This window comes from Hemiscyllium ocellatum, chromosome 8, assembly GCF_020745735.1.
Source record: "Hemiscyllium ocellatum isolate sHemOce1 chromosome 8, sHemOce1.pat.X.cur, whole genome shotgun sequence".
NCBI classification, from domain to species: domain Eukaryota; kingdom Metazoa; phylum Chordata; class Chondrichthyes; order Orectolobiformes; family Hemiscylliidae; genus Hemiscyllium; species Hemiscyllium ocellatum.
This window is the reverse complement of record NC_083408.1, coordinates 68,176,980-68,414,445: the sequence shown is the minus strand read 5'-3', so window position 1 is coordinate 68,414,445 and position 237,466 is coordinate 68,176,980. Positions and strand designations below refer to the sequence as shown.

Here is a 237,466-nt window from a genome sequence, read left to right as displayed (position 1 = left end):
CTTGCTATCACGTGAATTAGTATCTGCACAAGATTTGGCAATTCAAGCTGTTACATGAAAGACAGTCAAGATTTGCCTTAAACAAAAAAGGGAAAATACGCGGTGCATTTGTTTCTATGTTCTTCTCTGTATTTCCTGACTTACGCAAATCAACTCTAATCTTTTGCCCCAAGGTTTTATTGTTTTCTCATCTTCATTATGGGAAGCATACCGCTACCCTTCTAAGAACTCTTTGGATGAATTCACAGGAGAGAGCACATGTCTTTCCACTCTGGGCTATTTGAGGCATATAAATAAATCATAAGCTCCACTTAAACCTTCTAATTCTGTCCACAGGTGACAGCAAGTATATTAAGTTGATGACAAAGTGGCACTTTGGGTCTTACTGAAAAAGAGGAGAAAGTGAGGACTGCAGATGCTGGAGATCAGAGCTGAAGAAGGGCTTATGCCCGAAACATCGATTCTCCTGCTCCTTTGATGCTGCCTGACCTGCTGCACTTTTCCAGCAACACATTTTTAAGCTCTTACTGAAAAGACACCTTTTGTCATAGCCTTTCACCTTGCACTCAGAATATTTCATAAGAAATGTTAAAACACAAGTAATGTGCCACCTACAAGCCTGACAGTACTCTCCTCTCAAACAGCCTATATATTCTCCTTTTCATCTTTTTTTTCTAACTTGAATGTGGTACTAAGGTTCATTATAAATCTGACTAATGGTGAAAATGTATATTTCCACTCTACCATTGTCTTAATTGAGTATCTGTTCCCCATAAATTTGAATGAGATGATCAATTCAAATTCATGAAATTTGCTAAAGTTATGAAATTAGGGCAGTGGAATTGAAGGAATCAGAACACATTCTGTCCAACTTTTTCTGTAGCTTGAGAGGGTAGGACAGTGATTGACAAACATTATGAGACTAATGTAAAATGCTGAATAAGAGGTCCAAGCACAATAGAGTGGCAAACAATGATTACGATATAAGGCTTGAAAAAGCTAGGAGAAATTTATAGATAGTACTAAAACAAACTGAGTAAATAATGATGATCAAAGAAAGTTGAAAGGCAATATTGATGAGAGGATCTGTAAGACATGACAAATGGAATTTAATGTCAGCAAATGAGGTGGCACCCTTGGTTAGATAAAAGTAACCATTCCAATTTGAACAGCAAAAAGATTGGATGATGTACAAGATTGGAGAATATTTGATTCATTATAAAAGCAGCACTTCACGTGGATAATTTCAACATGAAGGAAAAGTTAATGAATTTGGGGGTTTTAGAGTAAGATGTAAATGTAAAAATTAAAATGGTAAGTCGAGATAAGACTTACACAGCTTCAGTCATGTATACAATTCAGAAATTCATACTCCAGGAAGGGTGTGGAAAATGCCACCCAGAATGAGGAAATTAAAAAAGCTCTAGAAAAATCTGAAAACCTGGACTCCTGTTCATTATAACAGAGTGAGGTGATTTGATAGTGGTGTCTAAAATCATGAGTGGACAATGCAGACTGTTGCCAGTGGTTGAGAGATTTAAAGTAATTGTCTATGAAATGTATTAGGGATCAGAGGGATTAGAGTTAGGTGATTAATAGGTGTGTGAATGGACTGTGGGGGCTCTTAGTGCAATGGTAGTGTCATGAACCCAGGCCTTCTGACCCAGAGATAAAGTCCAACCATAACATCTGAAAGGTTGAATAAAAAGTGTCTATGTGTGATTCAGGCAGTCACAGGACTATGACAACTGTTGAATATACAAATGATCGCAAATTGGTCAAAGCATTTCTAGGTTAATTTCTAAGCAAAGTCAATATAAAACAAACAGTATAATAGGCAAGTTAAAGGAAAGCTTATTCAATCAGTAGTCAGACCACATCCTTGAGCACTATATCCTCTTCTGGCTGCAGAGGCATGAAAGAGACACAAGACCCACAGTTACCAATGCATGGAATTATCCTCTAGATCAAACATTAGAGACAAAAACATTAAGAACACATTAATTCCCCTAACTTTTGAGTCAATCTGTATTTATAAAATATGGTGGCCAGATTGACATCCTTTTTCCTTTTGCTTCATCCTAGCAGTTCTCAACTCTGAAGCATACAATAATATTGAAAAGATTTAACTTCTTCTGTTGAACCTAATTTGTCAATGGAATGAAGTCAGAATTCTACACAAACTCTGTATAAATAACTGTCATGTGGAGAAGAACTATGCAGTTTTCTTCAGACACCACTAAATTCTACCACCATGACATTTACTTCAAGTCTTCAGAAGCACTGCTTGATGCTACTTAGAAAAGTAAATTTTAAAAATATGTGCAACAAGGAGACTACATATTGGTGCAAAGGATGAAATGTTTCAGTGAAAATTCAGTACTATTTCCTCATTCAGTGATATTTCCTCATTCAACTGGCTGGTACACAGAGGAAAAAGTACTTTTTTTGTTTTTTAGTTAAAAACTAAAATGTGTAAATTTGTATAAATATTCTGAGTAGACCTCTGCTAGATTCCATTAAATAACAACCTATTGGTTACAAGACATCTAAATCTATGAAACTATCATGTATCTTTTTGAGAATTCTAAGACACTCAAATATTAAACACTAAGAACGGTGACTTTGTTACAGTATATTGACATAACCCAACATACATTATCCTTTACTATTAACAGGTTCATATTTTTGTAAGTCTGAATCCTACATCTAGACATTTAACAAATACAAGTAATAACAATTAAAACATATATTGAACATCTAAAAGCAGAGTTTCAATCAGTGTTCAGTTCTTAATAAGAGTTAGAAACTCCTCACGGGTCTTCGGGTCTTCCCGGAAAACACCTAACATGGTGCTGGTTACAGTTTTACTGTTCATCTTTTGCACTCCCCTCATCACCATACACATGTGCCTACAAAGAGAGAGATTATTTAAACAGGTTAGTTTGATATTCTCAGTCACGATCCTTCAGATTTGGCAGAATGGCTTAGCTGTTTTAGTAAGCAACTTCATTTTACACTAAACTTTCAGTTTATATTGGACTCTAACGTTTGACCAAGTAATGTTTTCCAGAACCAAGCCAGTGTTTAGCCAACTTCTAGATCTCCACCCCAATACAGAACATTTATCAAACCTTCCACAACCATTCCACTCAAAAACAGGTCATGCCATCATTATTCACCTCTCTATTCTATATTCCTATTACTTTCCTTGCTATCCTTTCTTCCAAGCCACATCCACCTCAGATGCTCTTTCCCATTTTTAATTGTTATCAATGCTCCCTAACTCTCTTCATGAGCAACTTCTCTATCATTTTTCCCTACCCCTCTCTTTTCTTTCCCTGACTTCTGCCATCCATCTCTCTCATCCCTGCTCATGGTACAATACAATTATCCCAATGCTTCTACACTTTATTATTACATTTGATCTTATTGGGTACATTCAATGCACGGGACATTATAAAGATAAATCCCACCAGACAGCTATGGAACCTTTAAATTCAGGAGAAAGAGAGAACTGCAGATGCTGGAGATTAGAGTCAAAAAGTGAGATGCTGGAAAAGCACAGCCGGTCAGGAAGCATCCGAGGAGCAGGAGAGTTGACATTTTGAGCATAAAGTGTTCATCAGAATCATTAGGATTCCTGATGAAGAGCTTATGCTTGAATCGTCAACCCTCCTACTCCTCGGATGCTGCCTGACCGGCTGTGCTTTTCCAGCATCTCACTTTTTGACCATTAAATTCAGTTGATTAAAAAAAACCATCTGGAATACAACACTGGTATTGATGATAGTGAAAGTGCTGTAAAAGTCCACCTAGTTCACTAATATTCTTTTCTTAGGAAAGGAAATTAGGTAGATTTTATATGTCTCCAGGTGTTTAACTGACCTCCAAAATGCCACAGCTATCCAATAGTCAAAGTATCAGCTAAGGAATCCTGACCTGGCCAAAAAAGAACACATTTTTGGGATCATCTCTGACCAGAAGCTTACACTAGACCAGACAAATCATATTTTGACTGAAAAAGCAGAGCAGAGTCTAAATACTCTGACAAATGACTAATGTTCTGGCATCAAAAAGTTTCTCTCCTTGTGTGTAGGCACAGAATAGATGCAAACTTGTCAGCGATAAGAAATGGTATTTGTGATTGGTTGCTTTCCACACTGGAGGACAGAATATAGTGGGGTTTCACAGGGGTTAGTGTCAGAGTTCCTGCTTTTATTTTATATTACCTTTCCTTGTTCTTCCGACCAAAATAAATCACTTCACAATTCTCAGTATTAAATTGATTTACCACAAGTCCACCCATCCATTATCCGGTCTATGTTTCTTGTTTTGATAAACATCCTGTCCCTTAATTCACAATACTTCCAATTTTTTTTTATGTCTGCAAATTTTGAAGTTGTGCCCTGCACACTGAAATCAAGAAAAAGAATTGTAGATGGTTCCAGCCATCATACTTTAGGAATATTGTGAACATCCTAAAGAAAGTGCAGAAATGCAAGGGAGTGGTCCAGGTTGAGGAACTTCTAGTCTGGAGAAATGGAATTCTTCCTCTTGGATTAGGGAAAGCTCAGAGGAGTATTGATAGACAGGAGGTTGAGGGGTGACCTTCTAAAAGTTTATAATATCGTGAAAAATTAGATGAATGACAAGGATCTTTTCCCTAGAATAGGGGAAGTTCAAAACTTGGTGCATATTTTTAAGGCTAGAGGGACAAGTTTTAAAACACAAGGGGCAATTTTTTTTTTACACAGTATTCATATATGGAATTAACTGCCAGAAAAAGTGGTCAATGCAGAAACAGTTACAACATTTAAAAGACATTTGGATAAGTAATATGGATCAGAAAGGTTTGGAGGGATATGGGCCAAAAACAGGCAAGTGGGACTAGTTTAGTTTGGGAACATGGTCAACATGAGTGAGTTTGACCAAAGGGACTGTTTCTGTGCTGTATGACTCAATGACTCTGCATTCAAAGTTGGCAATTTGGACAGAAGAATTAAGAAGCTCACAACAATGATTTAAGGTCACTAACATAAGAAGCAACTGCAGTACGAAGAAAGACACTTCTCTGCCATCAGTAGTCAGTATTTGGAATGTGTGGTGGAAAGAGATTCAGTTGAGGCTTTCAAAAGGACTGAGTAATTACCTTAAAGAGTAAAAAACAATTGCAGGGAAATGGAACTAATTGGATTGTTCTCGCAGAAAGCTGGCACAAACATGGGCCAAATGAACTCCTTGTGAGTTAAAATCCCATTAAATAGTTACATCTGCAAGGTTTAAGTCAATGTGTGATGGAATAACTCTTCACTGATCTAGATGGGTGAAGCCTCAACACAGATTTTAGCACCATCCAGGTAGGGCGGCACGGTGGCACAGTGGTTAGCACTGCTGCCTCACAGCGCCTGAGATCCGGGTTCAGTTCCCGACTCAGGCGACTGACTGTGTGAAGTTTGCATGTTCTCCCCCGTGTCTGCATGGGTTTCCTCCGGGTGCTCCGGTTTCCTCCCACAGTCCAAAGATGTGCGGGTCAGGTGAATTGGCCATGCTAAATTGCCCGTAGTGTTAGGTAAGGGGTATATGTAGGGGTATGGGTGGGTTGCGCTTCGGCGGGTCGGTGTGGACTTGTTGGGCCGAAGGGCCTGTTTCCACACTGTAAGTAATCTAATCTAAAAAAAAGCAGCATGTTAGATAGGTATCCAAGACTTATTATCAAGACTTACTACTCACTGCAGTCTAAAGCTATTATAAAACTCAGCAGAGCGATTTGCAAATTTCGCCATACTGCTCTATCACGAGAGAAAACGAGAGCAGCAATGTTGTGGGAACACATTTAAGGCCAACTCTGCTCCAGGACACACTGTTCCTTCTCTGCTGTTTGGTAGAGAATTATAGAATATATCTATTGTCTAATTGTTATACCAGAGATCTTTCATGGGTTAAATGCTTTTAAAAAGCAAAAACATATGGACCTAAAACAAGACCAGTGGACACCTTCAGACAGACAAATTTCGAGAGTGGAATAAACAAAGCCACCTTTGCTGAAATTATTACTTTTCATCTAAAAACATCAAAACCAAGCAACTGGATTAGCATCAACAAACTCAGAGCCCTGGTTTCATACATACTTGTATGACTTCATATATTGGGAAATTAAAGTCTTGCTGCCAGTTATTCAGCTTGGACAGACAACAGAGCTAGACTCTGGAATAACTTTCACCTACGTTTCAACAGCTACTTTTGACCAGTAGCACAAACAAAAGAACTTGGATTTGTAACTGCAACACTTGGAAGTCACACTCTCCCTACTTCGTTTCATCTCAGAAAGCAGGTCCCAATGATAAAGCAACCATTCACTATGGACAAGAAATCTACCACAGATTCTGCTACTGCTACACAAATGAGTCAACAATTAACCAAATCTGGCCTCAGGTTTAAAATCTTAAAGACCCTAAGGGTTTCCTTGGGGTGGGGAAATCCAGAACTAGAGAGTATAGGTTTAGGGTGAGAGAGGAAGATATAAAAGAGGCCTAAGGGGCAACGTTTTCAAGCCGAGGGTGGTATGTATATGGAGAGAGCTGCCAGAGGAAGTGGTGGAAACTAGTCCAATTGCAACATTTAAAAAGGTATCTGGATGGGTATAAGAATAGAAAGGGTTTGGAGGGATATGGGCCAGGTGCTGGCATTTGGAACTAGATTGGGTTGGGATATCTGATCGGCAGGGACCAGTTGGACCGAAGGGTCTGTTTCTGTGCTATACATCTTTATGACATTATGACTTCGCAACTGCATAAAGTTAAAAATCACACCACCAAGTTATAATCCAACAGATTTATTTGGAAGCACTAGCTTTCGAAGTGCTGCTTCTTCATCAGGTGGAAGCTAGTGCTTCCAAATAAATCTGTTGGACTATAACCTGGTGTTATGCAATTTTTAACTTTGTACACCCCAGTCCAACACCGGCATCGCCAAATCACAACCGCATAAAGTTATTTCTCCTTTTCTACACCAACCACTAATCCGTTTGAACCTTTAACCTTTTTGTGAGTATATTTGATGTCATCTTTTTACTACTTTTTTTCTTCAGATTAATAGGTAATAAAATTTATTTTACTTTCACTCAAGAAAACCTTGGTTTCTGCACCTTCACTTTCTAGTTAGCTGTGTTGAATTGAATTGTGATGATTGTTATTTGTTGTGACTGAGCAAGACGGGATTAAAGAGCTGATTTCATCTCCTTGTCTGGTCGTAATAATACTCACATGGTGGGGCTGATTTCAGAATAATCTTGGCATTCACTCATACCTTTGCTACTTCTAAACTGAATAATTAATATGTACTCCTGACTGGTCTCCCACTATCTACATCCTAAACTCTGCTGCTTGTGATTAACTTGCAATAAGTTCCATTTTCCTAGATCACTGACCTACATTAGCTTCCAGAAGAGCAATGTCTATAAAAATTCTCACTGATTTTCAAATCCTCTACAACCTTGCTCCTTTCCTTTCTTTGTTATCTCCTTTAGACCACACACTCGTATATTTATGCTCCTCTACACTAGCCTCGTGTCCAACCACCAATTTTAATTGCTCCACTATTGGTTGCTGAGGCTTCAATTGTCAAGCCACAAATTCTAGAATAACCTATCATTACCTGTCTGCCTCACTTCTTAAAGGCTTTCCTTAAAACATACCTCTTTGGTCAAGCTTGTTGGTAACTGAATAGCTCCATAATTGACTTCATGTCATACATTGCTTTGTAATGCTCTTGTTATTACATTAAAAAAAATCTATATACATTTATTTAGTTATTCCAAAAACTACTTCCAACTCCACAGCCTTTGCTACATTGACAAACCAACAAAAGGAAATTAGCAGATTTGCATTTGTTGGAAGATATAAATTACATATACTGCTCTTCAGCAATTAGAATACTCTGTCAATTTAAACTTCATTAAAGCTGTTAAAATTACACAAAACTAAAAATAACAAAAAATGCTTTGCTTTTTTAAACTTAATTCTGCTTTCAACACTCACGTGGCTTCAATCACCACTCCCACACCTGCAGGCTGTAAGGCTTCTGTGATCGCTTTCGCAATTTGTTTGGTGAGACGCTCTTGTACTGTTGACAGGCAAAATAATATACTTGTATGAAATGAGCACCGGATTAACTACTGAGTGAAGATGGGATATTACAACAATTTAATTATGCATTTTCATTATGTTCTGAATAAAAATTCCTAATTTGTATTGGCCCACATTATTCAAAATAAATGTTTACAAATCCATGACATATGTATCACAATACACAAGTATATTACATCATCATTTATTCTTGGAAATTACAATAAGGACAAAAGCTTATCAATTAAATAGTTTTTCATAATTATCTATGCATTTTTTTAAAAATTGCTGATATAAATCCAAGGAAAATCTGTTTAACCAGGTTATATAATGACAATTTTTAAAAATATTAATAGAACCACCAGGTAATAGTTGTTCCATAAGGCTTATTTATATATCATATTATTAAAGGATACAGTCTAAAATTTTTTTAAATCATAGATGCATAAGTATATCTTGAACTTTTAAACAGAGAACATTTTGCTGAGGAAAATACATTAATTACAACAACATTTGTGGCACCTGCAAGGAGCAGAGAACACAACTAGGGTCATACATTCTGTAGAACTTTAACAGCATGGTCATATAGTCCAGTTTGAGTAGGATAAGAATATACTATTTTTGAACAGAGTTTTGCTTTTACCTACCCAAAGAGCACCTGCCCATTGTTACCCCTCTCTTTCTTTGAAATTCCTCTCAGCAAAACATTTCAGCTGAAATCCCACCAACAGTCATCTTTACTCATGAAGTAGATTTTTTGGCAACTACCCAATTATCTGAAACACTACAAATTCAGCCAACAACTGTTCCAGGAAGACAATCCAGTATCACCTCAGCAGGAAAGAACATCATTGTCTATCTATTAACAGCTGTCAGATGGTCTCTTTATGCATGCCTGGCTGAGCTCCAAAGATAATTCACTTAGTTCAGCAAGTAAAGCATAAACAGTGAGTTTTGAGAAGACTTGTAGCGCAGGTTGAGGTTCTGAGTGTAGGTTTGCTCACTGAGTTGAAAGGTTCAGATATTCCACCATCATCATCATCATCATCATCATCATCATACAAGGCAACATCTTCAGTGAGCCTCTGAATGAAGCACTGATGGTGTAGCCTGCTTTCTATTTATATGTTTGGGTTTCCTTGGGTCAGTGATGTCATTTCCTGTGGTGACATAATTTCTTATGGTGATGCCATTTCCTATTCTTTTTCTCAGAGGGTGGTAAATGGGATCCAAGACAATGTGTTTGTTGATAGAGTTTCGGTTGAAATACCTTGCATGAACTATAACAAAACTACATTGGACAAACAGGCAGAAAACTAGGCACCAGGATGCATGAACATCAACTAGTCGCAAAAAGACATGACCCACTCTCACTCGTATCCCAACATACAGATGAGGAAGGACACCACATCGACTGAGGCAACACATCCATCCTAGGACAAACCAAACAGAGACACAAACACAAGAATTCCTAGAAGCCTGGTATTCCAACTGAAACTCTATCAACAAACACATTGACTTGGATCCCATTTACCACCCCCTGAGAAAAAGAACTAGAAATGACATCACCATAGGAATTGATGTCACCACAGGAAATGGCATCACCAGCTCAAGGAAACCCAAACATATAAATAAAAAGTGGGCCACACCACCAGTGTTTCATTTGTGGGCTCACTGAAGACGTTACCTAGTATTGTGATGAAATGTCCAAAAATGAACCTTCCAGCTCAGTGAGCAAACCTACATCCAAAGCATAAACAGTTTGAAGTGGAGTAGAAATTGATGTTGACTTTTATATTACCATGTAACAACCTGGTCTTTCTTTGAAACTTTTTCCACATTTGTATGTTTATTTACATAAGATTGAGAGATCTGCTATGGATAACAGCTTTTTGAAATTGAAAAAGTAAGAGGGAAATATATTTTTGATGGAAATATTGAATGATTGTTTTTCTTTTACCTGGCAACAGCCAAGATTACTCAAATAGAAATGTACAGGAATCCCAAATTGGGATGCATCTGCCATTCTTAAATACATCATGAATCAGCAAAAATCCTGGCACTGGACCCTGTCTTTCTTATTTCAGTCTTTATCTGTATTTGTTACATTTGTTCTATTTTGCTTGGTTAGGCTTTATTTTGAAATGTCTCTTCTGTGAATGTTTTCCACACACACTGTCTTGAGGATTTTTCTGCATCTTTGACTTTTGGGTGCAATGTGCAGAATTAAAATGGCATTTATGCAAAGCTGAAATATGGCCCCTCAGAAAAGCCTATATTTCTACAAATACATTAGCCTGATTTTGTTTACCAAATTGTTTAAAAATTCTTGCCATTTGAGTGGAGAGTACAGCTTTGGTCTCTTTTGATCCTATGTCATTAATCCAAAAGACCATAATAATAATCATACATCAGAATAAAATGATTATAATTATTCCATTTTTAATAGATTGTTTATTTGTGATTTATATTTAAACAGTGGTTCCACTAATTTGGATAATTATCACAGTTATCATATACTTGGTATTAGAAAAAAAGGTCACACTTTTTAAAATGGGGCTGGAATGATTTAAAAATGAAAATAAATACTAAATAACATTTTTAAATGGAATACTTGCCTTGGAGTCTCCTACTGTAAATTTCAACAATTCTGAAAAAGAAAATCAGACACTATTTTAATATTAAGTCTGACATTCCAGTGAGTAAATTAGGGAACCACATATGTCTTTAACATACATGCTAAAGTAATAATGCAGCAAACTAACTGGCATTGTATATTGAAACATATGTTATTCATTTAAAAATTAATAGATTACCGTTTCCACTTATCAAAGTCATCAGAGTTTTTGAGAGTGAGGTATAACATTGTTTTAGCTTTTCATGTAAAAATATGTTTGATTAGTTGGAGCTACTACTGTACTTGTTACACTTGCATGAGCTACAGTAGAAATATTTCAATGTGTTGTGACAAATAAAACTTCTCTTATACCCAAACTATTCCCAAATGTTTCAAAGATTTATTTGAATATGGTTGTGTTTTAAAGTTCAGATTATTTGCTTTAACATTATTCATTTGAAATAAACTGAAGCATATGAGTTAACAATCTATATAAAAAGACTGAATTAAGGATATTTTGAAATGTGAAAACATGCTTCAGTACTTGAATGGCTAAAAATTATAGACAGATAGGTATTGAACATTTTTTTGTTTATAAAAAGAACTATACTATATTATTCTATTCTATAATATTTTCTACAGATAATGGAAGCATAAGAAAAATGTTTGTCACAGAGAAGCTTTGTAAAGTAAAAGAAGTTGAAGGGTTTCCATTCTCTGATTTGGTTGGTCAGGTGAATTTTCATTTCGAGCTCACTGAAGAGCATGTGCCCCTACCCTGAAGGTCATATAAAATGTCAGTGCTTCATGGGTAATCGATATCAAGATAATAAGGAATAAAAGTTCCTTTTTTTAATGAAACAAGTTGTACTTTTAAAAAAAAATAATCTTCCTGCAGTCATATCGCCCTTCACTGTTGTATTTTCAATGTAAATGACTATCTTTTGAATATACATTGATCGTAATGTTTCAGTCTTATAAGCAAATAAATTGAAGAATTACATGCTTCTTAAAAAGAAATGCAAAAATAGTGATCTGAAAAAACTAACTTGACATCCTGGATTTAAAATAATTAACAGTTAAGTAATTGTTTTGTAACAAATGGAATCAATACTTTTTTTTTCAAGTGTATGAAAACCAGCATTTTTACTTTAAGTAGGGACATGTTTGATAGTTAGAGCTACTGTACTTTCTGTCACATTTATCAGATGTAATCATATTTGAATAATCAGCTTATGCTTACTTGGGTCACTCAAGTTATGTTTAGTATCGACTGTAAAGTGTAAACACATCATAGTGTCACTGAGACGTACAGCAAGGAAATAGACCCTTCAGTCCAACTTGACCATGCCAATCGGTTATCCTAAATAAATCTAGTCCCCTTTCCCAGTATTTGTCCCATATCCCTCTAAGTCCTTCCTATAAATATCCCATCCAGATGCCTTTTAAATGTTGTAATTGTACCAGCCTTCTCCACTGCCTCCAGCAGCTTGTTCCATACACCCATCACCCTCTGCATGAAAATGTTGTCCCATAGGACCTTTTTTAAATGTAACATGTATAAGCTTTCTGTAAGTACAACTGAGGAGAGGTTCAACCTATGGAATATTTCAATTTTAAAGCTGTCTGCAAAGCAATACCTCTTATTTTCCCTGATTAGTAGTAGCATAGCATACTTTAACATGAGGAGTTGTACTTAAATAGGCCATATATTTTGAAAGATATATAAATCTGAAAGGTTACAAAAATACCTATGTGAATCAGGCTAAACGTTAATAATAGGTATTTAAATGTAAACTCTTTGGTCATTTTGTTCAATAGCCAGGAAATGAATTGTAAATGTTGTGTTATTACTGGCTTGGCAGGTTTAATCAAAATAGAATCTCACATTTATTATAAAATGTCACAAGTTTGATCAATATATACAGTTTTAATGTACTTCAATACTAACAAGGTTAAATTAAGAATCCAGCAATATGTGACTGCGTTACTAATTGATTTGTGATTACAGAAAGAAAGCAGAACAGTTTGGTTGATATTTCTATTTCTCTCCTAGAATGGTGAATATAGCAGACAAGATTCTGACTATCCAGAAATAAACTATTCAGAATAATACTGCACTAAGATAGATAAAGAAAAAAGCAATACAAATCCAAATGCAGCTTGAAGCTAAGAAGGTATCTGTTTAGTCCTAAAATGTTTTTAACTTTGAGACTCATCAGTAATACATTCTTTAATTAATCTGTATAAATTAATAACTTTTTAACACACATTATCCTCCACTTTCTTCAATAAAATTTAAATATTACAATTTAAGAATGAATGTACAAGGAAAAACAAAACAATGTCATTGATTTGGAGTAATTAAGCCCTATTTGACTCTCAGCCATTGTCAATCAGTCCTTACCTGGCTAGCTTGCTGAGACCAAGGAGTCGTTTTTCAGGTAGATAACCTATATGCACCTACAGGATGGAAAGAAAACATTGACTACACCTGACCACACACAGAAGGGACCAAGAAAATTCTCAGCCAGGTCAAAATTGAAGTATCTGTAGACAAGAGAGATGCTGACATTTTGTGATGGGTCCCGAACCAGTATGAGGCCAAATGTGTGCAATGGAATGACCATTCAATCATGAGCAGCCCTTTGGAATAAATAGCAAGCTGTGAGTAATATGCCTTTAGAGAAAACAGCTCATTCAAATTCAAGCCAAATGAACTAAACTATACAGTACTGATTTTCTAAAGCTAGCAGCAGCCAGTGCTGTATATCTCAAGTCTTTGGCAAAACATTAGTTATAAAAAATTCCAGCAATAAAATTATTTTACTTATCTAGGCCAATGACACCCATAGTCATATGGGTACATTTTGAGCACAGAAATGTCATAATATTCAATATTTAAAATTAAAATAATAACATTTCCTTTCATTAAAGAAGATACACATGCACTAAATTGCAGCAGCTTTAGCATTAGTTTTGTCTTTTGTCTAACCAAAGACTCAGGGTATTGCCACAGATAACAACAGTAAGAGAAATGCAGCCTTTGTTTCATTGGGTGCCATTTCCAATCTAGTCTGGAATAGTGAGCACTCAACCAAAAGTACAGCATCTATCACTCCTATTTGTTGTATCTGTCTCTGTCACAGGCACTTGAGCCTAGTTACCTGGCTAACTTGCTCACTCCTATAACTTTTCTGTTTGGTAAATAACCAATTGAAACCTGAAAAAAAGGAGACAGTTTGAAATTCACTAAATAATTCTCAATTGCACAACTTTATTTATAATTATTAATATATAAATAGCACTCCAGTAACTTTAGTGACCCCAAGTCAGGATGTACAGAGGCAAAATACTAAAGCATGAGGAATAACAGTAATTAATGATAACTGGAGCAAGAAGCTCCAAGAACAATGTAATGAAATACACTGCTGCAGTGACTTTCTACCCATGAATGGACTATTTCCCATTTAACAAATGTAAAATAAAACTGGTCTATAAACTGAAAAACCTTTTGCCAAGCAAGAAGAACAGAACTGTAAGAACAATACAATTTTAAAACATACTTTGACCAGGAAATGAAGAGAATGTGTTTCTACTTGCTATAAAACATAGACTAGGATAAATGGAAAAATATGATTGTTATTGAATGGTTTCTTCAGGCATTCTAGCCTATAACAATAATAATTTTAAAAATGTCCTTCCAGACCCTAGTGAGTTAAATATAACTATGTAATTTGTTTTTGCAGTTTACTGCTGTCATTGTCAGGTTGGACAAAGTTCTGCCTATTACGTTCTAGTTTAATTTGGTGACATCTGCCCTAGAACATTTGCTGTATTCCTCAAAGTGCATTGAAATAAATGTCAAGATAAAGAAGGGTAAATTATCCATTTTGTTTTGAAAATTAATATTTGCATTCCTTACCAAAAAGTTACAAGTCAGGTTTTGGAACTGTGATTCACATCATAATGTATTCCATACGACTATGCAGACAATATTATAATAGATGTAATAGCGTAACATGAGCTAGATTTGAGTTTGTTTACCTTTCCAATAAATGGAACTAAGTGGTGTTCACACATTGAAAACATGTCAATGTCCTTCACTATCACCATCTCATCGTGGTCTTCATCAAATATGGCATCATTTAAAATATCTGGAATTCAAAAGACAGGTCACGTATTAAAAAGCAAGTGACACATTAAATTAATTACACTTCTTGTTGTTAAACACCCAGTGCAGGATTGGGGAGTGATGGGGTATAGGTTGCTTAGTAAGATGAAAAATAGATGGAATTAGCCATATGGCTTCTTGAGTCTGCACTACCATTCAATAAGATTATGACTAATCTGATTTTGGTCAGATCTTTACCTCCCTGTGTGCTTCCCATAATCCCTGATTGCTCAATTGTTCAGAATCTCTTTCATCTTTGAATGTATTCAACTACCGTTGTCCAGGGTAAAGAAACTAGGTGTGTAACTACCCTTGAGAAAAAAAATCCTCTTCATTGCTGTTTTAAATAGAAACTTCCAATTCTGAAACTATGCCCCGAAGTCTGGATTTCCCCACAAACTTCCTCTGTATCTACTGTTAAACCCCACAGAACCTCCTATGTTTTAATAAAACCATCTATAATTCTTATGAATTTGCATAAGAATATGATCAATCTTTTCTCATGTGATAACTTCATCATAAGAAGCAACCTAGCAAACCTTTCTGAACTGTCTGCCATGTAACTCCTGAAATAAGGAGAACAAAACTGCACTCTTTGTGTCTGCGTGGGTTTCCTCCAGGTGCTCCAGTTTCCTCTGGCAATCTAAAGATGTGCAGGTTAGGTGAATTGGCTATGCTAAATTGCGCATAATGTTCAGGGATGTATAGGTTCGGTGCATTAGTCAGGGGTCAATGTAAGGTAAGGGAATGGGTCTGCATGGGTCATTCTTCAAAGGGTTGGTGTGGACTTGTTGGGCCGAAGGGCCTGTTTCCACACTGTAGGGATTCTATGAATCTATGTACACTGTATCCCAGGTTTGGTTTTACCAATGCCTCAGAGTTGCAGCAAGCGTTCCCTGCTGTTGTATTTTATCTCACTTACAATGCAAGCTGATGTTCAATGACCTTCTGAATTAACTTGCTTAAAAATTTAATTCAGGAAATATGGGCTATAGTCAGCATTTGCTGTCCATTCCTGATTGCCCTCAAGAAGGTGGTGCTGAACTGACTTCTTTAACCACTTTATGTAGATAGACCCACAATGCTGCTAAGGAGAGAGTTCCAGGATTTTGACCCAGTGCCACTGAAGGGACAGTGATATATTTCCAAGTCAGGATGGTGAGTGACTTGTTGGGGGGTAGAAACTTTACTGGTGGGGGTGTTCCTGTGTATTTGCTATCCTTGTTCTTCTAGATAGTAGTTGGCATGGGTTTGGAACATACTATCCAAGGAGACTTGGTGAATTCCTGCAGTACATCTTGTGGAATAGCAGCAGTGTCTATACGTGAGCATCAGATGGTAGAGGAATTAGATGTGTATGTGGTGTCAATCAGTCGGGCTGCTTTGTTATGGATTGTGTCAAGCTTCTTGGATGTTGTCTGGATGAGTACAGCTCCAACAAGTGTGGAGTATTACATCACACTCCTGAGATATGCCATTTAAATAGTGGACAGGCTTTAACAAGTCAGGAGGGGAGTCAGTCACCTCAAAATTCCTCGCCTCTGACTTGCTGTTGGTTCGACAGTGTTCATGTAGTTGGCCAAATTCAGTTTTTGCTTTATGGTAACCCCACAGGATTTTGATACTGTCAAATTCAACAATGGTAATGCAATTGATTATCAAAAGGTGATGGTTAGATTCCTGCTTGCTGGAGATAGTCATTGCTGAGCAGTTATGTGGCAAAATGCTCCTTGTCCGTTGTCAGCCCAAACTTGAATATTAAACCTAGTCATTCTGCATTTTGTCTCGGAATGCTTCAAGATCTGTAACTGCATGCTTAATTTTTATGTTTCATGTGCAGACCTCTCTGTGCCAGAATATTCTGTAGTCACACTCCATTCAAATAAAATTCTGCTTTTCTATTCATCCGGATTTCAATGCAAGGGGCCTAACAGGGAAAACAGGGAAGGGCATGGTTCGGAACATGGGACTGGGATACCATAGCAATTACGGAAACATGGCTCAGGGATGGGCAGGACTAGCAGCTTAATGTTCCACGATACAAATGCTACAGGAAGGATAGAAAGGGAGGCAAGAGAAGAGGGAGAGTGGCATTTTTGATAAGGGATGACATTACAGCTGTGCTGAGGGAGGATATTCCTGGAAATACATCCAGGGAAGTTATTTGGGTGGAACTGAGAAATAAGAAAAGGATGATCACCTTATTGGGATTGTATCATAACATAGACCCCCCCCCCCAATAGTCAGAGGGAAATTGAGAAACTATCTGTAAGAATAATACGGTAGTTATGGTCGGGGATTTTTACTTTCCAAACATTGACTGGGACTGCAATAGTATTAAAGGTTTAGATGGAGAGGAATTTAAGTGTGTACAAGACAATTTTCTGATTCAGTATGTGGATGTACCTACCAGAGAAGGTGCAAAACTTGACCTACTCTTGGGAAATAAGGCAGGGCAGGTGACTGAGATGTCAGTGAGGGAGCACTTTGAGGCCAACATCCATAATTCTATTCGTTTTAAAATAGTGATGGAAAAGAATAGACCAGATCTAAAAGTTGAAGTTCTAAATTGGAGAAAGGCCACATTGACGGTATTAGGCAAGAACTTTTGAAGCTGATTGGAGGCAGATGTTCGCAGGTAAAGGGACGGCTAGAAAATGGGAAGCTTTCAGAAATGAGATAACAAGAATCCAGAGAAAGTATATTCCTGTCAGGGTGAAAGGAAAGGCTGGTAGGTATGGGGAATGCTGGATGACTAAAGAAATTGAAGGTTTGGTTAAGAAAAAGAAGGAAGCATATGTCAGGTATAGACAGGATAGATTGAGTGAATCCTTAGAAGAGTATAAAGAAAGTAGGAATATACTTAAGAGGGAAATCAGGAGGGCAAAATGGGGACATGAGATAGCTTTTGCAAATAGAATTAAGGAGAATCCAAAGGGTTTTTACAAATATATTAAGGACAAAAGGGTAACTAGGGAGAGAATAGGGCCCTTCAAAGATCAGCAAGGCGGCCTTTGTGTGGAGTCACAGAAAATGGAGGAGATACTAAATGATGCAAAATATTCAGTATTTACTGTGGAAAAGGATATGGAAGATATAGACTGTAGGGAAATAGATGGTGACATCTTGCAAAATGTCCAGATTAGAGGAGGAAGTGCTGGATGTCTTGAAATGGTTAAAGGTGGATAAATCCCCAGGGCCTGATCAGGTGTACCAGAGAACTCTGTGGGAAGCTAGAGAAGTGATTGCTGGGCCTCTTGCTGAGATATTTGTATCATCGATAGTCACAGGTGAGGTGCTATCATTCTGGAGGTTAGCAAACATGGTGCCACTGTTTAAGGGCGGTAAAGACAAGCCAGGGAACTATAGACCAGTGAGCCTGATCTTAGTGGTGAGCAAGATTTTGGAGGGAATCCTGAGGGACAGGATGTACATGTATTTGGAAAGGCAAGGATTGATTTGGGATAGTCAACATGGCTTTGTGCGTGAGAAATCATGTCTCACAAACTTGACTGAGTTTTTTGAAAGAAGTAGCAAAGAAGATTGAGGGCAGAGCATTAGATGTGATCTATATGGACTTCAGTAAGGCATTCGACAAGTTTCCCCATGAGAGACTGGTTAGCAAGGTTAAGTCTCGAGGAATACAGGGAGAACTAGCCATTTGGATGCAGAACTGGCTCAAAGGTAGAAGACAGAGGGTGGTGGAGGGTTGTTTTTCAGACTGGAGGCCTGTGACCAGTGGAGTGCCACAAGAATTGGTGCTGGGCCCTCTACTTTTTGTCATTTACATAAAAGATTTGGATGCGAGCATACGAGGTACAGTTAGTAAGTTTGCAGATGACACCAAAATTGGAGGTGTAGTGGACAGCGAAGAGGGTTACCGCAGATTACAACAGGATCTGGAACAGATGGGCCAATGGGCTGAGAAGTGGCAGATGGAGTTTAATTCAGATAAATGTGAGGTGCTGAATTTTGGGAAAGCAAATCTTAGCAGGAGTTATACAATTAATGGTAAGGTCCTAGGGAGTGTTGCTGAACAAAGATGTTGGAGTACAGGTTCATGGCTCTTTGAAAGTGGAGTCACAGGTAGATAGGATAGTGAAGAAGGCATTTGGTATGCTTTCCTTTATTGGTCAGAGTATTGAGTACAGGAGTTGGGAGGTCATGTTGCGGCTCTACAGGACATTGGTTAGGCCACTGTTGGAATATTGCATGCAATTCTGGTCTCCTTCCTATCGGAAAGATGTTGTGAAACTTGAAAGGGTTCAGAAAAGATTTAAGGATGTTGCCAAGGTTGGAGGATCTGAGCTACACGGAGAGGCTTAACAGGCTGGGGCTGTTTTCCCTGGAGCGTCAGAGGCTGAGGGGTGACCTTATAGAGGTTTACAAAATTGAGGGGCATGGATAGGATAAATAGACAAAGCATTTTCCCTGGGGTTGTAGAGTCCAGAACTAGAGGGTATAGGTTTAGGGTGAGAGGGGAAAGATATAAAAGAGACCTAAGGGGCAACTTTTTCACGCAGAGCATGGTACATGTATGGAATGAGCTACCAGAGGATGTGGTGGAGGCATTTGGATGGGTATATGAATAGGAAGGGTTTGGAGGGATATGAGCCAGGTGCTGGTAGGTGGGACTAGATTGGGTTGGGATATCTGGTCAGCATGGACGGGTTGGACTGAAGGGTCTGTTTCCGTGCTATACATTTCTATGACTCTGATTTCATGACCAATGGAGAACCTAGAGTTTTCACACTTTATACTCCACTTAGGATTTTTTTGCCCATTTACTTTATCAACTTCTCTTTGCAGACTTTATGTATTCTCTCAGAACTTGCTTTCCCAAAGAAATGTTGTCTTGCCAGCAATTTTGATAGCAGTACAATTTGTTTATCCCAGTAACTAATATACATTGTAAATAATTGAAGCACTGACCTTTGGCCAGTTACAGTTATTACTGCTGGTTACAATTTGCCAAATTAAAAATGATCTTTTTGTTCAGATTAATTTTCTCTTTGTTAGTAAATTCTCCATCAATGCTATTATCTCCAACATCCCATTATCATACCTATTATATGGCAACTTATTCAAAGACTATGGAAATCCAAATACTGATTCCTCTTTGACCATCTTGATTTTCACATCTTCAAAGAACTTTGGAACACCTGAATAATTTGTCAAACATAATACCTCTTGTTTGAATGTTCTGCCATCACAGCTCGATAATGAATTGTAACTTTCTTCTATTGGCCTAACATTTGTTAACTGACCCAGAGCTTCATGGTTTATCTTATTTTTCTGGACTAGGAAGTGCCTTGGAACTTTTATTTAACGTGACAAGAACTAGACAGATGTTTAATAATGTGAAGTTTGAACATACCTAAAAACTATACAAATTTGAGTAAAGTAGTAAAATGTCAGTGTGTACAATGAATCTATGTTCAAATACTGATGACAAAGAATGGTCAGCACTGGTTGAAGCATCAGATTTGAGGCCATTTTTAAAACCGTAAAATTCAAACATTTAAGTGGGTGGTGTACATTACATATTTTACCAGCTTCTTCTTCATGTCTGGTTGGCACAATAAAATGGTCAATATTTTTCACTCACGTTCAACATTTCTGATTGAAAAGAAACTAGGAGAATAAAACTATCGCTTTTTTGATGTTCCCATTACAGGCAATATTTGTCAGCCCTTGCTTCTGCTTCCAAATGAAGCTTGAATCTAGTTTCAGTTCTGTTCTGTGGTCTTTCTCCCACAATGAAGGTTAATAAGTTGACAATTTCTCAACTACTATTTTGAAACTGGCTTAAATAAATACAGGAATTGCTGGAAACGTTCAAGTCTGCTAGTTTGGTGGAGAGAAAATCAATCAGTTAACGTTTTGGGTCATATGACCCTTCCTCAGAACCATTTCTATTCCTAAATTACAGATCTGCTGTTCTTTCAGTTTTAATTTGGTCTAAATAAAGTCCGTTAGACCTGAGATGTTTGGACATACAAAACTGTGAATATTTCAAAATCATCTCGAATGTGGTATTGAAAATTGATTGAATGATCCAATACAGTGTTTTATGTTCTTTTGGGACGTTGAATAGATATTGAATATTGGCCTCACCAAAAAGTCAGTCAGTTGATTGATAGAGATCTGAAGTTTCTGCTGATAAGCATGGTCTGTTCCTACAGTGGAACATGTTATTACTTCTTTGAAATGAAGTCTACTTTTTGCCATTTTATGTAAAGTACTCCTTTGTTGCTAATAGAAAGAGCCGAGTATTAATACATGGCTTGACGTCATTGCAAATGAAAATTGGCCCATTACAGAAAATGAATTTCCTCTTTAAATGTATATCCTTCTGAATGACTAAGAATCAGGGTGTGTATTTTCTTATTCTGGCACCAAAGACAGTTTTATGAATAAACCTATTCATTGTTGGATGCTAGTGACACAGCAATTATTACACCAAAAATTTCACGACTTTAGCTTCTGTACAATAATTGGTTGGCATTTACTTCAAACAGAAACAAAATAAATGATTCTGGCCCCAAGTAGCTTTAAGGCTTCAATGCAGTAGCAGTTCCACTCTTCAATTGTTCACCTTGTAGATCAAAAGTTGAAATAGATTCTAAACAATTTGGGTCCAAAAGGTCATTCAGCCCATCAATTCTGCCCCACCATTCAATGTGATCTTACTGACCTGAACTCCATCCTCCTGCTTATATCCATAACCCTGGATTCCCTCAATGACTAGAAATCGGTCTATCTTAGCCTTGAATACATTTAATAATGTAGCCATGACAGCCTTTTATGGTAAAGAATTACACAGATCAGACCATAAGACATAGGAGTGGAAGTAAGGCCATTCGGCCCATTGAGTCCATTCCACCATTCAATCATGGGTGATGGGCATTTCAACTCCACTTACCTGCATTCTCCCCGTAGCCCTTAATTCCTTGTGACATCAAGAATAATTCAATCTTTGCCATGAAGACATTTAGCGTCCCAGTCTCCACTGCACTCTGCGGCAATGAATTCCACAGGCCCACCACTCTCTGGCTGAAGAAATGTCTCCGCATTTCTGTTCTGAATTGACCCCCTCTAATTCTAAGGCTGTGTCCACGGGTCCTAGTCTCCTCGCCTAACGGAAACAATTTCCTAGCGTCCACCCTTTCCAAGCCATGTGTTATCTTGTAAGTTTCTATTAGATCTCCCCTTAGTCTGCTAAACTCTAATGAATATAATCCCAGGATCCTCAGCAGTTCTTCGTATGTTAGACCTACCATTCCAGGGATCATCCGTGTGAATCTCCGCTGGACCCGCTCCAGTGCCAGTATGTCCTTCCTGAGGTGTGGGGACCAAAACTGGACACAGTACTCCAAATGGGGCCTAACCAGAGCTTTATAAAGTCTCAGTAGCACAACGGTGCTTTTATATTCCAACCCTCTTGAGATAAATGACAACATTGCATTCACTTTCTTAATCACAGACTCAATCTACATGTTTACCTTCAGAGAATCCTCGACTAGCACTCCCAGATCCCTTTGTACTTTGGCTTTATGAATTTTCTCACCATTTAGAAAGTAGTCCATGCTTGTATTCTTTTTTCCAAAGTGCAAGACCTCGCATTTGCTCACGTTGAATTCCATCAGCCATTTCCTGGACCGCTCTCCCAAACTGTCTAGATCCCTCTGCAGCCTCCCTACTTCCTCAGTACTACCTGCCTGTCCACCTAACTTTGTATCATCGGCAAACTTCGCTAGAATGCCCCCAGTCCCTTCATCCAGATCATTAATATATAACGTGAACAGCTGCGGCCCTAACACTGAACCCTGCGGGACACCGCTTGTCACCGGCTGCCATTCCGAAAAAGAACCTTTCATCCCAACTCTCTGCCTTCTGTCAGACAGCCAATCCTCAATCCATGCCAGTAGCTCACCTCGAACACCATGGGCCCTCACCTTGCTCAGCAGCCTCCCGTGTGGCAACCTTATCAAAAGCCTTTTGGAAGTCTAGATAGACCACATCCTTTGGGTTTCCCTAGTCTAACCTACTTGTCACCTCTTCAAAGAATTCCAACAGGTTTGTTAGGCACAACATCCCATTACTAATCCGACTCTGCTCTTCCAAGAATTTAGAAACCTCATCCTTAATGATGGATTCTAGAATTTTACCAACAACAGAGGTTAGGCTAATTGGCCTGTAATTTTCCATTTTTTGTCTTGATCCTTTCTTGAACAAGGGGGTTACAACAGCGATCTTCCATCATCCAGGACTTCCCTGACTCCAGTGACTCTTGAAAGATCTCAACCAACGCTTCCGCTATTTCCTCAGCCACCTCCCTCAGAACTCTAGGATGTATCCCATCGGGGCCAGGAGATTTATCAATTTCAAAACCTTTTAGATTTTCTAGCACTTTCTCTTTTGTAATGGCAACCATACTCAACTCAGCCCCCGACTCCCTTTAATTGTCGGGATATTACTCATGTCTTCCACTGTGAAGACTGACGCAAAGTACTAGTTAAGTTCTCCTGCTATTTCCTTATCTCCCATCACTAGGCTTCCTGCATCAGTTTGAAGTGGCCCAATGTCTACTTTTGCCTGTCGTTTGTTTCTTATGTATTGAAAGAAACTTTTACTATCATTTCTAATATTACTGGCTAGCCTACCTTCATATTTGATCCTCTCCTTCCTTATTTCTCTCTTTGTTATCCTCTGTTTGTTTTTGTAGCCTTCCCAATCTTCTGATTTCTCACTGCTCTTGGCCACTTTATAGGATCTCTCTTTTTCTTTAATACATTTCCTGACTTTCTTTGTCAGCCATGGCTGTCTAATCCCTCCCCGGATAATCTTTCTTTTCTTGGGAATGAACCTCTGTCCAGTGTCCTCAATTATACCCACAAACTCCTGCCATTTTTGCTCTACTGTCTTCCCCGCTAGGCTCTGCTTCCAGTCTATTTTCATCAGTTCCTCTCTGATGGCCTCATAATTACCTTTATTTAACTGTAACACCATTACATCAAACTGCAGACTGAACTCTACCATATTATGATCGCTGCTTCCTAAGTGTTCCCTTACTTTAAGATTTTTTATAAAGTCTGGTTCATTACAAAGCACTAGGTCCAGAATAGCCTGCTTCATGTGGGCTTCATGACAAGCTGTTCCAAAAAGCCATCCTGTAAGCATTCCATGAATTCCCTTTCTTTGGATCCACTGGCAACATTATTTACCCAGTCCACCTGCATATTGAAGTCTCCCATGATCACCGTGAGCTTGCCTCACTATCCTCAGGAGAAAAGAAAACATCATCTGCTTTAAATTGGAGACCTCTTAAGTGGAGAATATACCCTCTGGTCCGAGACTCTCCAACAAGTGAAAACAACCTCTCTACACATCTTCTGTGAAGTACCTAAAAATTTTATATATTTCAGTAAGGTCTTCTCTCATTCTTCTAAATTCCAAAGAGTGTAAGCCCAACTTTCTTAACCTTTCCTTATAAGAAAGTCTCTGCTTGTAGAAGGTGCTTGTGCATCCAAACCTGGAATATCTAATGGGCCAAGGAATGGCAGATGGATTTTAATTTGGATAAATGTGAGATGTTGCATTTCAGTAAGACAAACTTGGGGCAGGACTTGCAGTTAATGGTAGGGCCCTGGGAGGATTGTCGAACAAAGATATCGGGGGGTGCAGGTACACAGTTCTTTGAAAGTGGTGTCACAGGTACACAGGGTGGCAAAGAAGTCTTTCATCAGTCAGAGCACTGAGTACTGGAGCTGGGACATCATGTTACAGCTGTACAAAACGTTAGTAAGGCCACATTTGGATCACTGCGTACACTTCTGGTTGCCCTGCTATAGGAAGGATGTCATTGAACTGGAAAGGGTGAAAAATAATTTATAAAATGTTACTGAAACTGGAAGGTTTGAGTTATAAGGAGAGGCTGGATAGCTTGGAACTTTTTTTCCCCTTGGAATGTAGGAGGCTGAGGTTATAAAGGTTTGTAAAATCATGACGGGCAAATTAAGCTGAGTAGCCAAGGTCTTTTCCCCAAGGTAAGGGAGTCCAAAACTAGAGAGTACAAATTTAAGGTGAGAGGGGAAAGATTTAAAAGAGGTAACTTTTTTATATACAGGGCAGTGCATAAATGGAATGGCAAAGGGGAGTACAATTGCAACCTTTAAAAGGCATTTGGACAGGTACATGGATAGGAAAGGTTTAGAGGGATATGGGCCAAATGCTGGCTAACTAGTTCAACTTAGAAAACCTGGTTGGCATGGACAAGTTATCTAAAAGATCCATTTCCATGCTGCATGACTCTATCCTGGCACTGAGGGTGGTTCAAAAGAGCTTCATTAGACTCATTCCTGAGATGAAAGTGTTGACTAATCAACAACACTAAATAGGTTGTTGTTAGAGTTTAGAAGAATGAAAGGTGATCTAATTGAAACATAAAAGATTGAGGGGGCTTGACAGGTTGGATGAGGAGTTGAAACATGAGGCGCTGGAAAAGCAGGTTGGATGAGGAGATGCTTCCACTCATGGGGAATCTTGAACAAAGGGATTTAGTTACAAAGGAAGGCGACAACTGAGATGTAAAGGAATTTCTTCTCCCATAGGGTAGCAATTGTCTAGAATTCTCAACATCAAAGAGATGTGGAAGCTAGGGCAGTGATAATATTCAGAGGAGGTAAAATTGTGAAATAATGACAGAAAATGCTAGAGAACGTCAACAGATCTGGCAGCATCTATGGAGAGGGAAACAGAGTTCACGTTTCAAGTGCGGTATGACTCTTCATAACATCCATAGAATTTTGAAATATCAGGAATTGACAGTAATGCGGAGCTGACATCACAGGGGAGTTGAGGTGTGGGACAAATCAGCCACGATCGCGTAGAATGGACTTGAGGAGCTGATCGGCCTACTCCTGTGTTTTTAAATTTATTTGACATTCCTGTATTACACTAAAAGAGAGCTTTAGCAAAGCTTCCTGTTCCCCTAAGTATTTTGAGAAAGACCAAAATCCTGAACAAGAGCTGGATCTTTCTCCTTTAAGTCGGTTTGAACTAAATGAACACATTTTGTAATATTCAATTATCAGATCTGCCAATTATCAATATTTTGGATTATTCATGTTTAATACATTTGAATGCCTTTTCACCAAAATAATATTGCAATTATTATTCTTCCCTTCCATTTTTGCAACAACGAATACACCATTTGTTGCTCAAGCTATCAAAGCGAGTAGGATGTTAATTTCCTGTCTGTAATCCATGATCTATGGCTGTAATCATTAGAATTCAAGGTGCACATCTCTTTGTTGTTAACTTCAAACAAAACGCCTACACTGGATTTGCTGGCTATGTAGGTTGCATTTGAAAAAAGAGTGCACACACGTAGCTGTAAGCGCAATGTTTTAAAATATTGCTTACTATTGCTTCAGTGCTTACTGAAGAGTGTATCAGAAATATTCACATGTTCTGACTTCCACTTACTTCAAATTTAATTGTAAACCTGTGTGGTAATTTTCAAAATGTATTCTTCTGTGAGACCTGGATGTTGCTAGCTAAATCATCATTTGTTGATGTAGTGGTGAGCCCCTTCTTAACTATCTACAGTCTATGTAGTGTAGGTACACCAGTGTTATTAGGAAGGGAATTCCAGGATTTTAAACCAGTGACAATGAAGAACAGCAATACATTTCCAAGTCACCATGGTATTGTTGAAGGGGAAATTGCAGGTGGTGAATTTCCCATGCGAAAGCTGCCTTTGCTTTCCTTTAGACAGTAGGGATTGTGAGTTTTGTAGAGACTCTTGAGGATGACTTGAAAAGTTGCTGCAGTGAATCTCGAAAAAGTTATACATTGCAGCCACTAACTGTATGGTGTGTGACAATGTCCCCTCTAGGCTGCAAGGCTGCACAGCTGCTAGGAAGCTCAATACACATTGGTCAATGTGTTGATATGTAGTTTCCAATTCCAGAACCTATTGCCGTGCATGAAACCTGGAGGCCTATGAAAAGTTACACAGAACATTGATGGAGGATGTGAATGTTTAAGGTGGAGTAGGGAGGGAAAGAACATGGGGAGCATTCAACACAGCAATGCATAACGAAAGAGGATAAGGCTCAGGGTCTCCACCTTTACATGGCAATTGGCTGAATTGAAAATAAAAATCAAATGTGACATGATAGGAAAACCTCAGGTTCATTGGTTATTGAGAAAGCATCGTCATGGAGGGTCAATAAATAACTGAAGATTGGGGAAAACGTATATCCTAAAAATAAACAACTAGTTAACATTAAGCTAGAAATACATGCTAAACAAGATTAACTTTGATTCACATAAGACTGGGTAAACCTGATCAACATTAATACTGAGGAGGATGAAGTCCTGAAGTGTGTGGAATATGGGTTTCTTATTTCTTTTTCACATCCACGTCTAATAACCTGATCTGAAAACTCTAGTCACAATTTCATTGCTAGGACAAATTCCACTAAAGCAGCTGAGTGTGAGGCAAACCATAACATTTTAAAATTAAACAATGCACAACATTTTTTTTTCAAAAAGCCAGTTTTTCCTAATTGCCTCATGTTGACAGATACTTCAAATTCTAGCAACAGATCTTTGCCAAAAACAAACTGTACACCAATTTCTTCTTGCAATATGTCTATAAGATTTTTAAATACAATAGCAAAAGCAACCTGACAAAACATTATTCTCCCTCCCACGCCACTTCAGTGGCACAAATAAGTATAAAGTATGTTTGATTCTTTGTAAACCTAATTGTGTAACTGAAAAATTAGGTTTGCTGAAAATGGACAGCTTTTCATTTTGTACTCATCAGGATAATTCAGAATAAATACCATGGTAAAAGGAAAATAAAATGTTATGCTGAATGAGAAGAGATTACTGATTATTAATTAGTCTTCTTTCAGCAATACTCAAGTACTGCACAACCAAATAACTAACAGGAATATACTTCTTGCAATACTTTGAATTAATGGTTAGATGACCAAACAGATTATTCACATTTTTACTTTCATTAGAGGGTATAAACTACAGATTCATTTTTGCATCCTTCTTGCAGCTAATAACAAAAAGACTCATTTGTCGCTATAGAATATCAGCTTTGGTAATAGCCAGTAACATAATTTCAAAGCTATTAGGAAATTTATAATGTGACAATTTCTGCAACATATCCTTTTCATGAACAGAATTTCATTCAGCAATAGATATGAAACAGCAAACATAGTGACATCACATCTTTCAAGAAATTGAGATTACATTTGACTTTACGGTCTGTTTTCAGGAACTGCATCACAAAAGACAATATGTTGATATGGCAACTGTCTGGTTTGCTGCAAACATCTCAGTGTACACCCAGGTGATAGAAAAACCTAATATAACAAAGCAATAAGAGTAGCTTATCAACAGTATTGTGAAATGAGGGAAAACTACATGAAAGATATTAAACAAAACACGTCATTGAGTACAACTTGGTGATAAAACAGTACACATTTTCTTGTACTCCAAAAAAAGTATTACTCTAAAACACATAATCTTCTACATTAAAATCTCTCCAGTTGCAAGATTTTCAATATTTCTTAAGATGTACTGTGCCCCCCTCAATCAGAAAGCAATTCATGGTAAAATGGAAGAAAACAAATCTGCTGAGGTTCAGTGGATAAACACCAGTTGCAAACACAAAAAGGATTGCAAGCAGGTGCTGAGTTATATTTTGAGAGAGGTCAGTGAGTGATTGCTAATTAATTTTCACTTGGAAATGTGAGCAAAGGTCAGCCAATATTTGTAAAACTGCCACAGGATGAAAAGCAGAGGTTGTGGATCATGCAAGGGGGATATATTCTTATATGCAAATAAATCAGAGCATTTGTAGTTATGAAAAGCATAACATAATCAATTAACTTAATATAATCATTGTATAATGTAAATAGTGTGCAGTGCAGGAAAATTGAGAATACAGGAAGTCCACTTCTGCAGAGAATGGGTTTGTGTTGAGTGGAAATGCCAAAGTGAGAAACAGACATATGAACAAAAAAAAACTGCACATAAAAGTGCATTGGAGACTGTTCGGAGAATGTTTACCAGATTGATTCCTGGAATAAATGGCTTGTCTTACAAGGAAAGGTTGGACAAGCTGAGCTTGTTTCCACTGCAGTTTAGAAGTCTGAGAGGTGACTTGATTGAAGTGTTTCAGATCCTAGATAGCGATGACAAGGTAGATTTTGAAATGATGTTTTGTTGATCAGGACAAAAGTAGGGGGCACTGCAATAAAACCAGGGGTTGCCCTTTTAGAGCTGAGCTGAGGAGAAATGTATACTCAGATGGTTGTTTAATTTGAAACGCTCTGCCTCAGAGGATGGTGGAGACAGGGTCATTGCATACTTTTAAAGCAGAGGTCAACAGATTCTTGTTAGGCAAAGGAATCGAAGGCTATTGGGAATAGATGAGAAGGTGGAATTTGAAATACAAACATATTAGCTGTGATCTTCTTGAATAGTGGAGCATGCTGAAAAGGCCGAATGATCCAATCTTATTCCGTATGGTCATACAGGAAAAAGACACTGAGAATCAGAAAGTGGATGAGGAAGCTTATTTAAGCGCATGGCAAAGACAGAACAAGAAATATCACGCTTTTTTTTTAAAAAATGAGAAGGTGAATGTGTGAAAAGAAGATAACAGAAAACAGGAGAGCAAAGGAGCAAGAGATAGTGCGTGCACAGATAGTATTCGTGTTTCCACTCACTCCCATAGGAACAGGAGAAAGCTACTGGGCTTCCAATCTTTTTTTAACTCCCATCTAGCTCCCTTAATTTCATAACTTTTTAAAAAACACTTTGTCAAACAATATCTATGAAATAACTTTGATGACTAGTTTCAACAGCTTTTTGGGAAAAAAATTTGAATTCCACAAAGGCTTGAGTGAAGTAGAGTCCTCTGTTATAACTTGGATGACTTAGCTTGAATCTAAAGGTCATACTTGTACAACCGTGTTCTGGACTCGAAGAGAACAAATAGTTTCTCTCTTTCTAGCGTTTCAACTCGTTGAATTATTTTTGTTTTTAAAATCGGCTTTTAGTTCTTTAGCACAGACCATGGGGAATACCACTGGTCGCATTTTGATAATTTGATTTTGAGGCATATTCCCTTGCTAATTCCCTATCCTTGTCACGAATTGTTCCTAATTACATGTCATGTTAGCTAACAGTCTCCTTTGTAGAATCTCATCAAATCCCTTCTGGAAGTTTACATAGCCAGTGTTCAAACAATCTTTTATCTAACACATTAGATACCTCAATTTAAAAACATCAATTAGATTTATTAAACATGGCTTGCCCTTTACAAATTCATGCTGGTGCTCTTCAGTTTATATTTCTCTGTGAGACATAAAAGCCAAAATGATACCAATGTGCATGGAGAGTAATGTTCAAAAGGATTAATATACATAGAACATAGAAAAGTACAGCACAGAACAGGGCCTTCGGCCCATGATGTTGTGCCGAGGATTATTCCTAATCTAAAATAAAGTTACCTAACCTATGCTCCTCTCAATTCACTGCTGTCGACGTGCATATCCAGCAGTCACTTAAATTCCCTAATGACTCTGCTTCCACCACCATCACTGGCAATGCATTCACAACACTCTGCGTAAAGAACCTACCTCTGACATCTCCTCTATACCTTCCTCCTAATATCTTAAAACTATGACCCCTCGTCCCAGTCAATCCTGCTCTGGGGAAAAGTCTCTGGCTACTGACTCTCTCCATGCCTCTCATTACCTTGTATACCTCGATCAGGTCACCTCTTTTCCTCCTTCTCTCCAGAGAGAAAGGTCCAAACTTAGTCAACCTCTCTTAGTAAGACAAGCCCTCCAGTCCAGGCAGCATCCTGGTAAGCCTTCTTTGCAACTTATCCAAAGCCTCTATCTTTCCTATAATAAGGCGACCAGAACTGGACACAATATTCCAAGTATGGTCTCACCAGGGATTGTACAGCTGCAGCAAAACCTTACGGTTCTTAAGCTCGATCCCAATGTTAATGAAAGCCAAAACACCATATGCTTTCTTAACATCCCTATGCACTTGTGTGGCAACTTGAGGGATCTATGCACTTGAACACCAAGATCCCTCTGTTCCTTCACACTGCCAAGAATCTTGTCTTTAATCCTATATTCAGCATTCAAGTTCGACCTTCCAAAATGCATCACTTTGCATTTATCCAGGTTGAACTCCATCTGCCATTTCTCAGCCCAGGTCTGCATCCTGTCTACTGCACTGCAGTCTGCAATACTATCAACGGCATCTCCAACCTTTGTGTCATTTGCAAATTTACTAACCCACCCCTTAACCTCCTCATCCAAGTCATTTATAAAAACTGCAAAAAGCAGAGGCAAAGGAACAGAGCCCTGTGGGACACCACTCACACTGACCTCCAGGCAGAATATTTTTCATCTACAACCACTCTCTGCCTTCTGCCAGCCAACCAATTCTGAATCTAGATAGCCAAATATCCCTACATTCCATACCTCCTGACTTTATGAATGAGCCTACCATGGGGAACCTTATCAAATGCCTTGCTGAAGTCCATATATACCACATTCACTCTTCGACCTTCGTCAATCTGTCTCGTCACCTCCTCAAAGAACTCAACAGGGTTTGTGAGGCATGACTTGCCCCTCACAAAGCCATGCTGACTGCCTTTAATAACATTATGCTTTTCCAAACAGTCATAAATCTTATCCCCCAGAATTCTTTCCAAAACCTTGCTGATCACAGAGTTAAGACTGACTGTTCTGTAATTGCCAGGGATTTCCCTATTTCCCTTCTTGAAAAGAGGAACAACATTTGCCTCCCTCCAATCCTCCGGTATGATTCCTGTGGAGAGTGACGCGGCAAAGATCTTTGCCGGTGGCTTAGCAACCTCCTTTCTCACTTCCCAGAGCAACCTAGGATAAATCTGGTCTGGCCCTGGGGACTTATCAATCTTTGTTTGCCAAAATTTCCAACACATAACTTCATCAATCTTGATCTGATCAAGCCTGTTTCCCAGCTCCTCAAAGTTCTCATTCACAACAAAGTCCCTTTCCTTACTGAAAACCAAAACAAAACAAAAAATTCATTTAGGGCTTCCCCATCTGCTCAGACTCCACGCACAAGTTCGCTACGCTATCCCTGACTGGCCCTATCTTCTCCTGATCATTCTCTTATTCCTCATGTATGAGTAAAATGCCTTTGGGTGCTCCTTAATCCTTCCTGCAAGCCTTATTCATGCCCCCTCCTGGCTCTCTTTAGTCCATTTCTGAGCTCCTTTCTAGCAAGCCTGTAATCCTCTAAAGCTGTGCTAGACCCTTGCTTCCTCCACCTTTATGTAATCTGCCTTCTTCCTTTTGAAGAGAAGCTCCTCTGTTCTTGTTATCCAAGGCTCCTTAATCTTACCCCTTCTTGCCTGTCTCAGAGGAACAAATTTGTCCATTACTTACAACAACTGCTCCTTAAACTGTCTCCACATGTCTGTGCCCTTTTCTATGGAATAATTGCTCTCAATCTGTACTTCCCGACTCCTGTCTGATAGCATCATAATTTCCTTCTCCCCAATTAAATATCTTCCCTTGGTAACTGCTCCTTTCCCTCTCCAAGGCTATGGTAAATGTGAGGCAGTTGCGGTCACTATCACCAAAGTGTTCTCCTATGGCGAGATCTGACACCTGTCCTGGCTTATTGCCGAGCACCAAATCGAAAATGGCCTCTCCCGTCATCGCCTGTCTACATACTGAATAAGGAAACTCTCCTGAACACCCCTGACAAAAATGGCTCCATCCAAACCATCTGCACTAAGGAGGTTCTAGTCAACATTGGGAAAGTTGAAGTGACCCATAACAACCCTGCTACATCTGCATTTTTCCAAAATTTGCCGGCCTAGGAGTTCTTCAATCTCCCTACTGCTATTAGGGAGTGTGTAGAAAACCCCCAAGGAGGTGGTTGCTCCCTTGCTGTTCCTAACTTCCACCCATACTGACTCAATAGACAAACCTTCCTCAACAACTTTCGTTTCTGTAGCTGTGGTGCACTCTCTGATTAGCAATGCTACACACCCTCGTCTTTTTTTCCACCCCCCACATTTAAACCCTGGAACATCTAGCAACCATTCGTGACCCTGTGAAACCTACGTCACTGTTATGGCCACAACATCATAGTCCCAAGTACTGATCCATGCTCTAAGTTCATCACTCTTATTTTTGACACTCCTTGAGTCAAAGCAGACACACTTTAACTGATCCCTTGCTTGATACATGTATGATATGTGCCAAGAAGAACTTTACAACGGAATCAAGTGAAAAGCTCTAAAAATTTCATATCAATCATTGGATATAATCTCAGCACTAATAATTTGACTAAATAACCCAGAAGTTTTAAACATTTATTTACTATTATTCATTTTCATTAGTAAATATACCTTTACAAGTTGATTGGATCATCACCAGTATTATGTTCAGACTCTGGAATTTTGTTTTGATCCCTAAAAACGTAGGAATGACTTTTCACAAGAGGTAAAAGGAAAAATTACATTTTTTAGGCCAAACATCATGAAGTTGACTTTTACACTAGATATACTTTTCCACAGTAGCTTCTATAGATCAAAGTGTACAAGATGATGTCCAAAAAAAAATCTGCCTTAGCTTTAAAAGTGCTTACTGAAGTAGCATCAACTACTTCACTGGATAGGGAATTCCATAAATTCACAACCTCTGGGTAAATAAGTTCCTTCTCAATTTAGTCCTAAATCTGCTCCCTCTAATCTTGAGGCCATGCCCTCTTGTTCTATCTTATCTATTCCCTTCCTAACTTTATATATTTCTATAAGATTTCCGCCCTCCCACTCCCACCCCCCCCCATTCTTCTGCATTCCAACAAATCTCCTCATATGCCGACACCCTCAACTCCAGAATCAACCTAGTGAACCTTCTCTGCACCCCCTCCAGTGTCAGTACATCCTTTGTCAAGTAAGGAAACCAGATTTAGTTTATTGTGTGAATGAAACTATGTGCCCATAAGAATATGAAAATGATGACCCAGATGGTGGGTCTTACTCCTCTGATCCTAAACTGTTCCGTCTACAATTCTATATGTTGTCATGGAGAATAGTACTTCAGACACTTCTCAGCATTAACCTTTGACCCTTACACAACATGTGCCTCCCACGGTTTCTCTAACCTCCACCCCCAACTATTTCTACACTTATGTACATAATTTCTCTGACTAGTTCACAATTTCTTATGCCTCCATTGGTCCATTGTAATATCTGAAGCATCTTTAACCTCATGAATAGGTTGGCTGTCCTTTACAAACAGGCTGTATTTTTTTCACCATCCTCAAAGTCTGAAATTTCTTTTCTCAAATGTGTCCAGAATCCATGGACATTGGTTGAACCGTAAGTAATTAAAAAGGCAAATAGAATTTTAGCCTTTTATTATTACAGAGTTAGAGTTAGAAAATAGCGAAGTCTTCTTAAGTCATGTACCTGGAATAGTGTGTACAATTTTGGACCCCATCTTTAAACAAAAGGATGTAAACAAAAAACCTTTTTATAAATAAAACAAAGTTTTCCCTTGCTCACTAGAATTTTTAAACTTTACTCGAGAGCCTCCAGTGTCTGTCCACTCTCCGGCTGAACACTGACCTGGGGACACTACAAAATATCAGCACCCGATAAAATCTATAACTGCTTCGGTGCAACTTGTGCTTCAACTCTATGGAGTTCCAAATTTATTTTATTCTGTACTGCATCTCTTACCAGTCTGAAATGCTTTTTAGAATTGATTGTAGTTCCTGCCTCATTGAATCTTGCCATTAACCTCTCTCCGGTAGAGTTTGCAAATGTTCAGCAGCAGCCCAGAGGTCTATGGGTGAGTTAGGGTTCAATATAATGCCAATGAGTTTGAATAGGTTTCCAAATCCAACATTTCCTGGGTACTCATTAAGGTTAAGTGAGCCAGAATTCTGGGAACTCCCAAAGTTTAAAAGGAGATTTTTGGAGCCTTTTGGAGACGCAGGGGAATAGTCCATCAGTTTTCAAAATCCAGGGCAATTGTCTCGGTCAGCTGAGTCAGAAAATCCACAGCGATCAACATGCAACCCCTGTCTACCTGGCAGAAACAACCATCCGGCTTCCAGAATTTGAGTCAACATTTCCAGTAAGTGAACATAATGCTTCCCCTTTCTGCTCTTTCGAATTCAAGTTATTTTGAAATCTCGTACAATTAGTCACTCATAGATGGAGATGAAGTTACAGAAGTAAATTCAAGAGCACATGTAGTTTGAGCTTGAACACAATTATATAACAGAACTATTGTATAAGCAGTGTCAATGGACACATACCTTTAACTGAATAGCAAGGTATTAAGTAACTGCATTTGTTTTAAAATCATAAATACAATTGCATGTTTCGCAAGCAAACTAAGAGCTGCAGGAGATACCAGATGGAAAATATATTGCAAGCTTGCATTATATTCTTATGGTAGAAGATATTAGCAAGTACATATGTTGCATTTAAATTTATTTATGATATTTAAGTCACTATAATGAGCACCTTGGCTCAAGTAGATGATTCCCCACCCCCCCCCAGGAAATGAAATGAAATAGATTTTAAGCTAAAAATTTGGGTTGGGGGGGGTTTACACGTTGAAATGTTAAAAACGACCCCTGTTAGAAAACCAACACAATCCCTTTCATTTACACATCTCAACAATGTTCTTTTAAAGACCTGTGGGAATACCAGATCTGTAAATTCTCAAATCCGGAGTGTCAGAGGCCTGGGAACAGCAGGTACTGAAGACTCACATGCAAGGAAGCCTTTGAAATACTGAATCAGGACAGTTGCCTTCTTGTCCACATCAAAGCTTTGATTGTTGGCCGGTTCCGTTAATGCTGTTTCAGCACTTTGGAGGGATTGTCAACATTTGGAGGTGATTTCTGCTACCTCACAAAGCTCACCTTTTTCCAGGTTAAAAAGGTCATTACTGACAATCTGCAGTCTACTAAAACAAGAATTCTTAGCCAAGTGGACATGCACCGCCAATAATCGAGGTCTCCATAAACTCTGAATTTCTTTTGTCTTCAAATCCTTCTAGGAACCTGCTGACCTCTTCAGGATTTCATATCAAGATGACAGGATTCCAACTTCTCTCCAGATGAAGGCACAAAATGAGAAGGATATCACTCTTTACTGACTACTTAGTCACAGATCCTAGAGGTCAGGGTGCACATGAGTGACCAAGGTACTCATACTCAAAAAGTGAGGTGCTGGAAAAGCACAGCAGGACAGGAGGCATCCAAGGAGCAGGAGAGTTGACATTTTGGGAATAAGCCCTTCATCAGAAAAGCGGTAGGGAGAGGGGGGCAAGGGGCCTGAGATAAATGAGAGGGGGGGGGGGGAAAGGTAGTTTGGAAAGCGATAGGTAGATGAAGATTGGGGGGGGAATGATGGTGATAGATCAGAGCAGAGGGTAGAGTGGATAGATGGGAAGGAAGATGGACAAGTAGGACTGTTCAAGAAGGTGGTACCAAGTTGGAGGATGGGATAAGGTGGGAGGGGGGGAAATGAGGAAACTGGTGAAATTGACATGGATGTCATGTGGTTGATGGGCCCCAATGCGAAGATGAGGCATTCATCTTCCAGGTGTCGGGCGGCTTGGATTTGGTGGTGAGGGGGCCCAGGACTTGCATGCCCCTGGCAGAGTGGGAAGGGGGTGGAGTTTAAAGTGGTTGGCCATAAAGCGGTGGGGTTGTTAGGTGCGTATGTCCCGGAAATATTCTCTGAACTGTTCAACAAGGTGACATCCTCCCCAATGTAGATGAGACCAAATTGAGAGCAATGGACACAGTAGATAGATTGTTTGGACGTGCAGGAAAGTCTCTGTTGCATGTAGAAGGATCCTTTGGGGTCTTGGATGGAGGTGAGGGGGGAGAAAAGTTTTACACCTCTTGCCGTGGCAGGGAAGGTACTCACAGATAATCCATGAATATTTATTGATTGAAAATGATCCAGAATGCTTTCATGCATACCTGTGCAAAATATTCTGAAAGCTGCCATGATGTCTTCACAATGCATTATTCACATTCCCCTCCAATTTTTACTCTTCAAACCTCCATAAGATGGCTTCTTGGAGATACATCCTTTGTGCATAGCCTGTACGTGAGAACTCTTCTCAAAATTTGTTTACAGATTATGGCCCATCTCAAATTGCCCTCAAGAAAGTGGTGATCAGCTGTCTGCTTTGAACTACTGTACTGCTATTCTTGTGGGAGTATTCATACCCACAGTGCTCTTTGAAAGGAACTTCTGTGTTTTGACCCAGTAACAGTGGCTGAACAACAATATAGTCCCAAGTCAGGCTGGTTAATGGCTTGGAAGGGAATTTGCAGGTAGTGGTGTTTCCATGTATCTGCTGTCCTTTTCCTTATCGAAGTCCGAGGTTGCTGCCGAATGAGTCTTGGTGAGTTGCTGAATTGCATGTTATGATGGTACGCGTTGTTACCACTGGGCATCAGTGATGGAGGAATTGGATATTATTACTTTTAGGAATAAGAGAGCAGAATTTTCTTAAAGGTGCGTAAGTTGTACAACATTAAAGTCAGAGGCTCTGTTGCATTCATACAACATGGAGTCAGCATCCAAGTACAGCAAGAATTAAAAACCAACGCATCGTTTGCTTTTTATTGTTTGTAGGACAAGTATGTCACATTGCTGCGATTGTAGAGGACTTTGGTAAAACCATACCTGAAACAGTGTGCAAATTTGATCTGAATATTTAAACAAGATTGTATGAATGGAGGCAGTACAGGGATGTCCCACTTGATTGATTCCTGGGGTAAAAGAATTGTGCTATGGTGGAGGGCCAAGTAAATAGAATGTGTATACTTTAGAATTTAGAATAAAATGTGGGCTCGATGAAACATATAAGAATCGGAGGGGACCTGACAGGTCAGACATAGGCTATTTGTTGCTAGTTGGGGGATCTAGAAGATGGGATCAAAGTCTCAGGATAAGGCACTGATCACTTAGCAATGAGGCAAGAAGAAATCCTTTCACTCAGTTAGAAGTCTTTGGAATTCTCTACTCTAGAGATTTGTGGATACTCCCTCGATGATTTTAAGGCCGAGTTTTGATCTCAATAAAAGGAGAGATGGAAAGTGGACAGCCCACTGACCAAAATCTAGACATAATGGCACTTCTACTCAAAGCTGCTACCTGTAATCTAAATTGCCTGCCTGATATCTCCATACGCCACACAAACCATCACACCACACTTGCAATACTGAAACAGATCCAAATAGGACAAAACTTTGGCCGAGAAACCACAAGGATATGGAAACTACCTTGGTTAGTCTTTTAACGAAGTGGCTCAAGAATGTTGTATTTCACCCATGAGGGATGTTCTATCTCAGAACAAAAATATAAGCCCAAATTACTACTTGACACATCACATACACTTTTGACAAAAGTAAACAAGGCCTGCATACTTAATAGTGCATCCAAAGATCAGAAGTACACAGTTAACTATTATTATAATAGTTAACGATACATATATAATAACCAGCTCTGGATAAAACAGGACATTCAAGTTTAACTTTAGTTATTAAAAAGCCAAGGGACGAAGGTTTCTAAAAATAGATCATCATCTGTTTAATTCCTGAAATCCACTTTACTCTACCTTTCCACTCAGCTATCCTGCAGTTATAATTATAGTTCCTCTGGAACATAAGAGTCATGGAGATGAACAGCATGGAAACAGACCCTTTGGTCCATGCTGACCAGATATCCCAACCCAATCTAGTCCCATTTGCCAGCACCCGGCCCATATCCCTTCAAACCCTTCCTATTCATATACCCATCCAAATGCCTCTTAAATATTGCAATTTTACCAGCCTCCACCACTTCCCCTGACAGCTCATTCCATACCTGTACCACCCTCTGTGCCCCTTAGGTCTCTTTTATATCTTTCCCCTCTCACCCTAAACCTAAGCTGTCTAGTTCTGGACTCCCCAACCCCAGGGAAAAGACTTTGTCTATTTACCCAATCTATGTCCCGCATAATTTTGTAAACCTCTATAAGGTCACCCCTCGGCCTCCAACGCTCCAGGGAAAATAGCCCCAGCCTATTCAGCCTCTCCCTGAAGCTCAAATCCTCCAACTCTGGCAACATCCTTGTAAATCTTTTCTGAACCCTTTCATGTTTCTCAACATCTTTCTGACAGGAAGGAGACCAGAATTGCACGCAATATTCCAAAGGTGGCCTAACCAATGTCCTGTACAGCTGCAACATGACCTCCCAACTTCTGTACTCAATACTCTGACCAATAAAGGAAAGCATACCAAACTCCTTCTTCACTATCCTATCTACCTGCGACTCCACTTTCAAGGAGCTATGAACTTGCACTCCAAGGTCTCCCTAGGACCTTACCATTAAATGTATAAGTCCTGCTAAGATTTGCTTTCTCAAAATGCAGCACCTCGCATTTATTGGAATTAAACTCCATTTGCCACTTCTCAGCCCATTGGCCCATCTGGTCAAGATCCTGAGGTAACTCTCTTCACTGTCCACTACACCTCTAACTCTGGTGTCATCTGCAAACTTACTAACTGTACCTCTTATGCTCGCATCCAAATCATTTATGTAAATGACAAAAAGTAGAGGACCCAGCACTGATCCTTGTGGCACTCCACTGGTCACAGGCCTCCAGTCTGAAAAACAAGCTCCACTACCACCCTCTGTCTTCTACCTTTGAGCCAGTTCTATATCCAAATGGCTAGTTCTCCCTGCATTCTGTGAGATCTAACCTTGCTAACCAGTCTCTGAGGGAACCATGTCGAACGCCTTTCTGAAATCCATTTACATCAAATCTACAGCTCTGCCCTCATCAATCCTTTGTTACTTCCTCAAAAAACTCAATCAAGTTTGTGAGACATGATTTCCCATGCACAAAACCACGTTGACTATGCCCTTTTTGCCCTCCTGATTTCCCTCTTAAGTATACTCCTATTTCCTTTATACTCTAAGGATTTACTCGATCTATCCTGTCTATACCTGACATATGCTTCCTTCTTTTTTTTAAACCAAATCCTTAATTTCATTAGTCATCCAGCATTCCCTATACCTACCAGCCTTCCCTTTCACCCTGACAGGAATATAATTTCTCTGGATTCTCGTTATCTTATTTCTGAAGGCTTCTCATTTTCCAGCCGTCCCTTTGCCTGCAAACATCTGCCCCCAATCAACTTTCAAATGTTCTTGCCTAATACCGTCAAAATTTGCCGAACTCCAATTTAGAACTTCAACTTTTAGATCTGGTCTATCCTTTTCCATCACTATTTTAAAACTAATAGAGTTATGGTTGCCGGCCCCAAAGTGCTCCCCCACTGACACCTCAATCACTTGCCCTGCCTTATTTCCCAAGAGTAGGTCAAGTTTTGCACCTTCTCTAGTAGGTATATCCACATACTGAATCAGAAAATTGTCTTGTACGGACTTAACAAATTCCTCTCCATCTAAACACTTAACACTATGGCAGTCCCAGTCGATGTTTGGAAAGTTACAATCCCCTACCATAACTACCCTATTCTTACAGATAGCTGAGATCTCCTTACAAGTATGTTTCTCAATATCCCTCTGACTATGGGGGGGGGGGGTCTATAATACAATCACAATAAGGTGATCATCCCTTTCTTATTTCTCAGTTCCACCCTAATAACTTCCTTGGATGTATTTCTGGGAATATCCTCCCTCAGTACAGCTGTAATGCTAACCCTTACCAAAAATACCCCTCTCCCTCCTCTCTTGCCTCCCTTTCTATCCTTCTTGTATCATTTGTATCCAGGATACGTCAGTTAAAGACTGCAATTTGTGCACTCATCAGTCTGAGAGGGCACTTTGTGCAACATCAGTCCAGGAGTGCACTTTCTGCAACATCAGTCCGAAAGGGCACTTTGTGCAACATCAGTCCACGAGTGAACATTGCTGCTAATCCTGTCCATCCCTGAGCCACGTTTCTGTAATTGCTATGATATCCCAGTCCCATGTTCCTAACCCTGCCCCGAGTTCATCTGCCTTCCCTGTTAGGCCTCTTGCATTGAAATAAATGCAAGGTTAAAACAATGACTGCAGATGCTGGAAACCAGATTCTGGATCAGTGGTGCTGCAAGAGCACAACAGTTCAGGCAGCATCCAAGGTGCAGCGAAATCAGTTTAATTTATTAGTCCTACCTTGTCCCTGCCTGCCCTGACTTTGACTCGCTTCTGTTCTCAACTGTACCAGTCTCAGATTGATCTCTTGCCTCACTATCTCCCTGGGTCCTCCCCCCACTTTATTAGTTTAAATCCTCCCGAACAGCTCTAGCAAATTTCCCTGCCAGTATATTAGTCCCTTCCAATTTAGGTGCAATCCGTCCTGGTACAGGTCACTTCTACCCCAAAAGAGATTCCAATGATCCAAAAATGTGAATCCTTCTCCCATACACCAGCTCCTAAGCCATGCATTTCTGCTCTATCCTCCTATTCCTACCCTCACTAGCTTGTAGCACCAGGAGTAATCCAGATATCACTACTCTCCAGGACCTCCTTTTTACATTTCTGCCTAACTCTCTGAAACCTCCCTTCAGAATCTCAACCTTTTCCCTTCCTATGTCGCTGGTTCCAATGTGGACAATGACCTCTTGCTGGCCCCTCTCCCCTGTGAGAACATTCTGCACCCTCTCTGAGGCATCCTTGATCCTGGTACCAGGGAAGCAACACACCATTCTGCTTTATCACTGCTAGCCACAGAAACGTCTGTCTGTACCTTGGACTAGAGAATCCCCTAACACAATTGATCTCTTGGAACCCGACATACCCCTCATTGCATTAGAGCCAGTCTCAATACCAGAAACTTGGCTGTTTGTGCTTCGTGCCGCTGAGAATCCATCACCCCCTACATTTTCCAAAACAGCATATAGTGCAAGTAAGAAATCAATGAGATATTGAAGATACAGGTGCAGTTAATGTATTCCAACAAAAAGGTTAGTTTTGATGAGTCATGCTAGGCACAAAAGCATAAACGCATTGGGCAAATGTGAAATTCAAAATTTGCTTGCAATTTGAATCACTATGGATGCAAAAGCATGGAAATCAAGCTCTCTTACATGGGGACATGGCATGTATGACCACCTGAATGATAATCTGTATTTTACATAATTGATTGAAATAGGAAAGATTGTATTTTATTTCAAAACAGCAACTTCAAACTCTTAAATATCAAAAAGATCAGGTTGTCTTAGAACTGTGTCTGGTTATTTCTCTACAGAAGTGTAACACTGTTCAAGAATTGCTGAAGAATTACTGGAAATGGCCTCATTTTCCATAAAGCTTCATTGATTTCCACTTTCAGTACAAAGGTCTTTGCAGATTTGCTTTCACGTTGTCACTTTGATTCAGCAGACGGTGAGGGGACTACAAGCTGAAACAAACCTGAATAGCGGACAGGGTTACTACTGCGTATGCTTAATGCCATTGACTAAATTCAAAAGGTTTGACAACAATAGGTGTCCTATTAGGGACACTCAATTACTGGCATTATTTCAAAGAATGGGCTTTTAAAAGTCATGCATCAAACTGATGGCCCCTTAGTTTAGTGGATTCTGAATATCAGGGGCACACGCATTGAACTGTAGAATACGAACGCACTGGCACTTCAGGTAAGCTTTAGGGAGGCAGGAACACATCCCTCTTTGCCCCCCATCCTCTCTCCCCACAGATCAAACGTTGAACATGGCTACACTGATAACATTCTGGGTCTTTAATGTTTTAGTTAATGTTTCCTTACCCTCTTGGCTGAAATCGATGGTGCAAGTAGGGGAACGGGGAATTAACAAATCTGTTTTAACCTGATTGTAGAGAGAGAGAGATTTCACTGGGGCGCCGCCGATCAACCTTCTAGTGAGAAATAACCCACAGCTGTAGAGAAACCAAAATAAATTGGGATTTCCTATTTCCCACAAATTAAGAATGTATCTATCAACAGCAGAGATATCAATTCCAAACCATCCCAAAACGAAAAGGTTTTTATTTCCCCAACAAAAATCAAACATTGTTATTAAGACAGCCACCGGGAAACTCCCGAAACATTTGAAGTTGTCACTCACGGAGCGGAAGAGGAAGAAAAAAAAATAAAAGTTTTAAGAAGGTGGATGGAGAGGAGCCCCCGTCTTCCATGTCACCTGGGTTTACCTGATATCTTTTCCTGGTAACCTTTGGTAAAGAACTGCATGGCAGTGGCGGCTCTCCACGGCGTTTTGAGGAGACCCTGTCGCTCTGGGTCCTCGCCAAGTCCCTTCAGGATCGAGGAATAGGCGGCTTCCAGACTCGGCAGGTTCAGCTGGTTGTCCTCGATGCTGCGGGTCCGCTCCTCCTGCCACTGAGCCGCCGCTCCTCGCTGCCACTCCGAGTGCCCATTCACCCAGGCGCCGGTAACAGCCCCACTAGGCATGGGCATCTTGACCGAAGTGGTACCGCCACTCAGCCCCTCGGCCTTGCCCCCTTTAACTAAGGGTTTTCCGTAATCCATTGGGTAGGGAGCAGCAGCAGCAGACGGGCAGGCGAAGAGACAAAGTAGTATGTGTGTGTGTGTGTGTGAACAGGTGTCTGGTCATTCAAACACAAACCAGTTTCCGGCTCCTTTCCATACAGGGAGAGCTGGACTGGCACCCAATCATTGGCTGTAGGGAAATCCACGCAGAGGTGCGTCATTCACATTCATTGAGAATTATCTGGGATCAGCTTCAAGTGTCCAGATCAGAACAGACAACCCAGTCTCAGTGACAGTGACAGAAACACTCTCAGTGACAGACAGACAGAACCTGGGAACAGTCAGCCCAGCCCCATCCATGTTACGTACGACTAGCTGCTAGTGTGTCATCAAACTATTAGCTAACTTCGGAATTTTCGCTCTCCATTTCACAATTAAAGTTGTTCCCAGAACTTGGTACGTTGGTAAAAACCGAAAGAACGGAAATGAGAAACACAGTAGGCAGGCCTGGCAGCATCTGTGGGGCGAAATTAGTTAACGTTTCTGGTCTCAGCGTTCTGAATTTTATGTTGATATCGGATTTCTTTCGTCTATTTTACAAACAGATGCTCTGTCCTGTGACAACTTACTTTACTAAGCACCTTTAAATGCTTGAAGTATCCTCAAAACACTTCAGAGGGAACTTTATCAAACCACACTAGCAGCTATTTGGTTAAATAACCAAACATTTGCTGAGGAAGTTGCTGGGCTAATGGTCATATCATAGGACTAATGACTCAAGGCAAAATGGCTCAGGACATGGGTTCACACCCCATCAGGGCAGAGGTGAAAGTTAAATTCACTTTTTAAAAATATTGCCTTAAAAGGCAATTATGTAAGCACTGTTGTTTAATCAGCCGACATTTCCGCCACCTCCAAAAAGACCACACCACCAGGGATATATTTCCCTCCCCACCCTTCCGCAAAGACTGTTCCCTCCGTGACTACCTGGTCAGGTCCACGCCTCCTCCTATAACCCACCCTCCCATCCTGGCACTTTCCCTTGCCACCGCAGGAACTGTAAAACCTGCGCCCTCACCTCTATCCAAGGCTCTAAAGGAGCCTTCCACATCCATCAAAGTTTTACCTGCACATCCACTAATATCATTTATTGTATCCCTTGCTCCCGATGCGGTCTCCTCTACCTTGGGGAGACTGGGCACCTCCTAGCAGAGCGCTTTAGGGAACATCTCCAAGACACCCGCACCAATCAACCACATCGCCCCGTGGCCCAACATTTCAACTCCCCCTCCGAGGACATGGAGGTCCTGGGCCTCCTTCACCGCCATTCCCTCACCACCAGATGCCTGGAGGAAGAACGCCTCATCTTCCGCCTCGGAACATTTCAACCCCAGGGCATCAATGTGAACTTCAACAGCTTCCTTATTTCCCCTTCCCCCACTTCACCCTAGTTTCAAACTTCCAGCTCAGCACTGTCCCCATGACTTGTCCAGAATTGTCCAACCTGCCTATCTCCTTTTGCACCTATCCACTCCACCCTCTCCTCCCTGACCTATCACCTTCATCTCCTCCCCCATTCACCCATTGTACTATGCTACTCTCTCCCCACCCCACCCTCCCCTAGCTTATCTCTGCACGCTTCAGGCTCACTGCCTTTATTCCTGATGAAGGGCTTTTGCCCAAAACGTCGATTTCGCTGCTCGTTGGATGCTGCCTGATCTGCTGTGCTCTTCCAGCACCATTAATCCAGAATCTGGTTTCCAGCATCTGTAGTCATTGTTTTTACCTCGCTGATTTTAACCCTACTGCGAATCCTCTTGCAAGGATGCCTGCCTTGAAGAAGTTTTCCTCCTCTCTCTACAAGAATCTCGGAGTCCCTCTCCCACTGCAACTCCCAGGTCATTTCCTCTGCCCTGAAACTCTTCAACCATGTCGTTTAATGTAAATACCTGTCTGTTTCACTTTTCTGCAGCAGAAAGTTTGCTAGATCGACAGCAGTGGTTGATTCTTACATTTTTAAAAAAGGCAAAAGTTACATTTGTATAAAAGTGGCCTTAGCAGAATGTTAACTGATCTCTAAAAGGAAACCCATAACAGAATCATTGCAGACAGAATCAAAACACTAATCTTTTCTGTTACAATCGCTGCAGCATTTAAAAATGGAATGATTCCAGTCACTAAAATAACAAAGATGACCAAATGATCTGTAAAAAAAAAAGAAATATTTAAGAAAGCTTGACCTACTTTTTACATTTGAAAATTTCAGTGCTCCATAACATATGCATTGGCCAATAATAAAACTGTATGGTTTTATTATCATCTTTCTGTTCAGGAGTTTCAGTGAAGTATTATCACGGGACATAGAGAAAGTCTAGGGCCTTGGGTTCAAATTCTGCCACTGCCGTTGGTGGAATTTGAATTCAATAAAAAAATCTGGAACTAACAATCTAATAATGGCTATTAAAACGTGGGCGGCGCGGTAGCACAGCAGTTAGCACTGCTGCCTCACAGCGCCCAAGACCCGGGTTCAATTCCTGACTCAGGCGACTGACTGTGTGGAGTTTGCACGTTCTCCCCATGTCTGCGTGAGCACCCTCCGGGTGCTCTGGTTTCCTCCCACAGTCCAAAGATGTGCAGGCCAGGTGAATTGGCCATGCTAAATTGCCCGTAGTGTTGGGTATGGGCGGGTTGTGCTTCGGCGGGTCGGTGTGGACTTGTTGGGCTGAAGGGCCTGTTTCTACACTGTAAGTAATCTAAAAAAAAGCAGCATGTTAGATAGGTATTAACATCTTATTTTTGATGTTTAAGATAGGAGGAATATTAAATAGAATCGTCAAATGGTTGCAGCACAGGAGGCGGCCACTCAGCCAGTCATGTCCATATCAGTCTCTGCAAGACTAACTTATCATCAGTTATATTTTATTTAGATCATTATTTAATTATCTTTGAATATCTTACTTGATTTTGCCTTCATCACCCTCTGAGGTAGTATATACCAGATACTAACTGCTCACTTCATATAAAAGCTTTTGGCATTGATTTTTTTTTGCCAATAACCCTAAATCGATGTCTTCTGATTTTTAATCCCTTCTGCCAGAGAGAGTAGTTTCTCCCTATTCACTTTGTCCAGAGTCCTTTTGGTTTTGAAAATCACAATCCAATCTCCTTTCAACCCTCTCTTGAAGGAGAACAGACCCAACTCTTTCAAGCAATGCACTTGACTGAAATTCCTCATCCCAAGAAGCATTTTTGTTAATCTGGAACCTGCAACTCCCTAACAGCATTGGGTGTGCCAAGTCTCCATGCTGTGTCACAGTTCAAGATGACAGCATCCTGTGGCGGCATGGTGGCTCAGTGGTTAGCATGCTGCCTAAACGCCAAGGATCCAGGTTCAATTCTAACCTCAGGTGACTGTCTATCTGTGTACAGTTTGCACATTCTCCCTGTGCCTGTGTGGGTTTTCTCTGGGTGCTCCGGTTTCCCACACTCCAAAGGTGTGCGAGTAAAGATGTAGATTAGGTGGATTGGCTATGCTGAAATTGTCCATGTTCAGGGATGTATAGGCTAGGAGGATTAGCCAGGGTAGATGTGGGGTTATGGGGTTTTGGGTCTGGGTGGGATATTCTTTGGAGGACTCAGTGGGCCAAACGGCCTCCTTTCACATTGGAGAGGTTCTGTGATTCAATGACATTGATTCTTGAGCAGCTAAGGATAGACAATAATTGCTGACCTAGCCAGTAATGCACATATTTTGTGAATAAATTAAACAAAGCACTTCATGAAATATCAAAAGGGAAAATATGGCAATTCTTCACATGCATATCATGCATATTAATGAGTACAAAGTTATCCTTCAGACGTTCAAAACCTTAAAATAAAATAATGTTTACTTTAGTTGTGTATTTGGGTGGGGAGAGTGACACCTGATGTTCAAATGACAATTCAGGGTTTATACATTTATTCTAGATATTGGATCTTCCACCCAGTTAGAAAAAATGGATAATGATGATGATGACGATGACGACAATGCCCGAACTACTGTTGCACAAACTGCACCAACAGTTGTAGGATACTCTGGACAAGTGCCAACACCACAACAAAAACCTTTTCAACCTTGTTCCACTCCCTGTTACCTCCAGCATAGGTTTATGGTAAGCTCAAGTACCCTTGCTTTTAATTTTTTTCATATTCTGCCTTAAAGGTGAAATACACAGATAAGTCATCACATTATCTTAGAAATTATTACACTTTATAGATTTTACAAGAAAATATTGCACACTTATCTCAAATATTATGCTGAAGTACTTTGAAATTTGATTTATGACAGCAGCTGCTTTATGAATATTTCAGAAACAGCAATAAAACGAAGGAGCAGTTCATTTTGGTGAACTGGTGGGCGGCACGGTGGCACAGTGGTTAGCACTGCTGCCTCACAGCGCCTGAGACCCAGGTTCATTTCCCGACTCAGGCGACTGACTGTGTGGAGTTTACACATTCTCCCAGTGTCTGCGTGGGTTTCCTCCGGGTGCTCCGGTTTCCTCCCACAGTCCAAAGATGTGCGGGTCAGGTGCATTGGCCATGCTAAATTGCCCGTAGTGTTAGGTAGGGGTATGGGTGGGTTGCGCTTCGGCGGGTCGGTGTGAACTTGTTGGGCCGAAGGGCCTGTTTCCACACTGTAAGTCTAATCTAATCTAATCTAATCTAATCTAAAACCATTTTCAATTGTCAGGAAAAACCCATCTGGTTCACTAATGTCATTTAGGGAAGGAAACTGCTATCCTTACCTGACCTGGTAAGACCCACCACAATGTGATTGACTCTAATCAACCCTCAGGACAATTAGGGTTGGGCAATGAATGAATAAAAATAAATTCAGTTGTAATTTTCTGACTTCTTTTCTGACTGGCGAACATAACATGTAAACAAAAGGAATTGTCATGTAACATTATTTACTGTAATAGTTTCCTACATTCAAGGAAGAAATGATTACCTAATTTCCTAATCTAAGTTCAGAAGACGATATATGAAGTGAATACATCCTGTGTAATAGGAGTTACCATTGCAAGACATTTCCTGTACTTTTCAGTTTGGTACCTAACACATGTTAAGCCTTTTTAAAAAGTCTTGATAAAATTTGTACACATTTCTTCCACTGAAAATACTTGGCTCTTACTGGCCTTCACGTTAACTGCAATTTGATTAAAGCACAAATTGGATTTTACAAATCTCAATCCAACTACAATGAATTACTAATTAGCAATTCAGTTGCAACTGCTATGCTATTTCATCTTCTGTGAAGAAACACTGGACTCTGATTGGCACAGCCCTACACGCAACATATTAGAGATGGGAATCCTGATATTACCACTTCACAAAACACCAACATCAATAGCAGATAAAAACACTACAGATGGCAGTTGCTACTACTTTTTTCTCAATTTTGGCACAACCGCATATACACAAAATGGTGCATGAACTGCATTTTTATTAAAATAGCTGGATCAGTCCCCTTTTTAGTTTTTAATGTTACAATTTAAAACTATCAGTAGCAAAGTTTTAATCTGAAACACAACAAAGGTTCATTTATTATGCAACCATTGCTGAAAGCTATTAAGTTTTTAAAAAGTGTGATCTACAATACAATAAAGGTTAAAAGTAGTTATGGGTAAAAGATATGTATAAAGATGAAAATCTGTCAGTCAGTCAGTCTGTTCCCCATTGAAAGCCGTTACTTGATTTAAGATCCTCTTTCCAAGGTGAAGGAGTTGGACAGCCTAACTTCAATTCAGCAGCTATAATAGTTTCTTCTGGTTGGAGATTTCTCCTATAAGAGGACTGAGCAGATCTGGTTCTGGGCAGTTCTGAAAAGTTCTTTATCATGCTTTTGCAGCACTGTAGCATGTTGTCTTCAGTAGCTTGGTTCAGTCTAGCTGCCTTTTAACATGCTTTTTTCTCCAACTCCCCGTCAAGAACCCCCACCCCTCTCTCCATGAAGGAATGTTTCAGAAACCTGCTTGGAGATCTGCTAAATATGGCATCTCACAACCAGTCTTATACAGATCAAAAACTTTGATACAGCTGCTATGTTAACTTCAACAAATCATTTTTTCCACAAAGGAAGGTCAATAATGTTGGAATTCTTCATGGTGTCCTTCCAGTTTCATGCTTTTCTCAGAAGCTTTGAATTCCCACATCTTTAGTAGAAGCCATTATGTTGTCTAAGTATCAATCAAGTATTAATTAAGTGTGTATCGATGTGGTTGATCTAAGTTAACACATCAGTCCGTTTGCCTACATTGAATCAACAAGGAATGGGATGACCTTCAAGAGCCACTTTACAGGTTTCTGTGTCCATTTTTACAGATTTTTAAAAAACAACATAGATAATAAGTCACTTGTGACAAATCATATAATTTAAGTAACTCATTTTGAGGGATCCAAGATTTTAAATCCAGAGTATTTAATTAGTTGGTGTAAAAATATAGATTTCCCTCTTTGCAGTTTTATGTTTCTATCTTAACTATTTACCATGTCACTTATCTCAGTGTCATCACCAGATTTGAGTCTGTGAACTGATACTGCATCATCTAAGTCATTCACGAATATAGTAATTAGTTCAATCCAGTAGTTTATACTTTACCCATCAGTCTCTTAAGTGAGATAATCAAATAGACATGGAAATCCATATTTATAAGATCTATAGATGCTCATTGCTCAATACCTCAGTCAGCTCTTCAAAAACTTTAATCAGGTTCTTTTTACCATGACCGTTTCGATCTAAATCTACTTCATCAATTGAAAGCCATAGCTATAGTACACATGCTAAGGAATTTGTTACATTTACTCACTAGTATCCCCCCATGGCTTATGTAGCTGTACAAGAAAAAAAAGTATAAAGCAAAATAATGAGAAAATATGGCTGTATTGTTTATTCGTGCAAGTCAGCATTCTCATTGCTTCCAGATGGTTCAATAATATAAAGGAGGATAGTAAAAGTTTTTTTAGGTATGTGAAAGGCAAAAAAAATGGTTAAGACTAAAATTGGGCCCTTGAAGACAGAAACAGGGGAATAAAGAAATGGCAGAAGAATTGAATTGGTACTTCAGATCTGTGTTCACTGGGGAAGACACAAGTAATCTCCCTGAGGTAACAATGGCTGAAGGACCTGAACTGAAGGGGATTTATATTTGCCAGGAATTGGTGTTCAGAGACTGTTAGGTCTGAAGGTTGATAAGTCCCGGGGCCTGATGGTCTACATCCCAGGGTACTGAAGGAGGTGGCTCGAGAAATCGTGGATGTGTTGGTGATTATTTTCGATAGATTCGGGATCAGTTCCTGCGGATTGGAGGGTGGCTAATGTTGTACCACTTTTTAAGAAAGATGGGAGAGAGAAAGCAGGAAATTATAGACCAGTTAGTTTGACCTCAGTGATGGGAAAGATGCTGGAGTCTATTATAAAGGATGAAATTACAACACATCTGGATATTAGTAACAGGATAGGTCAGAGTCGGCATGGATTTATGAAGAGGAAATCATGCTTGACTAATCTTCTGGAGTTTTTTGAGGATGTAACTCTGAAGATGGACGAGGGAGATCCAGTAGATGTAGTGTACCTGGACATTCAGAAAGCTTTTGATAAAGTTCCACATAGGAGGTTAGTGAGCAAACTTAGGGCGCATGGTATTGGGGGCAAAGTACTAACTTGGATTGAAAGTTGGTTGGCTGATAGGAAACAGAGTCCGTGATAAACGGCTCCATTTCGGAATGGCAGGCAGTGACCAGTGGGGTACCGCAGGGATCTGTACTGGGACCGCAGCTTTTTACAATATATATTAATGATATAGAAGATGGTATTAGTAATAACATTAGCAAATTTGCTGATGACACGAAGCTGGGTGGCAGGGTGAAATGTGATGATATTAGGAGATTACAGGGTGACCTGGACAAGTTAGGTGAGTGGGCAAATGCATGGCAGATGCAGTTTAATGTGGATAAATGTATGGTTATCCACTTTGGTGGCAAGAACAGGAAGGCAGATTACTACCTAAATGGAATCAATTTAGGTAAAGGGACAGTACAGAGAGATCTGGGTGTTCTTGTACACCAGTCAATGAAGGTAATCATGCAGGTAGAGCAGGGAGTGAAGGCGGCTAATAGCATGCTGGCCTTCATAACAAGAGGGATTGAGTATAGAAGCAAAGAGGTTCTTCTGCAGCTGTACAGGGCAGTACCTGGAGTACTGTGTGCAGTTCTGGTCTCCAAATTTGAGGAAAGACATTCTGGCTATTGAGGGAGTGCAGCGTAGGTTCACGAGGTCAATTCCTGAAATGGCGGGACTACCTTACACTGAAAGGCTGGAGCGACTGGACTTGTATACCCTTGAGTTTAGAAGACTGAGAGGGAATCTGATTGAGACATATTATTATTAAAGGATTGGAGGCAGGAATCATATTTCCGCTGATGGATGAGTGCCAAACCAGAGGACACAGCTTAAAAATACATGGTAGACCATTTATGACAGAGTTGAGGAGAAACCTCTTCACCCAGAGAGTGGTGGCTGTGTGGAATGCTTGGCCCCAGAGGGCAGTGGAGGCCCAGTCTCTGGATTCATTTAAGAAAGAGTTGGATAGAGCTCTCAAGGATTATGAGATAAGGCAGGAACAGGATACTGATTAAGGATGATCAGCCATGATCATATTGAATGGTGGTGCAGACTCGATGGGCAGAATGGCCTACTCCTGCACCTATTGTCTAATAACAAATCACACTGAATCTTGGAGAAATGTAAACATAATTTGTCATTATTTACAGGATATGCCACATTGAGCCAATGATGTCACAATGATGAAAACCGTATGTTTTTCACCATTGAACAAGACGATAAGCACAGTCTTCATATTTTCAAACTAATGCCATTATGGAGATGTCACATGAAAACAAGCAAGAAAAAGTGACATGTATATATCCAGAACATGAGATGAGTAGATCAGTTCCCACTAACATCTAACTTTGGCCCTCCAGGTGTTCCAAAAATCTGATGAGGTTATTACAGACAACAGTTTCGATTTTCCATCCAACTTTCCCAATTCTCATAAAGCAATAGATAACACAAATTAAAGCTGGATGAATACACAAAAGATATTACCTTCTCCCAAGTATTCACAATAAAAAACCATAAGCAAAGGACTTCTCCAAGTAGTTAATCAAATTGAAGTATATTGAAACACAGGGAATGGAAGTTCAATTGAAGTTGGTAGTTCCAGCAAGAGTCCTAACCAACTTAACATAAACATGTCCAGCTAAGACAGACCAACCAATAGGTGTGAACAGTAAAAATAACTGCATAAGTGAGAAGTAATTATCTTATTGTACATTGCTGCGGCCAGACCATATATCATGCTCATTTCTCCTCATTGAGGGGGTGAACTACTACTTCATCTACAGTACAGCCACAAAATCAGCCAAATGCCTCAAAATGCAAAATTTTCCTGTCCATAGAAAGGAGGGCACATTTAATTTGGCCAAATATAGCTCTATGAGCTGCTTAACCACAAGCAAAGCAATAACGGGTACGATCAGACGTAATACCAAGTGGCACTTACTAATTAACCTGGCCTCTGATACAGTTTAGATTTTGCAAGGACCACTCTGTTCCACACCTCATGCAGTCTTAGTTCCAACATAAAAGAGCTGATTTCCAGTGGAGAGGTGAGATGGAGTAACCTTGACATCAAGCCGCCATTTGTTAGAGTGTGACATCAAGGAGCCCTAGTAATATTTAAGTCAATGGCTTATCAGAGGCAGGACGCTCCATTGGTTGGAGTTATACCTAGCATAAAGGAAGATGACTCTGGTTACTGGAGAACAATCATGAAGCCTAACTACAGGGATTCCTCTGGGTCAAACACCTTACCTGTTTTAGTAGTGGCCTTCCCTTCATTGTATGAAACCCCAGGTGGAGATGTTCACTGATGATTGCGCATTGTTCAGTTTCATTTCTCAGATAATGAAGCAGTTTATGCTCACATGTAACAAGACCTGAACATGATATATGGTCTGGCCACAGCAATGTACAATAAGATAATTACTTCTCACTTATGCAGTTATTTTTACTGTTCACACCTATTGGTTGGTCTGTCTTAGCTGGACATCTGTGGGCTACTAAATGGCAAGTAGCATTCATGCCAAGCAAGCTGATGCACCTCCATTTTGGGTTCAATGACATTATTACTGGTAAATCCCCCACTATCTGCATTCTGGGTCAGTCATATAAATACAATAGCTAGGAAAGCAAGCCAGAACCTTGGGATTATGACTCACTTTCTGCATCATAAATCTTGTCCACCACAAACAAGGCACAAATCAGGATATAATGGAATAGTTTCCACTTAATTGTATGAAGTGTGGCTCCAATAACACTCAAGTAGCTCAGTCATCCAATACAATACAGCCTGCTTGACTGGCATCATATCCACCATCTTAAACATTCAATCCTTTCACCTCATGCAGGTTCAGTGTACATCAGTTACAACTAGACAGACAGGAGCAATTCACCAAGGCTTCTTCACTAGCATCTTTCAAACGTGTGACCTCTGAAATCCAAAGTCAAATGCAAAGCCATGAATTTAAGTTTTGTTTTGAAAGGTAAAAATGTTAGACAGAAATAAGTGCACAGGAACTTTCAAAGAACATTTATAAATCTCAACTGTTATAATTGTTATTTTGTAGTGCCAGAAATTTGTTTGCATTCAGTTTTGCCAAGTGAAGATTGGTGTGTTAAAGCTTCCCATATAAATATACATTATGTTCAGTTTTATCCAAAAATGTTGCATAACAAAGCACTCACTTAATACCTTACTGTCACTGCCAAAGACAAAGCTCAGAACTCTATGTTTTCATCTTTTATATGCATATTGGGTTCCAACTATTCTAACTTTAGGGGAGGCAATGACCTAGTGGTATTATCAGAAGACTATTAATCCAGAAACTCAGCGAATATTCTGAGGACCTACATTCAAATCCTTGCCACGGCAGATGGTGGTATTTGAAGTCATTACAAAAGAAATTGCAATTAAGAATCTATTGATAACCATGACGCCACTGGCGGTACAGTGGCTCAGTGGTTAGCACTGCTGCCTCACAGCACAAGCAACTGGGTTCGATTCCAGCCTCGGGCGACTGACTGTGCGGAGTTTGCACATTCTCCGTGTCTGCGTGGGTTTCCTCCAGGTACTCCGGTTTCCTCCCACAGTGCAAAAGATGTGCAGGTGAATTGGCCATGCTAAATTGCCCATAGTAATAGGTGCGTTAGTCAGGGGGAAATAAAGGGAAATGAGTCTGGGTGGGTTACTCTTCGGAGGGCTAGTGTGGACTTGCTGGGCTTAAGGGCTTGATTCGACACTGTAAGGACTCTATGAAAGCTCAATGAAAAATGCCACTGTCAATTGTTGGCAAAATCCATCTGGCTCACTAATTCCCTTCTGGGCAGGAAATCTGCCACCCTCAACTGGTCTGCATGTGACTCCAGACCCTTAGATTGCATTTTCAACTATCCTCTGAAGTGAACTGAGCCACTCAGTTAGTGCAGCTTGGGACAGGCAATAAATGCTGGCCAACCAGCAATACCCATGTCTCACGAGTGAATAGAAAAACTCAAGCATTAAGGGATCTGTCTGCATACAGCTTTATTGTTTCATTATATGATGAAACTTGATTATTTAAAGATAACCTATTCTACCACAGTTATCATTTAATGTTAATTATTTTGTTACATATAGGATTATCTATATTTTTTTAGGAAATTAAGGTATCAATTTATAAATCCAGAGAAAACCATAAGTCAAGACGAAATGATGGAGAACCAAAATAATGATTCAGGTCCAAACTGAACCTTTGCCATCTTTCTATTTTTCAGTCTGATACGTTTTCATTTTAACACACTGTACTATTCTTCAAACCTTATAAGAAATCAATGAGAAATACAAATACTGTACCAAAAGAGATCCAGTTTAATTCCTATAAAAACACACATTTAAAATTCATACTTAAAAAAAGAAAACTTTTGCTAAACGAAAGCTAGTATCTTGCCATAAGTATACATTATCATATAATTATAAAACACTGAAATCTGTGAAGATTTCGACCTACCTTTCTTTGCAAGTGGATGAATAACTGGAAATAACTAAACTAATTAATTGCAATGCCAAGGGCAACAGGTTTTTCAAAATTATATTCCACTGAATTCATAATTTATCTGTACATTCCCATTAAAGTCTCCAGAGTTCACCTTATTACAATTCACTACTGTTAAACTTCTCAGGTTATGATTTACAACAAAAATGTTGTCTTGGTGCACATTAATTTGATTTATCGATATTGCCATTCTATCCACGACCTGCACTTCCACTCTCCACTATACACCATTGCAGTAAAATACTACAGATAACACAACCAGCTACTCGGCCTTGGCCAATCATACCTAAAAGCGAGACTTGTAATTTAAAGAAAACGTTTTTGTTCTACTCAAGATCATTTTTGGCTGAACTAGAAAAATCACTGTACAGGATGAACACAATGGACGAATTGCGTCCTTAATGTTAACTATAAAAAAATATACAGTCTTGTTTTGTCTAAACTATATAACTATTGACAAATCAATAAATGTGGTAGAAATATTAAAATGTTCAAACTGTGGTCAAGTAATATGCAGAAATGCTACTCCTTTTTGAAGGCAAAGGCAGCCAATCTTGAATTAGTGGATACATGCTGTTGTTTCTGTTTTTTTGCCAAGCTTCCAGGTTCTTCAGAGTTTTCATCTTTGCTTTCCAGGTTATCTTCATGAAGCTCTTCCACACGCTTGCGTTTTTGAGCATCCTCTGCATCAGGCATATTGTCAATGCTTCCGCTTCTTTTAGCTTTCTCCGTCCAGGCCTGGAAATAACATCACCAGAAGAATAATTTAAATCTGCACTGCTAGGTGGCCAAGCAATTTGGTCATCATTCAACACTATACTGAAGCCAATCAAAAAAGCTTCCACTCTACTTAAAAGGGCCATATGCAATTTAACTTCATGCACGAGGGTTATAAACTATGCAGCCATTCCTGGTTACACTAGAAAGAGTGAAAGGCCACACTGAAAGGCATTAAAATATATCTAATTAGTGGCTTAGCACTCAAAGTCCTCAGACATTCTTCCCTCCTACATGTTGGACCAGGCAGCTGGAAAGATTAGGGATAAACATGACCAAAAAAATTATGTCGGAGGAGACAGACGTAGCCTGTCACATAAGCTGGAGGCCTAGGTTGGAGTAAATATGATGTAGGTAAAAATTTAAACTAATTGTGAGGAATGGATTGGGATGGAGTGAGGGGCATCCAAAAAGTTTTTTTAAAAAAAGAGGAAAGCCAATAGGATTTATTACGGATATTTTTATGTTTTAGATAAGAATTCTGTCATCAAATTCATGTACTGTTAGAAAACAAATTCCGCTAAATGTCATAATATCGCAGCTATTGCAGAGACCACAACTAGAGTAATACTAGGAGCAAAATATCCCAGTCAATAAAAAAAATCAGCATCGAGAGGATATGGGGAAGACATACACTAACTATAGAAGCAAGGGATCTTAGTGAAAGTATTATACGTAGGGTAAAAGAATAGCGAAGGATACATGGCTTTAATAGGAATTATTTACACACCTCATGATAGTAATGATGTGGTGGTGGGGTGAAGGAATTATCACTAAGACAAGCAGGCAGAACAAGTGAACAAATAGAGTATTGAATTTTGGTTTGTGACTTGTCCATCTGTCATTCCAAACCAAGCCTTTAAATTAAAAACCTCGAGGAGAAATCAATTAATCCCAATAAACTTCAGTGGAACCGTTACAGAGTAAAACTACAGGCAAAAAGAGGAAGCAACTGACTAAGTATGGACTTAGGGAGTTCTGGTAACACTGACATAAATGGGAATTGGGGGCAAACTTCCACCAGCATAAAAAGGACAAACTACAAAGGCTGTGATTTTTAGAGAGCAATATTTCGACCTCAGGACATGCTTACAGGAATTTCTTAGTTAAAAATCACACCACACTAGGTTATAGTCCAACAGGTTTATTTGAAAGCACTGGCTTTTGGAGTGCTGCTCCTTCATCAGGTGATTGTTGAGAATAAGATCGTAAGACAGAATTTATAGCAAAGGTTTAGTGTGATGTAACTGAAATTATATATTGAAAAAGACTTTAATTGTTTCTTTCATATGTAAATTGCAAACCTTTTTTAAAAATTTACATTCTCAAGTGCATTTTAACAATAGGTGCCATGTCAGCCCAGATAAGGTATTGAAGATGTGAGGTGCCCTGTGTGAGACTGTCTATGCCACAATGGTCAGACTGAGTTTAAGCTAAAGAACGGATTTACAGAATCTTACATAGATTCATGCAGTTTTTGAGCAAAGTTAATTCTGCAAATACAAATTCACCCCACAAACTTATGTGTGTGTGTGGTGGTGATGGTGGTGGTGGGGGAGAACACCACAGAACAAACAACAGACAGGAATGTTCCCTTCCAGTCAGAGGACACTTCAGCGGTCCGGCTCATTCAACCTCAGACCTTTGGGTGACCATCCTCTAAGGTGGATTTCGGGACAGGCAACAACGAGAAGTGGCCGAGCAGAGGCTGATAACTAAGTTCAGTACCCATGGGGATGGCCTCAACAGGGACCTTGGGTACGTGTCACACTACAGGTGACCCCCATTGGACCACACACACACAGACCCCCTCTCATACACTCCCACACACACCCTGTCACAGACTTAAACCCCTTTACACTCACACACACACATACCCTCTCACAGACACTCAAACCACCCCCTCCCCACCCCCAACAATAACTTTTGCTATAAATTCTGTGTTCGTACAATCTTATTCTCCACAATCACCTGATGAAGGAGCAGCACTCCAAAAGCTCGTACTTCCAAATAAACCTGTTGGACTATAACCTGGTGTTGTGTGATTTTTAACTTTGTACACTCAAGTCCAACACCAGCGCCTCCAAATTAGGTATTTCTTAGGATAGTGTCCTAGGCTCAAACATCATCTGTTTTATCAATGATCTTCCTTTGTCCTTAAGGTCACAAATGGTGACACTCGCTGATGACTACAGCAACTCCAGTATCGAAGCAGTCTTTATCCACACCCAGCAAAACCGGGACAATATTTAGATTAGATTAGAATCCCTACAGAGTGGAAACAGGCCCAACAAGTCCACACCGATCCTGCGAAGAACAACCCACCCTCCTCTGACTAATGCACCTAATACAATGGCTTACAAGTGTCAAGTAAAATTCATGCCACAAAATGCCAGACCACAGCCATCAAGAGAGAAGAGACAAGGAAGAACCACTTATTGACATTCAATGGCAATTCAACATTGAATTCCTGAATGAAAGTTAACTGGATGAGCCAGGCAAATAAAGTGACTGTTAGAGCCATTTGGAAACTGGGAATTCTGTGATAAGTGACTCACTTCATCTCTTTCCAAAGACAATCCACCACCTACAAAGCACAAGTGAAGAGTGTGATGGAATACTTTCCACTTGCCTGCAACTCCGAAACACTCAAGAGGCTTAAAACCATCCAGGACACAGCAGCCTATTTGATCAACACCTCACCTATCACCTTCAACATTCATTCCATACCACTGGCACACAGTGATGCAGACACTTGCTAAAGCTCCTTTAACAGTACCTTCAAAAAACACAACCTTTATCACCCAGAAGAACAAGGGTTTCAGATGCCACCTGCAACTGTGGGAACAGATTCAAAATCAGCCATAGCTCATGAGGAGCTGTACGCATCTCTGCTCACTGCAATGCTGCAGATAAATATTTGTTTTAACATTAGTTTAACAAATGGAGAAAATAACAATTTTTTTTCTCCATATGACATGAACATTGCCAGCAAGCCCAGCATTTATTTCCATCTCAAATGAGTTAAGAATCAACCATTTTGCTGTGGGTCTGCAGTCACATGTAGGCCAGACCAGATCAGGATGGCAGATTTCCATCCCTAGAAGACATTAATGAACCAGATGGATTTTTCCAAAAGTCGACAATGGGTTCATGGTCATCATTAGACTCTTACTTCCAGATTTTATGGAGTTCAAATTACAGTATCTGCCTTGGCACTATTTGAAACTGGGGCCCTAGAACATTACCTGGGTCTCTGGATTAACACTTTAGCGATAATACCACGAGGCCATTGCCCCCTCCCTTCGACATTTAAGTCAAGATACTTTTTATTGAATTCAAATTCCACCATGTGCCATCCAGGATTTGAACCTGCATCCCCAGACCTTCGCTGAGGTTCTGGATTAATAATTGCACGATAATATCACCCGTTGATGCCCGTTGCTAAATGCTCTTGGAAAGGTTTCACTTCTTGAACCACAGCAATCCCTGAGTTGCAAGTACATCCACAACACTATTCGGGAGGGAGTCCCAGGTTTTTGACTTGGCAACATTGAAGCAAAATTTAAAATTTCCTTATCTATGGTTCTATCCCAAGACGTGATGGAACAAGTATGTCTCTGTCAGACTTGTCCAAAGATTCTGCATAGTTAAAGAGAAAATTTTAAAGGGGTGCCCTTGCAGCTACAGTGTAAAACTTACATTCTATATTTTCCTTTACACTTTTCCTTCATGTAAATGTTTTGAGTCATATTCAGTTCTTCTTTGGCAGAAAAAAAATCACTAGGTCTAATTGCAGAATTTCTGCAAATGTTGAATGACCTAGGTTTGGTCACTAATTTATTTTTTTTTCTTTTTCAGATAGCTGATTCCCAAAAACTAAAAACAGCTGCACTGAAAATGTCATTACTCCATTATCAGAAGCAAATAAAAATCAAATATGAAACATCCAGTTGGGTGGTCCCCCTCGACCTCTGACTCAGCTTCAATTGGAATTCCTCATCCACTACTTTAAGACTTCACCTCAGATTAATTTCAAATTCAAAGCACAAACACTGCAGTGAAATTTCATATTTTACTCTCCAATGTTGTCCTCCAATTAAGTAAACCTAAACAGATGTGTTTCTGCACCTGTCAATCCTGCTTAAATAACAGGTCACAAAGAAACAAAATCAATACTACTAAATTTACATAGATATGATTCCTCAGCAACAGCCACTTCAAATCTATTCAGTTGTACTTTGTTTTGTAGTCTATGAGCAGTACAATCAAAATCAAGTAGCGCTGGTGCTGACACTGTTTCCAATTCGATTTCTGCTAGACTTCCCAGTATTGATGAAAATAAATCTCGGCAGTGCACGTACCTTAAAACACCTATATAGATTTGTTTTTTTTAATCAATTTAACATTATTGAAACCTGTAGGTTTTTAAAATTAGATATTCGTGATAAATGTGGGATTGTTGTTATGCACCAGTTTTACTACATGAATCTGTTCAGATTCAAATATCTATTCAATATATTAAACAAATACTTGTAGAATAGGTGCATTCTCTTACATTATACTCAACCAATGCAAAGGAACTGAATGGAAAACTATATAACTACAACAGTAGGATGTGTCCAAGGTATGACTACAAATATTTTACCAAGCATCTACTTTCATTTGAAAGCAAATGAAATAGGTTGACTGGTTAATAATTATTATTTGAAGAAATCAAATGTTTGCAAATTAAGCAATTATTAAAATCAGACAGAAATTTTCAAAAAACAAAAACTAACATATTAAAAAGGCTAAAAACTATTCCAGGCCTGAATTTTCATACCTTCCTCTCCTCAGTTGACAGAACACGGAATCTGTTCATGCCTTCCTTAATTATTTCTTCTTCTGATAAACCTGGACTTTCAGCAACAATATCCTCTCGACTTTCTTCCAACCAGAGTTGGAAACCTGTCTTCTTAGGCCTTTTTACAAAGAAAAAACATTATTATTGTATTTGAACAGCTATTGTTTACTAATCACATTAAATTGTTAGAAATTCTAATACAATACTGATTTTGGAGATAATAGGTTAAGCTTCAAAGTAGAATCTGTATGGTGACTAACTGGAAACACATTGAATCTTGTAATCACTATTTTCCAACAAACAAGTCAGTAAATAACACTTTCTTGAAAGAAACTCTGTGATGGTTTCTGACACAAATTGCTAGATTTCCAGTAGCATTAAAGATTATCTAAAGTGCACATCCATTGTGTATAATTTTAAAAGCACTCACTTCTTGTTTTCTGTGTTGTTGTTGTCAGGGATGATTGATTGTATAGAAGGAGCCTCAATTGCTTTTTCTTCCACAGTTTTACTGCTGAATTTAGAAATGGCGGGCTGGAACAGTGTAGCTTGGGTCTTGTAAAGAAAATAGGTAAAATAAGACGCCAAACTAAAGATTAACAGCCTGAATATTGTAACAGAAATTGTGGTCTTTTTGTCAGGCAGTTCATCAGTTTTGGAGTGACTGCAGAAGAGCGTAGGACTGGCTCAATCCTTACACAAATTAATTATAGAAATCATGAACTCTAATGTAATTATCACCACATGGGAGTTTTAAAAGGTCAAGTTTTTTTTTTATTTCTACATCTTATCTTGCAATGTAAGTGTTGCAAAACACCCGAATCTATTTTTAAAAAGAACTAGCTTTGTGAATAAATGCTTACAAAAAAATGTTCAATGTTTAAAAAATGGTTAGGTAATATATCTGAAGTTAAATGAAAAAAATAGCACACAGGACTTTTTTTTTCCTTTAATCTCTCTTGATATTGATATACAAATTTTAAATATTCTCCCATCAACTTTATTTGAGTATTTGTTCCACAAGCTTTTACAAATGTCTGATATCAAAAAGGTATTTTCACATTTGAGCAGAGGCAGCAAGTTAAAGGCTGCATACGCAGTTAGATCCTGATGCAATGTCTACATGTAATTTTCTAAAGAGATGCTGAAGATTGTTGGGGTTTTACAGGATGTGATAACTCCCAACAGAACTACAGAGAACAGCAGTAGGAACATGTCAACGATCACTTGGGCAGTGAACAACCAATACATCACAAAACAGAGGATAAATCAGGATTTTTTTTGGCCTGCACAGCTCAATTCCATACTAGGTTTTACACCCAACTGGTGCAACAATCATGCACTTAAAAAAAAAACAACGTAGTTCCTGATTCTAATAAAGCAAATTCTGAAAATGCTTTTACCTGTTTGGCTTTTGGTTTTGAGACCAGAGGTTTCAGAAGCAGTGATTTCTCATTACTTGCAGATTGGCTGTTGGTACTTGAAGCTTTCTTATTAATTTTCGCCATGCTATCTAGAATATTGGTGTTACGCGCATGATTTCCAACCAATGCAGGGGATATTCCACCAGATGTTACCTGAAAAGGAGAAAACATTTTGGCTGAGTAAATAAAATGCTATATTAACATTTACAAAAGTAAAGGCTCAGGGATGTCGGAAATTTGAAATGAAAACAGAAAATCCTGGAATCCTCAGGTTTGGTAGCTTCTGTGGAGAGAGAAACAGGGTTAGGTTTTGAGGTCTATGTCTTTTCACAAAAACAGAGGAAAGGTGAGGACAGAAATGTCAATTCTGTTCTTCTTTCCACAGAAGCAACCAAACCTGCTGATTTTATTACTGTTAGACAGAATAAAACAAAGCATAGTGGAACTTACACATAAAGTGGTAAGACAACACGTGAACAGAGCTCGGAATGAGTTTCTTGTGCAACATTTTGTTAATCAGGCAATCCAGAGTAAAAATAATTAATTCATGGAGAGCTAGCTTCAATGGGGTAAGAACAGAAACAAAAATTGTAGGTGAACAATGGCTACATTCAGAGGAAGACATGGTTTGGGTGCATACAAAAGTACACACCCTCAAAATGGAAAGGCAGGATAAACAGGTCTAGAGCTTCCTGGATAAAAAAAAAGAGATACAAATAAAGGTAAGTGTACTTTTGACAATTCTTGGGGAGAGAATATAACTAAGAACCAAGAGGTTCCAGAGGAGAGTTGAAAAAGCATATTTGAAAAGTAAAATGGCATTATGAGAAAAGACAGGCATCCAATACAAAAGGGAGCCACAAAGAGTTCTCTATGAACATTAAAGGCAAACGGCATGGCTTAAGAGTTAAATGAATAATTTGGATCCATCTGCCAAGTGAACAGATGCTGCCTCTTGGTGACAAGAGAAAGTCACTAGAAGGGCTCAAAATTAACCAGAAGGAAGTATTGCAATGTGCAATAAAGGAAGTTTAATAAATGATCGGAGTAAAAAAAACCCACTTAGTTAACAGTGATTATAATATGGTAGAATTTAACTTTCAGTTTGAGTGTGAGAAAATTGGGCGTGAATAAAAGATGGTTGAGAAACAATAGCAGTTCGTGGTTCACAGCAAAGATCTATCCCAGTGAAGAACAAGGACTGTAGAAAGGAGATAAATCGATCACAGTTAATCAGTAAGTTAAGGAGGTTATCAAATTGAAAGGAAAAAAACATAATGGGACAAAGATTAGTGGTAAAACAAAGTTTGCAAAAGTTTTAATATCCAATAAAAGATTACAAAAGATGATGGAGAAAATAAACTATATCAGCGACCTTGCAGGTAACATACAAATGGACAAGAGCTTCCTTAGGTATATATAAAAAGCAAAAAAAAAGTGGTTACAGTGAACATAAACCCCTTATTGAATGCAGCTAGGGAAATAATGGACAGCCAGGAAATAGTGGAATAAAGGTTTTGCATCTTCATAGTAAAGGACACAAATAGAAATCCAAAAGTACTAAATAATCAAGTGCTAAAGCAGCCAGGTAATAAATGTCATAACAAACCACTAGAGAAGAAACAGTAGGAAAACTAATGGGCTAAATGCCAACAAGTTCCCTAAACCCAAAGGGTTGCAACCTAGGGTTTTAAAAAGAAGCAGCTCAGAGATAATGGATGCACAGAATCCCTAGATTCTGGGAAATCACCAGCGAAGTGGAAAATGGCATTGGACATCCTTCAAGAGGGAAGGAGCCAAAACAGGTAACTATAGGTCTGTTGACATCTGTTGTTGGGAAAGCAAAACAATTTATTATAAAGAATACAAAGTAAAGCATGCAGTAGTAGCTAATCAAGCAGAGTTTACATAGCTTCATGAAGGCAAAATCAAGTGTGTCAAATGTATTAACAAGGTGAATAGATAAAGTGGAACCAGTAGATTTATCGTATTTGGGGATTTCCAAAAGATATCTGATAAGGGACTGTACATAAGGCTACTTAATAAGACAAGCTGTCAGTGTTTGGAGTAGTATAAGCACTGATAGACAATTGGCTACCTAATAGGAGTGACAGATTTGGGATTGGAGGGCATTTTCAGGTTGGCAACCTAAAACTATTGGAGTACCATAGGTTACTTACAATGCTACAATTATTTACAATGTATTTTATCGACTTGGACAAGAGAAGCAGAAGTTTACAGATGTCAAGAATAGGTGGCTGCAGAGGAAGGTCATTAAGTATTGTCATGGCTGAGATAGAAAGCTAATTAGCAAGAGATCAAGGGTTATGGAGGTAAAGCAGGAATGTGAATTTGAGGTTTATCAGTTCAGCCATGTCTCTCAGTGAATGGCTTCCTTCTGCTTCAATGTCATATGGTTGGATAGTCTATGGGTGATAAGGCAGCGAGACCAGATGAGAAGCAAATAAGGAAGTGAAATGGTCATAATCTTTCAGTCTTCCCTTGGCTCGGAGTGTACAAGAGGTTTGGAAAATTTAAGACATTTTGCCCTTGTTTAAAGTAGAATAAGTTCAGCAATTACAGACTAATCAAAGTAAATTCACTGTTATGGAAGCTTCTACAATTATTCGGGATTGATTTAGTAGCCTCATGGAAAAAGCTGATTTCTATTGTGAAAATCAGTGGGAATTTCTAAAAGAAAAGTCATATTTAGCTAACTTGGATTTTTAAAAAACAAATTAACAGAAAGCTGTTAATGTTCAGTGAGCTAATGTTGTTGATATGGTGTATGTGGATTTATTAAAAAATTATAGATTTATGAGAGAAGTTTAGTTCATGGGACAAAAGGGAAATAAGCAATGTGGATACGAACTTAGCTGAGCAATAGGGAACAGAGGGTAATGGACACTTTTTTTTGGCTGATGTAAGGTTTGTTTTGGAGATCCCAACTGGTCAGCACTGGGGCTTTGCTTTTCTTGATACATAGTAATCTAATGAGCCACAAGGTCAAAGCATATGGATAATTTGAAACACAGTAAACTATGTGTTGCTGGAAAAGCGCAGCATCAAAGGAGCAGGAGAATCGACATTTCGGGCATAAGCTCTTCTTCAGACTTATGAGAGACATTTCGGTATATAGATGCATAGATCATTATGAGGGGCATGGACAGGATGGACATTTTCCTCTTGATGGATGGATCAAAGACCAAGGGCATAGATTCAAGGTAAGAGACAGGACGTTTAAAGGGATGAGAAGAATTTTTTCTCCCCACTTGTAGGCAGTGACTTTCAGATTCTTGCCACCCTCTAAGGATGGTAGAAGCAGAAACCCTCATAATATTTAAGAAGTACCTAAATGTATATTTGCAATGCCAATGTACACAGTTTATGGGCCAAGTGCTGGAAAACGGAATTAGAATAGTTAGGTGATTGTTTTTGGCTGGCACAGATTTGATGGGCCAAAGGGCTTTAACTGACCTGCAGACCTCTATAACCCTGTCACTGAAGGTGGCAGGACAATTGGAGAGAACAGTCAATAAAGCATATAGTACCCTGGGATATATTAACATAGGCATGAAGTATAAGGAGCAAAACGTTCATGCTGAATTATAAAAGACACTTGTTAAACCTCAGTTGGAGTAGTGTGCCACACGGGATTATGAACCCATTGGAATGTCAAGAGTGATTTTACAAGAATGGTTCCAGGGATGAAAAATTCCATTTAGGAAGATAAATCAGACAGCTTAGAATTATTTATTTTGGAGAGAGGGTTGAAGAGAAGTGCTGAGAGGTCACGTGGGGGTAAACACAGAGAAACTGCTCCCACTAATAAAAGGATCAAGAACAGAGAGGATATAGATTGAGAGATTTGCAAATGAGATGGTTCAGATCTGCCTAGATGTCAATGGGGGTGGGGAGGAGAAGATCTGATAGGCTGTTGGTGCGTGTTCAAACTTCTGTATTTTCTGCCTGATGGAAGAGGTAGAGGGTATTACCAGGGTGGGAAAAGACTTTGATGATGTTGGTTGCATTTCTGTGGCAACAACAATGTAAATGGATTCCAGAAGTGGGAGGTGGGCCTCTGTGCTGGCTCCCAGCCATGGGTGCGCAAGCAGGTATCCCACTTGGAATATAACTCCAGGAGTATAAACCAAGACCATACAGTGAGGACAAGTTGTTGGAGAAAGGAAAAGTAAAGGGAAGGGAAGAGTTCTCAGCAGAAGGCTGTTCACAGAAAAATTATTCTACTAAATTTCCAATGAGAAACAAAGTATGAAATATTTGGGCTTCGGTAATGAACTGTTGAGGACCTAAGATGAATATCACTGCAGCTTGTTATTTCTCTTCTCCCTTTCTGTTAGAGAGAAGCTTCCTTTAAAAACAAAAAGAGCCTTTTTGCTTTATTTTCGAGAAGGTCAAATTGAGTTGTGTGACCAAAGCCGTACATTAAATCAAATTACTTTGTGGATATCAAATTGTTTTCTTCTAAAACCAATGCGTAAATAATTAATAGTTCAGTTCACAGGACAGATAAAACTTCATAATCACAAAAAAAGTTTTAAGTACTGTATGATCATTTCTTACCTTAAATGGATTGGCACGTGCAAGCATACTGTTTGTAAGAGTTACTATTGACAAGAAAGTTATAAAATCAGAATCTGTATCATAAATCCAATACTAGTTTTCAATTTCACTAATACTGTTCCATTCTAAAATTTATATCAATGATTTTATGATACAATCATTTTGGCAGTGACACATTTAAAAGGAAGCAATCCTGAATTAAGCATCTACTTTCAGTTTGTGATTAACATAATTTTCACAATTAGACAACCAGCCAGCTGATTCAATGCAAATGCCTATGATATAATATGCATAGTTGTGCAAACGTGTTAAAATGCCAATATGTTGGCTTTTAAATGAAGACTAAAGTCAGTATATTATTTTATCACCTTTAAATAGACAACAAAGTAACATGCATAATTAATATACACTAATGGCAAACTATTCTCAGTACCTGATTTTGGAATTATTCGTTCCACAGGACCAAGATTTTTACTAAATGGATTTAACCCTGCAGGACAGAAGAACAGTTTTCAATAAGTAATCAACACAACAAAGTGGTTTTCTGCATATGTTTGCTTCAAACACCAGCACAAAAACAAACATAAAAAGTTACTTTTGGAAAATGTAAGAAATTACACATCAGTATTTACTTGTACAAATATTTTCTTCTATTTACTTACTTCAAAGTTCTGAATACGGATATAAAATGGATCAGGATTTGCTAAGCAGGAAGACAGAAAGAGTGTCGGAGTTTTTTTGAAGAAGTAACAAAGAGGATTGATGAGGGCAGAGCGGTAGATGTGATCTATATGAACTTCAGTAAGGGGTTTGACAAGGCTCCCCCTGGGAGACTGGTTAGCAAGGTTAGAGATCACAGAATACAGGGAGAAGTAGCCATTTGGATACAGAATTGGCTCAAAAGGTAGAAGATAGAGGGTGGTGGAGGGGTGTTTTTCAGACTGGAGGCCTGTGACCAGTGGAGTGCCACAAGGATCGGTGCTGGGCCCTCTACTTTTTGTCATTTACATAAATGATTTGGATGTGAGCATAAGAGGTACAGTTAGTAAGTTTGCAGATGACACCAAAATTGGAGGTGTAGTGGACAGTGAAGAGGGTTACCTCCGATTACAACAGGATCTTGACCAGATGGGCCAAACGGCCAAAAAGTGGCAGATGGAGTTAAATTCAGATAATTGCGAAATGCTGCATTTTCGGAAAGCAAATCTCAGTAGGACTTATACACTTACCATTAAGTAAGGTCCTAGGGAGTGTTGCTGAACAAAAAGTGCAGGTTCATAGCTCCTTGAAAGTGGAGTCGCAAGTAGATAGGATCGTGAAGGCGGCATTTGGTATGCTTTCTTTTATTGGTCAGAGTATTGAGTACAGGAGTTGGAAGGTCTTGTTGTGGCTGGACAGGACATTGATTAGGCCCACTGTTGGAATATTGCATACAATTCTGGTCTCCTTCCTATAGGAAAGGTGTTATGAAACTTGAAAGGGTTCAGAAAAGATTTAGAAGGATATTGCCAGAGTTGGAGGATTTGAGTTACAAGGAGAGGCTGAACAGGCTGGGGCTATTTTCCCTGGAGGGTCAGAGGTTGAGGGGTGACCTTATAGAGGTTTACAAAATCATGAGGGGCATGGATAGGGTAAATGGACAAACTCTTTTCCCTGGGGTCAGGGAGTCCAGAACTAGAGGACATAAAAGTTTAGGGCGAGAGGGGAAAGATATAAAACAGACCTAAGGGGCGACGTTTTCACACAGAGTGTGGTACGTGTATGGAATGAACTACCAGAGGAAGTGGTGGAGGCTGGTACAATTGCAACATTTAAAAGGCATTTGGATGGGTATATGAATAGGAAGGGTTTGGAGGGATATGGGCCAGGTGCTGGCAGGTGAGACTAGGTTGGGTTGGGGATATCTGGTCGGCATAGACGGGTTGGACCAAAGGGTCTGTTTCCGTGCTGTACATCTCTATGACTCTATGAAGACATGCAGCCACAGGAACTGAAGCACAATTTTTGTTTTGTTCAAGTCTTGTTCAAATAATTTCATATCAGAGCAATGAAAAAAAATCTGGTCTCATAATTAGTTTGGACTTCTAAATATGCTAAACATGTAAAAAGTCATCGAAAATAAATTTAGAAAGTGGAATATCTAGCCAAACTTACTTCTCTTTGCAAGAACTGTTTCCTCAGGATCCAATTCATTGTTACCATCTCCTTCTGCATTATTCTGAACATCTTCCTCACTTCCTTCTTCCTTTTCAATGGAGTTTTGAGCTGGAGGTTGCACATGTGAACTCCATTTGGTCACTGTGCTTCGATAGCTGCTTGAGAAAGACAGTTTCAATAACCAGCAAAATTTAGACCACTAATATTTACATCTTGAAATAATTAAACAAGCCTACTTTTGTGCACAAAGTTTTAGTGCAAATGCAAAAAAATGTGGCAGTTGGATTCTGAAGTTACTTGCAACTTCTTCATTTGGTTGCAATTAGTTGAAAGCAACATGAAATTGTTAAATGCTCATTAAACTCATTTGATCAACTGTGTAATTTATTGGATTTAAGATCAAATAAAAAGTGTAAGAAGTCCAAATTCTAAAGTGCCATTTTATTCCTAGAGGTTTTCCCACTCAAATTCAGTTCATGTTTCAGAGGAGGATATTGAATCCAGTGTCATGGACACTGAAGTGATTTTCAAAATAAACCACAGAATCCCGAGATTTCAATCTCTCCACAAAAGTGTTCAACACAAAGTATCTGACCAATAAAATTAAAAATTTCAGAAAGGAAAGGATAAAATGTAGTCCTTTTTTCAACTGTTGCACATTTGTAGGAATAAGTGATGAAACAACAAAATAGCATTGAGACATGCTTATGAACACCAAAATCAATTATAACAGAACTACTGAGAAATATGAAACTTAAACAGGCATGAACACCTGATCACAAATTTTGGTGAGATGTTTCAAAGTGCAAAATGCTGATTAAATGGTATGGGGAAGCTGAAATACCTTCAAGGTATTCACATGAAGTAAAATCACAACTACGAATCTTCTGGTTCGAAATATATCAGATTGAACCACAGTACAACCTGAAGCATACCACAAGCAATCCCCTGTTTTGTGTCATGCATGCAGTTTTGTTTTCATATCATGCAAACAAGTTACATGGTCTTGAGAAAAACATGATCTCAGTGGATAGAATTATTTGAATTCTGGAAATATATTTTCAAATAGCTCATGATTAAATGGAAATATAGGTAATAATGAGTTAATAGGTATAATCCACAAAGTACCAAAGGCATCTATCCCCACTAGTTTTAGACAACAGATATATAATTTGATGGGCACCCCTCTACATCAAGTGCAGAGTAAGAAGACAGGCCTCCACGAATTACCACTGCAAGTGGGAGTGACAGTCAACTGAGTCAAACTGCAATAACAAATTAACAAAAAAGCAATACCTCGCCTTTGGATCAGCTTGAAAGTCATCTTCATCTTGTACTGTCAATAATGCTGTAGCTTTCTCCTGTGCCAAGTTGCTAAGGCGCTGGGCAAGAGTTAGATGTTTTGAACGTGAAGCATACTTGATAGCCAAATTTAAGACGTTCTGAGTCATAAATTCAGTGAGTTCTTCACAACGGAATTCACGTTCGGCCTTGCACGACAGCTAAATGACAAACAGAATGTTAGCTTTCTTTCCAATTGAGCTTCAACGAAAATGTGATGATAATGCTCATTTAATAAGTCTTGTTATAAAAATTAATTCAAAAATATTTTTTAAAGTTTAACAATGCACACTATAATAATGTAAATAAATGCAAGGACTTTCTAGACAAAACAATAAGCTATATACATTGGCAATCTGAGCTAAAGAAATTCTCATGAATATTCAACAGTTCCAGCAAACATTTTGGACTTTTTTAGCTAATGAACTTGTGACAAAACATTCTGAGCACGTTTCTAACAATCATTATTTTTATTTCAGCACGCTCTGGAAAAACTGGCTTCCACACACAATCATATGTCACTTCTAGCAAACGTAGGTGAATTATGAATATGACTAATAACCTTCGTTCAGTTGTAAGTGTAGCTAATAGTGCCCTCAAGATTGTCCAGCAAGTACTTCCTAATCTTGGCTTCACAAGCATGGGCTAGCTGAACACAGCTCTGCTGACTACAAACAACTTAAGGAACCTGGTGCTCTGCCTAGCACATTTTGTGTATGAATTTCAGTGTTGGTGCAATGCCAGTTACACAAGTCATATATCTCAATGACTGGATGATCAAATCAAACATCATGAAATTTAAGACCTGATGATGCACTACATATGTATTGTAGTAAACAGGAGCATGTAATGATAATCACAGATTGTCCCCAGTGCATTATGCAACAGTAAATGAATGGCTTTAATTCTCCAGAAAGCTGTTCCATTTACCACCTGCATATGTAATGGAAGTTTCCGTTTCGAGAAGACTAAATATTAAAGGTAAAAATATTAAGAAGAACCAAAGCATTGCTTTAATATTAAGAGTGTCAATGTATATTCTGCAGTTGTCAGATAAACACAAATTTTGATTTAACTAGCTAAATCAGCAGCTCAAATGTTGCATTGTTTAAAGAAAAGCAATAGGATGTTCAAATGATATACAGCCTACCCAGTTGAGTATGCTGGCAGCATGTTAGCAACACCAGTGTACATTTGAAATGTAATTGCACTCACAACCCCTTACTTTGTCTCTCTCTTCAAAGACAGGAAGGAGAGGATGTGTATGTTTGCAGAAACAGCTGCTCAAGATTATATAGAATTTACTCACAGCAAACAGCTTCATTAGTAATTCCTGCTGTTCCTTTAGTGCCTGGTGTTTTGCAGTTTCATCAAATTCATAACCATTTTCTGCCAGATAGTCAAAGTGATTATGAAATAGCACTGATCGCCAGTACTGTTCCTGGAAAGATAGGAAAGAATTTAAATGACCCATGTTATACTACTAACAAATTGCAACACAGACTTTCTATAAACAACAAATATTTTGGATCAAGTCATTTATATCAATGCATTGAAATAAGCAACTGGTTTATATATAATGAAAGCTAGCCAGACCATTTATTCGTGAAATTGATTATTGCTTAGAGAGGCAAGTCTTAAATTATGTGCCTCCATTTTCTAACAATTACATTATGTGCTAAAAGTTATACTGCAGCACCTTCTTGCAGCTTTTCAAGTTTACAGACAACAATGTAAACAGAAAGTGGTAGTATTTGATCTTGGATAACAAAGTAACAGTATTTTTTTGTTTTTCAGTGTTTTGAACTGAAATGAGGAAAGGACTTTTGAAAGTAAAAATTATGAATGGGAATGCTGTACCTTTTAAAAGCAGCTATCAGCGCTCAGGAAAGTGGTCTTTAAACTGCTTTTTGGTTAAGCAGTGGAGGGAGGTTAGATCTGGATGGGCTGGAACCAGAGGTTGTGTACAAAGTGAGATTCAACAGGCAACAAGTAGCTGATTGGTCTGTGGAGTAGTAACTAAATCATTAATGCCAACAACTACAAGATTGGCCCTGGGTAGCTGAGGAGTTTGTGGGGATAAACAAAAACGGCCAGAAGCCTTTAAACATGTGGAAAGGGAGATGGCATCTCTCCCTCTCCAGTGAAAAAACAATCTAATGTCTGAAGAAAGCCAATTTATTTTCCCCTCACCAGTTGCTATATCTGTGGTTTTTAACCTGTAATTAATTAAGAGACTTTACAATTGTAAATCAAATCACTCAGAGCCTCCTATTTTGCACACTTTCATATTTTAAACTTCTGTGACAACTCTTGGAATAGCGGGGATTGATGTCCAGTGTGCCATCCCAGTGAGGCAGGATAACAACTCCACTTTATTGTGGCCTTTGAGAAATGCTGTGGCAATAATGTTCACCTCACATCACTTGAGTGGCAAACTAGTAGAGCTTGTTGCCCACCAGTAGCAGAATCCACCTGATTTTAATTTACAGCAAGTTCTTTATTCATCACTTTTACCTATATGACATTGATGTAAATTAGCACTATCCACTCCCCCTCCCAAAGAATATCATAAAATCATATTGGAAGTCAATTATAACTATATTTTTTTAAAAGATATTTTTATTAGAAATTTAATATTTTGACAGATTTACAAAAATAAACAGAACTTTCAAGCACAAACATTAATATAAAAATAGATCTTAAATATATAATCATCAAAATTCAAAGGAATGATACTAAAGAAGAAAGAAAAACAATGAAACTCAGTTAACTACTAATCTAATCCACAATTATCCAGAGTGTATAGTTGAGTCACTTACATCCTTCAAACAAGAGAAAATGTTCTCTAATACACTCATAACAGTATAATAAAAAGGAAACTATTTCCAAACAATAAGAACAAAAAAAAACATGTTTGAATGGAGATCCTCCCCCTTGTTCTCAGGGGGCCTTACTTCCTTTCTAAAGGTCCACCATATCCTCTCCCAAACAGTGTCCCACCCTTGACCTGGGCGCTCCTTAATAGGAGCGATATATAATACCGAGCTAGAGTTAACAGTGAGCGCCCCACCCCCACCCCTCCCCACCCATACCTGAGTATATCTGATAGCATCAATGCCACGTACAAACACACATAACTATAAAATTACAACTCCAACAAATTACAGTTAAGTATAATAACATAAAATAGCAAGGGAAGACAACCCTGCTCCCAGAAGCAAAAGTAAAGTAGAGTAAAGTATCCACTTCTCCCCACGGAGTGTGGAAGAGGCAAGCCAACATAAATTGTCTCTTACAATTTATTTAAACGAGTCTAAAAGTTCCTTAGCCTCTTCTGGTGATCTAAAATTATACTCGGATCCTTCGTGGTTAAAGCATAACGTCGCTGGGTAGCGTAAGGTGTATTGAATATTTAAGTTCCTTAGACATTTCTTCACCTCATCAAACGCCTTCCTCCTTCGTGCCAAAGCCGGGGAGAAGTCCTGAAATAACATAATCTTGGATCCTTCATGGATCATGGCTTTAGGATCCTTTCCAAGATTTCTGGAGGCATCCAGGAGTATCTGCCTCTCCCTATAACTCTGCAGCCGGAACAGGACCGGGCGTGGGCGCTGGTTTGGGCCAGATCCGCGTACTGCGACCCGGTAGGCCCACTCCACCCTTACCCGATCAGTTTCAGCCCCCAGGTTTAAAAGCTGGGGCAGCCATCGCTCCAGAAATACTGCTAACTGTCCCTTCTCTTCTTGTTCAGGGAGGCCCAGAAGACGGATATTCTTTCTCCGATTTCTATTATCCAGGTCATCCATGTAGATTTCAAAGGCCCGGACTCTCTGCTCCAGAGCTCGCACCTGTTCTGCAGCTGTTTGTGCTGCAGCCTCGGAGGTCGTGGCCTTTAGCTCCGCCCCCTCCACTCGGCCCTGCAGTTCCTCAATAGCCTGGCTGTGCTTTTGTAACTTTTCTTCGAATGAGTTCCATCTCTGTCTGGATTCTGCGATGAAATTGACGAGTGTCGTTTCCAGCCTGGCAATCATCTCTTCAAGGCCTGTTTTTACATCAGCTGCAGCCGGAGGAGGAGAGGAGGGTGGGGGAGGGGTCTTTGTTTTCTGAGAGCTGCGGGATCCCTTTGGTTTACTCATTATCCACTTAATATTAAACTGCTTAAATATAATAGTAAGCAGCTAATTAAGGTTAGAAAGTTTTTTTGGGTGGTTTGGTAAGTGTGGTGGGGGTGAGTAACTCACTTTACCCAGGTTTTGGGAAGAGCACTGTAAACTCAGACTTGCTGAGTCGCCGCCATCTTGGATCTCCCATAACTATATTTTAAACATTACACAGTGTTCAGAATTCTCTAATACTCAATGTAGATGTTTTTAAAAATAAAATCTACACAGGCAATTTCATAAAACAAATAGGGAACGTCTACCAACACCCAGCCGTACAAAATGTGAATGCACTGTACACCTTCCAGTGCACATTCTGTCTATTTGCTTACATTATTGAGCTTATTTAGGCACTTCTTTTTTTAAAAAAAAGAGACAGGGTGTTTCACAAAGTGTGCATGTGTATAACTTTCAACATGCATGATGTAAACTTTCGATGGTGACAGGTCTTCCTGACATCCAACAGCAATGAAAACTGTTGGTTAATAAATGAATTGGTAATTTTGAAATATTACATCCATAGTTTTGCAATTCTGAGCACACCAGTTTAGAAAAGACTCCACCATCTACTAAAAGCTTAAAAATATATACTCATAAACGGTCAGATGCAGATATCCACTCCAATTTTCTTTGAGTTGCTTTTCAAAATTAATTCAGTAAATGTACTTCAGATTCTTCCTAAACTGGTAAATTTGTATCAATTCAATAAAGCAGTCATGCACAAATTTGCATCAGAATCAATATGACAAATTCTCTTTAACATAGCTCCTTTAACATGGCATAAAAGCAAATAGTAATTCATCTTTAAATTTTATCCATTTTGAAATCAAGAAATAAGGAGGTGTAATATTTTAAATTTTGCAACAAGTTAAAATTTGTTAAAAATTAAAGAAAAAGCAATGTTTGGGAATTACTTCAGGGCACTGCATCAATGCAAAAGAACATACCACCTATCACATACCTCCATTTGTCCTTTTTCTGAACTAGTTTGACAATAAGGGAGTTTCAATGGTAGAATTGTTACAGTGGGACGTGGAAGTGTTGGTGGAAATCTAGAGCCTTTACATGGGATACATCTGTCAACAATAAAATTACATTTTAGTTCTCAGGAGTAAGACATTTTAAATCACATCAGTCAATCTTGCCTAAATAGCTTTCCAATAAGCAGAACAAGGTTTCTTTTAACTGCATGGTCCAAAATAATAAAAACATTGCCATGGAGAAATACATGAGGTCAACTAGTTCTCCATAAATACAATAGGGCATCATTTCAGTGTTATGGAAACAGAGTGATGCATTACAGCAACTGAGTCATTTGAGAGCTTTCATATGAATGATACAAAGGCTTAACATATTTTAAAAATTGTAAATTTTTTTGAACAGTGAAGCTATTTCATAACGGATTCTTAACTTACTGAAAAATTGTAAAATTGGAGGGCAACTGAATTGCAATTTCAGACTTTTTAAAATTCCTTCAGGTCAGTCTATCAGTTGAATTTATTTCCTTGAAATTAATTCAGATTGGAGCAATATTGAGCCTGGGACCACAAAATGACTAAAATATGACAAAAGTATTCACTTTCAGATAATCATAAGAATGGCAGTACATGTAATGAAATAGTCTGACTGATTATTAATGGTTCCATTTCACACGCAATGTTAGGGTAACAGAAAGTGTATTGTACAGATGGTGCTTCTCTTTGCAAAGCTTTTAGAGCATTTTCCATTTTTCAGAAATGAGCAACTTTGACAGAGCTGAAATCAGAGTAAGTTACGAAATATGGAGTTTCTGAATCATGAAAGGAAATTAATTTATTGCTTTTAAAAAAGTAGTGTATATGCTCCACTAGTGGAAAAGCTGCATAGTTATTTCCTGCAGGGTCAAACTACATTGCAAAATGTGCTGCATTGTCTGTGTGAAGATACAACTTATGCATTATTCACAATAAGCAAAATTATTTAACTGCAACTTAAACACATTTGGACACTAAATGTGTAAGTATCCCAGTTTTACCACTGTACCAAAAGGTTTTTCTGCTTTGCACCAATGATAATTTTGTAATATTAATACACCCAAACAGAAAAACTGTTCAAAGGTCAGGAAAGAATTATAAATTCATTTTCCTTAGCCGTCTGAAATTACATCAGCAGTAGCTGCTTTTAGTTTAAAAAGAATTGAGCAATCTCTAAAGTTTACTATGTAAAGCACTGCAGAGCACAATTAAGGAGTTTGAGCTTTACCATAGTTCAAAACCGCTACTATCTGAGGTTTCTCTCCAAGGGCACTTTTCAATTTTAATAGAACAATCATGGACACTATGTATCTGATAATCTGCATCCTTTCCTTACCTGAGCTGCTGAGGGTTTTCATGGATACCAACAACCCAGTAATAGTCAGATTTGCCTTTGCAATGATCCCGGGTGTTCAAAATAGGAATCCAGGTGCTCCCTAAAGATCTGTTTAGCATTTGTATGATCCCTTCTGAATCTGCAAATACTGGGGTACCTACCAAAAAAAAGTATTGAATAATAGACAATTGTTATGCATATCTAGTGAAAGTTGCGTTGTTCTGGGATTGTTAGTGGATTACAAACAACTTATAAATTCTACTTCAAAAAGACGAACTATAATACAAAGACAATCAAGTTGGAACTTCAAATCAGATGTATGATTGAGATTCTTAAAGTTGAAATGTAGCAGTTCTGCCACAACATTTTACATCTTAAATGAAAAGATATGATACCTACTGCTGTAAAACAAAGATCTCATACAGTAATGGAATGCAGGGAGGCAGCCTTTATTCAATGTTAAGAAAACACAAGTTAAAAGCATATAGCCATATGTTTAAGAACTACTAAGAGAAACTTTTAAAACAAAAATGAAATTTGGAGCAAAAATGCCATTTATGCACCACAGGTGGATACATTTCCAAGGAAGGCTTGGATTTCATTAATAATTCTTCAATAATTTTAATGAAGAATTCAAAAAATTCAGTCTTTCTTTTCCCTTTCAGTGCTCATTACGCCGTTGCAATATTTCAGTATTTCCTCAGTTTTTTCCTAATCTATAATATTTATCAACTCATTTTGAACGTATCTCAGCACATTTAACATATATGCACCATTTCCAGGTGAGGAGTTCTCCTTTTATTTAATTGGTAGTACAGAACTGGAATAATGTTGAGAAAAGACATTGCACTCATCAGGTCAGAAGAAAGAACTATACTTTCTCTTCTTCATGGCCTGCACACTATATCCTGAAGTATTTGAAATATTAAGAGTAGATATTAAAATCACCTTCAGCAGAGAAACCCTGCCACATCAGATAAGACTTCCTGGTAAGAGGAAGGGACGTTCCTTGCAGAATCTGCCGTTTCCTTCTTCCTAATTCCATTATTTGCACCCCCAAGCACTGATCTCCATCAAAACCAGTACCTGAAGAGAGAAAGATCACAAATTTTTAAAAATTAACATTTTCTTCAATAAATTTTACCTTCAGAAAAGGGTTATTTCAAAGAAATTTGCCATCTAGCTAAGTGGGTGAAACTACTTCATTGGTTATAAAATGCTTTGAGACTTCAGGTAGTTATGGAAAGTACTATATAAAATCAAAATTAAAAATCACACAAATCACCTGGTTGCCTGAAAGCTAATGCTTCCAATTAAACCTGTTGGACTATAACCTGCTGTCGTGAGATTTTTTTTAAACTTTGTACACACCAGTCCAACACCGACATCTCCATGTCATATAAAATCAGTCTTTCTTTAAAACAATGCCACTGAAACAATGATTGACTAAAATTCAAGGGATTCCTAAATCCACAAGGTGACTGTGTATATTTACACATGGAAATAAAATTACTGTCTGTTCTGACACCCTCCTCCACTGTCAACAGTCAAATCCCAACAGCACCTTGCCATGCAATCACAGAAGATACAACATTTAGCAGTTACCTCGTCTGTATCTCAAGCCCCAGACACCTTCCAGATGAAGCAGTAATTTACCTGCATTTCATTCAATCTATTGTATTGGCTACTCACAACACGGTTTCCTTTTTAATGGGGAGACAAAATGCAGAGTGGGTAATTGCTTTGCTGAATACCTCCACTCTATCTGGAAAAATGACATGAGCTTCTAACTGCCTGCCACCTCAACACACCGCTGCTGTTCCCTTGCTAACATTTCTGCAGTGCTCCAGCAAAGTTCAACGCAAGCTGGAGGAACAAAACCTCAGAGTCATAGAATCATAGAGATGTACAGCATGGAAACAGACCCTTCGGTTCAACCCATCCATGCCGACCAGATATCCCAACCCAATCTAATCCCACCTGCTAGCACCCGGCCCATATCCCTCCAAACCCTACCTATTCATATACCCATCCAAAAGCCTCTTAAATGTTGCAATTGTACCAGCCTCCACCACTTCCTCTGGCAGCTCATTCCATACACGTACCACCCTCTGTGCCCCTAAGGTCTCTTTTTAAATCTTTCCCCTCTCACCTAAACCTATGCCCTCTAGTTCTGGACTCCCAGACCCCAGGAAAAGACTTTGTCTATTTATCCTATCCATGCCCCTCAATTTTATAAACCTCTATAAGGTCACCCCTCACCCTCCAATGCTCCAGGGAAAACAGCGCCAGCCTGTTCAGCCTCTCCCTGTAGCTCAGATCCTCCAACCCTGGCGACATCCTTGGAAATCTTTTCTGAACCCTTTCAAGTTTCACAACATCTTTCCGATAGGAAGGAGACCAGAATTGCATGCAATATTCCAACACTGGTCTAACCAAGTCCTGTACAGCTGCAACATGACCTCCCAACTTCTGTACTCAATACTCTGACCAATAAAGGAAAGCATACCAAACGCCTTCTTCACTGTCCTATCTACCTGCGGCTCCACTTTCAAGGAGCTATGAATCTACACTCCAAGGTCTCTTTGTTCAACAACACTCCCTAGGACCTTAGCAGGAGTTATACACTTAATGGTAAGATTTGCTTTCCCAAAATGCAGTACCTCGCATTTACCTTTCACTTAGGTACCTTACAGCCCTAAAGTCTCAACTGAGATTCTAACATACCCACAACTATTTCAGTGGGAACACCTTCACCCATGTTTGTTCCTCACCACCACACTCCCAAAGGCCTGTTCTGTATGGGTTGCTCCCAGCATAGCCTTTCCCATTTTCAACGATTTACAGTTCTCATTCAGCACAAACCTCTTCCCCAGCTTACTATCTGCAATATTTTTGCCTGCTTCCCTTTTTTCTCTCTACTGATGGGCACCATCTTCAACTATCCATGTCACTCCTCTCTCCACCTACAACCAGCCTCATTAACATAAATATCACCCTTTCCCAGTTATTTTCAGTTCTGACAAAACATCATTGCACTCAAAACATTAACTCTCTTTTTCTCTACTGATGCTGCCACACATGCTGAATGTATCCTGCAGTTCGTTTTTTGTTACAGGTCTATAACATCTGCAATTCTTTGTCTAATGTCACAGTTGATTCTTGCCAACACAATTTACATTATTCAGTTAGCACCTCTTATGTCGAAAAATGTTGCAAAATGCTTCCAAGATTTATAAGCACAAAATGGATGGCAAGTCAAAGAACAACTTTTAGAAGGGGTGAGCTAAAGCTCAAAAGGAGGAGAACTGAAAATTTAGAGAAAATTAGGAAGGGGATTTTGTCTGAGTTCTTAATACACAAGAAACTGATAGCAGAGAATATGGTAATGAGTAACTTTGTAAAACATGAGTTTACGGAAAGAAGAAAGGAAGAAGCCATGTTGGGATTAAAGTGTGGCAAAAGTGAGGACTGCAGATGCTGGAAATCAGAGCCAAGATTAGAGTGGTGCTGGAAAAGCACCAGTCAACATCCGAGGAGCATGAAAATCGACATTTTGGGCAAAAGCACTTCATCAGGATACAAATTTTAAATCTGACCCAGAAAGAAAAAAAACAGTAAAATTGCAAAAGAGATATCCTGGTCTGGCTTGTCAAAATGGAGGACCAGCATAAGCAGGATGGTCATTTCCAAGTTTTACTATTTGTTTTCTCTGGGGAGGCACTGGAAGGCCAGGAGCCAATGGAAGTGAGAATGTGCAGGCTGAAAGACCAGTGAGACGAAGGATGGCATACAAACTGTTCTAAAAAGGATGAAAGAACTTACGCCAGATAGAAACATATTGGATTAACCAAATCTGGAGATGACAGGTCATGGATTAAAGTTTGAAGAATAATGGACGGATAGAGGAAAAGAGAGAAAGAATTCAACGTCATTCTGGATATGGTGGACTGCACATTGTCAATCACCTGGGTTTTTTTGACTTGGAAAAGACTTACAAAAGAAATAAATTTGGGGAAAAAATGCATTGTTTGCTCCCAAATAATCCTCCAAACAAAAGGGTTTAGAGGGATATGGGCCAAGTGCTAGCAAATGGGACTAGATTAGGTTAGAATATCTCATCAGCATGGACGAGTTGGACCGTAGGGTCTGTTTCCATGCACTACATCTTTATGACTTTAATGAATGAGCCAGAGGTCAAAGAAGAACAATATCAAGACTGCAGATCTGTAAATTGCAATGTTACTGATGTAGAACCCTTTAGTTATTAACAACTACTTGCTCTATACTACATCTCAAACAGCAATTGGCAATGAGTATCATGATCTAGTAATGATTTAAAGGCATTTTAGAGGCATAAATTAAAATTTGTTTTGAAACCAATTTTATGGACTGAAAGAAAATGATCCAACTGAGAATGAGAACTCGGCCAAATTAAATACAGACGATAGGAAAGCAGGGAGGAGTAGGGAAGAATAGAATTATATTTAAAAACTTTTAACGATTCCATCAAGCCAGAACAAAGAAATTAACTCTGGTTCAAAGATTTCAGGAGGATATGCAGGAGTAGCACTAGATGTATCTAAAATAAGATATCAGCGTGAAGTTACAACACAGGACAGTTTACATGTCAAACATAGCATGCATTATTAGAGTTAAGCGATTCCACAAACAACAAATCAGATCTAAGTGTTGTAGCCCTGCCATGTCAAGCGGTAGTGGACAATTAAGCAACTGACAGAAGGAGACAACTCCATAAATATTCCATCCTCAACAGATGAGAGGGGCCAGTATGTCAGTGCAAAAGGCAAAACTGAAACATTTGCATCCATCTTCTTCCAGGAGTGCTGAGTGAATGATTCATCATGGACTACACCGGAGGTCCTCAGTATCACAGATGACAAGGGAAATGGGAGACTGATGTCAGCCAATGGCCTTTTTTCATCTCTAACTATCTTTTAATTCACACTTGCAATTTTAAGGAGAAGAACCTGTTGCGTTCTGATTTTTGGTGGGAATTCAAAGAATGCAGTCAAACAAAATTAAAAGGATACCTTGTCTGAAAATAAATTGTTTTTCTAGGATGTAGCAAGCAAGATAAAGTAGTAAGTAATCGAGTTTTGAGAAGATGAGGAAGGACACCACTTCAACTGGGACAACACATGTTCAACAGCCTTGACTTTCAAGTAGTGGGGGGCAGAATACATGTCAATGTTTTACTACTTAGGTGAACAAAACGAGAGATTGAAGGAACAAGTCACTTCTAGAATGCAAACTTGAAATGGTTGAACCAGACGGCCTGTGTCCGTTTTTTAAACTTGTATGCATTTTATAGAGTGATTCACTATAATGCCCTAAAATGGCATCACACTAACGGCCACCAGTTTGGACAGCATGAGAATCTATATCAAAGTTTGTTATAGCATAGCACAAACTAGTAATCTTATTTACAGATGACTGGTGTAGAAAATTAAAGTATATATGATCTAAGGCATGCTGTTGCTTGACTTTTCATTTCACTAAAGAATATGGACTTAGGACTGCTTGCTTCAATGCAATTGGTCAGAACAATAAACTCAATATAAAGCACAAAGTACAATGGTTCAGAAAGAACTTTTAAAATGTACCTCGATGATAAGAAATCAATAGCTGCTCCCCATGACCTGACATAGCGACCACAGGCCCCATAAGACTGAAGAGCTCCTTTTGCACCCCACCAATGCTGAAGATGCGAACAATTTGAGCATTTGTCGAAACAGCAGCCCAGCCTTGACCTAAACAAATGGCTTCAATGTTTTCATTGTTTGGCATATCCACCAACCATTCTTTGTTTGCATCCCTGGAGTTGAAGTGAATACACTGGAGTGTGCTGATGGACAGATGGAAAAGCATAGTGTCTTAATATGCATAATAATTTCCTTTCCCAAGAGCACTTTAATATCTTCTCATGCAGGGATTTAAAGATAACATACAGATTTACCTTCAATAAGCTGAACGGATTGGAACAGATAAAAATCGTTTAGCTTTCCCCAAGAGTTCAGCAGGTTAAGATAGTGAATTGCTGAATCATGCATGTTAAGAACACGTCAGTTCGATCCCTGGTCTCTGCAGAGTTTACCGAACTGTCAGTGTGGCAGCAATAACATGTCAGCTTTGCTTAGACTTTAATCCTTGGTTAACCATTTGATTTTAAAAGCCACTATAATTTTAAAAATATATCATTTAGGTGGACAGTGAAGAGACCTTTCATTGTCAGAGGTGATATAAAATGATTTGCTGTATCAAAAGAAATGAACCAGAGGACTTATCCTCGTCCGCTGACTAATATTGGTTTCTCAATCAACACCATTAAAACTGATTATCTGATCAATCATTCATTTGGTGAATATATATGGCATCCTGCTATGTTCAGATTGGCTGCCATGTTTAGCTCTTAAAAAATATGCAGAGGAAATGGCACAATATATCTGTAAATTTCCACATGACAGTAAGTCTAATCCCTTTTCTCCAGCCAGAGGATTAAGTATGCAAAGTTTCAGCTCCTAATCACCATTCGACAAGTCCTGCCGCAAATGAACATCAGTGGACATTGCGTCAAGACCACATCAAGCTCTACTGTGATACCTGTTACAGTTTAAAAGCCTGCTTACACTCCCTATCATTCCCGATCAAGGTTCCCTTATAGCCACCATGGCAAGATACATTCGGATTGGTATAAATCGAGTCATTTCCATCAACATCTATCCTTCCTCAATCTGCTCCACTTTCCTAAACACATTATTCAATATGAATTCAGACCCAGTTGGAAATTTCATGGGGTGGTGGTATTTCCCATTCAGCAAATAAAAAAAGCACAATATTCAATAAATAAAAGCAAATTACTGCGGATGCTGGAATCTGAAGCCAAGGGAAAATGCTAGAAAATCTCAGCAGGTCTGGCAGCATCTGCAAAGAGAGAAAAGAGCTGACGTTTCGAGTCTAACTGACCCTTTGTCAAAGTTAATTGGTTTCAGATTCCAGCATCCACAGTAATTTGCTTTTATCTAGTGTTTAACCCACTGCCACCTCTCTTCCAGGAATGCCTACCCTGAAGAAGTACTGTTCTTCTCTCCTACAGGATTTTCATTTGTCTCTCTCCCCCTGTCCACCTTCACTGTTTTCCTTTTCTCTGTCAGTGTTAGACAAGCACAATATTCACCTCAGTTAACAGAAGATGCTTAGGTATCATCAGTTCAAACACATCAGCCAGGATCCAGTATTAGCTAAGAGCCAAGGCCTCAACACTACTTTATTCCCAAAGTCTATTGTAAGCGCAAACGTAATTCTGTCCTTCAAGTCGTGCAAATGAGACATAAAAATTGAAACATTATGACTCTGAATTATCTCATACAGAGGTGACTGAAATGCTGTGTATTTCCAATATTTTCTTATTTTTATTCCAAATAAGGGTGCAAAGGCCAGTGAATGGGACTGGTTGAATTGCTCTTGCAAAGAGCTGATACAGACTAGAAGGGCTGAGTGGGTTTCATTAGAACTATTTTGCAATTCTAACTTCCTCCATGTCCAAAACCAGCATTCTCATATCTCCATTGCTCCAAATCTAGGCTCCTATGCTTCCCACTTCTGCCTCCATTTTTGGGTGGCTGTGCTTTGAGACTAATAGACTCCAAATCTCTGGATTCCTTTAAGACCCTCTTTAAAAGCCATTTCTCCAGCTATCATTTTGGTAATGGCACCCAATGTACACTTTCATTCAATGCCATTTTTCTTATGAATCTGTTAAGCATCTTAGGGCACTACACAAGCCAAATCCGAAACAAGTCACAGAGTCATAGAGATGTAGAGCACGGAAACGGACCTTGTGGTCTGACTCAACCATGCCAACCTGATATCCCAAATTAATCTAGTCCCATTTGCCAGCATTTGACCCATATCCCTCTAAATCCTTCCTGCTCATATACCCATCTAGATGCCTTTTACATGTTGTAATTGGACCAGCCTCTACCACTTTCAAGTGTTATTGGCACACTTTTGCACACCTTATGATCCTGCTCCCGTATTCGACTATTTTGAGAATCAAACCACAATGCCACAAAGGCCATTACCAGATTTAGCATCCTGTCAAAGCCACTACCATTACAAATAAAAGGGGATGTGCCCACCAATTAAAAGGAGTTCATGTGGGCCACAATCAGTCCGCAGACTGCATTTTGGAAAATGTCAATAAAATTATGGGGCTTTGTTTTGGTTAACATAGAAGGCAAATACTGACTGTAAATATTTAACACACTCAGTGGTACAGCACAAACCAAACTTCAAGTATTGTTTTTAAAATCCCATACTTTTACCTTGGCACTTCATCAGTTTTTACACACGCTAGTAGCACTGCTTCATGTGATAAATCAGCCATGGTGTGATTCAGAACATTACTCAAGTGCATTGCATGATGTACTGAAGTATCGTGGAATTCTACATCTATAGCATTATCTTGCTCATCACTGTAACAGCGAATAATACCAATGGAATTCCACACCTAAAAAATAAAACAGATACAATTGTTTATTAAGAAGGGACACTGTGGCCGAGAATTAACAAGAACAATGCAGTTGTTGTGGGTATATTCACCAAACTGAGAAGTTGGTTTGGAGACATTCCTCCTGCTCCTTTGATGTTGCCTGACCTGCTGCGCTTTTCCAGCAACACATTTTTCAGCCCTATCTGGGTGACATCCTCAGTGCTGTGGGGCCTCCTGTGAAGCACTGCTGTATTGTGTCAGTTGGAATTCATTTGGTTTCAATCCCGCTGCTTCCAGTTGTTCATTGTAGTGGTTAGTATATTGGGTCTAGGTCAAAATGTGTTTATTGATGGAGTCCGTGGATGAATGCCATGCTTCTAAAAGTTCTATGGCTGTCCTGTGGTTGGCTTGGCCTAGTATTGTTGTGTCAACTACTACCACCCTGTGTCAGGTACAGACCACCTATCAACAACCCACATGCCAGAGCTGAGGATATCACCTAGAAAGGGGATGAAACATCTGCAAAATAACTTCCCAACTCGCCAAACGTACCCACAGAAACTGCAACCAGCACCCAAGTTACAAAACCTTTACACAAACATTTAACAATAACAATTCCCAAAAATCAGCAGCTACATGTAAAAACATTTAACCTTTATTCAGAGAAAACTATGGGCTATGTGGGGTTAAGACAACTGCAAAATTATCTCTTAACTGTTTTAGAATTTTGAAGCTGGATTGCAACAAATGGGACTGCACCTCTCAAATCTCTACGGCTACATTATTAAGCATGGTCTACCTCAGACAACTGACTTTGATCCCATTGAAAGGGATCATACTCTAAAACATGATATCTGACTAATTTATATTTCCCAACATTTGCATTAGAACTGTTGTCTAGTAATGATTAGGGGATTTTAAAAATTATGTTATCTTTATTTTGTTTATTTTTTAAAAAGCTGTGGACTGAAATATATGGAGATGGATAAATCTCCTGGTCCTGACCAGATATATCCAAGAACCATGAAAGAGGCTAGAGAAGAAACTGTGGGGGCCCTGGCTGATATTTTTGCATCATTGTTAGCCATGGCTGAGGTCCTGGAAGACTGCAGGGTAGCAAATGTCATGCCCTTATTCAAGAAGGGCTTCAAAGAAAAACATGGGAACTACAGACCAGTAAGCCTAACATCTATTGTAGATAAGTTACTGGAAAAAATTCTGAGCGATAAGATATATATGCATTTGGAAGACAGGGTTTGATTAGGAGTAATCCGCATTGGCTTTCTGCATGGAAGAACATGCCTCACAAGTTTGTTCGAGTTCTTTGATAAATGACCAGGAAGGTTGATGAGGACAGGGTGATAGATGTATGGATTTCAATAAGGCCCTTGATAAGGTTCCACATGGGAGGTTGCTCTGAAAGGTTAGATCGTATGGAATCCAGAGAGAGCTGGCAAATTGGATACACAATTGGCTTGATGGTAGGAAGCAGAGGGTAATAGTGGAAGGATGCTTGTCGGACTGGTGGTGACTAGTGGTGTACCTCAGAGGTTGGTGCTGAGTCTTTTGCTGTTTGTTATCTACATCCATGGATGAGAATGTACAAGGCATTGTATATTAGTAAGTTTGCCGATGACACTAAAATAGGCGGTATTGTGACAGTGGGGAAGGTTATCAGAAATTGCAGCAGCACTTTTATCAGATGGGGAAAGTGGGCCAAGAAATGGCAAATGGAGTTTAATATAGATTAGTGTGGGACGGTGGATTTTGGAAAGTCACATCAAATAGGAGTTTCTTGGCAAATGGCAGGGCCTTAAGGAATATAGCAGAATAGATGGACCTTGGAGTTCAGGTGCTCTTGGAGTATTGTGTTCAGATTTGGTCACCCTGTTATAGGAAGGATATTATTAAACTGGAAAGAGTGCAGAGGAAATTTACAAGGATGTTGCCAAGGCTCAATGGTCTGAGTTATAGGAAGTGGTTGGACAAGCTAGAACGTTTTTCTTTAGAGCATAGGAGACTGAAAGGGATTTTGTAGAAACGTACAAGATCATGAGAGGCATGGATAAAACTATGCACTCAATCTTTTTCACAGGGTTGGGGAATTGAGGACTACAGGGCATCAGTTTAAGGTGAGAAGGGAAAGTATAAAAGGGAATCTGAGGGGCAATCTTTTTTTGACACAGAGGGTGGTACGCATACAGAATGAGCAGCTAACAGAAATGGTTGAGGTGGGTACATTAAACAACATTTAAAAGGCATTTGGATAAATGCATGGATAGGAAATGTTTACAAGGTTATGGTCCAAGTGGAGGGAAATAGGGTTAGTGTGGATGTACATTTTGTTTAGCCTGTCTCTTATGCTGTAGGTGTCTTTGATCAAGAAATGAGAAAGAACTGTTAAAACCAGTGTTAGTAAAGGATGGCTGTATGGTTTGTATGGCCAACATCAATGGCCAGTATTATGATGTTCAACTGGTTGTACAAGTATTAACTGAAGTGGCTACAGATGAAATTGGGGGGTGGAGGAGGAGAAGAGTGGGTGGTGGTAGGTGGTAGTACTCTGTGTATATCCGGTTGGAATAAATAGTAATTCTACTCAAGTACAGAATCTGGGCTGGGCTTTCTATCAACCTGGGACTTAAAAGTCAGGTAGATTGGGGAAACTTTACATATTTTTCAAGATCTTTAACTTTCATGATGACTTCAGGAACAAGGCTTGATTTCAAACGCACTCAGTGAGTCATGACAATAAGTCACTTTAAAAGATATAACTGGTGTTAACAGCAGTCCAAGAAGAGCAAGAAGTTCTCCTAGTTTCCTAATCAAATACATTCCTTCAACCAACACCACCACAAACAAATGAATTGCTCCTTCATTTTATTGCTGTTTCTGAAATATTCATAAAGCAGCTGCTGTCATAAATCAAATTTCAAAGTACTTCAGCATAATATTTGAGATAAGTGTGCAATATTTTCTTGTGAAATCTATAAAGTGTAATAATTTCTAAGATAATGTGATGACTTATCTGTGTATTTCACCTTTAAGGCAGAATATGAAAAAAATTAAAAGCAAGGGTACTTGAGCTTACCATAAACCTATGCTGGAGGTAACAGGGAGTGGAACAAGGTTGAAAAGGTTTTTGTTGTGGTGTTGGCACTGGTCCAGAGTATCCTACAACTGTTGGTGCAGTTTGTGCAACAGTAGTTCGAGCATTGTCGTCATCGTCATCATCATCATTATCCATTTTTTCTAACTGGGTGGAAGATCCAATATCTAGAATAAATGTATAAACCCTGAATTGTCATTTGAACATCAGGTGTCACTCTCCCCACCCAAATACACAACTAAAGTAAACATTATTTTATTTTAAGGTTTTGAACGTCTGAAGGATAACTTTGTACTCATTAATATGCATGATATGCATGTGAAGAATTGCCATATTTTCCCTTTTGATATTTCATGAAGTGCTTTGTTTAATTTATTCACAAAATATGTGCATTACTGGCTAGGTCAGCAATTATTGTCTATCCTTAGCTGCTCAAGAATCAGTGTCATTGAATCACAGAACCTCTCCAATGTGAAAGGAGGCCGTTTGGCCCACTGAGTCCTCCAAAGAATATCCCACCCAGACCCAAAACCCCATAACCCCACATCTACCCTGGCTAATCCTCCTAGCCTATACATCCCTGAACATGGACAATTTCAGCATAGCCAATCCACCTAATCTACATCTTTACTCGCACACCTTTGGAGTGTGGGAAACCGGAGCACCCAGAGAAAACCCACACAGGCACAGGGAGAATGTGCAAACTGTACACAGATAGACAGTCACCTGAGGTTAGAATTGAACCTGGATCCTTGGAGTTTAGGCAGCATGCTAACCACTGAGCCACCATGCCGCCACAGGATGCTGTCATCTTGAACTGTGACACAGCATGGAGACTTGGCACACCCAATGCTGTTAGGGAGTTGCAGGTTCCAGATTAACAAAAATGCTTCTTGGGATGAGGAATTTCAGTCAAGTGCATTGCTTGAAAGAGTTGGGTCTGTTCTCCTTCAAGAGAGGGTTGAAAGGAGATTGGATTGTGATTTTCAAAACCACAAGGACTCTGGACAAAGTGAATAGGGAGAAACTACTCTCTCTGGCAGAAGGGATTAAAAATCAGAAGACATTGATTTAGGGTTATTGGCAAAAAAAAAATCAATGCCAAAAGCTTTTATATGAAGTGGGCAGTTAGTATCTGGTATATACTACCTCAGAGGGTGATGAAGGCAAAATCAAGTAAGATATTCAAAGATAATTAAATAATGATCTAAATAAAATATAACTGATGATAAGTTAGTCTTGCAGAGACTGATATGGACATGACTGGCTGAATGGCCTCCTTCTGTGCTGCAACCATTTGACGATTCTATTTAATATTCCTCCTATCTTAAACATCAAAAATAAGATTTGAAATGACAATGGATATGTGCACATAAAAGTGTATTAGGTATACTTATGGTGCTGACAATTGCTGCGGAGTCTAAGAAGAATATAATCGATTCTGTCCTAAGAATGGTCTAGCTAGCTGAATAGCTTTTATTTCATTAAAAGGAATTGTTGTTGGAAGGTAATATCAGAGATTTCTAAAATAAAATTTACCAACATTTCTTCAAACAGAATAAATTACATATCACAACTTCCTTACTTTCACACAAGTTAAATAATCTCAAATGACAAAATAATGAAAATATATATAAACAAAAATAGCTAACAAATATAAATTCAAATACAATAATAGTATTTACATTTTCAAAGATACTAAATTATTCCTTATTCCTTACCGTTTGAGTTATCATCTTCAATAGCTCGATTATGTCGAGAACGGTTGACAATCGCCACAACATTATCATCATCACCATCATCATCATCATCATCATCCACTAATGGCTGCCTCATAGGTGATGGGGGTGATAGATTCATGCCTTTTGTTAACAAGTCATTGTCCTCTTCATCAAACAAATCATCAAATGTGGCAGCATTTGAATGAGATGCCTGTTCCTAAATAAAAACATTTTAAAAATATGCAGTAACCATGTCCAACAGAACTAATTTTGAGGTATCTACAACTTTATAATTTGTATAATTTCTCTATGGTGAATAGAATTAATACACTTCAGTACTGTAAACTGCGGAACAGATACACCTGTGACGGGGATTTAATGCACTCATGTGAGCACGTGTACGTACACACACAGTTAATAAAATTGTTTTAATACAAAACTACCAGTTCAAATAAAGTAAGACCTTATAATTATATTGCCAGTGATTACTTTGCTTTAGCATATTGCACACTCTACCAGAAATGAAAAGAGACAACAATGAAATTACAAAAACGTCCTTGTGCTTGTAATTCTATAGACAAAGTGTTTACCTTGCTACCAGCACTTGCCAAAACTCCTTCATGAAGACCCAGATTTCCTTCAGCATCTGTATATGCTATACTATCTTTTGAAGGATGCCATGCCAATGCACAGATGCGATAAGACTTCTCATGCTGAAATCTCAAAAACACAACATAGTATTACTCATATCATACATTTATCAACCATTTATTAGATTATACTATAGATAAACCACCACTGAAATGGCAAGTAATCAACAGAAAATTGAGGGCTTAAAACTCTCATCTTAGACTTCTTTGACATAACACTCTCGCAAAACAACTGGTCCATAGGTTGGACTAAGAGCTAGTTCTGGATATCCAAAGTATGAATTCAAGTTCTTATTATTCAATCTCAACGCTTTAAAGACATTTATCTTCCAGGTTTTAGCTACTACTAATTAAGTTCAGTCAGCAAGTTCAAGACAGCAAACAGCCAATTGTATTTTTATTGCATGACCAAGCTACAGAATGGTGCAAATATGCACTGGGACTAGTCAACTGCTGATTCCTCCTGCATTTTTGAAAAAGCCCTGTAGAAAGTCATAGGCATACAGCCACACCTTTTGTCACTGTGCCTTATAACAATTTAACTGCGAAGAAACTACGCAAGTGCCTTTGCACCAATTATTTTTAAGGTGCCTTAGAAACATCACTTTTTGTCATTAGCCTATTAAGAAAATCATATAGGTGTTATTCTTGAGACCTGGATAGTACTTAAAAATAGTCCAGGAAATTCATGTCAGAATTATACCAGAAATTATTTTAACATTTATAAAATGTCACCTCTATTTTGAGAGCAAAGTATAATAAAATTATTTCCAAAAGTTGAAAGCAATTCAGCAATTGTTCATAAACTTACATTCCATCCATTTAAAAATGAAGATAAAGCTAACTTCAACGAAAAGTGCAAACAAAATAAGCATTTTAAATTCATAATCATTTTTTAGTTTAGGTATTGGACAAAATTATCTTAAAATATTTAAATTTCCAATATTTTGACTTCTCATTACTGAATAATAGAACTTCATGAAGGAAAATAAACATTTTGACACTAACTTATCCTGTAAATAATTTAGTGTGAATTCCATCACAATATCCTCAAACAATAATGGCGTTTCACAAATTAACAAGATAATTTTTATACCTTTCAATGCATTTTCTGGTCTGTACGTTCCAAACCACCACTGATCCATCAATGCTCCCAGCAGCCACATAACCACCACAAGGAGACCATGATACAACATTTAATGGCTGAGGAAAAAGAATGCGAAAATAATCCTCAAATTTAGCATTTGTAAAAAAATACTTGAATCTTGCCTTTAATTATCACCTGTCTGTCTTTGAAAATAAACATAACTTCTAAAAACGGTTGGCAAAAATTACAGGGAAAATACACAAGGTTTCTTATCTATTTTGGCAAAATAATTTTTAATATTTCTATGATCTTCTAAACATTAGCTCTAATCCACAGGTCTAGTTGTTTAGAAAGCTATTTGCAATGATTGCTGCTTCATGAAATGTTACTTGAATATAAAAATGTTATTTTTATATTAAATTTCAGTAAAGTTACTCTCAATTGGAAAACTTACCATCATAATACTTTCATCTGAAAGATTGTCAGTATTTTCCCAGGTATCCCTTTCAAAGAGCTTCACAACCTTTTCTACCGGAACTGCCAGAAGCTATATGCACATACCAAAACAAAAAGACAGAATCAAATTGAAAACATTCAAATTACACATGTATTCAGTCAATTGTTCAAATTTAATTTCCAAACATTTCTTCTCATTTTTTGGTATACATGTTGCATACTTTCTTGGTTAGTAATGCAGAAACAAATTACAATACTAGAAACTCTGATCAAAGCGGAGACAAAAATACACAACTAAAGTTACATTATCAACAGCATAAAATGTACCCAAAAGATCCTATTCCACTTACTGAACCAAACAAATTTAAGATCAGGTTCGTACAAGGGCAGTCTGGAGTCCACAATGAAGTAGAATACAGACGGAACTGGCCTATAGCTCATCAATACATGGCACTGGTAGCCTCTCCGTTACATGTCCATATAGCATCACCCTTTTCTTACGGTATTTGCTCTCTCAAGAATTGCAACCCACAAGACACTTCCATCAGTTCAGAGACCACTAAAACACCCGAGATGGCTGCTTGCTAATGAGAAACGAAACACTGCAAACTTGTTCAGTTGAGCTATCAGACCCCAGAGTCTCCCATTGAGGAATTACTCAGTACTATCATCCATCATGAGGCGTGAATAGCTTGGAGGTGATGTAACTCCACTAGGCTAGGCACCACAATCCCACCTCACCCAAATACAGGACAACCGTACTGCAGCTAATCCAGTAAGGCTAGGAATACTTTAGCAAATAATTCACTTCCTGACCACCCTCCCAAAGCTTATCCACCATATTCAAGGTACAAGTTAAGAGTGTAATGGAAAACTCTCCAATCATCTGAATGTGCAGTTCCTACAACACTCAGGAAGTTCGAACACAAACTAAGCAGCTGTCTTCTTTATTGACACCTGATCTATAAGCAGAAATCAGTAATACCCTCCATAGTGGTGAACCATTATTGAATATACACACAATGCAAGCTGCACTACAGAAACTTACCAAGGTTTCTTCAATAGCACTTTCCAAATCCATGACCTCCACTGTCTAGGAGGAGAAGTGAGGCAGGTACACGAGAACATCACCTGCAAGACCTCCATCTTGACTTAGAATCATATCAATCTCCATCATCACCGGGGTAAAATCTTGCAACTACCTAAGACCATAAGACATAGGAGTGAAGTAAGGCCATTTGGCCCATCGAGTCCACTCCGCCATTCAATCATGGCTGATGGGCATTTCAACTCCACTTACCAGCGTTCTCCCCGTAGCCCTTAATTCCTCGAGACAACAAGAATCTATCAATCTCGGCCTTGAAGACATTTAGCGTCCCGGCCTCCACTGCACTCCGTGGCAATGAATTCCACAGGCCCATCACCCTCTGGCTGAAGAAATGTCTCCGCATTTCTGTTCTGAATTGACCCCCTCTAATTCTAAGGCTATGTCCACGGGTCCTAGTCTCCTCACCTAACGGAAACAATTTCCTAGCGTACACCTTTTCCAAGCCATGTATTATCTTGTACGTCTCTATTAAGTCTCCCCTCAATCTTCTAAACTCCAACGAATACAATCCCAGTATCCTCAGCCGCTCCTCATATGTTAGACCTGCCATTCTAGGGATCATCTGCGTGAATCTCCACTTGACACGTTCCAGTGCCAGTATGTCCTTCCTGAGGTGTGGGGACCAAAACTGGACACAGTACTCCAAATGGGGCCTAACCAGAGCTTTATAGAATCTCAGTAGCACATCTCTGCTTTTATATTCCAACCCTCTTGAGATAAGAGACAACATTGCATTCGCTTTCTTAATCACAGACTCAACCTGCATGTTTACCTTTAGAGAATCCTCGACTAGCACTCCCAGATCCCTTTGTGCTTTGGCTTTACTAATTTTCTCACCATTTAGAAAGCAGTCTATGCTTTTATTCTTTTTTCCAAAGTGCAAGACCTCGCACTTGCTCACGTTAAATTCCATCAGCCATTTCCTGGACCACTCTCTCAACCTGTCTAGATCCTTCTATAGCCTCCCCACTTCCTCAGTACTACCTGCCTGTCCACCTAACTTCGTATCATCGGCAAACTTCGCTAGAATGCCCCCAGTCCCCTCATCCAAATCATTAATATATAATGCGAATAGCTGTGGCCCTAACACCGAACCCTGCGGGACACCGCTTGTCACCGGCTGCCATTCTGAAAAAGAACCTTTTATTCCAACTCTCTGTCTTCTGTTAGACAGCCAATCCTCAATCCATCCCAGCAGCTCACCTCGAACACCATGGGCCCTCACCTTGCTCAGCAGCCTCCCGTGTAGCACCTTATCAAAGGCCTTTTGAAAGTCTAGATAGACCACATCCACTGGGTTTCCCTGGTCTAATTTACTTGTTACCTCTTCAAAAAATTCCAACAGGTTTGTCAGGCATGACCTCCCCTTACTAAATCCATGTTGATTTGTTCTAATCAGACTCTGCTCTTCTAAGAATTTAGAAACCTCATCCTTAATGATGGATTCTAGAATTTTACCAACAACCGAGGTTAAACTGATTGGCCTATAATTTTCCATCTTTTGTCTTGATCCTTTCTTGAACAAGGGGGTTACAACAGCCATCTTTCAATCATCCGGGACCTTTCCTGACTCCAGTAACTCTTGAAAGATCTCAACCAATGCCTCTGCTATTTCCTCAGCCACCTCTCTCAGAACTCTAGGGTGTATCCCATCGGGGCCAGGAGATTTATCAATTTTAAGACTTTTTAACTTTTCTAGCACTCTCTCTTTCGTGATGGCAACCATACTCAACTCAGCCCCGTGACTCCCTTTAATTTTTGGCATATTACTCATGTCTTCCTCTGTAAAAACTGACGCAAAGTACTTGTTAAGTTCTCCTGCTATTTCCTTATCTCCCATCACTAGGCTTCCTGCATCAGTTTGAAGTGGCCCAATGTCTACCTATCTAAATAGCACTGCAAGAGTACCTATGGAATTGAGATTATTTTCCAATACATAGTTATAGCAGGTTAATTGTGGTTAACGAGAGTTCTGGTAACATAAGCATGAGGCATTTTGTCTGTGATTGCTTATTATCCAAGATAACTTCTCAAAGATGAGATTAAACCAAATGGCCCACACTAACAAATTTAGTGGTGCAGTAAACTCCCATTTTGTAATAACCTTTGAAGTGAAAGTTTTTAGTAATCAGGCAAAGTTTTGTGTTTAAAATTGGCTTCATTTTATAACTACATTACTTTGGAATGGCATTGTGTAATTAATTATATACAAAAATTTCTTAAGACAATCAAGGCTGTAAAATTTCAGTGACAAGGTTTGATTCTTGGTAAATGACAATCTAAACAACCAAAGGTTTTCCAAAATTTCCTTTTCGTAACTTGTTCTAGGCAGCAGCAGCTATTACATAAATAAATGGTTATTTTAACTATAAGATATTGATGGTTTTAGAATTCACCAGAATATTTGGGTTGATATTTATGACTAGAATATGACACTACATACCTCTAAGCACACAAAGTACTTGGATAGTATTTCCTTACTTGGCTTACTAAGTTTATGACTTCCTACTAACAGGAAAAACTTGGAAGGAAAGGGTGTACCCTGTGATTGATAATTTTGTGAACCAGTCGGGAGACAGTCATATTATTAATATTAGTTTCTTAACTGTGATAGAAATTATCAGGAATTAAGCACACACTACCTCACCAATCCAAGACTGATTATGTGCTGTCCATGCATCAGCAAACCAGAGTTCAGGATACCATTATTTGCCAAAATGAACACTCCAAACTTAAAACAGTGACATGTGTATATTTGAGCTCTCAGCAGCAGACACCAACAGCACCACCAGAACAGCACAAGTAGCAAGATCCATTACAAGTAAGCCAATGTATCGTTATCACCTTTGTGGTTACACAGGTGCAAACTAGATCCCACTGAATAGAAGCTTTACCAGACATTTCAAGCTATTTGATGGATAATTATCAACAGCATGTCCAATAATCTAAATAAAACAACTTCATTGTTATAAATATCCAATTGTATTGAAACGTACTCAGCATGCCTCCAATTATTATTACATCCAGGCTCTTGATTAAAAGACTAAGATAGAGAAACATCATTCAGGATGGTGATTCACCTACAGAATGCTAATTTAAGTCTTTGTACATTTCCTTGACAAACCAAGTTGATGTTTCTCAGAACATACCTCTAAGACTATTACTGTTCTTACTCTTTTGCCCAGAACAGATGGCCAATGCACCAAAGGTCTACTTTCTAGTATTTAGAATAAACACTTCATTGCACTTTACTTGAATTCAAGGGAATCTTTTAAAAAAACTATTCCTAGCTCTAGATGTCATACATCTCTTACCAGGTGACACACTGCAATTGCAGTCTGAATGGTTGACTGCATACACAACCAAGAATCATAGGCATTTATTAATCATGAAGAAAAGGACAATACTTCATTTACGTAAAATAAACTCCTTTAATTAATTATATATTTTCCATCAGTAAACCAGACTGCATGCAGACAATTTTAATAATATTACATCTGACATTTTTTATATCAGATATTTGACCTCATCTGTTTAACATAGGATGTAATCCTAGTACTACCTATCTCTACACCCTTCAGGCACTCTGCCTGTATTCCTGATGAAGGGCCTTTGCCCAAAACGTCAATTTTCCTGCTCCTTGGATGCTGTCTGAACTGCTGTGCTTTTCCAGCACCACTCTAATCCAGAAGTATGATTATATCCCTAATCAAGACAATATTTTCTTAATCTTCGTTGTTAAAAAAAAAAAATTTATGGTGTCTCTTAAGATAAGATATTTTTGTATGGTGCTAATTTTGTGTTTACCTTTCCAATCTTTGGTTGCCACTCAAGTCTACAGATTGATGTAGCACGGTTCACCTCATTGAATTTAGTTAATAGTGGCCAACTTGCTACACGTGTCTACAAAATAAAAAATAAAACTATTATTGCATGTATTAAATGTATTTTACTTCAAAACAGATTTTATAGGATTCGATAAAAGAAAATAAATTATAATGAATGTGACAAGAATGCAGACTTGAACTCCATAGTGCAATTAAAATTTGTACACATACCACCTTTCAGTACAACTTTATCCGAAACTAGCACTGATGTACATTAACTACATGACCTCAATCGTAAAGCTTGTCCAACTTACTTGATCAGCAATTTTCCAGACGCAAACTGCTCCATCGCAACTAGAGGAAGCCTGTAAACACAACATGACTGTTACTTGCTTAATAATTTAAGTACGAACCATGAAAATGTTTTGCATATATTTAAATATTATAGTCATTTATAATATCAAGAGTTCAGTTTCGAGTTTTTAATAGGAAATGTCAGCAATGCAGCGAGACAAAAAGAAGAAATTATAGGCTAGTTAGCCTAACATTTGTTGATGGGAAAACATTGGAATCCATTATTAAGGAATCAGTAGCAGGGCATTTACACAAATCACAAGCTATCAAGCAAAGACCACATGGTTTAATAAGTGGGAAATAGTATTTGAAAAAACTAAATTTCTGTGAGGATGAAAGAACAAAGGCATCTTTCTATCTTGTATGATGATGGTTTATGCCTCTGTGGTCAACCGTATTAAGCATTGCAGAGTGTGGCTCAGGAGCTCCGGTCTAATTTGGCAGTCCTGCCATATTTGCTGCAGAGGAGGACAATGAGCTGAAATGGTGCACGTTGAACTGGTCTCTTATTTTCTCTGGGCCAACTTCTTGACGAGCTGACCTTTTCCTTTCTGCTAGCTCTTCAATGCCCTTCCAGTCAGCTTCCAGAGTTCAGTAACTGTGTCCAGTTTCAAAGACCACTATTTTCCTATCTCGTTTGCAAGTGTCCTTGTAGCAGGGAGTTGGGCACCCAGGAGGTGAGGATATAGCAGACATTTCACTGAAGAGAAGGTCTTTGGGCACATGGTGCTCATCCACCCAATGAATGAGGCCAAGCCAGCGCTGACATTATTGCTTTAAGCAATAATTGTATGTTGATGGAATTAATATGCACCAGAGCTGCTATGCTTGTCCTCCAAGTTCACTACCACCTAACCGCTCTTGTAATCTATGACCCTATTAATAAAGCCAAGGATACTGTACGCTCTCTCAATGGTGTCTTCTTACCTTCACTGATCTGTGCATATATACTCTCTGCTCCTGCACTTCAGTTAGAATTACATTCTCTATTTTATATTGTCATTCAATGTTTTTCTCACTAAAATGCATCACCTCACTTCTCTGCATTGAACTCAATAAGCCACCTATGTGCTAACCTCACCAACTTGTCAATGGTAGCAATAACTAACAAGGTGCCATAGAAAGCAGTTTTGGGGACACTACTATCCACAACTTATACTAGTGACATTGATGAAAGGAAGAGAGAGTGTACTGTAACCAGATTTGCTGCTAACACAAACTTAGAACATAAAATATGTGGAGCAGAAGTAAGTCACTTGACCCCTTAAAGCCTGCTTCCCCCATTCAATAAGATAATGGCTGAACCACTTATGGCCCAACTCCTCTTTCATGTCCATCCCCTAAACCCTGTGCCTCCCTAGTTAATCAAAAATCTACCTACCTCTCATGTTGAAATGACCCAATTCCTAATGCTCTCTGAAAAAAAGACTTCCACAATTCATGATCCACTGAGAGAAATCAAATCCTGATCTGCCTTAAATAGGAAAATCATCCTTTGAAATTGTGTACCCAAGTTCTACTTTCCCCACAAGGAGATACATGCTTTCAGGAGAAACGCTGTGTGAAGTCCCTTTATATGTTCCAATAAGATTCCTTCTTCTAAACTTTAATTGACACATGCCCAACCTGTTATCATAAGATAAAACCTCAGGCTTAATCTCAGCAATCACCAAACTAATTCCCTAACCATGCTAATATGCTACCCCTTCGAGTGTGGGATCTTATTTTGCACGATCTCTGACATGGCACTTGTTAAATGCCTTCTCGAAACTCAGATGCGCCACATTCACAAGTTCTCCTTTATCCACATTGCTTGTTACTTATTCAAATAGGCAGGGATAAGCTCCTTTCACTAGGTATGAAAGCAAGTTAGAAAGAGGGCACAAAGAGTGCACCAAAGGATATAGATATGTTAGATTTGGTAATATGGAAAAATTCAAGATTCTTCAGTTTGGTGGTAAGAATAGAAAAACAGAATATTATCTAAATGAAGAGACATCATAGGATATGGTGATACAATACCCTTATGCTTGAGTCACAAGACAGCAGTGTGCAGGGACAGAGGGTAATCAGGAAGGTAAATGGAATGTTGGTCATTATTGCACATGGGTTGTAAAACCAAGAAAGGAAGTCTTTCTACAACTATCAGCAGTGTTGGGCAAAGTTACTGTGAAGATTTTGGTAATTTTACACATTGCCTTTATTTACAAAGAAATATATTTGAATTGGAAGTGTTTTGAAACAAAAGGCTGATTCCTGGGATAAATGATGGCCTTTTGAGAAAAGTTTGAGGAGATTGGGCCAACACTTGGAGTTCATAAGAGTAAGAGATCATCTTATTGAAACATACAGAAATCTAAGGAACTTGATAGGTTAGATGCTGGGAGGATATTTCCTCCTCATGGACAGGAATCTGGAGTAGTTTCACAGGGCACAGTTTCAGAAGAGGTGAGAATAAATTTATTTTCACACAAGGGTCCTTAATCTTTTGAATTCCATATCCCACAGACCAGAAGAGGCTGAGTCATTGAATGCAGTCAAGGTTGCATTAGACAGATTTTTGATATAATTAGGTCAAGGTATTTTTTGGAAGTGGGGCAGGAGTGTGACTTTGAGGCCAAGATTAGCCCTAGCCAAGATTTTATTCAATGGTGATGCTTATTTGAAAGTCCATATGGCCTATTCATGCTTCGATTTCTTAGGATTTTAATATGAACCCAGAACTGTAAATATATTTTAGCACTCATTAGTCTTAGTTTAAAATCACTTTATAGCCTATTACTGGCAGATCTTGAATGGATTAAGGTGCACTAATATTTTATTACCAAAAATAAATCCTTTGGATCAAAGGCAACACTGAGGATAGGACCTTCATGACCTCGAATAGTCTTCTGCTGACTGTTGTCCTTGGTCTCAATGATCTTCACCATAAAGTCACTGCAAGGGACAGTCATGCAATTACCTACTTTGTACATAACCAGAGGCAATATTCAGATTCCCACATTAAGAAAATGTTAGTCCTCTTCATTATCAGAAAATAAAACACATATGTTATAACTTAAATATATTGCATTCAAAATCAAAAATGCCCTTGATGTTTCATCTGCATCCTTTTACCTTTCCCTTTCCAAAAGCTGATGCTTAAAATTGTTAATGGTTACCTAAAATCTACTATATGGTGATCATTTGCAATAGTGTAGCATTCTCCAAACTTGCATTACCTGGAACCAGCAGCAACACTGGTTGCAGAAGTATTGAAGACGATGTGGTTCACTTCAGCAGTGAAGCGAGTTAAAATACCATCTGGTAAACCCTCAGGGAAGGAGTGAACTTGAACAATGTTGTTAGAAACAGTTGTAACAAGCATTCCATTCTGAAGGCAGAAGCAAAAATATTTTTCAATTATTAATCTCCTTAAATCATAAATGATGACATACTCTTGAACTGCTTCATGCATTTCTAGAGAGAAAATTATTTTTATAAAATATTGCAAGATATTATTCATTCTTAACTTGCAGCTGAAATGCTAAATTCAACATTTGAATAATGCAGTCATGATAAACCTGAAATTGAAAATTTCTTTCCTAAGTCTATTAGTTTTGTAAAAGCTGATGATATTTTGTTTTAGATTTTTACTGTTGTTATTTATTGTATTAGTTATACTCCATTGATACAATCATTAGGCACCACAACACCATAGGAGCAAATGGCTTCCAGTTTTTTCTCCCCCCAATTGAAGTACAAATCAAACTAATACTTGGATTAAAGAGCCCTCCATTAAATTGTACCAGATGCATAACTGTAAGATTACAAAATAAATGTCAAATCAATAAAATACAACTATGACAAACATTCAATCGACATGCACTGTTTTCATGACAGATTTTGCCTAACCATTTGAATTTTAAATCTTCAACTTCTGCCATCCTGTGAATATTTCTGCAATGCTTGCAAGGATTCAAGAATTATTCAGTTCTGAGTAGTACTGGTCATTTTCATTCCTCCACTTTCAAAAGCTTGACAGGGTCATTAACAACAGTCTCCTGATTGCTAATATTTTGTAGTTAACTTCAGGTCTTAGCTGTATTCACAGAACTTTTAAAAAATTAATAATGCTGAAAAGTTGTCACTGCCAAAAGTAACTGGCTACCTATTATATTCATTATAAATTGTTATGCTTGATCAAGTCAACTTGGGACATAAACAGTTTATAATTTTGGGGAATTATTTTTAAAAAGAATCCTTAAAAGGTAAAGCAAACACCTACCCGGAGAGCCAGTGAATAAATTTTTTCACCCACATTGATTGATTTGGGATCGTCATCATCCAAACTTTCCCATATCCTAATGTCTCCATCACTGCCACCAGTTACCATGAATCTGAAAGTTCAGAAAGATTAACAAAATGAGAGATCCTGAAGTCTTTGTAAAGACTAATCAGTCCTGATAATGGATGTACTCTTGCCTTTCAGCTTCGTGAGCTTCAGGCTTGTACTGAAGCAAAACAGGATGCCATTTCAGTAATGAAGGAATGTCCAATATGAGATGAAACTCAAAACAAAGATTCTTGGGTGGATGCAAGAGATTCCATAGCACTGCTGAAAAAGCATCAGCAGAACTCTCCCAGTTTTCATATAAATATTTATCATCACTAACAAGACGTACTGACGGGCAATTTATCCCATTCCTTTTTTGCAGGCAGATTTGTGCGGTCAATCCAAGGAGTAGGTCTACACCAAATTCATTTAATTATGATTTGGAGGTGCAGATGTTAGACTGGGATGTACAAAATTAAAAATCACAACACCAGCTTTTAGTCCAAAAGGTTTATGTAGAAGCAGTAGCTTCGGAATGTTGCTCTTTCATCAGGTGGTTGTGGAGTATAAGATTGTAGGACACAATTTATAGCAAAAACCTGACATGGTCATGAACAACAGTCTCCTGATATTAATATTTTGTAGTTAAAATCAGATCTTAGCTGTATTTACAGGACTTAAAAATTTACTAATGCTATTAATTCTGTGTCCTACGATATTATACTCCATAACCACCTAATGCAGGAGCAGCGCTCCAAAAGCTAGTGCTTCCAAATAAACCTGTTGGACTATAACCTGGTATTGTGTGATTTTTAACATTTAATTATGGGCATTTTGTACAATTGCAAAAGGGGAAGCATGGACCAAATTAGCCAAATAACCCAAAAGAATCATCAATGAGATTTCACTTCTTGTAACTTTTACTTTAACACAAGTTAGAATCAATATAAATATGAACTAACAAGTGATGTATTAAAATTAAAAAGTAAATGTCAATTTTAATAGTCTGTAAAACAAAGATTTTTTTTTAAAAAAACTACAAGCACCTACATAACTGCCAGCAGACATTTGCTGCAGATTGAAAGGGAAAAGAGACAGTCCAGGCAAGGGACTGAAAGGAAAAATAGATAGTGAAGTAAATTAAAACCAAAAACTGTGGATGCTGGAAATCTGACAAACAGAAATTGGAGAAACTCAGCGGGTCTGGCAGCATCCGTAGACAGACAGCAGAGTCAATGCTTTAGGTCCAGTAACCTTTCATCAGAACCCTGTGTTTGATGATATGGTTGAATAATCATGTATAATAGTTAAATATGGTTGGATAGTATTGTAACGTGTACTAACATGGAATGTGAACTGTGCAAAATTAAATGGGTAGAGATAGGAGTGAGTAAAGTGCAACATTTTGATTGGAAATTATTTGAAGAAAAAGTCAATTAGAAGCTGTTTATCTATAAAACTGGAATAAAACCCTTGTTTTGGTGTACACTGAAAGTTTTGGGGATTCAACAGTCCAAAAATCCTATTACAATGGCTTATCATAATGTTTTAGAGTATTGGGAATTCAACAGTTAAAAACTCCCTATTATAGTGACTTACTATAATGGTTGACTGTGAAACAGTCCTTTGGCAGGCTGAGACTGGAAATCACTGCAGGTGTCTGGCTATCTCAGAATTATAGGAATTGTCTGGAGCCATTCACATGTTTTGCTCCCAGCCCTTGGGCAAAACTAATTGTTTCCTTGGATAAGACTGCCTGTCCTGATTATAGGCCTTATTATCCTGCACCTCCGTCCTCAAACCCCACCCCTCCAACCGTAACGAGGACAGAACCCCCCTGGTGCTCACCTTCCACCCTACCAACCTTTGCGTAAACCGCATCATTCGCAAACGAACCCCACCACCAGGGATATATTTCCCTCCCCACCCCTTTCTGCAAAGACCGTTCCCTCTGTGACCACCTGGTCAGGTCCATACTCCCCAACAACCCACCCTCCCCTCCTGGCACCTTCCTCTGCCACCGCTGGAATTGCAAAACCTGCACCCACACCTCCCCCCTCAGCTCCATCCAATGCCCCAAAAGGAGCCTTCCACATTCAAAGTTTCACCTGCACATCCACCAATGTAACCATTGTATTGATGCTGTTGTATTGATATTGTAACCGTTGCTCTTGATGCTGTTTCCATTACACTGGGGAGACTGGATGCCTTCTCGCAGAGCGCTTTAGGGAACATCTGGGACACCTGCACCGATCAACCCCACCACCACATGGCCGAACAGTTCAACACCCCCTCCCACTCTGCCGAGGACATGCAGGTCCTGGGCCTCCTCCATTGCCACTTCCTCACCACCCAACGCCTGAAGGAAAAACGCCTCATCTTCCGCCTCGGAACACTTCAACCCCAGTACATCAATGTAGACTTCACCAGTTTCCTCATTTCCCCTCCCATCACCTTACCCCAGTTCCAACCTTCTAGCTCATCACCATCCTCATGATGTCATATCTGCCAATCTTCTTTCCTACCTATCCGCTCGATCTTCCTATCACCTTCATCCCCACCCCCACCCACCTATTGTACTCTTTGCTACTTTCTCCCCAGCCCCACCCCCCTCCTACTTATCTCTCCACATCGGAGGCTCCCTGCCTTCATTCCTGAAGGGTTTTTGCCCGAAACATCAGTTTTCCTGCTCCTCGGATGATGCCTGACTTGCTGTGCTTTTCCAGCACTACTCTAATCTAGACCTTGTTGACTGCTTTATTTTCTATCAACATACTTCCTTACCTATTAACAAGAGTATGTGAATACCAACAATGACAACAATTCAGGATCCTATTAGCTACTTCCTTACCTATTAACACAAGATTATGTGAATAATATAGTAACAGGCTCATGTGAACAATTCAGTATTTGTAACAGGAAGATAGCAATCCCTAGTCATTGTAACTTTGAGAAATTCCTATTTTAATAATGTAATAGCAATTAACCATGTGATGTTAAGAAATTTGTACCAGTCACACCTGAATGATATATAAAGTGCACTGCTTGCATGTAATGTTCAGAGATTAATCAAGGGGTGCCATCACAAGGCTATGAGATTCCTTTGGTGTCACCAAGAATCGCTTGTCAGCTATCCAGAAAAAAAGGTTCATTTCTCTTTAAACTGAATTTTGTGTCGTCTGGAATTAAGAGTCCACAATACAAATTTGATTTGTACATCATTTTCTTAATGCATAACTCTTCCATTCGTGCATGAATAAACATTTAAAAGAAAAATATGCGAGTTTCATCTAGTAAACGGTAGAACTCACCCATTCAAGAAATATTTGGGTGGCCTAATATAAAGTTAAATCACAAAATTATCATGCAGTTATAGTAAGCATCTAGAAAGGCAAATGATTTGGAGAGACTTAAAACAGTGTTCACTGGGAATGGTCTTCTATAGTTGGCTTTTACTTCAGGACAGGAGAAGCAGCTAACTGGTGAGCATTGCTATGATTTTCCACCACTTACAGAATGGCAGGTCAACTCAACCAAGTGGAGTGTTCATTCTGCAATATGTTTGAAGTCATGGACACATCACTTGTACCAGACAAGGATAAATGCAGACCGGACACAGGTTATAAACTCTGGGCTCAAGTCATTGTTGTGCTCCTGCAATAGGAGTCTATGTGGATAGCGTGTTTAGAGAAGTGATTATATTGCAGTTTAAAGTGCACAGGCAACAAGGGAATGGGTGACTACCAAGCAGTCTAGCAGGACCAAACCGTGCAGCAGTTTCCAGTCTATTGAGTATTTCATATTCAATGCTGGTGCAACTGATGATTCATCAGGAAAGTACAGCCAGAGACAAGTTAGTGGCATCACAGGTATAAGGAGCCCCTACTGCATTTATACAGAGTTCTGGTAAGACCATGTGTGGAGTTGTGTGTACAGTTTTATTCCCTCACCTTAATGAAAGATTTACTTGCCTTTCAGAGATTGCAACAAAAATTCATTAGACTGATTCCTGCGATAAAAGCACTGATCCTGAGATTTCCTCAAAGTCTATCCATCATGTACAATGCACAAGTCAAGAGTATAATGGAATACTCCTCACTTGCCTGGATGGGTGCTGCTCCAAGAACTTTCAAGAAGCTTGACACCATCCAGGACAAAGCAACCTACTTGATTGGCGTTACATCCATTCCCTCTACCATCCATATTCAGAAGCAGCAGCATGTACTGTCTACAAGAGGCACTGCAGAAATTCACCAAAGATCTTTAGACAAACCCACAACTAATTCCATCTAGAAGGACAAAGACAGTAGATGTATGGGAACACCATCACCTTCAGGTTCTCCTCTAAGCCACTCACCATCCTGACTTGGAAATGTATCACCATGCCACCACTGTCAATGTGACAAACTCCTAAAGTTGCCTCTCTAATGGCATTGTGGGTCAACTACTGCAGGGTCAAGAAGGCATGTTACCACCACCTTCTCAAAAGCAAATGATGGCCAGCCAGCCAACCACGCTCAAATCCTATAAATGAATGAAAAAAGCAAGCAGTCCTTGGAGAGATTAGCCAGGTCGGAACAATATTCTCTTGAGTTTACAAGAATAGTAGGTGTTCTCTCGACAACATATAAAATGTTTATTTGGGCTTGATAGACTATTTCCTCAGGTGAAGACAGTCAAAATACAGATCATAATTTCAGGATAAATGTCACCCTTTAGCGATGAGATGAAATTTCATCGTTCAAAAGTTTGTGAACCTTTGGAATTCTCTACCTCAGAGATCTAGGCTTTTAATCATTGAATGCCTGCTTAGAGGTCTACAGAAAAAGGATTCTTTGGCCTATTGAGATTGTTTTTGACTGGCACAAAGCTGAAAAATGTGTTGCTGGAAAAGCACAGCAGGTCAGGCGGCATTCAAGAAGCAGGAGAATCGACATTTCAGGCATACGCCCTTCTTCAGCCCTGAAGAAGGGCTTATGCCCGAAACGTTGTTTCTCCTGCTCCTTGGATGCTGTCAGACCTGCTGTGCTTTACCAGCAACACACTTTTCAGCTCTGATCTCCAGCATCTGCAGTCCTCACTTTCTCCCAGTCAAAACAACCACCCTAATGATTCTAATCCTATTTTCCAGCACTTGGCCCATAGCTTTATGTACCTTGGCAGAGAGTCACGTTATAGATTAATAGAATTAGCAAGTTTTGAGAAGATTTGTTGCTCAGGTTGAGGTTCTGGATACAGATTTGCTCGCTGAGCTGGCAGGTTCATTTTCAGACGTTTCATCACCATACGAGTTAACATCTTCAGTGAGCCTCTGGACAAAGCTTCGACCTGAGGCTCACTGAAGATGTTACCTAGTATGATGATGAAAATGTCTGAAAATGAACCTTCCAGATCAGCAAGCAAACCTACATCCATTGAGAGAGTTTTGGGCACTAATGAAATAAGGAATATGGGAATTAGGTGAGAAAGCGTAATTGATGGAGAAGGTTTTCCAGAATATTAATGAATTATGCAGTGGATCCAAGGAGCTTATGTTTTATTTTCATTTGAGATACTTGGGAGAAGTTAAAAAAATGAAGAATTTCCAAGTGACACTTAACCTCTAAAGTTGAGAAAAGGCCTCAAGTAACAATGATCTGCTGAGCCAATGGGCTGAGAAGTGGCAGATGGAGTTTAATTAGATAAATGTGAGGTGCTCCATTTTGGGGAAGCAAATCTTAGCAGGACTTATCTACTTAGTGATAAAGATCCTAAGGAGCGTTTCTGAACAAAGAGACCTTGGAGTGCAGGTTCATAGTTCCTTGAAAGTGGAGTCGCAGGTAGATAGGGTAGTGAAAAAGGCATTTGATATGTTTTCCCTTATAGGTCAGAGTATTGAGTACAGGAATTGGGAAGTCATATTGCGGCTGTACAGGACAATGGTTAGGCCACTGTTGGAATATGGTGTGCAATTCCAGTCTCCTTCCTATCTTGAAAAAGTTCAGAAGAGATTTACAAAGATGTTACCAGGGTTGGAGGATTTGAGCTATAGGGAAAGGTTGAACAGGTTGCATCGGAGGCTGAGAGGTGACCTTATAGAGGTTTATAAAATCATGAGGGGTGTTTCCTGGAGTGGGGAAGTCCAGAACCAGAGGGCATAGGTTTAGGGTGAGAGTGGAAAGATACAAAAGAGACCTAAGGGGCAACTTTTTCACACAGAGCATGTATGGAATGAGCTGCCGGAGGAAGTGGTGGAGGCTGGTAGAATTGCAACATTTAAAAGGCATCTGGATGGGTATATGTATATGAAGAGTTTGGAGGGATATGGGCCAGGTGCTGGCAAGTGGGACTAGATTGGGTTGGGTTATCTGATTTGGCATGGACAAGTAGGACCGAAGGGTCTGTTTCCGTGTTGTACATCTCTATGAATCTATGCTCGTCCCTGAGTCATAACTGACATAAAAGGTTCATAAAATATCAGTGCGTGGCTACTTAAAATGGAACAAGATGTTGAGTTCAACCAGGTCAGGCTACAAGTTAACTTACCTTCCACTCTCATCAAAACAAACACCCGTATATCCATCTGGGTGAGCATACCGCATTGGTTTTCTCTCAGCTGGCATCTTGGGTTGATGTGTCCTAATCAAAAAGAAAATAATATTCCAAAAAAGTAAAATTTCAGACAGGTTCATAAGTATTGCCACCTTCCATACTAGCACTATTGATATGTTTTTTTTTCCCCGATTGTGGATTACCTCTCAGTGTGATTGACAGAGCACTTGAAAATACCCACCCTATTTCTTCTAACCTTGCACCCTTCCCTCTCAAAATGATCAGGCACCTCTGGCCCTCACCTTTCAACCCACCAGTTTCCAAATTCAACAGATCCTCCACTTCATTTCTGCCACCAATCACATCTTCCCTTTCCTTTCAGCATTGCAAAGAGACTATTCCCTCAAAGATAGCTTGGTCCATTCTTTAATCACAGAGAACACCTCTCTGTTATGAAAGTGCAGGGAACACAATACCCTGGCTGCTGTGGACCTCCAACCAAATGCCATCAGTGAGACCCCTCGAAATCATGTAGAGTTTTCTTTTAAATAATGGGCATGACCTAAGCACCCAAGTGTCTGGCCTGAGTCCTTTTCTAAAAAGCTGACAGGAATGTAGATGCATTTTACTTCAAAATCCTGTATTTTGTACAGCTTTCCCACTTCTGTTCTCTCAACTTCCACCCATCACATGCATTTCCAACCTCCCAACTCTCTCATATCTCCCAATGCACATCAGATATTTCCATCCTCACCCATAAACCTACCCTCCCAAAAGACATAGGTATCATCTTCTTCAGAGACCTGTTCTTCTCATCCCCAATTTCTCCCCCCCCCACCAACCCCGCACCCATTATCACATAGGTCTGGAATCTCAACAACTTTCAACGAACTAAATGGGCTCATGAGAAACGATTTAGGAAGGACCGACTTATTACACTATATTCACTGCTCAGAATCCAGTCTCGAGTGGGAAAATAATACTCTGACTGGGTGAACACTTTGTGGGACACTTCTGTTAGGTTAGCAAGTGTGACCACAGTATCTGCTTGCTTATCATTTTAATTCTCTACTGCATTCTGGTTTCTATGTCCTCAGTCTCTTATACGGTTGTAATAAGGTTGAGTATAAGCTTGAAGAATAACACCTCAGTTTCAGTTAAACATTTTGCAATCACCTGGATTCAACATGGAATTAAATCATTTTAGATCATTACTTCTGCAACTTTTTTTTGGACTTCATTTTCTGGTGATAATTCTGCTTTTTTTCATCTACATCTCCTCCTGCCTATCTAGGGTTTCTTGACCTACTGCATTGTCATTTCCTTTTGCCTCCTTTTTGTCATTTAATCCCTCCTGCTTTCAGCCAACAGATCTTTCCTTTTGTTCTCCCTGCTCAATTGTTTGATGTACCTACTTCAGTGGACTAGATACTTTGGTTACAATACTAAAGCATGTGTAATGCACTGGGATACTGGCAATTAAGTCCCACTGCTCCACAAATCACACAACTAGCATAAATGTTTTCATGCGATCACAAAAGCCAAATAGCTTATTTTTTGTACTGCTATCCAGAGAGAGATTTTCCCAGTATTCTTGAATAAATAAGGACAAATCAATTTATTAAAACATAAAACTCAAAAAGTGTGGCAAAACCGGTTAATATTTAAGCCATAATCTGGAATTAGAACTAATATCTCCTTTTCATCCCAAAGTAGACACACTCAACAACAAAAAAAAACAGGCTCTGCAGAGGTGTTTTTCAAATGGGCAAATGGTCTGAAAAGAGAGACAGAAGTTGATGAATTTTCACAATCCACAATGCTTCTTGATGATGAAAGGAAATTGCTGATCGTCAAAAATTGCTGGAAGATCTTGCAAATGAGACTCAATTTTGAATGGAAATAAATCTGGATCCAAGTATTCAGATAGTAGTCACAGTTCAGCTTTACAAGGTTTACAAGATAATCAGAATACTGAGGCATGGAAACTTAATCAGGTTCCCAAGAAATTGAACTAAGAGATGGGCAGCCTTACTGCTTTCCCAGAGGTCTGTTCCTTCCTTTCAAATTCATGAAACAAAAAAAAAATACTGTTTATCATAGGGGCCCCTAGTCCCTTCCAAAGCCAGGTTTTCTAGCCATTTGAGGGCAATAACACCCATCTTGTATCTCCCCACGAACTGTTTGGTCATTTTCCCAAAATCATTTTACTTTCTACAATCAGATAGATCACAGCCCACATTAACCTGTTTACCTAATTTCCAAAACAATATACTTTGATTCTTTTCAAACCATTGTTGAAAAACGTGTTTCGTTCTGAAGGTGCCCAAACAGTTCAATATTTTCCAGTTCTCCACAGTCCATATAGACATATATCCCCAAAGTATTCAGATGACCAAAAGAAATCTCTCCCACCTGGTCCCATTTTCTAAATTCTCTCAAGCACCGATTTCGTGGGGACAGCAAAGAAAATACTTCAAGGTCACTCTGCAGGCTGGGTTGAAGTGCAGCAGCTTTTATATTAAAAGATTGGAAGGAGCTGCAAGATGAATTGAATTGAATTGAATTGATTGTCACATGTACCGAGGCACAGTGAAAAGCTCTGTCTTGCGAGCAATTCGGGCAGATCATAGAGTTAAGTAGCATTGATAAGTAAATAGGTAAACAGCAGCAAAAACAAAAACTTAGGTACAGGTGAATGTTAAGAGTTTGAGAGTCCATTCAGTATTCTGACAACAGTAGGGTAGAAACTGTAACAAAACTGGCTGTTGCATGCGTTCAGGCTTCTGTACCTTCTCCCCAATGGTAAAGGTTGTAGAAAAACATTGCCACAGTGGAGTGGATCTTTGAGAATGATGACAGCCTTTCCTTGACAGCAGGCCTGGTAGATGGATTCGAGATGGGAGGTTGGCCTTTGTGATTGTCCGGGCCGAGTATACCACTTTCTGTAACCGTCTCAGATCTTGAATGGTACAGTTGCCACACCAGGTAGTGACACATCCAGACAGAATGCTCTCGATGGTGCACTGATAAAAGTTGGCAAGGGGATTCACTGTCATGCCAAATTTCCTCAGCTGCCTGAGGAATAGGAGACATTGTTGGGCCTTTGTAACCAGTGCATCCGCGTGAAGAGTCCAAGAAAGCTTGTTGTGGAGGTCCACTCACAAGGGCTCAACACTCTCCACTCATTCCACTGCTACAATGTTAATGTGTGGGGAGAGCATGAGTAACATCCCGCCAAAAGTCAGTAATGAGTTCCTGGGTTTTTTTTCGGCATTGAGAACTACATTGTTCTCAGTGTACCGTTTTTCCAGATTTCCACCTCCCATCTGTAGTCTGTTTCATTGCCATCCGAGATTCAACCGGCTATGGTGGTGTCATCAGCAAACTTGCACGATAGCATTTGTCTGTTATCTGGCGACGCAGTCATGGGTATACAGTGAGTACAGTAGGGGGCTGAGTACACACCCCTGGGGGGCTCCAGTGTCTCCAATCTTCACTGATTGCGACCTGTGGGTCTGGAAACTGAGGATTCAGTTGCAGAGAGTGGGGCTTAGTCCAAGATCACTAAGTTTAGTAATCAGTCTCAAGGGGATAATAGTGTTGAAGGCCGAATTGTTCAAAATAGGGATAACTTGTCCATCTAGTTTTAAGACAGTTGCCATGGTGCGACACAGTGGTGGCAGACAAAGAAAAGCTCATCCTGCCTTCTGGATCCCATTACTTTGTGGAATATTTTGCTCCACGTGTCCCAGGATCTTCAAGTCAAGAATTGGCTCACTAAGCCAAAACAGAAGCTTGGGACCCTCAGTCTTGTTCATCCTTAAATTGAGGGGTGACAATATTTCTAACCACTGACCCCACCCCAAATAAAAGGCTTGAAATGTTAAGCCTGTTTCCCTCCACAAATGCTGACTTATCTGCTCAGTTTATACTATCGCTCTATCGTCAGAGGCGTCCAGGACCTTTGGTCCAACTTGTCCACAGTGAACAGATAACCTAAAACAACCTAGTCCCATTTGCCAGCATTTAGCCTATATCCTATTCAAATAGCAATCCAAATGCCTTTTAAATTCTAACAGCTGTCCCCACTTCCTCTGGGAGTTCATTGCTTACATGCACCACCCTCTATGTGAAGAAGTTACCTCTTAGGTCCCTTTTAAATCATTCCCCTCTCACCTTAAAACAATGCACTCTAGTCTCGGGCTCCCCCACCCTGGAAAAGAAAGACCTTGACTATTCATCCTATCCATGCCTCTCATGATTTCATTAATCTCTATAAGGTCACCCCTCAGCTTCAGATGCTCCAGGGAAAACAGGTCCAGCCTATACAGCCTCTCCCTATAGCTACCCTCCAACCCTGACAACATCCCTATAAATCATTTCAGAACCCTTTCAAGTTTCACAACATCCTTCCTATGGCAGAGAGAGACCAGAATTGAACACTATTCCAAAAATGGCCTAATCAATGGCTGTACTGCTACAAAATGACTTCCTAATTCTTAAACTCAATGCATTAACCTATAAATGAATGGGTACCAAACGCCTTCTTCACTGCCATGTCTACCTCTGACTCCACTTTCAAGGACCTTCAAAAATCTAGTCTCCAAAGTCACTATATTCAACAACACTCCCCAAGATCTTACCATTAAGTCTATAAGTCCTGCCTTGATTTGCCTTTCCAAAATGCAGCATGTCACATTTATCTAAACTCCATCTGCCACTCCTTGGCCCATCAGATCAAGGCTCTATTGTATTTTGAGGTAACCTTCTTCGTTGTCCACTACACCAATAATTTTGGTGTTCTCTGCAAACTTACTAACCATGCCTATGTTCACATCCAAATCATTCAGATAAATGACAAAAACACAGTGGATCCAGCACTAATCTTTGTGGCACACTGCTGGTCACTGGCTTCTAGTCCAAAAAGCAATCTTCCACCACCATCCTCTGTCTCCTACCTTTGAGCCAGTTCTGTATCCAAATTGCTAGTTCTCGTGATCTGACCTTGCTAACCAGTTTACCATGCAGAACCTTGTCGAACATCTTAACTCCATATAGACAATATCCAATGCTCTGCCCTCAATCTTCTATGTCACTTCTTCAAATAACTCAATTAAGTTAGTGAAACACTATTTCCCATGCACAAAGCCACGTGAACTATCCTAATCAGTCCTTGCCTTTCCAATACACACATCCTATCCAACAACTTGCCCACCTTGGATGACAGGCTCACAGGTCTATAGTACCCTGGTTTTTCCGTAACACCTTTCTTAAAGGTAAGCACCATGTTCACCAACCTCCAGTCTTTTGGCACTTCACCCATGGTTATTGATGATACAAATATCTCAGCAAGGGGCGCAGCAATCACTTCCCTAGCTTCCCACAAACTTCTAGCATCACCTGATCAGGTCCCAGGGATTTATCTACTTTTCTGCATTGTCCCTCATGCAACTGTATGATCACTTCAATGACAGAAGCTAAGCATTTAGCACTAGCACTTCCAGGACAAAAGGTCATGGGTACAAGCCTCACTTCAGAGACTTGGGCAAATATTCAATGCTGACAGTCCAGTGCCACACTGGTGAGTTTCATTCTCAGAGGCATATCACTCTGATGAGATTTTAAAGTAAAGTCTGCCTAGAAACAATTTTATCACAGGACTAAGCAAATTTCCACTGATGTCTTGGCACTTCTCTCTCAAACAGCAGCACTAAAATAGATCTTGATTATGATCACATCAATTTTGAGCTACACATCCTCCATGACACAATGGTGACTATATTCCAAATAATATGTGAATCAACTGGTTGTGAAGTGCCTGAAGTCATGAATGACAGTACATAAAAACAAATTCAGTTCATTATCCCACAACAGCTCTACCCTTGAACTATAGTCCCACTTCCAGCCTTCATGTCTCATATCTACAATCAAATCTCTGGCAAATTTAATCCAATCCTTTCAAACAGGTTTCTATGCTCCCATGGGCCTTAACCAAAGTCATAAGTGACATTATCTACAAATAAGGTTCTTCTCTTTTCAGTTTTAACTGTCACCTTTAATACAGTTGACTATTTCATAATTCCTTAATATTCTTATTGTCCTAGTAGCACCTGGTCTCTGAATATCTCAAATTTAAAATTTCATCTCTATATTTAAATAACATTTTGGCCTCATGTTTCCCTATTTTTCAACACCATATTGCACCAGTCTTGTATCTTTGGCTTCTTGATGAGCACCACCCCTTATGGACGTGCCAAACTCCCCAAGCCACTTGAGAAAGAAAAGGTATTGTTCTGTCTTCTTGACCATTGCATCTACGTTGGAAGTCAAGTACAGGTTGCCGGTTATCACCACTCCTAGAAACCTCATGTTCTTCATTCTCTCAACCTCTGCTCTGTTGATGTAGAAGGGGGCTTGTACTTCTCCTCTCTTTCTGAAGTCAATGATCAATTCTTTAGTTTTGTCAACATTGAGATAGGTGTTGTTCTCACTGCACCACATCACCAAGCCCTCTTTCCTTTCTGTATTCTGACTCGTATCCATCCTACCACAGTGATGTCTCAGCAAACTTGTAATGGCATTCGTTCAGAATTTGGCAACATAGTCTTGGGTGTACAGTGAATACAGTAGCAGGCTGAGGGCTCCAGTGTTGAGTGTTATCATGGAGTAGCTGCAGTTGGATCTATCTTCACTGGTTGTAGTCTGTGGGTCAGAAGGCTGAGGATCCAGTTGCAGAGGGCAGAGCCAAGATCAAAATCTCAGAATTGAGATCAATCTAGAGGGCATCATGGTGTTGAAGGTGGAGCTGTAATCGATGAGCAGGAGTCTGATGTAGCTGTCCTTGTTGAATCTGTCTCCAGAACTTAAAAGTACCAAAGCTGCTTACGTTTTGAGAGACCAATTTGCACCTTATAATTTGTTAGAGACATTTGGTCAGAGGCTAGAAACCAGATAATGTTTCATAGTTTATATCAAAAAGTTTAAAATATTTCTGATTAGTATGATAGATTGTGGATAGGTATTTGCAAAAGTTTTTGCTCAGTGAAATGGTAGACAGTAATTTCCACATTTCTCTTTAATACAGGCTAGATAATTCCCAGTTTTCTGACAGAATTACCCTACATTCTACAACAGATTACTGTTTAAATATGCTCCAAAGGAATGGTTAAGTTTGCTTGAGCCTGACTTCATTAGCAAAGTAAAAGAAAAGACAGACAAGATGAAAATGATTCAAGATAAATGAAGTGTAATATTTATTTCAAAGTAAAAAACCACACAACACCAGGTTACTGTTCAGATTCATTTGGAAGCGCGAGCTTTCGGAATGCTGCTACTTCATCAGGTGGTTGTAGAGTATAAGATATACTCCACAAACACCTGAAGGAGCAACGCTCCGAAAACTAGCACTTCCAAATAAATCTGTTCAACTACAACCTGGTGTTGTGTGATTTTTAACTTTGTAAACTCCAGTCCAACACCAGCATCGCCAAATCAATACTTATTTTAGTCCTGGTCAGAAGGTCATGATGAAAAATTACCTAAGTGACAAAAGGTCTGTAACTGAAGATGTTGTAAAGAGATTAAGTGCATTCACGCGTCTAATGAAGTTTGGTAAAATACTCCATCAGTGTCATGTGGATTATTTGCTTGAAACAGGAAACATTACATGGAACAATATGAAAGTGACCCCACACTTCAAGTTGCCTGCTACTTCAACATATTACCATGTTCCCACATCAATATTTCTGTTGCAGACACACTGCAGTGTTCCAGTTACCATCACGGCAAGATCAAAGCATCTCATTTCCCACTTGCAAACCCTGCAACCTCTGGGGCTCAACAGAGAGCTCAATAACTTTAGAGTCAGATACTGTCTTCCCATGTTTTTGACCCACCCTCACACCCTGGTCCTATCATGATAAGGGTTGCTTTCAGCACAAACAATCTATTCTCATCTACTCAGATTAGATTAGATTCCCTACAGTGTGGAAACAGGCCCTTCGGCCCAGCAAGTCCACACCGACCCTCCAAAGAGTAATCCACCCAGACCCATTCCCCTGCCTAATGTGCCTAACACTATGGGCAACTTAGCATGGCCAATTCACCTGACCTATACATCTTTGGACCAAGGGAGGAAACCAGAGGACCCGGAGGAAACCCACCAGATGGGGAGAATGTGCAAACGCCACACAACCAAACAATAACCAGAGGTTGGAATCAAACCCTGGTTCCTGGTGCTGTGAGGCAGCAGTGCTAACCACTGAGCCATTGCGCTGCCTTAGTCTTATTATTATACTCCATGGGTATTTTCAGAACATCCTACCCATTCTCAGCTCTCATTACCACTTATTTGGCTTCTCTTCTGTCCTGCCCTATCAATAATCCCTTTATCTATCTAGCCCTTTCATCTCTCTCTGGGATCCATCACCAGCTATCTGCTCTCCTCTTCCCCACCCTCCTCCACTCTGATAGTCAACATAAATACATTTCCACCTGCTACCAATTCTGACAAAAAGTAACTGGACTTGAAACATTAATTCTCTTTTGTCCCCACAGATGCTGCTAGACCTGCTGTGTTTTGCTAGCAATGATCTATTTTTGTATGGAGAAAAAACTCACACCTTTTCTTTTATTCATGAGATGGTGGTGTCGCTAGCAATGTCAGCATTTATTGCCCATTCCTAATAGTCCAAAAGGCATTTACGATTAAACCACACTGCTGTGGCTCTGGAATCACTTGTAGGCCATATCAGGTAAATTCAGATTTGACAAAGTCTGGGACGGTGAGAAAACAAAGTCAGGCTAATGCAACTGGAATTAGAAGCCCATATAGAAAAGAGACAGAAGATTAATTGAAAAATAGATTAATCGAAAGGGTTTTTTGTTAAAATTCTACCTTTTACTTAAACACTGCTAGTGTTAATAAATTATTTTTAAAATAATATTTGTAGACTTTTATCAAACTATGTGGCACATTCACAGGTTAAGAAAAAAACAAATATCAACCAAACCTGTTAATTTTATTGTTTGTGCTGGCTTATCCATATTGCATTCTAGCAAGTTAAAAGGATGTAACCCTCACGAACAGGTTCGCTTTCAATTATTGCTCCAGTTGCTTGTTAGGCTAAGAGCCAATCACATTCCTATGGGTCTAGAGTAGTGAGTGGACCAGTCTGGAATAATGATGGCAGATTTTCTGAAGGTCACTCATGAACCTGAAAAGTTTTTACAGAGGGTGATGGAGGGTTGCTTTTCAGACTGGAGGCATGTGACCAGTGGTGTGCCACAAAGATTGGTGCTGGATCCACTGCTTTTTGTCATTTATTTGAACGATTTGGATGTGAACATGAGAAGTATAATTAGCAAGTCTGCAGATGACACCAAACTTGGAGGTGTAGAGGACAGCAAAGAAGGTTACCTCAAAGTACAATGGGATCTTGATCAGATGGGCTAATGGACTGAGTAGTGGCAGACAGAGTTTAATTTAGATAAATGCGAGGTGTTGCATTTTGGAAAAGCAAATCAAAGCAGTAGTTATACATTTAATAGTAAGGTCCTGGGGAGTGTTGCTGAACAAAGAGACCTTGGAATGTAGGTTCACAGTTCCTTGAAAGCAGAGTTGCAGTGAAGAAGGTGTTTGGTATGTTTTCCTTTATTGGTCAGAGTATTGAGCATAGGAGTTGGGAGGTCATGTGACTGTACAGGACATTGGTTAGATCATATTTGGAATATTGTATGCAATTCTTGTCTCCTTCCTGTCAGAAGAATATTGGAAATTTTGAAAGGGTTCAGCAAAGATTTTCAAGGATGTTGCTAAGGTTGGAGGATTTGAGCTATAGGGAGAGGCTGGCATTGTTTTCTCTGGAGCGGGATCAGGGCAAGGGGTTGACCTTAGAGGAGGTTTTTAAGATTATAAGGGGCACGGATAAGATAAATAGACAAGGTCTTTTTCCTGGGGTGGAGGAGTCCAGAATGAGAGGGCAAAGATATGCAAGGGACCTAAGGGGCGACCTTCTCACACAGAGGGTGGTGCATGCATGGAATGAGCTGCCAGAGGTAGTGGTGGAGACTGGTACGATTACAGCACTTAAAATGCATCTGGATGGGTATACAAATAGGAAGGGTTTAGAGGGATATGGGCCAAGTGCAGGCAAATGGGACTAGATTAGGTTAGCAAATCGGATTGGCATGGAAGAGTTGGACCGAAGGGTCGGTTTCTGTGCTATACATCTATGACTCTAATCAACGATATTTGTCAGTCACATTTATATTCCTGATTTATTAAACTGATTTAAACTGGACCAGTGGAGGGATTTGAATTCAGATCTGGCAGCATCTGTGAAGAGCAATCAAAGTTAATGTTTCGGGTCCTCAGAAGCCAGATCTGCTGAGTTTCTCCAGCAATTTCTGTTTTTGTTCCCATAGTTTTAGTTCTGCTTCTGTATTGAGTCAAATGAAAGATTTTTTTTTACATTTTAATGGGAGTTGTTTAAGTGGGCGATCATGAGGACTCCAGGTGCTGGAGAAGTCAGAGTTCATCAAATGCTTTTTTCCGGAACCACACAATAGGTCAGGCAGCAACTGAGGAGCAAGGTAGTGGACGTTTCGGCCTTGATCATCCTTTTTCAGTCCTGATGAAGGATTATTGTGATTTTTTTTCCTGCGCTACACTTTATCGACTCTAAGTGAGCGTGATATATGGTATACTACAAAATCTTAGCATTGTTATATTTCCTACTCTGTTGGAGCGATGTAAGTATAAAGTTAGTTCGAAAAGATTGCCTCAATTGAGCAAGTGGTAGCCTTTGTGCAATGCACAACTGTAAACCCTCGTCAACCAAAGTGCAAACTGCATCGTGGCTGCCGCTGTCACCAAATAGTGGACTGTTCACGAAACCCGAATCACCAATGCGATGAACAGTTGGAGATAGAGAGTGAATTGCAGACTCACGGTGGGGATTTGGTGATGACCGTCTATCCTCTCGCGCTCTCTCTTGACTGTTCTCCAACCGCCGGCGAACTCCGCGGCTCAGCAACAACTTCACTTTTCCCGCCAACCTCCTCCTCCTCCTACACGTCACACACAATGCCGGATGTGAAAGGAAAAGGGAATGATGAAAAACATAAAGGAGGCAGTTTGTTAAGTTCGCGTTTCGTTTATTATCACTCTTGACAAAGCCAAACGTTGCAAAAGTGTTTTCCTTTTTCACGAACATTTATCCTTGATAGGGTCACGGCTCTCGTCCTGACGCAATGTCCGGGTCAGGAGATCACGTGGGGGATCCGCCGATGTCACTGAAGGGGTGTGGTCACCGCGAGAGGTCCGTTTGCCGCGAGGGTCCCTTACCGCCGGCTCGTGCAGACCTGTCAGAGGTAACTGTCTAGAGACACATAACTGTCAGTTTGTCAGCACACTGTGGGCTGACACGCACATCTCTACCCGCTCCGCAACCCCACCCCAGCCCAGCCTGACCGTGCCTTCCCCCAAAACCCAACCTAGCATCAATCACTCCCCTCCCAAACCCAACCCGGCCTCACCTAACATACTCATCCTTGACTCAGCACCATGTTACTACAATTGTATGAATACTGAGTGGAATCCTCGCGTTCTCTTTACCATTTCACAAGTGTAAGTTATCTGAATAAAATGTTGTTCTAACTCATGAAGAGTAATACACTTTTTTTCATGGGTCTACGTCTCTTGGTGTTGAGTTACATCTGTAAAGAAAATATAATGGAACTGGTGCTCTCTAAAAAGTCATTAATATAAGTGGATGCTGCCCATTTTTACTTAATCAGTTATAGAGTAATAGAGCAGGGAAACAGACCCATTGGTCCAGCCAATCCATGCTGACAATTATTCCAAACTAAACTAACCCCACCTGCCTGAGCTTGGCCCATATCCCTCCAAACATTTCTTATTCATGTACTTATCCAAATGTCTTTTAAACATTGTAACTGTACTCACATCCACCATTTCCTCTGGAAGTTCATTTCACACACAAACCACTCTGTATGAAAAAGTTGTCCTTCGTCTTTTTTAAAACTTTCTCCTCTCACCTTAAAATTTAGGTCCAGTCCCGAAATCCTCCATCCTAAGGAAAACACACCTGCCATTCTCTTATCTGTACCCCCCACAGTTTTATAAGTCTCTATAAACTCAAACCTTCCATTCCTGGCAATATTCTGTACTTCCCTAGCAGTGTAAGTACAACTTGTCGAATGCCCAGTTGCCAGACTTCACCACCTCTGTGAGATTACTGGTGTAACTTCATCTACGTTACATTTCAGGAAACTAGGATTAAGTACTGTGTAAAATGCATGAGGCCTTTGTCTGTATCCAACATAAATTCACCTGTCTATCTTAGCCATCCAATAGAAAGGTCAACAGTTCATCTGTTTCAACATTCAGATATCTATGGAATTGCTGAGAAATGTTTGGCTTTATTATTGTTTCTGACTAATCTAGCATGGTAGACTTTTTATCAAATTGAAATCCAATCCAAAGTCTGTTCAATCTATTGCCAGTTTTGAAGCATTTAACTTGCATGGTGCTTTTTTTTTCTCTTAGTTTCTGGCATGTGTAAATTTGAGTATTATTTAGCTTGTCATCGAGGTGTACAGCCCCTTTGGAAACAGACCCTTCAGTCCAACTCGTCCATGCCGACCAGATATCCTAAATTAATCTAGTCCCATTTCTCAGCATTTGGCCCATATCCCTCTAAACCCTTCCTATTCCTCTCCCCAGTCAGATGCCTTTAAAGTTGTAATTCTACCAACTTCCACCACTTTGTCTGGCAGCTCATTTCATACATGCACCACCGTCTGCATGAAAAAGTTGCCCATTAGGTCCCTTTTAAATTTTTTCTATCTCACCCTACAATTATACCCTCCAGTTCTGGACTCCCCCACCCCAGGGAAAAGACCTTGTCTTTTTGCCCTATCCATGCCCCTCATGATTTTATAAACCTCTATAAGGTCACCTCTTAGCCTCTGATGTTTCAGAGAAGGCAGCCCCAGCCTCTCCGTGTAGCTCAAACCCTCCAAACCTGGCAACATCCTTGTAAACCTTTGCTGAACCTTTTCAAGTTTCACAACATGGATAGGAGCCTGAGGATTTTTCTGATCATATACCAAAACAGTCATAAATGGTATATTTGCGTTACATTTACAGTTAACACTGAATGCTGAATATATTATTTTGGGTTTACAGGAATCATTGCAGTATTCTTTATTTTAATAACCAAATTAGTTTCTAAAGTCAAAGACATGTTTTGTGTATGCTTTATTTTATAAAATGATATCTTACGATGTTAAACAGTCAACTGGTCAGACATGATAAACAGTTTTTCATGTCTGGCATGTTTGTACCTGTACCTATAGCATAAGGTGTATGGGAATAGTGCAAAGATCTCAACCTGCTGGTAAGCCTGGTCAAAGCAGTGGGAATGCTATACCTTCTATTTAAAATGTATATATTTTTTAAATTGGTATCCCATTTGTTTAATGTTTTTACAAAATCTATTGCAAAGATAACCACTAAAAATAATTATTTCCATAGCAGTTTTATAAAATCAGTAATCAACTTGTTGCAGCTATTGTGTATTATGGAGCATAAGTACTTTGTGAAGATTTACATAATCAGACGATCGGGAACAGAACATTTAGGCTCCTAGACATGTTCCACCATTCAGTAATCATGGCTGATCTGTAATCTTACTTTATCTATCAGCTTTTACCCATAACCATTGATACCTTTGATTAACAGGGATCTAGCAATCTCAGTTGTAAATTTAATACTTGATCTGCAGTCAGTTACCATTTGTGGATACGAGTTCCAAATTTCTATCATGAAGAAGTGATACTTCATTTAGTTCCCAATCTTTTGACTCTATTATTCAGTGCTATACTCCTTAACTAACTGTTTGTTTGTTTCTATCTACCCTTTCTGTTTTCTTCAATATCTTCAAAACTTTGATCAATTCACCTCTTAATCTTGTAACTTCTCATAATTTATCCCAAAATGAGTTGACTTGCATGTGACACAGCTAAGTTTATGAGTAGAAATATTCATGAAATACATTTGGTACTTCACCTGGATTAAGCTTTAGAAGTGGGATATCAACCAGGTGGTGATGTCACAAATGACTGGCCAGTTTAAATTTTAAGGATTGCTGGTTCAGGTCTTGAATACATAAAAGTTGTGAATCTTTAAGGTCGCTGTTGAGGTGCTTTTATTTCTAAATGCTATGAATTACAGTGTAAAGTTTTCATCTTCAAGTGGATGATAATGTGACAGAAAACTTTGTGTTATGTTACAGAATCCATCTGATTTTTGTTCTGGTATTCACCAATTCTATGATCTACCTGCTTTATCTTGAAAATTTTTGATCTTCCTGTTATTAATAGCGACACTGGTTATCGAGTGCATTACCTCAACGGAGCATCTTCGACAAAAGCACAGCTAGAATCATTCGAGTAAAACGTTGAGAGCGTGAATATCATTCAAGCTGTGATATTTTTGTTTCTGCTATCTATTTATTGTAGTTTATTTGAATAATATTTGTTAAAACACTTTATTATCAATTTATTATTTAGTGCCAGCTTGTTTCACTGGTAGCACTATTGCCTTTTAGTCAAAGATCATGGGTTCAAGCCCCACAACAGAAGCTTGAGTACAGAATCTAGTCTGATGCTTCTCTTATTATAGAGGGAGGGATAACTATTTTGTCTTTCAGATGAGTCATGAGTCCTTTCTGGCAGATGCAAAAGATCGGTAGTAGCATTAGCTTAGATTGTACATTGTGCAGTTGCAAATTGTTTTTATGTCGCACCTTATGTAGCATCAGACAAAGATTGATGCCAAAGATTGACTAAAATTGTTTTGAGGAGTGTCTTTGAGGTGGAGCAGTTCAGTGAGAAATACTCAGATTAAACCTTGTACAGTTGAAGGTGTAGCAGCTAAGAATTGGGCATTGGCAGAGAGAGATGCACTAAATAGCAGAATTGAAGGAAGACCAAGTTTTCAGTGTGTTCTGGGGCTTGTATTTCTAGAGGTAGGAGGACTGTGTTTGTAGAGGGAAAGTTAAATCAAGTTGACCTGAGAACCATTCATATTTCCATGTTCTTACTAAAGAGTGAAGTTCTCATTGTTTTTATTTTTGCAGATGTTTTCAATTGAAGAAGCACAGTGGAATTGTGTATGCAGCTGCCGGATGAAATAACTCCAGTGTAAACCAGAGAAATTGTTAAGTTATTCAAAGAACTACATAGATCCTGAATTAACTGATTTACATGTCAATTTTCAACTGTTTCATTGTTATTTAAAAACATGTCACAACAAAAAGGTGTGGCATCTCAAAATGTGGATGTAAAACCTAAGGTCAACCAAGTGAAAAATGTTGATCATAGGGATGGTTATACATGGAGTGGGAAGAAGCGTTCACGATCTTCCAAAATGGAGATTACTTTGAATGGACAGTTGGGGGCTGTTGCTGGGATATCATCAACTGCTTCAAGAAGGGAGAGAAAATTGACCTCTCTTGGACAGGTGTCAGATCTTGAAGATTCATGTTCACGCAAGCTGTCTACTCGATCGCTGAAGCAAAAGATTCAGGATGCAGTAGCTCATTGTTTTCCTCTTAAAGTCCATAACCATAAAAACTCTGCTTTAGATTCAAAAAGTAAAATTCACATTAGTGATCTGCTGGTTGATAATTGTCCATTTCCTAATGGTTCTGACCTGGCTCAAAAATGGCATTTGATTGATTGGCACACAATTCCATTGACTCAAAGCTGTGGAATCTGGGAAGGCTCTGAGGTGGGATTTGACGAACATGAGTTAGAAGAAGGATCCAGAATGAGCATTGAACTAGAGGCAGAACCTCTAGATGCACAAATTCTCTCATTTGAAGTGATTTCTCAGATAAATACTTTGCATAAACAGAACTTTGAAGTGGAGCAAGGAGCAAATGATTTAGCATGTGATAATAACACAACATTTTGTTTGAATGATTCAGACTCTGAAGAGGAGCTGATGGCTGTTTTCACAGATTCTGAAAATCAGAATAATTTCAAACTGAATTTTGAGAATAATTGTAGTTGGCTAGCACCCTTTTACAAATATCATACCGAATTTGGTTATATCTACCGATTAGTTCCAGATCTGTTTTGGATCATTAATAATCCATGTTACTGGGGTGTAATGGATAGGTATGGAGCTGAGGCTCTATTAGAAGGCAAACCAGAAGGTACATATTTGCTCAGAGACTCTGCTCAGGAGGATTATCTCTTCTCTGTCAGTTTTAGACGTTACAGTCGCTCTCTCCATGCTAGAATTGAACAATGGAATCATAACTTCAGCTTTGATGCCCACGATCCCTGTGTTTTTCATGCACCAAGTGTAACTGGCCTTCTGGAACATTATCGGGACCCAAATTCTTGTATGTTTTTTGAACCATTGTTGTCACTTCCATTGAACAGGACTTTTCCATTTTCACTTCAACGCCTTTGCAGAGCTGTAATTTGCAGCTCTACAACCTATGAAGGAATTGATGCTCTTCCTGTGCCACCACCTTTGAAAGCTTACTTGAAGGAATACCATTACAAACAAAAAATAAGAGTGCTGAAGATTAGCACACAACAATGGTGTAATGGACTGAAAGACAATCAGTAAGTTTAAGAGCTGCAAGGAAAGTTTAAGACCACCAGGAACATTTCAATATCATAGAGCAGGTTGAGTATTTGTCTTAAAAAGACATTTTCTCTCTCAATGTTTTGTAATGCTATAGTTTTTTGTTTGAAGTCTGCTAACTTTCAAACATTATCATCGACTTTATTCGGGTATTCCGGATTAATTTTCTTCCTTATATTCTTCAGTGTAATCAAACCAATACACATTTTCCAATGGGATAAATCATTTGCGCATCTTATCTGTAGGTTGTGACACTTATTTGCCTACAAAGCACTCTTACATTGTGTTGAGATGGATTTTAAAGACTGAGTTCAGTTCTGAAGCCAAGATCTTCAATGTAAAACATACCAGTCTTGAAAATTTTTCACACGTATATTGCAATTTTATTTGCACTTTTTGTACACTTTTAGAGATGTTTGTTAACCCAAAATTTTCTAAGTTATAAGAAGCTTTAAGTGTGTAACATTGATTGCTGCAATGTAAGTTTCAAAATTAATTTTACGAGTAAAACCTCAAACAGATATTTTGCACTTTGGCGTTTGCTTTACATAATGTTACAAATAAAAAGTGTACTATTAAAGTCCCTAATATTGCTAACAATTCAAATATCTATTATGTACTGAAATGTAAATAGATTTTGCATGGCTGAACTGTATTACACTTTTTTAACAAAGCAGGAAATCTTATAAACAGACCACAGCTCAGTGAGCATCTGTAGAAAGAATAATCAAGTTGACTTTGGGTACAGACACAGTTGTGGAGTGGATCATATCACACTTCTATTGAAATCCATTTTCATAGTTTTGTTCATTTACATATTCTTTTATGCTGCTGTGCACTTGTTGCATGATGAGGAGGTGCCAGTGTTGGACTGTGCATGGGCAAAGTTAAAAATCACCTGGTGTGTGTACTTGTACATAGTGCCACCTACCTTTTGTGTTGTCAGGAAATTGATTACAGAATGTAACTTTGTCCCATCATTAATTAACATGGTAAGCAGTTCATAATTACCACAAAAAGAGTCACATAGGTGAAGCTTTTGTTCAGATGTAGATTCCCAAATTTTATGCCATCTGTTTAAAAATTGTTTTCATGATTAAGTTGATGATAGCTGGTTATGTTATTTTACATGGCATGTTTGTACATTACAAGATCTTCCATGCATAAATGAATCAAAAACAGAATGACATCTCCACAATCATTTATAGAGTCATGGAAATGTGCAGCACGGAAACAGATCCTTCGGTCCATGCTGACCAGATATCCCAACCCATCTAGTCCCACCTGCCAGCACCCGGCCCATATCCCTCCAACCCTTCCTGTTCATATACCCAGCCAGATGCCTTTTAAATGTTGCAATTGTACTAGCCTCCATCACTTCCTCTGGCAGCTCATTCCATACACACACCACCCTCTGCGTGAAAACGTTGCCCCTTAGGCATTCTTCTTCCAGCCGTCAGATGGTTAGGAAGTGGCGATGGAGGAGGCCTAGGCCTAGAACCTGCATGTCCTCGGTGAAGTGGGAGGGAAAGTTTAAGTGTTTGGCCACGGGGCGGTGGGGTTGATTGGTGTGGGTATCCTGGAGATGTTCTCTAACGCGGTCTGCAAGTAGATGTCCTCTCTCCCCAATGTTGAGGAGACCCCATTGGGTACAACGTATACAGTAAATGACATGTGGAAGTGCAGGTGAGGCTTTGATCAATGTGGAAGGCTCCTTTGGGGCCTTGGATAGAGGTTAGGAGAGAGGTGTGGGCGCAGGTTTTGCAATTCCTGCGGTGGCAGGGGAAGGTATTGGAGGGTGGGTTGGTGTGGGGGGGGGGTGAGGACTTGACAAGGGAGTCGTGGAGGGAATGGTCTTTATATAAAGAAGATAGGGCTGTGGAGAGAAATATATATTTAGTGGGTAGTCCATTTGTAGGTGATGGAAATGGCAGAGGATGATGCAATGTGTGTGGAGGTTGGTGGAGTGGAAGGCGAGGACTGGGTGGTTCTGTCCTTGTTGCGGTTGGCGGGGTGAGGTTCGAGGGCGGAAGTGCAGGAAGTGAATGAGATGCATTGGAGGGTAAATTGTGGTCTTTAAAGAAGGAGGCCATCTGGTGTGTTTTGTGGTGGAACTGGTCCTCCTAGGAGTAGATGCAGTAGAGGCAGAGGAATTGGGAATAAGGGATAACATTTTTACAGGAGGCAGGGTGGGAGGAGGTATACTCCAGATAACTTTGGGAGTTGCTGGGCTTGTAGAAGATGTCAGTGTTGAGTCAGTCCTCGTTGATGGATGTGGAGAGGTCCAGGAAGAGGAGGGAGGTGTCTGAAATGGTCCAGGTGAATTTATGGTTGAGATGGAATGTGTTGGTGAGGTTGATGTGGAAGGTCCTTGTGGGAGCATGAGGTGGCGCCAATGCAGTCATCAATGTAGCTGCTACTCTCATCTGGAGAAAGTGGGATGTTTCAAAGGAGAACTTATTGAGAGTGAGGACCAGTTCAGCCAATCAAATGAAAGTGTCAGTGGAAGCATACTGTGATGTCCAAGAAATTGAGTCTATTATTATTCTCTTCCTCTTTGGTGAAATTTATACCAGTAAGGATGTTGTTTATGTGTTTGTGAATTTCTAATTTGTTGCATTTCGTGATGACAAAGGTGCCATCCACATAGTGGACCCAAAGCTTGGGCTGGATCATGGGAAGAGCTGTTCGTTCTAACCTCTGTATAACTGCTTCTGCTAAAAGTCCTAATATTTGGTGATCTCATAGGTGTCCTGTTGATTTGTTTGTAAATCTAGTCAATGAAGGTGAAATAGGTTGTGAGGCATAAGTCTACTAGTTTGAGGATGCTGTTCTTGCTGATGGAGTTAGTGATGTCAGGTTTTTGTGTCCTCAGTTCGTCTAGCAGAGAGCCCAGTGTTTCTTTGGCTAGGGTGATATCTATTGATGTGAATAGGGCCACACGTCGAAGGAAACCATGACCTCATCATCCTCTACCTAGGTGCCTTTGATGTTAAGGAATTCTTGGGTTGAGTGGATGGAGCGTGTTGTGTCTTCTACTTGGTGTTTCAGTGTGTATTACAGTTCCTTTGCTAGGCTGTATGTTCATGTGCCGGGAAGGGAGGCTATGGGTCTGAGAGGGCTGCCTCTTATTTATGTACCTTTGGTAATCCGTAGAGACAGGGAGTGTTGGATCTTCAGGGGTTCTGTAATGCGGTTTTCTAGGTGTGGAGTAGAGTCCATCATCCCGGTAGGTGCCAGTATTGGCTGTAGTATGTTTGCTTTTTCAATGCATTGTGTAAACAACATCCTTCCTGGTATAAATTTCACCAAATGGGAAGAGAGTAATAATAGGCTCCCCTTCCCTGGACATCACAGTAGAATGAAAAACCAATGGAGAGCTGCAGACCAGCGTCTATAGGAAAGCCACACACACATGGACCAGATACTCAACTGCAGGAGCAATCATTCCAACACCCACAAATGGAGCTGAATCAGGACATTAGTTAAATGAGCCACAATGCATTCTCTCGGAACTATGAGATGCCAAAGAAAAACACCTATATAACATTCAGGAACAACAGTACCTGATAAGCACAGTCTGCCGATTCCTGCATTACAGCCACCCAACCATACATCAAAGACATCTCCAAGACTACTATTACCTCTTGGCATCATGGTAGCCCACAAACTTAGCACCACAATGAAACAACTCCTAATAAATTTAAAGGACTGCATGCCAACAACCAGAAGAACAAATGTCACAAACAAAACAACCTGTAATGACTGCAACAAACAGTATGTTGTACAAACGGGCAGGAAGCGAGCCACCTGGATACATGAGCACCAACTAGCCACCAAAAGGCATGACCAACTATCACTGTTATCCATACATAGACGAAGAGGGACACCAGTTTGACTGGGACATTATATCCATCCTGGTACAAGCTAAACAAAGACACACAGGAATTCCTAAAGGCATGGCATTCAAATCGGAACTCCACTAGCAAACAAATAGATTTGGACCCCATTTGGGAGAAAGTGAGGACTGCAGACCCCATTTACCAGCCTCTCAGAAACAGAACCAGAAGTAACATCACTTACCACAACAAACCAGGACAGATAAATAGAAAGCGGGACAGAACACCAAAGCTTTACTGGAGGTTCACTGATGGTGTTACCCAGCATGGTGACGAAACATCTGAGAACAAATCCACCAGCTCAGCAAGTAAACACAACCTGATCTACAACCTGAGCTACAAATCTTCTTCAAAGTCTCAATGTAACTTCTCACAAGCCACATTGTGAGCATGACTGCTAGTACTCAGAGTGAGATTGTTGGGATTGGTTAGTAGACGGTGTCCAGTCATAGAATTACATGCAGTATTGAGCATTATTTTGCATTTGTAGCATGAGCTGATTGAAAGAATGCTGCCAAGATCTTTACCTGTTTGAACAGCTACCGCGATGTAGTGTGTGATAATATCTACCAGACATTGGACTGTACAATCTACATATTTAGGATCACACTGACACTGAAGTTGAATATTGCATTAGGCAGAATGTCTTTCTGGCTTGATGACAGCATCTTATCAATTTTACTGCTATAAAACAGGAGCTTGAAACAATGAACTTCACCTGTTGCTTAAATTTTGAACCACATTACCCTTCTAGCATTATCCGAGATGATTACGGTTCACATTTCGCTCACTTCACAAATTTGACACTTCCCTCACTTTCTTAAAATAAAGTACAACACTCGTGATAAAGAAAAGAGCATCTGTGCTGAATGTTGGCTGTCAAATATTGCAACTTAAGTAAATTAGAGCATATCAACAACACTTCTTTACTATAGTTCCTTGAATGCAAGCATATATTATCTAATGAGGATTTATATCCTCGGGCTTACCATTGACCAGAAACTTAACTCAACTTGCCATATTAATACAGTGGTCACAAGAATAGGTCAGAGGCTCAGAATACTGTAGCAAATATCTCATCCCCTGACAATCCCAAAACCCATCCAACATTTACCACACACAAGTCAGGAGAGTGATGGAATACTTTCCCCACTTGCCTAGATGAGTACAGTTCCAACAACACTTGAAGTTTTGACACCATTCCAGGTCAAAGTAGCCTACTTGATTCGCACCATATCCATAAGCATCCACTCCCTCCAATATTCAGCAGCAGCTATGTATCGGGCAGCACACTGGTTTAGTGGTTAGCATTGTTGCCTCACAGCGCTAGGAACCCGGATTCGATACCAGCCTCTGGCAACTGTCTCTGTGTAGTTTGCAAATTCTCCTGTGTCTGTGTGGGTTTCCTCCAGGTACTCTGGTTTCCTCCCACAATCCAAAGAGATGTAGCTTAGGTGAATTGGCCATGCTAAATTGCCCATAGTGTTCCAGGATGTGTAGGTTAGGCGCATGAGTCAGGGGTAAATGTAGAGTAATAGGGTAGGGGAATGGGTCTGCTGGGATTCTCTTCAGATGGTCGGTGTGGACTTGTTGGGCCTAATAGCCTGTTTCCACACTGTAAGGATTCTATGATTCTATAGGAATTTTATGACAATCTATAAAATTCAGTTCAGAAATTTGCCAATGATCCTTAAATATCCCTTCCAAACATAAGAAAGAGAAAGGCAGCTGCTATGTGAGAACACTACCACTTGCAAGTTCCACTCCAAGACATTCACCATTCTGGCTTGGAAATGAATCACCACTCCTTTGCTATTTACTGAGTCAAAATCGTGGAATTCCTCACTCATGGAATTTTGGGTCAATGTACAGCACATGGACTGCAACAGTTCAAAAAGATAGCTGATCACCAAAGGCAACTAGAAACAGGCAATACTACTAGCCCAGCAGCGAAGCACATATCCCATGAGTAAAAAGAAATGAAATGTGAAATATGATTCACATAATTAAATGAACTTTGTTAGCAGAATTAATTTATTCCAAACCACAATCTACACCCCTCTAGAGACTTCAGAAAGTTCTCTTGGGCTTGCTTGATCACTAAGGTTGGAAAGGATGCTTGAACTGAATTGCAGTTTCCTTTTTACCTGGCTTAGAAAATGGACAGAAGTTATGAGATAGTGGTTAGAAAATGAAATGAGCCTAAAGTCAGAGGCATGGGTACTTTCTGCCATGATGACAAGACAAATCTCAATGTCATCAATGTTTACAATAAATAATGCCTTTTCCAAAATGTCAAAGACTAACCCCAAAACTGAGATTGCTGGATGTTTGATAAACCTTTTCAGATTGCGATGTTGCTGCCATCACAGGACAACTCAACATTCTGAAATAAAGGATCTTCAGGCAGGGCACAGAAGAGTGTAAATGTGGAGTTAATGTGGAATTATTAATTGAGGAGTCAGTTACTGTAGTAAGGAAGGATGATACCTTGGAAGAGTCAACAAATAAGGCTTTGTGGGTAGAGCTTAGGAATAAAAAGGGGCAGTCATACTGAAAGGATTGTATTATAGACCCCCAAATAGTAGGCAGGCAATATAAGAGCCAATATGTAGACAATTATAACTGAGTGATGTAAAACTGTAAAATAATAATAGATAATTAAATTAGGGGATTTTTAACTTCCCAACATTAATTAGGATAATTAGAGTGTAAAGGTTTAGAGGTGGCAGATTTCTTGAAACATATTTTTATATCAATATATTGAGGATCCAATAAGGGGCAATGCTGAACCAATTCTGTGGAATGAAGCCAGACAAGTGGTCAAGGTGGCAGTGGTGGAGCATTTTAAAGATAGTGAGTACAACACAGTACAATTTGTTTTGGATAAGAAAAATATGGCCTGCAAAGAAGTGCTTTGGATGCAGGAAGGCAAATTTTATTGAAATAAAGCAGAGGCTGGCCAAAGTAGACTGGAAGCAGCTACTTGGAGGTAAATCCAAGTCAGAACAGTAGGAGGCATTCAAAAGGAGTTGAGGAACTTACAAGCCTAACAGATTCCTTTAAGGTGAAATATCGGGGCGACAAGCCCAGAGGACTGTTGATGTTTTGGAACATTTGAATTGGATAAAAAGAAAAAGAGAGGTCTATCACAGAGGGAGTACAGGTACAGATAGATTAAATCAACAGAGACCATGGTGGAGTACAGAATGTGCAGAAGGGAACTTAAAAAAGCAATTAGCAGAGCAAAGATGGGATATGAGAAAACGCTGCCAGACAGATTATGGAGAATCCCAAATATTCTACAAGTATATCAAGGGGAAGAGAATAGCCAGTGAAAGAGTAGGGCTCATTAGGCATCAAGAGGGAAATCTGTGCATGGAACCGGAGGACATCGGTAAGTTTAAAAAAGGGTTTCACTTCTGTCTGAAGAGAAGGAGGATGAAGGCACAGAATTCAGGAAGGTGAGCTGAAGGGTTTTGACCAGTTTGACGTAAGGAGTGTGGAGGTTTTGGTGGGCTTAAAAATTGGTAAATCTTCAGATCTGTATGAGTTGCATCCCAGGCTGTTGTGGGAGACAAGGGAGGAAATTACAGGTGCCATGACCCAAACTTTTCATTCCTGTCTGGCCACAGTGGAGGTGACAGAGGACAGCTAATGTGGTTCCATTTTTCAAGAAAGATGATTGAGATAAACTGGGAAATTCAGAACATTGTGGTAAGGAAACTACTGGAGAAAAGTTTGAAGGAGAAAATATACCTCCATTTAGAGAGGCAAGGTTTGATCAGGGCTAGTCAGCATAGTTTTGTCAGTGGGAGATTATGCCTAAGGAATCTGGATGAACATTTCAAGGAGGTGACCAAAAGTATAGGCAAAGGTCAGTTTATATGGATTTCAGCAATGCCTTTGTTGTACCACATGGGAAACTGATAAAAAAGATAAAAGGATAACTCAGGAAATTGGATCCAAAAATGCTTAGTGACATGAGACAGAGCGTGGTGGTAGAAGGCTATGTGACTGGAGATCGGTGTTCACGGATCAGTGCTGGGTTCCTTATGTTGGGTGGGAAGGGAGATGGCACTAAGATTGGTGTGGTGATTAACAGTGAAGAAGGTCTTAAGAAGACCTTTTGAGGAAGTAACAAGACAAGGGAGTACTCAATGATTGGTAGGACACTAGGAAGCTTGGAGGGTCTTGTCCACAAATCCCTTAAATGGGGCAGTTTAATACGGTAGTGAAGAAGGCAAATAGGGCAGTAACCTTTATCAGTTTAGGCATAGATTATAAGAGCAGGGAGTTTCACTGGAGCTATAAAGAACTAGTTAGATCACAGCTGGAGTACTGTGTACAATTCTGGTTACCATACTGCATGAAAGATGTGATTGAACTGAAGGGGGTGCAGTGGAGATTCACCAGAATGTTGCTTGGAATGGAGCAGTTTAGCTATGAAAAGAGTCTGGAAAAGCTTAGGTTCTTTTCTTTGGAGCATGAAAGGTTGAGGGGACACCTGACTGAAGTGTATAAGATTATGAAGGGCACAGAAAAGGTGGATAGAAAGCAGCTATGGAAGGGTCAATAAGTCGGGGGCATACTTCTAAGAGAAAAGGCAGGAGGTTTAGTGGGGAGTTAAGGAAAAATCGTTTCACCCAAAAGTTGGTGGGTGTCTGGATGGGTAGTAGAGGCAGGTCACCCTGACGTTTTGCAAAGGATTTGGATGAGCACTTAAAGTGTCACAACATTCAAGGCTTTGGGCCAAATTCTGGAAAGTGGGACTAGTGTAGATGTAGGGGCAATGCTGAACCAATTCTGTGGAACGAAGCCAGACAAGTGGTCAAGGTGGCAGTGGTGGAGCACTGGTGTCACAACATTCAAGGCTTTGGGCCAAATGCTGGAAAATGGGACTAGTGTAGATTTAGCATAGGTTTGGTGGTACAGACTCAATGGCTGAAGGGCCTCTTCTGTACTCGATGATTCTATAATTCTTCAGATATTCAAGTAATTTGTGCCTCCATGCAGCAAGATCGGAGCAACATTCAAATGTGGGTGGCATGTTCCAATATTTATGACACACATATGTTAGGCATTGACTATCTCCATCAGAGAATTTAACCATCTGACCATGAATTTCAATGCTGCTACCAAAGCTAAATTCTCCACCATCAATAACCTGGAGATTACAATTGACCAGAAATTGACCAACCAAACAAATACTGTGGCTACAAGAGGAGGTCAAAGGCTAGGAATTCTGTGATACTTAACCCATCCTCTGATTCACCACTTCCTGTCTACAGCACAAGTTAGAAGTGTGATATAGTACTCTACACTTGCCTGGATGAGTTCCAAACATCAAACAAAAGCTCAACATTATTGAGGTCAAAACAACACACTTGATTCTCATTCAAATAATCATTTTCAGTATTCATTGCCATGTGAAAGAATCACTGCAGTAACACACCAAGGCTGCTTAGCCAACATTTTTTAAACTCACAACTTCTATCACCTAGAAGGACGAGGGCAACTAGAACAGCACCACCTGCAAATACTGCCAAAGTCACACACCATCCATCCTAGCTTGAAAATTTTTTACATTCCTTCATTGTCACTGAGTCAAAACCATGCAACGTGCAACCTAACAGCACTGGGCATATACCCATGCACTTGGGCTGCAACTGTTCAATGTTAATAATATGCTAAAGTGAAATCTGCTTGCTTTGCTGTGGTCAGAGAGAACATGATCTCTCCTTCCTTGGAATACTCTCTTAAACAATGGTGGACAGTGAACTGAATGCTGATACAGACGTCACCAGTTCCAGTCTGGAAAGATTCTGATATTAAGAAATTCACGGTCACAACCACACCCACAGGCAGTGGCAGCACCTCCTGCTTGAGGCTGCTGCTCTAGATACAAGAATTAGAACCAAAGAGTCAAAGCGTTTTACAGCATGGAACATGGCCCGTCAGCAATTGTGTCTGTGTCAGTCAACAGGACCTTATCTAAACTCACCCATTTTCCAGCACTTGTCCCATAGTCTTGTATGCTTTGACACTTCCAGTTATAATCTAAATAGTTCTTTACATTGTGATGATTCTCACCTCTACCACCTTTTCAGGCAGAGAGTTCCAGATACCCCAAGAAAACTTCTTTAAATCTCCTCTAAGCCTCCTATCATTTACCTTAAATCTGTACCCCTTGCTAATGAGTCTCTTACACAATTGCTGTTCCTCACTTTCTCCATCTTTGTGCAGTTGGGCTCTGGTTGCACCCTCCAAGGGAAACCATCACTTTCACTGTTTTCCAACACAAACATTGTTAGAGTGAGGTGCACTCTGAGGCTTTCCTGCAAACTGCCTGCCTCTCATCTTCTAACTGGTGGTCAGCCATTCCTCCTGAGTGCACTTCCTTAAACTGTGGAGTGACCACGTCTAAAAACATCTGAATCTACATAGCTCTCAGCCTGTGCGACCAGGTCTCCAGCTGATGCTTAAGATAAAAAGTCCAGCACTCAAGCTGGTCAAACCTGTGGCACTTCCTGAAGATGTATTCATCCACAGAATCAAATACTAAACACATACTTCAACACATAAGACCGAACTTCCATGTCATACCTGAACATAAATTAATCTTAACCAAAATTTAAACCAAGTAGAAAAATATTTAAGTTTGTTGTACTATTAACTCTAAACTGTAGATAAATAAAAAGTAGAAAGTCATTGCCCTTATTGACATATCATCTCTCTCTCTCATATGCCTATAAACTTTTTCTTTTTCTGTCCTAGTTTAGAAGTTGACATTTTCCCAAATTACTGGGTTTGAAGCACGGTCACTCACAGCAGTGGCTCAACAACCAATCAACTCGTTTCTCTCCAGTCTTATCAGTTTCACATTTTCTCTAAACTCAGCCAGTACATGCTTCTCAAAAAGTAACTTTGGGTAAAATGCTAAGTAATAAGCAAATAATCCTAAATTTTACACAAGGTTCTACAGCAGAGTCCTTCCTTACTGCCTTACTGCAGTAAGGAAAGACTCTGCTGCAGAACCTTGTGTAAAATTTAGGATTATTTGCCTATTATTTATCATTTTACCCAAAGTTACTTTAAAGGATTCTCAAATCACCCAGTCCTCTCAGTGATGCTGATAATCTATCGGGGAGTCCTTAGTTTACCACCTCCTCTCTATGCTGCTGACTACTTTTCAGAGGGTCCATTCCTTATCCATTCCTTTCAGTGATGTTGCTTGCCTTAGGGTCCTTGTCTCATCTACTCCTCTTGATGACACTGGTTGCTTGCTACTGGGTCTTTACCTTGTCCACTTATCTCATGATAAGTTTTGTAATTAACTCCTGATGATACTCTGATGTGGGTTGTGAGTAGCTTTTCCTTTATTTGCAATCTCTGCTCCATCCCTTTGTTATCTTGCAGAGCAAGAGGGCTCAGCAACTAACAACTAGCGTGATTGTAAACAAGTGAACTGCACAGAAACTTTGTGATCAGAACTGAGGCCTTCTCCATATGGTGCTCAAACCTCTATCAACTTGGCCAACTTTGAGTAGCTCTACAAGCATTTACACAACCTCCAACAGAGGCAATAGAAATTATCAAAAAGTAACCTCAGGGTATTTGATGATTCCTTTAAGAGTGCTTACAGGTCTTCATGTTTCTGAATCTATATGTACACTTGTGCACAATTGGCCAGCGAGGCAAAGGTAAAAATGACACCACTGATGTCAAATCAGCATTACATGCTGAATCATGATTTCTGTAACCAACATATCTCCAGTACATGTTTCTCATGCTGGCTAATGCCCCCAAAGTTTTGATGTGTGTTCCATTTCCTAGAGGAAATTACACTGATAACCAAAATGCTTTCATGGATGTAAGTAAACTCACTTTGCATGTCACTGCTTCTGTTCTGTACCCTGACTCACTATGTTCATGCAGTCTCAGAAAGAGATTCTAAGCTTCTCTACAATAGATCCATTTGAATAACAACTCACACTCTGTTATGCAAAAGAAACTGCAGGAAAAATATTGTTTTTTTTTCAAGATTTCTCCTTTTTATTATCTTAGCAATAACATTTTGTGCGACATTATGAAATATCAAAAGTCAATCCCACACATTGTGCAGCTAAATCTCAAAAACTTTCATGCCATATGTCACTGTAAGGTTCAGTTTTTGAACAAATAGCTAATTTATAGACAGCAAACAAAATCTGACATATTATTAAAAACATCAAATCAAGGCATAGTATGAAGTGGATTTTCAAAATATAGCGGACTCGATTCTGGCATTTTTTTGCGATAATACTTTCTGGAGACAAGAAGCAAGATAAACATTTCCAGGATCTTTATATGGTGGTCTATTTCTGTAAAATAAATGAGTTTTTTTTTCAGTGTAAATGTAACTTAGAGAATTTAATGAAGATCAAGAAAAGTTAGCACGATATTTCATTTCTGAATTAACTGCTGATAAGATAAAAATTAATAGCATGACAGGAACAAAGAAATGAGAGTAAAACATATAAGCACGAAGTTAAAAGGTAAATCAACATGGGATAGTACATTACTGGAAAGAGAAAGATGTTATATTTAGCTCTTTGTTACAAATGTGGTTTGGCGCTGTTTCCTTATGAACATTCAAAAGGCAGCCTTGTTTCAAGAGACCAGTCAAGAACTAGATCCAAATATTGAAAAGAAAATTGCCTTTGCTTTCTTCAGATATCAATCTTCTTTATATTCTTATCAAATCAGAAGTTTTCAGCACCTCCAACTGCATATGTAATTACTTACTGCCATTCATTTTCTTTCTGGATATAATCTTGCCAAATTTAATTTAGTAACCATAAAGCCAGGATACTTCATAGGCAGAGGTTTTGAGTGGCATTTTGAGGAAGAAATATTGCTCCAGAAGGAGAGAACAAGGAAGGAGACATATTGATGTTTTATTGTGTGGGTTGCTAATTGCTTTATCAGGAAAACTCTTTAATAAATATCATGAACCCCTCTGTAATATTTGTAATATCATTACAATTCCTATTGGGATATAATTCTTTATTGATATCTGTCATTGTAATGATACTGGACAATCTCCATAGTATTGAATCTGGAGAGCTAAAGATTCAGTGTAGTATTTTCGTAAAACAGGACAGAGAGAAGGGTATAGCTATATCCAGGTAAGGAAAGAAGGGAAAGTAAGATGAAAGTTTAGCTTTCCAGGAACAGAAACCTAAAGCTATAGTATCTTGGATTTATATAGCTTCTGGCCTATAAAAGTGACTGTCCCTGAAAATGGTGATGCAGTGGTCATATTGTATTAGCCACAGGAAATGTAAAATAATCCTGAGACTATCATGCAGCTAGCACAAAATGCTTATTTGCTACACATCCATTTGGACCAGGCTGCTAAGCAGACAGCAATGACTTCATTTAAAGGCAATCACACCTCTTAAAGAGAGGGTGCAAGTGGCAAAACAGCATTGAAGCAGCCCAATATGGATGGAGGACCTGAAGAAAGTACCACCCCTCAATTAGAGGATAATTGACGACTTGTAACAAGTACTGTATTGACCAGCCTGCAACAAGCCAGTGAGATAGAACCATTGGGACATATCAGCATTGACAGTTACAGGCTGTGTTTCCCATGCCCTGGGAAAGTGTGAGGTTTTACACTTTGGTGGGAACAATAGAGACATAAACTAATTTCTATATGGCAAAAGGTTTCTGAAATCTGAAGCAAATTAGGAATTAAGAGTCCTAGTTCCTAGTTCAGGATTCTCTTCAGGTTAACATGCAAGTTCAGTTGGCAATTTGGAAGGCAAATGCAATGTTAGCGTTAATTTCAAGAGTGCTAGAATACAAAAGCAGAGATGTACTGCTGAGACTGTATAAGGCTCAGGTCAGACCACATTTGAAATTTTCTGAGCAGTTTTGGGCCCCATATCTAAGGAAAGAAGTGCTGGTGTTGGAGGGGGTCCAGAGGAGGTTTACAAGAATGGCCCCAGGGAAGCAGGGCTTGTCATATGAGGAGCAATTGAGGACTCAGTCTGTACTCACTGGAGTTTTGAAGGATGAGGAGAGATCTCATTGAAACTTAAAGAATACTGAGAGACTTGGATAGAGTGGATGTGGAGAAGATGTTTCCATTAGTAGAAGAGATTAAAACCTAAGGGCACAGTCTTGGAGTGAATGGATGAAACTTTCGATGGGAGATGAGGAGAAATTATTTCAGACAAAGGGTAGTTAATCTGTGGAACTTGTTGCTTCAGAGGACTGTGGAGGTCAAGTCATTGAATGCGCTTAAGACAGAGATGGATAGGTTTTTGATTAGTAAAGAGATCAAGGGTTATGGGGAGAACACAGGAGAATGGGGTTGAGAAACATATCAACCACGATCAAATGATGGAGCAGACTCAATGGGCTGAATGGTCTATTTCTGTTCCTATAGCTTATGGTCTTACGGTTTTGACTGCAGGATCTGACAAAGCTCAAATAGTACCTCCCCTTGCAGCACAGTGGCCTCATCCATATCTACCATCACAATTTATTCATTCAAATGCACTCCATCTAAATTCTTTGCATGGCTGTGCATGTACAATAACTTAAAAAAGGCCAAATGTGCTCACCCTCTGTGGGAACCTCTATGTAGAGGTGCAACCATGTAATTTAGGGGAAACATTGCCTGCCACATTCACTTCTTACCCAATTTGGTTCAGATGGTCCAAATTCAGATGAAATTAAATATCTGCTCTAGATATTAATCTGGGGGGGGACAATTTTGAAGAAGAGAAAGATATAAAAACATTGTAGAAACAGACAGCAGCAGTAAGACTTAACTAAAGATCTGAACCTAGTTATGTCTTTGAATATTATAATCCTAAAGTGTGAAAACAGTAAACAAACAAAAGTCCTGATTTAAAAGAAATTCAAGGGAATTAACCATATTCAAAACTATAGCAATACTACAAATCTTTATTCCATGCCATACTAAAATCTGTCAGTTTAATTTTTTTTAAGTTGATTCATGAGTGTAGGCATCACTGGGTAAGCCAACACATACCATCCATCTCCTCGAGACCACTATTTATTATCAAATGCAAGTTAATAAAAGCTTTGCCTGTATTAACATATCAAAAAAAGATTTTCTATATAATAAAGTATCCTTCCTACACCATTTCATGATCATTATTGGGAAGTGACATTTCATATTAATTGAGGTTCCACTTACTTGATGCTCTGTCTTTTGAGGGATACAGATCCACACACGGAATGACATTATAGGTTGCCAAACATCCTAAAATCAATGGCTGCAGATTGCTGAGGATAATATAGATAATTATAATTGCATATTTGGCTTTGAGATGATAGCCTGCTTCTACAATTCCAAAGGCAGCCTTCAATGACAAGTTGAATACATATAAAGACAAAAGAGCAGATGTGTTCAGCATGATCTTCATGTAAAATAAGGGATTGCTTGGATTTACCTGCAACACAAAGTTTCTCTGATAAGTATAGTTTAAAAGAAGTTCTCGCCTTTTGGCTGCCATGTTAATATCTTTCTATTACATCACATTATAAATATTTTCTAAATCTACCACAGCAATATAAAATTGGAGACATCAGTAAACATTGATTTAAGTGAAAGAAAGGTAAACCTTGAGGTTTACACAGTTGAAGTGCTAAATTGAGGAGACTAGAGGGTCGGGGTTCGATTCCAGCCTCGGGTGACTGTGTGGAGTTTGCACACTCTCCCCGTGTCTGCATGGGTTTCCCCCGGGTGTTCCGTTTTCCTCTCACATTCCAAGGATGCACAGGTTAGGTGAATTGGCCGTGCTAAATTGTCCATAGTGTTCAGAAATGTGTAGATTAGGTGCATTAGTCAGGGTAAATGTAGGGTTGATTACTCTTTGGAGGGTCAGTGTGGACTTGTTGGGCTGAAGGGCCTGTTCCACACTGTAGGGATTCTATGATTCTGTGATATATAAGCTGTTTGTGGTCTGCTCAGTATCATGACATAAACTCGACCATTCAGTCTCAAAGTTGTTGATTTTATGTGCAGTTAAGAAAAGCATCAAATGGAGATGAAGCACTTTATCGTGTTTATGATCATTGTCAAGTCACAAGGGATGTATTTAGCAGAAACCTGGGGAAAGATTATGTATCAAGGCTGAATGTCAAGCCAACTTTTAACCTCAAACTTAACAAATTTAATTATGTTGGATTTACATGTGCTTATCTTCTTCAAACATGTTGTCCATATAATTAAGTGTATTCCAAGTTATGAATATTACCATTTTGTTGTTAATGATTTACTTTGTTTTGCTGATATTGCTGCCCAAATGTTTGTTGTGACTTTTGTGTTTGAACCAACAGAAATGGGAGATTTTCAATAATTGAGGGTCTAGAATGAGAGTTCATGGGCAGTAGATTTAATATTTATGGTTTAGGAGATAGAACAAGAGCTTACTTTGGTGTGTTACCAGATATGATGAGTACAGTTAAATGATGTCAATATTTAAGAATTAAACAGATGGAAAAGAAATATGAAACCAAAGTACATAAATTAAGTAAATGCGACTGATAGAGTGGTGAATAAATACTGATTTACAATGTTGAGCATTTAGCATTGTCAGCATTTCTATGCAATTCTATGGAAAGTCATGAAACAAGAGACAAAAATGCCTATGAGCTCTTGTTGTATAAAGATATTCTCATAATTGATATAATGAACATCAGTTTACAATAAATTGTGGGGAATTTTCTACCATTTTCATAGCCACAATTTTGGAACACACAGGAGTCCTTGTATATGTTGGTGCAGGTTTATGAGAACAACATCCACTTGCCTCCCTGTAACCCAATCATAAAGCATCGTAAATTCTAGGTATATATACAGCCACCCTTACACCTGGGTATTAGGGAATGCCTAGCAGCAATTATTGACCCAAGTCTCAAAAGGGTTTAAAGGCCAAAATTAACTGGGAAAATGTCAACTTTATTCCTAATTTGCATTGGTTCAAACAGAAAATGTCACAGATTGAAAGTATCACTGAATGTTCCAGGAAATAAAAAAGTAGAAAACATAACTGTATTTAGTATTACATATAAACAATTCCAAACTTTCTAATGATTCACATTTAAAGAAATGTAATTCTAGAACTGTGTCAGGAATTACAGAAATTACAAAATGGGTCCAAAGTTTACTAACAAAAACAGAAATTGATAAAAAAAAGAACAGCAGGTCTGGCAGCATTTGTGGAGAGAAATCAGAGATAACGTTTTGGATCCAGTGACCCTTCCTCAGAACTGATGGTAACTCGGAAAAAGTTGTTTTTTCTGCAAAAAGGTAGGGGGTGGGGGAAAGGAATAAATGATAGGTGGTGATAAACCCCGAGAGAGAAGAATAGTTGGACAGACAAAGGAGTGGATAACAATCAGCCGAGAAGAATGAATAGCTAATAATGGAGACTATTAGTGGCTAACAGTGATCAATATTTACTAACTCTACTCGAGACAAAGCACATAATTTAAGATCAAAATGTCCTCTCCCGGTGCATTAAATATAATTTAAAATGGTTTAATTTTGTTAAAAACTGATGCAAAGTCATTTTTAACAAAAAGTAGTCTTGAATAAACTTTGAGTAAATTTCCATTTGAAAGATGTCATACTTACTTGGGGTTGTTAGCTAAATCTGCATATTAACATTTAAACAAGGAAATCTTAGAGGTTACCTCTCCACTGTTAAACTTTCCATCTGCCCACAAGACTGTTGAAATAAACTGAAGCAAAGGTTGTAGAATCAACGTCTGCAAGATGCCAATTCGAAGAATTCTATAAGCTTTTCTGTGAAATAAATAGCCTTGTGTTAAAGTACAAAAATGAGTTCATAGAGTCATAGAGATGTATAGCATGAAAATAGACCCTTCAGTCCAAGCTGACCAGATATCCCAATCCAATCTTGTCTCACCTGCCAGGACCCAGCTCATATCCCTCCAAACCCTTCCTGTTCATATACCCACCCAGATGCCTTTTAAATGTTGCAATTGTATCAGCCTCCACCACTTCCTCTGGCAACTCATTCCATACACGTACCACCCTCTGCGTGAAAAAGTTGCCCCTTTGGTCTCTTTTATATCTTTCCTTTCTCACCCTAAATCTATGCCTCCAGTTCTGGACTCCCCCACCCCTGGGAAAAGATTTTGTCTATTTATCCTATCCATGCCCCTCATGATTTTATAAACCTCTATAAGGTTACCCTTCAGTCTCTGATGTTCCAGGGAAAACAGTCCTAGCCTATTCAACTTCTCCCTATAGCTCAGATCCTCCAATCCTGGCAACATTCTTGTAAATCTTTTCTGAACCCTTTCAAGTTTCACAACATCTTTCCGATAGGAAGGAGACCAGAATTGCACGCAATATTCCAAAAGTGGCCTAACCAATATTAGATGAACATTTATCTGTCTTCCCAGCTGACAAAGATTTGTTGAGGTACATTTTGATTACTACATAAATCAGATGTCAGCCCATTAATGAATCAAAGCATCCTTTTACCAAACTTGTTACAGCCTATGGACAATTAGCTTGTTGAAGCACTGAGCTTACTAAGTAGCTTCAGGCAACCATGTGGGCAATACTGTGTTGTATGAATTTCAATGTAGTAATGACTAGATTAGATTCCCTACTGTATGGAAACAGGAACTTCGGCCCAACAAGATCACACCGACCTTCCAAAGAGTAACCCACCCAAACCCATTAACTTACATTTACCTCTGACTAATGCACCTAACACTATGGGCAATTCAGCATGGCCAATTCACCTGACATGCACATCTTTGGATTGTGGGAAGAAACCCATGTAGACACGAGGAGAATGAGCAAACACCCCACAGACAGTCGCTCGAGGCGGGAATCTAACCCAGGTGCCTGGCACTGTGAGGCTGCAGTGCTAACTACTGAGCCACTATGCTGCCGTAAGTGTGGTGTCATTTATTTTTCGGTTGGTTTCCCATCTTGCATATTTCAGAATTGTTCTCATTGTTGTTAATTTTAACTCATAGATAATGGATAAAAGAGAAATACTTTGCATTCACCTTATAGCATTTAGAAATATTAGCTTGTTCTCACAATTTGTTCTCACTCAGATCTGAGCCAGAATAATATTGAGTTTTTATTTACTCATTCTTGGATGTGGACATCACTGACTGGTCAGTATTTAGTGCCCTTCCTGAGCTGTCCTTGAGAAGGTGGTGATGAGATGCCTTTTTGAACCATTGCATTCTATTTGGTGTAATTAGACATAACAAGTTAAGGGGGGGGAGTTCCAGGATTTTGACCTGATGACATTGAAGGAACAATGATACAATTCCACATCAGTGTGGTGAGTGGCTTGGAGGGCACTTGCATCTGGTGGTGTTCCATTGTATTTACTGCCCTTATCCTTCCAGATGGTTGTGTGGTTTGTGTTCAACCTTAGGATTAGAAGGTGCTAAGGAGCCTTGGTGAATTTCTGCACTAAAACCTGTAGATAGAATACTGCGCTGCTACTGAACATTGGTGGTGGAGGGAGTGAATGTTTCTGGATGTGATGCCAATCAACCCAGCTGATCATAGAATAGAATCTCAATGGTGTGGTAACAGGCCATTTAGCACAAGTCCACACTGATGCTCCGAATGTATCCCACCCAGACCCATTCCCCTATCTATTACTCTATATTTACCCTAATTAATGCACCTAGCCTACACATCCCTGAACATTATGGGCAATTTAGAATGGCCAATTCACCTAACCTGCACATCTTTGGATTCTGGGAGGAAACTGGAGCACCTGGAGAAAACCCACGCAGAGACGGGGAGCATGTGCAAACTCCACACAGACAGTCGCACGAGGCTGTAATGAAACCCGGGTCCCTGGTGCTGTGAGGCAGCGATGATAACCACTGAGCCACCGTGCCGCCCTACCGTTACTTATATCTTTGGAGTAAAGTCTCGCAATAATACCATTAAGCCATCACTGTTTTGTCCTTGAAGGTGGCAAGCTTCTTGAGGGTCGTTGGAGTTGCACTCATTCAGGCAAGTGTAGAGTATTCCACCACATTCTTAACTGAGTACCTTGTAGATGCTTAGGGGGTGTCAGGCAGTGAGTTGCTCATGCAGGATTCTTTCTCTTGTAGCCACAGTATTTAAATGGCTCATCAATTTCTTGTTAATGGTTATCCACATCCTGGTGGTTGTGAGGGATTCAGTGATGGTAATGCTATTCAATGTCAATGGACAATTCTGTCTTGTTGGAGATAGTCACTGCCTGGAATTTGTGTGGTTCAAATATTGCCACTTGTCAGCCCAAACTTGGACATTGTCCAGCTCTTGCTACATTTGCCCATGGACTGATACAGTTTCTGAGGAGTTGCAAATGGTGCTAAACATTGTGCAATCATCAGCAAACATCCTCACTGCTGACCTTATAATTGAGAGAAGGTCATTGATGACATAGCTGAAGATTATTGAGTCTAGGACACTGCCCTGAGGAACTCCTGCAGTATGTCTTAGAGCTGAGATGACTGACTTCCAACAACCACAACCATTTTCCTTTGTGCCAGGCATAACTTCAACACAGAGAAAGCTCCCCTCTCGACTCTAGCTTTGCGCAGACTCTTTGATGACATATTTGGTCATATGCAGCCTTGATATCAAGGCAATCCCTCTCACCACACCTCTGGAGTTAAGTTATTTTGTCCATGTTTGAACCAAGGCTATAACAAGAAGAGGAATTGTCATCATCTTCCACCATTTCCACCATTCCAGCAGGTGCCACTACTGAACACATATTTCCCTCACCTCCCTTGTCAGCATTCCACAGGCATTATTCCCACCATGCATCTTCTATCACTCCTAATATTTCCTCAACCCTGATGGCACATTCTAATGTAATTACAAAAGGTGAAACACTTGCCCTTTTATCTTTTCTCTTCTCACTGTCTCGGGACTAAATACATTTCAAGATATAGCATCAATTATTTGTACTTCATTCAATCTAGTCCACAGTATTCACTATTCACAGTTTGGTATCCTTTACACTTGTGAGACCAAATTCAGTCTGAGTGATCACTTTCTGGCACACCTCCTTGTCCATAGGAATGGACTCAATCTTTCTAGCTTGTTATTTCAATATATCCTCTTACCCCAGTGCTCATACTTCCATCCTAGAGCTGCTGCTATGTTCCAGTGAAGCCCAACACAAGGTAGAGGAACAGCACATCATTTTCCACCTAAGCACCTTACAGAGTTTAGACGTAATGTCGTATTCAATAACTTTAGAACATGAACATAGTCCTCCATTTTAGTTACACCTTCCCACCTCCCTAACCCCACACCCCACCACCCCACAGGTCTCTTGTTTGTGGGGATTTCCTCTCTGTAAAGCCAATCCATTTTTGACCATTCTCATCTATCATTAATACCTATTTTGCCTTTTGACTTTTGCGTGGTCATCAACTGTCCTAATAACTCTTTGCTTCTTTTGTCAACAACTTTTAAACTATAATTTTCCAGCTGTTTAGTTCCAAAGAGGAATGATGAAACTTGAAACTCTGTTCCTCTTTCCACAGATGATAGACATATGGAGTTTCTCTAGCATTTTCTGTTTTTATTTTCAGAACTAAGCACCTGAGCAGAACCCAACTAAATATTAATGACCAGGTTATTGCTAAGCAAATGCTGTTTATTGGCCTTGTTGATAACCACTTCCATCACTCCACTGATGATTGAGAGTAGAGTGATGAAGCAGAATCTTAATAAGAGACTGAGCAACATGGGCAATGGAGGAATTTGTGGTAGAATTGGGTAAGCAGATGGGTGAGGCTGATCATAATATCAGGAGGATCTCATTCCAACTTTTATACCTTTGACAAGTAGCAAGGTGAGATTTCTTTTGCTAGTTGCTATTTAAGGGGGATTATTGCATGTTAAATGCATTGTTAAGAGCCTAGTTCAGTTCATTAATAATCAGGTTCCTACCTTATCAAACATGCTAATAGGCTGGACATCAATAAAACTCAATCTGGAAATCAGAGCAGGTTCCTGGCGAATTTAGCTCATCACTACTCTGAAGGACATTCCATATTGGAACTGGGCACTGCCATTTCAGGTGGCACTCAGGAGCACTGGCCACAGCCACTGACACCTGATATGTCCAAATCTCTAAGAACCTTCATGGCACAACTCCACTCCACTCTTAGAACACTTCTGCATCTCAATGCCGCATCTTGGGCTACTGATAGCTGGATATCCACTGACAATTATCATTGTAATGCTGCAACAAGGACATTGTACACTCTGGAACACACACCCATTCATAGATTAGTCTAGGCTGCACCTCTGGGCTCTTTGCTTGTTATCATAGAGCTCATTCTCTCTAAGCTTACCTGGATGCTTTCAACATCCCTGCCTTGCATCACCTTCCCTTGTCTTTTTTAGCTTTGCCTACTCAGTCAGAGATACCAGGGTCATATTACTTTTGTCTTGCCTTGGCATTTAGTGCAGACACAACAGAAGGAAGTTTGTCATGTTTGTCAGCAGGCTTCAGTCCAGTCAAGAGGGATAATATTTACTCAGTGTGTCTCTGCTCAATAAATCAAAGGCAGCTTCCAATTTTAACCCAAGAGCTTGGACATTGTCAGTCAGCCACTCAGAGCATTCAGAGTCAGATTGCTTTCCACAAAAGGGATAGGGAGTTGAATATCAGATAACCCGTTACCTCTCTTGAGTCTTTCTGGCTTACTGGGGGCTTTACTTCTTCTTGGAATAAGAGAGAACCAGGTACAATGGGAGATGTAAGTAAGTGGCAGAGCTACTACTGTTGGTGCAGTTAGGGAGGTGGCCCGAGAGAGTGAGAGGCTGGATCGAGGGCATACAGGGTTTGTGGTGTTGGACCTTGTGGTGGGAAGATGTTGCAGGCAATAGTGTGAGTCATAGAGCACAAGCCTTGGTGGGATGTTAGCATAGTAGCAGAGAGAGAATGAATGTGAGGTATCAGAGAGAAGATAGTGGCACTCACACTCGCACAGTAAAAAAGGTCATTGACCTACATCTTACAGTGCTGAGCATTGCCTGGGTAGCTGAGAATGACTTATTCCAGTCAGTAACCTCGGACCAGGCTGGTGTGATGTGGTATTGCAATTTCCACTGCTAGTCCTGGGAAAGAAAATGTCTGTACCACCTCACCCTGGTCTCTATTCACAAAGCGAGGCACCAATTTCACTTTGCCTGCCCTGTCTGGGAACCATACAGAGAAGCTCTGGACTGACGGTGCTTCTTTGGGTGCTCGGCAGGCTATTAAAGGTGATGCAGGTGGAAAGGGAATGGGGTGGGGGGGGGCGCTCAGTTAGCTGGATAGCTGGGTTGCGATGCAGAATAACATCATGAGTTGAATTTCTGCACTGGCTGAGTTTACGATGAAGGACTTTCCTTCTCAGCCTTTCCCCTCTCCTGAGGTGGGGTGACCTTCAGGTTATAGCACCACCAGTCATCTCTCTCTAATGGTAGAGCAATCCAAGGTCTGTTAAGACTATGGCAAATTTACTATTACCTTTAGGTACAAGGGAAGCCTGTGAATCCTGGGATATCAACTGAGTTGGATGTTGTTCTAGTAACAGCATGTGGTAAAATTAGGTTCGAAATGAGCATAACAGATGCTGTAGGTATGTGGTAGATAGTTAATAGGGTATATTTGGTCAGATAAGGATAATAAAAAAAATCACTAGGCCTCATGATGGAAATCCTTCCAAAAAGCTCAATGCAACTTGGACTAATCAAAAATCCAATTTAGAAGTATGGGTCACTTGACTCGAAATGTTAACTCTTCTTTTTCTCTGCAGATGCTGCAAGGCCTATCCAGCAATTTTTGTTTTTGTTTCAGATTTCTAGCATCTACAATTCTATGTTTATATTCAGTATTATTGCCAGAATATTGTCAGTGTCGATAGCCTATGATAGCGTCATGTGTCTTCAGTGTCTTGATAATATGTGGAATGAATTGAGTAATTGGTATAAATTGATATGAATATAACTGAGAGAGGTGCTGATCTTTGACGTTATATTGAACTGACACCTCATCTGTCAAGTGAAGTGTGCAAAATTTAAAGAGGAGCAGTGAGTTTTCCAAGTATACCAATTGACCTCATAGAAAACAGATTATCTTTCCTTCAATTTACACCCATCTTTGGCCAATAACAATGTATGAACTTCAAAAAAAAATCACTGACTGAAAAGGATAATGAGGGGGCTTATGCTCGAAACATCGAATTCCGTATTCCTGAGATGCTGCCTGGCCTGCTGTGCTTTGACCAGCAACACATTTTCAGCTGAAAAGGATAATGAACTATTGAACAATTAAGTAAATAAAAGCTGAAAGAACTGTGGATGCTGTAAATTAGAGACAAAATTGATGGAAAAGCTCAAAAGGTCTGGCAGCAGCTGTGAAGAGAAATCAGAGTTAATGTTTCAGGTCTGGTGACCCTTCCTCAGAACAGAATTAAGTAAATAACATGAATTTTGAAAATCAGAGGTCAGTGGTTCCTGGGTTAAGTTTGTTTCCAGAGACCTGAGCATATAACTTGGGCTAGTATGCAGTGCACCACTGAGGATATGTTTCATTATTAGTGATGTGAGCTGAATTTTTCTCTCAGGTCAGGAATGTAAAAAAAATGCTTTATACTAACTTGATAAAATATTTAGAAATGTATTGATATTATGAAGAAAGCTTTGCTAGTTATAAAGTGTAGAACAGGCCTCTCCAGCTGCAAAGAACATGTCTTTTGTACAGACATCCCTGATAAGGCTAGACCTCAAAACCCATTCAAAAACCAACCTAGAAAAGGTTAAAAGCAGCCTCTCAAAAAGGAATAAATCATTAAGGCCAGGAAAAGGTTTTTTTGAAGTGATCCATGCTAGTCAGTCCTCATCAAACAAAAGAAGATTAGGAAAGGCTGCTTCCCAGGACCTCAGCTTGAAAGGCATCGAACAGAAGAGGCGAAAGCTAAAAACTGATTAGGAATGTCTGCCACCCCCAGTGGCAGAAATTGGCTTCATCAGTCATCTGGGACAGTAAACCATCCTTGCTTGTCATGGGTTATATACTTCTCCTGCCTACTTACCTGATGCATTATTTTGATTCTTCATAAACTACTTAATGAACTGTTTTTAAATCACTTAGAACCTCGAACTTCTCTTTTGGTTGACCGTCACTCCCAGGATACAATCTTACATAAATTTGGTGGAGGGAGAATATCAGATCTAGAAACCCTACCAGAGTTAGACTCCTGGAACGATCCTTCAGTGTCAGGCAAATTGGTATCCAGAAAGCCATTTCTCATCCAATTATGGATGGCTACCATTGCCAAAATCTGGCAGGGTGGTGGTCTCCCCACCTCTGGACCAGAAGGTCTGCGTTCAAGGCCCAACTAAGTCTGTGACAACCATAGAGGTGTGTCATAACATGACCAAACAGATTGATTAAAAATAAATTAAGGATAGCAGGCAGCCTCCAGAGGTCCTCCAGAAGTTACACATCGGTAGACCTACAGATTGAGCTGGAGATGTGAGAGAGAAAAAAAGAACGTGAGAGAAAGGGAGAGAGGGGTGCCTGTATCTTGGGGAAACCCCCCTGAACCATTTCTAAAGTTTAAGACTAGAGGCCACAGTTACTAGGCAGCTGCAGGGAGTAGGCGGAAGTGGGTACTGCAGATGCTGGAGATTAGAGTCAAGATTAGAGCAGTGTTGGAAAAGCACAGCAGGTCAGGCAGCTTCCAAGGAGCAGGAAAATCGATGTTTCAAGACACTTGCTTGTTAAATTCAGCAGGTATGACAATGGGCCTTACTTGTGTTTATTGGCTATCGCTTTCAGGCAGATAGCCTTTCTGCCCTACCTGACATTTTCAGAAACAGTTCAGGGCAGAGCCATGCTGCATGGGCTTATGGCAGGAAATGTAAACCCATCTGGTCACACCCTGTCAGGTTGAAAAAAGCTAGTCCTTGAGCTTTCAACTGTGGCATTAAACTTACGACTTCCAAGTCGATATGAATGATCAGATGACATTAATTTGAAAAGCTTTTTCATCTTGGCCAATACTTGTCCCTCAGACCCAGAGCAGTAACAGAAATAAATCTCTTATTGCTAATTGTGGGAACTTGCTGCTGTCAAATTAAATTTCACCTTTCTTATGATGTAAACATAATTTCACTTTTCACACTAATCTCGCTTTTAATGAAGGTGTTAACCTCTTTAAAGTAAATTATGTAATGCATAAGGAAATATAACTCATGTTTTCATTGAAAATGTAACTAACTATCTAATTTCAATCTAAACTAGGTTGTAGCTTTGAACCAAGTCCAAACTTAAGTCAATTTCTCCAACAGAAAAATGATACAAGGAGACATCAAGGAAAACAGAAAAAAAGAAAAAAACAAATAAAACTGTTTGGTAATGGCTCTACATTTATGGCAATAGAAAATGTCAAAAAGAATAATTTTAGTGATTTTTATATAATTTAAATAATTTTTATCATTCATTGTTCTTAGTAATAGTTACATGATGGAACAGGTAGAATAGGTGTTATTATTTTCTGGTGGCTGGTGTCACCATGAGCATCAACAACAAGTTGGTCTATCCAGCTCATAAAAAAGCAGATTTTATGAGGTTATACTTCCAATATAGAACTTTACTGTAGAGTGTTCAGCTAAATTGCTGGTCCTCTCAAAAGAAAATTATTGAAGGGAAAACTAAAATTAAAATCAATTTTCAAATTCAAGGTAAAATTTACCCACTGAAATATATATTTAAACCTCCCAGAAAATAAGTATTAGCATTTATTTTAGGCAATTAATACATGAAAAGTTAACAAATTGTAAGTAAACATATTTACCTGTTTATCCTGACTTTTGGAAGACACATGCAGCAACAACAACAAGGTCCCACGTTCAATGCAGCGTCCACATACTGCAGCTTATCAATGGCTTCAGTTACTCCACCAAGGTAATTTATTGCAAGATGGAAAAAAACAAACAAAGCTATGCACGAATAACTATAAAATGGAGAAAATCATATCAGGTACTAAAATGAATTCACCGTTCTTATACCAAAAGATTTCTTCAATGTTACTTACACTGCTGCCACAAAATCCACCAAAGTTCCAGCTCGTGGAACAAACATCCCCAGTTGGTAGACAATAGTAGTTACCTAAGAGAAAAAGGACATGATCTTTTGCACATGATTTACAGCTACTAAACTATTTTATACATACAAAATGTTTTAAGATTGACAGGCTTAACGAGTATCCAGCTGTAATGAACATATCAATCTGAACTCAATGCCATTTTTCATTCTATTAGTCATTTTTACATTGAGAGACTTCAAAGGACGAGGCGTTTGACAAGGTTTTCCATGGGAGACTGATTAGCAAGGTTAGATCTCACAGAATACAGACAGAACTAGCCATTTGGATATAGAACTGGCTCAAAGGTGGTGGTGGAGAGTTGTTTTTCAGACTGGAGGTATGTGACCAGCAGAGTGCCACAGGGATCGGTGTTGGGTCCTCTACTTTTTCTCATTTACATAAATGATTTGGATGCGAGCATAAGAGATACAGTTGGTAAGTTTGCAGATGACACCAAAATTGGAGGTGTAGTGGACAGTAAAGAAGGCTACCTCAGATTACAACAGGATCTTGACCAGATGGCCAATAGGCTGAGAAGTAGCAGGTGGAGTTTAATTCAGATAAATGTGAGGTGCTGCATTCTGGGAAAGCAAATCTTAGCAGGAGTTATACACTTAATGGTAAGGTCCTAGGGAGTGTTGCTGAACAAAGTGACCATGGAGTGCAGGTTCTTAGCTCCTTGAAAGTGGAGTCGCAGGTAGATAGGATAGTGAAGAAGGCGATTGGTATGCTTTCCTTTATTGGTCAGAGTATTGAGTACAGGTGTTGGGAGGTCATGTTGTGGCTGTTGGTTAGGACATTGGTTTGGCCACCTTTGGAATGTTGTATGCAATTCTGGTCTCCTTATCGGAAAGATGTTGTGAAACTTAAAAGGGTTCAGAAAAGATTTGCAAGGATTTGCCAGGGTTGGAGGATTTGAGCTATAGGGAGAGGCTGAACAGACTAGGGCTGTTTTCCCTGTAGCATCTGAGGCTGAAGGATGACCTTGTAGAGGTTTACAAAATTAAGAGGGGCATGGATAGGGTAAATAGGCAAAGTCTTTTCCCTGGGGTCAGGGAACTAGAGGGCATAGGTTTATGGTGAGAGGGGAAAGATATAAAAGAGACCTACGGGGCAACTTTTTCACACAGCATGGTACGGGTATGGAGTGAGCTACCAGGGGAAGTGATGGAGGCTGATACAATTGCTACATTTAAAGGGCATTTGGATGGGTTTTTGAATAGGAAGGGTTTGAAGGGATATGGGCTTGGTACTGACAGGTGGGACTAGATTGGGTTGGGATATCTGGTCGACATGGATGGGTTGGACTGAAGGGTCTGTTTCCATGCTGTACATCTCTATGACTCTATATGTCATTATTAATACACAAATTGGCTAGCAAGTTCAAGGATTGAAATATATTTATTAGATTTGAATCTCAAATTTGCCACCCTTCAGCTTACACAAATAACATTTTACATGTTGTTTTCAAGAACTTGTTAGATTTGTGCATTGATTGTCCAATAAACTCAAGACAGAAAATTAGGGCTGGATATATGCAAGATTTTTGACATGAAATAATAACTATTTCAATGACAGTGATCCTCTCTGTCTCAGAAAGGTAACAATTTAAATTGTTCACTGTTGAGTAGTAAATTAGGTTTTTCAGATTGTATCCATTTTATGTTTTTATATTCATGTCAAAAGAATTATCAAACTAAAGAAACATTCAGTGTTCACACATAAAGAGCTATCACTTGGGGCAATGTGTTAAAACTGTTGGAACTGTACCCAACCACTTATCCCTTGCACCCTGTTTACCAGGAAATCCACCTGCCATCCTGCTCCAGAAATTCAAACTCTATCTACAATCAAACCAGTACTGTGAAAATCAAAGATTTTTGAAAACTATGTGAAAGATTGAGTTCTCCATTTTAACAGTGAACTTCTTTATCCAAAAATAAAAGTTAGAACCTCGTCTTAAACATCAGAAATGACAGCAAGACGGTTGAATAAAATTGTGGGAGAAGGAGGCAATTCATATATTATTTTACATAGTGAATTGTTTGAATTTTAATTTTAAAACGAAAGAACCAAATATTGTAGAGATTATTGTCTGTGAATGGTGCCTACTTGCAGTGTACTGAAACTTTATTAAGACCAGCTGAATCATAACACATAAATATTACTACAAATACCTGTACCTGTGCAATACACCAGTATAGTAATGCACTAGAACTTGCTACTTACAGGGAATATACCAAGGACCAACAACGTCTTCTCTCTGATTGAGTCACTTATAATATTATTGTGTAAATAGTTCCAAAGCTCAAAGAAGATAGCATATGTGGCAATTGCTACAATATTAAGGATCACCATAACGGCAATTTCAGCATGACTGAGATCTATTGAAAAAACAAAATAAGATTTATCTCAGTGCCTCAGTACATCAAATGCAAACAAACAATTACACAATGATATAATTTTCTTCCACTATATCTGCTTTAAACCAATATGTATAAAATATTCTTGACATCATGGGGTAGTTGCCCCGTCAGCAGCAAGTGGAAACATCACCTGTCCATATGAGTCCACCAATGACTTCTGACAATTTCACCCTGGAAGCATCATTTGATGCTGACAGCAGGTTTGGATTACAATTTTTAAAAATTGTTCTTGTAAAATGAGCACTGCAGAGAAGCCTAGAGTTATTACACATCTTCAGTTGTCTGCCTAAAGGTCGGGGGAATCACCTTCTTAAATCAGTGCAGTACATATGGTGTAGCAGTTGAATACAACCCAGTGGCTCACTAGACCATTTCAGGGGACAGTGATCTGTCAACCACATAGCTGTAGATCTGCAATCACATGAAGGCCAGACCAGAGCAGAACAGTAGATAAAGGCCACAAGTGAAATTGATTTTTTTTCTTAAGTGGTAGTTTAATAGTTCTTTGATCATAATTAATGAGAGTAACATTGTCTTCCAGGTTTATTCCCTGCATTTAAATTCCCTCAACTGTCCTGGTGTCTGTGGAACATTAATCCAGTAATGTTACCAATATGTTACCCTCCCCAGTATCCCCTTCTTAGGTTTAATGCTGCTGAGAGGGCTGAAAGAACAGTTCTGTTGAAACCTTTAAACGGCTGTGGCCAATCAAAATGTGCCGTAACCATCTGTGTAGCAGTCCTGCTAAATAATAGCAGCAGCCTTTGTGGCAGAAGAGAGGAAGCAGTTTGAATAGCTCCTCGATTTTTTGATAAATCTTTGGAAGGCAGTGTTAACAGCTGTCCCAATCGACATGCTTCTAGAAACCTTCAATCTCTTGTGAATGAACCAGCTAATATTGAGCTGAATCTTTCTGAACCATCTAGTGAAGATGTGGGATACTTCCAAGTTGTGAATCAAACTAGCTCTGTCAGGGACTAAACCAGAATGTGTGCTGAGGTCTGTCCTAGGGATCTTAAGCCCTTGAATCTAAAGGGATGAAATTTGTTTAACCTTCAACTGAGAAATGAGCCAACAATGCCAACGCACCATTGAGCCATATGGACAGAAAAAAAACATATACGCAAATAAACAGGACCTGCTCCCCCCACCACTCCCACCATAAACCACCACCAGCACCACCATTTTTCTGTTGAATTGAGATGCAAGAACCAAGAAAAAAGCTGGGCAGATACAGTGAGAATGAAAAAAATAAGATCCCCAACTTGGATAAAACTGTCTTATTTTTCATTAATGTTCAATGGCTAATGAGAACCTTGCTGGAAAGGGCTGAGGAATCAATTTACATGTATTAACATCTCATTATTACCTAATCTTACCTTATTTATATGCCAGTTGCTATTTTCCCAGGCAGTGGAGTGAAACTAGGTGGCGCTAATTCCCAACTTTAAAGTCAGCACTAGCATCTTGCTGCTGCAGCTCATCACCATCTTCTCCATGCATCCATCATGGTCAGCTTCCCCAAAATCTTAGTGTTCACTGCAAGGCAGTTACTGCCTCCATTTACAGATGTTGACATCAGCAAAATACCACTATCACCACATCGTCATGGCATATCTTGGACCAACTCATGATACAGCTCAGCACTTCATTACTGTAGTTTGGAGCTCACCCACACCTTTCATTGCAATTCCACTGCTAGGTCACTTTATGCACAGGTTTATGTATCCATCTCATGAATAGGGTGCATTTCAGAATTCTTAACTTGTGTTCTTCGTGTGTTCACTTTGCACTTACTTGGATACAGCCAACACCCTGTCTTGTCTTGCATTTTAGAGCAGTCAAAAGCTAGGCAGCTTGACAACTTCAGAACTGGCTACCAATGTTTGACATGGGGTGTACCTATGATGTGGCTGCTGTCAGATTCCAGCACCAATGAGATTTCCTCTAGAGCTAGAGGGCATAGTCTGAGAATTTGGGCCAGACCATTCATGAAATCAGTGGTTAGCACTGCTGCCTCACAGCACCAGGGTCCCAGATTCGATTCCAGCCTTGAGTGACTGTCTGTGTGGAGTTTGCATGTGCAAACTCTGTGTGTGTTTCCTCCAGGTGCTCCAGTTTCCTCCCACAGTCCAAAGATGTGCAGGTCAGGTGAATTGGCCATGCTAAATTGCCCATAGCGATAGGTGAATTATCAGAGGGTAGTGGGTCTGGGTGGGTTACTCTTCGGAGGGTCGGTGTGGACCTGTTGGGCTGAAGGGCCTGTTTCCACACTGTAGGCAATCTAATCTAAAAGGTGAAAGTGAGAACTGCAGGTGCTAAAGACTAGAGTCAAGAGTGTGGTGCTGGAAAAGCACAGCAGGTCAGGCAGCATCCGAGGAGCAGGAAAATCACTTTTGCCTGAAACGTCGATTTTCCTGCATTCAGGAAAAGGTTAGTAAGCACTTCTATGCACGAAGCATTATAAATTTTTGGAATTATGGATCAGTTGTCAACTTTAAATCCGAGATGGATACATTTTGTTTAGCGAAATTATTAAAGGATATGGACTAAAGGTAGGTAAATGGAATTAGGCCAAAGACCAGCCATGATCTCATTGAAGGGTGGACCAGGCTCGAGGAGCTGAATGGCCTCCTCCTGTTGTTATGTTTTTCTGCTGTTGAATACAAGATTATACAAGAATGGGGTCATGGAAGTGAGCCACATACTGCATGTGGCAAGCAGCAGAAAATTTGAGAAATATTGTCAGGGCTCATGAAGAGAATGTCTCCATGAAACATTTTGAAGCTGACACAGCCAACATATGGAAAAGTTAGCCCATTGTTACTGGTTCTGGATTAGTGGTGCTGGAAGAGCACAGCAATTCAGGCAGCATCCGAGGAGCAGTAAAATCGACATTTCAGGCAAAAGTCCTTCATTAGGAATAAAGGCAGAGAGCCTGAAGCATGGACAGATAAGTTAAAGGAGGGTGGGGGTGGGGAGAAAGTAGCATAGAGTACAATAGGTGAGTGGGGGAGGGGATGAAGATAATAGGTCGGGGGCGGGTGGAGGGTGGAGTGGATAGGTGGAAAAGAAGATAGGCAGGTAGGACAAGTCATGGGGACAGTGCTGAGCTGGAAGTTTGGAACTAGGGCGAGGTGGGGGAAGGGGAAATGAGGAAACTGTTGAAGTCCACATTGATGCCCTGGGGTTGAAGTGTTCCGAGGCAGAAGATGAGGCATTCTTCCTCCAGGCATCTGGTGGTGAGGGAGCAGCGGTGAAGGAGGCCCAGGACCTCCATGTCCTCGGCAGAGTGGGAGGGGGAGTTGAATGTTGGGCCATAGGGCAGTATGGTTGATTGGTGCGGGTGTCCCGGAGATGTTCCCTAAAGCGCTCTGCTAGGAGGCGTCCAGTCTCCCCAATGTAGAGGAGACCGCATCGGGAGCAATGGATACAATAAATGATATTAGTGGATGTGCAGGTAAAACTTTGATGGATGTGGAAGGCTCCTTTAGGGCCTTGGATGGAGGTGAGGGAGGAGGTGTGGGCACAGGTTTTGCAGTTCCTGCAGTGACAAGGGAAGGTGCCAGGATGGGAGGGTGGGTTGTAGGGGGGCGTGGACCTGACCAGGTAGTCACGCAGGTAACGGTCTTTGCGGAAGGCGGAAAGGGGTGGGGAGGGAAATATATCCCTGGTGGTGGGTCTTTTTGGAGGTGGTGGAAATGTCAGCGGATGATTTGGATTATGCGAAGGTTTGTAGGGTGGAAAGTGAGCACCAGGGGTGCTCTGTCCTTGTTACGGTTGGAGGGGTGGGGACTGAGGGTGGAGGTGTGGGATGTGGACAAGATGCATTGGAGGACATCTTTAACCACGTGGGAAGGGAAATTGCGGTCTCTAAAGAAGGAGGCCAACTGGTGTGTTCTGAGGTGGAACTGGTCCTCCTGGGAGCAGATACGGCAGAGGCGGAGGAATTGGAAATACGTGATGGCATTTTTGCAAGAGGTAGGGTGTTACTGGTGCCTTGTTTGCCTTAATTTTTTTCATTTAATTTGATCTTGATTGCTCAAAGAAACCTATTTTATGTATCATGAGATTTTAAAAATGCGAATTATAAAGCCATACTTCATTGTTTTCATTTCAAATCCTTAATGGATCACTATTTGAAAAACATATGATACCATCTTTAACAATTCTGCTCCAAATCATTGTGTATTTATAAGTGTATTAAGTCTGAATGAGTCGATATCTTCGGGGCAAAGGCAACAAAAGGGAAAATGATTGTAATAAACGGGGTGGGGGGCAGCAACTGTATGTTACTTTATGATAAATATTTTATGTTGCATAAAGTGTTTAAGAAGATTTTCATCACTCAGTGAGGAGCAAATTGAGTCGTGAAACAATTTAGCTTTCACCGGAAAAGCTCCCCAACCCAGCAACATTTTCACACAACATTTAATGTGTTGGGAAGGCCTGTGTGCAAAATCAAAGTCAGATTTCCCATTGAGATGGCAATAGGAGAATTGTATTTCCTCCACCTTTCCTCTTTGTGTGATCTAATGTCGGTTTTGAAAACCTGAAAAAAAAGTTCTTCCTCCTCAGAGAATTTGTGATCACTGGGGCAGTCTGCTGTGGAGTCAAAAATGTCTTGAATGGTAAATGCAAAATGACACCTTCAAATGTCAGTATTGTAGTCATGTTTTATCTTTTTTACAGTTCTAGGACGTCTGCCATCAGGACCTTAGTATTGTTAGCTTTTATACTCTTCAGATGAATTTGGATTCTATGAGAATGAAAGGACATGGGTTTAATGCAGAAAGGTGAAACTGAAGTAGCTCGGTTATTGAATGGCAAAGGGCTGAATGGTGTACTCATATTCCGAGTGACATTTGGAAAGATTTGTACCTCAGGTTGAGGTTCTGGATGTAAGTTTGCTCGCTGAGCTGGAAGGTTCGTTTTCAGACATTTTGTCACCACACTGGGTAACAGCATCAGTGAGCCTCCAGTGAAGCACCGGTGGTATGTCCCGCTTTCTATTTATGTGTTTCAGCTTTGTTAGGTGGGTGATGTCATTTCCAGTTCTTTTTCTCAGAGGATGGTAGATGGGGTCCAAATAGATGGGTTGATTGAAAGAGTTCCAGATGGAATGTCATGATTCAAGGAATTCTCATGTATGTCTCTGTTTGGCTTGTCCTAGGATAGCTGTGTTGTCCCAGTCGAAGTGGTGTCCTCATTCATCTGTATGTAAGCATACTTGTGAGAGGGGATCATTTCTTTTTGTGGTTAGTTGATGTTTATGTATCCTGGTGGCTAGTTTTCTGCCTGTTTGTTCGATGTAGTGACTGTTACAGCCCTCCCAACCACCTAACCCAAACTTTGGGTCCGCTGCATGGATGACACCTTTGCTATCACCAAATGAAACAAATTAGAGGAAACCTACAACACCATCAATAATATGTTCACTGGCGTAAAGTTCACAAAAGAGGAAGAGAACAACAACAAACTGCCATTCCTACATGTAGAGCGAAAACGCAGTGGAGAATATCAAACCTGCATCTATAGAAAAACAACACACATAGACCAAATACTTAACCAATCATCTCAACACCCACAAATGAAGCTGCATTAGGGCATTCTTTCACCAAGCTACCATACACTGCAGCAAAGGTGAACTACGAAGAACAAAAGAGAAATACCTACACAGCATGTTCAAGAAGCATGGGTATCCAATAAACACAGTCAGCCGATTCCTCAGCAACAAACCCAAACAAGCAGACACAATGCACTCAGAAACCCTAGCCACTTTATCCAACATCAGAGACATCTCTGACATGATCTCCAGACTACTCAGCCCTCTTAGCATCATGGTAGCCCACAAATCTACCAACATACTTAAACAGCAGTTAATGGACTTAAAATACCCTATACAAATGAATGCCATTTACAAAATACCTTGCAAGGACTGTACCAACACTACATCAAACAGGCAGAAAACGAGCGCTACCAGGATACATAAACATCAGCTAGCCACAAAAAGACTTAACCCACTATCACTGGTATCCTTTCATACAGACAAAAAAGGACACCACTTCAACTGGGACAACACATCTATCCTAGAACAAGCCAAACAGAGACATGCACATAAATTTCTGGCGTATGGCATTTCAACCGGAACTCTATCAATAAGTATATCGACTTCGATCTCATCTACCATCCTCTGAGAAAAAGAACTGGAAATGGCATCACCCACCTAACAAAGCCAAATAGAAAGTGGAACATACCACCAGTGCTTCACCAGAGGCTCACTGATGATGTATGGTGATGAAGCATTTGAAAACAAACCTTCCAGCTCAGTGAGCAAACTTCCATCCAGAACTCATATTCCTCTTTCCTAGGTTCTTGGACTTTTAAAGAAGTAGCCAGCATTCTTATGACCAGCATTTATCCTTTATCATAGTCGATCTTTGTTGTTTGTGGAGCTGCTGTCTGTGTAATTTGGCATTTGCTGATGTATTAACAATGTTTATGCTTCAAATAAAACCATTAGTTCTGAACCATTCAGATCATTCTTAGGATATAAACAACACTGTATAAATTTGTAGTCGAGTCGTAGAGATCTACAGCACAGAAAAAGATCCTTCAGCCCATCATTCTACACCAGTCAAAAACAACCATTACTCCACTTTCCATCATTTGGCCCATAGCTTTGTATGCCTTAGCATCACAAATTCACATCTAAATACTTCTTAAATGCATTGAGGGTTTCTGCTTCTACTGTCCTTATAGGCACTGAATTCTAATTTCCCTCTGGGTGAAAAACATTTTCCTCATACTTCCTCTAAATCCCCTATCCCTTGCCTTAAACCTGTGCCCCTGATTATTGCACCCTCCACTAAGGGGAAAAGTTGCCCTCTATATTTGATGAATCTATGTCCTTTATAATTTTATACATCTCAGTCATGTTCCTTCTCCATCTCCTCTCCTCTAAGGAAAACAGCCCCAATCTGTCCAATCTCTCTTCGTAAAAGAAATTCTCCAGCCCAGGCAACATCCTGGTAAATCTCTTTTTCATCCTCTCCAGTGCTATCACATCCCTCCCATAATGTGGGTTCTGGAACTGCACACAATACTCTAGCTGAGACCTAACCAAAGTTTTACACTGGTCCAGCATAACCTCTCTGCTCTTAAACTCTGTGCTTTGGCTAATAAAGCAAGTATACTATATGCCTTCATAACCACTTTTTCCACCTGTCCTGATACTTTAGGGGAATGATGTACATACAAATCAAGGTCCTTTGGATTCTCTGTGCTTCCCAAGGTCCAACCATTCATTATGTATTCTATTGCCTTGTTTGTCCTGCTCAAATACATCACCTCACATTCATCTGGATTGAATTCCATTTGTCACTGATCCCCTCTTTATGGATATGGATATGGATATGGATATGGATATGGATCAGCCTATCCATATCCTCGTGTAATCTAAAACTATCTTTATTAATTATCACCCCACCAATTTTTGTATTATCTGCAAACTTAGTGATAAACCCTCCTACATTCAAATCTAAATTATTTATATAAACTACAATTGCAAGAGCCCCATCACTGACCCCTGTGGGGTACCATTGAACATAGACTTCTGGTTGGAAAACATCTCTCAACCATCATCCTCTGTTTTGCCACTTTGCCAATTGTGGATCCAATTAGCCAACTTTTCTTGGATTCTATGCTCTCTTACTTTTGCTATCAGTTTCCATGTGGGACTTTATCAAAAGCCTTGCTGAAGTGCACGTAGATGACATCAAAAGAATTACTTCATCTACACACCTAATCACCTTTTCGAAAAATTCAGTCAAGTTGGTCAGACATGACCTGCCCTTAAAGAAAAACCAGGATGACTGTCTTTATTTATTCCTTGCTTCCCCAAATGCAGATTAATCCTGTCCCCCACAATTGCTTCCATCACTGAGTTTAGATTAGATTGAACGGCCTTTAGTTTCCTGACTTATCGTTGCTTTCTTCTTGAATAATGATACCATGTTGGCATCTTCCAGTCTCTGGCATGTCTCCTATAGTCAAAAGGGAATTTAAAAATTTTGCCAATGCCTCTGCTATTTCCTTCTTTGCATCATTCAAGGACAACTTCATCTGGACCTGGAAATTTAACTGCTTTGAAGTGCACTAATCCACTCAGAATGTGCTCTTTATCCATGCTAATTTTAAAAATTGTATTACAGACCTCCTCCCTGATTTCTATACCCAGCTTGTCCCTCTCAGCAGCGAACAACAAAAGTATTCATTTAGAACCCTACATACCTCCTCTGGCCCCACACAGAAATTATTGTGTGATCCTGAAGGGGCCCCATTCCTTCCCTCTTTGTCCTTTTACCCTGAATGCATTTTTAAAATAACTTAGCATTTTCTTTTATTTTACTTACCATGCTCCCTTTCAGCTCTCCTAATCTTTTTAAGTTCCCTCTTGCGCAGTCTATATTCCTCTTGGGCTCTTGCTGTTTTGAGATCTTAGTATCTATTATATCCTCTCTTTATTTCTTAATCCAATACCGTATATCTCTGGATATCCAAGGTTCACAGGACTTGATGCTCTTTGTCTTCACTGGAACATGTTAACCCTGTACTCTCCAATTTTCCTTCTTGAATGCATTCTATTGTTCTGCGGAAGATTTACCTGAATCTACCTGCTCCCACTCTGGCCAAATCATGACTGATTTTCTTAAATTCAGCCTTTCCCACAATTGAGAATCTAAAATTAAGCGCAGGATCACCCCCTGTGTTGTAGGGACTTCTATGTACTAGCTTAAAAAGTGCATTTTAAGCATTCCACTCCCTCTGAACCTTTCACACTATGACTATCCCAGTTATGTTGCAAAATTATTAGTAAATTTGCATATTACACCAAAGTTGGTGATGTAGTGGACAGTGAAGAAGGTTATCTTATAACAGGACCTTGATCAGATGAGCCAATGGGCCAAACAATCCAAAGATAGGTGGAGGAGCAGTAAGTATTGAGAGGCAGGAAAGCTGCAGAAGAGTTTAGACAGTTTAGGAGAGTGGGCAAAGAAATGGCAGATGAAATACAATATGGGAAAGTACGAGGGTATGCACTTTGGGAGGAAGAATGGACTATTTTCTAAATGGGGAGAAAATTCAGAAACCTGAAGTGCAAAGGGACTTGGGAGTCCTAGTCCATGTTTCTCTGAAGGTTTACTTACAGATTGAGTCAGTAGTTAGAAAGGCAAATACAATGTTGTCATTCATCTTGAAAGGACGAGAATATAAAAGCAGGGATGTACTTCTGAGGCTTTATAAGGCTCTGGTCAGACCACATTTAGAGTATTGTGAACAATTTTGGGCCTCAGGAAGGATGTGTTAGCCCTGGAGTAAGTCCAAAAGAGGTTCATGAGAATGATTCCAGGAAAGAAAGGCTTAACATATGAGGAATGTTTGAATGGGACTATACTCGATGGAGATTGAGAAGGATGAGGGAGGATCTGATTGAAACTTACAGAATACTGAATGGCCTGGATAGAGTGGACATTAGAAAGATGTTTCCATTGGCAGGAGAGATGAGGACCCGAGGGCATAGCCTTAGAGTATAGGGAAGACCCTTTAGAACAGAGATAAAGAGAAACTTCATCAGCAAGAGAGTGTGAATCTATGGAATTCAATGCCATAGAAGGCTGTGGAGGACAGGTCATTAAGTACATTTAAAACAGAGATAGGTAAGTTCTTGAATGCCAAGGAAATCAAAGGTTATGGGGTGAAAGCAGGAAAATGGGATTGAAAAGCTTATCAGCCATGATTGAATGGCGGAGCATTCTTGATGTGCTGAATGGCCTAATTTCTGCTCCAATGTCTTATGGTCTTATGGATCGAGGAATGACAGATGGCATTTAATTTAGATAAATGTGAGATGCTGCATTTTAGAAAGACAAATCAGAACAGGGCTTACACACTTAATGAGAAGGTCCTGGGGAATGTTGCCGAACAAAGAATCCTTAGGGATGCAGGTTCATAGTTCCTTGAAGGTGGAATCACAGGTAGACATGGTCATGAAGAAGGCGTTTGGATCACTTGCCTTTATTGGTCAGTACACTGAACATCGGAGTTGAATGTCATGCTGTGGCTATACAGGACTTTGGTTCGGCCACTTTTGGAATATACTGCATTCACTTCTGATCTCCCTGCTTTAGGAAAGATGCTGTGAAACTTGAAAGTGTGCAGAAAAGATTTACAAGGATGTTGCCAAGGTTGGAGGGGTTAAGCTATAGGGAGAAGCTGAAAAAGCTAGGGCTATTTTCCTTGGAGCATCAGAGGCTGAGGTACGTGAACAGGAAGGGGACTAAATTAATTTAGGATATCTGGTCTGCATGAACAAGTTGAACCAAATGGTCTGTTTCTGTGCAGTACAATTCTACAACATATGACTGTAAGTTGAAAACCCCCACTATCAGCATCTTATGACTTTTGACAGATTGCCTTTTTCAGAGATTGTACCTTATGTATAACACTGGATCACGTTTAAACATTTAAAATAATAATCTGTCCTACCTTTCATTTGATCTTCAGAACTTGGCAAACTGTTGCTGCAGTTTACCATGATTGTTGTCGGTAAAGCTTCAATCAAAGTGTTGTTCAAGGAGTTTCAGAGAAGATTCTGTATTTCACTATAGTTGAAGATTGCTCTATATTCTTCCCAATAAATGTAATAATCCTTTCTGTTACTTCTACACACAGAATGTTGTCAAAGGTGCTTATGTGTGATGCATCGTGTGCACGGCAATAAGTACAGTACACTTTGTCTCCAATAAAATGAAACCAGAAATAATGTGAGAAAAATGAACTTTGTACTTGAACCCTCTGTGTAAACACTAATGACCTTTTTGATGTTTTCAAAGCACTGTACCTATAACCAGGTCTTCATACAACATCTGAAACTAAAGATACTTATCTACAATATTCCCTGAATCAAGTTAAAAAAATTAAAAGGAAATACTTAGGTCCAATGTTTACCATCTACAAATGGTTAAAGTATTATCAGTTGGAGACTGGTACCAGTCAGCAAAAGCAAACATTTTTATCATGCTGCAGGAATGTCACACATACACAGTGAGTCTCAGAATGAAGAGAAATGGATTATTTCAAAATTTACTGTAAAGTTAGATCCCTGAGGTATCAAGATATTTAATCAGGACATAACAAATAAGGATTTCTTTGTAGTTCATAGCATAAAAGAAGTTTGCAATTTTAACATCTGGATTGTGAATTGTCACTTTAAATTTGATTTCTGTTAGCTGCTTTCCTCGCAATTTCAAATGTGGTCTGAAATACAAAGCTGGAAAGAAATTATTAAAAGCTGATTGTTTGAAGTAAATTAACTGAATGCTGGGTAAAACTTGTAAATAGGAAAGAAGTGTAAATTTGGGTAAGTTCACATAACCATTACATTAATCAAGAGTAGTTATTTCAGTTTAGTAAACTTGGTCGACCAAGGGTTTATATAATCAGGTTAATATACATGAAACAAAGCTCCTTGATTTTGCATGTTACAATAGAAAGAAAATCAAATGGGATTCATTATGTAGTGATTGTAATGAGGCCAGCCAGGTGGACACCATAGAGTTTGAGTTCCCTGAGTGGGGCTGTAACCTGGTCCTATCAGGGAGCGCTGGCTCACAGAGAATTAGCTGTGAGGAAGTCACACCAATGTTAAATAGATGGTGAGTTGGTGACAGTATACCAAGCAGTCATTTCAGAGGTGACAAGAGGAAAAAAAAATGCTTTTGAAGAAATTTGTTTGCAGCTGTCAGCTGTGAGAGGGTTAAGTATTTCTGGTATCATGCCATTATTTGGGAAGCTTGACTCATTCGATCCTACCATCCAAGACTGATTCCAGTATGTGGAAAGAATGCATCGTAGTAAAAGTCTTGGGCCTAAGCCTGATGGGATGAAATTGGTTGAGAAAGATTAATCTTGATTGGTTTAACATTTTTCAATTAGAAAATGGCTGCCTGAGGGAACTACTAAGTAAATACCCAGAAGTTTTTCAGAGAGGTCTAAGGACTATCAAAGGAGCCAAGGCCACCTTGCATGTTGACGAGGAAGTAATTCCATGATTCTGCAAAGCCCAGTGCCATTTGTCTTATGTGCAAAAGTAGACATAGAAATAAGGAGGCTGGAAAGTGAAGGTATCATCAAACTAGTACAGTTTATGGAATGGACAGCCAATAATTACACTAATTGTGAAGTCCGACTAGTCAGTTCACCTTTGTGGGTATTTTAAACAAACAGTAAAGTGCTTCTCACAGCTGGATAAATATCCAATCCCTTGCATAGAGGAGTTATACATAAAGCTGGCGGGGGAGGCTTGCTTTTCACAAAACTGGGCATGAGCCATGTGTGCCTGCAATTGTGGTTAGATGGAGAGTCCCAGAATTATGCTACAATATAAGGGTTTGTAACAATATATAAGACCCTCATGTGGAGTATCATCAGCATGTGCCACTTTTCAGGGATGATGGAGAGCATTTTCTAATGTCTACCCCAGGTTACCATTTATCAGGATGATGTGCTAATAAAGAAAACTTAGTAAACTTGAACACCATCCTTAAATGTTTCTCTGAGGCGGGCATATGCCTTAAATGGGAAAATGTGTGTTCCAGACATCCAACAGACCTACTTGAGCTACGGAGTTTACAAGACCAGGTTACACCCATTGGAAGATAAAGTGAGGCTAATCAAAGGTGACCCAGCTGAGAAAGGGTCAGCCTTGAAAATGGTCTTGCAGCTGGTTGTAGCCTATAGGAAAGTGAAGAAGCAGCTATCATTGTCTAAGGTGTTGGAACACTATGATCCCAAGTCAGATCTGGTGCTGACATGTGATGCCTCCCCATATGGTATTGGTAAATTTTGGCTCATAGATGGCTTAATGGAAAATAATACACAATAGTGTATGCATCCTGGGCTTTGGCTAATGCAGAGCGCAAATACACCCAGTTAGAGAAGGAAGGTTTGGCGGTTGTCTTAGATGTGAGAATGTTCCAACAATACCTGTATGGACGTAAATTTGTCACAGTAACAGACCACTACCCCTGCTGGGGCTACTCAAAGAGGACAAGGCAATACCGCCCATAGCTTCAGGTCAAATTCAACAGTAGGCTGTCATTCTAAATGCATACAATTACAAGTTGAAACACCTTCCAGGTGGCTAAGTAACAAATGTGGCTGCCTTAAGTTGCTTCCCGCTAGCAGTTACACCACTAGAGGTAATGCCACTGGAAGAGTCCATTCTAGTTTTAAGCTTTCTGGACACCCTTCGGTGACTGCTGGCAATTTAGACTGTGGTCACAAAAGGATCTGGTCTCGGCAAAGCTAAAACAGCTGGTGGTGACGGGGGAAACTAAAGGGCCATCACAGCCAGAACAGAAACCTTTCTGGACTTGGCAAGACCAGATCACCATTGAGGATGGCACGTTATTACAAGGAGCAAGAGTGATTGTCTGAGCAAAGGTCACCGCCAGGTACAAGCTGAACTCCACCAGGGTCATCCAAGGGTGAGAGCAAGTGGCCAGGTCTGAATGCAATGATGGACACAACCATGGAGAGAGAAATGGCTCTTAAAATTGCTGAAGAGGTTCTGGAATTTGAAGGTGATTCTCAGATTTGCCAAGAAAGTTTAAAAGGAAAGAAAAAGGCCATACTTTTAGAATTAGAAAATAAGTTAAATTTGGATTTAACCAAGGACAAAAGTAAAGCTGAAATTGTAAGGGAATTACTCAAACACTGAGGTGTGTCAGAAAAACAGACAAGTGCAGTAGAGGTAGAAAAACTTAAATTATAATTGAGGAACATGGAGTTAGAAGGCAAACAAAGGGAGAGAGAGAGAAAGGAAAAAGAGAGAGAAAAAGAAAAAAGAGAGAGAGAGGAATCAGAGAGAGACAAGGTTCTTGGCAGACCAAAGAGAGAGAGAGAAGAAAGGGAGAGAAAAAGAGAGAGAAGAGAGAATTTGAACTTGAGAAGTTGTGACTTTAGCAAGTCAAGTTAACAGGATGGAGATTAAAAGAGAAGGTAGTGATATATATATATAAATATATCAAATCTCTGCCACATTTTGATGAGAAAGTGTCGAAGCATTCTTTATTTCATTCGAAAAATTGGCTGGGCAGATGGAGTGGTCTGAGGATTTTTGAGTAATGCTAGTTCAGAATAAACTGGTAGGCACAGCAAGTGAGGTGTTTGCTGCACTGTCAGATGAGGTGTCAAGCGATTATGAAGAGGTTAAACAGGCTATTTTAAGTGTTTACGAATTGGTACCAGAAACATATAGACAGCAGTTCAGAAATACAAAAACGGAACCAGGTCAGCCTTCAGTTGAGTTTGAAAGAATTAAACAGAGTCATTTTGATCGATGGGTGCGTGCTTTGAAAATAGATAGAACATTTGAGGCTCTAAGAGAGATTATTCTACTGGAGGTGTTTAAAAACTCACTTCTAGAGATGGTAAGAATTCATGTGGAGGAACAAAAAGTTCAGGAAATGAGAAGGGCAGCAGAATTAGCAGATGAATACACGCTGGTGCATATGACAAGCTTCCGGCCAGAATTTCATCCTGTGAGGGATAGAAATTGGGAGAAGGGGAGATCCTACATTACTATAAGACTGCACTGATAAGATTTTACCACAGGATAAAAAAGAAGCCCCAAGAGGGTGGAAAGGAAATAGAAGGCCTCAAGTGTTTTCACTGTGGTAAAGTGGGACACATAACGACCCAGTGCTGGTTGTTAAAGAAAGGCGCTGTGGTAAAGGAAGCTAAGCAAGTGGCACTAGTAAAGGTTGTAAAAGAGACCCCAAGAAGAGCTGAGGAGCTGCAGGAGAGTGCACAGCCGAGGCAGGGGCTGGGTAGGGAGTTAGTACCTGATCTCGACAAATAATTCACCTCTGTGGGTAAAGTTTACTCCAAAAGAACAGGGGGGTGAAGGACAAGTTATAATTTTGAGAGATACGGGATATAACCAGTCGCTGATAGTAAGGTATGAAAGAATATGCACACATTCTGATCTGTTACCCGCGAGTGTAGTAATTTGTAGGATAGATGCACAGAAATTTAGCATTTCTCTATGCAATATCAGGTTGGAGTGCCAACTTAAGACTGGGGAAGTTACAGTGGGAGTGATTGACAGAGTGTCAATTCCTGGAATTCAGTTTGTTCTTGGGAATGATTTGGCAGGATCCAAGGTGGGAGTGTTACCCCTTGTGGAGAAGCCAAAGGAAGACCAAGAAACTGAGGAGTTAAAACAGAAATAAATCCTAGTATTTTCCCAGACTGTGCAGTAACCAGATCCCACTATCATAAGTCACTGCATGAAGTGAAAAGTAAAGAGAAAGATGAAGGATTTAATGTTCACTTAAGTGGACACCCTGTTTGACATAATTATGCAGGAAAATCCTGAAGAGGCAGAGGGTCAGACAGAAGTGTTTAGTCCTGGAAGGGTAAGAAACTTGCAACAGCAAGATGAGACGATAAAGAATATATATGTGGATACATACTTTGAAAAGGAGGCAGAGAATATTCTGAAAGGAGGGTTATTATCTGAAAGATAGAGTTCTCAGACGGAAATGGAGTCCACAGCAGGTTAGTGCAGAGGAGAAATAGGCCGAACTACTTGTAGGAGGTCACCTAGGGGTATGAACGACTCAGGCTAATGTACAAAAACATTTTTATTGGCCTGGAGTGCACAAGGAAGTGGTTAACTATTACCATACGTGTCATACATGCCAGATGGTAGGCAGGCCACAGGCAGTAATAAAACCAGCACCTTTTGTGGTTTTATTCAAAGAACCTTTTACCCAGGTTATAATCGATTGTGTAGGTCCCCTCCTGAGAACTAAAAGTGGGAAACAGTACTTACTAACCATAATGGATGCGTCTACCAGATTTCCGGACGCAATTCCATTATGGAGTATCAGGGCAAAAAGGATAGTAGAGGGGTTAATAGCTTTCTTCACACCCAGAGAGCTACCCAGAGAGATTCAGTCAGACCAAGGGTCAAAATTTACTGCTAGGCTGTTTAGGAAAGTTATGGGTAGCTTAGGAATACAGCAATTTAAATCCAGTGCGTATCATCCTGAATTCCAGGGAGCTTTGGAAAGGTGGCATCAGACCTTGAAGACCATGTTGAGAGCATACTGACAGGATTACCCAATGATTGGGATAAAGGTATCCCAGTCATATTGTTTGCCATTAGAACAAATCTACTCAGTTTACTCCCTTTGAGTTAATATTCAGTCATGAAGTGAGAGGCCCTTTGAAATTAATTAAAGAAAAATTGGCAGGGCCAAAGTCGGAGATCTCACACTTAGATTACGGATCGGAGATGAGGGAAAGACTAAATTGAATAGGTGAGTTAGCTAAACAGCACCTCAAGAGGGCACAGTATAGAATGAAACAAGTGGCAGATAAAAGGTCTGAGACTCGGACATTCTTCCAAGGGGATAATGTATTAGTTAGTACTGTTACTTCAAAGCCAGGTTTAGTGGTCCCTATCAAATTAAGAAAAAGTTGAGTCAGGTGAACTGTCTAGTAAATATGCGGCGGAGTTTTACTATAAACCGACCGACTCCCACAGCTACCTGGACTATACCTCCTCCCACCCTGCTCCCTGTAAAAACGCCATCCCATATTCCCAATTCCTTCGTCTCCGCCGCATCTGCTCCCAGGAGGACCAATTCCAATACCGTACACCCAGATGGCGTCCTTCTTCAATGACCGCAATTTCCCCCCAGACGTGATTGATGATGCTCTCCACCGCATCTCCTCCGCTTCACTCTCCTCCACCCTTGAGCCCCGCCCCTCCAGTTGCCACCAGGACAGAACCCCACTGGTCCTCACCTACCACCCCACCAACCTCCATATATATCATATCATCCGTCGTCATTTCCACCACTTCCAAACGGACCCCACCACCAGGGATATATTTCCCTCCCCTCCCCTATCAGCGTTCCGAAAAGACCACTCTCTCCGTGATTCCCTCATCAGGTCCACACCCCCCACCAACCCAACCTCCACTCCCGGTATCTTCCCCTGCAACCGCAAGAAATGCAAAACTTGCGCCCACTCCTCCTCCCTTACTTCCCTCCAAGGCCCCAAGGGATCCTTCCATATCTGCCACAAATTCACCTGCACCTCCACACACATCATTTACTGCATCCGCTGCACCCGACGTGGCCTCCTCTACGTTGGGGAGACAGGCCGCCTACTTGCGGAACGTTTCAGAGAAGACCTCTAGGACACCCGGACCAACCAACCCAACCACCCTGTGGCTCAACACTTCAACTCCCCCTCCCACTCCACCAAGGACATGCACCAACGTGACGGCTGGAGGAAGAGCGCCTCATCTTCTGCCTAGGAACCCTCCAACCACAAGGGATGAACTCAGATTTCTCCAGTTTCGTCATTTCCCCTCCCCCCACCTTGTCTCAATCCCTCTCACTTCATGACCGAATATTAACTCAAAGGGAGTAAACTGAGTAGATTTGTTCTAATGGCAAACAATATGAATGGGATACCTTTATCCCAATCAGTGGGTCTTCAAGGTCTGACGCCACCTTTCTAAAGCTCCCTGGGATTCAGAATGATACGCACTGGATTTAAATTGCTGTATTCCTAAGCTATCCATAACCTCCCTAAACAGCCTAGCAGTAAATTAGTCTGACTGAATCTCTCTGGGTAGCTCTCTGGGTGTGAAGAAAGCTATTAACCCCTCTACTATCCTTTTTGCCCTGATACTCCATAATGGAATTACGTCCGGAAATCTGGTAGACGCATCCATTATGGTTAATAAGTACTGTTTCCCACTTTTAGTTCTCAGGAGGGGACCTACACAATCAATTATAACCTGGGTAAAAGGTTCTTTGAATGCAGGAATTGGTAACAAAAGGTGCTGGTTTTATTACCGCCTGTGGCCTACCTACCATCTGGCATGTATGACACGTACGGCAATAGTTAACCATTTCCTTGTGCATTCCAGGCCAATAAAAATGTTTTTGTACATTAGCCTGAGTCGTTCGTACCCCTAGGTGACCGCTTACAAGTAGTTCGGCCTATTTCTCCTCTACACTAATCTGCTGTGGACTCCATTTCCGTCTGAGAACTCTATCTTTCAGATAATAACCCTCCTTTCAGAATATTCTCTGCCTCCTTTTCAAAGTATGTATTCACATATATATTCTTTATCGTCTTGTCTTGCTGTTGCAAGTTTCTTAGCCTTCCAGGACTAAACACTTCTGTCTGACCCTCTGCCAGTTCAGGATTTTAGACCATAAGACCATAAGACATAGGAGTGGAAGTAAGGCCATTTGGCCCATCGAGTCCACTCCGCCATTCAATCATGGCTGATGGGCATTTCAACTCCACTTACCAGCGTTCTCCCCGTAGCCCTTAATTCCTCGAGACAACAAGAATCTATCAATCTCTGCCTTGAAGACATTTAGCGTCTCGGCCTCCACTGCACTCCGTGGCAATGAATTCCACAGGCCCACTACCCTCTGGCTGAAGAAATGTCTCCGCATTTCTGTTCTGATTGACCCCCTCTAATTCTAAGGCTGTGTCCACGGGTCCTAGTCTCCTTGCCTAATGGAAACAATTTCCTAGCGTCCACCCTTTCCAAGCCATGTATTATCTTGTACGTCTCTATTAAGTCTCCCCTTAATCTTCTAAACTCCAATGAATACAATCCCAGGATCCTCAGCTGTTACTCATATGTTAGACCTACCATTCCAGGGATCATCCATGTGAATCTCCGTTGGACATGTTCCAGTGCCAATATGTCCTTCCTGAGGTGTGGGGACCAAAACTGGACACAGCACTCCAAATGGGGCCTAACCAGAGCTTTATAAAGTCTCAGTAGCACATCTCTGCTTTTATATTCCAACCCTCTTGAGATAAGTGACAACATTGCATTTGCTTTCTTCATCACGGACTCAACCTGCATGTTTACCTTTACAGAATCCTCGACTAGCACTCCCAGATCCCTTTGTACTTTGGCTTTACTAATTTTCTCACCATTTAGAAAGTAGTCTATGCTTTTATTCTTTTTGCCAAAGTGCAAGACCTCGCATTTGCTCACGTTGAATTCCATCAGCCATTTCCTGGACCACTCTCCCAAACTGTCTAGATCCTTCTGCAGCCACCCCACTTCCTGCCTGTCCACCTAACTTCGTATCATCGGCAAACTTCGCTAGAATGCCCCCAGTCCCCTCATCCAAATCATTAATATATAATGCGAATAGCTGTGGCCCCAACACCGAACCCTGCGGGACACCGCTCGTCACCGGCTGCCATTCCGAAAAAGAACCTTTTATCCCAACTCTCTGCCTTCTGTCAGACAGCCAATCCTCAATCCATCCCAGCAGCTCACCTCAAACACCATGGGCCCTCACCTTGCTCAGCAGCCTCCCGTGTGGCACCTTATCAAAGGCCTTTTGAAAGTCTAGATAGACCACATCCACTGGGTTTCCCTCGTCTAACCTACTTGTCACCTCTTCAAAGAATTCCAACAGGTTTGTCAGGCATGACCTCCCCTTACTAAATCCATGTTGACTTGTTCTAATCAGACTCTGCTCTTCTAAGAATTTAGAAACCTCATCCTTAATGATGGATTCTAGAATTTTACCAACAACCGAAGTTAAGCTAATTGGCCTATAATTTTCCATCTTTTGTCTTGATCCTTTCTTGAACAAGAGGGTTACAACAGCCATCTTCCAATCATCCGGGACGTTTCCTGACTCCAGTGACTTTTGAAAGATCTCAGCCAATGTATCCGCTATTTCCTCAGCCACTTCTCTCAGAACTCTAGGGTGTATCCCATCGGGGCCAGGAGATTTATCAATTTTAAGACTTTTTAACTTTTCTAGCAGTATCTCTTTTGTAATGGCAACCATACTCAACTCAGCCCCCTGACTCCCTTTAATTGTTGGGATATTACTCATGTCTTCCACTGTGAAAACTGACGCAAAGTACTTGTTAAGTTCTCCTGCTATTTCCTTATCTCCCATCACTAGGCTTCCTGCATCAGTTTGAAGTGGCCCAATGTCTACTTTTGCCTGTCGTTTGTTTCTTATGTACTGAAAGAAATTTTTACTATCATTTCTAATATTACTGGCTAGCCTACCTTCATATTTGATCCTCTCATTTCTTATTACACTCTTTGTTATCCTCTGTTTGTTTTTGTAGCCTTTCCAATCTTCTGATTTCTCACTGTTATTGGCCACTTTATAGGATCTCTCTTTTTCTTTAATACATTTCCTGACTTCCTTTGTCAGCCATGGTTGTTTAATCCCTCCCCGGATAATCTTTCTTTTTTTGGGGATGAACCTCTGTATAGTGTCCTCAATTATACCCACAAACTCCTGCCATTTTTGCTCTACTGTCTTCCCGGTTAGCCTCTGCTTCCAGTCTATTTTTTGTCAGTTCCTCTCTCATGCCCTCATAATTACCTTTATTTAACTGTAACACCATTACATCCGACTTTGCCTTCTCTCTTTCAAACTCCAGACTGAACTCTACCATATTATGATCGCTACTTCCTAAGGGTTCGCTTACTTTAAGATCTTTTATAGAGTCTGGTTCATTGCAAAGCACTAGGTCCAGAATTTTCCTGCACCATTATGTCAAACAGGGTGTCCGCTAAGTGAACATCAAAGAGAACATCTTTCTCTTTACTTTTCGCTTTGTGCAGTGACTTATGATCGTGGGATCTGGTTACTGCACAGTCTGGGAAAATACCAGGATATTATTTCTGTTTTAACTCCCCAGTTTCTTGGTCTTCCTTGGGCTTCTCACAACAGGGGGTAACACTCCCACCTTGGATCCTGCCAAATCATTCCCAAGAACAAACTGAATTCCAGGAATTGACACTCTGTCAATCACTCCCACTGTAACTTGCCCAGTCTTGAGTTGGCACTCCAACCTGATCTTGCAGAGAGGAACACTAAATTTCTGTGCATCTATCCTGCCAATTGCCACACCCGTGGGTAACAGATCAGAAAGAGTGCATATTCTTTCATACCTTACTATCAGCGACTGGTTATATCCCGTATCTCTCAAAATTATAACTTGTCCTTCACCCCCCTGTTCTTTTGGAGTAAACTTTACCCACAGAGGTGAATTATTTGTCGAGATCAGGTACTAACTCCATACCCAGCCCCCGCCTCGGCTGTGCACTCTCCTGCAGCTCCTCAGCTCTTCTTGGGGTCTCTTTTACGACCTTTACTAGTGCCACTGGCTTAGCTTCCTTTACCACACCTTTACCCACAGTGCCTTTCTTTAACAACCAGCACTGGGTCGTTATGTGTCCCACTTTACCACAGTGAAAACACCTGAGGCCTTCCATTTCCTTTCCACCCTCTTGGGGCTTCTTTTTTATCCTGTGGTAAAATCTTATCAGTGCTCTCTACTCTTGGTTTAGTAATGTAGGATGTCCCCTTCTCCCAATTTCTATCCCTCACAGGATGAAATTCTGGCCGGAAGCTTGTCATATGCACCAACAAGTATTCATCTGCTAATTCTGCTGCCCTTCTCATTTCCTGAACTTTTTGTTCCTCCACATGAATTCTTACCATCTCTGGAAGTGAGGTTTTAAACACCTCCAGTAGAATAATCTCTCTTAGAGCCTCAAATGTTCTATCTATTTTCAAATCACGCACCCATCGATCAAAATGACTATGTTTAATTCTTTCAAACTCAACTGAAGGCTGACCTGGTTATGTTTTTGTATTTCTGAACTGCTCTCTTTATGTTTCTGGTACCAATTCATAAACACTTAAAATAGCCTGTTTAACCTCTTCATAATCGCTTGACACCTCATCTGACAGTGCGGCAAACACCTCACTTGCTGTGCCTACCAGTTTAGTCTGAACTAGCATTACTCAAAAATCCTCAGACCACTCCATTTGCCTAGCCAATTTTTCAAATGAAATAAAGAATGCTTCGACACTTTCTCATCAAAATGTGGCAGAGATTTGATAGATAGATAGATAGATAGATAGATAGATAGATAGATAGATATATATCAATTTCCCTCAATTATATTTTAAGTTTTTCTACCTCTACTGCACTTGTCTGTTTTTCTGACACACCTCAGTGTTTGAGTAATTCCCTTACAATTTCAGCTTTAGTTTTGTCCTTGGTTAAATCCAAATTTAACTTATTTTCCAATTCTAAAAGTATGGCCTTTTTCTTTCCTTTTAAACTTTCTTGGCAAATCTGAGAATCACCTTCAAATTCCAGAACCTCTTCAGCAATTTTAAGAGCCATTTCTCGCTCCATGGTTGTATCCATGGTTACACTTGGCCCATATCCTTCTAATTCTGGATTAGTGGTGCTGGAAGAGCACAGCAGTTCAGGCAGCATTCGAGGAGCAGTAAAATCGACTTTTGGGCAAAAGCCCTTCATCGGGAATACAGGTGGAGAGATAAGTGAGAGGAGGGTGGGGGTGGGGAGAAAGTAGCATAGAGTACAATAGGTGATAGGACGGGGGGGGGGAGGGTGGAGTGGATAGGTGGAAAAGAAGATAGGCAGGTAGGACAAGTCATGGGGACAGTGCTGAGCTGGAAGTTTGGAACTGGGGTGTGGTGGGGGAAGGGGAAATGAGGAAACTGGTGAAGTCCACATTGATGCCCTTGGGTTGAAGTGTTCCGAGGCAGAAGATGAGGCGTTCTTCCTTCAGGCGGTCTCGTGGTGAGGGAGCGGCAGTGAAGGAGTCCAGGACCTCCATATCCTTCTAATCCTTTCCTATGCATGAATTTGTCCAAATGCCTTTTAGATATTGTTAATGTACCCGCCTCAACTACTTCCGCTGGCAGCTCATTCCATATGCGTACCACCCTCTGTGTAAAAAAGTTGTCCCTCAGATTTTCTTTTACTCTTTCTCCTCTAACCTTAAATTCATGCCATCTAGTCCTCGATTATCCTACCCTGGGAAAAAGACTGAGTGCATTCACCCTGTCATGCCTCTCATGATCTTACACACCTCTATAAGATATCCCCTCAGTCTCCTACGCTCTAAAGAAAAAGGTCCTAGCTTGTCCAACTTCTCTTTATAACTCCATTGAGTCCAGGCAACATCTTTGCAAATTTCTTCTGCACTCTTTCCAGTTTAATAACCCCCTTCCTATAACAAGCTCACCAAAACTGAACACAATACTCCAAATGTGACCTCACCAATGTCCTGTATAACTGAAACGTAACCTCCCAATTCCTATACTCAATGCCCTGACTGATGAAGGCAAGTATGCTAAAACCCTTCTTCACCACCTCATCTACCTGTGACTCCACTTTCAGAGAACTGTGAACCTGAACTCCAAGATCCCTCTGTTCCACTATACTCCTTAAGACCCTACTGTTCACCGTGAAATTCCTGCTTTGATTTGACTTTCCAAAATGCAACACTTCACACTTATCTACATTAAACTCCATTTGCCATTTCTTGGCCCACTTCTCCAGCTGATCCAGGTCCTGCTGCAATTTCTGATAACCTTCCTCATTGTCCATGAAACTGCCTATTTTAGTGTCATCAGCAAACTTATTAATCAAGCCTTGTACATTGTCATACAAATTATTGTGTAGATAACAAACAGTAATGGGCCCGACACCTGAGGCATCCCACTAATCACATGCCTCCAGTCTGACAAAAGCATCCTTCGACTATTACCCTCTGCTTCCAACCATTGAGCCAATTTTGTATCCAATTTGCCAGCTTGCCAGCCATGTGGAACCTTATCAAAGACCTTACTAAATCCATATAGACTACGTCTACCGCCCTGCCCTCATCAACCTTCCTGGTCACTTCATCGAAGAACTCTAACAAATTTGTAAGTCATGATCTCCCACTCACAAAACCATGCTGACTACTCTTAATCAAACCCTGTTTTTTCAAATACATGTATGTCTCATCTCTGAAAATCTTCTCAAGTAACTTAGCTTCCACAGGTGTTAAGCTTACTGGTCTATAGTTCACAGGTTTGCCTTTGCAACCCCTCTTGAATAATGGCACAACATTCGCCACCCTGCAGTCTTCCAGGACCTCACACATGGCTAATGATGATGCAAAAATCTCCATCAGGACCCCTGCAATTTCTTCTCTAACCTCTTGCAGTGTTGTTGGATGTATCTGGTCAGGACCAGGAGATTTATCCACCTTCATACATTCTAATACTTCCAACACCACCTCTACTGTGATATAGACTGTCCCCAAGATATCACCACTAACTTCTCTAAGTTCCCAAGTCTTCATGTCTTTCTCCACGGTAAACACAGAAGAAAAATATTCATTGAGGACCTTACCCATCTCCTGCAGTTTTACACATACTGTCCACTTTAGTCCTTGAGGGGCCCTATTCTCTCTCTAGTCATTCTTTTTCCTTTAATATACTTAAAGTACCACTTTCGATTCACTCTAATCTTCTCAGCCAGTGCTATCTCGTGTCCCCCTTTTTGCCCTCCTGATTTACTTCTTCATAAACTCCTGTATCCCCTGTATACCTTTAGGGATTACCTTGGTCCCAGCTGTCTGTACCTGAGCCACGCCTCCTTTTTTCTGGTAAAAGCCTCAAGATCTCTTGTCATCAAGGGTTCCCTATGCCTGCCAACCATCCCTTCCTGATGAAGGGCTTTTGCCTGAAACATGGACTTCTCCTGCTCCTCAGATGCTGCCTGGCCTGCTGTGCTTTCCCAGCACCACTCTAATCTTGAACCTTGCCTTTCACCTTCACAGGAACATACGGACCTTGAATTCTAGCTATTTCATTTTTAAAGGCCTCCCACCTACCAGACGTCCCTTTGTTTGCAAACAAACTGCTCTGAATCAATTATCAGATTCTTTCTTAGATGTATTGACCTGAATATTTACAGAAAGGCTATAGGGGAAATGTGGAAGGTCTCTAAAATAACACTATAATTTTTGTCATTAGTTTCCAGTCTGGCTTGACAGACTGGCCTGCTTGGTGCTGTTGACTGAGGTGTTATATATGAATATTATGAATTGCATTGTTGTTATCGCAACCTTTACTTGGATAAGTATGATTAAAAGTCCATAAGATCTTTGTTCATAAGACGATCCCTCCATACCATGGATCATCCAAGAAAACCTTCTTTGAACTGCTACTGATGAAATGACATATTTCCTTAAAAAAGGAGACCGAAACTGCTCACAGTACTCCAGGTGTGCTATCACTAATACCTTGTACAGTTGCAATAAGACTTCCCAATTCTCATACTCCAACCCCCTCAGAAAAAGGGCCAGTGTTCTATTAGCGTTTCTGAGTACCTGCTACACCTACCTGCTAACTTTGAGTATTTCATGTAAAAATACCCTCATGTCCCTTTGTGTTGCAGCTTTCTTTAGTTTTTTTCTCCATTTTAAATAACATTCTGCTTTTTTTTTCTCATTTTCAAAATAAACAACTTTGCATTTTTCCACATTAGACTCCATTTGCCAATTTCCTTAACTTTTCAATATCTTTCTGTAAACTGTTTGTACCCCTCTCACAACCTGCCTTTCCACCCTTTTTTTGTGTAGTCTCCAAGTTTAGCAACAGGACATTCATTTCCTTTCTCCAAGTTATTTATATATATTGTAGACATTGCAGAGTCATAGAATCATACAGCATGGAAACAGACCCTTCAATTCAACAGTCCACATCCTACACTAAACTAGTCCCGCCTGTCTGCACGCCCTCCATCTCTCCAAACCTTTCCTGTTCATGAATTTATCCAAACGTCTTTTAAACATTTTAACTATACCTACATCCACCACTTTCTCTGGCAAGTCACATCACACACGAACCATTCTCTGTGTGAAAAAGTTGCCCCTGATAGCCTTTTTAAATCTTTCGCCTCTCACCTTAAAAATATGTCCCCTAGTGTTGACTCTGTTCACCCTAGGGAAAAGACTTTTGTCATTCGCTTTATCTATGCCCTCATGATTTTATACATCTCAATAAGGATACATCTCCTACACTCATCTGCATTCTTGAACCACTGCAGTCTATTCAGAATGCCATTAGGGAGGGAATTCCAGGATTTTGACCTGGCAACACTGAAGGAACAATAATGTAGTTGCAAGTAAGGATGGCCAGTGGCCTGAAGGGGAACTTGCTGGCAATGCTGCTTCTATGTATCACTACCTTGAATTCCAGATGGTTGCAAGGTGGGGGAAATGGAGGGGGGATGAGGAGGGGAGGCATTTGTTCAGAAACATTAAGGACATCTGTTCTTAGTGTCAATGGATCGGTGTAAATAAAATGATAACATTTGTGTGGCCGTATTTCCTTTTGACCCCAAGGCTGGAAGCTATGCATATTTTACAGCTGGATTTTGGATAACTGAATTTCTTTTTATATTGAAGACTCTTAACAAAACTCATACTCAATAGGAAAAGAGCTTGTAATTTAATAAGCTGACTGGAATATGCACATAACAGAACAACCGTGATACATTTTCATGTATTCCACACTGAGCAGATTTGAATTTATGAAGCCCAGCTCTTCAATCTTAAGCGTTCTAGAATGGTGAATGTCTCATTACCCTTACAGACTCGGAAAACACAAAAGCTGAAACTGACATTGTAAGGAAGTTGGAAGATGTTCATACATGTGAGAGAGAAAGTGTTCTTCTGTAAATTACAATCACTGACCTAAGGGTTCAAGGGACACGAGCTGAGAGAGAGAGAGAGAGAGAGAGAGAGAGAGAGAGAACACTGGTGGAAAGGTTAACTCTTTGTGGTCTGTTTTGAGTGGATACTTGCTTGTTGTGGAATGAATGTTTATGTGTTGTTCCCTTGAGATCTGGGAAGATTATGAATTTAGTTTGCATTTTGGGAATCTTAGATGATTTTAAAAGAAAAAGCCATTTTATAGGACAATGATACTGGGCATGTTAGCTGAGTGAGGTTACCTCATCACCTTTTCCACATAGTTTAGACTAGTCTCTCATTATGATGCACTGGTAAAAGGAAAGCTTATCTAGGCAAGGCAACTGGCCATTTGGCCTGGCTTGAACAGGGTTTCCCACTTTGATGTGCATGTAGCTTAATTAGTCAAGCGTACTCAGACCTGTCAAGGAGTTTCTCTTCCTTGAAAAACTTTTGCCATTTTATTACTGTTTCCTCTCCGATTAAGGACATGTGGCGTTTTGGTAATTTTAGTACCAATTTCTGTGTAAAGACACCTTGTTTGCAGCAATAAGGGGAGTAGCCTGAGAGATCTTAGGGGTAAGAGCAGGCACTGCTATTCTGCTAATGGTTTTAAAATCTTACTCAAGCCAGGCTTGTAAGTATCTATGTTATAGTGTAACATTGATGCCATTGGTAAATAAAGGTAATAATTTAGACGAAACTGTCTGTAAGAGTTTTATATTCCATGCTGCCAGAGTATGATCTCCAGGATGAACCAAGAGAGGCTTATAGATCGAGTCCGTTAGGAATTCCCTGAGCTGTCTCGAATCAGCACTTTAACATGGATGGTATCAAACTTCTTGAGTGTTGGTGGAGCTGCACCCATCCAGGCAAACAGTGAACACTCAATCGTACTCCTGACCCATGTGCCATTGATTGTGAACAGGCCTTGAGAGACTCAGGATGCAAGTTACATGTTGCAGTATTCCCAGCCTCTGAGCCGTTTCCACAAACACTGTATCCACAAGACGAAAGTGAGGACTGCAGATGCTGGAAATTAGAGTGGAGAGTGTGTTTTTTGAAAAGCACAGGCGTTCGGCAGCATCCGAGGAGCAGGAGAATCAACGTTTCAGGCAAAAGCTCTTCATCAGTAACCATCTCCACAAGGCTAGACCAGGTCAGTTTCTGGTCAATGGTAATCCCCAGGATGTTGATAGCAGGGGATTCAGCAATGGCAATATAATCAAATGCCATGAGGCAAAGGCCAGATTGTCTCTTATTAAATATAGCTGTTGCCCAGCATTTGTGTGGAACAAATATTATTTGGAACCTCGCAGCGTGAACTGGAATGTACATTTGCTGCAATTGGATAATGACAACACTGGCATCTGAAGAGCCATGAATGGTGCTGAACATTGATGATTGCACAATGACCATTCCCACTTCTGACTTTATAATGAAGAGCAGGTCATTGATGAAGTAGCTGAAGATAGTTGGGCCTAGGACACCATCCTGAGGAACTCATGTAGATTCATCCTGGAGCTGAGACTCATAAAATCAGAAGTGAAGATCTTCACTAATTACTGCTCAATGTTCATCACTGTTCCTGATTCCCAGTGACTGAAGCATGCCCACATGCAGCAAGACTTGGGCTGACAGTTGACAATTATTGGGTGGCACGGTGGCACAGTGGTTAGCACTGCTGCCTCACAGCGCCTGCGACCTGGGTTCAATTCCCGACTCAGGCGACAGACTGTGTGGAGTTTGCACGTTCTCCCCGTGTCTGCGTGGGTTTCCTCCGGGTGCTCCGGTTTCCTCCCACAGTCACAAAGATGTGCGGGGCAGATGAATTGGCCATGCTAAATTGCCGGTAGTGTTGGGTAAGGGTAAATGTAGGGGTATGGGTGGGTTGCGCTTCGGCGGGTCACTGTGGAGTTGTTGGGCCGAAGGGCCTGTTTCCACACTGTAAGTAATCTAATTAACACTAACACCACGTATGACAGGCAATGACAACTCCAAAAAGAGAGAACCTAACCATCACCCCACAACAACCAATAGCACTACATGACAGAATCCCCCGCTATCAAAAGTGTAGGAGCTACCATTTAGCCTTATACACATTGCAACAACAAGAGCAGACTAGATGACAGGACACCTGCAGCAACTCACCTCTTGATTACCTACAGCCTGTCCACCGTTTACAATTTACAAGAGTGTGATGGAACACTCCCGACATGCTTCGATGAGTGCAACCCCAAACAACACTCAATTAACAACCGTACAGGACAAATCTGCCCTCCTGACTAGCACTTTAGTCACAAAGATCACGTCTCTCCCCCACCACACATGCTCAGTAGCAGCAGTGTGCCCCACCCACAAACTGTACTGCACAAATTCACCAACCCTCCCCAGCCAGCACCTTCCGAACCCATGACCTTCTGAACCCATGACCCATTAGAATCTTAAAGGATACATACAGCGGCTATGTGGAAACACCACTATCTACAAGCTCCCTCCACCCAGGCTTTTGTCCATCTTGACCTGGAAATACATCGCTGTTCCCTCAGGGTCACTGGGTTACCACTTCAGGCTGTCTCAGAGCTGTCCTTCCCACAGTTCCAATTCATTCTCAAACCGTTCAACGTTCGAACAAGAAACATTTTCACTTCCTTTTGGGCATTAAAAATGCAAACTGAATAACTGAACGTCTGGAATCTTTATTTCCTTCCCTTCCCTCTGACTCCATTCTTTCTTCGACCCCTGTCGAGTATTTATTATCCCTTTTGACTTTCCAGTCTTTCATGCTGAACATTCTGTACTTCGCAATATTTTTAGTTTTATCTTCTGCAGCTCAATAAATTTCAGTCAAGACATGACGTTGAACTCTTCTTCCTCTGCATCCACCGCCTTGCTCATTGCTTGGATAGGAGTGCTCTCACCAACCGTGGACACCTTTACCCACCCCTAATACTGTCCCTCCAATCTTTCCCTGTAGTCTTCTATCTTGACTTGATCATTGAAAAATGTGAACATGATATGGGTCACCTTAATTTCTCTGCGCCCTCACCTATTTGAACCAATCTTCCTCTGAACTGGCTGCTCTCAGATTCAATCCTGACTTTATCATTAAGCCTTCCAACAAGGGTGGTGCTGTTGTTGTCTGGCGTACTGACCTCTAGATTATGAAGACTGAGCACCAACTCTCAGATATCACCTCCCCTGGACCATGATGCCAGCATCAAACATCAGGCCATCATGACCATGACTCTCAATAATCTCACCTCATCTGGGGATCTCTAGCCAAAAGCCTACCAGCCAGTAGACCCCCATTCTGTAGAGCCCTCTTCTACCTTCTCCCCAAAATCCACAAAGCAGTATTGCCCAGGCAGACTCATTGTTTCTGCCTGTTCCTGCCACATGGAACTTATTTCTTCCCATCTCTGCTCGATTTTTCTCTGCCTTTGTCCAATTCCACTCCACGTACATTCACAATGCAACTGACACTTTATGTCAGTTTCAAAATTTCAAGTTCATGGTCTCTAGCCACCTTTTCTTCACCATAAATGTGCAATCCCTTTACACATCCATGTCCCATCAGGATGGTCCTAGGGCTCTTCCTGAAAGAAGGCTTGAACCATTTCCATCCACTACCACCCTCCTCTCCCTGGCTGAGTTCGTCCTCACTTTGAACAACTTTTCCTTCAACTCCTCTCACTTTATTCAGATCAATGTTGTGGCCATGGCAACATGCTGCGATGATGTAAGAGACTTATCTTTCACCCTTGCCTACTTTTAATCTTAACATATGCATTTTAGCTGAAAATGTTATGTCTTTTACTGAAGTAACCTTCAACACTGTAATAAACTAACCTTTATCGTGTGACAAAGTTGAAGATCCAGGTACTCACTGAAAGATTAAAGGCAGAGGATTCCACAGTTTTGGATAAATAGAAATGAACTGCACTATGTAAAGCTACAACAATAATATAGTCTATTATATTATTCACAATGTATATTCTTGCAGCCAGAATTAACATGTGATTAAGATGACTAATAAATAAATTAGATAAGCATCCTACAAAGCATATCAAATAGCAAACGTGGTCAAGATAGATTTCAGAGTTTACCCAGCAATGACACCCAGATGTCTGTGACAGAGTGGATCATCAAATCTGATTAAACTTCACAACAGACTTCAATTTCTTCTCTTTCGATGACCTAGCTTTCGAACTCCCTTAAAACGGAATTTTAGCACTTACCAGAACAACTAGTGAATTGTGCGGCGTGAATTAGAAGGCCTAAAATTTAACAAACAACTGGGACAAAAACTCAGAGTTCTGAGGCAAGCCTTTTAGCCAACTCACCTCATCACTCAGTCACTATCTCTAATTTGCTTCTGCAAGTGACAGGTATAATTCTATCCTGCACTGCCCTCCCAAGAGGACTGATAACATACCTTTTCACAGGATGGGTTTGGTGACAGTCATTTATGTACAGTGGTCCCTTAACTCTTGTTGTCCAAGACATCTTTTTTGACAAGTAGAACTCATGCGTCCGGGGTATAAACAAGTTTTGTCTCACAAAAAATTCTAACTTGAGCATCTCTTCCTGATTTTGTTTCGTTTTTACAATTAACAGATTTTACACAGTTAACTATCACTAACAAAGAGCTTCAGAGTTAATTACAAATACAAAGATCATGTTGGATAAATTGGTCAAAGCTATTTGAAAAACTGAAAAAAAATTCAAAGCTTCACAGCATGTGACAAATATCACCAAAGACCGAAGGAAATATTGAATTTTCAAATTCAATGAAACAAATTTTCAGCTTAGTTCCATCCATTATTTCTTCGTGCCAATATTACAATGAAACATGGATTATTTATTCTGGGTCAATACATCTACAAAAAAAAATAATAATAGGGTGGCACAGTGGCTCAGTGTTTAGCACTGCTACCTCACAGCTCTCGATGTGGTCTCCTCTACACTGGGGAGACAGGAAGCCAATCATGGAACTTTTCAAGGAACATCTCTGGGACACATGCACCAAATAACCCCACTGCCTTGTGGCAAACTATGTCAACTCACTCTCCCACTCTGCCAAAGACATGCAAGTTCTGGGCCTCCTCCATTGCCAAATCCAAGCTTGTAGGAAGAATGCCTCATCTTCCACCTTGGGATCCTTCGAGCACACAACATCAACATCAACTCCACTAGTTTTCTAATCTCCTCTCTCCCCATCTCATCCCAGATCCAAACCTCCAACTCAGCACCACCCTCTTGAACTGTCCATCTACCTTCCCATCTATCCACTCCAGCCTCCCCTCCGACCTATCACTACCACCCCGTAACTGCATCTACCTCTCACCTTCCCAGCTACCTTCCCCCCAACCCTGCCTTCCTATTTATCTCTCAACCTCCTTCCTCCCCACACCCTCTCTCACATCCTGATGAAGGGCTTATGCCCTAAAAGACAACTCTCCTGCTCTGCAGATACTGTCTGATGTGCTGTGCTTTTCCAGCGCCACACTTTTTCAACTCTGTCTGCCAGGATTCACACTTAAAACATGAAAGAAGCAAGAATACTCAGCAGCTCATGTACCATCAGCCCACAAACCTTTCTTCACAACTATGTTATCATGTAAAACGGATGGTAGTTAATCACAGCCTCTTGTAAATCTCTCCCAGTTTCCATTTTCATTGAAGATAATAATTGAAGGATCATACTGGAGAGAATCTTTACAGTTTTGCATATTTTAAAACTTTCTTCTTTCAACTATACATTCACTAAACAAATTATCAAAGTTTCAGTTGTGACTAAGCTCAAGTGAATACAGTTGACAACCCAGGAGCAAAATTCATAAATACTATCGTAAGTATTTACCTACAAAAGGGATTTCAAGACTAGTGAGAGGAGAGAGTTTTTTTAAAAAAGACATGAGGGGCAGGTATTTTACACAGGAGATGGTTTCTATGTGGAATGACCGTCCTGAGGAAGTGGTGGATGTGGGTACAACTACGTTTAAAAGACATTTGGGTAAAAATATGAATAGGAAAGGTTTGTAGGGATATGAGTCAGGAGCAGGCAGATGGGACTAGTTTAGTTTGGGGTTATGTCCGGCGTGGACTGGTTGGATTCAAGGGTCTGTTTTTGTGCTGTATGATTCTCTCAAAGGGGAGGGATAAGGTAATGGAGCCGAGCAGATTTCGGAGTTTCAGAGGTTGCATCTGTGCTGTACACAACAGTACGGAACTCAAACTTTATGAGTAAAAGGCAACTTTTCTGCTATTTTCTAAACAAAGCTTACAGTGTTAGGTTGGCTTTAATGTAAATAATGCAAAGCAAGTATTGATGGAAGGAGGTAACATTACGAGCGCAATAGATTGGCCACTTCCAAAATTCGATCGCACCTTTCTATGGAGTACGTAGCAACTCTCCACTTCCTATTTCCAGTTCGCGGTCACATTTTATTCCAAGTTATACACTTCACAAAATATTGAAAATATCAATTTATATATAATGATATGAATTTCCGCAGGTTATTTAATTTGTTTCAAAGGCTTCAGTAACCATTCTGCGCGGTTTAATTCCAAAAGAGGGGCATGTCTGAACTGGGTTGTGCAGCCACACCCGGGGAAAGGGAACGCAGTGAAACTCCCAGGGCGTTGGCGGAGCGGAACAGCTCTCACATCACAGAGTACAGTTTAAACCAGGATCCAGGTCAGCTGTCAGCATGGGGTCTCGGGCAGGGTATTGGGGTCACTAGGGGTGGGAATCAGGCTGGGTATTAGGATTTTCTGGGGTGAGGGCGGCAGTGGGTGTTAGGGATTTTTGGGGGGGGGGGGGCTGTGGGTGTTAGGGTTTTTTGAGGTGAGGGGGGCTGTGACTGGGTATCAGGGATTTTGGGGTGAGGGGGGCTGTGACTGGGTGTTAGGGTTTTTTGGGGTGGGGGGCTGTGGCCGGGTATTAGGGTTTTTTGGGGTGAGGGGGGCTGAGGCCGGGTATTAGGGATTTTTTGGGATGAGGGGGGCTGTGACCGGGTATTAGGGATTTTTTGGGATGAGGGGGGCTGTGACCGGGTGTTAGGGTTTTTTGGGGTGGGGGGCTGTGGCCGGGTATTAGGGTTTTTTGGGGTGAGGGGGGCTGTGGCCGGGTATTAGGTTTTTTGGGGTGAGGGGGGCTGTGGCCGGGTGTTAGGGTTTTTTGGGGTGAGGGGGGCTGTGGCCGGGTATTAGGTTTTTTTGGGGTGGGGGGCTGTGGCCGGGTATTAGGGTTTTTTGGGGTGAGGGGGGCTGTGGCCGGGTATTAGGGTTTTTTGGGGTGAGGGGGGCTGTGGCTGGGTGTTAGGGAGTTTTTGGGGTGTGGGGGGCTGTGGCAGGGTGTTAGGGAGTTTTTGGGGTGAGGGGGGCTGTGGCAGGGTGTTAGGGAGTTTTTGGGGTGAGGGGGGCTGTGGCAGGGTATTAGGGTTTTTTGGGGTGAGGGGGGCTGTGGCCGGGTATTAGGGTTTTTTGGGGTGAGGGGGGCTGTGGCAGGGTGTTAGGGAGTTTTTGGGGTGAGGGGGGCTGTGGCAGGGTGTTAGGGAGTTTTTGGGGTGAGGGGGGCTGTGGCAGGGTGTTAGGGAGTTTTTGGGGTGAGGGGGGCTGTGGCCGGGTGTTAGGGAGTTTTTGGGGTGAGGGGGGCTGTGGCCGGGTGTTAGGGAGTTTTTGGGGTGAGGGGGGCTGTGGCCGGGTGTTAGGGAGTTTTTGGGGTGAGGGGGGCTGTGGCCGGGTGTTAGGGAGTTTTTGGGGTGAGGGGGGCTGTGGCAGGGTGTTAGGGAGTTTTTGGGGTGAGGGGGGCTGTGGCCGGGTGTTAGGGATTTTTTGGGGTGAGGGGGGCTGTGGCCGGGTATTAGGGATTTTTTGGGGTGAAGGGAGTCTCGGAGTATGAGGGTCTCTGAGGAGAGATCTTGGCTCTCTGGTGAAGCTTTGAGTGACTGAGGTTGCTGTGGGGGGAAGTTGAGCAGCAAGCAGTGTGTCCCAATTATCCAGAGCTCAGGCTTCCTGTCGTTTTCACGCAGCTTAGAAACCTGTTTGTCCAGGTTTTGCTGCTGTTCCTGGGCGGGCGCTCCCTCAGTCGCCATTTGTTAAACCCATCTTGTTCTCGTTTCAGAATCGTTTCTCCTTCAGCAGATTCATGGTAAGAAATGTCAGAATTTTGTTGTGTAAATTGCATTGCACTGCCATGTAGGTTTTTAAGCATTTGATGAACGATCTCTGGTGCTGGACTATAGTATTGCCTTCACCCCTAACCCACGGGGTTTTTTTTCCTCCGTGTTTGGGGCTAACCTCCACATTGAAAAGTTTTTATTAGCACTGTTCATAATATCACGAAGTCTCAGAACACTCGACATCTATTTGAGTTATTTCAGAGCGCAGTCACTGGTGAAGTTTTCACATTGATAAATTGCAGACTGAAGATTGGCATTTTGTGGGAAGACCACAAAAACAAAATAAGTTAACTACTAGAGATGTGACTTTTTTTTAAACAAAAAGGTAGAAAATGCTGACAATATTCAGGCGGCATCTGTGAGGAAACCAGGCAAGTTAATTCATGTTTAAAGCCTGGAGCTGATGTTGGATCAGTTCGTTAATTTTCACAGGAGAATTTTTAAAAAAAATACCACTGTCTTTGTGCTATAAGCTGATGGTTGTTCTCTAAATCATTGGCTTGAAGTGAGATCTACATGGGTGGTCTAGAGCCATAGTTTCATAGGGATTTATCCCACCAAGATATCTTTAGAATACAAGCTTAGAGAACGGTGCAGATGAATTCTGATACTCTCCCTTCAGTACATACATTTTCACCAAGTTTTATTTGTTTTCAAGCAACTGTACGAGCAGAACAACAAATACTATGCAAAAGATATCTGCACTATTACCATTCATATCTATACTTGAACAAATGCCACAAACTATCATTTTAAAGTTACCTTCTCATATCCCAGAAACTAAGTGTACTCTTGTTTTATTATAAGGGTTTTGGAGTTCAGGGAGCTGCTTCTGTTAAACCTGTTGCCATTGTAGGTAATTGTAGCTATGTTTCTGTAGAAACCATATTCTTAGCACAGTTGTAAATAATAATTTTCATTCTGAGAACAGTAGCTACAAACTACCAGGTGCAATGCAGTTTTACTGGGGGTTGTTGACATTTACGGTGATACCAGTCACACACCTACTCCAGCTATCTGGGACTGTCTGCATTCCAGCAGTGTTAAAAGCAATTGATTTGTGAATATCTCTTCTTGAGTACGAGTTAGAACTTCATATTCTCCAGGACTGTTTGACTCCTGCGATCTGTTTAGTTAAATTTGATTTTATACCATTTCCTGCAACAAACTTGCATGGCAGGCAGTGCCTTATAGTACAAAATGTTTCATAGAATTGTACAAACTTACTGTCCATTTGGATGTAAAGATAGAAAATAGGTGTGGGAGGAACCTGTTCAGCCTTTTGAGTCTCCACCACCATTCAATACGATCACTGGTGATCACGCGATTTCAGTGTCCCAGTCCCGCTTTCTCTCCATACCCCTTGATCCTTTAGCTGCAAGGGAATGTCCAGCTCCCTCTTGAATATATCTAATGAACTAGCCCCAACAGCTTTCTGTGGTAGAGAATTCCACAGGTTCACTATTCTGAGTAAAGAAATTCTTCCTCATCTCAGTTCTGCATGGCTTACCCCTGTGATCCCTGTTCTGGATTTCCCTAACATCAGCAACATTCTTCCCACATCTAGCCTGTCCAGTCACATCAGGTTTTTATATGTTTCTATGAAGTTATCCCTCATTCTTCTAAATTCTAGTGAGTACAAGCTTAGTCATCCAGTCTTTCTTTATATGTCAGTGCTGCGATCCCGGGAATCAGTCTGGTGAACCTTTGCTGGACTCCCTCAATAGCAACAATGTCCTTCCTCAGACTACGAGACCAAAACTACACACAAAACTCGAGGTGTGGCCTCACCAAGGTCCTGTGTCTATGCAGCAAGGCATCACTACTCCTATACTCAAATCCTCTCGTTATGAAGAACCAACCTTCCACGAAGACACCCAGGGCTCAAGCACCTCGCCTTTTCCTAAACTGCCACCATTCAGATAATAATCTGCCTTCTTGATTTTGCCACCAAAGGGGATAACCTCACATTTAACCACTTTATGTTGCATTTGCCAAGTATGTGCTCACTCAACCAGCCTGTCAGAGTCACTCTGCAACCTCTTAACATCCTCTTCACAGCACACATTGCTATCCAGCCTAATGTTATCTGCAAATTTGGAGATATTACAATTAATTCCTTAGTCCACATTGTTAATGTGAACAGCTGCGGTCCTGTGGTAACTCACTCGCCAGTGCCTGCCAGACTGAAAAGGACCTGCTTATTCTAACTTTTTGCCTCCTGTCTGCTAACCAGTTCCCTATCCCCATTAATACATTACCTCTGGTACCATGAGCTTTAATTTTGCTTACTAATCGCTTGTGTGGGACCTTGTCAAAAGCCTTTCGAAAGGCTAGATACACAACATCCACTGATTCACCCTTGTCCACTCTCCTGGTCACATCCTCAAAAAATTCCAGAACATTTGTCCAGAATGATTTCCCTTTAGTGAATCCATCCTACTTTGACCAATCCTGTCACTGCTTGCTCAGCTATTGAATCCTTATTGACTTCACCATTTTCCCCACCACCAATGTCAGGCTAAATGGCCTATAAATCCCTGTTTTTTTTCTCTCCCTCCTTTTTAAAAAAGTGGGGTTACATTAGCTACTCTATTTCAATGGAATTCTTCCAGATTTTATAGAATGCTGGAAAGTGATCACCAATGCATCCACTATTTCTAGGTCCTCTTCCTTAAGTAATCTTGGATGCAGAGCATCAGACCCTGGGCTCTTATCGAGTTTTAAACCCATTAATTTCCCCAATACTATCTCCTAACTAATAAAGATTTCCTTTAGTTCATCCTTCATGTTTGACCCTCTGTCCCCTAGCATTTCCAGTTTAACTCATCATGTCAGTGTTGGCCTTAAGAGTGGTTGTGCTTTGTTCCATATCCTGCTACTTATTTGATAGTTCTTCATGTTTTGGTACTTTTTAAAAGTGTTTGTAAAATCATCTTCCAGCCCTTTTTCCAGAGACAGCATTCCCAATCTCAACAAGGCTATGTAAAGTAATCTCCTGTTTACCCCTCCACACATTTTCTCAATAACTTTGAATCTAGAACTTGTACTTATTGCTTCCCTCAGCAGAGAAATTTCCCCTCATTCCTGATGACGGGCTTATGCCGAAATGTCAATTTCCTGCTCCTCGGACGCTGCCTGTGGTGTTTTTCTAGCACCACACTCTTGACTCTGATCTCCAGCATCTGCAGTTCTTATTTTCTCCTAGAGAAATTTCCCCACCTAGCTTTTGAATATCTCAAACTCCCGAGCATCAGACTCCTACTTATATCAGCATCTAACTTTTTGTGTTTCCAGGAATAAAGTCCTAACTTCTATAAACCCTCAATCTCAATAGCATCCGAGTAAACTTCCTTTATATCTATCGACTTTCTGAAGTGTGTTGCCTGGAATTACTACTATTCTACAGTGGAGGCTTAACCTAACTTAATGAAATGTACAAAGTTCTGAAGGGGCCTACCAGAGTAGACTCTGTGAGGTTATTTCCCTTGGTTGGGGAATGTGGAACAGAGGGATACAATTCCATCTTCGTATTTTCCACATTTTAAGTGCAGCTTTAGTTGAAATCTTAATACTTGTTTCTTTTTCTTTTCATTTATTGCTCCTTTTCTCTTTCACTCATTCTCTTTCTCTCTCCCTCTCCCTTTAGCCATGTCCTAGAAAATAGAATGTTTACAAATAAAAAATTATTGCTGACTGTTAAATTCCTTCTTGCTCCACACCCCCTTCCTGATGAAGGGCTTAGACCCAAAACATCGATGCTCCTGCTCTGTGGATGCTGCCTGACTGGCTGTGCTTTTCCAGCGCCACACTCTTCGATTCTGATCTACAGCATCAGCAGTCCTCACTTTCTCCTCCCTGCAACCATTCATGCTCTGATAACTTCTGTAATGTAATGAAAATGCAAATGTTAATGATACAATGATTTAACACTGAACTTGGTAATCATGTGCTTTTGAATCACTGAGAAGAGAGGATGGAATAACCTGGAGTGGAGAGGTGTGTTACAGAGATCAGTACCATATGTAATGGTGCACAAAGAACAATTTATTGGAACTCCTGGAAGTCAGACAGTACAAACATTCAGATTAAAATTCTACCATTCAGTAAGAACACAGTTGGTCTGTTTGTTTCAAATTCCACATTCGCAACTATTCCTATAACTCTTAAATGCATTGCCTGAAAAAAATCTATCTCTGGCTTAAAAATATTCAAGCAGTCCACTTCCAGTACCTTCTGAGGCAGAGAGGTTATAAAATCATACAGCCTTCTGGGAGACAAAGATTCTCCTCTTCTCTATCCAAAAAGATGACCTCTGATTTTTAAATCCAAGATACCCCCCCCACATTACTGGAATCACCCATAAGAGGAAACATAACTTCCATGTCCACCTTGTTAAAACCATTCAGGATTTTAAATACTTCAATTAAGTCACATTCTGCTGTCCTAAACTTCAGTAGAGACCTGCCCATTCTGTCCAACAATATTTTACTATTGGTTAAACCAGGGACCTGGATGTTCGCACCATGTAGAATCAGTCCAATTTAAGGGAGCAATCTGTCAGCAATGCAGGATAGAATCTCCAAGTTCCAGACTTTATTTCAGCCTAATGCATAAGATCTGATAAAGTGAGGCCGGTATCTGTAAAGTTAGTCAAGATTGTCCGACTGGACCTTTGGTACTTTCTCATGAGAGAGAAATGACTGATGGTGGTTTAATCTGAGGGCTACCATGTCTCAGGTTAAGGGAGAGGTTGAGATGGTGAGTCTATCAGTAAAGACAGATCAAATTAACTTTCATATTTATTATGGTTGGAAGTTGTGAGCTTATTTATGTTATAAATCAGTTCTAAAATTTAGAATTAATTTCTTAGTCACAAAAATTAATTTTGATTTGATTTATTATTGTCATGTGTACTGAGGCACAGTGAAAAATGTTGTCTTGTGTGCTTTACAGGCAGATCAAGTGCATTAGAGTAATTTGAACTTGTCATTTTTGTTTTTCAGGACGAATTAGCTGTAAGTATATATGTGTAAATTTCTGCCAAGTCAAAGAACAGGTAAAACCTCAAAAGACAATGCCTTAACAATTGATATTCATGCAGACTTTGTGGAAATAATACTTTTATAAGTACTTTGAAAACATGTGCAATTTTAGTGATTTAATCTTTGTCTTTTCTCCTCGAATTTTGTGCTAATTCTCTCTCTCTCTCTCTCTCTCTGCCTTCCATGTATATGCTTCATCATGGCAATTACAGCTGTGAGTATTGGCAGGCAACATCTTGCATAAGTCTTTTTTCGCCTCTCCACATTTCCACCCACCACTACCTAACGTACAAAAAATTAGAGAAAACTATGATCCTCTGAGCAGATGACCTACAGTCCATCAAATGGTTAATTTGACAGAAATAAAACCGGTTCTGCCAGAGGATTTTGGGAGCAAGAATTGATCAGCAATGCACATTCCAGAATATGCAAGAATGTGGGTGTGGTGAGGAGCCAGTGAGTATGTTGACTAGAATGAGCTACAGAAAAGTGGCGAATCAGACCTGTGTCACATTAGCAAGTAGATTCCACCTTAGGTAATGTTCAGGTCACAAGGTGACCTTATCTGTTGTTATGGCTTTTTTTTGTCAAATTCCACTTTGATATCCTGAGATTTAAAGGTCTTTACCTATGTTTTTCAGTTCCTATTATTGATTCAATCATTTTTTTTCAATGAAAAACAAACAATTCAACATTTTTGTAATTACATTGATTTAATTCAGCATGTTCAGAGACATTAGAGCATAGAATTTTGGTTATTACACGCATGTAGGTTTTTGCCACCCCCACCCCCAATCTGTGTCTCTATTAATTGCTTGTACAGACATCATTCATCTTTCACTGAGACAGGCTGTAATCTTTTTTTTCTCTCGTTTAGGTTGCTTCAATGTCATCTGGTCATTCAATCCTTGCTTCTACATTCGTCATTTGTGAACTTCATTTGTCATTCACCCTCACCACTACTCCACACTCCTTTTTCACTGCTCTCCTTTCAAAATTGAAAACTTTGTTTTATTAAGAACTTATTAGTCATTGAGGCTCCACAAGAGTGAAAGGGCAACACTTCAGAGGTTTTGGTGGGGTGGGGTGATAAATGCCAATCTGCTGAGTTCTTGCTCCCTAAGCTAACTCATGGAGATTTTGTTTTTTTCCCAATTCTCAGAGAGTGGAGTTGCTCAGATGGTTGATTTTTATATGACTGAGAATATTCTGATTTACAAAGCTCCATTTAAGAAGTGCGTCCGACTCACTTGTGTGATTGCCTTAACAACAAAGCTATGGTAAAAGTTTGAGGGATAAAAATTGTGGTGTGTAAGTTATATGGTCACCAAAAGTAGCCAAGGACAAAGCTGAATCCCATTCTTGTCCAATATCAAGATACATCCCTTTGCCACTTTTGGGGAAGCAGGAAAGTTAGTTGTTCTTCTTACTTTTCCATCTTAAATGTGAATGAACTGATGTGGCTTGATGTTATCCAGATGAGATGAGGTCTGTTCTCTGAAAAAGATTAAATAGAGGATATTGCTCCATGCACTAATAAATGAGCTATTGGTCAACTATTTTACTTTATCTTTTAGTTGGAAGATGCTTTGGGTCCTGATTTTTCAAATGCTAACAAACTCCAATCTGGTGGTGTGAGCCCACAGCCTGGATGGCAGGGCCAACAGCCTGGATGGCCATGCCCACAGCCTGGATGGCCGGGCCCACAGCCTGGATGGCCGGGCCCACAGCCTGGATGGCCGGGCCCGCAGCCTGGATGGCCATGCCCGCAGCCCGGACCGGGAGGCCAAATGCCTCCTGCTTCTGGTTCACCTGGAGCCCCTAATCAACCTGCACAAGGAAATGGCACATTGGTAGGTATTGATCTTTTGAATTAACTAAATAGTGCATATTATGATTTCAAGAAGTGGTGAAACTTGTTTTCAGTGTAAGTTATCTGCAACTGAAATTGAGAATCTTTAAATCTCTAGTGTTTGAGACTTGTGCACTTATTTTTAGCCACGTTTTGAATATGGATCAAATTATTTCATTTGATTCTCTTGATCTTACTACAGACTAGAAAACATTACAAGAAACTTCACACAGCTGCTGAGGGAAGTAAATAGGTAAATAAGTATTGTAGAAGAGTTAGGAAAAGAGGCTTACAACTGAGTGTCAATTATGTATTTTGAGAAGACTTTAAATGACATGGCAAAGCAATTGTAGAATTGAAATGTGACAACATAGGAGGAGAATGAATACTTGCACCTGCCCCACAGACTTTCTTTGATTTTTATTTTCATTAGAACTTACTTTAACTGAAGAGTTAGTTCACTACAAAACTCTCCCAGACAGTCAGAGACCTGTGTGAACAGAACTTGTCCTTAAGTAATCAAATTGTAGATTTGTTAAGTGAACATCTAACAGTCCGAACCAGAAATAGGCAGAATAGTGAATTCAATATCAAATCATCTTTAGAAAGTAAGAGGAAGAGAAAGATTGGATGAAGACAAATACAAATTAAAACACTTTTGAAATCCAACAATAATTATGATCTAAAAAAAACGTAAGATATATATTGCAGAAGCAGGCCATTCAACCCGAATCTATGTGGTCATTCATTCTCCAAGTAATTCTTCTCTCTCCTCCTCCAAATGCTTGTCTAGTTTCTTCTTAAATGCATCCATACTGTGAACTCCAACTACTCCCTTTTGTAGAAAGTTGCACCATTCTTAATGTAAATAAGTCTGATGAAAGTTCTGAAGGATACTCAAAACTTCTAAAAGTTCATTTTTAACACTAAAGGGAAGAAAATGCTTGCATTTCTATAGCCTCTTATAATCAATTAAATACGTGCAAAGTATCTTAAAAAGCAGTTGTTTAGCAGTAATTAAGACTTTTTTAGATCCCAACTTTTTACTTGTATTGAAATAGTCATGCCCTAATTTCTGTGAGTTTAATGGATGTGCATAACACTCATAGCAAATTCACACTTGCATTTATTTCAATGACAAGTGTCTCAGCAAGATAACAGTATGGTGAACTTTCTGGAGAAACAGGGAAACTTATAGCAGCTTCCCAATTTCAATGTTTAACTGAGCGTATGCATCACTTAGCTGCAGTCTAATTTGTACTTCAATAATGATGAATGTTGTTATCCTCACTATTAATTGTAGAAAGCAATCTAGCTCAATCAGAATGTACTACATAGATTCATCCAGAATACAATCAGGAATGGAAACTATAATTATAAGAAACCCTTCAAGGTAATGAAACTAATTTTGTTGGACCTCTCTTGTGATGGAAGTGCTAGTCTGTGCTATACAACATTCTCTTGTACTTAATAGCCCTCTGGCTATACAAATTTAGACATGAATTATGGTCACAAAGGTGTGGTATTGAGTGATGAACAAAGCAATACAGGAGTGATGAATCATTTTATTATTGGAAAGGGAAGAGAGCATTCTGCTTGCAGCTGGATTTATCATTTCATTTTGGATCAGTAACACACTGGGACAATTTGCATTGCCCACTCATTGGACATTTTCTAAACTTAATTAATGTGTATGCATCTTCCTTCAATTTAAAGAAAATTGAGAACCAAATCTGATTTAAAAACTCAAACATGCATTGCCTTTTGTTAGTGTCTGAATGCAGTCTGGCTCATAAATGGAATGCATTTAGCACAGTGTAAAACTAGAAATTCTGTAGAGTAAATGGAATATTGATAGAATTGTAAATCTTGAATCTTTCTATTTCAGATTTTTATATTTTTTCTTTTCACTTGATATTTCCAGCCAGTACCTTATGACCTTCCTATCCCAGGAGATTGGCAGCCAGGGAGAATTGTCAAGGTAGTTGGAACTATCAAAATGAATGCTGAAAAGTAAGTTTTTTTTCAATATGGATGAAACCTTTTTAACGTTTACTTAATATTGCACCAATAGTACCCTTCCAGCTTATGTGAGAGTACAGTACTAGCCAATTGTTTGTTACCCACATGATATTAGAAATATGAGAACCACACCCTCTGCAGGTCTTGTTATTGTTAGCATGCATTTGTATAGCTGTTGTCATTCTTCATTCACATGGCCATTCTTGATATTTGAATTTGACCATCAGTTTTGAAGTTCATTTTGGTCCCTTGGAAAGACTGGATGGATCTTCAGCTGCAGGACCAGGAAATCATTTCGAAGCTGAATTCTGCCACTTTTTCTGTCTTACCATTTCAAGAGGAATGACTCTGAGTGAATTAGAACTCATGTGAAGCACAAAGAAAGGCATAATTGTCCAAGACCTTCAAACCTGAAAAACCTCACAATAAATTTCCTTTCTGATCCCTGCAGATTAACTGACTGACAGATTGAACAGTGGCTTGTATTCCATTAGGCCCTATTTTTGCCTTCCCTCCATTATTTATTTGCATGGCAACACCTAATATTCTGAGCCTTGATCAGGAAAATTCCACTTTGTAGATGTAATGGTGCAATGTGTTTTGCATTACATTGAAATTACCCAGTCTTTGCAAAGAGAACAGCACTGGCACCTAGAGCAATTTGGAAATTTTAGTCTACCACACTTTGATGGTGGAGCAAGGACTCTGGAACTTTTAGCTCTAGATTTATGTCTGCATTGATCAATGGAATAGTAGGCTTTTCAGTGGCTGACAGATCCTGAAGCTTATATGAGAGTCAGCAGCACAAATAGTGGAAGCTACTCCACTTTTCAATAAACATATGTAGAATAGTGTCAGATTTTTTTTAAACCGCCTTCCAATATATAAGTTTCATATTTTGCCTTTTGCATGTTTTTCTTCTCCAATCATTACTGAAGTGAGGATGAAAGATCAGGTAGGTTTGGATTGGATTCTTTGCAGTAGCAAACCTTGAGAGAGGACCTGAAGAGATGTATATAATATTGAGAGTAGCATTAATAGGGTGGATAGGAGTGTATTTCTTCCATTTGTACAGAGGTCAATAACTGAGAGATGTAGGTTTAAGATAAGTGGTAGAAAGCTAAGTGGAGAGTTCAAGAAAATTATTGTCACTGAGAGTGGTAGTCAAGAACTTACTGCCTGAAAGAATAATTAAATCAGAAACTCTTGTCACATTTAAGCAAAATTTATATCTTCACTTACATGGCCATGGCTTCCATTGCTTTGAGCTGAAAAATGGGATTAGTGTGATCAGCATGGAAAATGTGGATTGAATAGCCTCCTTGGATGCAATAAATATAGAGGCGTGATCCAGTTGTTGTCTAAATTGGAAACCAAGGACACGAGTAGGTGAAATTACCCAGAGTGAGACATGAAGGGACAGAGTGTCCAAACATATAGCAGCTAATGTCAAATGAGAAAACAGTTAAAAAAGGCAAAACTAGTATTTGGAACAAAATATATGAATTAATGGTGCAAATAGAGGTTGATGGGCTACCTACATTTAATTTTTTCCAGCCATTGCATGGAGCTCTGAGGTCCATGTACAGCAGCGGCCCCACCATTTAAGCTGCCACACTGAAGCAGCATTGATCATAAGATCTATGAGTAGAATTAGTCCATTTGGCCATCAAGTCTGTTCTACCATTCAATCATGGCTAATATGTTTCTCGAGCCCATCATTTTCCAGGCTGCTCTCCATACTCCTTGATTACCTTACTAATCAAGAATGTATCCATCTCTGTGTCTTAAGTACATGACACAGATTAATCACCCTCTAGCTGAAGAAATTCCTCATCTCAGTTGTAAAGTGTGGCACCTTGACTCTGAGGCTGTGCCTTCGGATCCTAGTCTCTCCTACCGGTGGAAACATCTTCCCCACATTCATTCTATCCAGGCCTCTCAATATTCTGTGGCTTTCAATGAGATTTCCCCCCCCCCCGCCCCCCCCCCCCGCCTCCCAAACCTTATAAACTCCATCAAGTCCATCCTGTTCCTGTAGTCCTACCTATCAGATAATTGTCCATGTTTTCTTTTGAAGGTCTGCATTGAATTTGACTCTGTTGCTTTCTCTGGCAGTGCGTTTCAGGATTTAAATTTTCTTTTAATATTATTTTCTCTCCTGTTGCCTTAGATTATTTTGCCATGAATCTGAAATGGTCTTCTGTAGTTCTTGACCATTCTGCCAATTGGAACTGTTTTCTTTCTCTTTCAATTTGGCCTGGATCTGATGATTTTTAAGCACTTCTATCGAATTTCCTCTCCACCTTCAATGATGAGATCAGCCCCAAGTTTGCTAGTCTGTCCAGATGTCTGGTTCCGAGGATGCTCAATCTTTCCTGCAATCTCTTCAATGTCTTCATCCTTCCTTCAAGCGTCGTACCCATAATTGGGCACAACAGTTCTGTTGAGGCCATACCTATGTTATATAAAGGTGGTTGATAACTCACTTTTGTACTCTGCCTCTAATAAATTAAGTTTTTTTAAAAAAATCTGTTTCTTAATGTGACCTGCCAACTTCAAAGATCCATGCGCATACAGTCCCATCTCCTGTGCCCTTTTCTGAAATATATCCTAATGTTTTGGTTGGAAGAACAAGGATAGGTATCACTTTACAATTCTTTGTATTGAATTTCATCTGCCGTGTATCTTGAAGTCCTATCATCTGTCAGTTCACTATACTTGTAGCTTATACCATCTGCAAATTTAGGAATTGTGCTTCATCACCTTCCTCTGCATGAGTGGAGGTATGATTTAGAGAAAGGAACTTACTACACAGTCCAATGTCCTGTAAATTTAAGTGCTGCTGTAAGATAATGCCCACCCTTGGTGTACACTGCTTGTGAAAAAAGTGCTGCTTGTTTGCTTCCAGCAAAAATGTTTTACACCAGTGGAAAGAAGGCTTATTTCTTATGGAAGGTGCTCATTCTAAGGGGTATGGATAGACTGGAATCTAAATAAGGAACATGCTGTCTGGCTGTGGCACATACTTCAGCTCAGAGTGAGGTAGATATCTGAAATATACTCCCTAAAGGAAGTAGTTTGGGTTTGGAGGGATATGAGTCGGTGCTGGCAGGTGAGACTAGATTGGGTTGGGATATCTGGTTGGCATGGAGAGGTTGGACCGAAAGATCTGTTTCCGTGCTGTACATCTCTGACTCTAAGTAGAGACCCAGTAGGACCACTCCTCCTACGAGCCCTTCTTTTACAAGATGATTTTTGTGAACCTCTTCTGGACCATTTCCAAGGCCAGCTCAACCTTTCTTAGATACAGGGCCCAAACTGCTCACAATATTCTAAATGTATACAACCTTAGTGGTATATCTCTGCTCTTGTATCAGCCCTCTTGAAATGAAAGTTAACATTGCATTTGCCTTCCAAACTGCCATCTGAATCTGCATATTCACCTGAAGAGAATTTTGAACTCAAATTCCCAAGTCCCTTTGTGCTTCAGATTGCTGAAGCCTTTCCCTATTTCGAATATGGTATACACCTCTATTCTTCCTATCAAAGTGTGTGACATCACACATTCCGACATTGTATTCCATCTGCAACTTCTTTGCCCATTCTCCTGATACGTTTATGTCCTTCTGCAATCTTGCCACTTCCTCAACACTACTTGCCATACCACCTATCCTGGTGTCATCTGTAAATTTAGCAACAGTGTCCTCAAGATTATTAATGTATTATATGAATAGTGTTGGTTCTAGCACTGACCCCTGTGCTAGACCACTAGTCACCACCTGTCATCCTGAAGAAAAATCCGGTTATTCCTATTCTTTGCCTTCTGCAAGTGAGCCAGGCGAGGAGTGAGGAACGAGAGCACCTTCTTTATTCAGTCCCTCCCAGCTGGTCACAAGAAGGTTAATCTAAAAAATGAGGATCCTTTCCCTCATGCATACCTCTCTCAATTCCATTGTACTCATGCTGTTTGAGAAGTAGACTTCCTTAAGTTAATCAAAGAGTGAGTCTATTAGTTTAAAAATGCAAGAGAATTTAAAATACCACAATATGCATGTAAGATTAGAAATGAGAAATGAAAAAAAAAAACAGTCATAAAGGACATTTCAAATTGTTTTTTTTTAATTCTTGGGGAGTAGTGGTGAAATGTAGCGGCTGTTAAGTTGGGTGATTATGGTGGAGTTGGCTTTAAAGTTGAACAGTTGATTTGAAGATTCTGGGTTTTGCAGGTTTGCCAAGAGGAGTTGTCCTGTTTCTGATTTGGCAGCCATCTTCAATGATAACTTGTGTGTGAGAGAGAAAGCGCTTACACTGTTTCCTTTATGACCAATGTTCTCCAGATGTAGCCTTTGCAGTATACTCTAACCCAGTAGCTCTAGATGTTTAACTAGTTCAAATACACCAATGGTGCTTTTTGGTTTTTAACTCCTCTTGTGTATTCCCAGATGGTGTGTAGGGGCCTGATTGGATAGGCTGGAGGAGTAAGCGTGAGGGAATTGAGAGAATTAAAAGCAAAAATAACTTTTCTGTGTATTAAAGAGAGAGAGGAAATAATTTCCTTGCTTTGGAATTAGTTTAAAAGAAAATCTTTTTGGAGTTGCGTTTCTTTTCCTGTTTCCAGCAGAAAAAGAAAGTACGAGAAATGATTCTGGAGATGAAGGAAATGGCGGGGGAGTGGAATTAGCTGAGTCATAATTGCAGAGAGCCTGCACAGACAAAGAAGCTGAATGATTACTCTTTGTGCTGTTTCTATTCTAGGAATATGATCTTTTGTCCAATGTAGAGCTGCCTTTAGAACTTCCAAGGAGGTGAAGTAATGAAGTAACCAATTCCACAGCACTTTTTGTGGTGGTCTTCTATAGTTCCAATGAAGTTATCATTTGCTCTATTAATATCCCACATACAAAAAGTTTAGATGCTGCCAAAAATGTACATTGTACATTAGAGAGAGTGACAGCTGACAGTTGCTGTGTATCCTTGGATACTGACCTCAGAGCGATACATGTTGGTACAATGCTCTTCAATTAGAAACTCTTATATTTAGGGTGTCATGACAACAAAGCTGTGGGCAGTTTTCTCCTCTGCTTGGACATTAGTACAGCTGTGCCTACATGCCACTCCTAACTTCTTGTATTTTGTTGCATCACATCCTTCCTGATGCTGTCTAATTTTGTCTCAGTAAGAGCCTGACCAGTGTGTGGGTGCAATAAAGCAGCTGATGCAGAAAATGGCATTCAAGACTTTGGAAAATAGGTAGGACCAGGCCCCAGGGATTCCTTCATCCTCCTCCTCATGATTGTCAGAGTCAACAAGGAAGAAATTTGTGTCTTATTTTCTTGTTACTGTTCCACTTCTTTTCCCTGTCATGTATGGTAAATTTATAGACGAGTTCAAGCTCAGAATGAATTATTACTGTCTGATAGTCAGGGAACAAAGAAAGGGTCGAAGTTTGTAACAGTTATTCACAGGAATCCTGTGGTAATAGTAAAAGTTTGTAATCTGATGTCGGCAATATTTCTGTAATCCCGCCATAATCAGGTATCAGGGTCAATATGGAGATCCTTTGATCTCCATGATCACTTCCCTGTAAACTATGAGTTGCTTCAGGTTGGTGGCCTGCCTCCCTCACGTTATATGATACTTCTTCCAGAAACTATTAAGTGCAAGTATATGTTCAGCTGTTACACAGCTGGTGTGGGAATGAATTTGAGAAATGTGGTGGTACCTTAACTGGAGGAAGGGATTTTAAGATTGTGTTTTTCAGGTAATTGATGTTTGATTATTGAAGGAGTCTGTGGTGATAGTGGGCACTTCAATAATCATAATCCAGGATCTTTAGTTAATATGTTAATTATTTGAGTACATAGCAGAAACCTGAAGGGTATGCTGGTCAGAAGGAAGATGGAGCAAATGCAATAACTTGTACTCTGCAATCATGTCGTTGAATTTTTGTGCTACTGGTTTGCAGTCCCAGGAGTGAGGAGTTGGCACTTCCTGCTAGTGCTACTTTCACTACATGGCACAACCTGTATTTTTGTGGTCACCTGGCATGGACATCTCAGTAGTCTGTGTTGCTTGAGCTTAACTTTATTCAGGAGGGTTTGCAAGTCTGTGTTCAAGAAATTGCGGCCATTTTTTTTCCTTTACCTCTGTTTTGCCCGATTCAGCTAAGTTAGCCAATCATAGTTCCTTGATTAGATGCTGATTTCCCCATGCACTTCTCCAATCTTCAGCTAGAATTTGGAGATAATCCTGAGGGACAGGACTTACATGTATTTGGAAAGGCAAGAACTGATTAGGGATAGTCAACATGGCTTTGTGTGAGGGAAATCATGTCTCACAAACTTGATTGAGTTCTGTGAAGAAGTAACAAAGAGGATCAATGAGGGCAGAGCGGTGGACGTGATCTATATGGACTTCAGTAAGGTGTTCAACAAGGTTTCCCATTGTTGAACAATGGAGATTGGTGAACAAGGTTAGATCTCACAGTATACAGGGAGAACTAGCCATTTGGATACAGAACTGACTCGAAGGTAGAAGACAGAAGGTGGTGGTTCAGGGTTGCTTTTTAGACTGGAGGCCTGTGACCAGTGGAATGCCACAAGGATTGTTGTTGGGTCCATTACTTTTCATCATTTTATATAAATGATTTGGAAGTGAATATAGGAGGTACAGTTAGTAAGTTTGCAGATGAGACCAAAATTGGAGATGTAGTGGAGAGCGAAGAAGGTTACCTCCAATTACAATGGAATCTTGATCAAATGGGCCAATGGGCTGAGGAGTGGCAGATGGAGTTTAATTTAGATAAATGTCAGGTGCTGTATTTTGAGAAAGCAAATCTTAGCAGGACTTATACATTTAATGGTAAGGTCCTAAGGAGTGTTGCCGAACAAAGAGACTTTGGAGTGCAGGTTCATAGCTTCTTGAAAGTAGAGTTGCAAGTAGATAGGATAGTGAAGAAGGCATTTAGTATGCTTTCCTTTATAGGTCAGAGCATTGAGTATAGGAGTTGGGAGGTCATGTTGCGGCTGTACAGGACATTGGTTAGACCACCTTTGGAATATTGCATGCAATTCTGGTCTCCTTCCTATCGGAAAGATGTTATAAATGTTGAAAGGGTTCAGAAAAGATTTACAAAGATGTTGCCAGGGTTGGAGGATTTGAGCTATAGGGAAAGGCTGAACAGGCTGGGGCTGTTTTCCCTCGAGTGTCAGAGGCTGAGGGGTGACCTTAGAGAGATTTATAAAATCATGAGGGGCATGGATAAGATAAATAGATAAGGTCTCTTTTTTGGGATGGGGGGAATCCAGAACTAGACTTTAGGGTGAGAGGGGAAAGATATAAAAGGGACCTAAGGGGCAACTTTTTCACACAGAGGGTGGTACATGTATGGAATGAGCTGCTAGAGGAAGTGGTGGAGGCTAGTACAATTGCAGGATTTAAAAGGCAATTTAATGGGTATATGAATAGGAAGGGTTTGGAGGGATATGGGCCAAGTGCTGGCAAATGGAACTAGATTAGGTTAGAATGTCTGGTTGGCATGGACGACTTGGACTGAAAGGTCTGTTTCTGTGCTGTACTTTTCTATAACTGGCCTTTAAAGGCTGTATATTAATTTCCATACAGCCATGCACTGTTTTGTGTGAACCACTGCAACAGTGGATTTGCTAATGAACAGTCCAAGGAAGTTCTTATGTAAATGTCCCTTAAGAATATCTGGAGGCTACAATATCTTCTACAGAGAAGTTTAGACATGCAATCCAGGTCTGCCTGTTCCTGTGCAGTGTGCTATCTTTGTGGTGTATTCTGTTGCTTTTGTTTCTGTTTTGTAAAGGCATTACCTCCTACTTTTCTGAATTGAATTCCATTTGCCACGTTTCTGCCCACCAGACCAGCCCTTAGATATCCTCCTGCAGCTTGCAGCTTTCTTCCTTACAGCCAGTCTTGTGCCTTCTACAAACATCTAGAATCATCATCTTCTTAAATGGAGTATCATTGAGTCTTAATCATTGATATATTGTGCAATGCCTCTGTCCCTGTGCCTTCCCAGATGTGTGTCCTAACATGTCTGAACAGGTTAAGTTTTAAAAAATCGACGTCATGCTGAACCCTGCGGAATGCTTCTCAAGGTATTTTTAATCACTTATTTACACGTTTCTGGTGCAGGTGGATCTTTAAACTGGGCCTAGGCTAGGGACAGTATCATTGTACCACAAGAGCCCCCAGAATGTCCCTAGAAGTGGTCTTCCAGACACAGAAACACCTGTCAACCATTATCATTTGCTTCCTGCTACTGAGCTGATTTTGAATCCAATTTGTGACTTGCCCGTGCATCTATTAAGTTTTTAATATCCTGAGTAATTTGCGATGTGCAATCTTCTCAAAAGCTTTGCTAAAGTCCACGTACGCTATATCAAACATACTGTCCTCATTGACACTTCTTATTACTACCTCAAAAAAATATGCAAATGCGAGTGAAACATGACCTTAGTAAATCCATTTAAATGTCCCTGAATTATTAATGCCTTTCCAAATATTTCCTCTTGCAATGTTAATCCCATCCAATATTTCAGACTCATTGATTATGCATCATTCCCCTCATCAGTAAAGGCCAACACAATATATTCATTGAGAACCATACCCTATGTTTTTCGCTTCGCCATGCAAGTGCCTTTTTTTTTTGGTCTTTACTTGGTCCTCATCTTTCTTTCGAAATCCTGTTCTTATTTGTGTATTTTCACAAGCTCCGAGACTTTGCCTTTGCCTTTGCCTTTTGTTTTTTTGCCAGTGCCTTTTCAGGACATCAGGAAAACTGCCCAGCTTTCACTTTTTTTTTAACCGAGCAATTTTACACTCCAAGCTGAAAGATGAACCATTTTGACTTTACAGAGAGGGATTGCATTATTTTGTTCTCCCTCAGATATGTAAATCAAGTGAAAGATGTATTCATTCATTAAATAGGCAAATTTCAAAGTTTAAAGATAGTATTAGATGCAAAAAAAGGCATAAAAATCGGTAAAAGCAAACAATGGAAACAGTTTAAAAGTCAGCACAGGTGGATCAAGGGATTGATTAAGAAGCAGTAAATAGAATATGAGAGTAGGTTTGCAGGGAACATAAGGACTGACTGTAAAAGTTTCTATAGGTATGTGAAGAGAAAAAGGTTGGTGAAAACGAATGTAGGTGCCTTGTAAATGTCAATATGAAAGTCGTAGGGTATTTTTTTTTGCCATTAATGCTTTGATCCTAATGGGGAGCACTGTTGGGAGATAAAAGCTGAGGCAGATTTCTGCTGTCCGGGTAGGGACTAACGGTGGAGTTGGTGTCCTTGATGTCAGGGAAGAGGTATAGGTTCATGATATGCCACCTTTTACAGGACAGTAACTAAATTGCAACACTCTCTGCATTCAATATCAATAAGAAAATTTCAGCTAGTTTCCCAGTTGAATGAAGAATGACGTAAGGTTTTTCTGATCAGGTTAGATGAAAATCAGTAATATAGTCATAGAGATGTACAGCACGGAAACAGACCCTTCGGTCCAACTTGTCCATGCTGACCAGATATCCCAACCCAATCTAGTCCCACCTGCCAGCACCCGGCCCATATCCCTCCAAATCCTTCCTATTCATATACCCATCCAAATGCCTTTTAAACGTTGCAATTGTACTAACCTCCACACTTCCTCTGGCAGTTCATTCCACACATGTACCACCCTCTGCGTGAAAACATTGTCCATAAGGTCTCTTTTACATCTTTCCCCTCTCACTCTAAACCTATGCTCTCTAGTTCTGGACTCCCCCACCTCAGGGAAAAGACTTTGTCTATTTATCCTATCCATGCTGTTCATAATTTTATAAACCTCTATAAGGTCACCCCTCCGACGCTTCAGGGAAAACCGCCTCAGCCTGTTCAACCTCTCCCTATAGCTCAAATTCTCCAACCCTGGCAACATCCTTGTACATCTTTTCTGAACCCTTTCAAGTTTCACAACATCTTTCCTATAGGAAGGAGACCACAATTGCATGCAATACTCCAACAGTGGCCGAACCAGTGTCCTGTACAACCGCAACATGACCTCCCAACTCCTGTACTCAATACTCTGACCAATAAAGGAAAGCATACCAAACGCCACTTTCACTATGCTATCTACCTGCATGCAATTAAGTGTATAAGTCCTGCTAAGATTTGCTTTCTCAAAATTCAGTACCTTGCATTTATCTGAATTAAACTCCATCTGCCACTTCTCAGCCCATTGGCCCATCTGATCAAGATCCCACTGTAACCTGGGGTAACCTTCTTCACTGTCCACTATACCTCCAATTTTGGTGTCAACTGAAAACTCACTAGCTATACCACTTATGCTCACATCCAAATCACTTATATAAATGATGAAAAGTAGTGGACCCAGCACCAATCCTTGTGGCACGCAACTGATCACAGTCTGAAATGCAACCTTACATCGACACCCTCTGTCTTCTACCTTTTGAGCCAGTTTGATATCCAAATGGCTAGTTCTCCCTGTATTCTGTGAGATCTCACCTTGCTAACTAGTCTCCCATGGGGAACCTAGTTGAACTCCTTACTGAAGTCCACATTGATCACATATACTGCTCTGCAGCCAGAGGAGGCTTACATGGAGAATCGGTACTGGAATGATTTCTTCAGATGAAGAAGCTGTTTGTGTGCTATAAGTTCCACTTAATGTTTGGCTAATTTTATTTTCACAGATTTGTCATCAACGTGTGCTCTGGCCAGGATATTGTGTTTCATTTCAGTGCTCGTTTTAGGGAGGCTGGCTTTAATCAAGTAATGGTTCGTAATTCCAGAATCAATAATGATTGGGGTACAGAAGAAAGGGATACACCAAGATTTCCATTTAAATATGGAGAACGATTTGAAGTAAGTGAAATATTCCTATTCCTGATGACAGCTTTTTTCTATTGAGTCCTAATGATATGCAAAACAATCTTTGAAGAAATGTTAGAAATGTGGCTTGAATTTATTTTAAATTAGTACAGATAAAAGAAATAAACTGTGCAAAATAATTTGAAACTGATCTCAGGGATTTGTTAATTCTGGGGATTTTCTAGGACCTAGTGTTGTGCAACTTTGCCCATTTTTTAGTTGGAATCATTCCATATTTATACCAGCCCCTTAGGGGAGATTCTGTTATGGCTAAACATCCAAAGAGGCAACAGCCACATTGAAACGGCCATGGCTCTTGCATGGTACAGAAGCTCTTACCCGACATGAAGGTGAAGGCTGAATGTTGTCTAGGTCTTGGTGCTTTTGGATATGGACTACTTCAGTAATGGAGGAGTTGGCCTTGTGCAGTAATCAGCAATCATCCTCACTTTAGATCCTCTGAAAGAAGGAATGTCATCAATGAGGAGTTGAGATGTTTTCGTCCTGAATCCCACTGATTCCAGTTTTGCTGGGACTCCTTGATGCCAAATTCGGCTAATTGCTGCCTTCGTCATGGACAGTCACTCTTGCCTCACTGCTAGGATTCGGCCCCTTTGATCATGTTTTGGACAAAAGCTGTAATGAGGTCAGGAGCTGAGTGGCTCTGGCGGAACTCAAACTATATAGCTCATTTTGATAGCACTGACTACAACCTTCCTTCACGTTGTTGATCATTGAGAATAAACTGACAGGAGGTATCAAATTTGTTCGGCTTTTCACAGGCAGCATCTACTTGGGCTTTTACCTACATTGCTGGATACTTTTAAATGGAAGTTTGGAAGTATCTAAATTTGTTGGCCCCTTAACACAGCAAATAGAAATAAAATTGAATTCAGTAACTGTTGGTCATAGAATCAGAGATGTACAGCACAGAAACAGATCCTTCGGTACAACCCGTCCATGCTGACCAGATATCCCAACTCAATCTAGTCCCACCTGCCAGCACACGGCCCATATCCCTCCAAACCCTTATTCATATACCCATCCAAATGCCTCTTAAATGTTGCAATTGTACCAGCCTCCACCACATCCTCTGGCAGCTCATTCCATAAATGTGCCACTGTGTTTATGAAAAGGTTGCCCCGTGGATCTTTTTTATATCTTTCCCCTCTTGCCCTAAATCCAAGCCCTCTAGTTGTAGACTCCCCTACCCCAGAGAAAAGACTTTGTCCTATCCATGCCCCTCATATATCTGTAAGCCTCTATAAGGTCACCTCTCAGCTTCCGAAGTTCCAGGGAAAACAGCCTCAGCCTGTTCACTTTCTCTCTATAGCTCAAATCCTCCAACCCTGGCAACATCCTTGTAACCCTTTTCTGAACCCTTTCAAATTTCACAACATCTTTCCTATAGGAAGAAGACCAGAATTGCACACAATATTCCAACAGTGGCCTAACCAATGTCCAGTACAGCTGCAACATGACCCCCTGTACTCAATACTCTGACCAATAAAGGAAAGCATACCAAACGCCGCCTTCACTATCCTATCTGTCTGTGACTCCACTTTCAAGGAGCTGTGAACAAGGATCGGTGCTGGGTCCACTGTTTTTTATCATTTGTATATGATACCTGCTATGTTCCTTGCTATGTACAGGTACAGTTAGTAAGTTTTGCAGGTGACACCAAAATTGGAGGTGTAGTGGACAGCGAAGAAGGTTACCTCAGATTACGATGGGATCTTGATCAGATGGGACATTGGGCTGAGGAATGGTACATGGAATTTAATTAAGACAAATGGAAGGTGCTGCATTTTGGGAAAACAAATCTTAGCAGGACTTATACATTTAATGGTAAGATCCTAAGGAGTGTTGTTGAACAAAGAGACCTTGGAGTGCAGGTGGTAAACATAGAGTAGTTATGTTTGTAATCTTACTTTCATTTTCTCCAGGTTCTGATTCTTGGTGAACCAAACCAATATAAGTTCGCTGCAAACAATCAACATTTGTTCGAGTTCAAACATCGTTACAAAACTTTGCAAGATGTTACGAAGGTTTCTGTCTACGGTGAATTTGATCTACATGCAATATCAATGACATAAACACCAAAAAAATTATTTGTATTATCTCCAGCATTTACTGAATATACGTACATATATATTTTTCTGTTCATTATTTTCTATCCAAACTAATGGTTGATTTGGATTGATTAAAAAGCTGTAACATAATTGAGTATTCCTACAGATTCCCAAACTTAGAATGAATACTTTTATTAATTGCATTTACTTTACAATTCTGCTATCATTGAATCTGTCTGAGAAAACCAGAGAGTTATTATAACAGGCCATTCAGACCATTGAGTCTATGGGAGTATTTACCCCAAATAAAATGGCTTACTTTTCCCACTTCTTGCTTGTTTCATTACTCTTTAATACTCCCCCTTCTCAGACAATATCTCATTGCTTTTGAAATGACTCAAAGTTTTCTTCATGATTGAGGAAGTCACATTTCACACAGTACTTTTTTTTCCAATCCCTAATTTTCTTGTGTTTGTATTTGATCCTGTCTGCTCAAGTAATTCAACAGAGATTTAAAAAAAACTGTACGTGCTGGAATCCAAAATAGACAGGCAAGCGGCTGGAAGAACACATAAAGGTAGGCAACATCAGGAGGTGGAGAAGTCAACGTTTCGGGTGTAACCCTTCTCTCCTGAAGGATGGTTACACCTAAAACATTGACTTTTCCACCTCCTGATGCTGCCTACCTTTGTGTGTTCTTCCAGCCTCCTGCCTGTCTATCCTAATAATTCATCAACCAGTACAACCAATTTGTTATTACATATCTTTATTGTTAACCCTATAAGACTGTGAACACCTTTTATTAGGCCATTTCATAAGCTTCTCAACTACAAGGTGTAAAATTCTAAATTCTCAAGAATTATATCTTGAACCTAGCATCATTTCAGTGAATTTATGTTGCTTATCTTCCCTTATTCCCATTTCTTTATATCTTTGCAACTATACACGATACACCACCTACAGCTTATATATTTATTCATCCAAATCCTCAGATTGGAGCTGGAGCTGACTGCAAAACAGCCATTCCTTTCTAAAATGTGTGAAGCTTTGTGTAGCCCACCATCGCCCCATGACCGCATTGTTTTCCAGATGTGCTGTCTGTAATTGAATATCTGAGTCAATAATGACCAAGAATTCCCAATGATCAGAGAGTTGTTTCTACAGCATATGTTAGAGTTGTGTCAGGACCACACAGAAATTCCTATGCAGATAACTCCAAGAGGGTTTCCCTGGAAATTGAAAGTTCTGATCAGTAACTCCCCTGTCTCTGGAAATCTCCAAAAATGACTCTCCTTAAATTCAGAAATTGGAGGGTTCCAATTCCCTGAAGCTTAATAGTTCCCACGACAAGTTAGAGGATTAAAAACCTACTCTGATTCCTGGGTAACTATTAAACTGAAACTCTGACTCACCCTGTTTCCCCTCTTTCCCCCCCCCCCCCCAAAAAAAATCTGCATTCTCCAAACCTCAAGGCATCCTTCAATCTGATATTCTGCACCAGCCCCGCTTGCTCCTGCCAGACTGGCAGCCACCCTCCCTCACCACCCAAACCACTTGAAACATTCAACCAGTTATCTGGCACCCTTGCCCCTAAAACCATCTCGCACCCCACCCTGAACTCAAATGCCTCTCAAATTCTCACCTACCTGTCAGTGTACCCACTAATCACCCTGAAGGATGACCACCTCCCACCCCACCCCACCCCCACACAACTAGCACTCTCATTTTTAGGTACCCCACTCACTTCCTCATCCGTCGCATCACTTCCCCCCCCCCCCCCCCCCCCCCCCGCTCATTCCCCAGGGCCTTCGGATGATTCCATCCTGACATACCGGGTTGCTCCTCTGCTAAGTGGACCCTCTCCCCAGTTTTCACTGATGCATGCATTTGGGAGTGGCCAGACTCTGAAATTAGCCAGATAAACCATCAAAAGGTAAATGGGTGACAAACAGAGAATTATTGTCAATTAAACCTGCTCCAACTCTAATCTGAAAATCTGGGCCAATACTGTGATTTAAAATTGAGGAATTGATCATGTGTGTAATTTGACCAAACTTTATATTTACTGATGCAATAAATAAAATTGATCAAATTATTTTGTGTGTATATGTGTTAAAACCTTTGTAGGAGAATTACATTGTCACTGTAATCTCATGATTGCATGGGTCACATTACAAAACAAAAATACTTTATCAAAAATCAAGCTGACCAATGAAATATCTTCTCTGGTTTTAAACAATAAGATCTATTAACCAAATTTCTTAAACATAATTATTGGTTTATTATCAAAATGGAAGTTGTTTAATGAAGGTACGATAATTGGGTAATGTACATAGTTTGTAATACAGTAATTGAAAAACATTTAGATTAGATTACTTACAGTGTAGAAACAGGCCCTTCGGCCCAACAAGTCCACACCAACCCGCAACCCACCCATACCCCTACATTTACCCCTTACCTAACACAACGGGCAATTTAGCATGGCCAATTCACCTGACCTGCACATCTTTGGACCGTGGGAGGAAACCGGAGCACCCGGAAGAAACCCACACAGACACGGGGAGAACGTGCAAACTCCATGCCAGGATCTCTAGATTCCTTGACCAATGACAATACCATGACAACATGTCTGCTGATATCTGCCACCTCCTTCCAGAAGACCAGGAAGCCTGTATGATTAGTGATACTCAAGACCAGCACAGACCAGAATCTCTTTTTCTTTGGCTCCTCCCAAGAATTTAGATAAGTCCCCAAGGCCAGACCAGATATATCCAAAGTTACATTGCGAAGTGAGGAATGAGATTGCTGTGCCTCTGGTGATGATCTTTGCATCCTCACTCTCCACGGGAGTAGTGCTGGATGATGGAGAGTGGCAATTGTTCTTCTGTTCAAGAAAGTGGATTAGGGAATTCCCTGGGAATTACAGACCAGTCTGTTGTACATCTGTGGTAAGCAAGGTACTGGAAAGGATTCTGAGAGATAGGGTTTATGACTATTTGGAATAACATAGTTTAATTAAAGATAGCATGGTTTTGTGAGGGGCAGATCATGCCTCACAAGCTTTATCAAGAGACGGGACAAGTTGACGAAGATCGAGCAGTGGATGTGGTATATATGGATTTCAGTAAGGTACTTGATAAGGTCCCCCACAGTAGGCTCATTCAGAAAGTTAGAAGTTATGGGATACAGGAAAATTTGGCCATCTGGATACAGAATTGGCTGGCCAAAAGAAGATAGCAAGTGGTAGTGGAGGGAAAGCATTTGCTTGGATGTTGGTGACCAGTGGTATACGCAGGGATCTGTTCTTGAGCCTCTGCTCTTTGTAGTTTTTATAAATGACTTGGATGAAGAAGTGGAAGGGTGGGTTAGTAAGTTTGCTGATGATGCAAAGGTCAGTGGTGTTGTAAATATTGTCGACGGCTGTTGCAGGCCAAAACAAGATATTAACAGGATGCAAAGCTGGGCTGAGAAGTGGTAGATGGAGTTCAACCTGGGTAAACATGAAGTGATTAATTTTGGAAGGTGAAACTCGAATGCTGAATGCAAGGTTAAAGATAGGATTCTTCGCAGTGTGGAAGAACAGCAGGATCTCGGAGTCCACATACATAGATGCATCAAAGTTCCCACCCACGTTGATAGGGTTGTTAAGAAGGCATATGGTGTTTTGGCTTTCAGTAACAGGGGGATTGAGTTTAAGAGCTGCAAGGTTTTGCTGCAGCTCTATAAAACCTGGTCAGACCACACTTGGAATATTGTCTCCAGTTCTCGTCGCCTCATTACAGGAAGGATGTAGATGCTTTAGAGGGGGTGCAGAGGAGATTTACCACTACGCTGCCTAGATTGGAGGGCATCCTTATGTAGAGAGGTTGAGTGAGCTAGGGCATTTCACACTGGAGTAAAGAAGGAAGAGAGGTGACTTGATAGAGATGTACAAAGTAATGAGAGGCATAGACAGTGTAGATAGCCAGAGATTTTTCTCCAAGACAGGAATGGCTGTCACAAAGGGTCATCATTTTAAGATGATTGGAGGGATGTTTAGGTGAGATGTCAGAGGTAGCTTTTTTATGCAGAGAGTGTGGCTGCATGGAATATACTGCCAGCGGCGGTGGTAGAGTCAGAGACATTAAGAGACATTTAAGCGACTGCTGGTCCAGCACATAGGGGGCAGTAAATTGAGAGGTGTGTAGGTTAGGTTGATTTTAGATAAAGATAATGCTTAGCACAACATCATGGGCTGAAGAGTCTGTACTGTGCTGTCCTGTTCTATGTTGTAATTTACTGTATGCAGGATTTTAAAATACGCTGTTCACAGATCTGGATGGGATTCTGTTTGGAGTGTCAGTGTGAACTCAGTAGGCCAAATGACCTTTTTCCACATTGTAGAAATTCTATGAAAAAATGCATCTCCCAAATGACCATGCCATATTTGCCAGATTCACTTTATAACTGAAGAGACCACTCAGATTGAGAGAGTCCTTGCATTTTTTCCTCTGGCTGGTCAAACCTCCCACAGATTGGACTCAGATGAAGAGACTTTGCAGACAAGTTGTAATATTTAAACATTCCCTTCCAACTCCATTTTGATTTAGATTCCTCCACTCTCCCTCACCTTTGGTTGTCTGCATTGCTCTTAACAGGCTTTGCATGCAAATTAATAAATTGGAAAACATGGGTGACAGTTATTAGATTAAAAATACTATGGGTAGTTTGGTTGTGGGGGAAAAAAAATGTTCCTGATGATAAGGGAGTCCAGAACCTGGGGGTCACACTCTAAGGATATAAGTTAGGGAATGATGAACCTGTGGAATTCTCTACCGCACAAAGTGGTCGAAGGCAAAACTTTGAATGTTTTTAAAAGAAGTTATCTGTACAGTTTTTAGGGCAAAAGGTTCAAAGGGTATGGGAAGTAAATAGGAACAGGGTTGGATGATCAGCCACAATCATTGAATTACAGAGCAGGCTGAAGGAGCTGAATGACTTCTTCCTGATCCTATTTTTGATGTTTCTATGTAAGTTGAGAGTTTTCACCCAAATACATGGGCAATGTATTCTAGACACCCACCATCCTCTGGATGAAAACAGTTTTCCTCATAATCCCTCTCATACCTGCAATTTTCAGCCCTGACATCCTTCTTGTAAATCTCCCTGTACTCTCTTGGGAATGCCGTCATGTGGAGGTACCAGTTGTTACAAAGCTGATCCTTTTCCTCAAAGTTACTCTGTCCTTGATTTTCTACAGAGAGGTCGTAAAACAGCTCAGGCTCTGAAACAGCTAAGTTGGTGCAGAAATTAATGGTTTATTGAAGCCCTTTTTGTTCACCCCTAATCAGAGGATACCCTAGGCCAAATGTTTTCATGTTTTAGAAATCTCTTATGTAACGAGAGGAGAGTGGTCAGTCCAGACAGCTGAGGTTTTTTGGTTCAGTTACAGCAGGGGATGTGTGAAACAAGCTGCTGGACTTTTCTCTCTCCTTGCAAACTGTAAGCCTGTGCCATGTTTTACTGTTTATGCTAAGGGATGTCTGTGTTTTCGGAACATCATTAATTTGGGTTTGGATAGGATAAGTTATCGGGTGTTCTATTTTCTGTTCTTTGTGTCTCATTCCGTAATTTTGCAAATAAATTTTGTTTGTTTAAAACTCGGAGTCGACCCAGCTAGTTTGCACTGGGAATATCAACTTTATACCTAACTAAACAAATAGCAAAGTTACGGTCTGGGCTACCTGCTTCAAGAGGTTTTGAGGGGTCTGGCCTAGTCCATAACAGAGTATTGGACAGGGATGGACAAAGTCAGAAGTCCCACAACAACATGGTATAGTCCAACAGGTTCATTTGAAATGACAAGCTTTTGGAGTGCAGCCCCTTTGTCAGATGGACAATTATGCCCTTCCTGAATGTGCTGACTAGACCTGTGCACAAATCCCAGCTGTGGCCTAACCAGTGTCAAGTATAATTCCAGCATTACATCCTTGATTCTGTATTAATTATCTCACTCAATGAAGGATAACATTCCATATGCTTTTGTTACCACAATATCTACCTGTCCTGCTCACTTCAGGAATCCATGAATGTGCACTCTAGGGTCTCTCAATTCCTTAATACCTTCTCAATACTGTCCTAATTATTTGTGCATTCGCCAAATACATAACTTTTCATATTTTCAGGTTGAGTTCCCACCTTGCCACTTTTCTGTCCAATCAACCATGCATTGATACAATTCTGCAGCCAACATGCATCCTCTTCACTATCAACTACACACCTAATTTCTGCGTTGTCTATAAATTTCCAAATTATACTTCCCACATTTACTATATATATAGCACAAACTGCAAGGCACCAACATTGTACCCTCTGGTACACACATGCAGGAGAAGACTGAAGACATCAGACTGAAGGTGTTTGCATTTGAATGCAGGACTTTACTCATCTTCTGTTTTAGATTAGATTACTTACAGTGTGGAAACAGGCCCTTCGGCCCAACAAGTCCACACCGACCCGCCGAAGCGCAACCCACCCATACCCCTACATATACCCCTTACCTAACACTACGGGCAATTTAGCATGGCCAATTCACCTGACCCGCACATCTTTGGACTGTGGGAGGAAACCGGAGCACCCGGAGGAAACCCACGCAGACACAGGGAGAATGTGCAAACTCCACACAGTCAGTCGCCTGAGGCGGGAATTGAACCCAGGTCCCTGGCGCTGTGAGGCAGCAGTGCTAACCAGTGTGCCACCGTGCTGCCCGGATTGAGGTCATTGAATCTCTTTCAACATTTCATACCCAAATTTCTAAGTTGTCAATGCAGATAGTGTCTGGCTTGGTGAATCTTTCCAACGTATTTTGTTTGCATTCCAGAATTTTGACATTTACAGATCTTTTGTTGCTTTTTATTAATAAAAATGTGAATGTTATGCTTTGAAAATTGAAACTTGAAATTCCAACTTTAATAATATACCAAATAAAAAATAGGAAACCAAAGACATTGGAAGTTTTCAATAAAAACAGATAACATTTCATTGTGTAATAAATATACAAAGTGCATTTTACAAGGTGAGATGGCTGAAAAACAATCGGGTAAATTTAAAGATACCCACAAGGTGGCGACATTTACACATGATTTGAAACTACCAGGACATGAAGGAGTGCTGCTCCTTCATCAGGTAGCTGTGGAGTAATATCATAAGACACAGAATTTACAGCAAAAGATCACAATGTCATATAATGATGCGATATATTACCCCAGTCCAACACCGGCACCTCCACACCATGGCTACCATCGACACCATGAACTGCTGGCTGAAAGTGGAGAGAATCTCCAAGAAGGAGCAGCACGATGGCAGACTGCTGCCTCACAGCGCCTGAGACCCGGGTTCAATTCCCGCCTCAGACGACTGTCTGTGTGGAGTTTGCACATTCTCCCCGTGTCTGTGTGGGTTTCCTCCGGGTGCTCCAGTTTCTTCCCACAGTCCAAAAACGTGCAGGTTAGGTGAATTGGCCATGCTAAATTGCTCATAGTGTTAGGTGAAGGGGTAAATGTAGGGGAATGGGTGGGTTGCGCTTCGGCAGTCGGTGTGGACTTGTTGGGCCAAAGGGCCAATTTCCACACTGTAAGTAATCTAAAAAGATCGCGCATAATGACACAGACATTAAGTTTCTGCAGAAATGCAAGAAAGCAGGAACGATCCCAAAGGATTACAGATCACAAACCCACTCAAGCCAATACATCGTCTTAGTTGCATGACACTGTGATCTTTTGCTATAAATTCCATTTTATGATCCTGGTCCACAACCACCTGATGAAGGAGCAGCACTCTGAAAGCTATTACTTCCAAATAAACCTGTTGGACAAAAACCTGGTGCTGTGTGATTTTTAAAATTGGTTTGTGCAAGTATAACATGGGCATCTCAATGAAATAAAAGTTAGTGGCAATGTCTTCAAAGGAGACGAATGGTGTCAAAAGTTTCCCATCACTTGTAAAGTTGTGGGATGAGGGGACCATCGCTTCATCATGTCTCATGTAAGTATTATGATGAACTGTGCTGAATTCAATGAAAAGTTGAATAATTGAGGTTGGTTTGTGATGAGAAGGGGTGCATTCTATTATTGATTCTGATTATTCAGCTGTTACCGCACCTTCAGAGTTGGTGCACATGCTGTGACCAGGGTGGTGGTGGAGCAGATAACAGACCTCCTGAATATATGGGTCTGCTGCTTTAACCGGTTTAAGGAATTGGTACCTTCAGTATAGTTTGGACAGAGTGTGCTGCATCATCCTGGAGTGTTGTGTTCTGTACAACTGGAGCAGGCAATGAGGTGATGTGGTAAATGCAATGGAAGTGGGACTTTGGGAACAGTTTTCCGAGAAAAACGACATGGGCAGTTGGGAGGAGGAAGCTCTCCTTGTGCATGACAGAGCTCAGCTGTGTCAGGCTCCAGCTGACAGAGTAGGCCTTACAGGCACTCGGTTCTCATCCAATAGACAAGAGCTGGATATTGCAGATCATCATACATGTAAATAATGTAAAATAGTCATTAGTCATGATGCCAGCATTGCATTGTGGATGTGGAATCTCTATTTGTTTTAGAGACTTGAACATGTAACACCTGCCCATTTACTTCCTCTCCCCTTGTTATCCAAGGACACCCTCACATTCCTGTTGAAGGGCTTGTGCCCGAAACATCGACTCTGCTGATCCTCGGACACTGCCTGACCTGCTGTGCTTTTCCAGCACCACACTTTTCGACTCTGATTTCCAGCATCTGCAGTCCCCACCTTATCCCAAACATATCTTCCAGGTGAAGCAATGCTTTACCTGTACTTCACTGCATCCCTGCTCGTAATGTGGTCTCCTCTACATTGGGGAAACAAAGCATAGATTGGGTGACTGCTTCGCAGAACATCTACATTCTGTCCACAAAAAAGACCCTGAACTTCCAGTTGCCTGCCACTTCAACATACCACTTTGTTCCCCAGCCAAGATCCCTGTATCAGGCTTGCTGCGGTGCTCCAGAGCAGCTCAGTGCAAGCTAGAAGAACAGCACCTCATTTTCTGTTAGGGAACTGTAAAGCCTTCTGGACTCAATATCGAGTTCAACAATTTTAGGTTTTGAGGCACTTCTCCTATGTCCTTATCCCAACCCTCACACACACCAGGCTTTATTATCACATGGTTTGCTTTTTTGTCATTTATATGAATGATTTGGATGTGAACATAGGATGTATGGTTAGTAAGTTTGCAGATGACACCAAAATTGGTACTATAGTGGACAGCCAAGGAGGTTACCTCAGAGTACCATAGGACCTTGATCAAGTGGGCCGATGGGCCGAAGAATGGCAGATGGAGTTTAATTTAGATCAATGTGAGGAGCTACATTTTGGTAAGGCAAATCAGGGCAGGTCTTATACACTTAATGGTAAGGTCCGAGGGAGCGATGCCGATGAAAGATACCTTGGAATGCATCATAGTTTCTTGAAAGTGGAGTTTCAGGTACACAGGGTAGTGACAAAGGCATTTGGAATGCTTGCTTTTATTGGCCAATACATTGAGTACAGGAGTTGAAAGGTCATGTTGTAAGGGGCATTGGTTAGGCCACTTTTTGAATATTGCATTCAATTCTGGTATCCCTGCTATAGGAAAGATGTTGAGAGTCTTGAAAGGGTTCAGAAATGGTCAACAAGGATGTTGTCATGGTTGAAGGATTTGAGCTTATAGGGAGAGGCTGAATAGGCTGGAGCTTTTCTCCCTGGAGCATCGGAGGCTGAGGGGTAACCTTATAGAGGCTTATAAGGTCATGAGGGGCATGGATAGGGTGATCTTTTCACCCTAATCAAGATCTTTTCACCTGGGTAGGGGAATCAAAAAGGTAAGAGGGGAAAGATTTAAAAGGGACCTAAGGAATAACTTTTTCACGCAGAGAGTGCTGCGAGTATGGAATGAGCTGCCAGAGGAAGTGGTGGAGGCTGGTACAATTACAACATTTAAACAACATCTGGATGGTACATGAATAGGAAAGGTTTAGAGGGATATGAGGAAAATGTTAAAAAATGGGACTAGATTAATTTAGGATATCTGGTTGGCATTAACGAGTTGGACCAGAGTCTGTTTCTGTGCTGTACATCTCTATGATTCTATGCTATTACACACAACCCATTGTTAGCCACTAATTGTCTACATTCGTAGCTATTCATTCTCCAAGGCCAATTGTTATCCACTGCTTTCTCTGTTCAATTGTTCTTCTCTCTCTTTGGGTTTTATCTCCATCTATCAGTTATACCTTGCCCCCTTCCCCTCACCCTATCTTCTGTTTCTGAGCTACCATCAGTTTTGAGGAAGGGTCACTGGACCTGAAACATTAACTCTGATTTCTCTGCACAGCTACTGCCAGACCTGCTGAGCTTTTTCAGAGACAAAACAATTGCAGATGCTGGAATCCAAAGTAAACAAACAGGGGGCTGGAAGAACACAGCAAGCCAGGCAGCATCAGGAGGTGGAGAAGTCAATATTTCAAATATAAACCTTGCCAGTAATTTCTGTGTTTGCTCTATTTATTTTATTTGTGTTTGCTATTGCCAACTGTGAATAAAAACTTATGTTTGAATTTCTTGTTGGAGTGTCATGTTCCCCGACTTGACAATGACAAGATGCAGATATTCACTAGGTATTGGGCACAGAGTAGCAGTAACTAGGAGAGTGTGGTTTAAATGGAATGCAGCTAAGGACAGATAAACCATGTGACATGGTTGTTAAAAGGCAACCAGTCTGAGAGAACAGGATTTTATGTGAGAGGGAGTGTCAGCCATATTTGCTATGTATCATGAGCACTGTGATATTATGACATGCGCCATTACATTGCAAGTAAAAATCAAGGCTGGAGTGCCAATACTTGTCTCCACGCAACCTTTCAAAGATGGTGTGGGTGGGAGAAATGTCAGCCTTTCAGTGGATATCTGCTGAGTGACATGTTGTTCTGGGAACCGCACAGAGTAAGGTGTGGCTAGAATTGCATGAGGGGCACAGTATAGGGCCAGGGCAAGTAATTAGTGAGGTAAGTTTGGAAAGATAAAGCAACAGATCTTACGGTGAAAGTCCTGCAAGAAACATAATACAACTGACACTTAGCCAAAAACAAACGTACAATTCAGCCCAATGTTTCTATTCCTAAAATCCAGGATCCCATATACCCAATTAACTACTTAGTAACCTGCTCTGCCATCTTTAGAAATTTGTGTGCAATCACTTCCTGATCTCACTCTTTTTTCAGCTGCTCTAAAACTGATATCTCACATATAACTTCTCTTCACATTATTCTTACCAAATAGTGGCAACTTATTTTTCTGTGTTGAATTTCATCAAGCTCAGTCCACTAGCCTGTTTATTAGTCTCTTGAAGCTTATTACTATTTTCCTCACTGTTTACAGTGCTACCAAGTTACTTGTTAGCTGGAAATTCCAAAGTCCTACTGCTATTCAGAAGTCTAAGTCCAAGAAATCTGTAACAAAAATAGCAGTGATCCTCATCCCTTGGAATTCCACAATTCCTCCAATCCAAAAAAACCGATGCTCCTCATTTATCCATTCTTGTTTCTAAACACTAATTGGTCATCAATGTTAAACTTTGAGAAAATGAGGACTGCACGTACTGGAGATCAGAAACAAAACGTGTTGCTGGAAAAGCACAGCAGTCAAGCAGCATCCAAGGAGCAGGAGAATCAACGCTTCAGCATAAGCCCTTCATCAGGAATGTTGGGGGGGGGGGGTGATGGGAGGAGCTGAGAGATAAATAGAAGCGGTTAGGGCTATGGGGAAGATAGCTTGGAAGGTGACTGATAGATGAAGGTTGGGGGAGGGTGATGGCAATAATTCAGAGTGGAGGGTAGAGTCAATAGGTTGGATGGAAGATGGACAGGTATGATAGTTCAAGAGGGTGGTGCTGAGTTGAACGGTTTGATCTGGGATCAGGGATGGGGGGGGGGGGGGGGGAAGGGGAAGAGATGAGGAAACTGGTAAAACTGACATTGATGCAATGTTGTTGGAGGGTCCCCAGGCAGGTGAGGCATTCTTCCTCCGGGCATCAGGTGGCTTGGATTCGGTGGTGGTAGGAGGCCCAGGACAATTTTTTCACTCACTATCTGAATGGATTCTGTCCATTTTGAGTTTTTTCTTGTTGCTCGTCGACATAAAAGACACCCCTATCTGGCTAACCACAGCCAGATGATGTTAAGGAATGGGAATATTCACTGTAAAGCAGAGACCAAGTGAGGATTGAGCTAGGATTATTCAACTGACAGGTTAGTTACCTCCCTATCTCATCACCTGTTGTGTTGGCAAGTGCAGTTTTAATTGTATTCACCCTAACTACCCTCCACCATTTCTGTGAGCTAAAAAACAAAAATCCTTTCTTACTAAAATTATTATAAAATTTAAAATTCTAAATTCTAAAATAAGTTAGAATTCTACCTAAAATTAACATTACTTAAACAATCAATTTAAAAATTAATTCAATTATGTCCAAAATAGAGAAGCTAAAAGAGTCCACTATGAATCCAAAGAAAGTCTTAGCAACTCGAGGGTCAGGGATATAACCAGGTTTGTAATGTGTTGAGCAAATGTCTTACACTTTTCGATCCAGAGATCTTTCATCAGGTCGTTGTTCTTGTTGAACCATTTACCTCGGGACAAATCCATAAAAAGAAATATTGGTTCCTTTTATAGAATCCATGATTTCTTTCTCTAAATGTTTATATTTCTCCACCTTCTCCTCCCAAGCTTGCTCTAGCAAATTTTCTTGGTTTTCCACCAAATTGTGACATCCACAACAATAATGCAACTGTCTTTCTTAAATCTAATATCTGGGATCCAGAGCTTTACTGTATTATCCTTTATATGAGGTTCAATATATGTGGTCCATCCTTTAGTTTTAACGTATTTAATTAATTCCTCAGCAATCCTGTTGTGTCTTTTAATGTGCATATTTTTCACACACGGGCACCAGCCAGATGTGTGCGACTGTCTTGATGGCATCATTGCATCTCCTACAATTCTTGGTGTTAAAGGGCCTTCCATATGATAGCGATGATCTAGTTGAGTACAAGTTTGTTCGTATTTATTACCTTTCATGTTTTCATATAATGCATCTTATTTAACCACTTATTAGAGATTTTATCATTTTTAAAATAGTGAATGCCTGTCCTCTGGCTAGGCAGAGCCATCCATTTTTACAATTCCACATTTCTCCATTTCGAACAATTTTTACTGCAATCCTCTTCAATCCCCTCGATATCCTCATTCTCACCATCATTCACTTTTCCCTCTAATTGGAATGGATTCCAAATTTCTTGCAAAATTTTCAAATTGCTCAATTCCTTCATCTTTGTGGTTATACTAGTCCCATTGAATTTAAAATGAGGCATGAAGGATTTCGTCAGAAGAGGTAAACAGCAATTCATTTTTCCTTAATACCGCAACAGAATAAGCGTTGATAGCTTATCCAAACCAAGGCTGCTGTCACAGCTCCGGGCCTATAACATCCCATCTGCAACTGATTGTAGGGGGTGCAAAATTTCTTTCACTGACCCTTGAATTAAACAATCTAATTAATTTAAATAATTCTGCGATACTTCAGAGAATAATAAATCCTAAGGATAAAATACGATTTTAATAATTCTACATTCTGCACTGGTTTTAATAGTGGGCGGCACGGTGGCTTAGCACTGCTGCCTCACAGCGCCAGAGTCCCGGGTTCAATTCCTGCCTCAGGCGACTGACTGCGTGGAGTTTGCACATTCTCCCAGTGTCTGCGTGGGTTTCCTCTGGGTGCTCCGGTTTCCTCCCACAGTCCAAAAATGTGCAGGTTAGGTGAATTGGCCATGCTAAATTGCCTGTAGTGTTAGGGGCAGAGGCTAAATGTGGGGGAATGGGGCTGGGTAGGTTGCGCTCCAGTAGTTCAGTGTGTGGACTTGTTGGGCCGAAGGGCCTGTTTCCACACTAAGTAAGTAATCTAATCTAATAGCAAACTAAGTTCTTGATCCATTCTCCTAATTGATCTTCCCAGTGTAATAAACTAATTCCAACCCCGGGATCTATTCTTGCTCCTAAATATTTTTCCACATTCCCCGGCTCTATATACTGAATATCCTTTTTATTAAGTTTCCAACTGGCCATATTGTTGTCGATAAACATTTTATTTAGAGTCATCGAGATGCACAGCATGGAAACAGACCCTTCAGTCCAACCCATCCATGCTGACCAGATATCCCAACCCAATCTAGTCCCACCTGCCAGCACCCGGCCCATATCCCTCCAAACCCTTCCGATTCATATACCCCATCCAAATGCCTCTTAAATGTTGCAATTGTACCAGCATCCACCACTTCCTCTGGCAGCTCATTCCATACCCGTACCACCCTCTGCGTGAAAAAGTTGCCCCTTTGGTCTCTTTTATATCTTTCCCCTCTCACCCTAAACCTATGCCCTCTAGTTCTGGACTCCCCGACCCCAGGGAAAAGACTTTGTATATTTATCCTATCCGTGCCCCTCATCATTTTGTAAACCTCTATAAGGTCACCCCTTAGCCTCCGACACACACCAGGGAAAACAGCCCCAGCCTGTTCAGCCTCTCCCTGTAGCTCAGATCCTCCAACCCTGGCAACATCCTTCTAAATCTTTTCTGAACTCTCAAGTTTCAGAACATCTTTCCGATAGGAAGGAGACCAGAATTGCATGCAATATTCCAACAGTGGCCTAACCAATGTCCTGTTCAGCCGCAACAGTGACCTCCCAACTCCTGTACTCAATACTCTGACCAATAAAGGAAAGCATACCAAATGCCTTCTTCACTATCCTATCTACCTGCGACTCCACTTTCAAGGAGCTATGAACCTGCACTCCAAGATCTCTTTGTTTAGCGACACTCCCTAGAACCTTACCATTAAGTGAATAAGTCCTGCTAAGATTTGCTTTCCCAAAATGCAGCACCTCGCATTTATCTGAATTAAACTCCATCTGCCACTTCTCAGCCCATTGGCCCATCTGGTTCAGATCCTGTTGCATTCTGAGGTAACCCTCTTCGCTGTCCACTATACCTCCAATTTTGGTGTGATCTGCAAACGTACTAATTGTACCTCTTATGCTCGCAACCAAATCATTTACGTAAATGACAAAAAGTAGAGGGCCCAGCACTAATCCTTGTGGCACTCCACTGATCACAGGCCTCCACCCTGAAAAACAACCCTCCACCACCACCCTCTGTCTTTTCTAATGTTAACCTCCAACCCCGTACTTTCACAAAACTGCTGTACTAGTTTTAAATTGTATTCTATGCCCTCGTAAGATTAGATTAGATTAGACTTAGTGTGGAAACAGGCCCTTCGGCCCAACAAGTCCACACCGACCCGCCGAAGCGAAACCCGCCCATACCCCTACATTTACTCCTTACCTAACACTACGGGCAATTTAGCATGGCCAATTCACCTGACCCGCACATCTTTGGACTGTGGGAGGAAACCGGAGCACCCAGAGGAAACCCACGCTGACACGGGGAGAACGTGCAAACTCCACACAGTCAGTCGCCTAAGTCGGGAATTGAACCCGGGTCTCAGGCGCTGTGAGGCAGCAGTGCTAACCACTGTGCCACCGTGATTGACTTACTAAATCAATATCATCCACAAAGGCGAGGGAGGCACAGTGAAAATCACCACCCCCGGGACTCAAAAATTCCCTCTTTTACCCTCTTCTAACTTAGTGATGACAGGGTCCATTACAATGTTAAAAAGAATAGGGGATAAAGAGTCGCCTTGTTTGACTTCTTTTAAACTTTTTATCAAATTTGTCTTACAATTAAAACCTTCCACTATTGTATTACCATAATATAAATTTGCTATTAATTGAGCAATAATCTGTTCGAGGCTTTAATAATCAGTTTATGACCCACTGTGTCAAAGGCCTTTGCCAGGTGCACGAACACTATCACTAGTTCCTGCTTTCTTCTTTTGGCCCCATTGATAATGTTCGTGAGGATTTTAATATTCTCCTCACAGCCTGTGACCCCAGTGAGAAAATCTTTTTGACATTTATTTAACCTTTTGGCAATGATTTTAGTAAATAGCAGTAATAAAATAGGGCCTATTGTTACTGGTCTCCAATTTTCAATATCTTTTAGTTTGTCTTCATTATTAGTTTTCGGAATTAGTACTGTCCTGCTCGTTTTCAGTGAATCTGGGATATTGCCAGTTTTTAGCCGAATTGAAAAAATTCTTGAGATTAAAGTGTTGTCTTTATTGAATATTTTAATATATCTTTCACTGACATCTCATCAGGTCCTGCAGTAGATTTAACATCAGTCACTTTAATGGCCTGAATGATGTCTTCTACTGTTATTGGCCCGATTAATATTTACTTAAGGAATCGTCTAGTCCACCCTTACATTTCACAAAAATTCTTAAATTACACTTTTCATTTGCAACTGAAAGTTTACCACTAAAATATTCTTCTAAATCTTATTTAGTCAACGGACAGATACATTTCATTGGAGCCCCCATTAATGATCTGGCAAGATATTGCTTTTTAAATTTGCATCATTTGCATTTCTTTAAATTGATCTTTTTTCCTACTGTATTTCTTTCTTGCATTACTTAAAAATGCTCTATCCTCCTGTTGAGCAATTTTATTTTTAATTTTGTATTAATCCTTTCCTCTTTCATTTATTTTCTATCTTTCTTTTTAAATAATTGATTTATAATCTCTTCCATAATTTAAGTACAATCATTTGCCAAAACCTGTTTGTTTTTACTTATACTATCCGCAATAATACTTATTAATTCCAATGTGGATTTATTAATCGAATTTGTATTTCTCTCTCCCCTACAATTACCTACATTCCTATTTTCATTCAAAATTCCTTCCTCAATTCTCACATCCGTCTTGGTTCTGCTATGCTCCTCATTTTCATTATCGAGGATAACTTCCTCACTATGAGTGGTTTCCTCTTTTTTTATTATCCTGCTTATTTTGTTTGACTAATAATCTTCTCATGTTGGATATTTGCTTAAGGGTTTTAGTATCTAATTTTTTAGCAATTAATTTATTAATATTTCTATGATCATTGAACTCCTTTTCGAATCTCTTTAACAATTCTACTTTGGAGCTGGACCAAACTCCTTGTCTACTTTTACTGGACTTTCCATTAGTACGACCTTTAATTCTCTTAACATTTCTTACCATGGGATGCATGTGTCTCTCATGCTGTCCCAGCCCAATGGATGTAATAAATTCTAGTGGACATGATTCACATTGGAAAATATTATCTTCCCTACTAACTTCTTTCTTACCCTTACATTTGATATAGTGACATGCAACCGCATGATAACTACTTTCCCCATCACATTTAACACACCTGACTCTAACCAATTTTATCCCCTTACATTGGTTCAGATGTTCATGAAATTGACCAGTCGTATTATAGATATTCTGACAAAATTGGCATATAAAATTGTCTATAGGATATTTAATGATTATATCTATTTTACAATTATTTTGTATAGTCGGAGGAATAATCATTGGTTGTACAATCTCATTCTCTTGTTCTCTACTTAGACTAAAATCAAAGTGCCCTTTAAAATTCAAGTTAAAAAATGTCTGATTGTCAAGAAGACAGGATCTGTGAGGGGCCATCTCACTAGATCTTTCAACCTGACTCTCTCCACACTCGGCACAAAACTGGTTACCTTTTGCCTGCCCGAGGGCAACCGTGCCGAGAGTACTCTGAGGGTCTCACCCATTTGCATAGAGACGGATGATCGTTTCTTTGCTTGGCTAATGCATTTTTCACACGGAGCCGTCAAAAGCAACCGTGTGGGGCGGTTATTCTCCCGGTTTCCCACCCAACCAGAATTTAAAAAGTCTGACATAATCGCCCCTCTTCAAACAAGGGTTTTACTCAAAATTGACCGTAGGTCACCAGCCATCTCATATTTCTTCTAGGTCGAATTCACCGGCTTGGAGTAATACCATAGCAACGGAATAAACAGATTAAAACTATTCCCTGTAGTTAAATCTGACCCAGATAAAATCAAAGCTAAAATCAGAGCCGATAAAACCCAGGTAAAAGCAGTTAAAACACCACTTATCCGTTTATCAGGTTTCCACTACCAAGCCGTAACCAGGGGGATCCACGTGGAGGTTCAACCTACTTCGCAGCCGATAAAAATATGTAAAGACAACTGCGAAGGTGACTCCACAGGCACCCTTTGGGAGACCAACCAATAAAAAATCTTTAGTTACATCCCCATAAACTGACTGGCGTATAATGCCAGGTTTACCTCCCTTTGATTTTGGTAACATCCTCAATCCTCTTGTCCTTATAGATCATCCTTGTATCCAGGGAGGATTTCAAGACCATGGCCAGCAACTCTTCATTTCTGCCCTGACTTCCCTCCTCACTAGACTGAGTTACGTCTTTACCTCAGGTGGTACTAACCATTTTTGCACCCACCTTTTTCTATCTCACCTATTACCTATCAATCTCATTTGCCAATGCTGTGGCAAATTGCTTCAACGTTTACCAAGAAAGAGCAATGATCTCATTCATTACCTCAATGATTTCTACCGCCTCTATCAATGATGCCCATTTCTCGTGTACGATGGAGCCCCATAAACATCCATATGGAAATGACCAGATGATCTATTTTTGTACTGTAGATTGTGGGATAAATATGGACCAAGACAGTGGGGTCAACTCCTTGATCTTCTTCAAAACAGTGACATTGGACCTTTTACATCCACAGACAGCTAGGGCCTTAGTTCAACATTTCTTTTGAAAAATGACTCCGCCAATGGAGTCCAACACCAGCATCTCCTCAACTCAAGTTACTGTCAGCAACGCAAACTTGGTATTCCTTTGGTAGCATTAGCCTGATCAACATGCTGCTTTAAACTTTTGTGCTGTACAGGAGGCCCTAGGAAAACTCTTTGCAGACTGCATAGCTATCCTGTTAAAGCCTGAATCCTTAATAACACAAAAGTGTAGACTTCCAACTGAAGGCTCCTGATAATGAATCTGGCTCAGTGCAGGAGAACACTGGCAGTTCAGCAGTCTGGTGAGCAGTGTAGGAGGGAAATGTTACCCCATTTCGATTGGAGTCTGTCAGACTTTAACCTGAGGAGGGAGTGGTTTTACATTATCAAAGAGCTTAATACCTTGAGTCTGGCAGACTACCTCCTGTCACTACTCAGGTGGATAGAGGAGTCTGGTTCCAATGTGGCAGTGATTCACACAGAATCGCACAACAATCAAAACCCATCCTCCCTAGCATCAAAATGGTGACTAACTCTATGGCAAAATAGAGGAATCCATTTGCTGTCAGTTGCACAGGCAGAATTCTAACAACATTTCACTTAGGTTAAATGTTATGCATCTATGCTGACGACAATACAAAGCCAGGTGCAAAAGCAAATTGCAAGACAGACAGAAGTGTGAACTTCAGACAGAAATGACACCCATTATTTCCTGTTTTGCTGGGGCTCTTTGATTTCACACTCGTTTGAATGCAGCCTTGATGTCACTCTCACCTCTGAAATTCAGCTCTTTTGTCCATGTTTGAATCAAGGCTGTAACGAGGTCAGGAACTGAGTGGCCTTGGTGGAGCCCAGACTGGACGTCACTGAACAGGTGCTGCTTGAAAGCACAGTTGATGACACCTTCCAACACTTTACTGATTATCGAGAGCTAGCTGATAGAGCAGTAACTGGCCGGGTTAGATTTATCCTTTTTTTAAAAATGTGTAGCACATACTTAGGCAATTTTCCACATTGTCAGAAAGATGTCAGTGTTGTAAGTATACTGGAACAGTTTAGCTATGGGAGGGGTATGTTCTGGAGCACAAGCCTTCAGTACTGTGGACGGAATGGTTGTCAGTAACCTTTGCAGTATCCAGTGTTTCTTGATATCAGATGGAGTGAATTGAATTGGCTGAAGACTGGGGACCACTGGAGGAGGCTGAGATTGAGCACCCTTTGGGCACTTCTGGTTGAAGATTGCTAAGAATGTTTTAGCCCTATCTTTTTCATTGATGTGCTAGGCTTCTCCATCATTGAGGATGAGGATATTTGTAGAATCTCCTCCTCTATGGAGTTGTTTAATTGTCCATCACCATTCACGACTGGATGTGGCAGGACTGCAGAACTTAGATCTGATCCATTGGTTGTAGTATCACTGAGCTCCGTCACTTGCTGCTTATACTGTTTGATATCAGGAGGCAAACTCTCCGGTGGTTGGAGTCATACCTGACACACAGGAAGATGGTCGTAGTTGTTGGAGAGCATCTCAGCTCCAGGACATCTCTGCAGAGCTCCTCAGTGTTGTGTCCGAGGCTCAACCATCTTCAGCTGCTTCATCAATGACCTTCTGTCACTCATAAGGCCAGAAGTGGGGATATTCACAACTGATGACTGCACACTGTTCAGCACCATTTACAACTCCTTAGATACCGAAGCAGTCCACGTTCAAATGCAACAAGGTTTGGATAATATCCAAATTTGGGTAGACAAGAGGGCAAGTAATGTGTGTGCCACACAAATGCCAGGCTATGACCATCACAAATAAGAGGCAATCTAACCACCGCCTCTTGACATTCAATGATGTTACCATCACTGAATTCCACAATATCAATATCTTGGAGGTCATCATTGATCATGGGGTGGCACGGTGGCTTGTTTAGCACTGCTGCCTCAGAGCGCCAGCGACCCAGATTCGATTCCGGCCTTGGGTGACTGTCTCTGTGGAGTTTGCACTTCTAGATTAGATTAGATTCCCCTACAGTATGGAAACAGGCCCTTCGGCCCAACAAGTCCACGCCGATCCTCCGAAGAGTAACCCACCCAGACCCATTTCCCTCTGACTCGTGCGCCTGACATTATGGGCAATCTAGCATGACCTGCACATCTTTGGACTGTGGGAGGAAACCCACGCAGTCACAGGGAGAATGTGCAAACTCCACACAGAGAGTCACCCAAGGCTGGAATCGAACCTGGGTACCTGGCGCTGTAAGGCTGCAGTACTAACCACTGAGCCACCATGCCACCCCCTTCTTGCCGTGTCTGCATGGGTTTTCACCAGGTTTCCTCCCATAATCCAAAGATGTGCAGGTTAGGTAAATTGTCCAAACTGAATTGCCCATAGGGTTCAGGGATGTGTACGTTAGGTACGTAAGTCAGAGATAAATGTAGAGTAGTAGGGGAATGGGTCTGGATGGGTTACTCTTTGGAAGGAGTTGTGGACTTGCTGGGTTGAATGGCCTGTTTCTACACTGTAGGTATTCTATGATGATGATTCTATGAGAAACTCAAGTGGACTCACCATATCAACACAGTGGCTACAAAAGCAGGCCAGAGGCTAGGAATACTGCAGTGAGTAAAAACACCTCCTGACTCCCCAAAGCCTGTTCACCACCAACAAGGCACAAGTCAGGAGTGTGAGGGAATACTCCCCACTTATCTGGAAGACTGCAGCTCTAATAACACTCAAGAAGCTTGACACCACCCAGGACAAAGTAACCTGCTTGTTTGGTAGCACATCCACAAACATCCGCTCCCTTCACCACTGATGCTCAATAGCAGCATTATTTACTATCTTCAAGACGCCCTGCAGAAGTTCACCAAAGATTTGCAGACAGCACCATCCAAACCCATGACCATCTGGAAAGACCAGGGTAGCAGATATATGGGCACACCATTACCTTCAAGTTCTCCTCCGAGCCACTCACCATCTTGACTTGGAAATATATCCCCACTCCTTCACAATTGCTGGGTCAAAATCCTGAAATTCCCTTCCTAATGGCATTGTGAGTCAACCCACAGCAAGCGGACTTCAGCAGTTCAAGGCGGCAGCACACCACCACCTTCCTAAGGGGAACTGGGGATGGACAATAAATGGTCACATCCCACAGATGAATTAAAAGTGTATATATTTACCTAAAAATGAGGTCTCAGCAAGACTATCTGCATCCAGCAAGCAATAGGCAATGCTAAATGATCCAACAACAATAGATTGTATCTAAGCTCAGCAGTCCAGGCAATATCCAATTTACTAGCAGGGAAAAAAAAAGAGGATTAAAAATGCATTCTCATCTTCAGGAAGGGAAAACCGCAGAAAAATCAGGCAAAAAACAAGGCTGAAGCATTTGCAACCATTTTCAACCAGAAATGCCAAGTGGATAATTTATGTAAGTCTCCTCACCACCACCACAGTGTGAATCTTCAGTTAATTCAATTCACTTCATTTGATGCCAAAGAATGGCTGTAAGCACTAGATTCTGACGAAGGCTACTGGCTCTGACAACATTCCAGGATCAGCGCCAAGACTTGGGCACTGAAATTAACTGCACAGCTCAGTTATTTACAAGATGCACTGCATCATCTCATCAAGGTTCATTCAAAAGCACCTTTCACTCCTATGACCACTAGAAGGACAGAAGATTCATGTCAGTTTCACTGGATTAAAATTTCCCTCCAAGCCACATATCAAACTGACTTGGAAGTGCAGATGTTTGTTGATTATTATACAATGTTTATCATCATTCACAATTCCTTAAATAACGAAGCAGCCCATGCCCTTTTGCCACAAGACCTGGACAATATTCAGGTTTAGGCTGGTAAGTGAGTGGCAAGAAACAGTCACAATACACAACTGCCAGGCATTGACCATCTCAAGCAAGAGAGAATCTATCAATGCCCCTGGGCATGTAATAGAATTACAATTGCTGAATCAACATCCTGGGAGTTACCGCTGACCAGAAACTGAAAAGTTTTCCACAGAAATACTGTGGTTACAAAAATATGTCAGAGGCTGAAAATTCTGCAGTGAGTACCATATTTCCTAACTAACGAAAGTCTGTTCCCCCACCTACAAGGTACAAGGGAGTGAATTTGAATATTCTCAACATGCCCAGATAAGTGCAGCTTCAAATAACATTCAAGCAGCCTAGCATCAAACAAAAGGAAGCCTGCTCGATTGGCATCTCATCCACCAAATGAAACACTGAACCAAAATAATTCATAAAAACTGTTTTGACAGCATCTATCAAACATTTCTGGAAAATTTCCACCACTTCGAAGGAGAGGGTAGCAGCTACTTGGGAACACTATCAGCTGAATATTCTGCTCCAAGCTAGACACCATTCAAAATTGGAACTATATCATTGTCCCTTCAGTGCCTTCACTAACTTAGAACATTCTTCCTAACATCAAATCATATAGAATGTAGCAGTTCAAGAAGGTGACTCACCACTCCTTTCAATCAGGCAATGTGGGGTGGGCAACAGTGACAGCTGTGCCAGTGATCTCACATCCCTTAACAAATATATTTATTTAAAAAGTACTTAAAAGTGAATGCCACAGGATCAGTTGACACTATCACATTGAAAGGTCAAAAGCAATAACCCTGTTTTTTTCTTTGCAGCTGTTGCCTGACCTGCTGAGTATTTCCAACCTTTTCTGTGATAATTGGTGATATCCTCCATGGTTGTCAAATGCTGACATTCACTTACAGGCATTTGTGAAACTGTATTCCAGCAAGTTCGGAGTGGTCACAAACATACGTTTATTTACAGCTTCAGTTCATTTGGAAAGTAAAATATTCTTGATAACGCTGACTGTTTAACATTTACCTACAGGAATATGGGGATTTACCAAAGAACATTACAAAAGAGGTGAATATGTGCTAATTCTGGCTCAAATACCTTTTTGTTACTGAACCTGAGTCAACGTCAATTTCAAAGCAATATATTTTTAAATGATGGAAACAACAAAAATTCTGAAAGTGATCATGAATTACTTATCATTTTACATTATTGTGTTTTTATATTTACAAATCTAGTCCGGCCTTAGATTTCTTCTTGGATTCGTTGCATAATTTGCTCTTGAATTGATGTGGACAATTATTTATGGAAACATAGAAAATAAGAGTATAAGGCCATTTGGCCCATTGAGCCCACTCCAGCATTCACCATGATCATGCTGATCCCCTCTTCTTGCCATACTCCTGCTGTCTCTCTAAACCCTTGATGCATTTAGCTTCTAGAAATCTATCTTTTTTTTCTTAAATGTGTTTGATGACTTGGCCTCCACATCCTTCCATGGCAGAAACCTCCATTGGTTTAACCTTCTCTGTTAATGAAATTTCTCTTCAGCTCAGACTAAAATGTATTAATGTTGAATTTCAACAGGATCAGGTGATACTCTCATCTTGCATATCCTGAAACGGTCACTTCTAGTTTTACTACCAGCCAGGAGAAACACCTTCCCTGCATCTGTGTCCAGTTCTGTCAGAATTTAACACATTTCAATAAGGTCCCATTTCATTCTTCTAAACTCCAATGATTACAGCAAGATCTAAGCTCCTTTCAAATCACAAAACTGCCATCCCAAAAATAAGTCTGGTGAACCTTCACTACCTTTTTTTTGGAAATAGATCTTTTCTTCCGTAAGCAGACCAAAACCGCACACAATACTCCACTCGTGTTCTCACCAAGGGCCCTGTACAGCTATAGTAAGACCTCCTTGCTCCTGTATTCAAACACCCTTTGAATCAAAGCCTACATACCACTTGTCTTACCTGCAAACTGCATGTGTACTTACAATGATCGATGGGCAAAAGCACCCCGGGTCCTTCGTACATCAACATTTCCCAATGAATAACTGTTTAAATTATATTCTGCCATTCCGAAGTAGACAACATTTGTCCACGGACTACATCTGCTGACTCATTCACCTTGTCTAAATCATCCTAAGCCTTTTTATGCCCATGTGATCAGAGAGCAGGTCCTTACCAACGCTGTCAGTTTGACTTATGGAGTTGACTTTTCTCCAAATGGCTGCTCCCAAAATTGAATCCCAAGCATTTTGGGTGCAGTCAGAAAGCAAATATGCATCAGCATTCATGCATTTTGAGCAGAGGTTGGATACACAGGTTCCAACACTGATCTGTAGATTAGGATATTAGAGTTTAAAATTAACATATATGTACATCTCAATAATAGGTGTAAAACAGAGGAGTCATACTCACTTGACAAATGCCAGTCAGATATTTCTAACATTGAAATTATTTTAGCAAAGAAATGTGCTTTTCTTTATTTACTCTTTTCATTTTCTCCCCACCTTTTACTGGAGAGGGCAAACAGGACTTTGTTTAGGTTCTGAATTGAGAACAATATAGTACTTGAATGTCTGCAATCAAAGGAAACTTGCATGCTTCATATTGGTCTACTTTTTTTTCCTTCTCAGCCTTCTGATTTCCCTTCCATGTTGTCAGCTTTTCTGGCTTCCATTTCAAATTTGTCCTGGTCTAATCCACCACCTCAACTATTCACCTGTTGTCTGAAAAATGGAAAGTACTGGATATAATCAGCAGGTTAGGCTGCATTTGTGAAAAAAGGTAACGTTTGATTGACCTTCATAAGTACACTATTTCTTGAATATACT

At 40.2% G+C, this 237,466-nt stretch overlaps 4 protein-coding genes across 6 annotated transcripts; 2 read left to right on the top strand and 2 right to left on the bottom strand.

Annotated features, from left to right (window-relative positions):
• Window positions 1–1,280: 1,280 nt before the first annotated feature.
• On the bottom strand, window positions 1,281–43,775 carry gch1 (GTP cyclohydrolase 1). 2 transcript variants are annotated; one of them, XM_060828432.1, is made up of 6 exons: window positions 43,195–43,775; window positions 14,791–14,900; window positions 13,151–13,206; window positions 10,745–10,776; window positions 8,040–8,124; window positions 1,281–2,912 (listed from the first exon to the last, which is right to left on the bottom strand). In XM_060828432.1, exons 1-6 carry the CDS (start codon window positions 43,529–43,531, stop codon window positions 2,786–2,788), a joined length of 747 nt encoding a protein of 248 aa, XP_060684415.1. In that variant the 5' UTR covers window positions 43,532–43,775; the 3' UTR covers window positions 1,281–2,785. The 2 variants fall into 2 exon arrangements, with proteins under 2 accessions (XP_060684415.1, XP_060684416.1); XM_060828433.1 differs by having other exon boundaries at window positions 2,808–2,912; window positions 8,065–8,124.
• An 11,746-nt stretch (window positions 43,776–55,521) lies between these two features.
• On the bottom strand, window positions 55,522–120,248 carry wdhd1 (WD repeat and HMG-box DNA binding protein 1). Its single transcript, XM_060828431.1, has 27 exons — window positions 120,216–120,248; window positions 119,953–120,071; window positions 108,993–109,085; window positions 102,420–102,531; window positions 101,374–101,525; window positions 100,978–101,089; window positions 98,113–98,163; window positions 97,779–97,874; window positions 92,862–92,954; window positions 92,417–92,523; window positions 91,261–91,390; window positions 90,671–90,887; window positions 88,932–89,116; window positions 85,674–85,858; window positions 82,953–83,194; window positions 78,274–78,411; window positions 77,326–77,482; window positions 75,938–76,052; window positions 72,123–72,254; window positions 70,769–70,974; window positions 69,470–69,627; window positions 67,749–67,805; window positions 67,316–67,359; window positions 62,711–62,884; window positions 61,738–61,862; window positions 61,287–61,425; window positions 55,522–56,422 (listed from the first exon to the last, which is right to left on the bottom strand). The coding sequence occupies exons 3-27, from the start codon at window positions 109,067–109,069 to the stop codon at window positions 56,207–56,209; spliced, it is 3,420 nt and encodes a 1,139-aa protein (XP_060684414.1). The 5' UTR covers window positions 109,070–109,085; window positions 119,953–120,071; window positions 120,216–120,248; the 3' UTR covers window positions 55,522–56,206.
• Window positions 120,249–120,280: 32 nt separating this feature from the next.
• Window positions 120,281–126,112, top strand: LOC132817901 (suppressor of cytokine signaling 4-like). The gene is made up of 2 exons (XM_060828430.1): window positions 120,281–120,374; window positions 124,169–126,112. Exon 2 carries the CDS (start codon window positions 124,333–124,335, stop codon window positions 125,674–125,676), a length of 1,344 nt encoding a protein of 447 aa, XP_060684413.1. The 5' UTR covers window positions 120,281–120,374; window positions 124,169–124,332; the 3' UTR covers window positions 125,677–126,112.
• Window positions 126,113–189,947: 63,835 nt separating this feature from the next.
• On the top strand, window positions 189,948–212,563 carry LOC132818292 (galectin-3-like). 2 transcript variants are annotated; one of them, XM_060829139.1, is made up of 6 exons: window positions 189,948–190,062; window positions 195,100–195,111; window positions 196,716–196,991; window positions 198,915–199,003; window positions 209,741–209,912; window positions 211,865–212,563. In XM_060829139.1, exons 1-6 carry the CDS (start codon window positions 190,060–190,062, stop codon window positions 212,012–212,014), a joined length of 702 nt encoding a protein of 233 aa, XP_060685122.1. In that variant the 5' UTR covers window positions 189,948–190,059; the 3' UTR covers window positions 212,015–212,563. The 2 variants fall into 2 exon arrangements, with proteins under 2 accessions (XP_060685122.1, XP_060685121.1); XM_060829138.1 differs by lacking the exons at window positions 189,948–190,062; window positions 195,100–195,111 and adding an exon at window positions 195,379–195,594.
• The last annotated feature ends 24,903 nt before the right edge of the window (window positions 212,564–237,466 follow it).

Excerpts from the sequence above, each read along its gene's own strand:
- gch1 (XM_060828432.1), bottom strand. The coding sequence starts at position 43,531 with ATGGATTACGGAAAACCCTTAGTTAAAGGGGGCAAGGCCGAGGGGCTG. Across the intron at positions 13,207-14,790 it reads TAGTTCCATTTATTGGAAAG|GTGCATATAGGTTATCTACC; the intron begins GTAAACAAACTC and ends TCCATCCTGTAG. Across the intron at positions 10,777-13,150 it reads GGTCTCAGCAAGCTAGCCAG|AATTGTTGAAATTTACAGTA; the intron begins GTAAGGACTGAT and ends TTTCTTTTTCAG.
- wdhd1 (XM_060828431.1), bottom strand. The coding sequence starts at position 109,069 with ATGCCAGCTGAGAGAAAACCAATGCGGTATGCTCACCCAGATGGATAT. Across the intron at positions 101,090-101,373 it reads AGTGTTGCTGCTGGTTCCAG|TGACTTTATGGTGAAGATCA; the intron begins GTAATGCAAGTT and ends TGTCCCTTGCAG. Across the intron at positions 97,875-98,112 it reads TCTGGAAAATTGCTGATCAA|ACACGTGTAGCAAGTTGGCC; the intron begins GTAAGTTGGACA and ends TTTATTTTGTAG.
- LOC132817901 (XM_060828430.1), top strand. The coding sequence starts at position 124,333 with ATGTCACAACAAAAAGGTGTGGCATCTCAAAATGTGGATGTAAAACCT.
- LOC132818292 (XM_060829138.1), top strand. The coding sequence starts at position 195,565 with ATGCAAGAATGTGGGTGTGGTGAGGAGCCA. Across the intron at positions 195,595-196,715 it reads GTGGGTGTGGTGAGGAGCCA|TTGGAAGATGCTTTGGGTCC; the intron begins GTGAGTATGTTG and ends TTTATCTTTTAG. Across the intron at positions 199,004-209,740 it reads ATCAAAATGAATGCTGAAAA|ATTTGTCATCAACGTGTGCT; the intron begins GTAAGTTTTTTT and ends TTATTTTCACAG.